General features: G+C 40.5%; 15 protein-coding genes across 27 annotated transcripts; 5 read left to right on the plus strand and 10 right to left on the minus strand.

Annotated features, from left to right (window-relative positions):
* The first annotated feature begins 5,878 nt into the window (after positions 1–5,878).
* On the plus strand, positions 5,879–11,039 carry anxa3b (annexin A3b). 2 transcript variants are annotated; one of them, XM_041058438.1, is made up of 14 exons: positions 5,879–5,965; positions 6,421–6,458; positions 6,585–6,632; positions 6,901–6,988; positions 7,189–7,283; positions 7,383–7,496; positions 7,730–7,820; positions 7,961–8,040; positions 8,367–8,423; positions 8,975–9,068; positions 9,462–9,557; positions 9,747–9,805; positions 10,172–10,294; positions 10,495–11,039. In XM_041058438.1, exons 2-14 carry the CDS (start codon positions 6,447–6,449, stop codon positions 10,552–10,554), a joined length of 1,017 nt encoding a protein of 338 aa, XP_040914372.1. In that variant the 5' UTR covers positions 5,879–5,965; positions 6,421–6,446; the 3' UTR covers positions 10,555–11,039. The 2 variants fall into 2 exon arrangements, with proteins under 2 accessions (XP_040914372.1, XP_040914373.1); XM_041058439.1 differs by lacking the exon at positions 5,879–5,965 and adding an exon at positions 6,115–6,191.
* A 38-nt stretch (positions 11,040–11,077) lies between these two features.
* Positions 11,078–20,446, minus strand: rcl1 (RNA terminal phosphate cyclase-like 1). The gene is made up of 9 exons (XM_041058437.1): positions 20,246–20,446; positions 19,703–19,774; positions 19,133–19,308; positions 18,389–18,463; positions 18,105–18,229; positions 17,372–17,497; positions 17,101–17,257; positions 12,128–12,231; positions 11,078–11,251 (listed from the first exon to the last, which is right to left on the minus strand). The coding sequence occupies exons 1-9, from the start codon at positions 20,373–20,375 to the stop codon at positions 11,098–11,100; spliced, it is 1,119 nt and encodes a 372-aa protein (XP_040914371.1). The 5' UTR covers positions 20,376–20,446; the 3' UTR covers positions 11,078–11,097.
* A 733-nt stretch (positions 20,447–21,179) lies between these two features.
* On the plus strand, positions 21,180–27,327 carry ak3 (adenylate kinase 3). Its single transcript, XM_041058533.1, has 5 exons — positions 21,180–21,526; positions 23,362–23,481; positions 23,776–23,948; positions 25,039–25,157; positions 26,035–27,327. Exons 1-5 carry the CDS (start codon positions 21,379–21,381, stop codon positions 26,144–26,146), a joined length of 672 nt encoding a protein of 223 aa, XP_040914467.1. The 5' UTR covers positions 21,180–21,378; the 3' UTR covers positions 26,147–27,327.
* A 102-nt stretch (positions 27,328–27,429) lies between these two features.
* On the minus strand, positions 27,430–37,835 carry cdc37l1 (cell division cycle 37-like 1). Of its 4 annotated transcripts, XM_041058529.1 has the most exons (8): positions 37,767–37,835; positions 36,241–36,400; positions 34,800–35,099; positions 34,549–34,642; positions 33,747–33,862; positions 32,696–32,818; positions 32,335–32,508; positions 27,430–30,915 (listed from the first exon to the last, which is right to left on the minus strand). In XM_041058529.1, exons 2-8 carry the CDS (start codon positions 36,343–36,345, stop codon positions 30,799–30,801), a joined length of 1,029 nt encoding a protein of 342 aa, XP_040914463.1. In that variant the 5' UTR covers positions 36,346–36,400; positions 37,767–37,835; the 3' UTR covers positions 27,430–30,798. The 4 variants fall into 4 exon arrangements, with proteins under 4 accessions (XP_040914463.1, XP_040914465.1, XP_040914462.1 ...); XM_041058531.1 differs by lacking the exon at positions 37,767–37,835 and having other exon boundaries at positions 34,549–34,618; positions 36,241–36,597; XM_041058528.1 differs by lacking the exon at positions 37,767–37,835 and having other exon boundaries at positions 36,241–36,597.
* exd3 (exonuclease 3'-5' domain containing 3) lies at positions 37,374–73,077 on the plus strand. The gene is made up of 21 exons (XM_041058527.1): positions 37,374–37,572; positions 39,238–39,297; positions 42,688–42,752; positions 43,754–43,915; positions 44,203–44,388; positions 44,470–44,523; positions 44,683–44,822; positions 44,919–45,025; positions 45,113–45,186; positions 45,413–45,451; positions 45,576–45,742; positions 46,274–46,427; positions 46,624–46,822; positions 46,919–47,028; positions 47,763–47,946; positions 48,120–48,292; positions 48,766–48,984; positions 49,149–49,202; positions 49,316–49,447; positions 71,584–71,650; positions 71,852–73,077. Exons 2-21 carry the CDS (start codon positions 39,270–39,272, stop codon positions 72,232–72,234), a joined length of 2,697 nt encoding a protein of 898 aa, XP_040914461.1. The 5' UTR covers positions 37,374–37,572; positions 39,238–39,269; the 3' UTR covers positions 72,235–73,077.
* A 5,791-nt stretch (positions 73,078–78,868) lies between these two features.
* Positions 78,869–81,293, plus strand: nrarpa (NOTCH regulated ankyrin repeat protein a). Its single transcript, XM_041059451.1, has 2 exons — positions 78,869–79,022; positions 79,225–81,293. The coding sequence occupies exon 2, from the start codon at positions 79,738–79,740 to the stop codon at positions 80,074–80,076; it is 339 nt and encodes a 112-aa protein (XP_040915385.1). The 5' UTR covers positions 78,869–79,022; positions 79,225–79,737; the 3' UTR covers positions 80,077–81,293.
* A 15,723-nt stretch (positions 81,294–97,016) lies between these two features.
* LOC121195884 (protein AMBP-like) lies at positions 97,017–100,997 on the minus strand. The gene is made up of 10 exons (XM_041059582.1): positions 100,826–100,997; positions 100,085–100,227; positions 99,571–99,647; positions 99,350–99,466; positions 99,045–99,146; positions 98,715–98,770; positions 98,096–98,177; positions 97,775–97,942; positions 97,359–97,532; positions 97,017–97,170 (listed from the first exon to the last, which is right to left on the minus strand). The coding sequence occupies exons 1-10, from the start codon at positions 100,943–100,945 to the stop codon at positions 97,145–97,147; spliced, it is 1,065 nt and encodes a 354-aa protein (XP_040915516.1). The 5' UTR covers positions 100,946–100,997; the 3' UTR covers positions 97,017–97,144.
* On the minus strand, positions 100,981–105,080 carry LOC121195885 (protein AMBP-like). Of its 7 annotated transcripts, XR_005895518.1 has the most exons (9): positions 104,745–105,080; positions 104,188–104,333; positions 103,971–104,047; positions 103,703–103,822; positions 103,471–103,584; positions 103,109–103,158; positions 102,954–103,020; positions 101,853–101,933; positions 100,981–101,095 (listed from the first exon to the last, which is right to left on the minus strand). XR_005895518.1 is itself a non-coding variant. In XM_041059584.1 (8 exons), the coding sequence occupies exons 1-7, from the start codon at positions 104,862–104,864 to the stop codon at positions 102,958–102,960; spliced, it is 690 nt and encodes a 229-aa protein (XP_040915518.1). In that variant the 5' UTR covers positions 104,865–105,080; the 3' UTR covers positions 101,144–101,933; positions 102,954–102,957. The 7 variants fall into 7 exon arrangements, 4 of the variants coding, with proteins under 4 accessions (XP_040915518.1, XP_040915520.1, XP_040915517.1 ...); XR_005895520.1 differs by lacking the exon at positions 100,981–101,095 and having other exon boundaries at positions 101,144–101,933; positions 103,109–103,208; positions 103,483–103,584; positions 104,745–105,078; XM_041059584.1 differs by lacking the exon at positions 100,981–101,095 and having other exon boundaries at positions 101,144–101,933.
* A 620-nt stretch (positions 105,081–105,700) lies between these two features.
* ptgdsa (prostaglandin D2 synthase a) lies at positions 105,701–108,802 on the minus strand. 2 transcript variants are annotated; one of them, XM_041058194.1, is made up of 7 exons: positions 108,602–108,802; positions 107,592–107,731; positions 107,310–107,386; positions 106,404–106,514; positions 106,178–106,279; positions 106,032–106,063; positions 105,701–105,935 (listed from the first exon to the last, which is right to left on the minus strand). In XM_041058194.1, exons 1-6 carry the CDS (start codon positions 108,695–108,697, stop codon positions 106,032–106,034), a joined length of 558 nt encoding a protein of 185 aa, XP_040914128.1. In that variant the 5' UTR covers positions 108,698–108,802; the 3' UTR covers positions 105,701–105,935. The 2 variants fall into 2 exon arrangements, with proteins under 2 accessions (XP_040914128.1, XP_040914127.1); XM_041058193.1 differs by having other exon boundaries at positions 105,701–105,954.
* Positions 108,803–111,327: 2,525 nt separating this feature from the next.
* slc27a4 (solute carrier family 27 member 4) lies at positions 111,328–128,296 on the minus strand. Its single transcript, XM_041059109.1, has 14 exons — positions 127,874–128,296; positions 126,108–126,269; positions 123,345–123,555; positions 122,723–122,906; positions 121,210–121,368; positions 119,535–119,604; positions 119,240–119,331; positions 118,570–118,679; positions 118,097–118,306; positions 117,705–117,831; positions 117,318–117,455; positions 117,034–117,198; positions 116,266–116,412; positions 111,328–116,097 (listed from the first exon to the last, which is right to left on the minus strand). Exons 2-14 carry the CDS (start codon positions 126,266–126,268, stop codon positions 115,940–115,942), a joined length of 1,932 nt encoding a protein of 643 aa, XP_040915043.1. The 5' UTR covers position 126,269; positions 127,874–128,296; the 3' UTR covers positions 111,328–115,939.
* Positions 128,297–130,826: 2,530 nt separating this feature from the next.
* Positions 130,827–135,815, minus strand: swi5 (SWI5 homologous recombination repair protein). The gene is made up of 5 exons (XM_041059238.1): positions 135,643–135,815; positions 135,043–135,091; positions 134,860–134,963; positions 134,448–134,542; positions 130,827–130,931 (listed from the first exon to the last, which is right to left on the minus strand). Exons 1-5 carry the CDS (start codon positions 135,738–135,740, stop codon positions 130,867–130,869), a joined length of 411 nt encoding a protein of 136 aa, XP_040915172.1. The 5' UTR covers positions 135,741–135,815; the 3' UTR covers positions 130,827–130,866.
* Positions 135,816–159,695: 23,880 nt separating this feature from the next.
* fam163ba (family with sequence similarity 163 member B, genome duplicate a) lies at positions 159,696–180,605 on the minus strand. The gene is made up of 3 exons (XM_041059260.1): positions 180,365–180,605; positions 161,987–162,102; positions 159,696–160,141 (listed from the first exon to the last, which is right to left on the minus strand). Exons 2-3 carry the CDS (start codon positions 162,077–162,079, stop codon positions 159,704–159,706), a joined length of 531 nt encoding a protein of 176 aa, XP_040915194.1. The 5' UTR covers positions 162,080–162,102; positions 180,365–180,605; the 3' UTR covers positions 159,696–159,703.
* A 5,736-nt stretch (positions 180,606–186,341) lies between these two features.
* Positions 186,342–201,170, plus strand: dbh (dopamine beta-hydroxylase (dopamine beta-monooxygenase)). Its single transcript, XM_041059332.1, has 12 exons — positions 186,342–186,710; positions 189,568–189,714; positions 191,088–191,345; positions 191,830–192,006; positions 194,679–194,781; positions 195,855–196,021; positions 196,223–196,366; positions 197,912–197,950; positions 198,408–198,467; positions 198,717–198,844; positions 199,206–199,365; positions 201,057–201,170. Exons 1-12 carry the CDS (start codon positions 186,342–186,344, stop codon positions 201,168–201,170), a joined length of 1,866 nt encoding a protein of 621 aa, XP_040915266.1.
* Positions 201,171–203,409: 2,239 nt separating this feature from the next.
* Positions 203,410–239,114, minus strand: sardh (sarcosine dehydrogenase). Of its 2 annotated transcripts, XM_041059407.1 has the most exons (23): positions 238,859–239,114; positions 237,703–237,893; positions 236,999–237,135; positions 236,431–236,609; positions 235,552–235,731; positions 234,221–234,344; positions 233,553–233,653; positions 231,275–231,379; positions 227,882–228,011; positions 226,354–226,440; positions 223,250–223,340; positions 222,869–223,010; positions 218,665–218,748; positions 218,282–218,395; positions 217,699–217,837; positions 215,277–215,390; positions 214,489–214,636; positions 211,289–211,382; positions 208,601–208,763; positions 208,114–208,282; positions 207,196–207,331; positions 205,321–205,371; positions 203,410–204,691 (listed from the first exon to the last, which is right to left on the minus strand). In XM_041059407.1, exons 2-23 carry the CDS (start codon positions 237,885–237,887, stop codon positions 204,563–204,565), a joined length of 2,802 nt encoding a protein of 933 aa, XP_040915341.1. In that variant the 5' UTR covers positions 237,888–237,893; positions 238,859–239,114; the 3' UTR covers positions 203,410–204,562. The 2 variants fall into 2 exon arrangements, with proteins under 2 accessions (XP_040915341.1, XP_040915342.1); XM_041059408.1 differs by lacking the exon at positions 205,321–205,371 and having other exon boundaries at positions 238,859–239,113.
* Positions 239,115–240,683: 1,569 nt separating this feature from the next.
* cercam (cerebral endothelial cell adhesion molecule) lies at positions 240,684–250,879 on the minus strand. Its single transcript, XM_041059625.1, has 12 exons — positions 250,472–250,879; positions 249,054–249,164; positions 248,033–248,150; positions 247,759–247,893; positions 247,472–247,676; positions 247,166–247,285; positions 246,952–247,028; positions 246,452–246,558; positions 246,075–246,207; positions 245,859–245,986; positions 245,123–245,326; positions 240,684–243,129 (listed from the first exon to the last, which is right to left on the minus strand). Exons 1-12 carry the CDS (start codon positions 250,672–250,674, stop codon positions 242,895–242,897), a joined length of 1,776 nt encoding a protein of 591 aa, XP_040915559.1. The 5' UTR covers positions 250,675–250,879; the 3' UTR covers positions 240,684–242,894.
* Positions 250,880–258,044: the final 7,165 nt, after the last annotated feature.

Genomic DNA, 258,044 nt, shown 5'->3' on the forward strand with positions numbered 1-258,044 from the left:
GTTTTTTACGACATTTTGAGGTCAAAAAAAAATTTGACTTTTTTTGCCCGAAAAAAACGCCATACTATACTATGACGTTTTTTACGACATTTTGAGGTCAAAAAAAAATTTGACTTTTTTTGCCCGAAAAAAACGCCATACTATACTATGACGTTTTTTACGACATTTTGAGGTCAAAAAAAAATTTGACTTTTTTTGTCCGATTTTGACGCCATACTATACTATGACGTTTTTTTTTTAGATTTTGAGGTCAAAAAATTTTTTGACTTTTTTTGCCCGAAAAAAACGCCATACTATACTATGACGTTTTTTACGACATTTTGAGGTCAAAAAAAATTTTGACTTTTTTTGTCCGAAAAAAACGCCATACTATACTATGACGTTTTTTACGACATTTTGAGGTCAAAAAAAAATTTGACTTTTTTTGCCCGAAAAAAACGCCATACTATACTATGACGTTTTTTACGACATTTTGAGGTCAAAAAAAAATTTGACTTTTTTTGCCCGAAAAAAACGCCATACTATACTATGACGTTTTTTACGACATTTTGAGGTCAAAAAAAAATTTGACTTTTTTTGTCCGATTTTGACGCCATACTATACTATGACGTTTTTTTTTTAGATTTTGAGGTCAAAAAATTTTTTGACTTTTTTTGCCCGAAAAAAACGCCATACTATACTATGACGTTTTTTACGACATTTTGAGGTCAAAAAAAAATTTGACTTTTTTTGCCCGAAAAAAAACGCCATACTATACTATGACGTTTTTTATGACATTTTGAGGTCAAAAAAATTTTTGACTTTTTTTGCCCGATTTTGACGCCATACTATACTATGACGTTTTTTATGACATTTTGAGGTCAAAAAAAAATTTGAAAATTTTTGTCCGAAACAAACGCCATACTATACTATGACGTTTTTTATGACATTTTGAGGTCAAAAAAAATTTTGACTTTTTTTGCCCGAAAAAAACGCCATACTATACTATGACGTTTTTTATGACATTTTGAGGTCAAAAAAATTTTGACTTTTTTTGTCCGATTTTGACGCCATACTATACTATGACGTTTTTTATGACATTTTGAGGTAAAAAAAAAATTTGACTTTTTTTGTCCGAAAAAAACGCCATACTATACTATGATGTTTTTTATGACATTTTGAGGTCAAAAAATTTTTTGACTTTTTTTGCCCGATTTTGACGCCATACTATACTATGACGTTTTTTATGACATTTTGAGGTCAAAAAATTTTTTGACTTTTTTTGTCCGATTTTGACGGCATACTATACTATGACCTTTTTTATGACATTTTGAGGTCAAAAAATTTTTTTGACTTTTTTTGCCCGATTTTGACGCCATACTATACTATGACGTTTTTTATGACATTTTGAGGTCAAAAAAATTTTTGACTTTTTTTGTCCGATTTTGACGGCATACTATACTATGACGTTTTTTATGACATTTTGAGGTCAAAAAAAATTTTGACTTTTTTTGTCCGATTTTGACGCCATACTATACTATGACGTTTTTTATGACATTTTGAGGTCAAAAAAAAATTTGAAAATTTTTGTCCGAAAAAAACGCCATACTATACTATGACGTTTTTTTATGACATTTTGAGGTCAAAAAAAAAATTGACTTTTTTTGCCCGAAAAAAACGCCATACTATACTATGACGTTTTTTATGACATTTTGAGGTCAAAAAAATTTTTTGACTTTTTTTGCCCGAAAAAAACGCCATACTATACTATGACGTTTTTTATGACATTTTGAGGTCAAAAAAATTTTTGACTTTTTTTGTCCGATTTTGACGCCATACTATACTATGACGTTTTTTATGACATTTTGAGGTAAAAAAAATTTTTGACTTTTTTTGCCCGAAAAAAACGCCATACTATACTATGACGTTTTTTACGACATTTTGAGGTCAAAAAAATTTTTGACTTTTTTTGCCCGAAAAAAACGCCATACTATACTATGACGTTTTTTATGACATTTTGAGGTCAAAAAATTTTTTGACATTTTTTGTCCGAAAAAAACGCCATACTATACTATGACGTTTTTTATGACATTTTGAGGTCAAAAATTTTTTTGACTTTTTTTGTCCGATTTTGACGCCATACTATACTATGACGTTTTTTATGACATTTTGAGGTCAAAAAAAATTTTGCCTTTTTTTGGCTGAAAAAAACGCCATACTATACTATGACGTTTTTTATGACATTTTAAGGTCAAAAAAAATTTTGACTTTTTTTGTCCGAAAAAAAAACGCCATACTATACTATGACGTTTTTTATGACATTTTTAGGTCAAAAAAAATTTTGACTTTTTTTGCCCGAAAAAAACGCCATACTATACTATGACGTTTTTTATGACATTTTGAGGTCAAAAATTTTTTTGACTTTTTTTGTCCGATTTTGACGCCATACTATACTATGACGTTTTTTATGACATTTTGAGGTCAAAACAGTTTTTCACTTTTTTTGTCCGAAAAAAAACGCCATACTATACTATGACGTTTTTTATGACATTTTGAGGTAAAAAAAAATGTTGACTTTTTTTGCCCGAAAAAAACGCCATACTATACTATGACGTTTTTTATGACATTTTGAGGTCAAAAAAAATTTTGACTTTTTTTGTCCGATTTTGACGCCATACTATACTATGATGTTTTTAATGACATTTTGAGGTCAAAAAAAAGTTTGACTTTTTTTGGCCGAAAAAAACGGCATACTATACTATGACGTTTTTTATGACATTTTGAGGTCAAAAAAAATTTGACTTTTTTTGCCCGATTTTGATGGCATACTATACTATGACGTTTTTAATGACATTTTGAGGTCAAAAAAAATTTTGCCTTTTTTTGCCCGAAAAAAACGCCATACTATACTATGACGTTTTTTATGACATTTTGAGGTCAAAAAATTTTTTGACATTTTTTGCCCGAAAAAAACGCCATACTATACTATGACGTTTTTTATGACATTTTGAGGTCAAAAAATTTTTTGACATTTTTTGCCCGAAAAAAACGCCATACTATACTATGACGTTTTTTATGACATTTTGAGGTCAAAAAAAATTTTTACTTTTTTTGTCCGATTTTGACGGCATACTATACTATGACGTTTTTTATGACATTTTGAGGTCAAAAAATTTTTTTGACTTTTTTTGTCCGATTTTGACGCCTTACTATACTATGACGTTTTTTATGACATTTTGAGGTCAAAAAAATTTGGACTTTTTTTGCCCGAAAAAAAACGCCATACTATACTATGACGTTTTTTATGACATTTTGAGGTCAAAAAAATTTTTGACTTTTTTGTCCGATTTTGACGCCTTACTATACTATGACGTTTTTTATGACATTTTGAGGTCAAAAAAAATTTTGACTTTTTTTGCCCGAAAAAAACGCCATACTATACTATGACGTTTTTTATGACATTTTGAGGTCAAAAAAAATTTTCACTTTTTTTGTCCGATTTTGACGCCTTACTATACTATGACGTTTTTTATGACATTTTGAGGTCAAAAAATTTTTTTGACTTTTTTTGGCCGATTTTGACGCCTTACTATACATTATACCGTACATTATTCCCCCACTGTTCCCCATATACTGATGACCATTCTCCTGTCGCTCCCCTTTTGACTCCCCAATATTCTACTCATCTGTGTATGCTCCTGTGAATGTGCTATCCACTGGTGCTGCTTATTTAGCAGCTGATGTTGTTCAGAGATCATGTGCTGTACTCATGTCATACTCACTCCTACCATACCAGTTGCTAATTTTGAGGTAGTCTCAAAAGTCTTTAAAAAAGCAAACAACAGAAATTCAGATCCCATTAAAAATAAAATGCATGTGAAGCGTGTTAAAAATGGACAATCAATGGTACATGAGATTAGCAACGACACCAAGAGAGACGAAGCCTGCCAAATTCTAGTAGAAAAAGACAAATTTGACGTAGAAGTTGACGCCGTTAAAAATGCACCAACCAGACAAAGGGAAAATGAAAAAAGACATGCCCAGAAGTGTCCTTGAGATGGGTACAACCCTGTGTATATAATATGATGTATCTTTTGAGATTTTCAGATGCTCCTGGAGGACTTCTCATGCTTGTAGACTCTGTGCTTGTAGAATAAAGCTTTCTGGACTCAACCTCTCTGCTCTCCAGCACCTGATTGACTCTGTGCATTTTTCTCTGAAGAAGATTTGAACACTTAGAATTTTTCGAGAAGACAAAAACTTAAGAGAGATAAGATTAAGGTGTGGGGACTCAGCCGGACCTGGACCCAGCTTCAACTGGCCCTTGACTGGGTCTATCGCCTGGCCTGAAAAATCCACATCAAAATCATTAGCTGATATAGGCCTATGTGAAAATATGCATTTAGCTTTTTTTGTAGGACACAGACGTCCTTAGGTTGATAGCAAGCTGGGGGAAAATACAAAAACTCAAAACCTAAACAGCATCATCATCATCATAAAGAGGAGGAATCCAATCAGTAAATAAATCAGTTGGGTTTTCAACATGACATAAGATGAGTCTCAGCCAGAGAGGCAGAAGAAAGGCCTTGTTTAGCCATGGCTAAAATAATCTGGCTGTAAGGTTCCAAGTACATTTTGGTTGGGCGCACCGCTCTGACAGGAACTAGGCTATCTTCTTCTTCCTGGCCGCTGGATTCTGCCGTTCGCCCAAACGCGACATTGTTATAAACAAAGAACAGTAGCTGGCGAAAATCCTGCAGCCGGTAGCAGGTAGCAGGTCTCCATTAAATAAAATAAGAAGAAAATAATGATAACATCCGACACGAGAAAACGGTCCTTTTTTGTTTCTGCCTCTTCGTGATTTTGTATTTTGTTACGCTAAGTAGAAAAAAAAATCTAAGTAATTTTTAAATTTCGAGGACTCCCTTCAGATCCACAAAAAAGTAAAATGCCTCGTATTAAATTTTTTTTTTTTAAACAAATATCAAATAAGCACTTTTTAAATATTCCACAGAAAAATATTCACGCTGTTAAATTATTCACAAATTATTTTAGAGATCTCCTCTTATCTCCCCACTCTGACTCCTTGCCCAGAAGAGGCAACCTCTGTAGTGTTTACATTTGGCCACAAGATGTCATAGCTGCCCCTTTCCTCTCTGCGTATGACGTCCATACTTCACCTGCATTTTATGCATTTATTTACTAATAAAGATACTTGACCACAGGGTATTTTTTCCTCTGGTACATCAGTGACACAACACAGAGGATGAACCTTCATGCTACCGTCGGTGTCTCCTTGGGGACAGTCCGGACCCTGGTTGCCTTGGTTCCCATTGATAACACAGTAGGATGTGGTGCTGAGCTGACATTGCTTCTGGGGTGTTATGCACATCTAGCCCTGGCCCAGGATGAAAAGTAGAGATATCTTTGAATTTTTCTAAAATACATTTAAGGGTTAACTAATGCATGGTTTATCTCAGCTAAAGGAAGTAGTCCGACTGAAAACAAACATTTGTTTTCCTGTTTATTAATTTCCATCCTCTGAGTGTGTGTGACTCAGACCTTTATGCCCCTGCCCTAAGAGCAAACACGACTTTGGACTTGTAGATTATAACAGAGCTTGTTGGGTTATTACTGAAATCTAATGACTTCTACGGACACTACAGTGTTGTGTTTTAAACTAAAAGGCTAGTTTGAGAAATACTGTACAGCAGATAATCGTTGTAGTGAGGTGGATAGACTGCTGCTCAACGGAGTTACAAAAAGGACGCAGAATAAATCCCAGTTACTTCGAGGAATGTGGACTTATAACATGGCAGTTACTGTTACTGTGTACAGATGAGGAGGAGTTTATGAACAACGTTTCCATGATTCAGCTTCCCCCAGCTAATAATGGGCGTTGCCTTGTGAACTTCTCTGAAAGGTGTGGCGATTCTGCCATACTGCGAAATTCCTCCTTTGACATCAATCCTATATTCTCAGTTAGGTAAGACGGAAAAACTAAAATTTTCTGATTTCGGATCACAGTCTTTATGTATATACGAGTTTGTTCTCTGTTTGTATTACACAGTTTGTTCTGACCGGAAAAGCTGTAGTTTAGACTGCGGTCAACCACATTCAGATGTTCTGGATTTGACATTCTTCGGTTCTGTTCACGGACGCGTGTCCAATAGACTATGTTGGCTCACTCAGCCTTTGACTATCATATAAAGGTAGTTACTGTGGAGCTCCACTAAAACATTTAGGAGAATAAACTAGTCGATTATTTATGTTACCCGAAGTGGGAGCAGTGGGGAAAGTGGAAGAGAAATGTGCAGAGCAAAGACATTCAGAGACAGGAGTCTATAAGAAAGAAAGAAAGAAAGAAAGAAAGTAATTACATATCTATACAGTGATATGAAGATTAATAATATATATATATATATGTTTTCTTCTCCCTAGTTTAAGACTTCTCTACAAACACAACAATGTCTGTTTGGGTGAGTAGTTATGGATAATTTATGAGTGATGACATGATTTAAATGAGATTTTAGCTTTAAAAAGAACATATATATATATTAGAACATATAATCAGTATTTAAGCATATTTTTGACTTCTCTTGTAGGATGACCTGGACCTTCTCTTAGACTCCCCCTCTTCACTGACTGTGACAGTAAGTTGGACAAACCCTGACCTTTTAGTGTGCAAGGCCTGTTCATGCAGATTATGATGTTTCTGATTATTATCATACAGTTTGCTAATGCTTGAATGGAAATTGACAAATTGGAACGCTTAGAATATAAGGTGTTATCAACAGGAAATCATATATCCACCAGCACATTGAGTGTTAGTGTTAGCGTTCTGTGCTCACAGCGTGGTTATTTGGTGATAATTTTTCATTGTTATGCATGAGTCTGTGAGCATGTGTCTGTGTTTATCAGTCCAGTGCAAGAGGAACTATTAAGGACAAGCCAAACTTTAAAGTGGAAGAAGATGTGGCTGCACTGAGAAAGGCCATAGAGGGCCTTGGTAAGCTAATGAGTTACCATTATCAGGATAAATTGTGGTATCAGAGAAACATGTAAAGCACTTCAATCATATTTTACTAAGTGTGTGTATATGTTAGTTTCTGTAACAAATTTTATATTTTATATAAGGTTATAAACCCATGAACCTTTAATGTGCAGTGTATGTGGTGAGCCTGCTTTGGGTTGTCTTCTTTTTTGTAGGTACAACAGAAAAAACACTGATCGAGGTGTTGACCCAGAGAAGTAATGCTCAGCGTCAGCTTATCTCTAATGCCTATGAGAAGGCCACAGGGAGGGTGCGTCACTGCATTTTTTTGGTCAAAGATTCTTTGTTGGTCAAAGAGAAAATGAGAGGTGGAGTATGATTTGCGTCTTATCAAAATTCCCCCCTTCAGAAATTAGTAGCTGACCTGGAAGGCGACACCCACGGAGACTTTGAGGACTTGTTAGTAGCTTTGGTAACACCTCCTGCTGCATATGACTGTCATGAAGTCATCAAGGCAATCAAGGTGAGGTTGTGTATCCTAAAAAGTGTCTGGGTCAGTGCTAAAAAAAAACATAAAGACACCAGTTGTACAACTTGCACAAAGTCATTTGTTTAAACAGACTTATTTTGCTCCAGATTTGCTTGGATTCATTATATTTTACTATAGCTGCATTGTGCTCTAAGAACTCTGTTATAATTATTCACTTGTGTCTATCACATTTTGTGTCTATCACATTTTGTGTTTATCACATATAGGGCGCAGGGACCACAGAGAGTACACTGACAGAAATCTTTGCCTCAAGATCCAACAGACAGATCAGCGCCATATCTGAAGCATACCTGGCAGGTTTGTGTCATCAACGCAATGTATTTGTAATATCGCAGACTAGATAGTAAGTCAGATTATTGTGAAACAGATGGCAGATGTTCATGAGGCTATCTGATTAATTATTTTGAAATTCTTTGTATTGTGCTGTTTCATTCAAGAAACGGGAAGATTGATGATTCATGATCTGAAGTCAGAGGTATCCGGAGATTATGGCAAAGCACTGCTCATCTTGGCTGAGGTACCGTACGTTAAACTTAAAACAGTGATGTGCTGTCAGAAGACATTTTCAGCAAATCAGAATCAGACCCAAAGCAATACATTTATTGCACTTTAATTTTCTTCGTATTCAAAGATGATGAAAAAACACACAAAAAAATGTTCCATATTTTTGATCCAGAGCTGCAGCTAAAACTCATATTTTCTTGTGTGAGACAATATCAACCCAATTCTACAATTAGTGTACAGCCTACATTCTAAAAATTCAATTCAAAAAGGCTCACACTGATTTCTGAACAAATGCCAAATATATTAAATTTATTCTGTTTTCTACGTTGACCCTCACAGGGGAAGAGAGACGAGAGCACCAATGTGGATGCTGCCAAAGCTAAAGCAGATGCTAAGGTACTTTCACTACATTTAAATCATTCATTGTGTAATCAACCCTTGTTTTTCTGCCTCTTTCTCAAACAAATTTAGAATACTTCTTTGTTTTTCAATGTTTCACAGTACAGCCACGAAGCCCATGTGGGTAATGCAGCAAGCATTTGGTAGTTTGAATGATGCTTTATAAATGTAAAGACATTAATGTAAAGAAATTAGAGCAGTGGCATTCAAATACACTGTAGAGCAGTTTAGTTACTGTGTCAGACACTTCTTCAGTTGTTAGTTTGACATTTTTTGCTTGACCTCACATATTCATGCCGGTTGAAGGCGGCATTCATCTCAGTTAACACACCTTACTTGCTGATGCAAGTCTGAACCTGCTCACGATTCCCATGTTCAACAGGTATCCAAATCCGGTATTGCAATTACCGGATTTGACCATGAAAATCCTGTAGAAAAGTATCCTTTAAATGACATCATACACCTTCTCTGAACTTTTCATTGATAGAACAATTTGATTTTTAGTCTAAAGCTGTATGTTTGCTCACACTTGTTTTCATTCTGCTCAGGTGCTCTATGAAGCAGGGGAGAAGAAGTGGGGTACTGATGAGGACAAGTTTATTGACATCCTGTGCCACAGGAGTATTCCCCAGCTTCGACAGAGTGGGTACACCCCTTACATATTTTCTATGTAGATGCTAATTTAATTGAAAAATAAAAAAACTAGACAAAACTCTAAGAGTCCACAACCACGCTAGTGTACTCTCTTAGGCCGTACTTTGGTACAGTGGTGCATTGAGCTAAATGCTAGTGTCAGTATGCTAACATGCACGTAGTGACAAGAAATTTTCAACACATTTCACTAAAAGCAAAAAATATCATAGAGGTAAAGTCATGGGATTGCTACAGTCACCAGCACCATTCATCCTCTGGGATCTATGAATGTCTGTACAAAATGGTGGATTGACCAAAAGACTAACATTGTCCACATTCATCAGGGAAAAGTAAACAGTTAAATTCAAATCTCCAGAACATTAATCTGTTATGTTTTGGCAGCTCTGGTCGAGTATAAGAATATTAGCAAGAAGACTCTGCAGGAGAGCATTGAGAGTGAGATGTCTGGAAACCTGGAGAAGCTACTAGTCGCCGTTGGTGAGAAAAATGTGTCACTTTATATGTCTGTTTCTCACCCTAACTCTGAAACAGTGGTCCATTTTTATTGTGCTGCACCTTTATTTTCATCTGGGATAATGAAATCACTTTTTTACACATGTGAGACACATTTAATGTAACATTTATCACAAAATATTGTTCATTTATTAACTTGATTTTTCTGTCTAGTTAAATGTGTGAAGAGCGTTCCTGCATACCTTGCTGAGAGGCTTTTCAAGAGCATGAAGGTAAGCTGTGCAAAATGTCCAGCGAAATCCATGTATTGTTTAGTTGCACTGTGAGCCATTTTTATCAACAGTAGACAGTTGTATTGGTCACTACTGGTGCGGAAAGGAATGTTAAGCCACTGTTTTATTGCTGCCGCTTTGACTAAATGTGCAACACTGGTTGAAATGTGTCAACAGGCTGTAAAGCAGCAGATAAAAAAAGATGTAAAGACACAGAAACAGCCATTATTCCACACTACAGTATTCTATCTTTGAAGTGAGCAAATAATAGGAGTCACAGCTGAGAAAATAGCTAGGGCATCTTCATTTGATCTACTGAGAACCTATTTTGTTTTATCCCAAAATTCACTCTGTTGCTTTGTCTAGGGTGCGGGGACAACAGAGTCCATTCTGACCAGGATACTCGTCAGTCGCTCAGAGATCGATTTGTTGGACATTAGAGCCGAGTACAAGAAGCTGTTTGGATGTTCCCTTTACTCCCAGTTAGAGGTCAGTACATGGACCCAGAAAGATTAAAAAAACAAAACAAAAAAACTCAACTTATCAATAAAATACCCAGCTAAGTTTAAATTTCATGGTGTCTTGTTTTAGACATTGGACAAGAATTTTGTTTACGTGTTCTTGAACCACAAATATGCTTGCCTGTGTTTTTTTTGTCTTACTTCTTTTCTCTCATCATGTTTCTGCAGTCTGAAGTTTCAGGCAGTTACGGTAACGCCCTCAAACGTCTCTGTGGCCAAGACGAGTAATTCCTCCTAACTCCCGAGATGAAAAACATATGGTGGGACGTCCAGCTTTACCTAGTGGAAGAGAAGAGCTGCATCTAATGATGGTGACCAGTCACTGACCTTTTCATTAGATTCACACAGATATATTTGCCTGAACCTAGACCTGATGATGACTGGAACGAACCATCTAGGAATGCTATTTTAATGTGGAATTCCAGCAATGCGCAACCAGACATTGATGTTCTAACTAAAGTGCCATGCAGACTGGATAATTAAAACACCAAGTGTTAAGAAGGAGCTGATGTTCATAGATATGAAGATGCTGTTGAATGTGTTTTTGAATACTTAAGGTTTGTATTCCATGTGACTACTACAACTGCAGATTTCTTAATAAGTATTTTATCTTCTGGTATATTGTAACACAAACAGCCTAAAAGTTGGAAAAATGCAAATAGCCAGTGTCATAACTTTCATATTTAACAAAATAAAGATACTATGTTCTACTATTTGATGTGAGTGAGCAAAATTATATGACACTATGCCATTTATATAAAAATACTTATTTTATTTAAGAGATTTGTTTATGTTGCTGTAACCAACTCCAACACAGGTCATCAAGACCTTGTCTCCCCCTTTCCTTTCGTCTTCTAAAGGCTTCTGGACCTCGATCTTGAACATGATCTGGAAGAAGTCTCTAATGTGTCTGAGGAACTCGATCCTGCAGAGACGGCAAGAGAGATGGTTGGGGGAGGGAGACAGAGGGAGGAAAGTTAGTAAAAAAAAAAAAAGATCCCAAAGGACTGGCATTCACCCTGTGTTGGATAAAATATATTTCACACATCAGTGAGGTAACTGGGTGTGTTGTCTTCCATTTGCCTTACCTGAATAAGGAGACAAGTGTATTGTGATGGCACTGCCAATCTTCAGTTATCATAGTACTGTACTTGAGAGGGACACAGCACCGGTACCATGATAACTGAAAATGGACAGTTCATAGTTCGCTCCTCATTCGTGGTGACAACAACCTCTGTAATTAGCCCTGTGTTCAGCTGCTTTTATTTTTGTCTCCTTAAACCTTAAACATTTGAAACTATTTATTTACAAGAATGTTTTGTAGAAGTGTAACTCAACTGTAAACACCTCCCTTCATCACACATTCATCGAGCACCTTTGTATGAACAGACACTGAGCATATAAATGACCATGTGAATGAATAGCTGGCCAAGTACCATGAAAATCATATGAAAAAATTGCCAATAAATAAATAAAACAAGAGATCAAAAATTAGTTAAAACTGTTCTCCTCTTAAAAAAAAAAACTTGTATTTTTTAGTGTAAAAAGAAAAAACATTAAACAAGGCTTATGTATAACAAACCGGTGCGTATTTATTGCCTCTGTTGTTTATTTGTCCAGTATTTTGTGCCCTGCACTGGGACAAGAACTTTGGATTTTTGTCACTTGCCAAGAGAGGACTAGTAGAAGAATAACTAAATGTAAGGTCCAGTGCGTTCTATATTTGGAGACAGTGCATCTATACATTAACTTATAAATAAGCCACAGGTCGTTTGTAAAGTTCACTGGGACAACAGCTTACGTGTATGGGGAGAGGGGTCCAAGCAGAACCTTCGACACGTCCTGTTGTCCAAGGGTCATCAAAAGCAGTGCCAGGCTCTGATTGGATGAATCCACACAGCCACCCTAAAACAGGAGAAGAGAAGGGGCGACGTGCTTCAGCAACAAAAACAACAGAGAAATACGTCATGGAGGCGGAGATGTTTAGAAAGAACTCAGCAACCCTTTGACAAGGGGATTGATTATCTTAGGTCCAACACTGATAGCTATCCACATTTGCAAAACATTGTGGGAATCCATGAGAGGTGATTGTGGGTCAGATGCTTTTCAGCTCTGGACACAAATTTAGGGCGTTAATGTCTCCAACTCAAATATGGACCAATTGAAAAAGAAAAGATCCTGGTTGAAATTAAAAGTCAAAAATTTGTTGAAAGCTACAGCTTTCAGCTAATTTTTCTACAGGCCAGAAATTTTTTTTAATCATGGTTTTTAGTCAGGCTACAAGATTGTACATGGATCTTATTTTTCAAAATCATGTGTGCTCTTAAATCTGAAGTGCCCCATTTTTATTTCACAAGCTTTTCTCAATCTCAGTGGACACAGCAGACGGTCTGGCTGTAGTTTGTGTCTGTGGCGTCTCTTGTGCTCACATGACACTTTCCACAGTCGCAGTTCCTTCTTCATATATCCTAGCAGCAGTAACCTGTTTCTTCCTCTTCTTCCTCTGATCCTAGCCCTTTTGCCTAATTCGCCCCTTATCCTTAGACATATGAGATATTTAGAGGACAGAGGATCCACTCTCTGTGTCCAAGTCATCACATGCCATCGCGATTACTCGGCAACAGTTATGTGCTATTTCCCAGCCTGTATGAAGGGGCCTTGTAAAAAATTGGACACACCCAAGAGCATTTTATAAACTGAAGGAAATTGAACATGGCTGTCCACTGACAGTTTTAGTGAGACATTCTCCATTTAATGTCCTTTACTAAGCTGAGGACCAAATGTGTATCAGCCTAACTGCAGCTACACAGGATCACTTTCTTGTATCCTACTGTGCATCCATTCTAAGTAAGCATGTGGCCCACTCATTCAGTATCATGGCATCGTGACAGCTTGTCAGCAGGAATATGATTCAATTACATAATCATATCACTGGGACCTTGGCAAAACTATGGTGACCTTGTTTATATTATTGATAAGGCACAGATTTTGTTAACTAAATTCCTCCAACAACTGGATGAGTTTTGTCAGACTTGGAAAAGCTGTAAAAATGAATTCAAACAACAACTTTGCGGCTTCAACTCTGCACCCCTATGGAGAACTACGACTTATTTCCACCATTTTTCTTCATTAAAATGTCTTATGAATAGAAATATGATTGACTAATAGATTTTCCAAGACATAGGCTTTACCAAATCCAAATTTTACCAAAACATGCCGTTTGCCTCCAGTAAAAACTCAACAATGCTCATTAACAGCAAGAAACGTCAATTAAATTTTAAAATGAGGTTTTATCCAACTTCAGCGAATTCTTTTTAACATCTTCCACAACTTGAAGAGCACATAAGGTTGGCTATTGAGCGTGTAACCGAGCATCTTACCTTGTTGTGTTGCTGATCGGGGCTACACAAGTTGAAACTACGACAACTTTTCCAGAACATGAACTGCATTTAAAACTAAGACAAAATAATACATTGACACCAGGCCCTGCCTTCCAAAGGAAACATCACTCAATTAATGTAACCCAAGAGGCCAGCAGACACCAATCGGCTATATGGCCTCATGGAAAAGTCCCTTGAATTTTTTGAGGGAATGGCAACCCCCTTTCCCAACAGTCACATAGAGAAAGCGTGGGTGCAGACACAGTTAAGTGAGTTCTATGATGCAATAAAATGTAAAACTAACAGACTAATTTGACTTAGACCTTTAATACCAAATCTGAATGGGTAATAACTGGGTGAACTTAAAAAAAAAAAAAAGGAGAAATACAGGTTTTGCATTTGTTAGCTTAACAGTGAACAACGCAGTAGTTCAAGGAAGGCGGCTTCTTTCCTGGCGACGAATTTTACTCCAACACCACTGTCATTCTTACTATGGAGAAAAACAACAACTTGAGATGTTCTGAATTCAGTGAGAACACCAAATGGTAATTCTTAGATAAAAAAAATAAAAAATAATAGTCAAGCTATAATCCATACCTGGGTAAACAATGACTTTTACTGAACTTTTCCACTGAATATTAAAAGTCTTCAGACTCATTGTGTAACCACCACTTTGGTCTACCTTTTTTTTTTTTTCCTGTAGCTACTAGACTGAATTTGACCTCCAAAATAGCAGAGCCTGACATGTAATCACACAAATGACAAACCTGACATACCCGTAAATTTCATAAAAATTAAGGATAATTTAGTAATAAACTAAATTTGAAGAAAGTAGCACTTACATTAGCTTCTGCCCACTGTTGATGTTGCTTCCAAAAACAAAATGTCCATCGTGTAGCTATGGTTTACTACAAGAAGACTGTACTGATTAACCATAAAACAAACAGACGCACACACACACAAACACACTCACACACAGAGCGCCCATGCCCTTTAATGCGAATCCAGCAAATTTCTTTTCCTGTCTCAGTTTTTTTTTAAAATTAACAATCCTAGCAGGAGGGTCACACATCCATTTTGGTGTTATCCTTCCTCTCCTCAGCTGTAGCAACCACACCGTCCTCCTGCTACAGTTAGGCATTAAAATCAGCTGTAATTCAAATGCTGTTACACTTCTCGACATGGTGAATCTACTTGCTCTACAAGCAGCTGTGGCTTTACCAAAAAAAAAGGAACAAAATGTTTAAAATTGACGGATTAGTAATCCACCATCCTCGAAGTCTGCTAAACAGAAACGTTAGCTCCCCACTCTGTTGCGTGGAGTTAAGAAGATGTGTTCAACAATATTCCTCTTTCAGAGTTAATCAGCACTACCCTGACCAGCTAACTGGACTCACATGGCTCCTATGAGAAAGGGCTGAGAGGCAGAGCCATGTGGAGGCAAACTGAAGTCACAGACTCACTGGATCTAATTGTACATATTCTGATGAAGTGGGCTCTTTTTCCTGTGTGACTATGTGAGATTACTTGTGTCTCTATACATTTCTAGTAACAACTAAGTTACTTGTGTCTTATAGTTACTACTGTAAGCCACATTTGGAGACACACTACATCAGCAGAAAAACACTGAGATCAAATGTAGCCTCAAACCATAATTTTAAATCTCAATTTACAAATTCCTCTTTTATCAAGCCTGTTTGAACAAAGACTATTCAGATGATAAATCATCCAATCAAATGAAAGACTTGTGTAATCCAGAAATTAAACCAGTGCGGTCACTGACATCTGACCTCTGCAAGACCTGTGAAACTTCAAAGCAGACTCCTAGAAAAAGCATATTTATGACAAACAATGCAATGGCATAAAAATACCACCACAATTCATACAATAAACAAGTATGTGGCCATTCTTTCTTAGTTTTCTCGACTTGGATATTTCAAGAAAGTTAAAAGAGGGAAAACATAGCAGATTAAAAACATGGTCATTCAGAGGAAGGGAAATAGGAACTGATTAAATGTAATTTGACATGTGTAAACCTTAAATCATATTAAACAGGGATTAGAAATTGGACAGCTTGGGGCCATTTGCTGTGAGCAGTCAGTCATCAAAGAGTAGAAGACTATCTGTGCTACTTTGTGCATTTCATCTTATCTTCACTGTCTCCACACAAAACAATAACATTTAAACTCTGCCCTTTCAGACTTAATATGTCAGAAAATATCTATGAGCACTTTTCCAGCACACAGACACACTGACATGACAGCTTCATCAAACAGCCTACGGCATCCATCTTAATGGCTTAATTTTTTGGTAAAAATAACCAAAAAAAAAAAAAAAAGGAAATACTCTTTAGTAATTTTGGATCTGCCCACAAACACTCACTTGAATTCCAGATTGGAGTTGATGGTCATTACCCGAGAACGCTGGTAAACAAGGGCAGTGGACAGCCATTGTTGAACGCTGGGTTTATACTATGTCTTGTTTGTGTATGTCAGGTATTCCCCAAGAATTTTCAATTGTGCAGCAACGTGTCGCAAACTGATTCTCCAGCTGCTGCAGGGTAACTCAGTCCTGATATCAGCTTCCAGTGATAATGGAGATTTTCAAGCACCGTGATTAAACAAATAAACGAAACTGATTTTTGAGTAGGTTAAAATTTAACATCCTATTTTAACACTGCATTCTTCACTGTGGACAATCCAATGGGGTACAGATGAAGAAAATATGCAATAATAAACTAGCATGGGAACCTATTCTGCAAACCAATATCAGACTTGTTGGATAAGAGTATGAATGGCAATTACTCTGTAGATCAGTTAGCTGATGAAAGAGCCTTCAGTTGCCTGCAGTATCAGAGCAACTGAAACACAAAAAAAACATTGGGACAATGATGTAGCAAAGCCTTTTGTTTGCAAAGCCACACTGGTTTAATTTTGTCTACGGCCTCTCTACAACACAAAGCACATTTCCACAATAGACTTCTTTTAAATGCAAAAAAAAAGAAATCTCTTGCGTTGCAAATCAAAAGCAAGCCTTTCCTCGCTCGATTAAAAGTACTGCTGGGATGTTCACGGACACAAGACCCCATTTGTGCAAATGCTGAAAATTTTGACCAGATTCATGATGATTAGGACTGTCTACATCTGTTCAGTGAACACATCTTGTATACTCTTTTCACAGCAGCCAAACTAACCCTGTAGAATCAAAGAGGGATTATACCATATGTCAAATAACAGACTAAATACAACTGCAAAGTAATGTAAAAGAACAAAAGAAATCTGATTTAATCTTTTTCCTTTATGATCAACCTCAAAAACCACAACACTGACAAAAGTGTGTGTGTGTGTTCAAAAAATGTGTATGTATTGTAGATGTGGGTCTTTGCTGTGCCTACCCGATATATCTCCTCCAAAAGTAGCTTGGCACAGTTCCTACCAAGATCCTCTGGTAGTACAGGGTCCCCCTGCCCCTGCGGTGTGGACGACATCTCAGCACTAAGGAAGGAGCCATTCAGCGTCTCAGCCACCAGCGTCAGGCCAAAACCGGGAGACCTGAATAATCCACACGAATTATTCATTATCTTTTTATGAAGATATGTTGAGTGATACACAGAAACATGCAGAACTGAAACTTACTAACTAATAAATGTGCACTGAGATACTCACTTGCCCGAGTTGGCTCCTTTCATGTGGTCGGTGTAGATGTAGATGTCTGGAAGGAACTGGTTGAGGACGGCCCTGGCAGACTCCACTATCCTGTTGGCCATCTGAGGAGAAACTCGCACTGAATATCTGGATTGAGGCGGTCAAGGCCCTTTGATGGCTTATAACAGTGTGAATTTGTGGGCGTTAAATTGTGGTCTTGCTCTGTAGTACAAGCAAACAGATACTCATCACATTCACCAATTTTAATTGATGCAAAAACAAGTTGCTCTTCTGTAAAGGAAACAACTCGCTGGCATTTAATCCAAATACTTTTAAAACCAAGAAAGTCTCCCGTGTTTTACATTCATCCTGTAAACTGTAACCATCTCAACTCACTCATAATACTATGTGCTACCAAATTCCAGCGAACACCCAACAATTTTATAATTGAAAACGGAATATATTTGGCTTTTGGACTGATGGTTGGGGAAAACAGGGTATTTGAAACTGTCAAATTAGGCTTTAAAATATAAAAAATGAGTATGAAAATTTGTTATTATTCACTATTTTCTGACATTTTATAAACAAAATGATTAAGCAAATAATAAACAGATTGTTGTAGTTGCAGTCCTAACGGATAACACTGAACACAATAGGACTAAGCTGTGAAAAGGGTTTTTAATAACCATCTATATTACTTCAATAATGTGAACAAATAAAAACATAGCCATGATTGGGAGCCTGTGAAGGATACGCCACTCCTCTGATCCTCTTGATCTTTCCCGGGTCAGTCAGCTGGACTGGCCTGATGGTCCTGCGGACAGGACATGTGAAAACTACCTCTCCTCCCCCACCTGGTGCCATCCCCCTCTTCACCACCTGAGGAAGCAGCAGCAGCAGAGAGAGAGAGAATGAGACTGAGAAAGGCTGACTAACTTGATTTCAAATAGCAGCAAAACAATATATTTGAATTTGTTCACTGCTCCTCAAGAACAAACATCATATCATGCTTTTCAAAGGTCACCATGATGCTCTCACCTTGAGATCAAAACCCTCTCCATCAATGCCAAACTTCTTCATCAGAGGAAGGGCTGTGGACTTCAGCAGGTCGACCTGCACCAGACAGACAGTGTTTAAAACCTTAAAATATGCTAATGTGTCTGCAAAGGTTTGAAAAATAGCTACACCCATGCAAAAAAAGAAAAAAAAAAGCCATAGCAAAGTCTAACAATGGACCATGTCTCATCACAGCAACAAGCAAAGACGCTGTTCAGTGTTTCCATGACAACACCTCTCTCCAGTGTCTCCAGTTCATACTTCTTATTGCTTCCTTGTGTCTGGTTTGTTGACATTATCCACCTTGAAAACAATGCAGCTCAAAGGAAAGGGCCAAAAAACAAGGATGATGATACTGACTTGCTTTGAAAAGACGTTAAACATGTAAAAAAAAAAAAACACCACACACACACACACACACAAAAAACCCAAGTCCACTGCAAAGGTACAAACTGTACAGACACAAGCTTTTCTCTGCCACACTGTTGACCTAAACTGGCATTTATTTGCACATAATGACGTGTGCACTAGAGGGCAGTGTCCATTTAGATTTGGGAGGTGTACACTTAACCACAACATAGCTTACATTTTCTTAGCAGACGCAAACTTCAGCTCCACCCAGTTTGATCATGAGCTAGTAGAGTCAAAATTAAATCAGAAGGACTATATTAAGAAACAAAAACTATTAGTTATAAGGAGATCAGATCGATGAGTGCATGTCCTCACCGTCGGGTCAACTGCATTGTTGGTGACTCCCCTCAGAGTGGCCTTCAGAGAGGTCTTCATAAATGGAGCCAGCATGAGCAGGGCTTCCAGATAGTACCCAATCGAACGCTGTGGGTTACAGTCATGTTCCACAGAACCTCCATACAACAAGCCAGGCTGGTAGAATAAAACAGTACCTTGAAAGGACAGAAACAATGCTGAGGTTTAAAGTATTGATACAACAGAATAACTGTGCCAAACTGGAAGACAGCCCTCATGTTACCAAAATAGCTGACAGGAAATAAAGGACCTTTTTAAAATGTCCTATTAGTTTACAGAGGTAGCTGAGACTTCTCTACATAAAAATCAGGAGGTTACAGTTATTGCCTACAAGCTACATGCATAAAGAAGCCGAATGAAATATGAAATATGTTTATAAAGGGAGTCAAATGTGAAAAACAAGGCGTCTGTCTGTTGGTGTTGCACAATGCTGAAATCTCAACCATTACCCTCTGACAGTACACAGCTGTTAGATCAATCACAATCCGTGACAAAGCTAACACTGCAGTCATAAACTGCATAAACACTCACCTGTTTGGTTAATCTCTATTCTGGTGCCATTGGTCACTTTGTCTAACAGTCTGATGAAGCTGGCCTCAAAATCTAGACAAGACAAAAAAGAAACAGAAAAAAACAGAAATAGACTGAATATTTTCTTAAATTGAAGCAAAATCCACCATGAATTTTTATACGTCAGGAAAGAAAATGAATGCATTCCTTTTCTATTTTTGATACTAGGCCAAAACATATGGAGTCAAGCAAGTTGAAGAATGAATTCTGTTATTTACAATGGTAACTTCAGACAGTGCCCACTCACACATGCCAAGATAAGTCACCCAAATAATGTAAAACCAGAGCTCTACAAGCTCTGGTTCAGTTCTCTTGACATGCAAAAGAACCACACAACTTAGTACAGTGAGATGATACTGCATTTATCTCACATTTACTCTACTATCCCATCGATTCCCCACGTCCGACGCCCAGTGCTTAACCACACTCCCAACTGCGTAACAGCTAGCTGGTTAGCTGCCGAGCTAACTGCGACGCCACATGCAGAGTGAAGCAGCAACTCACCGCGGAGCCCCGGGTCGTCATCTTTAGACCTTATGTTCTTGATTTTAACACGCTTCCCGCTGAGTGTGGATAAAACTAGCCGCTGTCTGAAGAAATTGCAGCCGTCGTAAACGAGTCCCTGACTTGCCATATTATTGTTGTTTCTGTCTGGCGTCAGTGGAAATCCACGTGTGTTTGTCCAGGAAGACGTTGGTAGGAGGGGAGGGTACGGCAGAGCAGGAGGGTCACAAATGTGCTTTTAAAAGGGTGCATTACCGCAGTTGGCCACTGGATGGCAGATTACCATTCACTAACAGAGTAGGCATGGTTGAATAACGAGGTTGCGTCTTAAAGGAACAGAATGAGATCAAAATGTAAACAAAAGGGAAACTGCCAGTATTTATACGGACTATGAGTTTAAGTTGTCTTTAATATTGTTTGTAGGTGTGAAATAGTAAATAGTAATTCAAACACTAACATAATAATTAGATCTAATCCAATGGTTTTTGATTTTCTCAGAACTGTTACAGTTTTACTTAGATCAGCAATGTCTGCAAACATTATCTAATTCCCTAAAAACGCCTGAACTCCTCTAAAAATGCTTTAAAGAAAGCAGATTGGTTGTTCATTTCAGACTGTCTGCAATTCTGTACGTCTGCCAATGCTGAAGGGATCGAGGCTCGGAAGGGATTAATCACCGCAATCTTGTCAACAAGCTTTTCCCGCCTGTAGACCAATTGCATAACCGTGTTATACAATAAAAACATATCCACTAAACCGTTAACAGTGAATAGACGAGGATATTTGGCGGCGCGCTGCAGAGGGGGGCTCATTTCGCACGGTGTGCGTGGTCAGGGGACTGCATCCTCATCCGCTGCCCCTGGTCGCAGTTCTCATCCCCCTTCTCCTCCTAATACTCCTCCTCTTCCTTCTGCTTTCTGCAGAGCTGAGGGAAATAAACGTCAAGCTCCAGTGAGAGTCTAGGCTGGCTGGAGAAGACGCGCCCACTCTTGGTTACGTTGCGCATTTCTGGAGAAATAAAGTAAACCTGCTCCGATCCAGTGTTGGCTGAGCATCCAGAAGTGGGGGGTTCATGGGCAGGAAACGACCATTCTCGCCCTAGAAAGTCTGTTTTGGTGAATAATCGTCTAATTATGGTTCTTCTGAAGATTTTTCGGGCTGTCATAATGGGACCTCCGGGATCGGGGAAAGGAACAGTGTCTGCGCGCATAACCAAAAGTTTTGGACTAAAACATCTTTCTAGTGGGGACATTTTGAGAGCCAACATCAACGCGAAAACCGGTAAGACAGAGGTGTCCTAACACAAACGAACACTAAGGCAGTGCATTTATGATCTTGAATAAAATCTGGGCAGGTTAACGTGTTACAGTCTATAAGTCAGGAGGCTGCAGGTCTGTTACCTATTTCACAAGAAGACAGGCCCTTGAGAAATGTTATTCTACATCCTTTCCTTTATGAAACATATACACTGTTAGAAATAACTACAAAACTTTTTATTATGCTAAAAACACAAGGAAATTATTATACAAAACTACAAGTTATAGTGTGAAAAATAATGCTAAGTTTGTTTTCTGGACTGCTATGATAAGAGCACCACTCCCACAGTTTAATTTCTTATCTTTCTCCCAGGGGAATAGGACAGAGTAGAGTACTGCTTCTTTTTAGTCAAGGTCAAAATGGTTATAGAGTGTGTCCACTGCTTCTCAAGATCACCTTGGGTGAGGATAAGGAGAGGTGTAAAGATAAGGAAGGCTGTGAACCTTTGTTCCTCAAGAGGAGGGGCTGTAGATGAAAAGTTGTATGACGTTGTATGAGTAAACTGCAAGACTGGACAGCAGTAAAGTAGGCCTGAAGTGAAGCTCCTGAAAAGACTGCTGCTGTACAGCAGTTTTCTTTTTCCTGTTGTACTTTCACATTGTGCATGAGCACACATTTTCAAGGTGCTCAGTTTAACGAAATCCTTAAACTGTCGCCGGCTGAGCGGCTCCACTGGAGCACTTGGCATTCAAAGCAGTTCTTCTTATTGACTTGTCCTGCCCAGTCTTTGAATCTGAACTGCTTCCTGAGACTGCGTCACTAAAATTCTCATTAGTCATACTGAACATTACAAAAACCTTTTTTGGATGTAAGCATTTTAGATAAACTCTATAACAATGTATTAAATTGACTGTTACTGTTTACCAGTAGACAAATCTTATTATGTTTATTTGCCTATTCTTTCTTTGCTAAATTAGCAACCACACAGCAGTGTCTTTGCTTCCCAAAAAACCTTGTTCAAGGTTCAGCGTGCAGTCTTTATGCTTATCATGCACTAAACACAAAAGAAACCCAATCATATTTGTCTGTAAACGTAAAGAGCAACACAGATTAACACCAAGAGTTCCTTTCTGTGTAACAGTCTTGTTATTTCCTGTTTGTAGCCTATGGTTTCCCAATCAAGTTTTGTAGTCAGTTATACCCTTTGCTCTGTTTCTTAGTGTCATCAGAGTAGTATAGTAGCACAGTCAGGTCATTTCTGCAAAGCTTGTCAGGAAATTCCTTTCTTCAGCTGGACTCTGACCAATTAAAGTGGAAGTGATAGGGGAGAAAAAAAATCTCATGCCTTAACCTCCTAAACCGAGATTATCCCTTTAAATTTTCCATTAGGCAGTTTGCAGTGGAAAAGTGTCCCATGCTGTTCCACAGTTCACACACATTTCTCTATTTGCTTGTGCAGCTTTAGTATAGCAATATAATTATACTGAGTTACTTATTCAGACCCACAAAACTGCACTAAGACATGAAATGAAAACATTCCAGATGTTCCACACATCATTTTATACACATTTCCCTTTTTTCACATCTTACATACAGTTCTAACCTGCTGAACAATACTTGGCTACACAGAATGTGTTTAAAAGGATGGACACATTACAAGCAGCAAACTAGTGCCAAAGGTGTTTTTTTTTTCTGGGAAAAAAATGAATGCCATTTGATACTTTTGGCAAAGAGGTACAGCCAGTCTTTCATATTGTGATCAAAGCAGCCTTTCTAAAGTCAAATATGTTGTCAGGAACATTCATTAGTATAATCAGCATCTGCTCTTTGTGTCCCTGTTTTTTGTGTGTCTGTATCAGAGCTCGGCCTGTTGATGAAGTCCTGTATTGATCAGGGTCAGCTGGTACCTGATGACGTCATGTCTCGTCTCATCCTGAGTGACCTGAGAGCAATAGGCCAGAGCAGCTGGCTGCTTGATGGTAAGATTGTATCACGAGCCCATTGCACTATAGTTTGGAACATCCCTTCTGTTACTCATGATTAATGGGTTTGGACTGCGCTCTTACACTGTAATCCCTAAATATACTTAAAGAACTCCTTTAAATTTTGATTTCAGCAGAGATCTGCTGTATAGGGATGTTTTTAGTTTTCTGCTCTCAGGGGAAAGTTTTCTGAGACCCAATTTGTTCTTACGCTTTTTAATTCGCAGTTATTTATCACATTCCTCTTTCTTCCTTTCGCCTTACTGTCCCCCCTCTCTGTCCTAACACTAGGTTTCCCTCGTACAGTAAACCAGGCGGAGGCTCTGGATGACGCCTACAGTTTGGACACAGTCATTAACCTCAATGTACCTTTCCAGACCATCAAGCAGAGGCTAACTTCTCGCTGGACTCACCTTCCCAGTGGCAGAGTCTACAACACAGATTTCAATCCACCTAAAGTCCCTGTAAATACACCCTCTGTTACTTATTACTGCCTCTCTGCTTCACATACTGTCAGTAAAGGCAAAGAGAAGGGTAAAGGCAGAAGATAAAATAGGAAGAGAATTCAGATTCAGAGAACTTTTTTTGTCCCGGGGGCAATTTAAGGCAGCATGAGGTGGAAAACAAGACATTTCAAAGGTGAAGATACAGAGAGAGAGAGTGGGGGGATGTGCTAGGAGTTGAGGAGCAGGATAACTTTGGGGACAAAGGTGGCCCTCCTCCTCTGGGTTTTGCAGGCAGGGCAGCGGAGCCGCCGTCTGGAGGGGAGCTATTCAAATGCTGAGTAGCGGGCATGTGAGGGGTCTTTAATGATCAATCAAATGATCAGTAATCAATGTTTATAACAGAATTATACATATACATATACATAATTATAATATAAAGTGTTTTGGATCTAAGCTGAAATTGAACCCAAACAAAATGGTGTGAGATTACTGGAAGACAGAAAGACATAAAACTGAGGAACAGAGACAACAAGCAATGCAGAGAAACACAATGCTAATGAGAAAAACATTAGCATGCAGAGTAAACAGAGAAAATGGACGAGGGAGTGAATGAAAATGAGATGTGACAGGCTGAGAAAAACTAAAACAACAGGCCACTTGTTTGTTGTGAAAATCCAAGTGGGGACCTTTGCTTTCATCCAGTGGAATCACACACCAGTAAACAAGAGCTGCTGGTAGATGGTAAAGTTTTTTTTTAAAGACTGGAAGTTTGACTTGTGCTTTAAAGATGCATAAGAGACAAAAATGATCTCAGAATCATTGTCATGTTTACATTACTCAGTTGTATGCATTATTAAATAATGCATGAAATTGTAACTCAGATTTCTGACTATTTCAGTTTTGTGAAGATGTATTTCAAGCGACAAGTGTTATTTTTTTTTTTATCAGTATCCTTTTTTGTGGATGCTGCATCTGTTTCCATTTCCGGCAGCTTTCAACACTATTTAGCTTTACTATTGTCAGCCTTGTCTTTCCTCTTAGTCATCTGGCACTACTTTGTGTTTCTTGAGCAGTGTTTACATTACATTTGTTCCTGCGTTTTCTCCAGGGTTTTGATGATGTGACAGGAGAGCCTCTGGTCCAGAGGGATGATGACACTCCAGGGACAGTTACGCGGAGACTGAAGGCCTATGAAACTCAGACAGAGCCTGTATTAGAGTTCTACAGGTAGGAAATTACAGATAAATTAAAATATACCTTCACCTACTTACATATCTGTTTGTCTGTTGCATCACTAGGACGTTACAGTAATTCATTTTGCATCCCTGCACAGAGAAAGAGACAAGATGGGCAGATGTTTGACTGCATTGCAGCATATTTTCTCACTGAAGCGTAGTCCACATAAGTGCGTTAATACAACCAAATGCTACTGAACCTTGACCTCCGGCCCTGTCCTCCCTGCACATTCCTCACAGTTGATTGCACGACTGAAGCACTGCTTAAGAATCACATTCCAAGAGGACAAGCTGAGTGTTTATAAGCGTAAACAGCTCTTTTGTCCTTATTACAAAACTTAAATGAACTCAAATACTTCAAAAATGTAGTTTTAATCTTTAAGGTTTACCAGAAACAACAAAACCAGGCAAAAAGCTAAAAAAAAAAACAAACCACAAATACTAGACTTGCGAGGCTGTATATGCTTGTACATGCATCGTGATTTCTATTTCTGGACTAATTAGGCAGGAAAACATATTACTCTGTGCTCCCTCAAACCACAGGGATGTACTTAGATAGTGCCCCACTTACTTTTTTTTAATTTTACCACAACGTCTGAGAGGCTTTTCATCATTTGAAGAAAGCACAGAAAAGTACAGACTAGATAAAAGCGATATAAGGTTCGCTTTAAAGGATGAAAAATTATTTTACTGTGATTGCTGTTCAGCATGTTTTATTTACTGTACAGTATATTTTAAGGTAATAGTCATAGATCTATGTGCATTAACAGCTGATTAAAGGATCATGCACATTTTTTGTAATTGTAATACTGGAATCATAATTCAAATAATGACTGTAAAAAACTATTTCTGTTTATTTTCCTCTCCAGGAGTAAAGGTGTGCTAGAGACCTTCTCTGGGACAGAAACCAACAAGATCTGGCCACACGTCGAGGCTTTCCTCCGCCAAAAATTGTCCTCCGTCAATCAGGACGTTGCATAGAAAACCTGAAAAGAAAGGCAGAAGAAGTCTAAAAGTTTACCAGCAGTAACCACTCTGTACGCATCGTCCAATCAGGGTGCCACTTTCTGTGAAACAAGAGGAGAGCCATCTGTGCGATAACATATTCAGATGTTCCAAAAATGAGCAGCAATCATGCAGGTAGCAATAGTAAGACTACAGATGATGTTGGGAAAATGCCACTATTGAGGTGCATCTTGCACTGCTGTTGCACTGTTTCCACAATGTTGGTGAAAATAGTTAGAGCAAAAGTCTCAGGACGTGTGTTTAAAATCCTTCAAACATTAGTCGCTAGAATTCACACAGATTGTATCTTTTCTATAACGTGCCTTTGTAAAACCAGGAGACACCGCTCAATCACCGAATCAAATATCAGGATCCTTCACTGAAGAATGTCAAGGTTGCGTTCACCAGAGATGTTGCAATACAATGATAGCAACAGTTGTTAAAGCATGTCCTCTCTGGTGAATGCAACCACCCTTAAGGAGTGGAGTTATGTAGATATTTTTAACTTTTAGGTTTTCCAATTGCAATCACTAGTTCTTTTCTTAGATGATGGCAATTGACAATATTGCGGGCATAACAAAGGTTTTTTTAATAGCTATCTTACTGGGACTGTTTCTTATGCTTTGGAAAGTGCTGTAAAGGGAAATGTGCCGTGTTCTGCTGTAAATTCACTTTTACACCCAAGTGCCTTTTGCTGCTTTTGGAAATGTACCAGGTAGCTCAGTGAATGTAATTTAATTTTCAATTAAACCATCATTGTGTAACATTTTCTTTCAACCACCTCAAGTCTTAATAGTATTGCCTCTTAAATATGCCACAGTTTCCATTTGTACCAGGCCTTCTGACCAAGTCTACAAACAATGTGACTTAACAAGTGAAAACTTGATTTAAAAATATAACTTAAAACATTTTAAGCACAATATACACAGGGCTATCATCTTGTCAGAAGGTATCATAGCTTTCAAGGTTGATCTGCAGTTCTGTGTTTTTGCACTTTGGTCTTGACAATGTTTCACCATGTTGTAAGCCACAGAAAGGCTATAATGTGTGTATTTCAGAACACTTGAATACAAGGTTTAAAAGCTCATCTCCTCTTCATAGACAGCTTACAACTATGTCGTGTATTTATTATGAATCACAATAAACTTCTGATACTATTCACTGTGTTTATAGTATTATTGTACATCAGAATAACACAACTGGATAGTTGTAATTTATTCCACACATTCTTCTTCTGGGAGCCTACATCACCCACAATGCAACTTGACAATCGGAGGCATTTCTCCTTAAGAATTTAATGACAGAGCTATTTCCAATTCTATAATTACTGTAGATTTACAAAGAACCGTAGCAGTTCGAAGACACAAACATTTATTACTGGTTTTATATTTGAGTTTCTTACAGCGGCACAGGAAGCCAAATCTTACTGTAGCTTATTGTCAATAAGGACGTGTTACAGCTATAATTTTCCTAAAGCTTATATCTCAGTGACAGAAACTCTTTCACCAAGTCTTACACCCTCAAAATTTTGTGATAAGCTTCAAAAACACAGGATTTATAGTAGAAAGTCAAAACACCAGAAACACTGGCCACAGGTTTCGTACAGCAGTTTAAGCCCAACAGTTATTTTGCATAGTTGAGTAGTCACTGTGGACGAAAAAAAAAAAAAGATTTATCCACTACAGCACATTATTTTAAGCATTGCTGCTGACAACACCTCTGTTTGTGTTTACAGTATTTACGATGTAGTTTTCACTGAAGAATCAACAATGCATCACACAGACGCTTGTGAATTTTACTTTAATGCATTGTATGGTATTTCTAATTCCACAGTCTATGGTAAAAAAAAAATCTTGCTGACCATGTTGCTCAGCAAGTTTTCACTGATTTGTGTTGTTTTGCTAAATAAAGCATATGATTATCAAGGGGACAGCTCCTTGGAAGCCTCGTGAATTTGGAAAAAAAAGTTTCCTTGGAAAAAAAAAAAAAGGAGAAAGAAAAAGCGCAGGTGACAAGAGAATACAAAAATAAAAGAAAACACAATATCACACAATTCAACCCACAAGCTCATCTAAGAAATGTTTAGAATTTCTGATTCCATTCTGGGTGACTGGGAGACCAACAACAAAAAAGTGATACAACTAAAAACTGTTTGAAAAGGGAGATATAAAGTGCAGTACACATTCAGATGCAGTGAGCTCTGTTCTGCATTTAAATATACAGTAAAAGTCTTTGTGGAAAGCACAGCCCTTTTTTCCTCCCCTTCATACTGGTGCTTTTGTTTCTTTTTGTTTTTTAAGTCACCTACTCAAGTATAGATCCCAGAATTGAGAACTTTAACCACACACCACTGACAAAAGTCTGCCCAGAGGACTTGTTTAAGGAAACTGGTGGCTGGGACTAAGTTGCTAAGCTTGTGAAGAAAATAAAATATATGTTAGTTTTACCCTGGCACGTCACCGAGCCAGACAAAAATAAATACACAAAGCCCATACGGACCTAGGAAACCTTTTATGAACAAACACATGAAGAATTTGGCATGATTAGTACTTTTAGGTCCTGTACTCAAATGTTTGACCTGTGTGATAACCAACTATGAGACAAATGTAGTGCCCTTTTTACACCTCACATTACCATGCCTCTTGCACCCAGATCATACCTGGATTTGGATGATTCATTGTCATTTATACCTAAAACCGTCTCAGATATCCTCATAAAACTGGGCTGATCATGCCCCTCTCACTGTGTGTATTTGTGTGCATCAAAACCCGAGTGCCCCCGAGTCATGCAATAAATGCTGAGTTAATATATTGTCTCAAACGTAATCTTGCAGACACTTACCAAAAAGCATGCACTGTCGTCTTTAGGTTATTGTTTGTCTTTGTCCAGCAGCTTACATAAATGAGCAACTAACTATTTTTCTGCGAGGCTGAATTATTATTCGTATCAGAACAAGACAAGACCCAAGTGCACAACAACGATTATCACTTTTGAGAATACACTCTACATTATCTTCTGTTGTTGTATGGTAATTGGAAACTCAAATGATTAGCTAGTGATTTTGTATTTCGATTCATTGTATGCATTTTATGTGTATATACTGAGTGAATCTATAAGTTTGTCTACGTAAACACTATCTAGATAAAATCTGAATGCCAAAGATGCATGTTAATGGCAGATGTAAAGGAGGTTCAAAGTTGGATTACAAATGTGCTTTAATTGCTCCTGAAGCCGCTCCAGACAACACTACAAACCCTTTTTAGAGAACCTGAATCATTAGAACCAGTCTTGTCCTGCCTTTCATGATATACCTGAACATCAGCTCCAGACTATAACGTGACCTCTGACCTTCACGCACCTGCTAATTAGCAAAGTGTTCAAAGCAAATGATGTAAGGCCACATTAACCACTCTGCATTGGTAAAAGCATGTGATGTAAGACAACCCGACAACAATCAGAACTCTAGCTTTACTTTGACCAACAGGGCCAGTCGCTCTTCATGGCCAAGAAATTGCCACAATTGGGTAATTTAAAAAAAATAATGTACGTGTAAACCAAATGAAAGTTAAAATATTTGCACCAAAAGTTAACAGCTATTGTGCCTGTTCATTTTAGACAACACTGAGTCAGTGAAGCGGTCACTGGCTAGCCACCCACGCATACTGCATTATTCATCCTCTCCTGATAATTGGCTTGAGAGACCTGTGAGACTGTGTGCAACTCCTTACATGCGGATCAGTTGTGGGCCTGAACTGAACTGAACTTTAACTGGCTTGTAATTTCATTCTGGCCTGTCAAATTGAAGGCTGGAGAAAAAACAAATCCAGGTAGCTACAACTGGAGCACTTTTTCTTTCTGTATGTCTTACAGATTCAGACATTTGCAATTTAACACACTGAAACTGCTCCTTGCACATTGGCATTAAGCCAGCAAATTCAGCAGTAGTGAACCAATTTAAACATGGAAAAAAAAGGGATATGCAACATAAATTTCAAACATGTGAGGCCCACACTTTTTCCAAATGTTGTGGTAATGTTAGATCTGGCAGTTAAATTTTTGGATTCAAAATCTGGTTTGAAATCCTCCACATACGCAATTTTCAGTCATGCTTCTCTCAAACTTGACATGATTCATGATCTATTGTTCCAGCATGTGCAACAATAGGTCCACTAACCCAAATTCAGCTTCAGACATTGGATATAACTCACTATTGCTAAGAGCTTTTTTTTATAGTCTGGACTTAACTTAGTGAGGACATATCTCTGTTCCAGGAGAAATAACAAATGACCAGTTTGAAAGATAGCGAGGGATCTGTAAAACTTGTGTTATGGCACAACACATGCATTTAGCTGGCAAAAGACACTGCAGGGACCAACTCACCAGAGGCCAGCCACAGCCGCATACTAATGGCAACACTGAGAAATGTTTGTCCTCAGTGAAACATTATTTCCTACAGGTTCTCAACTGAAAAATGCAGCGTTAAAGACTAATCATGTCCCCGTTCATTCCTGCTCTGCACTGCCCTTTATGAGCGTGGACTGCTGTTGAAGGAGGGCTTACAAGTCAGCTTGTTCCTAAATGGGGAGACGATGGAGATGGAAGAAAAGCAGGGTCCGATCCCACATTCCCTAGGAGGTCTCCATCATCCGTATGTCCTCTGTTTCTGTTGTGTCGTCCTTCGTCCACCTCCCTGTGCTTGTCCACAGTCCGGCCTCTAAACAACGCTTTGTAGGGTACTCTGCCACCTGGTGGAGGCAGACAAAGACGGAAGGGTCACATGACAATCAAAAAACAACCACAGGTGAGGATTGCCATGCAAATATCAAAATCAAAAATAGGTAAAAGTAAACAGAGCTACAGAGACAGACTCTGGGGGATTAACCTACTGCTGTCCAGTTAGAGGATTATAATGGTTATGTAACTACACTCTGACTGTCTAACATTTCAAATCTGAGCTGACACTGAAATTCTGATCTTGGATTCACAACATTTTCTCTTGCTTAGATTTCACCATGAACTAAAACAAATCTGGGAGGGGCAAGACTTGTGTTTTTCTTTATAGAAAACAGATTCTCATGTACACATTCTCCTCCAATCACTCCTCAGAGGCCGACTGTGTGTTCAAGCTGACGTGGAGAGAGATGCTACGAGCTTCAGTTTCAACAGGCTTGATCAAATTCCTCTGTGGGAGAAGGGGAGGAGTTTTTTTTTTTTCTTTTTTTCTGAGTAGATGTTTGGCAGCTAGTCAAACTGTGGGGCCAATAGAGGGGAGGAGGCCTCATTCTCTCTTGCTTACAACAGGATTTCAAACTACTAAGATCACATTTTGTGGAAAAGCCTGTGGAATAGGCCATTTGGCAACTTTCACACTAAACTTCATCTGAGCACTGAAATACCTGCCAAAAATAAAACTCTCTTTCATGTCTGTAGTTTGTTCATGATGTCATTTGCAGAAAAAGGCTTTTAATTTGTATGAGACATTGGTCACATGACAGCCCCTTCCTTTAAAAAAAAAAAAAAAAAGAAATGCCTGTTGTCTTACACTTGTGTAACTAGGAAACATAATGATGTGAAACAGTGATAACTGACTGGGCACTATCTGTGATACCTGAGCTGCCGACATGACAATGAGGGTGAGGGACAAAGAAAGTCCGATGGCTGAGGTGATTATATCATCTATTGTTTGGATTTATCTGGGTCAGGCAAAACTAAATATTTTATCATGTTTCCCTGATGACTGGCTCCTGCACGGAGAGCCCCGTCAAGAGAGGGTCAGCACAGTTGTGAGGCAGAAGTTGGGGTTTCTGGGGTCTGGTTTTAGACTTCAGCAACATGAAGAACTCCAAGTCCTGCTTCATCGTTAAAGTCAGCTTTTGGCATTTGTTGTGGCCACATGTGCTAACTTGAGCAGTGTTTTAGTCCTTGTTGAATCCTCTCTTGGTCCATTTTAGTGCTGTCACCATTTATGAAAAAACAGTGGAGACACACATGTCTTAAAAATGAACATGAGCAAGCAAATGCTTGTGACAAAACCTAACTGAGGATGACCCTTAACAGCTCTATTTATACTTACTAGCTCAATGGTGCCATCCCACAGCTGTGTGGGGTAACTGCAATAGCCCGTGAGTGTCAGCAGCAGTGGGGAAAAAGTGAGGAACACTTACTGGAGGTAAAGAGTCCAGGGATTCTTTGGGGTCAAGTCTGCAGTTTGGGCCAGTGCTGTGTTGTACAATGTTGTTGGGTGTGTCGTCTCTACACCTGACTGTGTATTCTCTAACTCTGTTTTTGAAGGCCTCAAGCTCTGTATGGAAGACTTCTAAGTAGACATCTTGTCCTTCCTGTGGAGCATTAAAGACAATAATATTAAGAAAACATAGCGCAAGATGGCTTAAACCAAAACAACAATCATCTGAAGAGATGTGAATCAAATTACAATTAGGCATGCCCTGACATCCAACAGTATGAAAGCCTAAGTTTGGCATAAGGCACAGTGCATAAAGTACTGATAAGGTGTTTACATCTTACTTTGGCTTTGTGGAAGAACTGTCTGAAGCAGCCTCTGGGGTCCTGCTGAGAGGTCAAGGCCATCTCCAGGATGAACTGCATGACTACAGCTTGGTGCGCCACCTGCTCCATCAGTGCTTCTTTCTGCAAGACACATAACAAAAAAAATAAACTAACTTCAGAGTTCCTGTGTGTCTCAACAGATCACCCATTAAAACTATTTTTTTCTTTTATAACGCAATACAGTTCACCTGCACCTCAAACTGCAGCCCCCTAAATGATGATACAGTTGAATCAACACCTCTTAAGCACAATTTAAACAATCAAACTCTCATGAAGGCAGGATTTATTGGTGGCTGTTGTATTAGACTGCTTTTGTTTTAGAGAAATGTACGTAATAAACTGACAACTGAGTATTTCGATAAGCAGAGTGTCTCCAAAATTGAGAGCTGAAGGGAAATTCTGAAGTCATTGTCTGGGTGCGTTTGTGTGTGCAAGCACACTGCCTGAGTCTGCTGGAGCGCTAATCTCAAGAGGAGCACCATGAACAGCAAAAGGATAACACTAAATCCTCTGATGAGACAGTAACCAACAATTAATTTATCCTGCTAGCAAGCACATTCTGTGTCACCACAGCGTGATTCAGCCCCTGTGCTACAGAGATAACTGTTAACTGTCACACTGTCATGACTTGCTTGGGGCGCTAAAACAGAAGTGAGCCATCAATAATGTTAATAGTAACACCTGCACTTTACCCACAGTGACGAGTTAAAATCTCAGTTTTGATTGCAGAAGATCTTTTGCAATCGATATGACCAGTGCAGTTGATGCTAAAACTTTTCCAATATTACACTGTCATTGTTAGTGCACATGCTCAGGCATGTGGCTCTATGTTTACACTGCTTTTCTAGTCTGACGAGCTAAAAGGAGCAGACCATTTTCATCATTAAAAAAAAAATTGCACCTCCAAATGATATCCGCCTGCGACTACAGAGACAATACTGGTCACCAATTGTCAAAGAATTGTTGATAATCATAAAATAACACAACCCTTATCCTATCAGTAAATTACCCCTTCTTGCTGTAGTCTCATGCACCACACAATTAAGTAATTGGCCGTTTCCTCACAGATGAGCTGAGGCATGTCTGCAAGGAATCGCTGACTGTCGTCCCATCTCCTCAACATCCCTGACAAATGGAAACAAAGCATATTAGCTTGTTTTGATGAAAACATGCAAAATGTACTATCTGTCTGTCTGTCTGTCTGTCTATCCATCTAACAGAGTTAAAATGCTTTCTTGTCTCCTGTGTATCTTTATATAATAAGCAGTTATTATTCTTTCAAGGCCGTGCAAAATATGATCTCAGACACAGAACACCTCCACATTTGCTACTGTTTTCTGAATATGTTGTTGATCATATATATATATATGTCAGAAATGTACAGCATAACAACAAAGCTGCCAGTAATACTAAAATTAAAGCAAAAAACAAAATGAGTTTTGTTTCATTAGGCACTTAGTCTGATTATGGACAAAAGCTAAAAGGGCTAACATTACTATGTAAGCATACAGGAAATTTGTAGTTCTTCCCAATCGCTGACATTCTCATGTTCACAGTAAACCACAGCTGACTGTAATGTGTTGAGACAGAATTCCCATACAAAACTTGATCATTCAACTATGCACCTGAAAACTAAATATGATCTCTTCCAGTGAAGCTGGAGGAGAAATCTTGCCAAACCCATAACAATCTTAAAGGCACATGATGCGATACTTTATGTAACTGAAAACAAACTAGTCACTGCCTTTTTATCATCAATCTGAGGGCAAGACAATTCTTACTAGAGACTTCCGATTTAGTGCGTCACTTACCAAAGTGCCTAAGCTCTTTCTCGTACTTCTGGAGAAACGTATTGCACTTGTCTTGATCCATTTCAACGGGCTGATTTTGGACATTAATGATACTCTGTCAGAGTGAGAAGACATTAAGCAAGTGCTTACGATGTCACTCCATGTTCAGCAGACAGTAGATGCACACAGTCAAATAAGTGAAAAGATTAGAAGACAAGTGCAAAATGCAACTGCGTCTTAAGATCTTCCAAGGATTACAGGAGCTCTGTTACCTTATCAAAGACGTCCCAACTTCCGACAGTTCCGAGTACAGGACTGCGGTTGGGTTCCTGACCTCCCAGCATGCTTTCCTTGCGTCGCCACTCCTCCTCAGTGTGTGTTAGTTCTGTGGGGCAGGCCAATGTCCGAGCACGTTCCTGCTCCAGGGACTCTGAGCTGTGGACCCCTAGAGAACATAGCTGGTCCTGTGCCTCAGCCAGTCTCCAGCTGGAGACGATAGAGGCCTTTACACAGCGCTGTTGGCTCTGGCACAGTGAAGCCATGGCACAGTCACAAAGTCGTGATGATGGTGACTGGTGTGAAGTAAATGGAAAGAAAAAGATATTGGGACACAAAAAGGAACATACTGTCAGTGCATCCAGTCAAATTACCAGTCCATATTTTGTACACAGAACAGAGAAAAGTAAGATGGACTTAACAGTTTAAGATTTGAATGTAAAGGAGCAAATTTGAAGAGTGCCTGTGCTTGTACAGGATTCTTGTTAAATTTGTTTGAATACAATCTATCAACCTGTGTTGAGTCTTGACAAAATATGCAAAAGCCCCCAAGGTCACAACAACAACATCCTCCTCCAGAGAAGAGAGGGATTATTCTTATTAGATACTCTTATCACAAGGCAGTCTAACTTTAAAAGTTAATCTTAATCCTTTACCCCCCAAGCTTTCACTGAATCCAAATACATCTTTTTCCACAGAATGATTGGCTAACCTAGGAGTGAACAGCTGACAGCTACAAACTGTGGCTAAATCCCAAACAAAATGTAGGCCCATCGGGGTTTTAAGCTTTCATGACCACAACCATGCTGTATTTGGAAGGGGGTGGAGCAAGAGGGCTAAAAATAAATAAATGCTTGTTTCCATCTTGTCCGATGGATTCATGGCTAGCCAAACAGCCAAATGCCTTTTCTAGTCCCTAACAGCCATCACAGACAGCTGTCAGTGTCTGCGAATGTGTAGGACTTGGGGGAATGGGAAAGTGAGCTGCTGCTTCATGTCCTGTTGTAACCTCTGATCTCACCAGCCATCCCAAACGTGGATGATCTCTCTCCGATATTAGCAAGTGGTGACATTATAGGCGATCTGTGTACCGTATAGCCATATGTTGGGAGTGGAATATAAGTAGCTTTGAGGCTAGTATTTACTCTGGCTTGCTGCACGGACAGAGATGTTTTGTAGCTACCCCCATTAAGCGAACTGATAACAGTTACACTACTGTGAAAGTTGGAAACTAGGGAACGGAATAAAAAACTGACCACTTTAAAAAAACAGACAGTAGTCCATACTTTGCTAACGATCAAATAATGTAACTTGGCACGAACTCACTTCAATGGTCCCCCCAAACAGGCTTAGCTAGTTAGCATGCTTTTAGTACCGTTAACTTGCCCCTGTGATGCCAAGTAAGCCACAACACGACCGCTAGTATGAGCAAATTACCTGCTGGTGAGGATAAACACCACCGTGGTCCCTGGCTGCTGAAGCTGGGTCACTGCTGGACTCTTCACCGGGGTGAAACGAAGCTCCGTTGCCCCGCCACTCCATCACCGTTAAACAGCTAGCTTTTAGCTCTGCTGTGGGACCTGCTAGCTAATGCTAGCTGTGTTTGGAGATGAGAAACAGAGTTGCTCTCTGTGATCAGCTGTCTGTTAGAGTCATATATGAAAGGTCAGTAGACTCCACTGGGGAATAAGATGCGCCGCAGCACGGTGGGGGTTGAGGGTTTTGAAATGAGGGGACGCAGCTTCCGTAAATAACAACGTTAGCTTCAACAACAACATCCACTCTGGCTGCTCAGCCCGGTTGCGTATTTTTAAGAAGTGACACACTGAGCACGTGGTAAACAACTCTGACCACGTGACACTGCCTCAAGTTTTTCTACTGCGTTCCAGTCACTTCCTGTATACTTAAGAGACAGGGTCATGGACATTGACTAATAGGTTTTTATATAAGGACAGCATCAGAGACCATATTATAGGACAATTTACGGCAGAAGATAAACTGTTCGAAAATTAATTTAGGTTGTAATCTTTAAATAAGTCTGGACACTGCTTGTTATTAAATTAAAATAAATGAAAAACAGCTGTGGCCACAATGATTTCTGCATTGCATTTCGGTTTCTAGGTTTATCAGGTTTATATATATTATTATAATATCTATCTATCTATCTATCTATCTATCTATCTATCTATCTATCTATCTATCTGTCTATCTATCTATCTATCTGTATGTTTGTCTATACATTATTATTATTGTATTATTTGTATTATACATATTTTCTAGCCCACTCTGGGATGTATTTGAATTCTGCAGTCTGATTATCCAAAATAAAATAGAGATATGGATAGCATATAGATTTAGTTAAAGGTTGTTTTTGAATAAAGGTATTTTGAGGGATGCTTAGCTTGGGTTACACTACCAGTTATTGTTAACTGCTCTTTTAGAGTTTGAGTCGTGTGTTTATATGAGCTTTGGCCAGCAGGGGGCGGTAGTGCACTCTGAAGTTGCATGAGAGCTCCGTCTGAAAACCAAGTAGTAGATCAAGAAAAACTGCACGTTGCTTTGCCCTATTTTCACACTTACGTGGTTCAGGTGGTACGGTCGGCGATTCGCCTACATCGTGGGGGCAAGCGCTGCCTGAGAGGTTTTACTGAGGGCAAATTTAGCCTTTTCTCAAATAGGTCCAGATGTTCAACCACACCAATTAACCAGGGGTAACTAGTTAGGTACCAGTTTACCTAACATTCGCAAACTGGAAGAAAGTAGCATACGGTGAGTCCTTCCTCATCAACAATATAACCTTAGAGTAGTGTAATTATATATTTATCGCTTGTTGACACACCAAAAAATAAAATAGACAGTGTATTGGAGAGAAACAGCATTACCTAATACTGAGATCTGTGAGCTAGCTTAAAATGAGTCGTGGTAACCAATTCTAAGTAGTTTACTAGAGAAACGGCAAATACCGCTATGTCGCTTAGTTGTCTCTTACAGCAGGAGGACAGCAGCAAACTTGCGCGACAGTAACACGTGCACAGGTGACAGGGAAACTCGCTTTACCTTACTGGGCCACACAAGCTACTGTTTGCTAACATAAGAATATGAAATCAACCACTGAGGAAGTGGGATGTTTCTCCTTCTGTACCACTGGGTGGGGATAGAAGACAATAAAACAGACTTGACTGCAGGTGCCGTATCTCATTTCTCTTCCCCCCTCCATCTCCTGGAAAAGTGCAGTTGCCCGGGCAATGTTCACTGCCAAAGCCCGCCTCTAGAGCCTGCAGACATTCAGACACGGAGAAACAACCAGACTTCTGGCCTAAAAAAACATCCTCAGCCTGAAATCTAGTCTCATAGCCAGCTGGCACCTTGCCCTTTCTCAGGCTGCTGTTCCCACAGGTTTCTGTGTGTGTGTGTGTGTGTGTGTGTGTGTGTGTGTGTGTGTGTGTGTGTGTGTATGAAGGAATGATATTATCAGCAAAATTGGTTCATAATCATTAGTTGCTGAAGAGTTTTCCCTGGTATTGTTGTTTGAATCTGCTGAATACATGACATTTTCTCGCTTTCTTTTGATTTGATTTTTGTACCTTTGTTTTTTGGTACCATGACATCATAAGTTAAGTTTATACTTTATTCATCCCTCCTGGGAGGGATTACTCTCTGCATTTTACCCACACAAAGTGAACGAAACACACACACAAGCATGCACATGCACTAGAGACGCTGTGGCAGCGGGCTTCCCTAGAAGGAGCCCGGGAACTGGGGTAGATCGGTGCCTTGCTCAGGGGCACCACGGCCATGGCCAGGGGGGGCAGGTCTCCTTCTCCACCACCCATATCCATTGTGCGTATCCATTGTGCTTGGTCGAGGAATCGAACCGGCGACCCTTCGATCTCCGGGCGGTCCAAAGTGATGTCATGGTACCAAAGTCCAAAGCCGCACGCTTAACTTGCTGCGCCAAAACATTTTTTTTATCCTATTAGCTCAGTGTAATACTTTTACTGTATTTTTTGCACTGCAACAATTAGTTGAGTGACTGAAAAATGGTAGCCATTTTAATAATCAGTGAAAGGTTTCAGTCATTTTTCAGGCAAGAACGGTGAAAAAAAAGCCAAACATTCATTGGTTTCAGCCTCTAAAGTGAGGATAATTTCTGCTTTTTTAAAAAAAAATCATATATCACTGTAAACTCAATGTTTTTGGATTATGAACTCTTGGACAAACAAAACAAGACTTTTAAAGACAACACCTGGGACTCTGAGAAGTTGCACTGGCCATTTCTTAGTTTTTTTGATATTCAATAATAAAAATAATCAGCTCCACATATTTTGTAAATGAACATATTTCTACTTTTACGTTGTGAGAATAATAAATTGGAGCAGTTGTGGTGGAGACCTCCTATTAATAGCACTGTGATGTTCTGTTTGCCTTTTACAGAGTGACAGCAGCACACCATCCGGAGGACACAAATGAATCGTACTCCTCCAGAGGCAATGGGTTTGTATCACAGTTTTTCCACACACCCTTTAATATAGACGCGGTACACATGGAGGTTAATTCTGATATGATGATGTGTATACAGACTCCAAAGGTACAAGGAGTAGTTTAATAATGTCTCGTGTGAAATATACATTAACTCTAATGTCACTAATATCAGGTAACCAAGCTGTTATACAGTGGTTATGAGGCATGTGTATTCACACATATGTCATCCAAACATTTCTGACGTCTGGAGAAAAACAGTTCAGGAGAAAATGAAATGCATTAACTCTGATAATCAAAGGAGTTAACAATAAGTAAAATAACACTCTAGGCGTTTCAGACTGGTTTGAGAGAATTTTTTTCTCCAGCATTTTGTTGTGCTGAAACTGCGACCTTATTGTGTTAAATCACCCCCCCCCCCCCCTTTGAATCTATTCTTCGTGTCTTCATATCACAAGTAGAAACATAATTTGTCATGAAAATAATCTCTGGTCTTTTGATAGATGAAATTTTAATTACGTCTCGTGAATACATTTGTTGCTTCTGCATTGTTACTAACTTTGACCCATCTCCGCCTTGTAGCTTTGTTTACACTTGTTTTTTGGCAACGTTAGTTTGCTGAACACAAGGAGCACATGGAGTTTATAATGATATCAGCATCATCATTCTTTTTTTTTTTTCCACTGTGGAGCCCGTAGGTATGTGTCAGTCCACACTGGCACAGAAACCAAGCTGTAGTGGGTCAGTTCTGGAGAGGTCATTAACATGGAAACACTGCTTTTATGAGAATCAAATTCTGCAAGTGCTCGTACTCTCCTCATTTTCAAGATTCTGTAATAGCACCTGTTGAAAGCTTTTTCCAGCACCTACAACAAAATACAAAAGAAGAGAAGCACTTGTAGAGGAATGTTGTGGCATCCTTCCAGTGGAGTTGAGCCACTTGCACAGCCTCTGCCAAGTCACACTGAAGCTGTTCTGGTGGCTGTAGTGACACCAAATGCCCCATTTAGACACTTGATCTTTGTGTTTCCTTTATTTTGGCAGCTGCCTGGCAACAGACTGTTAGACCTGCCTGTAGATTTAATCTCTGTCTACTTTTACTGAAATTTAAGTGTGACTTTTATTACTTTTTAAAGAGTGGGCGACTAGAACAGTGTCAGATTACTTTAAAATCCACTTAAGGAAAATGTAGTATTTTCTCATATTTCAAATTCTCAAAACTTAAAGAAACACCTTCATCCCCCCCAAAGGTGAATGAGTGCATGTACTGTATGTGTGTCCATGTATTTGTGTGTGGTGATGGGGTTATTATGTTGTAATGAATGGGGAGCCTCCAGCTCTGTCATTCACCCACCATCCAACACTATAAAGAAACTACTTGCTCCACATTCCTCTCCTCTCTGCTACTTCTCTGTCCTCTTCTCATACAAACAGTGAGGGTGAAGTGAAGTGGGTTGTGCTGTTTGTGTTTGTGTGAGTCCCTGTGCACGTGCGCATGTACGTCAGTGGGATGAATGGGCTGGAGTGGGGTTTATAACAGCAGAGAACCACACAGCAAGGGGAACGTTCCCATTCAGATGTTTGAAATTAAAGGACCTTTCAGTGGAACATAACAGTGTTTTTGCACGTATTAGTCCATTTACTACAAATCCGGTCTACACTGGTGTTGACCGTTTTCCATAGCATGCTGTAATGGTGCTGTCAAAGCTGTGGCATCGTGGTGAGATACTGAAGTGTAGGTGAACATGAAAAGCCTTTTACAGCAGCTTCTAAGTAAGTGCAAGTAGATTTTCATATCAGGTGGAAATTATCTTAAAACACTAATTGTCTAGAAGGTAGGAAATGCATTTACAAAAATATGAAATGGCCGTATACCTACTATGCTGACACTAATGTAAAGCATGCATGATTTGTACTAAATGGGCCAGAACGTGCAAAAAGGCTGGCAGGGCACAACTGGCATTTTGGAAAATAAAAACACTGAACCAAATCACAGAGGAAATGATTCATTTTTTTGTTTTGGCAAGGAGATTATTTTTTTCTGTGCTGTGCTGTTTTAAAATGAGAAACAAAGACCAGAGAAAATTGCCAGGAATGAAGGCAAACTGAGAAACAAGTGATAAACAATGGACATGGAAGTGAGACAAAGTTACAGATAATCTTATGAGAGTGGAAGTGTAATTTTAAATAGAAATTCAGGTGTGTTTGGGTTAGTGAATCAAAGAGAAGCATAGTGAGTGAAAAAATAAGCTGAACTAGAGAGGGTGCACATGGGAGATAAATACAAAAAAAGGATTCACAGGCAGGTAAAGTTCATGTCTAAGAGGCAACATAAAAGAGATAAAAAAAAAGTGTCAGGCCAGGAGAGATAAAGTAAAGAAAGAGGCCAACATAGAGAGAGGGAGAGGCCTTTTGGTCTGGTTTCCCAGGCTATGCATCAGGAAGGCTGTATTTTTTACACCATGACCACCGCATAGCCCTTTCCTGGGGAAATCCGAGACAAAATCGAGAGAGGCTGCCGCAGGGAGGGAGAGGAGAACAGGAAAACTAGCCCTGGGAAGGAGGGAGGTGGTGGGGGGGGGGGCAGGTACGGTGGAGCCCACACAGCATGAGTGACAGAGAGAGAAGCTGAAGCTATTGGGAAGCCTCAGTGGAACACACGCACAGGCAGATGGACACAAAACGTGAAACACACATGCATGTACACATCCCTTGTTTCCAGGCCCTTTTACCCACTGTGGCCTTCCCCCAAAAAAATTTACCCTGAGAGTCTCCTCTTGAGTATTTTGGCTGCAGCTTCAGCTGGAATGCAGAGCTAATGCTGGGTTCCTCTTCTATCCAACCAGCCTCAGCTGTTAATCCAATGTTACGGCTGCTATGTTGTGCCTGTTAAAGAAATAATATTTGACGTTATGGCTACTTAGCTATGCCTGTTTTAACAAACAATATTTCCAGTATATCACATTACTTACAAGCTAAGATTTAGGTTGGACACAACAAGGTATTTCAAGACAGTTTGGCAACAAATTCTAACTTTTTATTAACACGACCAGTCCATAAGAGAGAGGCCAAATCAACATTGCGGCTTTCATTGTTATTGTGACCTGTTCGAAATTTATGTTTACACAGCAAGGTAAAGGCTCTTATAGCCAGGAAACTGTGATTGGAGGAGTAGATAAACAATATTAACTGTGCTAATGGGACAAAGTAAATGTCATTGTAGGCTTCAGTGGAAATTTAAACAGTAGAAATATGAAGTTGGTAATGATTATCAGAAAAGGTTTAGCTCTTGTATGTTTCATTTTCTCAAATCAGAATTCTTTATGTTAAGATGCCAAAGAGCCAGAGCTCAAAGGTCAGAGTGAAATCCCACCTCATCTGTGAATGTGTGTGATCCCTCCCCAGGTCTTGACCCATCCGTGCTGAGAGACCAACTCTTCGAGCTATGGAACCGGAAAGATCTGCAGACGGTGAGAGTCACTTTCACAACGTGTCAGTTCCACACATGCAATATTGAGTGTGTGTGTGTGTGTGTGTGTTTACAAAGGTAGAGAGGAGATGGAGTCTTTGTGTCTCTACAAGAAGCACTTGTACAGGAAGGAACAAGAGAGAGGGAGCTTGGTTACCCTCATGTTTAAATGAATCTCACCAGGGTGTGTGTGACTGAGCGTGTGTGTGTGTGTTAATGAGGAAACCAGAGTGTCTGTCAGTAGGAAGGAAGGAATTTGCGTTGCACTGAATGAACTTGAGATCTGTGTGAGGAGGATATTGAGTGGATGACATCTGTTTTGCAAATTAAGACACAGTGCGAGGCATTCTCACACAGATATTATTTTCTCATGTAGGAAGTTTCTAATGCCAGAGTTTGCATTCTTAAGCTGAGACCCAAAATGTGTCACAAGCCTGTGTCTGCGGGGCCCAGAGAGGGAAGTTAGCTGTTTCTGTTTGTGAACTACTGTGTTCCGGCTAGTCTAAAAATTCACTTGCCCATCGTCTCATTTTACCAACCACTGTGACTCATTTGCAGATGTTGATTTATCAGAAAAAAAGTGGAACATGTCATATTTATTGCAAAGCTTTACGTTTTGGCCTTCCTCGAATAGTCCGCTCTAACAACTTACAAACAAATTGTTAGGGGTAACTCTAAAACATTTTGAGAAAGGTACAGTTTAAACTGAAGTCATAAATTAAAGCACGTAAGCTCAGAGTTTCAGACTAAAACAACAGTGTTCTGGACACAAATGTAGAGAGATTACCTTTAACATGATCTGTAGTCTGCAAAGATTGTAGCATTTTTCAGTAAATACTGTCTGGTTGTATAAGGAATGATGCACATACAGTAGGGTTCAGATTTGAATGAAACTACCTTAAAAAAAAGATTAAAAAGACAAAGCTGTAATGTTTTATACATTCAATTGTGCCTCTCTAATATTAGGATTTTACCACTTCCTCCCTCCCTGTCCCCCCACAGCTACATTTGGCAGCCCTCCAGGGATTTTCAAAGCTGTCTGAGCCTCTGGAGGATTTACTAACAATCCTGGAGGGCTGTCCAGGCAAACAGAAGAGTCGGAGCCACACCCTCGGCAACCACATCCTCATGGAATTCCAAGCATGGTTGAAGGAGCATCCTCAGGTAGACGAGATTCATTGAAGATACTGTTTTTTTTTTAACTACAGAAATGTATGACAAAGTTTAAGGAGTTTCAGACCTGCGCTTCTGCCGTTCCAGTCCAACCTGCGTCACCTTTAGCAGTTTAGTACACATGCAGATGTGCACCATTTCTAGCAAAAAAAGTACTTCTTTCCTCTTGTGCCACCTGCAGAGTGTTACAGGTGTCTTTTTTAAATTTATTATTTTCTATTTTTTAAGGTACCGCTTGTAATTTTTGGGAGTCCTCATTATTTTTTTCCCTCCACCAGGTGACCCTGAGTTCACTCCCAAAGCAGCAAGCACTGGAGCTCCAGCATCGTGCTCTGAACTTACTGACAGATACCCAACCCAACTTTGTAGAGAACCTCATAAACATCTACCATCTCAGCTCCCTGGACCCAGCCACTCTCCGACTGTACATTGTGAAGTTGCAGGCCCTCAACTGTTACAAAGAGGTGGATGCCTTTTTCTGATACTGACAGTTTTTTTTAATGTATTGGACTGAATGGGCTGAATTTCTCTCTTTTTTTTCACAGGCAGCAGTTCTCGGCATAAAGCTTAGGCTACAGAAGGAACTGAATATGGAGGAGGTGAGAATATTTTCAGCAGATATGTTCATGCATGCTTATTTATAAGCAGTAAATACATGAGCGCACTGTAGATGTGTTAGATCTGAAATTGTCAAAATGTCCTGTTTTAAATCTCTTAGCAAGTTTCCAAACTGTCATCTTCATTTTTTTTCCTTGCAGATGTGTGTGCCTTTAATCCTGCAGGATAAGCTGCCATTGGCAGAGTCCTTCGTCACAGGTCACAATCATCTAGAACAACAACTCGTCACACTGCTCGACTCCTGGTGCCACCCCAACTTCAGTGTAGAAGATATCAGCAAGTATGAAGCACGCGTGAATCCATGCAAACCCATACTCCACATGCAGGCAACAGTGTGCTTTTGTATTACTTTATATGATTGTGTGTGTTTCCGCAGGCAGTTCCCTCATCTTTCTCTGTCCAAACACTGCATGGGCCAGATCCACCCCAAAATGCTCACCAAACACATCTTACGACTTGTGTTAAAATTCAACATAGAGCAAGGTGTGTGACAAGGCGCATGTACAGCTTTCCTTGTATTATGTTTCTCTCTGAGGCAGAAATGATTGTGATTTCATGTTTTTGACATAGGACTGTATCCCAATGCTCTTCACAAGAGGAGACTGGACTCTTTACGTTTCCTTATGTACAAGGGGTTTGTGGAGGTAAGTAATGCAGCACGATTTCTACCAGGTATCTAAGAGTAAATATACACCAGTATATACACCTTTCACACTGTCTTTATGGCATGTAAATTCAACAACACCATGCTGTTATAGTCTGTCGAGAAGGCAAAATTCTAGTCTAATTAGATAGAAGCTTTGCTTAGAAACATTTTAAAAAGGCTGATTTTATATCCTTTTTCTATCTGCATTTCAATTTTTCTTTTAGAAAAGCATGACAGAGGAAAACTGGAGTGACCATGTACAAGTAAGTTCTGCTTATTGATGTGACAATGTCTAGACAAACAACACTGCACATACATTAGTCTCACTTGGTTCTGGCAGATGTGTTTTTTTTTTTTTTTTAAGTGCATGTGTGTATTTATGCATAGTATGTAGTGGCAGATGACGTTGAACTGCAGATTACCTTGGTGGAGATGTTGGTCAAGTACTGTGGTCACCAGAAAGCCTCTCAGTGGTCACTGAGATATAACATCCCCCGAAATCGACTTCCCTATGGGGTATGGGAAACGCAGCAGAGTCTACCACCTCATCTACAGTAAGTTAGCCAAACTATGCAAAATATATCCTGTTACACAACTTGTGGCATGTACTTGTGTTTATGAGGAGGAGTAGTTGCAGCCTTAAAGTTTTATCCCTTGGGTGCAACGTGGAGCTGAAGATTTGTTCACACCCGCTTACTCACACATTGCAAGTGTGTTGTGCTTTGTTGTTAAATTACACCTGATTTACACCTCCTAATCCAAAGCTGTTCAACATTGTGTGGGCTAAAATATTAGATTTAATGTGGGTGAAAACCACCACATTGCCAGAGTTTGTAGTAGTACAGAGTAGTACTTTTTTATGAGATGTTAAAGATGCCACATACCTCATCTTTCACTGAGACACGATGCTAATTCATAAGATCTAATCCTATGTGCTGTGGTTTTCTTTTATCCTCATCTGTCTGTGTAATGAAGCTTTCTGTCCACTCTCATTGTGCATTCACTGGCTTGTGTTGTATCTGTATGTTCTGCTCTCCGTATGAAGTGCACACTCGCAATAACACACATTTTTTTCCTCTGCTCAGACAGATATGTCTGAGTGATTCAGCACAAACTGAGGAATGGATGCCATCTCAGTCTCACTGTCAGAAGTTCTACCAGGTGCCCCTCACCAAAGACAAGGTTCACTTTGTGGACACGGCAGAAGCTCTCCAGAAATGTCGGAACATTGTGCTTAAGGTACAGAGAAGTAAACGCCAGCAAAAAAGGAAATTGGTGCCCCCGTTTGTGCTATTAGTTTAAAACAACCTGAAAATCTTGTTAATGGATGGGGAGGCTCTTGGGGTAAATAATGAAAGTACTTATGGTTACTTTTCAATTTAAAAATAACGTTTTTTTGTTGCTAACTTCTTGTCCTGTCTTCATCCTTTCATAGGAAGGTGTTATAGTAGGAGTTGACATGGAGTGGCAGCCTACATTTGGTTGCATCTCAACTCAGCAGGTTGCCCTGATACAGCTTGCAGTTTTTGACCAAGTTTTTCTGTTGGACCTCTGTGTAAACGGATTCTGTCAACACCCAGATACTATTAGTTTCATCAGGAGCTTGTTTTCAGAAAAAAATGTACTTAAACTGGGTAAGCAACAGTTTTAAAAAAGGTTAAATCAAATTTATTTGACGCCTTTCGGTTTATATTTCTGTCCCTCACATTTCTCTTTTTATTTCGATCTAGGTTATGGTATGACAGGGGATCTCAAGAGTCTGTTGGCCACCTGGCAGCAGTTTTTAGAGGAACCACTGAAGATGGAGGGGGTGCTTGATCTTCTAAGTATACACCGAAAGGTAACATTATCTTGTCATTCACATAACTGTTAAGTCCTTTAGATTAAATTCAGCAGGTGGTATTATATCAACAATAGAAAAGTTTAGAGCATTCTTTTTCTGTAATTAGTTGGGATATAATGTATCAGCAAGTCAGGCTTTTGTTACTAATGGCTGACAAGAACTGAGCAGACTTAGTCTGGCTCAGCTCTACGAGCATCAGTGTTTGCTGACTACTTGTCCACAGTGTCCCATGCAACCAGGAATACTGTACTAGAGGTTGTAAAAAGTTTACTGTGATTATAGTGAACATTGCTCTTGGCTATATTTGGATGCTATACTGCTGCTGTGGCCCAGTAATTTGTCTGAGATATATGTAGCTGAACTCACTGTCTCTGAGGGGGATAGGAATGTGGTAATGGCAACAAGGGCCAGTAACTGATGAGGTTTCTTCACCATCTGCTGGAGTAGGCTGCATGTTGCAGGATGTGAGGAATGCAAGACATATTTTGCAAAATCACAAGGAATGTCCGGTTGACACAGGATGTTGTGGCAGGACATAAGAAGGGAGGGACTGTTTAAAAGTTCAAACATGCATTGCCTGCAGCCACACATATAACAATAAATAGTAGATCATTTATAATTAATGAAGTTGCTGTAATTGCATCCATCCATCCTTCAGTTTTTAACTGAAGAAATATTCATTCAACTATGCCATTTAATTATAAGTGTAATGTCTGTAATGCCCTATATAGATCCAGAGTGGTAAGGTCAGCAGGACTCATAATGGCCCTAAAGAGGTGCTGGTTGGAGAAGGCTCTGTAGAGAAAGGCCTCAGTCTGCTGGTACAACAGGTCCTGGGAAGGCCCCTGGACAAGACAGAGCAGATGTCCAACTGGGAGAAACGTCCACTGCGCATCAGCCAAATTAGATATGCAGGTAAGCTATTACGCATGCACGGACACACAATGACAGAGAGACAGATGGTCACTGGTCTTTTCACCATTGAATATCACAGATTATTTTGTTATCCCCTGACGAACTGCAAACCAATAAATTCACCCCCCTTTTCCTCTCTTTTTCCTCTCCTTTGTTGCTTAACCTCCTTCTAGTTGCAGATGCCTACTGTTTGCTGGACGTGTACTCTGTCCTCTCGAGGAACCCAGCACACTTTGGGCTGCCAGCTGACCTGCGCAGCATCTCTTCAAGCCAATCAGAGAAGAGTGGAGACAAGAAGCAAAAGGAGAAACAAGCCAAGCAGAAGAAACAGGCCCTTGGCAAAGAGGTCAGGGGTCAATTGCCATTTCTTCATAGCAGTTGATCCTCAGAGTTTACATCATAATGATATTTTTAATAAAAGGTACTTAGATGCAGACTAAAGAGGACAATGTCAGTGTCTGAGATTTTTTTCCTTCCATTTGCCAAATTTTAGCCTTTTAACAGGCTGCAACTGTGAATAAGAAGCCTTTTTTTAAAAATAAAGAACTATTGTGACAATATAATTAACAATTTCTAGGTATAAGCAACAACAAAATTTTCTGAATGAATTCAGAAAACCTCCAACTGAAGAACCTGGATTTGAGCATCCAGCTTGCAGGGAGGGATAATATCTGTTTGACCAAGACTCTTCAGCAGTTCCAGGGGTGCAGTTGTATAGCTCACCCTGTGCTTTGACCTCCCTGCACTGTGGTGCAAGTGAAAGGAAAATCCCCCTGTGGGGATCAGTTAAGTATCACATTATTGTCTCTGTCCATTTAGGAATGTCAGGGGGCTCAAAGGGTCAGTCCCCCTCACTCTGACACAAAGAAGGGCCTCCTGTGTGGCAAGAAGCTCTCAGAAGATTCCTCCCCTCTGCCCCCCCAGCAGTTGCGGGTGGTGTGCGACAACATGCTGCAGGGACTCGGGAGGTACCTGCGCTGTTTAGGGGTCGATGTGGTCATGTTGGAGAACACTGATGATCACAAAGTAGCAGCAAAGGTGAGTTAGTAGTCTGGACTGAGAACATACAGAGACGATAAATAGTTACAGAAAGAAGATAAAGTCAAACAGAAACACTACAAATTGTAGATAACTAGTTAATAGTTAATAGCAGTTGGATTTATTTAATGTGTTTGATTTAATGTGTATTTGTTGTGTGTCAGTTAGCACAGGCTGAAGGCCGTGTCATACTCACATGTGGACAACCGTTCCAAAGTGTAAGTACTAAATATACAAACTCATGATGCATTTTGCATGTGTGGTTGCATACACTTGTGTGTGTGTTTCTTGTTTGCTAGTATACATGTGTCGCTTTTACCTTTCCATATAGTTACGTTCCCAGGTGGGTGAGGGTCGCTGTCTGTCCCTGGACTGTTCAGAAAAGGCCAGAGACCAGGCTGTTCGAGTCCTCAAACACTTCAACGTCCAGCCCACTCCCAACGATATATTCAGCCGCTGCCAGGTGGGAAAGTTCAAGCTGGTTCTGAGTGTATATTTAAAATTAACCTGTGTTGTTTTTCTAGCTAAAACAATGTCAGTGATTATCATTACATGGACACGGAAAAATTGTGAGTACAGTTCAGGGAGGACAGAGAATGATAAAGTCCACCATCCAAAGTCTTAAGTGTGCATCCAGCCCTGCTTTAAAACAATGTAGAGCCCCTACATTGTTTTAAACTAGAGGTGGATGTGTTGCTTAAGGTGAGACAGTGAAATACAATCCAGGAAGTCCAGTTTGAGCAACAGAATTTGAAGTTGTGTGGGGCCGATGCACTTCACAACGGTTTATAATACTGTAAGACAGGATTTTACATCTCTTTAAAGTTACCACAGTGGCAATTATTTTATCATTCGCTGCAATGTTTACGAGTTAAATTGTAGAAATATTCATGTTACAAACAAATCCACCAGGAGCACTTGCATCTATTTTATTGGCTGACAGTTCCTTTCCTGATTCTTATGTACACAAACTCTTTTAGTGAGAAAGAGGAAAAAGCCTGAGTTCCTATATTAATCAGAAGTACAGGCAACTTGAATATGCAGACAATATTTTTGAGGTTATGAAGCACTGCCAAACTAGTTAAGTTCCTGAATCATGAGAACAAAGCCTGTGGTGTTTGTGGTGTATTGTGTAATCCCGATTGAAAGGGGAAGAAATTAATATACGATAAGGGAAATGGAGAAAATGGGTTTTTAAAAAAAAAAAACCTCTATTGTACTTGCGTGTTTGGAGTGTTGTCAGTGGGGCTGCACACAGAGGGAAGGAGCTTCTCTCAGGGAAGGAGCTGAAGCTAGTCCAGAAGGTGAAGCTACACAAACTTGATATTGGCTAACCTCTTCATGCTCTGGAATCAAACTCTTGAATGAGGCCTGGGGCCCCCTTTTCCAGTGTTGCCCTGGGAGGAGAGAACGCCTGAGTTTTCACCACTGTGGGACAGAGCCTTGTGGTCTTATAGGATGAGGAGCTAGGTCATTCAGAAAGAGCTGCATCACCTTCACGTTGAAGATAGCCAGTTGAGGCGGTTTGGTTTGTTAATTAGTAGACCTCCTGATTGTCTCCCTGTGGAGGTATTCTGGGCACGTCCAACTGGCAGGAGACCCTGGGGCAGACGCAGGAGACACTGGAGGGATTGCATATCCCATCTGGCCTGGAAGTGCCTCAGGATCCCCAGGAGGAGCTGGAGGATGTGGCCAGGGAGGAGGGATGCTGGAGTTATGTTGCTCAGTTTGCTGCCACCACAAGCTGGACCTGTGCAAGTGCTGAAAATGGAGGGATAGATGGATGAAGGAGAAAATGAGTGATAAAGGGGGAGGAATATTAAAATGAAAGAAATTAGATATTTCCTAAGTAACTTTTCACCGTGCAGTGTAATACAAGGAGTTTGAGGACAGTTTAACTAGAGAACCAGTATGGGAAAGTTGAACCTGGAGGAGAAATGAAACTGGATATTATTCAATTTCTAAGTTTCCTCAAAAGCCTTTTGTTATGTTCTTCTTTCTTCAGTAAAAGAAACTTAAAGGCGCCCCGCACTACATTATCAAAAGTCTAACTCAGTTGCTATCAAATGCTGGATTTACGGTACCTGACTCTTAGACATCTCTCTGGGTGGCTGTTTAGTGTGTGCTCTGACGGCTGTGTTTGTGTTTGTGTGTGTGTGTGGTGGCAGTGCTGCTGATCAGGAGGGGTGTCTTTGCAGGACAGTTTCTAAACTTGGGTGTTCTGGTATGTGCCTAGTAGGGGGGCCCTCAATGTGTCAAGATACACCGCTGGGTGCATTTGTGTCAGACACAGAATGTTGAGAACCTGGACCACCTTGATGCTACCTCCTGTCTTGATGATATGATGATGACACACACACACACACACACACACACACACACACACACACACACACACACACACACACACACTAAAAAAATCTGTCTGAAACAGACAGCAGCCAAATGGTCACCCACCTTCCATTTATTGGTCACTCCTGACGCCACTTCAAAGTGAAATCTCTTTGATATATTATAACAAAAGGAAAGCCAAATGTGACCCCTAAAATTACACCGTTAACAGCTCTGACTCAGCTCTTCCCTATCAGTTTACATACTGCAGTCAGTAGACTTGAGAAAACCTTGATCTTAGGATGTGGGTAATTTTTTTTACAGCCTCAACCAGAGCATAACCATCTGCTTTTAAAAGAATCTGGAGTTCAAATCAAAATTAAGTTAATCGCTGTTTAAATAATTTAATATTTTTACTGAAACAGTCAAAGTGGAATTCTTAGTTTATACCAAATTAAGGTGGACACAATTTATGTGTATAGGTGTGTGTGAGTGAGTGACTGAGAGAGAGAGAGAGTGAGTGTTTCACCCTGGGGGCTGCTCCATGGCCCACCCAGGCGAAGTGAACCCCTTTGTTATGTGATTGTAGAGCTCTGTGATTAGCAATGGATGGGTTAGTTTCTCTCCCTTTGTCTCTCTGTGATTCTCCCTCATGGACTTACACCACTGATGAATGTCATGAGAGGGGAGAAGTAAAAAAGACAGAGGGGAGGAGATAAACCACAGATTTGCTTACATGTGTTTAAAGATTCTGCGGGGAAAGGGTTAATGTTTGTCTCTGTGTATCAGTAGGCCACACAGAGATTTTAGAGGCATAGCAATGTGTGTCCACCATGGAGACCCCAAGTTTTGGTTTTGTTGCTATGTTTACACTATTTTCAGCTGTTTATGGGACAGAAAATGAATCTTATTGACTCCTCCTAAAGTCATGGCATGTAATAACCCCAGTTGTTCAAATAGCATAATCTCACATGGCTGTATTTTTAGCACTTTGTAATTTTTAAGCTGAGAAGAATATGGCTTTGTCACTCCCCTCTGGCACAAATGAAACCACAGGATGTGAACACACAATAGATGTGTTTTAATACTGACCTGTGGAATAAATGTACTGTAAAGTACTTAAAAAAACAATGCATTTATTTTGAAATAATAGACATTTGTTGATAGTTTATCCACAATATATCACATTTGAAAGAAAATGGAGTATTTTTAACCTGAAAATTCCCGTTTGTTAACTGTCAAGATTTTAACACGTGTCACAGTGTGGTGATTGGTCCATCACAGTTTCCTTATTCAGCAATATCCCATCCACACCACTAATGCCTGCTGTGTCTATACGTTCCACGTCTGCACACACACACACACGCACGCGCACACACACTTCCGTTGGGTTGGATGGTTCCGTCAGATGTCCCATACTGGCCTTTTATAGACATGTTGAGATAGCAGAGATTGCCTGAGAGATAGACATGAAACCAACCAAACACACACATATACAGTGATTCGCATACACAGTCAAATTCCACAAAACTGACACACAGCACTGACACCACCATACACACGCACACACACTCACCTCAGCAGCTTTTCACACTCACACACACACAGCATTTGAGAGCACACTAACTTGAAGCACAGGAGTCACAGAAGCACACACACTCAGACTCAGTCATAGACACCACTGCAGCAGAAACACTTGTTCCCACGCACCAGACTACTGGGGAAGTGAAAACAAGAGCAACAGGAACCGCCACACCACGAGAGGGAGGGGTGGGAGAGATGGGGGGTTAGGGAGAGGAAAAGGGGAGGGAGGGAGTGAGAGAAGTGAGAACAGAGGTGATGGCAGGGAGGTAAAAAAGACAGAGAGAGAGAATGCACAGCAGCGAAAGAAAATTAAAAGGAACAAGTGAGTCGGAGATAGGGAGAAAGATCAAAATAACATGGATTAGTTGAGATTATATTACAGAGATTGTGTGCGGGGTCAGAAGTAATCAGTTTGTGTCTAAACGAGATGAGCGTTTGTTGAGCGAGGAAGGGAGAGTGTCTGAGGAAGGTGGCACTGACGGAAGAAGAGGGGTGGAGGAGGGCGAGGCGATAGAGAGACTTGTTGTCTGTCCTTTGATCTACAAAGAGGGCCGCGGGCTAAGAAACAGGAGGAATGTGAGAGGTTGAGACACGTTTAAAGTTACCCTTCGCTGGCTGTGCGTGAATGTGTGTGCATATATGTCCGCATGCAAGTCAGACTAGTGCGGACTAGATAGACCGATGCGTATGAACTGATGAAGCCCCTTGGATAAGAGGCGAAATGTCTTCCCAGACAAACATATGTCCAGTTGCCTTCGATTCAATTTTCAAAGAGAGAACTATGACCTGGATGAATGAGAACATTCACAGACATGCGAGTGTGTGATTGAGTTGATCAGCGTCAGGGTGTACGTATGTGTTAAAATTCAGCAGGAAATAGGAGATACGTCTTAGACTTGTATGTTCTCACACCTTAAGCCTTATTCACTTCTCATTTTTAAAAACGCACAGCTTTTGCTGACAACCACAAATCTATACACAGTGTCACACTTTGGTCACGCACAAACGATCACGCCTTGATTGTTTGTGTGTTCAAGCTTGATCTGACATCTCTATGCATATACCGTCGCAGTGACAAAACAGGAGTCATATTTGTGCGTCCCGCCTATTTCCCTCTCTCTCTCCCCTCTCCGGAGACTAGAGGGGAGCGACAACAAGAGAGGGGAGGAGGCGACGGTGGGGAGGGGGGCATTCCATAGGCACGCCAAGACATTCCGAGGGAAACCATCCCAAATATTTCCCACTGTGTGTGGCGAGGGCTCCTCGTCTCTTGTTACTGGTGCACACACGCATACAGTTTGAGAAAGTGCAAAAAGCGAACACACACACACACACACACTGGAAGAAAGTGCTGCTCATACATAACACAGGTCACTCTCACAGCTACTCTTTCTGGCAGGCACACATGTAGATAGTTAGTGGATGCAGTTATGAGTGACTGATGGGCAGCCTGTACGTCCTTCTCCTTTTGTCTTTTTTTTTTTTTGTCTCGGGCGTCGTGTTGTCTGTCTTTCTGTCTGTCTGTAGGGGAGCCAGATCAGGCCAAGCCATTGTAATTGTTGTGTCACTCAAATGTGTGAGTTTATGAATGAGTGGGCAAGTAAGACATGACCACAAATATTAAGCTTTCACTTTGCTGCTCAGGGTGTAATGTTTTCTGTGGAGACGAGTCATTCATCAGAAAAATGAATGCTACACTGGGAAGCTCTGCAATTCACAAGGAAGTCATTGAAAGGGGAAACAATGGTTGGTAAATAATGGTAAATATCAGTCACATTTATTAAGATATGTGCACGCAATTCACACAAGTCACACAATATCATCTTCAAGCATTTAGTTAGAATGTGAAATTCTGGAGTTCACACTTTAGAGTCCCTGTGCAGCAAAAGTGTTACGGAACATAATTGTTCGAGTATGGGTATTCATGTATTCACATGTGAGCTGCAGTAGATGGTTGTAACAATTACCCAGTCTCTCTGTCGCATCTCAGTCGTGGTTAAATGTTGAATTTGTGAGAAGCCAGCATTGTTTTTTTTAATCGTTTTTTTTTTTAAAGGGGTGTGAAAATACCTCAGAAAAACCCGTAGGTTTTGTCTTTAGTGTCCATGAGTCATTTTGAAGTTTATTCTCATGGCTGTCTGAGCAGACACAATAGCAGATTCACATACACAAATACGGACAGATAAGGAATAAGATGAGCCATCACTCACCAGGCGTCTGTCCCTTAAGAAATCATGCATGCTGTCTTTTCCCACAGTCAAGTTGGCCCCAGGATAGCATAGCAACGAAATGACACCTGTGTGTGCGGGTTAATGCATGATATGTATCTCTGGGTGTCTGTGTGTGTGTGTGTACGTGTATGTGTGAATCTATAGTTGCTCAAATGTTGCTTAGGGGGTGGTTGAATGTGTGTATGGGTTGTTTATTTGGACATTTAATTACAGTCCTGGGAAGCACTCAAAAGATAATAATCTGTTAAGAAGCCAGCGTTCTGCTTTTTCGTTCGAACGTTTCGCGTTCCCTGTTATTCTTATTTTGTGTGAGCATAGACAATCACACCGCAGGTGTTGACACTGACATATTTTTCTGTTTGTGTGTTAAGACCAAGCGATTCAGTTGATTAACCTAGATAAACAGGCGACATCTGTCTGTAAATCATATAATTCTTTTACAGTGGCATATTTGTCAGAAACCAGACGCAGAAATAAAGGTCAATGCGAACACCTGTGCTGAGCAGTCTGTATATTGAAACAGAAAAAAACTGATCGCAGAGAGAGGATCTAAGCTTGATCTTGAAGACGGTGTGTTTGTTTGTCAAGCACCCACAGCAAACCTTCAAAAACTGATATGGAAATGTCACTGCGGTTGGAAAATTTTCAACATACACTTTAAATGGTATTTTTAAATTTTTGCCTGTAACGGTGTAGACATGCCTTGAGTATTTCTCTCTCTTTTCCCGTTTTCTCTCATTCGCTCGGCCTTATTTCACCTCCTCTATTTGTCTTGCTCTTGCTTCTCCTGTGTTTGGTTTCTTTCTCTTTTCTCAGTCTGTACATACATGCCAACGCCTTTGTTCCTTCCAACACACAGTCGGGAGAACTAGATGAGGAATTAGATAGTGTCCCTGCTGCCCTGATTTAAATTAAGTTCTGATTTATTTTAAAATCACTGATGACAAAAATGTAAACATCAGAAATATTTGTCAGGGATCATGTACAAAACAATAATAATGTCAAACAAAAAGAAAGAGAAAAGAAGAGATTTAGCTACCGGCTACTTTCAATCTGCTGTCCGTTGGCATGTATTCATCATGTGCGTAACCTAATTTATATACATACAATAATTTAAATATTTCTTAGAAACACGAGGACACATGAAGTGTATGCAAATATTCAACAGTAACACATAATTTTTTAAAAACTCCTCAGTGGTGATTCACCTTCTCTCATCCCTGCCTTTCCAATTTCCCCTCTTTTGATCCCCAGCATTCCTTTTCTTTGGATCCTTCTCTATATCTGTTTCTCCTTCTCACCCTCTCCATGGCCCTCTCTCTCTGTCTTCCCTGCTCTCCCTCACCCACTGTTCTCACCCTGCCTCCCTGCCCTGCTCCACTCCCAGTCTCACTCTCCGTTTCAGATTAGCCAAGGCGAGGAATCCGGTGCAGCCGGCAGCTGGAATGTCCTGTTTGTCTTGCTCTGTTTGTGTGTGTGTGTGTGTGTGAGTGAAGTTGGTGAGGCTGGTGCTGCTTTTTGATGTGTTCCATTGTCTGAGAGCCAAGCTGCTTCCTGCCCCTGCTTTTTCCCCAAAAGCCTGAGAGAAACCGAGAGGAGGAAAAAGAGAAGGGGGAGAAATTGCAAGAAAACATGACAGTAACAGGTTGATGTGGAGAGAGAGAGGAGTGACAAGGTGCAATAAGAAGGGGAAAATAGTAAGGGGAGATGGGCGGGGGGGGAGGGGGGGGTTGACTAGGAGGAGAAAGATGAGGCAGGAAGTGATGGAGGGATGGAAAAGGGAGGAGAGAGTTAGAGAGGGAGGAAGAGAGGTGAGAAGGAAGGAGGGAGAGCTTCAATAGGGCTTTTCCTCCAAACACCAATACAATGAAGTAGTGCGTAATTTCCCATGTCCCCCACACCCACACACCCACACACACACACACCTACACACACAGACAAACAAAGTTTCTCATAGGTTACATAGCTTTATTTTCTATTTCTTCTACAGGCAGTTATTCTTGGGTCTGTCTTATTTCTCATGTCTCACGCTTGCTTTCTGTTTCTGTGGTCTGTGTGTGGTCTGACACTGCGGACGGCATGGGCCATACAGATATGAGAGGATGAGAAATCGTGAAATTATGGGGAAGAATGAGCAAAACAGTGTGATAAAGATATGGGAGGAGATGCAGAGGAAGAGGATGTCTGTGTGCAGAGACACGCAAAAACAATTGCAAAGTAAGAAAATTCCAGAGGAGAGAAAATAGCTCAAAATGCCATTTGGGTGCGTGTTGTGTGCATGGTACGTTTCCCTGTGAAAATGTGGACGTGCATAAATCATTCAACATGTGTTTTTGTGTATGTGTGTGTGTGCGAGTTGCTGGCCGGTGGAGGGGTTTTGACGGGGCAGAGCAGAGCATTCCTGTTGGGCGGTGATGTCATGAGAACTAGCTCTCCGCTCGCAGACAGACAGCCCTGTTTATGTTCCCCTCCAGAGGAGAAACCACACTGTGTGTCTGAGTGTGTGTGTGATTGAGAGTATGTGTGTGTGTGTGTGTGTGTGTGTGTGTGTGTGTGTCTCTCACTCTCTGTCTGACTGCGTTATTGGCTCATGGGGGAGGTGGGGAAGCCGAGAGGCACTCGAGAGGGTCTACTTTCCCCTGCCGCTCAGGGAGAGGGAACCACTTACTGATGCCTTCCTCTCAAACATACACACAGAAAGAGGAAGTTTCTCATGTTTTGCAGAGCACAGTAGCTACAGAGCCAGACTGTGCTGCTCTGAGTGATTGCCCTCTGCTTCTAAATAGTCTCCTAAGGGAGGCAGAATTCTTTGCAGTATAATAACAAAGCATGGGTCAGCTAATGACAACAGTACCACACAGAAAGCAGATATTTAGCCATTAAAAGTGCATTATTGTTCACTTTGTTGTGTAACTTGAAGGTTTATGCTTTTCTTTAGTTGCATGAGTCAGGCTAAAAGCATAATTAGGACATACTGAGACCATAACTACACGAAACCAGTTGCAAAAGTAGGTCACAATGGTATTGATTAGAAATCTGAAAATATTTCTGAACAATCAGATTAAATTTGTTTTCCCTACAGTGTGTGTTCTCAACCAAACATGTTGTCTAGATTTACTTTTAGGTTCTCCGCAAATTTTGCTTCCATCAATAAAATGGAAATCAAACTGGTAACTTTGCAAAAATGTTGTGAGAACAAGCCCTAACAATCGTGTTTTCCTCTCCCAGATACTGCTGGTATGACTGTCTTTGTGTCTGTGGTCTTGGTATAATGGTTTCCCTTGCGATCGTGAAATGTGATCTTCGGTCTTTGCAGCTTAGTGAATCATACATCATTCTCCCACACTCAACACCCAGTGCAACATAGAAAACCATCCAAGCTTGTTCTGCCTGCACTGCACACAACTACGATGATAAAGAACTCTTGTCAGCTGGCCTAATACCTGCCAGTGAGAAATAGCTGAGAGGTTTAAGGTTGTTAATATCACAACTCTGTGGCACACGGGCCTGCTTTAGTAGCTCTGGTAACTCCACCGCATGCAGTCTTTTGAGGCAGCCATTCTTACAAACATGTGAGCCTTTCCAGCAGATAGTCATTTCTAACCTATTTGAAGTGTCTTTTTTTTAAAATACTGTGATCAGATGACTGTGACTTCCAGGAGGTAGAATAACTTGAATGTAAGTTTAAGCCAAGAGTATGAGTATATTACATCAGTTTTTGTGAAGGCAAACAACTTAACAGGCAGACATGGAGCCAGTCTTCTGTTTACTGATTGACTCAAGGCTGCTTATCACCATGTAGTTGTCATTCTTCCAAATTTACCATGAAGTTTGTAGTTTTTATTCCAGTCTAACTACATGACCAGATTGCATCAGAGCACCAAACCAAACAAAAGGCTGCAGAAAATTACAAGCTAAAAATTTATGATTACATATGTGGTGGCATTTTTATTTTCACATGTTTAGGACACCAGCATAAGCTCTACTAGACATTTAACAGTTATAAAACAATATTTGAGAAGAAGAGATACTTCATCCTAGGTAGGTTTGTGCTTACAATAACAACATCCCCTATGGCATGAAGGCGTTCTAGGAAGCAAATCATATTATCCTGCCCTGCTGTTTTGCTAATGTTAGGTTACTGACTGCATAATTTTAGCTACCTTTCAGCTCATGATTGCTGTCTCTCTGCGTGATGAATGTGTGTGGTCTGCTGTCTGTGTTTAGAGTCACACAAGAGTAGGGGTATTGAAGTTCTGTGGTTGTATGTGTCTTCCTGTCTTCTGTTTATAGAGTTTTGGGACTGTTAAGATAAAAAAAAAAAAAGGATCTCTGAGTTATAAAAAAGTGGATGCTTCATGATTTCCAGTTTTTCAAATCATATCATTTGAGGAACTGTAGAAGTAAAAATCAGGACTTTTCACATTTGCTGAGTGTTAAGCATCTTTGTAAATGACAAAGGCGTGTGAAAATCAGCTCAGATGCTGGTTCACAGGAACCAGAGCCCTGCAGGTTTTAGTTCCAGCCAATCAGTCAACAACTGATTTACACTTTCAGTGTCATGTGAATGTGGTTCATGCAATGCAGCTGATAAGACAGAAAACCAGCAAGACTGGGAACCAATGACCTATATATCTGTACAACAGTAACCCTATCCACTGTGGGCTGAGTTGCTCTTTTTTTTTTCTTTTTTTTTTTAATTCAACACCCTTCTGTATGTACAGGCTGTGTGTTAGTGCATGCTTGTGTGCGTGCAGTTTCCGAGAATGAGTTGTGTCAACAATTAAATTTAAACCTCATGGAGACAGAGATAATAGATGGTAACCCCTCACATAGTCTGTGGTTTGTGAACTCTACCACTGTGCTTGTGTGTGTGCGTGCATGTGTGTTGTGTTTGGAAGCTGATTCTCCTGTGATGTATTGCTTTTTTTTTTTGTCTCTCGTCTGTAAAACTGTGAATGTCATCATTATGACTGCGTGTTTTCACAGTTTATATTCTAAGTGTAGGCCTATGCATTCTTTAAACGTCTGATTTACGTTCCTGCTCGCTGCTTGTACGTGCATGTGCAGGTCTTGGGAATGTGAGACTAGCTCAGCCTTAAAACCTTAAACTATGTCTTGCAGTGGTTCTTCCCAAAGCCTGCAGTGTGCGTGATGTGATGCTATCAAGAGGTTAGAAGTCTGTTTTCTTTTGGAGCTCCAGGCTTGGCGGGCACACAGACACACACATTTTCTCTGTTTTGTTCTGTCTTTCTCCTCTGTTACCCACAGAGTCAGATTAAAGTGAAAGCTTTTGCAGGGTGGGAATGGTCACAGGCAGACACCCCCCCCCCCCCCCCCCCCCTCCATACTCCACCCCCAGGGAGCAAAGAGGTAGAAGGCTGGAGAGGTCAGGATGCTTGGCCTGGGAAAGGCCTGAAAGAGCAAGGAGGGTGGGGGGGTCAGTGTAGATAGAGAGAGAGGTTAGATGGATTGATAGAAATTGGAAAGGAGAGAATAGAGCAAGGAGAGAGTACAGAGAAGAGATATATGACAAACATATTATCAATACTGAAATAGACAGGAAGTTTGTCCAGTGTAAGGGATCAGTATCAACAGAATGAAGAAAGAGGGAAAGAAAAGAGAGAAATCAGACAGAATTATACTGAATTATGGAAAATAACTGTAAATATGGGGAGAGATAGAATGAGATAAAATAAAGACTTCAAGTAAGAGTCGCTACTGAGAGACATGCGGGATATAAATGGAATGGAAAATTAGACCCGCAGTAGGTAAGAAAAAAAAAAGACGATGATGCGCAACTTGCGTCTTTCCCCATTTCCGTCTCCTCCTCTTTCAGGCCAAGGAAAACCAGCGTCTAATGTTTCTCATAGGAACAACATCCCAGCGTTTTAACTCATGGCAGGGAGTCTGAGAAGCGTGTTTACATGTATATGCTGTTGTACTCTCTGGTGACCAGTAGAATTGCCTATGGACCAAATACATACCAAACAATTAGGTAAAGTAAGAGCAGTTTTGATACATAGGTCAGCTCTGGTAATTCCTGATATTTATCTAAATGTGTATTCAAGCTGTGGTCACATGTCCATTTTCTATGACCAATGGGCCGTTGGTGAGGCCCTAGTACATGCAAAATAAAAAAATCAACTGGTCTTTAAATACAGATAATAAAATGATAATGCCGTATTTCTTCAAATAGTGGCCAGTGACTTTATTTCCATCAGCCGGAGGAGATTAAAGGAGGACTGTATTGTTGAATTTATTAAATTAAAGCAGTAGAAAGGCACATCATGTTTAACTGACATGCACATTACATGATGGATACCAGGAGTTTATCCATGTTAATTTCATACCCAGACTATATTTGGGGCACATCTTTATTTGTTTGTGTCGACCACACACCCTGGCCAATATCAGAGACCTGGCTTTTAATTGACTTCTGGTTTTTATTTGATGAAATACAGTAATAATAACATTAATTCATGAAACAAAGTTATGACATGCTTTCACAATGAAGAGAGGAGAAGCCTGGACCAGTTGCAAAAATAAATGTAACAGGGTGATGAATGTGGTTAAAAACAAAAAAAAGAAAAATCCAAAAACCAAAAAGCTAATATAATATTGTGACATATTCCAATCAGGATTTATTATCATTAAAGAGCATTTTATTGCTTAATCTTTGGTATTTTCTCCAAATTCAGTGCATCGGTGCTTGAGCCTCGTATTGGTTACAAGTAGTCCTTGGACCATTACTCTAAGTTTTTGAATGCCAGCCGTCCCAGTCATCTCATTCCTTAACTTGTGTAAACTCTCAGTGTGAATACTTGTGTTTGCATGTGAGCTTTTAGAGGTGCGTGGTGGCGGGTGTGACTGGGTGTGTGATGGTGTAGTATTGGTGTACAGTTTGGGTGTGGGTGTTTGTGGTCGAGGGTGTTGCCTTTTTGCGTGGGACACTGCTTTCTAGTAAGTGTAGGACCGTTTAAAGTGTATGTGTGTGAGAAGGAGAGCTTTCAGCATGTCCCACCAACTCAAACCAAAGCTGCATATCCATTAATGAATTAATGTAGCAACTCAAGCCACCCAGCGTCCCTCTTTGTTGCCGGTGGAAACCAGAGGTGACTGGAGTGCCTGAGTACCTGTCTGTCTGGATGATCCCATGGACCTCCTACACACACACACGCACAGGGCTCCTTGGACGCAGGGAGCCCTTTCTTTCTTTCTTTCCCTCCATTTTCCTGCTGTCTATTTTGGTCAACTGGTGGCCCGTTCCCACAGTGCTGCTGTTCCCATGGTTATCGCCGCGGAGATAGCGAATGGGGGTTGGGGCGGCGGTGGTGGGCTTGACAGAGAGCGGGAGAGACAGCGTTGCTCTGTTCGAAGAGATAGGGGACTCTGTGGCTGTAGAGGAGGCGGGGGTGAGGTGGAGTGGAGTGGGGGGTGAATGAAGGGTATGGGGCTGTGTATGTGTGTGTGATTTTGTGTGATGTGTAGCTCCCATGAACATCACAGGTGGCCCATGAGGATTGAGCCAGTATGGGCTTTCAATGGACATATGATTTTTAATTGAATCTGTCACTAGGTAAAATCATACCTTCAATATCCTTAAAAACATCTGTTTTATGCACTTGAAGGTATATATCATATTAGATACAGATGGTGCAGGGTGGCATGTACTTTGATTTTAATATAAGGTCAATACCAGCGTCAGATGTCAAGATATGTCTGTTCCACGCTATGTGAGGCTTCTTTCTGAGGGTAGATGCCACTTCCTGAGATCAAGAACAGAGGTGGGGTGCAAAACGAGAGATGGCAAAGGAAGTGCAGAGGAAGGGTAGGGGCCGGGAGCTGGTTTGGGGTTGGGGGGGTGGGAGGGCGAAGCGAAAGGGGGTAGCAAGGGAGGGAGGGGTGCGGGTGGGAGTGCTGGGCTCAGAAAGAGGGACGGATTCAGTTCCCACACTTCTAATTACTGTGTCACTGGAGACTGAAAGGGGACTGCCCCTGGCCCTAGGGAATTTGTTGGGGCCGGTCGCAGAGAGAGAGCAACGGTGGAGGGAGGGAAGGGGACAGAGGAGGGCAGGGGAAGGGAGGGAGGGAAGGAAGGGTGGAATTAAAGAGGGTGTATGACACAGGAACTCTCTCCATCGTCCTTTCTTTTGGTTTTACCTCATTGCATTCACACTAGAGGTGAACCCCTTCACCGTGAGTCCCCTCCCCTCCTCTGCCCGAATACCCCAACCTCTCACCTCCGACCCACTTCTCCTAACCCTCCCTTACCCTCCTCCACCTCAGTCTTCTCTTTCCCTTCAGCCTTTGTTCCCTATCGTGTACTGCTTCCTTTTTACCCCCCCCCCCCCCTTTTTTTTTACCTCCCCCTCCACCTCTCTGCTTCTCTAATGTTGTGTTCCTCTCCTGTGTCTCCTGTTGACATGAACAAGGCTCCTAGAGACACTTTGAAGTGAGTTTGAACTCTGTCTCACACGCACACACACACACACATAGATACCTTATCCTGCATCATTACTGCCACTTAACCCTTAGCCCTTTCCCTCTTTTATTTGCCTTTATCTCACCCTCCCATAGCCTGTCCACTGTGAGTTGTGTGCTTGGCCTGATAATACCTGTGATGACTCGGTGAGAGACATGTATGTGTGTCTGTGTAGCACCACAAGCTCAGCAGTGGTCTGAGCGTGATAGCAGTTCGGGGGAATGATGATGTTACTATCTTGCACAGCATCTCATTCTGTTGTCTAATGGGCCATTTGTTCATTTGTGGCCCCCATAAAATCACATCTTAACACCCCTTGCTGTCCTTTGTTCTCAGCTGAACACCAGCTTTTTGGGTGTACACCAGGGATATCTACCATTACCTGTGAAGTCAAGGGAAAAGAAAAGCAAAGGTGCATGTTGACTGACTGCATTCACTGCCAGGACATTGAAATCAAATCGCATGGGAAATCACAAATGTTTGAAACAATGTGTGAGTCTCCGCCACAGAAGATCTTGGTCATTTTCACCATTGTCTAACTTTGTGGTCCTAAATCCCACCCACTACCATGTGTTTACGACTAAGAAATTCCCCCATCTGGTTCCGCAGGCATTCGCCTTTCAAACCAGTGGACACATGGGCTGGCGTGTAAAATGATTTGCTAGTACACCGCGACACCAACACCTTGTCTGTCAAGAAGCCATGTGGGAGAGTCACTTCCTCTCCTTTTTCTCACAGCTCTTCAGGAGCGAACAGACCAGACCAGCAGCAGCCACCACTGTCAATATTTACGGTCCTTGATGATTCACTCTGCATTACAATAACATTCCCCGCGTGCCTCTACATCAGGAGGGGATGAGAAACAAGGAAAAATGAGAGACGAGGTGAAGAGGGGGGCTTAAGGGTGAAATATGCAGCAGCAGCGATAAACGTTGAGCAAAGGAATCTGCTGGTGGCTCTCCCATGACGGGACTGTCTGTGTGTGTGCGCGCAGATGTAGTTCAGGTTGATGGATTCAGGTCGAGTGGGTGGAATTTATGCTTGGGCTGTGTGTGGGTGTAGTGACAGTTTGAGAACTGTTAGCGCATGTCGAGGAAAGCTTTAGATGTCGTAACATGGGGTTGAATGAGTGCAGCGAAGGCATGGGAAAAATGAGCATATTTAGACAGTTTTAGTGTGGAAGCGTGTTCAAACGCGGAGAATAATGGGGGGCGGGGGGGGAGAACAGCATTTGGAGCGCCAGGTCTGTCTCAGAAAGACAAATGTTAACTGACAGTTGTATGGATGCTCTATGTTTGAGACAGCCACTTGCCTTTATTACACATATGACAGCGCCACAACACCCACCATTTGTCTCCTCAACAATTTGTGTTTTCCAAAAGAACACAGGCAGAGAAGGATCCCAGGGGTTTCTCCAGCCTTATGCAGTTGAGCATGTGGAATTTACGCTCAGTTGAACTTTGTTATTAGGTTGTGATAATAATCCGGAGTACTATTTTGTTTAATGTATAAGACGACAAGCAGGCATTATATGATTTCTCAGGGTCAAACCTGAGTGTGATTAAGTGGAGATACTTTTTACATTGGCAGGGTTTCTTTTTTTGTGGGTGTCTTTTACAGCACTTGCTTGTTTGCACTTGTTAACAAAGTTACACAACACCCAGTTTGTTAGCACTCACAAAAACTACAGCTACACATGTAACACACGATCGCAAAATGTTTGCCCTTCCTCTAATATCTTTTTCTAATGTCATCTTTCCAACATCGTTAGCTGCAGTCTCTGCTGTCTACAAATGTCTTACCCATTCAGTTTTGTTTTTTTTTTCTCTATACTGCTGCTGAACAAGTTTATGTTATAAAGCTGGATATTTAGTAATGTTGCGTCCCTACCACAAATGTCTATTCTCTGTTTCATTTATTTCATTGCAATACATTAATGAGAGAAGCAACCTGAAAGAGATCCAGGGTCAATGGCAATTGTTTCAGGGATTAGGGCTGTGACTAACAATGGTTTTCATCACTAACAACTAACAATCTGCCGTGTACATTCTCTTTTAATCAATCGTTAAAAATTGTAAAACAAAACAAAACAAAATCCATTCATAATTTCCTAAAGCCAAAGGTGATGTCTAAACATAGTTTGCTTTTCATGACCAGCAGTCCAAAGCCCAAAGATATGGAGTTTACATTCCTGAAAGACAAACAGCTCATCCTCCCCCTTGAAGAGCTACAGTAGATATAAGAACTGTTTAGAATTTATGCTTCATAAATGATTGAAAAGATGAATCAATTGTTAAAATTATTACAGATTATTTTTCTGTCAGCTAGTCAATTATTGGACCAATTGTTTCACCTTCTGCTCCTCATACACTGGCCAGTGGTAGCTCTTAGCCTTCATGTTTAGAGGCTGAACTTCTGAACACAAAAGACCTTTTGCTTGTCATAACCCAACACTGACATGGGAATTAACTAATGCTACAGCTGAAAAACACAGCAGGGCAAGTGCTGAATGTCATGTGCCACCCAACACATTGTCCCTCGAACTTGTTTAGTCTGGTTGTTTTAATTTTAACCCATAAAAAAGCAACATATCAATAGAGGCCGGCTGGCGATTTAATCCAGCTTTTTATGTTTTTTAGATGAGCTGTTTTTATCCCTCTTCAAAAGCCACTGCCCAGTGAACAGCATTGTCAACGGACCTTTTCAGCACGTTGTTTTCCTGAGCTGTTTGGCTTAGACCGGCCCCAGCTATCTGGCGTCTGAAGAGAGGGAGAAAAAAAAGAGTACTTGGGGATGGAAAGAAAGAAAGAGGTTAGAGGTGAGAGACAACCAGAGGGAAGGAGAGAGGGAGATTGAAGGGAACGCTGGAAGGGGGTAGATGGAGCTTCAAGCTAGACACAGAACAAGAGAGAAGACATAGGTTCAACTGGAGAGAGGGAGAGATGGAGGTTGAGGTTGAAGGTTGAGTGGGTAAAAAACAGAATGAACTGACTGTGCCAAGCCGAGGGAAAGCATTAGTGCTATTTGTGTGACAGCTAGACTGTTATCTGCTGGACTCCAGACTATTATCTTCTTCATTACCCCTTTTAGTAAGCTCCAATAAAGAGGGACCAAGGGAGCAAAGGAGGGAGGGAAGAAAAAGGCAGAAATGTTGAGACCAAGTGAAGGGTGAGAAAATGGTCGAAAGTGGAAAACAAAGTTGACAAGACAAAGAAATAAAAAGAGCTTGAGCAAGAGTTAAACAGAACAAGGGCTGGGAGAGGAAACAAGCAATGTGGGGAACTAGAAAAGTTTCTCTACATATTCTGAGAGACAGCAATAAACAGTCATAGTGATGCTTCATTTTGTGTTGCAACTGATGATCTGTTGCAGCTCCTTATAAAATAGTACATTAAAACAATATAATACATTTCACATTCATGTGGTGATACCTGCACACAACAATCATCATTCTGCATGTCAACTATAACATAACCTAATGTAGTAACTAGATTATAATATCACATTTTGGGTTTTTTTTTTTTAGTAAAAAACAAAGTACAGCAGTTGAAATGCAGAGATGAGATGTCTGTTAACTAAAAAGGACAGAAACGTATGTAAAAGCTATTGTGTTTCATATGAAAAAAAAACACAATACAACCATTTCACAGTAGATACTGCACTTCACATATTTACGGTATGAATCATTTGAATAAGACGAGATTAAAATATTAACAGGTGTCAACTGAGAAAAAGGAAAGTGTGCTTAATTCTAAAAGAATAAAAAGTGGACTGAGCTCTAATTCTGCTTGTTAAAAAAAAAAAAAGTCTAGATTTTCAGTTCAGAGAGGACGTTTTTCATCGACATTATCGCCAAAAAGAAATGGATGCTAGTGAAAGGAGGTCACAACCCCTCAACCCTTAGAGAATTGAGTGAGTGGAGCACAAAGAGCAATCAAAGAGGACTGAAAAAAAATTAAGCAATTTGATATACAGTAGAAAACACAGCACATCTGTCTTGGCTGACTTGCAAATATGTTCACAGGATTTGTAATATCTACTTTGTGCGCACCAATATCCATGTTATTTTCATGCACAGAATATATGCACAAACGTAAACTGGCCAGCAAGCTTTAACTTTCTAAACAAATGATAATGAGTTGTTTTCAGTGGAAAATCAGGAAGGAAATCTTATGACTCCTATAATTTGTGTTTCATGCAGGTGAAATGAGTGGGTGTAACATGAGTCAGGGAAGGGAGTGTGTATGTTTAAGTGTGTGTGTGTGTGTGAGAGAGAGAGTTACATGTGAGTTTTTACATCTTCTGCATGCCTTTTGCAGTATGTGCAAGTGCTTATGTTTGTACATGTGTGCGAATGAGGTGAGTCAGAGGAAGGTGTGTGTGATGTCAAGCCCAGACAGGCTCCCCTGTGGTCCAAGTTCAGGTTGCTGTCAGGTGGTAGTGGTTAGTTAACAGAGCTGGTAATTACCTCAGACTGTTGGGCTGAGACACTGGCCAGACACCCTCAGGATACTGTGGGAAAGTACATTTAGTAGGTCATCGCAGTATTTCCCTCACGGCCATGCTGCAGCAGAAAACTGACCCCTACACAAGGTGGTTAGACACAGTATTTACAGGAAGAATTTATTTTGAAAAGGTTCTACTACCAAACTACTTAGAAAGAAAACGCTCAAAAGACGCTAATAGCCTGCAGCTCGTTCCACATGCAGTAGAAGAATAATAGTAATAAAAAATGAAAGCTATGACGGGTTTTTACTTGGGTGTAGACAAGCTTGGTTTTTTTTTTTTTTTTTGTTGGTTTGTTTTACTAGTTAAGAGAAATGAGGATTCAGTTAAAACCTTTGATTCCGTGACCTGCTCTCACCACTTTGGTTACTTTCCACTCAAAGATAACAACTTGATTTAATGATCAACACTGAAATGATGTCAGCTTTTTTTTTTCAGTGGTGGAGTGTTAAAAGAAGTAAAGACGTTTCCAGTCTTTTCTCCTTCCTTCTGTCCAGCCAAAACAATTAACTTTTTCTGTTGTTTATATCCATCAGTGAAAATCGTGTATGAGATTGTCTGTCGCTCTTGGAAAGCATTCAAATCACCTAGAATGACCTTGGGGCTGTGTGGGAAAGCGGAGAAAAAAGTCAGTGCTTTCGGCCTGTTCGCTTCTCTTTACTCATAATTTCTATGGTAGCATGAGGCTGCTTTTTCCAGTTGAGCGTGCCACCCCACTTACAATGGACCTACATCATTTCAGAGTGTCAACAGAATGTTATATCTGCCCAACTGAATGAGAGGGAAGCAGAGATGGCAGAACGTCCCAGACATGGGATGATGGGAGCAAACAATGAATCTCTGGTGTTGTATGTTTTATTTCTCTCTGCTTGGAAGGGAGACTGTAGTTTCTAGAAAGAAATCTGTTCTTTTCTTATATACTGTGTATATGTTTTAGACCGCAGCAACCTTGCACAGTGGAATTAAGTATTTTTAACCTTCACTTGGACTTGACATTCACATTGAGAAGGAAAAGACAACATTTTCAAAAGGAAATGAGGATGCAATTCTTGCTCCTCTTCTCGCCAGTTCCCACGCTGCCCCTTACCTGACTAACCACAATTTGAATCAAATCACCAGTGCCCAATTGGCTGCTCCAGCCATGTGACCTACATCGGCCCTAAAAGCACCGCCTTTTGAGATTGGTCGAGGATTTTCCCATGGGAGCTGCCTACAGAGCCAAAGCACTGTGAGCAGTGTGTGTGTGTGTGTGTGTGTGTGTTTGAGCACGTTAGGGGAAAATCTCCCACCCCCCTCCTCCCTCTCTTTCCTACCTCCTCTCCACTATCCCCCTTTCTCTCCTCTTTTTTTCCACCACCTCCCATCCTTTGAAACACAGTATCACACTTTAGATAGCCTTTGTTGTCACGGCAAGGAGCATTCTTTCACTGGCACGGCCACACGGAGTGTGAGAATGCAGGAGGTTCCCTGAAAAACACAGAAAGAACAAAGGACAGTGAGAGTAAGAAAATGCAGCAATGTAGTGACTGCCTAAGACTCATGTCAGCATAAATAAAAATAAAAGTAAGACTCATGTTTGCTTATGTTATTTTTGGTGAGAACACCAACTTAGAGCCATTAATGAACTATCATTTGACATGCACCTAATGGACACGTTTACCACCCTACCCATAACATGGCAGTGTGAACTGTACGGTTCAGTGACTGAAGCCGCATGCTGTACTTCCTGATGATCACAAACATGATATTTTTCTTGTGCAAACATGCCATATTTGAATTGTTTTGACAGCGTGTTCATTCTAATGCTTTAATGCTTTCTACGTTGGCAAATATGCAGGACCTGCAGAGAGGGCACCTGTATACCTTCGCACTTCATATGCTCTACATGACAACCGCGAGCCCAAGAACTGTAGTACTTAGGTTGTGCTGTGGAAAAATCAAGTCGTCATGTTGTGCAGCGAGGCCAAGAACTGAAAAAAATGTCACCAAAATCATCTGGTCCAACCCAGTTTCCAATCTTAGATGAAGGCACAGAACTAACATCTGCATTCATTCAAAGTTGATATTGTCACATACATTTCAGTGAGAACCACTAATGCACTTAAAGCAGTGTGTGTCCACAAGGGCATTACGTTTTATCTGTAAATCTGTTAATACCATTATAATCTGTGTTATATCACTGAGCCATTTGTCATACTGTAATTTCTAAATTTATGTTCTTTCACTTTCTGTGTAGCTTTCTTGTCTAATAGATCTCTGCAGGATCTTTGCATTTCTAACTCTCCGTGTTTTGATTAATTACAGATAGAATTATTTCCATCCAGGTTGCGTGTGTGTGAGGCGGTGTGCGTGTGTGCCTGCCTGTCCGTGGCTTAGCCTTGAGAGTTCAGAGCAGGTTCTGGCTTGCTCAACTCTGGGAAACTTTGAGCTGAGCAAATAGCTGGGTCTGTTTTCCTGGCTGCCGCCACGCTCGTATGTGTGAGCCATGTGTATGCGCTGTGAGCGTTTGTATGCATGTGGTTTATGTGCACTGTAGTGTAACCTGTGTGAATTGTAAAGTGTTTTGTCTGTGTGTTGAACTTTTGTATGTGAATGTGTATGTTAGCCTGTGTAAGGAAGAATACAAAGAGGGTAATACAGAATGTGCCGAGGGAGAGATGAGCTTTATTCCCACAGACAAGACAGAAGATGACACCTCTGCTATTCCCACACCTCCACTGTCTAGCCACTTTCTCCCGTCCTGACCTCAGTTACCACAGATGCAAACACTGATGTGCATGTGCACACACAGACAGAGGACATAATTTTGCATTGTGTGGGTGTATGTTCCTGATTTGCAGTCTTCATTAAACTTTTTCCGGGTAAAGAGAGACAAACTGGCTTTAAGTGAGCTTAAAGCTTTTGTGAGGTCTGCGAGCCTGGTTTGATTTACAGCCCACCTCTAAGTGGAATGCTGTTTGCTGGGTGGAGCTCAGGTGTGTTGACAGGGCTTTTAGCACTGACATGCTGTCAGGATGGCTTACAGACGGGTGTGTGTGTGCATGTTAGGGGCCGGCAAACAAGAGGTCACTAATGTCCCCACCAGGGAGTCCTTTGCCGTGGAGAAGGACAGGACGGCATGGACATGTGAACGTTACTGAGGCGTAAACGCTGTCTCTACACACACACTCACACACCGATCTGATCTTTCTCTAACACTTAGGCCCTTTCACACCAAAGCAACAACCAGGGAAAAAATGTCTGTTTGCCATCTGTGTGAATGGGTCAATGCAAGTTATCAGGCTCTGAGACCCTGCTTTAGACCAGGTTTTGGGATAAAGATTGTGTAGCTGTTTTTTTCCTTTTTTTTTACCAACTTAAAAAAATGCAGTTTTTTCTCCTCAGTACATTTTCAATGACTGAAAGTTGTTGAAAATGTCTTTTAACACTGCTGCTGATGACTATTTTCATCTGTTTGTCCAGGCGTGTAACAGTGATCAGTATGTGGCTGTGCCCAGACAGGACATGACCAGGATGCTTAAACAGAAAGGTCAGTCAAACACCTCTGCCTACATGGAAACACATAAGGGAAAGGGTGAATTTTTTACATGAGCTCTTATCTACATGCCATTACTTCAGGTGTTAATGTGTCTGTAATGCTTCCATTAAGGTAGTTTTGACATTGCTGTAGTCAGTATTACTTGATTTTGACTTTTTAAGAAGTCATAAAGTTGTCCTGTTTTGCCTGTAGGATTTCTGCAGGAACAGGACAACACTGATCACACACAACAGAGGTCCCACCAACAGCAAGAAGAGAACCTTGGTGACATCTTGACCTCCAGCGCGACCCCTGAACTCCCCAGGTATGCCCTTCAGTGTCGCTGGGCCTCCCTTTCAGGGCTGGACCCCGACACCCTGACCTTTCCCGGGGGGGCACCCATACAGCTCCACACCGTGCCCCCTGCCCTCTTGCCGCGGATACCGCTCTTCTATGTCTGCACCAGATGTGGCAAGGTGTTCTGGGAAGGCTCTCACTTTGGTCGCGTCCTCTCCATGTTTCAGGAGGTCTTACACATAACAGACGAGGACACTGAGTCAGTTGCAGCGCCCGTTACAGCGGCACAGCAGAACTGACTAATGTCGAGGTCCTACAGTTAAACTAAACAAAAAACATCCAGAATAACGTTTTACACACATCACACACACACGCTCTCCTGAAATCTAAAAATCTGAAAATCTGAAAATTAAATGACCTCATTCACAATGGTAGTTCTGTTTTTCCCTTTTCCCTTACAAATAAGAAGTTTCAACTGCAACTTCAGATATTTATCACTTGTGATAACAAATCATTTGAGTAAAAATAGAAAAAAATCATTTTTTACACCTGAATAAACAGACTGCACTCAAAAGTCGGACCTCCCATTGCCTGTTATTAAAAAACAAAAGGTAATTCCTATTTTCACATCTTTTGTTATCTCAGCCTTATTTTGCAATATTTGTATGTTCAACAGTTTTAAATCTATTGTGTTTATAACTAAGTTTTGACTAAGTAATTTTTATTGCTGATTGCATTCATTGTCATACCCAGGCACATATATGGTGATTTACAGTTTGGATCGTATCGAGATAAATTGAGTTGCAATAGGTTAATTCCTCAAGAACTCTTCAGCTCTCTAAGGAATGTTATATTCAAACTATAAAGAACATTATGTACTTGTTAAATGTGCACTGATGTAAAATTTGTTCCTTCACCATTGCTATTATATTCTATATAGTGACAATGTTTTTCTTAATTATTTTGGCTTTAAATTTGAAGTTAAATGATGACAAGACTCAGTTCTAGTACTTTTTTAGCAGTATGTGATACTGTATCCTTTGATTCTCTGATTACATGTATAAAATTGTTAATTATTTACGTAGAAGCAGAATATGTGTTAATAAACATGGTGTTTATTTCAATTATTAATCTGCGAGAAGTCATAAACGTTTGCAGGTATTTTTTGATGTGGTTCAGAATTCACAGAGCGGATGGCAAAGGACCAAGAGTGGACAGATTGATGAGATCATTTAAGCTTCACTGATGTCTGTCAGGTGTAACACTAACAGTGTGGGGGTTTCCTGCCCCGAGGCTACAGAGCAGACGGGTCACGGAGTAACCCAACACATACACCGCCTGAGTCCCTTCGTATTTTCCCATACCTTCCTTTCTAACTCTCCTCTCCTAAGTTCACAAATCCCTCGTTGGATTTGTGTGATCGCAGAAAACAGAATTACCCAAAATGGTTTTAAGACGTCTTATGTGGAAAATTCAACAATTAAAGATTTTTCTGGTTCTTTCTGGACAGTTTATGCATTCTGTTGGAACTACAGTGGAAGGCTGAGTTTGAATCTTTTTACGCTCATAAAAGATAAGAAGCCCTAACCAAAGCCAGATGTGCACTTTATTTTATTGATCACTTAACTTGCATCAAAAAAGCCACAGTCATTTCCAAAGACAGATCATACCGTGAATCACTGAGGTAAACGTGTTTTCAGTGACTGCTTTTGAATTGCAGTGGCTAAATCTCATGATGATTCACTGACGGTGGACAGTGAAACTTTTCCTCTTGACTAACTTGGTGCTTTTTTAAAAAAGAGATTATATAACATCTGGTGAAAGGTTCTTTCTCTAAAAAAAAAAAAACATAAGCAAGTTACCACATTAAGTCTACAGATGTAAATAAAGTGTTGAATCAACATTACCAGATACATTGCGAAAAATGGGAGGAGGGCTTTTTGTTGAAGCAAGTAATGTTACACCATCCATAATGCAGTCTCTAAAGACATAAGTATTGTCACTTCTCAAGAATAATGTTACAAAAGTGGGCGTCTGTGGCTGTGAATGTGAAGTTCACTCCTCATTGTTGTGAAAGCTGGGTGAGCCGTTGTACTCTGGATGTGAACTTGCTGCTCCTATGGGCTGGGTAAACCTTACCATCTATAGGCTGTCACTCCCAACAAGACACTATTCTGGACAAAGGAGATCATGTGGATTACTCCTGTCTCAGACATGACTTATATGTTCTCAAGCAGAGCATCTTGTGGTGATGTGATATGTTAACTGATCATTCTTAAACTTTTAGATCTTTTAATTTATGATATTTAGGAAAATCCTGCCATGAAAGGTTTGTGAAATGTTGTTTTATAGACAGTGTGACATTAGGAACACTGGTTCTGCTTTCTAGGAACACCACATTTTGTTTTTATGAATAGCATATAATCGATACATCATTAGTATCAATGACTTATAAACCAAAAGTATACTGTATTGAAAAGTGACACCATAGCGTTGTTGGAATAGCCAATCAGCTGGTGTTTATAGTGATACCAGACACAAGGTAACACCTTACTTTGACCGCAGTCACGCTTGAAGTCGTTATGAAAATGTACAGTTTTGTTTCCTTAAACCTTTCATTTATTCTTCATTCATTCATGCGTTTGTGTTAGGAAAACAGATTTCCAACTCTGTATTAGAGGGTGTCACATTAGACTTTCAGGTGGGGGAAGAAAAAAAAGGTTGATGATAAACTGGATGCGTGACTGATCTTGCCAGCAGAAAATGGCTGTTGAGATAAAGTTGCCTAATTCTTATCTGCAGAGTTGAAAAATCTCTTCATCCATAAAATGAGAGTTGACCAAGACGCCTGAAGTTTCAGCTTTCTCCAATAATGTTTATATCATGGCCCTGTTTTTTTTTTTGCTCAGACATACATCCAGGAGTACAAAGACATCTTGGCATGTTGCCATGCGGTTTTTTAAAGCAGTCTGCATAATAACTACAGTAACATTAAGCTACCCTGAAGTATTTTTATTGCTATGAATGAAGTCGACACCCAAGCTCCCAAATAAGCCCCTCTGTGTGCGCCCTGTCCCCGTCCTTGTCCGGGTGGTCGCAGCCCCTGCCTCTGTGCAGAGCGCGAGCTTTCTGCTGCAGCACCGTGTTATTTGATCCTTGCTCTTTCTTTGCTGGGAAGAAAAGCTCGCCTCTTTCCCACGCTCTGAGGACACGTGGTGCCCGGAATGAATTGGATTCAGAAGCCCCTCCCTCCTGGTAAAACGTCACTCTCTCTCTCTCTCTCTCTCTCTCTCTCTCTCTCTCTCTCTCTCTCTCTCTCTCTCTCTCTCTCTTTCTAACACACACACATACATGGAGCTCATTTCAACATGCTTTCGGGCATGAATGTTAAAGAACAATATTGCCAAAGCGTCATAATGAAAAATCGACATTTTTACATGACAGCTGCGCATTTATTTTCTCCTCTGTGTGAGTTCTCCTTTCTGGACTTTACTCTTCAGCGACATGCATTCACACAACATCCCGGGACGCGACGGGACGGGACGGGAGGCTCCTCCTGTCTTGTCTGGCCCCGGCTGCCCCGGGTCTCGGCGCCAAAACTCGTCCCTGCGCACCGAGATGCCTCAATCTGTCTCCGTTTACAATGCAGTAACACAACACTGCACACACGACTCTGGGTTCTTTCTCTGACTGCACGTCTTGTTTATCAACACACTGCAATAGAACAGAGATATGGCTGCACAAACAGAACCAGAATAGACTTGGATTATCTCTGTGTGACCAGTTTGAGGAGAGTTGGCACAGCCTCTGTACACAGGTCACCCTATATGTATGTGATTGGCGCGCGCAATTACGCACGCATGGAATGCGTTTTTGTTCATTTTAAACTGAACTTTAGACCTTGTTTGTTTCTTTCAGATATTTCTTTACACGAGTGCTGTGATAATAACTAGGCCCGCGCATCAAAGAGGAATCCAGAGATTGTTTAAAAAAAAAACATCAAGTACTTTATCTCTGCTTGAACAAGTATACCTACACAACAATCTCAACGATTGTGTCTGGTTTTGGCTGCTTCCCAGACAAACATTACCAAGAAACAGTCAGGAGCAAAGTGGTGGGGGCAGAGAGAGGAGAGCAAATGCCACAGAGTCTGGGGGAGAAACTCATCCAATCGTAGAAACTTTTGGCTCCTGCGGTCTGTGCAAATGTTTTCCAAGTGTCCAGACGCAGTGCAGCCAAAGCTCTGATAGCGGACAGATGTTCCTAATTTTCCAGGAGATGTTCTGCACCATTCAGTAACCCGAAGGAAAAAGAAAAAACACACATATATATAACATATACACACAAAGGTACGATAAAAACGTAAACTGTTCCTACAAATACCATTCAAATCCGAAAGTAATAAGCCATAACCTGTACATGCATGCGCACACGCACGCACACACACACACACAGACACATACTGTGAGAATTTTGAACTAGAAACTCCATTGAAGACCATGGAGGAGACCACACATCTGTTACTGTGGCCTTCGTAAGAAAAGTATGAGTCGAGTGTTCACCGCATTTCTATGAATGACTCAGAGCCGCCCTCTTTGTTTTGGGGCATTTGCAGCTGTGGGTCACTTGTTGCAGAGGAACAAACAAAAAATAGGCAACACGCAGACACACAAACGGTCACCTGCAGATGCTCATACGAATATCCAAACCAGACGAGTCACGGTCACCACCACGAACTGTTTGGCCTATTGTCCATCTTTTAATTCTTAGCAGGTCCTAAATTCGAGGAATCCTCGTTTCTGGTTGTCTGGCAGGTGTCAGGTTAAATTGCACTGTACTCTGACCCCTTTAACTATAAATCAGGCCAACAGTTAAACCACGATTCTACATGCGATTACATGGATAACGATGCAGGTATATTACCAGTTCACTCACAGCAGAAACTACCATTATATCATGGGTTAAAGCCAAGTCAGTTTTATTTAAATAGCACCAAATGTTACATTTGGTACCATAAACTGATTAAAAACATCGCACCTATTCCATGATTGTTGTTAACCCGTGGTTAAGTTCCTCTCTGTGGTAACATAACCTGAAACATAAATACTGTTGCTATGGTTAACAAACCAACTTGCGCACTGACTTAGAACCGTGGTAACGTGTTTACTTCCAGGTGCCCCAGTTTGTGACTTTAACACAGACCTACCAGCCAGGCTGAAACAAATATGTTCTTTTAAAAACATAGAGAGAGGAACTGGTGGATCTCGTTCTATCTAAATTATTGCTGCAGTCATGTTTTCAGACGTGCTTTCATTGTGTTTTTTTTTCTCTCTTTTTTTTTTAAGATTAAATCAAATAGGTTGTGACCTTCATATGTGGGTTTTCTGTTGCTGTCTTCCACTCGCGCAGACAGATGCAGCCACAGACGTGCGCCAAATGTACAGTTCAGAGTGTGGGAAAAAGAGGACAGTGTGAAACCCGCCAAACCATCAGAGCGGAGAGCGGCTTATAAAGTGTTACACAGATGACATGAAGCATGGGCCGCCAAACGGAGCAAACGGCCCGAGGGGAGGCTGAGACGTACCTGGTGTGGTTTCCACACAGGCTAATTCTCTCTATTTCCCTCTATCCGTGCGTCTCTTTCACTTTCACATGTATTTTTTTCTGCCGCGACGTGCCTCTATATATCTGTATCTATCACCACCTTATTCTCTCTCTCTCTCTCTCTCTCTCTCTCTCTCACACACACACACACACACACACACTCTCTCTCTCTCTCTCTACCTCTCTCTCTCTCACACTCACACACGCGCACGCGCGCGCGCACAGGCACAGGCGCCCAGTTCCCACGGTGGCGGGGGCAGCTGAGCGGCGTGTCAATCTGCGCACAGCGTCACCTCTTTTCACTTGCAAAAAGGAAGTAGCGCAGGGCTTTTGTTATTTGAAGTCCCACCGTCTAGTCTTTTAAAAACAACTGGAATATATCCACAGTTTATGATTTAAACAGCCACCTATGATCTCCTCCTCAGAGGTGTTTTTGTGTGGAGCCGTACGACTGAGAGACTCCCGTTTGGAGTTTTTTTTTTTTTTTTAATTTATTATTCTTTATTTCACCCCGGCCGAGGTTTTAGATATTTAGTTGTTCACACTTGAGCCTTGAGCCCTTTGGGGAGTAAAACTTTAAAAGCACCAAGAGCCTGTAGATTTAACAACATATCCATCTAGGACAGATTCACACATTTTCATTTTTTGTTCACATTTGTGTACAAATTATCTGAGATGTTCACTGGTAGTCGGTAGCTGCAAGTACAGTTCTTAATTAGACAAATATACGGTGTAGTCCACGAGCCATTAGCCATTTTTTTTTATCCTTTAAAGAAGTGAACAGCAACTGCTTCCCCTGATCTTCTGTGAGAGCCAAAATCAAAGTGTATACGCCAAAATGTCATAATACTGAGTAAAATATATGAAATATGCATTTTCAGTAATTTAGATTTTTTTTTTAGAATGAATTTGGTTTTCATTTTTCAGCAGCCTTATCACTTTGCATAAGTAAAATCCTCGCTGATGCTATTTACATCCCTGTCAACGAGACTTGATTGACTTTTTGTTTCAAGTTCCTGTTAAAGACAATCCGGTGGATGATCCTTTACAACGTGCCCGTTTTGTCAGCAGTTTACAGCTCTGACAGCACCATGCCTCTGGCTCTGAGTCCACTTCCTGGGGTCGGCTACAGGAGATCGGATATAGAGCTCACCATATTATTGCTGCGGGCGGCTTGTTTAATATTTCTGCAGCAACATTTGGCTCCCTCCTCGGGAGACCACGCCCCCTCCCTGCAGATTCACAGGGCCCAGGTCCCTCCCCCTAACCGAGCCGGCAGCCTATAACCTCCCCGGGTTTCCGCCCATTCCTCCACAGTTGATTCTTTGGGAAGGTATTGTCATGCATATAAAGGACGCGTAAAATATTCCCCCAGAGCGCAGCGCAGGGCAGAGACTCACACGGAACGCACGGAGGATACAGACCGGGCCACACGGTGGATTTCTATCGTTTTCGTCGCTACGGACCCGTCCATCTGTCACAGGTAAGTCTCATTTGCAGCGGATTACATTTCCAGACATGTTTAATGGCAAAAAATCAAGCCGTTTATGCGTGCGTAAACGTGTGCGCACGGAGGTCTCCTCGCTCACTCCTGGATGTAGCGGAATGTAGAGTCTCTCGCGCAGTCTATAGGTGTGGGATCTGGATTCATGTGGACTTTTTTCTGTCTTTTTTGTCTTCCCCAGATACCCTGGCCACATGAGCAGCGACATATAGCCGGGACGTGTAGCCAGGAAACAGGTCGGACCGTTTAAGGAAAACCTACGGGGACCCAGCAACGAGGAGGCTGCCCTGTGGAGATAGTGGTCATACTTCCAATTTCCCCCAAGTGAAGTCGGAGGTGTCTCTCTTCTCCATCCCCTGCGATAGGCTACCTGCTGCTGCTACAGAGGGGAAACTACATCTAGAGCCTCCTGGATCGCTCGAGAGCACCCTTTAATGTTTTAGGGATTTTAGGATCTCTCAAATATTAACATTTTTTGCACACCGAGTGTGTTATTTCCTCTCTTGTCCTTTTTGGGATATATACAGTGATCTTTTTTCTCTTTTAGTACTTTAAAGTGCCTTAATAACTGGTCATAATCCAGTGTAACTGTGGCATTGTTACCAGACCAGAGACGCTCAACAGGGAGAAGACATTATCAGCTTTAGAGCCCAGGCAGGATTACTGGTTCCCTACCATCCAGCGAGCTGCAACCATGAGCCAGGCGGATGTGTCGACTTGCTCCGCGCCGCAGAGGGTTTTCCAGGAGGCGGTGAAGAAGGGGAACACCAAGGAGCTTCACTCGTTGCTGCAGAACATGACAAACTGCGAGTTCAACGTCAACTCCTTCGGGCCAGAAGGACAGACGGCCCTCCACCAGTCCGTCATTGACGGGAACCTGGAGCTCGTAAAACTGCTGGTGAAGTTTGGTGCAGATATCCGGCTGGCCAACAGGGAAGGGTGGAGCGCTTTACACATCGCCGCCTTCGGGGGCCACCAAGACATTGTGCTATACCTCATCACCAAGGCCAAGTACTCCTCTGGCTCCCGGTGATCTGTCTCTGCTGTCAGGTAAAATAAGAAAATAACAAATAACAAAACAACAGCAACACGTGGAAAAAATACAACTGCAACACAGGAAAGTCAGGCTCTTTCAAAAGCAAAAAAACAAAAAACATCAAAAAACAAGCAAAAAACTAAAAAAAAAAAAAACTAAAAACAAACAAACAAAAACTGCCATTATTTACATAGTTGTGCCAAATTATATATATAAAAAAGGAAACACAAAATAGGCCTGCACAATAATCTTCCCTCACTGTAAACCAAACGGGGCCCCCCTCTCTGCACTCTTGAGTGAAGCCACCGCATGGTTCATACACAGCGCTTCAACACGAATCTTTAACAAAAGAAACGCCAGTTCGGTGAGTTTGTTGGTACTAAAGCTTTCCTCTTGAATGTGTAAACTAGATCGTGTCGTCCACTATAAAAGAAGCCAATCTCTGTGTATCACATGTGTGTGTTTGGACTCCAGAGTGCAGATGGCCCAGTTTTTTTTTTCGTTTTTTTTTTCCTGTCCATGACCTCCCACCCTCAGTACAGTTGAATAGTTTCTTTGTGGGGGGCGCAGATTTTGACCTGTTGCTCCTCATTGTTCACTTGTAAAACCCTTTTTAAGTTATTTTATATGAAACACGGCACTTGATGCTATATGGCTGCATGCTGGAATATCTGAAAGGGAAGACACATGAACAAGAGAAGAAGGGTTGCCCTCTGTTGGCTACCAGAGGTCTGTTTTCCTTAATAAATTCAATGATTCCTTCTTTTTTTTTTTTTTTTTAACTCAAAGAGCGGCATTATGGCTATCCAACACGCTTTTTCAGATGTGTAATCATTATGTAACAACAACTGACTTCATCAATGTTGTGAAGTACTGTACACAATAGCTTTACTTTTTTTTTTTTTTTTTTGGGAAAGAAAAAAGAGACAGTAGCTGAATGCGCTGTGCCTGCTGCGTGCAGATCTTGCCATGCTGGCGTCCAACCTTTCAGGCCAGTGCGACCACTTTGCCAATGGTCATTGTGTTACTAAAAAAAAAAACCGCTGCTTTCGCTTTGTATCAAAAAAAGTTGCATTTGGAATTCACTTTATAATCTCCTTTCAGTATTTTTATTAACATCCTAGTCATCACTGTGAAAGCAGGCTGGGTTTTTTTTTTAATTTATGAAGGTACATTGAGAAGATGCATTTTTGAATATGTTGTGGTTCTTCTTTTTTTTTTTTAAAGTGTAAGAATATCTAGGGTGACTCAAGCTGCTTCAGACTCGTAGTATAAACTGTCCCGTGTGGAGGTAGACCTGCCACTCTCCTCACCCATCACTATTCCAGAATCACCCCCCCCCCCCCCCCCCCAACCCACCCCCTGTTATAGCCTGTTGACCCTCAAGAGGACCCCCCCCCCCCCCATTAAAAGGACTTTGTTTGGTTGCCTTTTGCCAGCTACCTCGACTATAAAGTATTCTCAAGTTGTTCAGCTCTCTCACCACTCCGCCACGTTGTTTGGAGTCTGAAGAGATTCACAATTTGTCTTGTCTGTGATCCTCCGCATGCCAGTATGTTTTTTTTTTTTTTTTTTTTTTTTTTTGCTATGTAGCCTAACAGACAGATGGACTTCAATACAGAAGATGCAATGAACCCATCCCTGCATCCTCAGTCGGGACAGTTTATTTTACACTACAACCAAACCTATTCTGCAAGGGAGTCTGTGGTTCTCTGTCTCTGTCACTGCCGTTGTTGCATGTTCTCCCTATAAAACCTCCACCTCTCTCTCTCTCTCTCTCTCTCTCTCTCTCTCTGTCTTCATCAGCCTGTTTGGACTTTTTTTTTCAGTCATACAAAAATGGAATTGTATCGCATGACTTATAAATGCAGGGAGTTTTATTGCACAAAAATGCGGAGCCTTGTGCGCCCCCAGTGTTTGTACGGGGTAACTGCAGGAGCCAAGGCTTTGGAATAGTTTCTACTACTGAGCAGGACCCTAATACTGTTGGACGATGAAGACTTAAAGAAAAAAAAACGCATGACTGTTGCAGGATGTCACAGAAAAGGAAAAAAAAAAGAATTTGGTTCCATAAACTTGCCTGCTGCATTTTGAAAGTCATGGCACCCTAACATTTGTATCAATGCTGCTTGTATGTTTCTTTTTTTGTGTGTTAATGTTGATGTTATTATTATTTTTTTTTTATAAAGCCTACTGCTCAAATGGCCAACAGTTGTGTAGAAGCTTCACAGCAGCACTGCTTCGCCTCATGGGAAGCTGTTGAGAAAGTGTGTTTCTTTTTTTTTTTTTAATTGAAGTGTGTGTGTGTATGTCTTTATGTATGTGTGCTTCTCATGAGGCCCCCAGGCCGCTGTGTTAAACAGTCATTCAGACTGAGAACTTTCCATTTTAAACCTGGAACAACCACAAGTAACTGAAGCGAATGATCCACTACATCAAGGTATAGATTGGTGTCAAACAGCAAATGAAATATGCATCGCTTGTCTTAAACTTGATGTTTTTTTTCTTTTTTGTTTTTGTTTGAATATTGCACTGATGACTGTTGTTGAAAAGTTGGCTTTTATGCGTCAACATTTAAATTTTTTTCTGAATAGAAAAAAACAAACACAACAAAATACTATTGTATAAATATATGCTCCAGGTGATAATGTCCTAATGTGTGTGTTACTTTGTGGGAAAAAAAAACATGATGTTTTTTTTTTTTTTAACAAAGATGCGTGTATCTCTGTGATTGGGTGTATGTATATATACATATGGATATATATATCAACGCTGATGATGATGATGATGATATCTTGGGGCACTTTCTTTTCTGAAGTGCTATCTTCCTGTTTTTTTTTAAAGGGGAATAACACATTTGATGGTAAGATCATTGTAACATGATTAAAAATTGCACGGTTGTGTGGTTGTTTGGCTTACCAGGGTCATAACATTTATGACGTAAGGAGCCAGCCGCCGGATTGGTGTACATGATTGAGATGATTTTTTTTTTTTAATGAAAATAAAAAAAAAGTGCTGACTTCTTTGGACCAAGTTGTGTTTCTGGTCTTGCTTCATTTCAAGCAAGGGGAAACAGCTGATTTTTCATGAGTGATGCAGATGTTCCATCATGTTTAATTTCTGACTTTATTTTGTTTGTTTTTGTTTGTATTCTTTTATTTTTGAACATTTGTAACACTGTGATGATGACGTGATGTCATGTGGAGATGAGTGCTGTATTATTTTTGTACGTTTGTGTACAAGCCAGTAAAGAAATCATTAAACTCAAATTCACTGTGTATGCATACATTTCTTCCTCATCTCCCAAGCCAAAGCTACGTTTTCTACTGGCTCAACTCCCCCCCTCCCTCCTCCTGTATTTTTCATAGAGAAGGTTGGTTTGGGAAACACACCCCCACCCTCCTCACTCTCTTTTCCCTCCCTGTCTTCCAAGCCGGGCCCAACCCAGATCCCCATTCTCTCCTTTTGTCATTCATCTGGCCTCATCCTTTCACTGCCGGGATAAAAGAGCCCAGTGCATTGTGGGTAGGCTCAGTTTAAAGAAGGGTCCCCTCCCCTGTGTGTGTTGTGGGAGAGCTGGTTTTATGTTACCCCCACACACTCAAAAACTTTCCAACGCACACTCTTTTCTTGTTCTTGTGCTCTCTTTCTAACGATTAAGGCTGAAGTTTTGCACCACAATTCAGCTCTCTGCTAACAACCTGCTTTTGCCTCTCGCACTTTGCTTTTGCATACACTTGAGTATGGCTTGTGCTCATTATTAATGCTCTTTTTCTCAAATTCTCTTTGTTTCTTTCATTTTACTCACCCTTTCCCCTAAGCTTTATTACCCTGCTTCAAAAAAAGATTTACCAGTTCTCAATCAGCTGCTTGGGCTTCATGTTACAAGCCACTTTGTTGGAAGAGAACAAAACCTATTGCTACTTGAGTTTTTTTTTTTGTTCATGTCTACTTTTGTGATATTTTTTTTTCTTGTGAAATATGTACTTTGAAGCCTCCTTGGCCTACTGTAATGATGCATGAAATGGCCCTGAAAATGCCTGGTTAAGCTGTTAACCACTCTCACTTCATTTGGACCGGTTGAAAAAGGTTAAGAGAGGAAAAGAAAAAAAAAAGACTGGAACTCACTCACTGATTTCAAGCCAAAAGGTTAAGAAACACTGTGCTAGTGTGTGTGTGTGTGTGTACAGTCTGTACTGACTGACGAAAGTTACTGTGATCTTTAAGTTAAGCCTGTAAATTAATGTTCGTAATTTTTTCAAGTTCAGCTTGTCACTGCGCTTGTGGCACTGAGAAAACAAGAGTAAGATACCCACAGGTGGCATTTTGGCTGCTTGCATTGTGCTTTTGAGTCTCAGCACCTGTTTATTTGTAATGAAACCTTTGATTGAGTCATGTTCTCCCCCCGTTTCATGAAAATGCTGAGTTGCAACTGATATAGCACGACCGTGGGAGGATCGTGGGAAAGGCGACACGACAATACATCTTTCTACATGTCAGACCTGTTCATGTTGCAACATTTACTGGGTGTCGACCTGCAGTTAACGGCAAATGTTTGAGCAAAAAAGGATTGCAAATGTGATGGGAATAGCTTAACGACTGTGGTTTGAGAGTTTTCATTTCAGTATGATCTTGAATTTGAATGCCAAGTGAAAATAAGGAGTAGCAGCGGCGTACATCTGGTTTTCACCGACAAGTAAAAGTTCGTGCTATTGTTAGAGCAGCTGTTAAACCTTGCTCTCTGAGCTGCAGCTGAACCATCTATGACCTCAGCTCAAATGTTCTGTACTGACCACATCAAGTGCACCGAACTGATGTATTTCTTTGTCAGATACAAACTCAACACCAGGCAAGTTAGCTCCTCCAAACACCAGCCCCTCTGTGTTTTGATACCGTGGCTGGCCGAAGGGGCTATCTGGCTTGCTGCTCGCTTGTCCTTTCCTCCCTCCCTCCCTCCCTCCCTGTCTCTCACTTCTGCAGGATGTTTTTGTTGAGCTGGGTTCCCATTGTTCACACACTGAGTTGGCAGGCCTCCCAGGGTTGCTGCTGGCTGCTAGGCCCCCTAATAGGTTCTTCATGTGCCTTGGCTTTCCTTACTCGTCTTGGTCTGGCCTTTTGCATGGAGCAGCCTGCTTTAGCGAGCCAGACAACACAAGGCATTTTGAGAGGAATTTTGCAGAGAAGACAGAAAAATCAGCTGAAGAACTGTTTGGGGAATCGTATCAGTTCCAGTAAACTTAGAAGAGCGGTATCAAATTTCACTATATTTTAAAAAGTGAATAATCCGATATATAACAAATAGAACTGGTGACAGTCCTGTGTCTTTGTATCTATTGTCTGTTTTTGCATTTCACAGATATAGTTTAACTTTGTTGGTGCAGCAAAGTTACAGCAACTGTGATCAAGAGCATCTGTGTGATTATCTTTCATCTCTGTTCAAAAGACCATTGTTCAGTGGCTCATAAAATATTCATATCCATGCTAACACCCCTCATTTGAAGGGTTACACTTGATCTGTAAGACACAACATCAAGAGAACGTCTTGTGATACGTGTAAAACACAATTTAATTGGTTTGGCAACACCAAATTCCTCATTTTATAACGGCCCCTGTTCAACCTGTGCACAATATGAGCCTTATTTGTGAGACCCTGCTTGTGACTTCCTCAAAGTGCCTTCGTACTGACATGATTTCTGTCTGGTTGAGTAATAATGAACAAACGGCTTGTCTGAATGAGGTCTGTTTTAGATTTAGGATGAGAACACATATGAGGAACTTTTAGAGTTGCTGTAGGAAAATGTTGAGTGATGACAGCCTCGATAAGAGGAACTCAGAGAAACGTTGAACAGTCTTTCCAGTGTATTGAACTAGGCTTCACAATGTGTTGTGTGTTATTGTTTCTGGTTGCCCTCCATATGACACCTGTAATGCTGTTTGAATGATCTCAGGTTGTGAACTTGAAATTTACAGGACTTTTCCCTGTGTGTCCTACTTGGGAAAATAATGTTACTGTATTTATCCTTTTTCTGTTTGCTACTTGAACACACAGTGTCAGCTTCTAAAGCTGTTTGACTTGCAGTGTTGACATTTCAGAAATGGTTAATAACTATAACCATGGAGGCTCAAAGTCGCCTTTTAAAAACTTTTGTCCCAAAATGTGGTTAATGTGCTATTTGGGATTACCTGCACAGGTGTTTTCAGTCGGGTTGATTACATCTTCTCTGAACCATGGGGGCATGTACACTTGACTGACATCTACTTAACTTGATATCAGTTTTGTGTTTTTTTTTTTGCACACTGTTGTCGTTCTTATCATTGTAGGCATTATTAGTTTGTTGATCTCACTCAGTTTCCAGCATAGCTCTACTCAGCTTCTACCTGATCAGCCAGAGTCTCTGGAAATGCCCGTGTGGGTGTGCAGGGACTTTAAATATGTTTACAATGATTCATCAACTACGGCACAGTAGAATAGCTGCTTTGGCGTGTACTTTGTGCTCTCAGCTGTTCAGTGAATACATTTGATGGTAAGCTCACAATGTACAGTACACACCTGTGTGCCTGAGGCCTCTTTGGTGAAGATGTTCTTAGGCTCTTGCCTTGATTCTGTTTCATGAAGGTCGTTTGACTTGCGCTAAATCTGGTGTTTGGTAAATTAAACTAAATTAAAGATTTTTTGGCTTCAGGTTGTGGAGCAGCGCAATAAGCTGTGAAGACACTTTCAAAGTATCATATTATAAAGTTGATACAGTGAGGTTGTTAGCAACTCAGTCACTCTTCTTTTAGCTCTGTTTTGGTCTCGATCAAGTTCTGAGGGAAATATTTGACTCTTTAGCGTCTAAATGGACCTTTATGTTTATCAGCTTGCCTCTTAACCCTGTCTGTCTGCTGTTTGGTGTTCGGCAGGAAGTGTACAGTGGGTCTATGGAACCCTTTTGCTGAAAACTACTATGTGAGAGTGGAGTAAAACAATAAGTTAAAGAAGTTAAATGTGCATTTGATCAAGTGTTAATTTAAAACTATTGATTATAACTGCTTTAAAGGTGATGCCTATCCACAAATCTTGAAAACACTCAGTCATGGTGATTTGTTTTCTCTGGATACATGTAACAAATTGATGTCCTCTGCTGTTTTCATTACCAGCAGATCATAGTTAGTATCCTCTCTTTTTTTTAAAAAGCACTGCCATTGTCAAAATACTGCAAAACGTACTTATTTCTTCATTCAAAAGTTCTATATGCATGCTGTCATGCCACTAAATTGTATTCAGCATTTCAGTTTATTGCTCTAAGCTGCATAGAGAACAGCAGCAATAACTGTCCACCTGTAATACCTAATAATCTTGTATACATGAGACACAACTTCTCTGGTTTTCTTTCAGTTTTCTTCTGTCTATCAGGGCATGTGCTGTTGATAGGACATGAGATTGTTTATTGTTGATTTGGGTTCTGCTTCCTGGTGTCCATAATTGTATCCCACAGTCTCATTTCCTAAACTATCAGCACATTTTCTGTGCGCTCATCCTTTTTGACAGTCTCACACTATGTTGCTTTCTTTTTTGTGGTTGCAGGCATTTCACAGAATGGAGCAGAAAATGACTTAAAACCACAGCACCAGCCCAAAAAAAAAAAAATCAGCACAGAGTCAGTGATGCTGGTGGATGACAATGAGCAATGAAATCCTGCTGATACGGCACTTTCTCTCTGAAAACAAAAACATGTCTGTCGCTAAACACGACCAGGGAACACCCCCCTCCCCAAAGTCTGCCTGTGAGTAAGAAGGGGAGTAAAAGAAATAAAGTGAGAGAGATAGAGATAGAGATAGAGAGAGAGAGAGAGAGAGAGAGAGAGAGAGAGAGAGAGAGACAGGTGGTCAGGCTGGTCTTTTCCTTGCCCTCCGCTCCTTTTTGAACTTTTCTTTCATTCTTCCAGTTCATTCTGTGCTTCTTTCCATAGCGCTAGTGACAAGGCGCTCCATTCACTGCCTCATTCTTCCACCCCTCCCTGCTCCCTCCATCTCCCTCACACACCCCGACCCCATCCCCTCCCTCCTGGCTCCTTTGTCTAGCTTGCGGGGGCCTGCTATAGCTGCTATTCACCAGCCAGACGGACCGCCATTGACTGGACCCCCACCACCACTACCCCCTATCCCCCAACACCCCTCCCTCCACAAAACACCCTCACACACACATATGCACACAGCAACCTGGCCATTCCCCACCCTACGCCCTGTATCAGGCAGCTGCTATGCTAATAGGGAGGAAGGGATGGATGGAGGGAGGGAGGGATGAGGAGGAGAGACAGAGCAGCCAGCCTATAGTAAAGGAACAGAGGGAGGGAGAGCAGGGAGAGTGACCCCGCTCCTCCATCTCCATAGCCATGCCAGAGCAGCAGCAGACCTCCTGTTACACAAAGGGAGTCCCCCAGCCCTCCTCCTCCCCTTTCTCACTCCTCTCCCTCCTCCTTCCACCCCTCTGTTCCCCTCTTTCTCATTCAAATCCATTTTATACCCCAGTGGTAAAGGGAGCTGTAAGTGCAGTATGTAAAGTAACCTTACTCCTGCCCTGCGGGCGTAACCATTCAGGGCTCAATACACAGAGAACAGCCTGTGTGTGTGTGTGTGTGTGTGTGTGTGTCCATTCCCCTGCTTTGTTTAGGACTGCAGCCCATACCTCCACACACACACACACACACACAGACACACACACACACACACAACTGACACCTGTCCTTGAGTTGAGTTGCATCTCCCTTCATAGTCAAATAGTGTTAGACACATTAGAGACATGCTTCACACACACACCAAATCACTGGTTTTATAAGAACAGTTTAAGTACACTCAGTTGCCATTTGATTAGGTACACTTACCTACTACCAATGTAGTCTAACGCAACAGCCCTGTAATAAATGCTAATGTCATAAAAGTTATAACTTTCAGTGAAACAATTTCAGAAAGTTGATTTGACTTTATGGTCACAAATGGCCACTTCATTTATATCAGTGAGAGTGGACTTAAGTCATTTAATCATTCTATACTAATTGGCAGTGCTTGCAAAAAAAAAAAAAAAAGCTTTTGCCAAAAATACAAATGAAATATTGACCATTAACTTTAGAGTGATCAGGTGTGTGCATAATTTAATATCACACTGAGGAGCTTGTAGTTTGCCAGACTGATTGGAATACAATGCACCATGCCCATGGCCATGTGTTGGTATGTTTGTGTCAGCAGGTTTTTTTTTCTGGTAGCATGTGTATGCTTCTCTTTTGGTTTGGTGTGTTTTGGGGTGGGGGTAAGTTGGCAGGAAGGCATTTCTCTCTCTCTCTGTCCCTCCTGCTCTGTTATTTACTCCTGTGCAGTGTGACCCTGTGCCCCCACGTCCCATTTGACATCTGCCTGTTTGCAGGGGGCGGGGGGCATACAAGGGGTGGGGTGCCCATATGGAGTTTTAACCCCCCCCCCCACACCCAAACCCAGCTACCCGGCCCTGACACACACACACACACACACACACACACTCACTCACTCCAGCACAGCTCCTGCCGCCTGGAGCTTTTGTTCCACAGTGTGTGTGTGTGTGTGTGTGTGTGTGTGTGTGTGTGTGTGTGTGTGTGTGTGTGTGTGTGAGATGTCATGCCATTCCAACACACAGACCTGCTGTAAGCTGGGAAGGGAGAAGGAGGAATGAGATGATAGATAGATAGATAGATAGATAGATAGATAGATAGATAGATAGATAGATAGATAGATAGATAGATAGATAGATAGATAACATAAAAAAAAACATGCTCATGGGTCTGATGGGGCCACTGTGTCATGACCTAGCGCAGCTGGACCCCCTCGACTCTGCTTGTGTGCATGTGTGTATGGGTGTGTGTGAGTTAGAGAGAAGTTAAAAGCTTAAATTACTTGGTAACTATATTTGTGTCATTTGCATTTGATGGGTCGACTCACCCATCCTTCCATACCTAAATCCTGCTGTCCTTATGTATTGCATGATAGAGTTTAACAATTACCCTGTATGGATTATCCTCCTACACAATGATTCAGTGTGCTGGACACACAATGAGCAGGCTGGCCGCAGGGCTGGATCTAGGCTAACAAGCTCGGTGGAGTTTAAATTGCTCAGTGTAACACTGACAAAAACTGTCGGTGATACTGCACTCTGCGACAGCACTTTCTTTGTCAAGGCCTTCTGCCTTTGTCTGACAGGCTGTTTACGATAATACCTCTTGTTAAAGGGCTTACTGTGAATTAGGTTGTTAACACATATTGTGACACAGCTGTTGCAGCAATTTTTTTCTATTACAGCAAAGAAAACGAGGCTCAGTTGGCTTTGGAAATTAATCTCTATGTGCACTGGCTGAATTGTTTGTTTCTGGGGTGATTTGGTTCATGTCCTATCCTATATTTAGGCCAGGTGCAGAAAAATGGTAAATGCAGTGATGGAAAAAGTAGAGGGTATCCAGCTGACTGGTTACTGATCACAGTTTTAACCCTACCAGGTCTTCATCAGGCAAAGGGCTAGCGTGAAGAAGAGCAGGGTATATACTGGCACAAAGCTGACTACTTCATACTGATGTTTGGATAGAAAATAACACTTTCAATAAGATATTGTCAAAAATCTAAATATTGCACAAACATAGAACTGTATTGCAGATATGGGAGGACCTGCTAGTTATCTAGAAATAGACAACATATCAAACCCTGTCTCAGAAAATGACATTATGGGTTTTGCCGTTTGCTTCAGTGCAACATTTATCATCACAACCCAGCAGAAATTGCAAAGGCATTGCATTACAGAACATGAGATCATAAGATGCTGCATGCTTTCAACACCACATGGAAGTGGTCAGATTCGTGCTGATCAGAGCTGTACATAATGTACTCTGGCTGAAGTCCAGCCACAATGTCCATACAGGCAATGTCACATGCTCCAGAAGAAGAAGAAAAAAAAAAAAACACAAAAAGGTAGCTGTCCTTAGAAATGTTCACAGATTGGAGATAAGGAGATAATCTTGTTACACAATGTGATGTGATGTAAGATCATATTTTAAATAGTGTTAAAATGAACTAAACTTACAGTAAAAACACAAACTTTTCATTAATTAATGTAAATGTGTTATTGTCTTCCTTCCTGTCTTTATTTTACTGTCTTAATAAATGTATATTTTCATCATTCCCCAGGTGAACAATTTGACTTCTGACACATGCTTATGTGTCAAGAGTCAAGAATCAGTAATTTTTGTGATTAGTGGATGACATTATTTAATATATTCATACATAATTTGAATTTAGGCATGTATCTGTACGTATACGTGTGTGTGTATGTGTGTCTACGTGTGTGTCAAGGAGTAATTATGGAGAATAAAGGCCTGGTTGTACAGAGTGAAACTGTGGGTTTTGAAGTGAGATGGGAGATGCTTTTCTGTTTGGCTGAGCAGACTCAATGGTCCTATTCAACCAGCCCCCTTACTGCCCATTGTCCTCCCACCACAAGCCCTTCACACACACACACACGCACGCACACACACACATATACACACACACACACGGCAGAGTGGAAGCCTGGAGGAGAAAGAGGGATGGAGTGCTGGGGGATGAGGGAGCTCCTGCTGAATCCGAGAGCTGTTGGGGGGGTAAAGTGAGGAAGAGAGCTGATCTGGTGGAAGGAAACATTGTTTGATGGAGCACTGGGATGGACAGAAAATCATAATGCCCATGTTTCTCTTAAACGTAATCTTTAAATCTTTCTTAATACAATTTCTCTGCAGCAGCTTAATGTCTTACCGGCAGTGTTATTGCAAATACCCAAACTGTTTAAAATATGGCCTTTGTTCTTCGTGTTTTTAAGTGTTCCTCTTCAACCAAAGGAAACAGGATTAAATCCCTATTTACACAAACGTTAAGTGGATCAGGACCCTGAGCTGGTGTAGCTGCAATCAGATGTCCTTGAGATCTTCTGTGACAACAAATTAAGAATTTGTCATCATTTTCTACAATTGATGGACCAGAGAGAAGTCGTAACTGCCTCTCTTAAAGACAAAGGTAACGCTTTTTTGTCTATCACTCCTGTATGGGACACCCTTTTTGGCCCATGTTAACGTCCATTTGTGCGTTCACGTCCAGAGTTTACACAGGTCAAAAAAACACATGTTGTCACCATTTCAGTTAGACCTCTCCCCAAGCAGTTAACCAGCTCCACACAACAGAAAAAACCCTCACACCATAGTCTGCATTCAAACACACAGTGGTCAAACAATAGTCTGGCTAAGGGTATGAGGAATTCACACTTGTCGGGGGTTAATGATCGTCGGCCTTTGGTTTGGAGGCCATTAGGCCATTGATCTGACTGCGTCTTTTATACCACCTGGGGAAAGGAATGTGCTGGGTCTCCTATTGTGTCTGTCTGTCTGCGAGTGTCACAGAGTGGTCATATACCCTCTGTGTGTGTGTGTGTATGTGAGTCAAAGAGAGGTCAGTCACAGCAGAATGGGCCAGAGCATCACACACTGTGCAGAGAGACAGTGGAGGGTTGAATATTCTTTGAGGTCACTCGGTCAAGGGTCGTGGTTTGGATCAAACTGAACAGAATTTAAGATGCGCAGAAAAACATTTATGACCACACACTGACTGTATATGAACACAAATATATAAACACTTTCTGATATCCCGACTCACAAACCTGCACACATCTGATGCCACTGCACCCCCCCACCCCCCGAAAAAAAACCCACCAGGGAGGCAGATAAATGATAATGCAGAGCTCAGCACCTTTGGTGACTACGTGAGGCGCATACTTACACACCACACGCACAAAGGGAAGAAAGGAGCTTCATTCATAGCTGCTTCTATTAGGTGGCTGAATTTATTGCCTCCTCCTGTCCTGTCCTCCATCCTTCTTTGAAAACGATAAAACTTCTCCACAGGTGGAAAACAACTAATTACAAGCTCTCTTGTTAGTTTATTCAAACAGTTTTTTCATGCTCTTTTACTTTGTTTCCAAAACATTCTTAAATCAGTAATTAGAGTAGTAGATTTTGGATCAAGTAAGTATGGCGTATTTCATAATGGGCGCATGAGTTGTAGTTAACAGCTTAATTATTCAATCATAAGTGCTTTATAGAATATATAAGTGCTTCTAGAATATGCCATTTATTAAAGCAAATTCTGGGTTTGCAGGTGTACACAGTGAGAAAGTGATAACTCTTACTAAGCTGTTAGTCCCTGAATTTGGAAAGGGTCAGATGTCTACTCGTGGTGAGTTACAGAAAACGGGACACTAAATTTTTCTGGAGGATAAACAGCTGCCAAATTGATGGTTCCTGAACAACTACTTATTACCATTATATAAGTCACAAAAATGATTGATTAACCCTTAATTCTCAGAGGCATAAGAGGAAAAACAGACTATTTTGTTTTGTTTTTTGAAGCAAACAGTATTTTATTTTCCAGGTATTGCTCAAACATCTTGTTTTTGTTTATTTACCTATTTTACTTTTTAAGAAAATTACGTTCTTGTGCCATTGCCCCACAAAAAAGACTCTTAAATGTTTCCTATGGACACTTATAGGAATCTTAAGAGACTTTCATTAAAGTATTTACTATGGTCCACGTTATCCCTAACCTACATTACCTTAAATGGCAAGGCAAATAATCCTTTTGATATATGTAAGTGCTATAATGTTTGTATGTTTTACTTCAGAAAAACTGATAGCATTGTTTCCATAAGTGCGTGTCTGGCTGGCTTGGCAGCTGAGTTGCATAACTTTGAGAGATAGACTCTAACATTCTGCAGGATTAGGTTCTAACGACATCTGCATCTAGGGGTTAGCAAAGCAGTTAATAGTAATTTAATTTAAAGTAACTCTTTAAGTATTCCTTATTAGAGAGTGTTACCATCTTGCTGTTAGGACACAAGCAGAAAATTTCGATTACATTTTATATTTATCTTGTACTTGACTAGAGACTTACTCAACCAGAAATCAGTTTCTGCTTGAGTAAAATTTGAATAAGTAAGATTTTTTCGCTTTCTTTCCAAACCTGAGCTTAATTGCAAATTATTTTGAATTCTGTCTTTTTTCGGAGCAAACGTCTGTTCAGATCTCGGACCTACTGAAAAGACCCAGATGACACAGCTGGGATTCAGGGGAGGGGGTAAGCGGGGGTCTTTAAATGTTGGGGGCTGCCAGTTGGTCGGCCATGTAATCAGAGTTGAACTTGAAGAAGCAAAGAAAGTGATGTCCAACACAAGATGAGAAAGAGGGAGAGTAACATGTGTCTTTGTGTGTGTGTGTGTGTGTGTGGAGGGGGTCCTCTGTCGGTAGGACAATAGTCAGTGGCAGCAGCAGCAGCAGCAGCTGACCAGAGGATCCCTTCTTCTTTTGTCATCCTGCATAATGACGTCTCCACCACACACACTCTGTCTCCCCCTTACCCTCCCTCCCTCCTCACCCCATCACTGCTCATCCCTCCTCCATCCATCCGCTGAACCTCAGCATCTTCTCTGTCTTCCTCTCTTTACCTCTCCCTCTGCCCCTCTTTTTTGGCCTCTATCTTCTCGCCTCTTTCATTTTTTCCATCACGCCATTGTGACTTCCCAGTGTTTTTCTGTCCCTCCTGCTCTTCACAGTCACATATTCGTCCTATAGATCATTTGCTGTATAAATGTGTCCTTGTATGCCTGTGTTTGTGTGTATGAATAGAAGCGCTAAGATGCTTTCCATACTCAGTAAATAGCTCCACTACAGGCCATATGTTCTTTGTGTGTATCACCAGCTCCCATCTGTGTGCAGCCTGTGTGTATTGACATCTGTTTCACCTTGTTCTCTGAAAGAGATGCCAGTTCACTTACAAGGTTGACTGAACAAAAATATTATCAGCATTTTACTTAAGTCTACTTAAGTAAAAATATTTGCTCTGCATAAAAAGTGGCCCATGTGCCTCAGCATTATATGTGACGTCATTAGACTGTTAACACCAATCCATTGGTGTGTAAGCAGCACTTTAATGTTGTAGTTGGTTGACATGGCTAGTTTTAACTACTACTATTAGGTAGTTTACTTTAATTAGTCACCAGCCTGGGGGTCTGTCCACCTCTAAAGGGTCAGAAGGTAAATCTAGGCTGTGGGCAGTGTGGACCCTGAACAGGTGTTACAGTAAAAGGGCTGGTGGAGCATGTTTTCAGTAGGATGGAGGACAATCTAGAGGCCTTCAGCTTTGTATGGACAGTAGGCGGAGTGTTCATGGTGCAGTGAAGGAGGAGGGGGGCTGGTTTTATCCTTCTATTTGTCTTGAATGTTAAATGAAAAACTCCCTTCTCCTTTCCTTTCCTTCTAATTTGTTGTAAACCGTTTTTTGGAATTAGTAGCCTTGCAGAGCATCAACTCGCTGCATTTTGTACAGTTCAAATGAGTAATACTAACTGAGATTGTCAGCCAGTAAGAAAAACACACAGGATAGTAAACATGTAGAAAGACACAGCTCATCAGCTGATGTGAGGAACCAGCTGAAGAGTGGTGGGAATTTGCCTGTTAAATGTGTGGTTAGCACAGCCTGCCTATGCAAAGGTACTGGAAAGTTTTGTACATGACCAATTGAAGTTATCGCTTCCTCTCTCTCTTCGTGGGAACTAGCTGCATTTTTTTTCCTCCTTCACTCTTTCTGTTCTGGAAAGCAAACTGAGGTGCGAATTATGTCAGTAAGTTTTTCTTTGTGTGTGTGCATGTGAAAAACAAGAGAAGTATGTACCTCTGATTATCTGTGTGTGTGTGTGTGTGTGTGTGTGTGTGTGTTTGCACTTGTTTGGTAGCTCTCCTCCCGGCAGCACCAGGTGATATGGCCTGGTACGGAAGGTCATCGCTGTGATGTCACTTCCCCTTCCTCTCCGGATATTCCCAGCATTCTACTGCCAGCAGCCGGGAACTCTGGGAACTAAGAGCAGGAAGCCTGGCTCCTTTGCAGGAGAGAGAGAGAGAGAGAGAGAGAGAGAGAGAGAGAGAGAGAGAGAGAGAGAGAGAGAGAGAGAGAGAGAGCAGCAGTGAGGTTATGTGGTGACTTTGCAGCATTGATTGTCAGTTGCTGTAAAAAAAAAAAACAGTGAGGAGAGAGTTAAAATAGATAGAGTACAGCAAATGACACAAGAATGAGGAAGGTCCTGTTGTGTACTGTGTGTGTCTTTTACTGTAGAAATGTGTGGGAGTGTGTGTGTTTGTGCGCGTGTGTGTGCATCTGATGGAAACTGTGTGAAGTACATGTGATTCATCTTTAAACAGAGCAATATCGCCCCCTCCTGGTTATGCCCACACAATGAAAATCAGTAGACCTCCAATAAAACTGCTTTAAAATGCCAATAACATAGACTAAATTGGGATTTGGGAAATGCAATACTGCATAAGAAACACTGTCAAGACCAGCCACTGAAATCCACTTTATTTAATCATTTTACAAATGAAGTCTCTAATAAGCAATTCTCATAAAAAGTTTTTAAAAAATCAGCTAAATGAATAATTCTTTTCATATTGATCTGCTGTGACATAACTTTATATATCACAATACAAAGTCATTATATTTCTTTAATGTCCCCCTTACTGTAGTTAATACTGGTTCATTTTGAACTTCTGTAAGATTAAAATGAGCAATGTTTGCCTTGAGGAAACAGGTTCTCCTGCACCAACGACAGATCGAGTTACTCGTATCATTACCAGTTACTTTACAGGTGTGTCCCTCGTGCTACCACACAGCAAACATTCAAAAAAGCAGCCATCATCATGCACTCTATGAATCCCTACTAGACAACTTATGAGAATGGAATAACTTATAAGTTATGAGAATGGAAACATTCTCATAACTTGTGTAATTTGTATGTATTTATGTAACCCAGGAAGCAATTACAACAGCAGAAGCCAATGAGAATCCTGTAAACAACAAAAATACCAGCCAAACAGAGTAACAACTTGTTTTATTGATGATCTGTTGTGATGTATCTCATATTTTGTGAATCATGCTTCTTTATTGTGAGCCTCGTGATTCTGTATGAGTTCAGGTGAGCAGTGATGTTTCCTACTCACACTCAATTTGCATTCAGGAGGTCTCCGTCTGTAAAAGAACAAAAAGACATTTAATACATTTATCATATTTAAGTGGAGGCAGTTTAACCATCTTCGTGGTGTTTATCAGTGTGTTGAATTTTCTGCCTGTGGGTTTTCCATGGGCTGGCTCATCTCGACGACACATTCTGCTTGTGTTTCCTCATTTCTGAATTTATATTTAATTCAGCATCTCACCATCTTTAACCACCCCGCAGTACTCCTCACACTCAGCCTTGCTGTAGAACTTGTTGCCGTTGGTCTGGCAGAAGCCCTGTTTGTAGGGCACACACAGGCCGATGGTGGAGTCGAAGGCCCAGATGGGAGGCTGACCTGTGCAGGGTTGGGCTGCCATTGGCAGACGGCACACAGCTGGAGAGACAGAACAGAGCAGAGTTGACATTTTTCTGTATTTTCATTGGTTTATATTTATTTCCAACCCACACATCAGCGTCATGACCCATGGATGTGCTTTGACAGTTCTGTTCTACATCCTTCCACTACAACCCCGTCATCAGTTAGTAGTATGTAGGGGAATAGCTTTTCCAAATTTGGAAGAAAAAAAGTTTAAAAAGAAAAAACAAAAATGTTGTGTTTTGTATTTCACTCCTCACCCTCAGTGCGACATCTCTGCAGACACTCTCTCTCATTTTCAAAGTTGTTCTGGTTCCCCAAACACCCTCCGTACTTGAAGAGCTCACAGCTCATTGAGGAGGCGTTGTAGTAGTAACGATGATGCATCCCAAAACACGGCCCTGTATCTGGTGCTGCTTCACAGGCCTCTATGAGGGGAGGGGGACAGTTACAGAGCTGAAACATCAGAATCGAGATCTGTGATCTTCCATTCAGCATGTGCATTCAGGTGTTCTGCTGTATATTTATATGTAAGCTTATCAGAGTATGTCATAAATCAGCCGAGTACGCTGATCTCCTACCGGTTCCATTGAAAAGAGGTGTGTCAATACCAGAACCCTCCTCATCTGCCAGAGGAAGAGGCACCACATCTCTCCTGACCCTCTATATCACAGCCAAAGACACAGTCAGAGATACAAAGCCACTAGAAACCCCAAATATTCCAAAGACCCTCCTTAGTATTGCCACTTCAAACAACATAAGTTTCAGAACTACATTAATAGTAAAATTATACATGTCTTGCCAATATTAATGGAACAATACTAAAATATATTGTATGCATTTGACCACAGTAATTTGAACTAATAATTTATCTCTATATAGTTTGTACTTCAGTGCATACTAGTTTTACTTGATGTAAAATTATGATTTTATTTGGGATATTTGACATTATACTTAATAATAATAATTATACATAATATTAATATACATCAAACAATCATTTTACTGTGTCACAGAGAGCACAGCAGGAGTTTGTCTAGTTTGCTGAAAGGAATTTATAGTTATTTGGCTAAAAACTGATTGTATGTAAACTACTCAACAAGAAGAATAAAACAAGCACTTCAATCAGTCAATTACTGAAAGACATATGATGCACTACAAAACAATATAAGTTAGATTCGTTAAATGTATTTTCAGAACCTGAGGCTGAGACTGAGCTGCTGGTCCTGCCACCTGCTGTCCGGGAACACAGTCACCTGTGCAGAGATTAAAGGAAAACACATCATTTAGATGTTCAGACTCTTCAGTTGTCCTAATGTCTTCCTCTTGTGTTTATCTTGTATGCTTTTCTGTTGCCTTCTTGCAAGAAAAAGTTCAACAAAGTTCTGAACTGGACTGATTTATGAAGAGTAATATTAACATCTCTCTCCATGTATCCTCACACTTCTTTCACATATCATCAGAATGTTTCATGTTTAGAGTCACGTCAGCTCAAGTACGTGTGGGATGATCCGTGTGTCTGTGTCGTACCTTTGTTCTGCTTGATGATAATAGAGCCATCGCTCATTCCCTGTTGTCTGACCAGCGTTTTGAAGTCTTCCAACACAGAGTTCCTCACAGTGGTAGTTCGACCTGAAAAGGACAGAGTCATTTAGATGACACAAATATAAATGAACGTTTTAACACGGTGTGAGGCTTTGAGGTAGAAGGATGTTCTCAAATTCACCCAATGATCACTTTAACCTAAGATAGGCAGACATATATATAAATAAATATAAATATAAATAAAGAAAAAGAAAAGAAATATGCCTGTGCCAATGCCAATGTCCACTTACTGTAGAGCTTAACTGAGGTGTGCTTCTCCCCTGATGATTTCTTTTTGCTCATTATTACTATCGCATACTCATTGTAGTTTGTATTAACCACGTAGGCATCCACGTCTGCCCTCCACTCTGCAGGAAGAAAAATCACAATTGCTGTAAAACCTCCACTGAAAAGAGCGCTGCATCGCTACGAGATTGTGCAAAGGGAGACTGAGAAAGTGAGGGACACATACTCTCAATGTGGTAGAAGAATCGTCCTGGTGTGGCAGTTAACTCATATTCCCCATTGATCTCCATACATGTTCCATTTCTGCAAACACCCAAAACATGAACACGTCTGGCAGGCGCTTCTATATCATGTATAATGCTGCAAACATTTATACATAAATATACTAAATCTGACTAGTCTGGACTAAATATATCTGATGAAATCAACTTCAGCCAACTTTATTTTGGCAGTTGCACTGCGGTGTTGATGCAATCTTGACAAACAACTGACAGGATGTCTGTCCTAAATCATTTACAGAATATGTTGTTAGTTTTGTCCTTGAGATAGTTTTTTCACCTTGATTTCTTCCATATTTGCATTGGTTAAATCCCTAAAATATTCAGCAATAATTGCAATTTTTTTCATTTTTGACACATTTCTTATTTTAATCTGTTTATTGAGGAACTACGTCTTTCAAAAAGATGTTTCCATTTGTGTGTTTCTATGTGTTATACATGATACATATACTTCTTACAAACCTGAGCTTAGTGCGTGTCATCTTGAGTTTTCCTTCAGTGGTGCTTCTCTGCAGTACCAGTTTACCAATGGCTGCATCTCTCCTGTGACGCTGCATATAGGGACATGTACTTGCCGTGGCAATATCGCGCCATGTTCCCAAAAACTGTTAGGAAGAGATGCCAATAATAAATAGTAAAGCACACTAACATAACACACATAAGACTTATAAGTGAGATAGGTGCAGTACTGTTGGTTCAGTATGTATGTTTTTTTTTTTTTTTTAACAATACTTCTCATCACACATGCGACCTGCTCAATTTACGTTAGATGAAAAAGAAAAATAAAGTCCTTCCATTAGAGACACAGGACACAAAATCACTTTTGATGTACTTACACTTGACTTTTCCACTCTATAACTGAAACTGACATCTTTATTCCAAACTGCTTTAACATTTTCAACAATTTTAATGCATAAAAATCGCAGAAGGCTTGAAGTCTTCTACAATATATACATTTTGAGTTCAATGATACACGAGGGTTTCCACTGCCTGCAGAATGAAACATTTAATCCCCAACATGTTAAGTAAAAGGGTATAATTTCATAATAGAAAGAAAAGGACTGAAAAGAGAACATACAGGAAGTGAAAAAGTGCATTTGCTTTAATCTTAATACACAATGCATACATTTGAAATGACAGAATACTACACATGAAGGAGGAAAATTGACAAGATATGTGAGATATCAGAACTCAGTCACTCACCCGGGCCAGATCAAAGTTCTCCTGTGTGCTGTAGAGAGGTTCTGAGAGGACAGGGAGCCCTTGGAGGGTCCAGGTCCATCCCAGGACCAGCAGGGGAACCAGAATCACTGCTTTCTGCATCCTAACAGCCTGTCTGCCCACTCGTCTCTGAGAGGACTAAAGTCTGGGACACTGAAATCCCAGGAAAGGGCTACCTCCTCTCAACTCTTCAAAGTGGGACAGGGCATTGACCTGTTACATGTGTGCTGTGGCCCCCGCATGTACACACTCCTACAGCCAAGTAAAAAAAAAAACAAAAACAAACAAGTAAAAGAGCAAAGTTCTGCTTGTCTCTCTCTCTGTGATCTGACTTGTCTGGGCAGCTGACAACTTAAGCATTGCACTGAAGTTTGGCAACATCAACAAATCAATATGTCTTACTCTGAGAAACAAACTGAGTAACAACTACATGTTTTTTTATACTGTATTATGTAAATGTCACATACATGTGACATTTACATTGCAAATGTTTTCTGTTGGATGGGACTTTTTTTTTAAATGAGAAGTTGTCTAGTCAAATTCTGTATTTATGCAGTTTAATCTGTGGAACAAAGTCCATTTACCGACCAGATCCCCGCTTTACGTTTTGGAATTACAGCTCCCATAATGCCTTGGGAGATGTAAACAAGTAGAAAGTTGCCATGGAGTCAATGAGTCAGTCATGGGTTAAACAACTTGACCCCTGTTTTATTTAACCCCATATTTGTCTACATTTTTGACACCATTACAAAGATGCCAAACTAGGTATTAGCAGTTCCTGTTTGCGGGAACTCATAGATGTAAAGAAAATGGTCACTGAATTACGTTGATACTGAAGAAAACCTAAAACCGTGATGATTCTGGGGCAAGTTCTGCAAAAGTGAGGAGCGTCTTATCTGTTAAAATTTCCAAGCAAGTTTGTGGACTTTTTTTCACAATGAACAAATCTAAATATATGTCTGTGAGTTCGAATATGACCGAGATGCAGTGTTATTTAGAGGAGAATTACATTTTTAATGCAGATAAAGACACTCAGGTGCTAAGGGTTTCCTCTACGAGCTGTGAGTCACGGCCGCTGCTGCAGCTCCAACTGTAGGAACAGGACATGCAGAGAAAACCCTTAAAGCCTTTAAATGACACTGTATATTTTTCAAGTATATCCATGCATTTTCTTCTGAAACATCAGTTGGTGCTTTTCATCCAAAGAGCGTTTTATTTGGAATAACAATATCAACTTCATCTAAATAATAATTGACTCAAATAATAAATATCGCTCCAAACTACTTATTCTATTTTTATTTATTGTTTAAATTTAGAAAGAAATCAATGATGGCAAACATGCTACTTATACTGACATGTTACATGTCAGTATAAGTAGCAGGAAATGTTAGCACATCATTCAGCAAATAGACACTTTGGGAGATGAAACTGAAATACCTACTGTTCCCTAAATCATTAATTATGAAACCATACTTCAATGGTATGTCAGCACTTCAGGACCTCATGTTTTTGCATTTCTTTCTTTCTGAGTTTGTTTTGATATTATTTTACATTTGAAAATGATCTGAGGTTAAGGCCAACATATCCCAGTACTGTTTTCAAACTGGTCTAATTCATATAGTTTGGATTTCAGCCGCTTTATTTGTAATGACATTACAGATCAGTTTGAACATACCAAGCATTTCATATATATATATGAAAATACAATACCACAATAAAATAGTGATAAGGTATTCACACAGTTTGAACTGCATGTGCCCATAGGAAATCAATACTAACAAAACAGTTGTTTTATCCACTCAAGAAAATGAGAAAATCAGTTGTCACAACATGACAACAGTTTATGAAATTCCAGTGTTGGGATGGCCTGAAAGGAACCAACCATCAACTGCAATGAAAGTGATTTGTACCCAGCCTTTGTTGCAAGTCATTTTTCACCTCTCTCTCTTCATTTCCTGTCATCTCTAGCTCTAATAAAGGCATAAAATGCCTAAATAACCACTGCTCCCATGGTCTATTACATGTGATCTGTGGAAGTCAAAGAAAAATTGTATAAACACTAAAGTTCATGTAATGTGACCTTTAAACAATGAATTATTTATTCTCTCACTTGGTCAAATATTAGTAGAGTCCACAGGCGGCACCACATTTCTCTTCGACCTCTTGGGAGCGTGAATCTGAATGATAGAGACACAAGGCACCCACAGCTGGTGAGTGATCATGATTTGTGGTTTCAGTACGCAATTGTCATCTCAGCTTGTGTACCTGAGGCTGAGTAGTGGTTTCTGTCACCGGTTCATCTGGAACACACAGATCTGGAAAGACGGTAAGATGGGGGCGGTGGGGGGGGGACAACATTTTTCTCCTTGGGTCAAAAAAAAAGGTAAAAAAGTAATTTGTGTTTCAAACCTAAAGCAATTTTTATACTTGCTGTGGACCTCAACAGCACACTAAAACCAAATACAACTTTTGTTACTATAAAATGTTTCACCTGTGCTTTTCCTGCTATGACAAGTCCAAATTATCTGCTGTGAGAAAATGTGTTGGCTGTGAAAAGTCTACAGCGTGCTGGGGAAAACATCTTAAAATAGTTACAGTAAGGTCACTGTGAGACAGAGAAAACATACCTACATACGTACTTTTGTTCTGATTCATGATGATAGTGCCCTCACTTATTCCATGTTGTGTCACCCGTGCTTTGAAGTTGTCCATCACTACAGGACTCACATCCATAGTTCGACCTGAAGAAGGCAGAATTTCTATCACACACACTGATCTGTCTTTCATATGAAAAAGGCATTCACTTCAAAAAAAGGACATCGTATTGTCATTTTTAAAGATTCAAGAATGGTCACTCACTATAAAGCTTGACTGTGGTGGTTTTATTTCCTGATGGTTTCTCTGTGCTCAGCAGAAGCATCATTGCGTACTCATCATAGTTGGTATGAACCACATAGGAATCAACATCTGCTCCAAACCCTGCACAAAGGAAAATGTTTGCAATATACTGCATGACAGATCTGTAAACTGCATTTCAGTTTAACTAACATTACTAAGACCTTGTTAATGTAGGACCATATAGTAAGATAAAAAAGGACAGGGAGATGAAAGAAGCTGAGAAACATACTGGCAACATGGTGGAAGAATCGTCCTGGAGTGTTGGTCAAACTGTAGTCTGTGGACGTCTGTTTACATGAGCCATTCCTACAACCAGGTGCACACACACACCACACACCACACACACACACACACACACCCACACCCACACCCACACCCCCACAGGTTACATTAAGTTTAACACATTTCAAACCATGTGTGTGTGCTGGCATGGATGTGGGTCTGACCTGAAAGTGGTCGCCATCATTGTGAAGTTGCTCTCAGAAGCAACATGTTGCAGCTCCAGGGCAACAATGACAGGGTTTCTCCTCTTGCGCTGCATGTAGTGGGGACAGGTTGATACCACTGCCACCTCATACCACTGCCCCATGAACTGCAAGTAGGCAGAAATATTTACTGTACATATAAATATATGATAGTAAATGTAATATCATCTAAAACATTTGCATGTGGAAGGGCATGCAGCCACAACAAGTACAGTTTGTACTTGTTGACTTGTACTCAAATACACACAATCTGATACATTCACAAAACTTTTACATCGTAAATGATCATTTCCATCTCCAGTTGGACGGAGTTTGAAGGACACAAAAGGGTCAGGAGAGTTGTCAACATCACATGATGAATACCCAAGCAGGAAAAAGTATTGGACACCAATCGTCAGACTAGTTCAATAACCATATTTCGACTCATAAAAACAAAGATGGAGGAAAAAAAAATATGACACTAGAAATTTTAAGAAGATTAAATTTTGTCTCACAAATAAATAATAAAACTTACTCACCAGGCCTAGATCAAAGTTCTCCTGTGTGAGGGGAAGATTTTCTGGGAGCATGTGAACCCTGTGGAGGGTCCAGGCTGACCCCAGGATCAGCAGAGAAACCAGATGTGCTGCACTCTGCATCCTGTAAGCTCATCTGTCCACTAGAGGCTCTTACCACGTCTCACCAACCAGTGCCTTCTCCACTGCTGCTGCACTGGGTTAAACTGACATAGTGTGAATGTGAGTTTTGTAAAATCTCACCTGCAACCTGCACAAAAAAAAAAAAAAAAAAAAAAAAAAAAAAAAAAAAAAATCAGGCAACTAAAAGAGCAAAGTTCTGACCATATCTTTATCTGCCTGTCTGTGTCATGGTGTGTGTGTGTGCACAAAAGCGTGTCCATGTGGTGTGTGTGTTTGTTCATCCAACTAATCAGCACTGAATCACTGGACTTCAGAATCTGCAGCTAAAACAAACAGACAATCAATCGATACATGGCAGAATTTAACAGCTGACAATCAGTGGGGAAAAGGCTGCACTGCCGTCTGCCACAGTGTCACAGCTGTGACACTTTCACAGTTAAACTCTGAAGCTCAGAAATTTAAAAAGATTTTCAGTTGGACTAATGTTGTCTTATAAACCGTGACATTTTGTTACACAGCCAGCTGCAGCATTAGCTAGCATTGTATAGTGCCTCACACAGCTTTGAGGAGCTGTGTTGTTCACAACAGAAACAACCTGATGTGTAGTGAAATCTGCCACCTGGTGTTCACATAAGAGTAAGAATCCTATTTACACAAGACACAACTAAGCATTTACCTTTATGCCAAAGTGATTATATTCCGGTGGCGGTAATTATTATTATTATTATGTTTTTTAGTTTGGTGATTAAACCAAACAAACAAAAGACAATAACATGCTAATGTCCTTGCTATATTTTAATTAAACCTGTGAAAAGGAATACATACACACACACACAGGTGGTTAATTTGTTTATGTCAACACAGCAGAACAATGAAAATGAAGAACAACATCACATAAAGAACATGATTTATACATTTCATCAGCACGATTTGCTATTTATCATGTTTGTAGCCAAAAAGATGATGTTTGCTTTTCTAAAAGAAAGTTAAAGGTAAATGCTGAGACAAAATCTGGACTGGAACAGCACATGGGACCACACTGCCACCCTCACCTCAGGTACATCTGGGAATCTAGAGGGAGAAACAGACACTAATTTAAACCAATAATTTGTCACACAGCCCTGAATCTGCCTTGGTTTTCATATGTTCCAAAAGAAATAGACCCACCTAACGCCCAGATCCAGATGGTGGGCAATTTTCTGTTGAAAAGCATATAGACGAGAATTAGGAAATTTTGCAGTCATTTATTTCTCCCCATTATCTGTGTGTGCATGTGTATATACTGTATAAGTATGTGTTAGCTCCTACTTTACCTGCTGGAGGTGGAGTTAGAATAGAGTCTCTGGGGAAACCCCGGGACAAGGCAAAGGCTTTGAATTTATTAATTACATCAATCCTGAGTCTTTGAGAGCGACCTGCAAATAATTAAAGAGACATGTAGACAGGCAGAGTTGTTAAGAATAGTGCTGATTCTGCAGTGGAGCTAAAATCTGCAGGTCACATGTTTAGATGTCATGTAAAAATGTATGTGTCTCTCACCGTAGAGTGCCACCTGTGTGTACTCCCTGTTAAAAACCTTGTGTTTGAGAACCACAGCGTACTCAGTGTAGTTAGTGTCCACCACTGTGATGTCCTTCACCATGTTGTGGCCTGACAGAAAACACAAGACGGAAGTGACAGACAAAGACTTCTTGTTATTCAGTTTTAAATATTAACTTAATTAACCAGAAAAAAATTACAGTAAATAGAAAACCATGTACGTGACATTTCAACGCACTCACTGGAATCTATTGAGCATAAGAACCAAGAATTTGGAAGATCTGACTTTTGTGATTTGTGATTAAATTGTTTGGCAGAAATAAAAACAAAGACAGTCTACATAGGATTGAACTGAGTGCACCAAACCAAAGGCAACAATATTAAAAAAAATCCTGTATATGAATGAAAATGAAAAATACTAAAAATGTGCAATAAATATGTACAATACACAAAATATTCTATACAAACTGACAGTAAAAGGTGATAGAAAAAACATGAAAGGTTGAAGAGTTTAAATACATGTAGTATGGAAATAAATCAAGATGTGTGCCCTTGTGTCAGTAGCTATCAGTAATGTTTGTTGTACTAAATCATTTTTAAAAGAAAAATCTCAAAGTGCTATATTGTTTTTAAGAGCAGACTTTATTCAAAACAAAGAGCAACAAACAACATTAAATTATTTATTTCTGCTTTGCTTTTACTTCTGTTCTCATCCTCGCACTTCTTGCACATCATGTGACAACATGCAATAATTCATACTGACACGTTGTGGCTGTGGTATGACTAACTGAGCTAACTGCCAGTCATGTTTTTACATTTCTCATGGGAACTGTAATGTCACAGAGTTTACTGAACAGAAAAATTGGTTGAGATGATGAGTCAGATCAGAGGTGAGCAGAGACTTACGTGTGCTGAAGTAGGTGAACTGTCCAGGCACATTGGTCCTCTCATACTGGTACAGCTTCGTCTGACAGCCCATAGGCCTGAAGCATACAGAGGAAAAACAATATGTCTTTATCTTCTCCAAACATGTCCATGTCCATTAATCTGTCTCTTTCCTCAGCCTGCTTTCCTCTCTTCTTTGACTAACACATGTATATACTTCTGTATATACTAACATGGGCTGTACTGTCTATGCCCATGTAAAGACTGTGCTCACGCATGTCACCCCTGCACACACAGACTCACGTGGCGTCCCACATGGTGAGGTTAACGTTGCCGTTTGGCAGCGGTGTGATGATGCCAATGGAGGCCTTCACTTTGTCTCTGTACGGTACAAAGCTCGGAGAATCATAGGCCAGGCCCACACGGACCCATTTTCCTGCAAACTAAACACACACGCGAAAATCTGTCATTTTGTGGCTGTTTTATATGTATACACAGATTTTTAGAGTCTACATTTTTAGCATAAACAGCTCCAGCAGGAAAACAAGAGAGCTGTATTTGTACCATGTTGCAAACACTGCTGTTAACCACAGCATTTCCTCACATCTGTACATAAGTCATTTAAAACCCAGACCGGATGGAGGGGCTGTGAATGTTGATTGAACATTTCCACTAACAAGACTCAGTCAGCATTCTGCTTTATGTAAGGAATAAACAACTTTTATTCCCTGCTGGATATTCTTTGAGCTGCTTTAGGTTTTGTAGATAACAAACAGACATGGGAATTGGAAAATGAACAAAAAACAGAAACAATCAAGGTGAAAATTTCAGGTTGGGTGTTGTCCTACATTTTACACAAAGTCACACTAGATTAGCCAGTAAGTGACCTTTTGATAAATATGGACAAATCAGCCACAGGAAACAAGGGAAGATCTTCCTTTTCAAGATATTTCTCATGGCATATCTGCCATGGGAAATGTCAGATTGACCTCTCTCAACCTCTGGTGTGTGACGAAACCAGAAAAACAAGGATTCACAAATTTATTAATCATAACAATTTGTGACCTGACTGTCGGCGCTGAGGAGAGACTTAAACCAATAGTTGTTTGTTTTGGGTCACCAACTGAGTAGCTGTTCTCAAACTCTGACGGCACACACACACACAGACACATATATATACACACCAGTACACAATGTTCCCTCACAGATGGAGTCACCCAATAAACAACCAACAAACCAAACCAATTTAAATACATTTGTGCTTAAAGACAAATACGAAAAGCTGAATGTGTGTGTATATCTGTCTATATTACCTTCTGCAGGTTGAAATCTCTCTGCGGCTTCACGTCCGCGTGTACCATCATCACGCACATCATCGCCATGACAACAGCGACCACCGTGGTCCTCATGGCTGCGGGGAGAAGCAGAAGCGAAGAGGTGGATGGGCTGAAAGGTTGAGAGAGGGTATCTGACCAGAGCCTAAAGTGAACTGTAGGCAGTCAACAGACAGGTACAGAGTGGCAAAGGCTGTGGCAATGTTTGTTTTTCTCCTGATCCACCCACCTGGTCGTCAGCCAATCATCGCTGAGGATCAGGGAACAGTGGCCAAGTGTTGTAGATGTGTGGTTCCAAAACAACCCAAACTTAGACTTCACTTCCCATATATACAGGAATATATCATGCTTGTGGATTAGTGGCATCAGCTGAGGATCACACTGTGAAGACACAAGCTCAGACACACACTGGTTTCACAAGACCTTATCCCACACTGAGAGATACACAAAAGATGAAGAAGCTTAGAACATCAGTAACTTCCACGTCTATACCGCTAATAATGCTGCCAAATTTTTACAGACACTAACAGATAGTGGTGGAAGAATTATTCAGAAGTCAATCAATCAAGAGCAGGCTATAAAAACACTCAGTTACAAGCAAAAGTCCTGCATTTAATATTTGAAGAGTATAGAAGTATTAGCAACAAGATGTACTTCAGAACGGCTCTGCCATTGTTGTATTATTGGATCATTATTACTGATGCATTAATATGTAAGTGGCACCTTAATGTTGCACTGTTTGGAACTGTTCTAAATACTCTTAGGTAGTTTAATCAATAACAATACAACACATTAAATAAGCTGATAACATTTTTAGAAGTATAAAGTAGCATAAAATACTCATGTAAAGAACAAGTACCCAAGATTTGTGCCCACAAATCAGTATTGTGTTTCTTAGCCTTGCATTAAGCATTAGCTTGGCATTGCTCAAATTAGGACTGTGGCTGTAATGGATGTTGTGGTCTGTGTAAATGTTAAGTACAACACTTTTCCACCACTGCTGACAGATTAAGAAATTGATAAGCCACAGCAGTGGCTTTCAGTATTAACCGAAAGCTACTTCTCTTTTAGACAAATACTGTCCTCACTCTTGCTGGTTGTAATTATTACTCATGTCCCAACAAGAAAAGAAATACCCATAAGAGAAGTCCATCTTTAGAAGTCCAACACATTTTGAAACTGCTTTTTAGGTTCCAGTTTCAATATTGTCTGTCTTCATGAGAATCATCTTCTCACATTGAAAGTGGTTTATGTTCAGAGAAACGTCATTGCTGTTGGTTTGATGCCAGTTTTTGCTTTACTGTAAAGTGTAAAGCTATATTACTCAAAATATCAGTCAACCATTTTATAGATTAAGTCAAAGCTAAACAGTAGCAATGAAATAGTCTAGTTTAAAATCACTATTGTGTTTCTGAGCCTTGCATTAGGCATTAGCTTGACATTGCTCAAATTAGGACTGTGGCTGTAATGGATGTTGTGGTCTGTGTGAGGAGAGTAAATGAATATACAGAACATACGATCAATGTTTAAAGTGAGTTTGGAGGGAGGTGTGTTTGTAGGACACAAGAAATTACCATTGAGCCTTGTAGATGTGGTGCGGGTCTAATTCAGTTTTGGTTTCCTGTGAATTCCGACCTTTTTTTCATGGAGTAGCAAATTGATTATCATATAGAAATTCACCAGAAATACACTGAATTTGCAAGTCGTTTTTCTAGTGATTTGTTACAGCAATAAATAAAATACATGTATGTAGATCAGATGTGATTTAGAAAGAATGGTGTAGTTGTTGAACTGTCAAAAGGGGCCATTCATACTTTTTTGAATAGAATTTAATAGTTATGGATCGATCAATATTTTTTCTTAAAATAAGAAATACATTTTGACTAACATCTAAAGTTTTACCTAGAAATTCTCTTACAGGAAGCTGTAGTGTAACCTAAAGTGAACCGCTTAACCCAAGGTGTGGCGCAACGATAAAAACACAGCCTTTTAGGGTAAATGGCCATGTTGTTCGTGCTGAAACAGTTCAGCTACTGCCAGCATGAAAAAACAAAGAATCTATGTGGATTAGCGAAGCTAAATTCAATTCAATTCAGTTCAATGTTACATAGCGCCTTCCACAATCAATCAAACTGTCTCAAATCGCTTTACAGAGACCCAGAGCCTGACCCCAGAGCAAGCACTTAAGGCGACAGTGGCAAGAAAAAACTCCCTTTTAACAGGAAGAAACCTTGAGCAGAACCTGGCTGGGAGACCCTCCTGTCAATGAGAGACCCTCCTGTCGATGGGAGACCCTCCTGTCGATGGCCGGGCTGGGTGAAAGGAGGAAAAGGAGGAAGATAGGGCAGCTGGGAATGGAGGAGAGGAGGAGAAGGACATGCAGCATATAAAACATGATACAAACAGGGTTGGCAGTGGACAATGTTAGAGGGCCAGCATTCAGAACAGAACAGTTAGTGGATACTGTGTGATCAGCAGATTACAGTTATGACAGGAAACAGAGCACAGAAGCAAAAAGCTGTCATGATTGGTAATTATTTACATTACAGTTGGCATAGAATATTAATCCAAAATTTACCTGGAGCAGAGTGGAACATTAAACATTGTGTTAATAATGTGTTAGAAATAACTGTAGACAATAAATAGCGGTAGGTCGGTGAAGCCAGGACCAGGAAAAAGCGGGCACAACAATCAGGACCCGAGTGAACAATTTAAATAATTTTATTAATAATGATTTTCCATTTGCAGCTTTTATCTCATGTTCTTGAATGCATGATGTACACAGCTAGCCTTAAGTGGACAAGAGGACATCAGTGTGTGTGTCTCACACACACAGCACACCTCACAGACCTCCCCTACGCACTCCGCACAAGCTTAGAGCTCCTGTCTGTGCAATGAGACAATGAACTTATTAAAAAACAAACAAAAAAAACCCTTTCACACACATAGGCAAACATATTCCTTGTCTAGCACTGTTTGATGTTCCTGAGGACCATGACAGGAAGCAAAAGACAAACAAAAAAAGTGCAAAAAGCAGGGTGAGAAATGTTGATCAGAGGCAACACAGACACATGCACACAAGTCATCAGTTAGTGTGTGTGATCTGTGGCCTGCCTGGTGTGTAATGATCCTCCCGTGATCGTGAACTTCACTGTGCACTGAGAGGCCACTTGTTCTATGATCACAAGTCGTTTTTTTTCTGAGGTGACTTACACTCAGAGACTCTGGTTATTTTGACTGATCTCAGTTATGAGTTGGGAAGGGTGGTGACAGTTAGATGACCGTGAGGCTTTCTCATAAAACTGTTCACTTCTATGTTTGACTGAATAAACTTATTTATCAATACATACATCAATCATATTAGGGACAGGCATTAAATTCTGACAAGCTTTTGAAGCGAAAACACAAATAATAAGGGGTGAAGTGATTTTCCACAGACCAACTGAACCATCTGAATATTTTATACATTTTAATATATTTTGAAATATTATGTAAGGTTTCATTTAAACCAATACATTTCTAACTACAGTAGTTTACGTTTATTTATAGGTCCTTTCATTAGTAATTGTAAGGAATGCATAATAAAACAATGGCATAGGTACTGACTATCCCTTGTCTGAGAAAGTATTGGTGAAGGTACAGCGCCTCCCTCTGGTCAAACAGGGGGACTCAAGACACCATGTCCCACAGACCCCCTCACTCTCTGATGGCCTTCAGCTGTTTTATACATCGACCTATCTGGGAAATGGCAAACAGGCTCATGGTCAACATTTATAACCAATTTAATCCAGAAAGGTAGATCCTTGGCTGGTTCCTTGCGCCAAAGATAGAAAAAAAAAAAAAAAATCAAGGAAAACAAAAAGACAAACAAAAAAACCCAACAGCCATTTGATTGTCTTCCACTCATGCATGAATCCCCCTTTTTTTATACCAAAATCACAAAGCTATAATTTCACACAAAGAAAACAAGAGCAAATACATTTAGCAGTGAAACGATCAAAGTATAATTAACAGTTCTTCAAAAATAATAATTTAAACTCATTTAAAAAAAAAAAAAAAAAGGTGAAAATGGAAACATCTTATTCAGAGTGCTCTCCTGTGGGGCTGTTTAGTCACGCGCCCCCTGGTGGTCAGGGTTGACAAGTGCAACCCTCAGTCAGAAGCATCATTAACAGCCAAACTGTGTTCCCATCGATAGGTAAATCACACCTTACTTCACAAAAATCATCATCATTATCATCACTGGTCGCTCATTTGCTTCTCAGACATTCATGAGAACATTTCACACTCATCATTAAAGAACAAATACATGTGAGAGAGAGACAGACTCTTTGAACTAAGACTACAGAGGAAGCAGGGATGAATCTCAATTTCCGTCAAACGGCTTCGTTGGTCTTTTTCCCAAAAAGGGGAATGATGAGTGAGAGCAACTTTGACGAACACTGTCAACACTGCAGCTATCAGTGTCAACTGTGTCAGTCAGCACAAAGTACAAACTAAGGAAAGCCGTTGAAACATATTGAGAATCAGTCTGCAGAAAACAAAGAAGTCTAAGCATTACCACAGTAAAACATAGGAAGAACAGTGAGTCCTCTATATTACAGCCAGTCCTCAAATGTTGGAAACAACCTGCCTGGCTGTACCATAGCAGACTCAGGATGTGGTGAGTTGCAAAGGTAAGAAAAGGAGTCACAGGGTAACGGCAGACTACACACAACACACATCTGCAAAAGATACTTGAAAACAGTTTGGAGTGTGTAGCTGGAGCTTTATGCTACCAAACCTCCTGAACAATCAAAAAAAATCAATTAAACATTTGAAGATCTCCAATTAGGAAATATTTGTTTTCTACTGTTTTTACCAATGTCTGCACACAGCTAGATGAAGCAGACATGGCAGAAGATGGGGCTTGGTACCTGACAGAGATAGCCAGGATGAGACAGAGGTGCCTGATTGAAGGGATGGAGGGCCACGGTCAGAAAGAGAGAAGATAGAGCAAAGAGGGAAGAGACGGTTTAATGGAAAGAATTAGGGGTGGTTGGCAGAAAGACAATAAAGGCTTAACGTAAAGGTGCTGAGCAAATGGAAACTTGGGCAAGTGATATCTATGAGACAACCCAAGAAACAAACAGGTAACAAATAAAGACAGCTAGAAGACACATTAAGGTTACAGTTGGGACTGAGACATCCGAGGGAAAGGAAGAAAGGAGGATAGAGTCCTTGAAAATGCTGTGACAGCAATCTCGCAACATTTGGACTCTTGCCCAGTGAGACATCAACACAAACTTGTCCTGCACCTGTCAGGATGAAGTTGTCAGTAGCTGGGCTGCCTTTGTTTCTTAGGAGATGAGTAAAATCCGAGCTCCCAAGAATATGGGCCAGAGCTATGACAAGGAACTTGGACAAAGACAAATGTGATTATGGTAGATAGAAGCTGAATGAGAAGAGTGAAGGTGAAAGTCCAACACAGGGAACCATATGAGACACTATGTGTGGGCCAGGGCCTGTGAATCTGGGAGGTGAACTCACAGTAAGGCACAGTGCTCTGCTTGTGGTTGACGATGCTCATTCATGCTGCTACAACCTCCGATGACAGCTACTGCAAACAACAGACAAGACATCGATGACAAAGCACATTTTCTCTTCTTCTACCGCTCCATTTCGATGCATTTTCTCCGTTACAATGTCCTCACTCCACGCCTTTGAATCTTTGGATCGTTCGGCTCTCCTGAATCTGGCAGGACGTCCCACTTTAGCACCAGAATATTGTTGAAAACACAAGTCCTCGCCGATCAGGCGATTCGGTGCTTCTCTCTCTTCAGTCAAGTCCTCTTCGTATGTTTCAGAAGAATATACACGCACCCTACAATAGGCAAAGTCTACCTTTTACGACAAAACCTGCACAATACAGCCACACAACCATACTGCGCATCAGCTCAGTAAGTGAACAGTGTTGACATAGCTCCATGTCTTTTAGCCCAGGGTTGAATCAGTCACATCACTTTACTTTGTGTTCCAGCAGCTGATATAAAATGCATACTGCAGCTTCATTTGTGACGACAGATTTGGATACACATAAAGCAGTAAAAAACCTGATACATTTGCACTACAAAGAAAAAAAGAAAACTTTTACAACATAAATTACTAAAACTTTCATATTTTCTTAAATATGTAAACAAACACTACAACTTAAATATATTTGGTGTAATGCAGACAAAGCTTTGTTTTATATCAGCTCTCATGTGGTACGGCTGATTATTGCACTGCAGATGCTGGAGCCCTATTGCACTTTAGTAAAACTTTCAGCTTCAACCACTGGTCTAATCGACTTCTGGAGCCACTGGTTACATGTCAAAGACTTTCCAAAATCCTTCACATCTTTATGTGTTCCCTTTAAAAAAAAAAACCTTTAGTGTCCTTTCTTCATTTTCACACCAAGCTCTGAAGAGCAAAGACGGAAATGAAGACAAGGAGACCAGAGGGTTCGAGAAAAGACTTTGATAAGTTAACTTCAGATAGAGGAAAGCTGTAGTTGTCACACAGGTCTGTCACTGCTGGCTGATTGTGCAGGTGAAGTCAACGATAGAGACTCCGGTCTTTCACTAAACAACGATAACAATGACCAGAGAGAATATTTAGGTCCTCATAGGTCCCTCCGCCGTGCCACACACTGTATGCACTGCGTCCATGTTCCTCTTTATCATCCATTAAGTTTGTGGTTATCTGTAAATTCAAGTTTTTGCATTCTGGATGCCAGGCAGCCCGTACTCCTCACCCTCCCCTGTCGCAGTGATGGTGTCCCCCAGCAAATCATCTGGTTATATGGACCATGATGAGCAGGCCGGGGTCGTTTAAGCGCTGTGTGCACAGGGATTGTGTGGCTATGAAGAGTAGTTTCAAGTTCCCAAATAGACCTGGTTATTGGATTTGTGCCTCTCTCTGTGTTTGCTGAGGTAGCGAGAGGAGTTGCCAGGGAGATTTCAGGAGGGATGGATGGAGTGGTGCTGTGTGTATGTGTGTGTAAATGTGTGTGTGTGTGTGTGTGTGTGTGTGTGTGTGGCGTGCATAAGTATTGTTTCAAGGGATCAAAGAGCAAAGTGGGTTTGGGAATACAACATGTACGTTGTGTATGGGTAAATGTGTTGGCATTTGACGCTGGGTGCACGGAATGTGTATGGCTATTTTTTGTGTGTATATGGGGACAAGGTTCTGCTTTCTGCTATCCTGCTGACAAAATATTGTATTTTTATGTGTATGTATGTATGTGTGTGTGTGTGTCAGTGTGTGCACATGTAAATGTAGTGGTCAGCCTAGTCATCACAATTTGTGTTTCCCTGACAGTATGGAGTGGTAAAGCCCCTCATCCAGCTGCACATAGCGCCCTCTGCTGGAATCCAGGAAGTAGAGTCTGTCCGATACCGTGCTGGGGTCAAAGCCGTCCCTACGCAGGTCGGTCTTCTGAAACTTAAATGTTCCTGGGAAAAAGGCCAAAAAGAAATAATGCTGATATTTCCCTTAGCTTCTTTTTTAGAACTGCTGTCTTGACTGTTGAGTGTTTTCAGAAAAATACAAAAACACACCACTATTTAATAAATCAATTTTTTTTAAGTTTTACACAAAGAGCAACGAAAAGAGCATTGTACCTGTCTTGTTGACCTCTGGAAGGAAGCGAAGGAATACAGGTCTGGCATACGGAGGGAGAGCCTTCTCCATGTCCTTCACAAACTTCTCCAGGTCAGTGGAGTGTGATGGATCAGCGATGGCTGCCATTCCAGCCTTTCCCTCTGCTCCTGTGCACACAGAGAAAAGGCAAGTGAGAGGTTTAAGACTGTAGAACACTGAGGTTTCAGGTCTTGTCTGCCGGTGTTCATTTACCTTTACCCCTGTACATTATTAACTGATTGTACTATATATTATTTTTTAATTTGGTGGCTAGACAAGCAGTGTGGCGGTATGTCTCTCGTTTGCTGTCTGTTGTGATCTGTATGACTAGTGTATCTTCTGTTATTTGTCACAGTGAAAGAGCGAACCACTTCCCACCTTTGGGGATTAATAAAGTTATCTAAACTAATCACAGTGACCGGAAAGTGACATCTGCGATTTGTCTTTTGTGTTGCACAGTCTGCAGAGCATCAGCTACAGCTCAGCTTTATATGTGGTGACATTTCTAAATGGTAGAATTCATTTAATGTCACAATAGGTTAAGAGTAAGGCAAGACACTGCACCCTTAAAAACGATCCAGTATGTTCTTCTCAAACATCGGTTCAGTATTCCATTCATCTCTCGATACACACTGCAGTAAGTCTGGATAAAACTTTTAGACACAAATTGAAGAATGGCTCTTTAAAAAAAAAAAAAAAGAAAAAAGAGAAAAATATCCAAACAGTTACAGTAGGTGAGACGATGTTACCTGGTACTTCCACTCCGTACACAACTACATCTTTCATGTCTAGCAGCCTGCTGAGAGTTCCCTCCACCTCGGTCGTTGAGACGTTCTCTCCTTTCCAGCGGAAAGTGTCTCCTGTCCGGTCTTTGAAGTACATGTTGCCGCAGTCATCCATGATCAACACATCACCTGGTAAGGCGGGTGGGGGGGTGGGGGGGGGGGGGTGAAAGGTCACATTCATTTATTGCAATCAGGAGGGAATACGGTGAATAATTGTGTGTGTGTGTGTGTGTGTGTGTGTGACTAACCAGAGAGATAGGCACTGTCTCCCTTCTTGAAGACATTATGAGCAATCTTCTTGCTGGTTGCTGATTGGTTGACGTAACCATCAAACCTCCTAAGAGGGTCATTCTGAATGATCCTGCCTACCAGCTGGCCAGGCTCACCTAGAAAGAGAGAGAAAGAAAGACAGACAGACAGACAGAGAGAGACAAAGAGTGAGAGAGAAGTGTGAAAGAGATTTAATTCACTGTTAATCAAGCATCTGATGTGGATGGGAATATATGAACAGCTGTGTATGATCCTGAGGTGTGTTTATTTTCTTCCACCTCTCTGTTTGATCATTCAAGCTTAAAACTTAATGTGCAGGCTTTAAACTTGATGTGTAGGTTAATATGTGTATACAGTAAACATACCAGGTTTACAGGGAATGCAGACTCCATCAGGTCCCCTAATAAGCTCCATGGTCTCTTCATCAACCCTCACCAGTCTGATGGGGTAGATGAAGGGTAGAATCTGACTGTTGAAGCCACACGCTCCAACCTAGAGGACAGACAAAAAAAATGTCAGCAACCACAAAGCTTTCAGTAGATGAAAGATGAAAGGCAGATCTTTATAAACCAGCCAAAAAACTGCAGTGCTGAGTGTTGTGCTGTATTAAAACTAAGAAAACAACACATTTATAGAACAACAGAGTGCTTAATATAAGGAGGCTTTTAGAGTAATAATGAAAAAAAAATGGTCTGAAGATATGAGAAGAAGTTTGCACAGAGCATCATCACCACTTCTCTGCAGAGCACTTCCCCACCTTGTTACCGAAGTTGCCCAGGCTGCAGTTGCACTCTGTAGCTCCGTAGAACTCTGCAATCTGCGGGATATTGAATCGGTTCATGAACTCTTCCCATATGGACTGGCGAAGGCCGTTGCCCAGTGCCATGCGCACTCGATGTTGCCGCTCCGTGTCCCGAACTGGCTGGTTCAGCAGGTATCGGCAGATCTCACCAATGTACTGCACAATCTGGATTATGGTAGTAAGAAAAACAATAAATCAGTGATGAGACATAGCAGAGAGATGAGTAGACTAATTACTGATTTAATACTAAGCTCCCAATAATGAAAAAGGGATTCATAAAGCTTAGCTGGGGAACAACATGAAATCTTGAGATGAATAGATTACAGGAAACGACAGGAAAGAAGCCTTTTCAGCAACACTGAGAGATTGTAGTGTGCTACTCAATAACTAAATCTGTGGGCGGGGGTTATAATTTACACTATGCTTACAGTGCAGTTGTATTTGACACAGTCATCCCAGAAACGTGAGGCAGAGAACTTCTTTCTGATGACGACAGTCATGCCATGTATGATACACTGGCCCACCCCCACAATGTTTCCTGTGGACAGAGAAATACGAGCTGTCAGGGTCAGAGTACCAGCCACAACATGGAAATATACAAAGACATAACATTTAAAGAAAAATTGCGTATTGTGGCTATGAAGGCCTAGTCAAACCTGCATTGTTAATGCAGCTGAACTGGTCTGAATTGGTGTATTTCATTTGTGCAGATCTGAACACAGCTCTATGCAGACCAAAACACCTTTTAGAGGAAGTACAGTCACAAACAAATTCTGGTGTAGTTTGTTTGTGGTGGGAATATGATTCCACATCAATCCAACTACAAGGCCTACTCTGCTAGTTTGAGCTAAATGGCTACCATTGCCAGGTGCGTTCTGCATACTGAAGTGCAGATGACCTGAATAAGGAATGACACTGGCTTGTAGTGATGCATTTGGTTTGCTCTCGCTGACAAGAAATCAAGTAAGAAAAGTAAGAAAAAGAAAACAAAACAAAACAAGTTTACCAGCTCATTCACTGATTTTGACCAGAGCTAACCACCTATAGGTTTGAAAATGCTCTTGCTCTCAACTTCAACAAATACGATTATGGCTTTACCTGCAGAGTGGTAGAGTGGAAGGCAATCATACAGCACATCATCTGGTGTCATCCTAAAGCCATAATATACCAAAGCTGCCATGCGGTAGTACCTGAAAACCAGGGTGGCATGAGGCAGGGAAAGAGAAAAAAATAAAATAAGTGAAAAAAACCCCAAAACAAAACATGTTTTATGTACTTCTCTTCCATTCACTTCTAACAGTATTTGTACTACACACAAAAGCTGAGTGGATCAACAAAGAGAGCAGCTGCAGTTCCTGTGTGTCTGTTAGTGAGCTGCATGGCTCCGTCCTACCTGCTGTGCACAACAATGGCAGCTTTAGGCATCCCGGTGGTTCCTGACGTGTAGATGTAGAATAGGCGATCTGAAACAGACAACAACAGAAAACATACATATCAGCAACAAACTGCACTTCCCAAATAAACATTTTGCTGATGCTCACTTCTGATTAGCTGTGTTAGGAGTGTAAATACTTGGCTTTGGTCCTTAATTTCAAGCCTATTTACAGCTTTGACTGCCAGCCCATTTTAAGTTATAGAACTGAAGGAAAGAGGCAAACTAGAGTGTCAATATTAGACCATTAACTCCCCTTTTTTCTCAGGAATACAGTGCAATGACTAAGCAAAGTGCTCTTATGGTTAGACAGAAACTCCCTGTTTGGAGAATCCTGCTTTCGGAAGTATACAAATTGCATCTACATGTGATTGAGAGATCTGTGATCACAGTGGCCCACTTGTGTTTGGATTTTGCTTTCCTGCTCATCATTGATTTTATCTGTAATAAACAACAACCACTATGAAGGAGCCCGTCAGTGCGGCAGCACTTACTTAACATTCACACTAAACAATATACTGTATGTGTATACATGCATCTCTAATCACCCTTGAATGTGACCTGCCTGTTATAATCCTGATGCACTCTGTTTGCAATCTGTGCGGATTGCCAAAGAAACATTTTGACCAAAGGTCACAGGTTTTTATTGCTGCACCTGCCTGTGTGGTTCTCATGTGGTGCTGAAGTATCCTGTAGCAAAAGTGACTGAGCAGGTAGGACTCGGTTCATTGTTCCGAATCACATCTAACTGACTAGCTCGGTGGATACAATAAAAATATGAAATGCTAAGCAATATAGATAACAACATAAAATTATTAACTGTTCTATCTACATACTTTTTCCTTATTTGAACCAAGGGTCTGAACATAGAGGGCGTTGCATGGCGGTACAGATTATAAAGCCATTGGAGGAACATTTAGGATTTACATGACTTGTTTATTAATTTTAGGGATGCAATTAATTCTACCTTTGACTGTGTACTGTATGTGAGTTGCCTTAGAAACAAGCAACCCATTTAATCTCTGGTGATGTGCCATCAGTAATACCCTTTAACAATAACAACAAAAAGAGTGAAACCATTTCTCTAATTTAGCTGGTGAACATCAGAAAATTAATCACACATTTTACTTAATGAAAACATAGTGAATTAAAGTTTTCTGTCTTGCCCTGTTTTTATTTGTAAGCATAAATATCACCAACTGCAGCAACAATTCAGAGATGACATTCTTGGTATTTCAGTTCAATACACATTTTTTATGGTTTCCTTTTTCTTTTCCAATCTGAGTTAGTGGTGTGATTTCACTGACTGTGAGTCATTGCTGGGCTCCAAAAGTATTACTCACCACTTGTCAACTAGTCTGTGCTGTCAGACCGTCAGTAAATGCAAACAAAGCAAGCAAATGACTTTTTGAAATTGCTGTATTGCATTGTTGAGAGTAGGAGCTGAAATTCTGGCATAAAGAAATATAAAGTTTTATTACTTATTTTTTTATGACCAGAATATCTGTGGTTGGTTGGTGCATTAATATTACATGACAGAAAATGTTCCCTAAAATCAGTCCTAAAAGCAACTGTAAAATGTCTTGAAAACTCTGATCCTACTTGTAAGAGATTTGATGGACACAGCGTTTCTCACCTGTGAAGCAGCGTTGTGGCTGGCTGGGCAGGTGAGACGGGGCACCGGCCAGCAGGGGCTCTAGGCACTCGGTTCCCTGTGGGACTCGTTTGGGGTCCCAGTCTCCAGAGCAGAACATTTGCACCGCCTTCCCCATTGAATTGTGGATCTCGGAAACAGCTATGAGTGGGAGACGAAGACATTAAAACAAATTAGATTAATTTCATTAATCCCCAAATGCAAGAAGACCACATGTGGTGCAACACTTAAGCACCATAGCAGACAAGGAACTAAGGGTGGATCAGGGTGGGTTAAAATAACTTGGGGCGGAAGGTGGAAGAGAGAGCAAGTACAATGTGACAAAAGTAAAATGTAACAGTGAGAGAAGAAGAAAGAAGAAGGGAAACAAAAAAAACAGTCAGTGTATCTTAATTTAAAAGCCTTATGTCATGCTGGCTCAGTACTAATGCTACTGGCTTGACTTTGGCCTGCTCAGTAGCCAAGAGACTGCGTTTCCAATTACTTAAAGGCATAAAGCGCATGACAGATCCAGGATCCAGTACAAAGACGGCTCCATCAGTCCCCAGGATGACCGGCTCAAAATTCATTCACTCTTCGTAGCTGTTGAGGTCAGGGCTTTTCAGATTGGGCAAGGACCCAAAAGAGGGTCACGAGGAAATTGAAATAGATCCCTAATTTATGTTGACGACTCTACTGAGCTGCTGCAATTTTATATTATTAGTACCTCCAAAGTCCAAGCAATATAAGGCTTATTTAACGATACCCTGCAGGATAGCAGATTAAATATTATAACAGATATTATCATTATTAGTTCTACTTGTACCTTCAAAAATAGTCATAAACAATTTTTTTTATCATGTAGCAGTTGGTTTAAATCTTAGAATAATTTGTTTAATCTTATTGATAAATATAAATCACCAATCATTGCACATTGGACAGTTGCTTGGCAACTAATTTGTTTATCTATTAGTCAATATCACAGTTATAAGGTCAAGCCCAGTATTGAGAGGAAAACACAGAGCTATTTAAATATTTTAGTTTTAGTTTTTGTGATAACTTTCAGTCTAAAATCTGTTAAATGTTTTGAAAATCTCTAGTTATTATTGTATAATCATATTATCAGTTTTTAGCTGAATATCTTACTGTACATGTCTATGTCTCAGTGCTGTAGGTCAACCCATTCTTCTTTATACACCTCTTATCTGTTTCAGTTTATCATTTATCAGTCTTCTTCTCTCAGACCTTGAACACTGCCAATTTATGATCCAGACATTTCTCCACTTCTGTCTTCAGTACGTTTCCCCTTTTTTCTGTCCATCAGCAATTTAAAGCTCCATTGATTGATTTTAGAAAGACATCTCCTTCAAAACCCATCTGTCTTTTATGACCTCTGTTGCTTTCTCCCTGCACCACTCAACTCTCTCGTCACAGCAAAAGCAGAACAACACTCATCAGCAAAAGGCAATGTTGTGCACTCTACCCATTCCCCTCCTCCACTGTCCCTCACTCTCACCATCAGTCAGCTCTGAGCCAAACACCACAGCCTTGGCATTGGAGATGGTGACACAGTGGACCAAGGCCTCTAGTCTCAAGTTGAAGTTGATGAGAGCAGCCTCTACTCCAATCTTGGCCATGCCCAGCCAGAGACCCACGTACTGGGACCTGTTCTCCATGAAAAGGGCCACCACATCACCCTCCTGAAGAGAGAAGCAACAAAAAGAGGGGCTTGTCAAAATGAGTGCCAGTAGCTCATCGACTGACATTTAATTTTATTTATCCCAATTCCCTATAAATGGGTCATATCATGCCTCTTTCTGGATGGAGTGAGCTTTAACAAAAATCAGAAAAATCAGTTGAGCTTTAACACTGTTTGGAAAAAGAAGCTCTTTTTGCAATAGGTTTTTTTTGTGATAGACACAGTATTAATTCTTTTTCCACCAACAGAAAGATAATTTATTTTTAAAACAAATTTGATTCTTAGCAAAAGTTGGCAAGTTTTAAATGCTTAATCAAAAGCAGGTTTATGCCATGAAGACATTTTTCAAAAAGGTTGGCAGTCATGAGAGGTTAAATTTGCCATAGAGCTCTTTTTTTTTTCCTCGGTCAATAAGTAAAATTTTGTTTTGTAGATCTACCTTGAAACCCCGTTCCAGGAGCAGGTTGGCCACTCTGTTGGAGTACTCGTCTAACTGTCGGAAGGTCCACCTCTCCCCGGTCCCCTCGAAGATGAGTGCCGTTTTGTCCCCGTAGCGGCGCGCTGTTTCAGCAAAGATCTTGGCAATCGTGTTCTTCTCTCTGAGGTGGCGTCTGACATTCATCTTCACCTGCAATAGTACACCTGCCGCACTGAAGGAACAAGAGAAAATTATTATTAAAAGGAAAAACAAAAAGTTAGACTTCCTGGAATTATTCTAAAGGACCACTGGCCCTTTACACCTCTCCTCAATAACCACTGCACTAGTTTTGCATGTTTTACCTCATGTTTTATCCCATAATTTTATTAATTTCAATGTTAATATTAATGTAAATATCAATTTGTTGCCTTTATTTTGTTTTCAGTTGTGTCATCATTACATACATACTTTAAAAAAAAAAAAAAAAAAAAACTCTCCTTTTGGTGATTTTAAAGATGTTTTCACATCTGAGACTCAGCTGCCAAAAAGCATTGTAGTCGTGTCACTATGTCAGAAAATCACTCCACTACCCACACATATGGAAACTGTGAAAAGTGTCATGTGAATTTGGTTGTTCTTGTGCACTTTGAAGTTCATCTATATCTGCATCTATCCTATATTCTATCTATGTAAACTGTGCAAGATGTAATTACACTGTGGAATAAAATATTATGGCAGAGATGGCTGGTTAGGTCCAAGGGTCAAAGTCTGCATAAATGGAAACATCTCACTCTATATTTCACTTTTATGGTGCAAAGGTACAGGTAGTGTGCATTCTACTGAGCACTGTACAATTACAGAAACATCATAAAAGAGCAAGTCATGGCAACACTGTGGTGGTGATTACATTTTTTATCATTACATGAGGGACTAGTTCCATGTTGGTTCAGATAACCATAATTTATTGTTGCACAGTTGTTCCATTAGTAAACTTGACCACAGTAAAGCTGTTTGGGACTCTTTGTAATGAAACAGAGGAGCTACATGAACTTTACACTATGTAATTAATTTATTTTATTTAGCTACCTTTTAAAATCATGCTGACCTATTGTTAGCAAAGTGACTTTAAGATCCATAATTAAACTCATATGATTAAATTTGAGATGAATTTGTGATTTATGGGTTCTTTATTAGTGTTCATGGCTTGAGTTTAATACTGGCAACAAACTGCACTGAAATATTAAGAATATAAATTCTATCTACAACTAGTTTTAGCAAACACAATTGCTTTATGCCTACCAAACCACCCAGTTACAGTCGCTGGCATTTACAGGGACAGAATTGTGTATAGAGAACTGAGATGTGAACCATGGTGCTTCTAACAGTGTAAATACCTAAGCCTTGTCACAGCACATTACACAATAGGAGTTTATGAGTCTCTGAGGAAACAGCATGCTTTGACAGAGTTAGATATGGTGAATTTTTAACCTTGAGGTTTCGGACATTGTCAATACGAATTCAAACAACCACAGCATTATCAAAACTCTATTTATAGCTTGAGGTATTTGTATCTTAGTGGGTAGACCAAACTGGAAGGCTGAAGCTTTGGTGGTAATCGGTCTTAAGAAGCTAACAAGTTAGTTATAGTATCCTATTATTATATGACAATTCATCAAAATGTCTATAAAATAAACTTGGAAACTGCAATCTTTATCTCTCTAGCCAATAAGAGAGCAGAGGCAATTTTTGCATATAACTGGGTCACAGAAAGGCACAAACCACTACTGGTTCAGTCACTTTGGCTTATTTCTAATGGACAGGTCATAAAAGGTCACCTTTTTCAATTTCCTGTTTTAGCATTACTGGAGCTATTGAGGGAAAAAAGGAAGTTAACCACAAACCTGTTACCATGGCAATCACCAACTGCAAATATTGGCTTTAGGTAAGACAGTTTAAAAATTTGCTTATTCCCCATCCTCTCTATTGTTTATCTAAAATATTTCAGGCTGCCTGCCGTGTCACAGTTTGCAACATGCACAACAGGATTGTGCAGTCAGATGCTAAAGCTAACTGTAAAACTAGACCTGTTGAGGGATAGCCTCAGGTCCTGGCTGGTGAGTTCTTCAAAGCTGCTTTCAAAGATGACGGTCTACATTTTTGCAGGGTTAGAAATGTGAAAACACTTCACTTGCACATGTTCCTCCAAGGGACTAAATTGTTATCACTGAAACAAGCAAAATCATTCTGATTTATAGCCCTTCCCTAACTACACTAACTTCTTTGTCAGTGGTCTAAGAAAAAATGTGCAAAAGTTTTAAGGTGCCCTCCCCTGACTTTTCAGTTATATATGGCATAATTTTTGATGGTCACTGTTTGTCAGCAACTACAGTGTGTCCAAATGTCAGATTTGTACAACTTTGTGTGCTTGCACAATTATTATCCTCAGGAACTTTCCTCCCCGTGAGTGTTTGGAGCAGTGATACATTTATTTAGTTCTTACACTGTTCCTACAATCTGGATTTTTATACTCTTAAAATTAAAGCTGAAAGTCAGCACTTTACACTTGCGGTCCATTTTTATGGAATGCAGACCCAAAACAACGCAACTGACTTAGTCACTGTCAAAATACGTACGGACTGCACTATATTTTGGCTGACACTTCCTGTGACAGCAGACAGTTAAGACAAGACACAACTGGTTGAAAAACAGAATGATTAAAAAAAGGAAATTAATTAAATGGCCCAAAAAAGAATGAAAATGAACACAGAACATCCCCATGCTTACTGTAAGTCTCTGCCAATTGTTTTGGCAAAAATCTGCAGGAACTTCCATCCTCCGCTTCCCAGGTAGAAGATCAGGATGGCCGGGAGAACCTGGTACCAAGGCAAGCCCACCAGCAGCCTCAGCACAAACAGCAGGGCTGTACAACACGCTAGACGCATCATCCTGAAAGAATGCAAACACACATAAATAGATGGAGATAATGGCCCACAGGCTGCAGACCCTTACTAGTAACCACAAGCAGTTCAGAACAAACGTCAGTTCAGTAGGACAAAGGTTACATGTGGTTTAAACAAGTAAAACTGTTCTTGAATCTGCATCTTCACAGTGGTATTTAAACCAACCACTTGAGAATGTTATCTACTATGAGTTTGTTTACACATCCTGTGCCCATTTTAGTGCAGTGACTCAGCTCTAGTGGACTGAGTTCGTAGTGAATGAAGAAAGGGTTATCCATTTGAAATAGCAGAATAAAATTAGAGCCATTTATCATTTACATTTTTTTTCTCATTGCATGAACTCTTTAAGTGGACATAATTGTGAAAAAAGGAAAGCACAAACACTGTAAATAGCTACACATAGTAGTGAGGTAATTTTTTATTTTTTATTTTTTTTTACATGTGCAGAATTAATAAAATCCTTGAGTTTTCTTTTTTTTTTTTCCTTGCAGCTGAATTAAGCCCAAGGCTGCAGAGACCCTGAGGAAACCCTAACTCAAAGTAAGTAGTCTTTTTGTGACAGCTGAGGGGCAACAGAGGACAGCATGTGTTGACACTAGTGTTCAGTGCCACCTGATAGCTAGGAAGATGACCCTAAAGCAGTAAAAGATAGGATTGCACTGCTTATTATCTATTCATTAGCCTACTTAGAAAAGCACTGATGGGTTATTTCTGTTTATAGTTATGGAACAACTGGGCCTTTTTTTTTTTTGAAGATGTCTGTTTTCTAGAGACAAGATGCTGACTACATGTTTTCTCCTCTGCCTCCCAGCCTGTGTCTGTAATAGTGATGATGGCTTTATCGTGCCAATTGAATTAAAACCCCAGACCGACGCTCTCTGCGTGGACGATTAAATTACTGTATACGTCCAACGCCTCGACATGACAGGATCTGTCACACGTCAGGGGATAGAAATGCAGTGAGAGCAGACACTTCACAGTAAGGGAAAAAAAAAAAAGCTTCATCATTCGCTGCTGCTACACCCGGAAATTTAAAAGGCGCGTAGCATCATATTGCGGTAGTGGATGTGGAAATCATAGAGAGGCTCAACCTACTGTTGGTCAGGCTACACCTCACTAACCATGCCATGTGCGCTTTCACACAGGGGCCTTCAACCGCAACCCGGTCGGGCAGTATTTATCGGGCTAACCTGATGTAGGTTATCATGGTAACAGGCGCGCCTGGGAAGCAGGATGCGCAGCGTATTGCGCGCATCGGCTTAGCGAGGAAGCGGATGGACAGCGTGACAACGCCAGCAGTCTCTTTTAGCCTGAAGAGACATGCTGAATGTGCTGCCCGCATTCACATAAATTACCTATCGTGGACCGAGGGCTGCCCGGTATTTAAAGTGTCGAGCCACCTCTCGAGTCTCGCCAGTGGATTGAGCGCCCACAAGGTTGACAAAGGACAAGAGAGTCGTTGCCGGGCTCTCTCCCTTTCTCATAGCAAATAATAACCGGACCCATCCGTGAAGTTGAACATCACGGAGGCGCTCAGTCAGCTTGGGCTGTGGCTGGGATGACCAGTTTTTTTTTTTTTTGCTTACATACCTTACACTTCGCTCACACCGTCAAAGCATGTAGGTGCGAACAAATCCCTGACGTGAAACTCGGTGTGCGCGATTCCACCTTGATCGGCTTATAGGCTAGCCTGGTCTCCCCCTCCTCCGCTCCTCACCGCCGCTCGGTTGGCTTGACAGAGGCTCACGGAAAAACGCACACAGAGACGGACACACGCACCGGGATCCCCTCCTGTTGTTAATACCACAACGAGCTGCTGCGGCTGCTCTTCTCAACCCGGTGGGTCGGGAATCAAATTCGCCTGGCTGTGCGCGTCGACTTCGACCCCGCGATCATCATCCGTTCATTGTCACAATCCCTGATATCATTTCTGAGTTCATTGTGGCCGATAAGCTCGCTAGCAAGCGTAATTCAAATGACCTTATAATTTTCTTAGCTGCGCCCGCCCACCACCGTCAGCGTCCCATCAGTGCATCAGGAATAAGCGCTGACGGACGGGCGCCAGGGCCAATGGAGGTCGGCGATGCCTTAACATGTCCCATCCGGTAGGGGCGGGGTTTGCGGCATCGGTGAAGAGGAAATGCGGCGCGGCCCTCCCTGCAAGCACATAGACGGCGAGGCGAGTATGCACAGCCGTTTCCATCCAGTAGTGACAAGGCCCTGATGCGGAACCGTGTGGCGTAAAACGAGCCCTGCCTCTGCCTGTAGAGTCCGCTTCACCACGTCCATTCATTACTTCGCGCTCAGCCACAAGACGTGCTTTAAATACCCATCTGTCAACAGAGGGGGACCCGAGGAATGAGGAAGGATATGGTATCAAACAATACCCCGTGCCAACTGTGGGCCAAGATCTACAATAAAAAGTAAAACCTATCAGCCATCAGCCTGCTGGTTTTCACTGCAACCAAACTCTACATCAGATGATTGCATGATTTAGATAGTTGGTGGGGTGGGGGCTGGTTGTTCACTCGAAAACCTGCAGCTGTCTTTAGAGAATTGCCTTTGCACTCACTAGGCTGACAACCAATACATGCGAAAATACTGTAGATGAAGCTTACATAAATACCTAGACTGCAGGGGCAGACAGCGCTGAAAAAATGATTAGAAGTGATAAGTGATATGCCAACCCTTAGTGGATATAAAACATTTGCTTCAGCCTCATGAAATGCTACAATTTGGTTCCTTTTTGCCAATAACAGATAATTGTGAGCAGAGTCTTGCAGTACACAATGACAAAACAGAAAAAACTATTATTTCTTAATAAAACACGGAGGTTGGCATTTTACAGTGTTGATTACAGCAATGTGACATGTCATGAAACACATTGCACAACTGCAAAAGATTACAAGCGGTCGGCTAAAGTTCTCTACTGCAGGTGAACAGAGGTTACACAGAGGTCCTCTGTTGTCTGGAGAGCTCAAGTTGACAGGAAGACATTTATTTTTAAATTCTTGCAGAACACCTGACATGTAACCTATTTGGAAGAGTACCAAAGACTAATCACATAAAAAAAATCACATATAAATCTTACACCTTGATCAGGTTTTATCATCCAGTATCATCTGGTACATGAACATATACCACACTGAAGCTAGTGTGTGAGATGGTAAATGAGTGATAAGCAATGCAAAGGATCAGGATAAGAAAGTAGGATGAGCTTTGACCTGCAAATGAGGGATTAAAGTGCGCACACACTTTTTTTTAATCATGCACTCACAATTTGACACGATAGAACAGACGCCCATTGGCACACAAACCCACACACATGGTCAAAAAAGCATCATCAGAGCTGTGCAGCTCTTCGGCCACTATCAGTCCGAGACGACACATTATCAGTGGTCCTCAGACAGATAAGGGCACGCCCAGTATATTATGCCTCTTGTTTGTACTCTCTGTGCAGTACATGTGCTGAATATTTAAGGCAATTAGAAAAGAATTGTGGACTTTTCTTTTTTAAGAACTGTAGGTACCCTCCCCCTTTTTTTTTTGTCAAACTTTTGGATGATGCCGTGGAACAGACAGGAAATGAGTGTGACCGTTGTCTAATATCCTTTTTCCCTCCACAAGGCTTTTATAAGTGAGTGGTATTAACATGACTTTCAGGGGGATGTTACCACACAAATGTGTTGCAATTTGTGTTGAATTCAACAGACAGGCCCGTTATAAAAGTGGACTCTGTCAAATTAAGTTAAATGCATCTATTATAAAACAGTTTCACAGAATTTACTTAACTGTTTGGAGGGTGTAAAACGAATACTGAAAAATCCATGGTTCAGCTCAGATGTTTCATTCCACAAAATTAATGCTATAAAAAACATGATGTATCTGTAAATGTTTTGAGATTCCATAGTGGGCTTAGAGGTGACAATGCAAACAGGGACATACTGTGTGTGGCGATGCCTTATTACATGTTGTTGTCTTTGTACACAACGTGTAAAACTTGGAGCTGAAACTGTCTATTTTACACTTTAAGGTCCAGCATTCTCACTTTTCTGTAAAGGCCAAGAAAATAACTGATATTCATTCAGCCATCGTACTTGCCCTTATCCAAACTCCATTTAGATAAGCTCAAATATCAAAACAAAACAAGTAAATTCAAGGTTGTGTCTCAATAGCATTTATTTTCTTGCACAACTAAGGTAGGCACTAGGCTGGAGAAAAGTCATTTAATATAAACATTTGTTTTCTGTCACAGCCTTAAGTTAATATTTTAAATTAGATGGTCTCTCTAAAACCTCAAATATCAGGTCTGCCCGCTGGACTAACACCATTCTCATCTTATCATGCTCACTGCTCTTAATCAAATCTCTTTCATTCAGAGGTGAAAAAAGAATTGCAAAGAAAATGGGCAAACCTCTGTCTGGAGGACAAAGTTCAGGTCAACACAGTTCCTCCAGTCACATCTTTAGTCCAAGTCCATTCTCCTAGCAACAAGTTCTTTGGTTATTGCCTTTTTATCTTTATGTCCCACTCCCCTTGGTCCATTAGGTCCTAGGAACCATTATCACGACTGTTTTTTTTTTTCAGTCATCCAGTTCCAGACCAAAGTGGCTGTATAGATCTCGTGTGGTGGTTCCCCTCCGAGCAGCTGCAAGACACAGAAAAGTGGGGGTTAGGCCCTTTCAGCAGAATATGTGGTCAACTTCCTCTTGTCTTCTTTTCAAACAATCCTCAAAACACTGAACAGACAAAGACCAGATCATAGTCCTAAACAAACTGAATCATTTTCAACATGAGGCCTGAAAAAAGGGGGATTCAAACAGTAGTTTTAAAGTTTTATTGAAAAATAAAACAACTCTTACATTAGCCCATCTCCCCTGTCATTTTCATTGCAGCTTAAAATATAAAATCAGCCTTTTTCAAAGTTTGGTCTTCAACCCTGTTAAAGTATAATTTACTTGAAATTATCCCCACTTGTTAGATCTCTGCCTCTTTTGATTCACGCTAAGTTGTGTCAGTTAATATATGGATTTTATTAGATCAACTGAAGCCCATAAATGTGAGAGCACAGCGACACAGGCCCATCACAATTTATCATAACCAGCACAGATAACTTAAAATTGTTTACTTCGCTTAACCAGAATAAGCAATGTGAAGCAGAAAAAAAAAAAACAGATAAAATATGCCAGTGGAGAAGAATAAGAAGTCTTGGTATTCTTTTTATCTTTATTTTTTATTAATAGTCTGTTTCTCCATTAAACATAACTTTACCTAATCTTCCAACTAGCCTTGACTATAACAAACAACAGTTCAGCACTAAAGTGGTACAACTGCTTGTCTTTTACCTTATGCAAATTATATCCGTCTAGTAAGGGTGTGTACATGCAGTATTGTTGGAATAAGGGGGTTTGAAGGCCTGGAGCTACAGTTTTTTGTTTTGAAATGTTTTTGTCAGTTAACTTTGCAGAGCAACACTCAAGACTTTATTAAGTTACAGTACAATGTTTTGAATGGAAGTTTCCTTTCAAAATCGTAATTATCCTGTATGTTTGCCTTGATTTCATGAAATTTCAGTTGAAATTTTCTTTCATTTCACTCTTTCATTCAGACTGCTCTGTTTCAGTACAAACTTCTCATAGGTAAAACTCAAGGGTCATTTAAATAGTTAGACACTTGTGAAAATTTGAATATTTTACATATTATATACAGAACAAAAGGACAGTTTTAAGTGACAATGACCTTAACCCTGACCGACAGACAGACAGACGGACATGGTGAGAGACAAAGGGACAGTTGTCCTCAGAGGGTACTGCAGGGCATCTCCACTTGTCTCCTGTCTCACTCCACAGCCTGCCCACTGACCTCCTCCCTCTCAGCATAACAACATACAGTACAACAGCAACTCAGTGTTTAAGTGTAGACTCTTTGTGAAAGTGTGTGTGTCTATGTGTTTGAGAGAAAGTGAGAGAGAGAGAGAGAAGGAAGGGGGAAGAGAGGATGATGGTATGTGTTTGTATGTTACAGTGTGTGCACGCGTGAGTGTATGCATGCGTCTGCGCAATAGACAGAGATCGTAATTGTGTGTGTGTGTTTAAGTGATGTGAAAGAATGTCATTGTGTCACAGGGGAAACGCCATCTCCATTCACTAAGAGGTCATTATCATCCTGACTCTTCACTGTACTGAGAGAGAATTTAAAGAGATAGTCAGCTTTTAACTCACAGTGCAGATTTAAAATGAGAGCTCACCCAGTATTTCTGCATAGGTTAATGCAGAAATGGAAAATAAGTAAGATCATACCAGGAAATGTATAACTATCTGTGTTGTTCTTGTGTACATATTCTGCAAAGATCAGTGAATTGGGGGATGTCAAGGTTCTATTTAACACCTCACACACAAGCACATGCATGTCAGAGTAGGTAAAAAGTCATGTTTGTTATGAACCATGCACAAGCTATAAAGTGACTTGGCTGTGATTCACTAAATCTTTCCTAACAGTGTCAAAGGTGTGAACCTCTACAGCCTCGTGCAGTGTCAACACTTACACGGAAATAGACTTTAAAGACACACAGACGTACAACATTCATTCAAGCATTGCAGTCTGTTTCTTCATACTGGTGTACCCCAAATGTACATTCATCACTACTTGACAGACTTACACAGTATGATGCAGTGTCACAGAAACTATGGTAAAAGCTGTAGGGAGAAGGTGAAATGCTGACATGACTTTTGATCTCACAGAGAAAGCAAAGTGATGGGTTGAAAGTGGTGATTTCAGTCAGGTGATCACTAAATGCACCACCAAAAGTATTTCAGTTTCAACAAAATCAATATTCCTGTCATGTCAAATGATGGAAGAAAACAATGCCGATCAATATCAATATTAGCCAACATATCACTAAACACAGAAAATTAAAGGACTTTCAGTGGCTGGTTTGATTAAGTTGGATGAGGTGGGAATCTATGTATAACACTTCAACCAGTGACAGTTTCATCTAAAGTGCTAATCTAATGGGACTGAATATTTCACAAACATGCCATTGTAATCTAAATGCAGACGTAATCAATGTTTTGTGATGAAACAGTGTCTAAAGTTAAATGCAGGACTGGCACTGGCTTTTGCTTCAGGCTTAGGAGGCAAAGAGATATTGCTCTGTTGCCCTCTAGTGGTTGGCTGTAGCACAACTTCAATACAGATACAGAATATTAAGTGACGGAGCCAAGCCAATCCTTTTTACTTCACATTTTTCCTACATGCAATAGCTGTAGTAGCTACTCAATACCATCCCTTCAATGATAACTGTTTTATAAATTCACTATAATATTTTAATGAAGGATACACAACAAAATGCCATCATGTGACAACAATGTATATATACATGCGATCTTGTCACTGCAGTAGCTTTTAAGGATGTGATCACACCTTTGCTTGGTTTGTTTTCTTAGGTCCAAATCACACCACAAAAAGACATATTGTTGTATGTCTCATCTAGTCTGTTCAGGGTTCACACTCCCTGATAATAAGTGAGCCAAGAGGTGTAAACATGAGTCACACAGACAGACAGACTGACAGCTCATTCAGCTGACAGTTTTGGTCAGCTGTCATATTGCAACACTCTTTACACTTTTTTGGTGCAGAAGGCTTGCAAGGAAATAACTGAAAATAAATCATAAGTCATTATTGTAACTGGACTTCATCTGTCATGGCTACAAAAAAGGCCATGGCTAACAGAGGGAGGAGAGAAGACCTATCCTATAAATGGCTGCCATGATCAGACAACAAAATTAGTTTTATATGTTTACTGTGGGTGGTTCAAGTTGCTTTCCTACCATGAATTTTTGACACTTCAGTGCACATGGAAGAAAAATTAGACCCAGTTTCAGTTACATTGTGCACCAGAGTTGGACTGACATCATACCAATTTGATCAAAAGAACTGAGCTAACGGAGTGGAAAAATTCTGTATTTGATCAGGGGTTTTCCTGTGTATAGATTTGTCTAGATGGGCAATGTGTCTCACCCGCAATATTCTAATTTAAATTTTGTTTCTAACATCTTATCATGGCCTTGTAAATTTTGCACGCCTATTATTATTGGCAGCTTTAAATGTCACTACAAACTTGTGAATGGGAAAGATGTCTTGTCTATATGAGCAATGATCTTACCAATGCGGCCCAGGATTGATTGTCCAATGTCTTTGATGTCATTGTATTCATGCAGCATATCAATATGATGCTCCAGCTCCTCTTGTCTGTATCCCCTGAAGAATCACACACACAACTGATCTCATACAAAAGCAGGTTTGTGCAATTTCTCAAACAGAGGCACACACACAAAAATATACAGTAAACATCTCAAAAAAAGGCAAATAAGAGTAATACTGACAAAACTATGCAGAAAAGAACATTCTGAGATTGTGGGTATTACCTATGGAGATCACTACTGATTCCCTGTCCCCCATTCCTAAACTGAACCATAAACATTCAACAATACATGCTTAACCTCAACACATACTATTCAATTTGGACATCAAAAACAGAAATACAGCAAGACAAACACACACACAGCTGTACTCACTCAGCCTCCAGCTGTGCAATCTCCGTGCCCAGCTGCTCTCTTCTCCTCTCTAGCTCTGCCACCTCCTCTGCAGGACTAACTTTGGCACTCTCTGTTACTTGAATCTGTGAGGTGGAATGCACATGCGGCACTAATTATATAGCCTTTGCGTGTATGTGTGTTACAGAGACAAGGTTTACTTACAGGTGATTTGAAGCCGGAGTGTACTTTCTTAAACTTTGAGAACGGAGTTCTAGGAAAAGTGGGGAGGGCATGTTTCATGAGAAAGTGTTGACAGAATAGCAGAATAAAGTGTCTTTGAAGTGACTGGCTAGATGTTCATTAACTTTCCAGAAATAACAGTCAGCACTAACAACAACAGCTGTACAGTCTGTTCTTTGGTTACAGACAAACTGCCAATTGAAAATGAAGAAAAACCGCCCTGAGAAGTGTGTACACAGAGAAAAGATGTATAAAATAAATAAAGTGAAAAAAATAATGAAAATAATGATGAAATAATGAAAAATAAGAACAAAAACAAAATAAAATAGTTGAATAAAAGTAATACTGCAACACCCCCTCTTAGAATATACATATACTCCCATATCAGAAAAAACAATAAGGAGGGTCTTGAGACATTATCTCAACGAGGCAAAGGGGACAGTGGAAGTACCTTATGTCAAACACATTTTTAAAGTGATAAAATTCATCTTTTATGTCTGACATTAATGTTATCCGACGTTAGCCCAAACATTAGCTAGCTCGCCAAGCTTATGATAAAGCTAGCGATAAATGTAAAATTACCTTTTCAGTGCTCCTTTCTTCAAGTCGTTCCCCTCTGGCGTTGAAACTGAACGATAATATGCACTACGGTGCGTTTCAACGGGCTGTTCTGGGTTCATACTGCCATAAATGTCACGAAATTGAGAGTATTATGGCCGATTTTAGTGCAGCAAGAGACACTATATTAGCAGCGTTAAAAGTAGGAAGTTTGCAGCTCGCGCCTTGTGGTAAACAGACATGATTGGTTCTTGAAATCGAGAGGCGGGACTTGAAGTAGTTTGGTTACCTTGGCAACGACTGTGCGCCAATGGTGATTCAGATTCGCTCACGACTCTTATTTATGATACTTCTGAGAGACTAAAGTATTTGCATATATATCACAAACAACCTGCAATTGTATTTTGTTTTTACATGTGAATGTGACACTCCACGGTTAGGCTAAATTTTAAGCAAAAACAAATTACTTGTTTCGCGTCTCCTGTGTAATGCACGACGTACACAAGGTAAGTGATGTACAAATGCATTGTAAACAAACAAAACAGTAAACTGTAGACTTTCAATAGCAGTCACAATGTAAAAATTTATAACAAAAACGCTTTCAGTCATGGATAACTTGAAAGGAAAACTCCTATATTAAAGCTATACATATAGACATTTCTATGGGTTTCTTTATATTCTGCTTTACATTACATCTAATTAATTGGACAGCCACCGCACTGATGGTGCTGTGTCCTATAAATGTCTCAGGACACCTCATCCAACTAGTAAATTAGACTCTACACAAATCAGCAAATCTTCACACTGGAGAGCTGTCACTGTTGACCACCAGATGGTGACAAAGTACCGTTTAAGCCGACTCCTTGATTTCTGTCCTCATCACATCTCTCCCTTGATTCCCTCTCACATCACTTACATGCAGATTCTCTCTTTCACTCTCTGTCTAAAACAACCCACACACTTCTTGACTGAGAAGAATATTGCATAATCAGAGAGTGATGCTGTGACATGTGTTCATGTGCTAATCTAAACTGAGGCTGCTGTAGACTGACTGCTCAGCAACCAAGCTGCCTCTTAGGATGATTCAAAGCCACCAGTGCTCTAAATCTAAATCGGTGGTGGATTAGCAAAGCAAAAGGTCACGTTCAGTCCACACACAAAAAAAAAAAAACGCACATAGACACACACACATGCAAACAAACATGCACACTTTTCCACCACATATGGGGGGGCCAGAGTCACTCCAGTACGGTTCACTGGGCAGGTACCAAAGGAAGAGGAACACAGCAAAAATGATTTAGCTCTTAAAACACACAGAAAAAGAGATGGAGAGCATGAGTGGAAAAGAGAGCTAGGGTTCACAGAGACAAGCACAGGGTAAAACAGAAAGAGAAAGGCAGACAAAATGTGTATCTAGGGTAGTTGATGTTGGGGTGTGGAGGACATAAATTCGAGTCCATTCTTGCTTTATGTCCTCAGGATTCATTGCTTATTTATCAGTTGTTATACAGAGACAGAGAGGGTGGGGAATGAAAAATTCAGACAGGAGGCATGGCCTTTTCTCCTTTTAGAAATCGAAAGATTACACACACTGGGTGGTAATGGCTCCTGCATGCAATCGTGTGTGCATGCAGGATTTGTGGAGAATGGCTATTTCTCCTTCTCTCTGACACAGCAATAAGCTTGTATGTTATATTAGAATGGTTGTGATTAAGGACACAAAGTCATACCCTACATTTGTGAGAGTGCACAAAAATTCCTTCAGTCATGACAGGTTTTTGTTTTTTTAAACCATCACAGCAAACATAACATCTGCTCTTCTTAATGTGAGCAATGTGTTTTTAGTGTTGTTTGTGCTTGTGACTATAGTCTGAGGACAGCGCTCCTTCCAAATTGCTACCAACCTTTCAAAGTTTCAACAGTTTATTTTTGGCTGTCTGGGTAATGTCCATGATGGTGGTGAGAGGTCTCAGGAAAACCAATATAAAGGATTAAAGAACTGGCAAAGGATGTACTGTATGGTCTGAAGAACACAGTGTCATTACAGGACTTAGCAGCAGTCTTTGTGCTCAAGAACACTGCTGATTGCTTTAGAACATTAGAAGTTGTCAGTCAGGCTCGTGGGCAGCTGCATCACTTGAAGCTCATGGGCTCGTAGCTGTACTCTGTAGGTTTTTGTAACAGCAGATGTTTTGAGTTGTCATAGTAGGAAAACCACAGGTGTTACTAATAATATTAACAATAGCTAAGCTCTGTTGTAGTGTCCCGGTAAGTCATGATAAAGTGACAGTGAGCCAGCATGAACAATAGCAGGACCCTGAAGCAGCTAAGGTGAACTCATTGACTTTATTACTTACACCTGTGCTTTCCCTACTGTAACATGTCAAAATGTATTCTGTGAAAAAGGTGTATGGTGAAATATGAATTTCCATATTAACTGCATATGGTACACTTTCATTGTTTATGTTCTTTGTAAATGAGACTATACTGAGTCCCAAATTCACATTTGTAATAAAAAAAAATCTAAATTCTAGGCCAACTTCCTACCTTTCTCTGAGAAAAGTCCTACAACTGAGGAAGACTGTTGATGTGCTGTAGAACAGCAATGTAGTAAAAGTTATTTTATAATGCTTTGAGTACCACAAACAAAATTACATGAATGGTCTCATAAAGAGATATCTGAAAAGTTCAACAAATGAAATCCAACCCACCTATTTGTCTATTACTGTTGGCAATCGAAAGGAATTTTCTAATTGACATTGTACAGAGAAGCACAGTTTGAAAAGAGAGGCAGCAGGCAGTGAGGAAAACAAGGAAATGTAAATGAGTGGAAGGAACAGGACAGGAGGTTGAAACAGCAGGACATTAAGAGGAAAGGAGGAGAAGGGGTAGGAAGCTTTGGTTTGCAATATTAGTTGGAAAGCCTCCCATCTATCATGTCCATAATTCATGGAATCCCAGCTGCTCCTCTGTGCTGCATCTAAATTCCACTGCTGGGGAATTATGGCCAGGAACCATTTAAAAATAAATAAATAAATAAAAATATATACACAAGCACACACATACATACACACACAACATGCAATACCAGAGAGTATGGGAGGGGGAAAAGATAGCAGAAGATGTAAGGAAAGAGAGAGACCATAAGAGATGCAGTGGACAGACAGAGAGAGTGAGTACACTGCTACAGGGTGAGGAGTAGATGAGGGGTAAGATTCAAAGCATGTCATAAGACATCGATACACCTCTAAAGGCCGTACTACAAGCTCTGCTTACGCAGGAGGCGATTATGGCACTAAATAATTCATTTAGCCTGCTCAAGTGCTTATTCGCACAAATACGCTTTCTGCAAACAAATACAGGGATATATACAAAAAAACAAAAACCACGCATTTCACAGAGGACCTACACACAAAAATGTTTACCCCTGTAATGCACACATGTAAGTGTCAAGGCAGTTTAAACTAGATAATTCCCCTGTGGGAAATCGCGAGAGTGGTGTGCTGTGCTGTGCTGTGCTGTCCATTCACTGTCTGTACTGTTACTGTAAAGCAGAAACCAAAATATATTCATGACCTTTGTAAATGAAAGAATGATAAAAGAGAGGGTGGGAGAAGAAGAAGAGAGTGAGTGTAGGACAGATAGAAAAGGGTCCAATTCACAGAGGGGAGAGGAATGATTCAAAAAATGGGCTAGTATGGAAAATCACTGTAGGAAGGAAAGAAGGAAGGGAGGGTAGAGGAAGGATACAGAAAGGATGGATAGATGGAGATGGGGGCACAGAGGGGTTAGGCGAGTAGGAGATCTTAAGAGGAGTTAGGGAGGATAAAGGATGGAAGAATGTCAATAGTAGTGTGTGTCATTTAAATAAAATTCAATAAAATATGAACGAATTACTTTGGGTCTCTAATTACATCACATTCAGTTATATTATGAACATACTTATCACAGTTCAACACAGACTGACCAGAGACTGGAAATGACACAAAGCATCCGCTAACAATCAGGAGAGAGCACAATAAGAGCTAATACTGACCTCACAATACAAACTGAGAATGGTAACCTTGGAAACAGCACAATATCCCATATCATAAGAACCCAAAGTTAGAACAATAATTTGCTGTGGTTTCTTCTATTAAACATACACATAATTCGGATGCCAATACAGATTTGAAATTCATTCATAAAATAACTCACTTGGTAAACATACAGCCTTAGGACAGTCAACAAAAGCCTAAATCAGAGGTGTCCAAACTGTTCCACAAAGGGCCATGTGGCTGCAGCTTTTTGTTGCAACCAAGCAGCAGCACACCAGTCTTGACTCATTTAACAAAAACCTGCAGCCACATGGCCCTTTGTGGAACAGTTTGAATACCTCTGGTCTAAATGAACAATAACTACTTACAAAAGAACTATGTTTGATCTTATTCACTACATAATGGAGAAGTTCTGGCTATTTGAATCCTGTTAATGACACCAAATTACTGCCAAAATGTGAGCACTAAATAAAAGACAAAGAATTAAAAACTATAAAGTACAAGATTTTCTTCATGCAAGTGACAAAATTTAATGAGAAACATATGAGAAAAGGGACAAAGAAATAATTTGACTTCAACCTTTCTTTTTTTTTTTTTTTTTTAAAGATACCATTTCCTTTAAAAAACACAGATACCAGCACGTGTTCAGACACTTTATCCAGGGTTTGGATTCACATGTTCAACTTCAAGTATGTCAATAGCATGTAGCTCAGAAGGAGCAAATTAATCATTAATGTTCAACCTGGTAAACTTGACACATCTCACTGTGTTCATCATCACCACTAGATGGAAAATGAAGCAAATATACCCAAACTGGGTGCATCTTTACAGTCATCTGAGCTATCTGAGTCGTCTCTCTGCCAGGCTTCCTTCCCTGACCCTGTCCACCACCCAATAAGGAAAAATAAAAAAAAAGGTACGAACACACCTACACTTAAACCTGACCCAAATAACCCCACGTCGCTTGATATCGCAGTGAATCTTGTCCGCGATTGACCGTACATAGCGCTTTACAGGGGTGGCAAAGATTCCCCTGCCGGGAGGCCTCCCTATGTGCCGACGCCAAAAAAAACGTAAGAATCGCAAAACTTTTCCTCACCACACCTACTTCAGCCCAGAAAGGTCCTACTCCTGTCTCCCCTTGGAACGAAACTTGGCAGAGCGAGACGAGCCAGTGTTTGACCTCAAAGTCCAACTCACCCTCCCTGTATAATAAAGCTTCTATCAAAATTTGGCTGGTGATGATGGACAGCAATGCAACTATGCTCAGGACACAACTCTTACTTTGGAAAATCCCCTATCGATCCATATAAGACCTGCCCATGTACCTACACCAATTAATGACGGAAAACTTACCAACTTACTGACCTAACAATGATTTTACTCAATATGAAAATATTTGATCACAAATGTATCTCAGATGCCAATATAGATTTTTAAATGCATTCATAAAACATCAGCCATGGGCTGAATAACTGCTTAAGAAAGCCAACATCATATATCCAGCTGTGTCTCGCACTTTCCTGACACCATGTCCTCTTGAGGCATCACAAGTGAAGAGTTGGTAAAACTTCGGTTCCAACAACAGAGTTAATAAATGGTCACAGTCTGTCCTTAATCAGCACTTGAGCTTCACTACGCAGAAAACCAGCCCATCCACCTCCTAGATGAAGCAGGCTCACTTCCGGGTCATGTCCTGTAGTTTGAAGAGCAGCTTGCAGACTTGTGCGATGTGGGCTTCAACAGTCCTTCAAAGGTGAGGTCAGGAGATCTAGGTGGTGTCCGGGGCTTGGTGGATCAGTTCAGGCCACAACATTCCCCTTCCAGCCTTCCTTAAGGTTGGACATATGAGTCAAACAGAGAAAAACAATGATTAGTAATAAGTAAAAAGCAAACAGACTAAAGCAAACCCTGTGACCTCAAATCTTACCTTTGGTTGCCACTCTCTCACTTCTCCTGACTCTGGTGTCTGCTGCTTTCACATACTGTTGTGGAACAATCCAGTGCATCCATCCCTGCAGGGTGGAAAGTCTGCTGGGAGTCTCCAAAGTCATCTATCCATCAGTCCATGAACTCGAAACTTCATCACATTCCAGTTCTGTATTGCCTGTGGAACTCCTCTTCAGCATGTTCTGCCGTGGTCTTGTGATCTTTGGAAACCCTTCCACAGAGGCTCAGCAGTAATTAGCAAGTCCAATGTCCTGACATACATGGAGACAGTCTGAGAAGACGCTATTGTCTCCTAATGCAGTTTGCACCTTTTGCAGAATAATCATATGAACAAGTTGACAGCTCCATGTCTTGGGCTCAGAGACAGAAAAGTAGTTCAGCCACAGAATAAAGCCCCAGTTCACTCATAATGGAGATACAGAATCATTTAAGCAGAACTTATGGTCTGTCCAAACTTCAACACGTCTTCATCACTCTGTTCCTTAAAGCACTGGAACGAGGCCTTGACTGTGTCTTCCCCTCTGGCAACTTTGACATGGTTTTTAAAACATAGTGAAAGGTTTCTCTACCACTTGTAAACATCTCTTCAGGTTTGCCTTCTGAAATGGCTGTCACTCTGTTCATGTTTATAAAGATTAGCAATTCTATTTCAAGACAAAGCCTGTTATCCTTTAGACCCTCTCTTCAATTCAGCCCATGACAATGTCTGATTTCAAGTATGTTGATAGCACATAGCTCCGTAGGAGCAAATTAATCATTATTGTTCAACCTGGTAAAGTTGACACATTTATTAGGTTTTCACAGTAATCACTGCGTTCATCATCACCACTAGATGGAAAATGAAGCAAATATACCCAAACTGGGTGCATCTTTACAGTCATCTGAGTCGTCTCTCTGCCAGGCTTCCTTCACTTGCCCTGTCTTCAACGCAATAAAAAAAATAAAAAGGTACAAACCCACCTACACTTAAACCTGACCCAAATAACCCCACGTCGCTTGATATCGCAGTGAATCTTGTCCGCGATTGACCGTGCGTAGCGCTTTACAGGGGTGGGAAAGATTCCCCTGTCGGGAGGCCTCCCTATGTGCCGACGCCAAAAAAAAAAGTAAGAATCGCGAAACTTTTCCTCACTGCACCTACTTCAACCCAGAAAGGTCCTACTCCAGTCTCCCCTTGGAATGAAACTTGGCAGAGTGAGACGAGCCAGTGTTTGACATCAAAGTCCAACTCACCCTCCCTGTACAATAAAGCTTCTATCAAAATTTGGCTGGTGATGATGGACAGCAATGCAACTACGCTCAGGACACAGGCTGAATACTATTAAAAAACAAGTCTTACTTTGGAGGATCCCCAATCGATCTACATCAGACCTGCCTGTGCACCTCCATCATTTACTGATCAATGATTTTACTCAATATCAAAAAATGTGATCACAACTGTATCTCAGATATCAACAGCGATTTTAAATGCATTCAGAAAACATCATTCATGGGCTGAATAACTGTTTGAGAAAGCCAACACCAGAAACACATTTACAACCAATTCATCAGATCAGAACAGCAATGATCAATCAATAATTCAATTTAAACCAGTCAGTCTCCTTGCTCACACTCTACCCTTTTACCTCAACAGTAATCACTTCTATAAACAGTAGACCTATGATGTACATATGTAAATATAAATATTTGGACGTGTTTATTTTTTTTTCTGATATTGGAGTATATGTATATTCTAAGGGGGGGGTATTATAATTTTTTTTTTTTCTATTTATTTATAATTTAAATTTATCTAAAAAAATGTTTAAATATTACTTCTGTCTGTCAACTGTTCTGCATACTATGTTGCATTTTTTTCATTTTCTATTGTGAGTTTGATTGTAACTAAAGAATTTCCCTCCAGGGATTACTAAAGTTTCTCTGATTATGACACATACAAAGAAGATTGTGTTTGTTTCTGAGTAACAGAAAAACAAAAACACAGCTGGAACATTCATTCATAACACATGATCTATGAGCTTAAGGCATCACAAGTGAAAAGCTGGTAGAACTTCAGTTCCAACAACAGAGATAATAAATGGTCAGAGTCTGTATTTAATCAGCACTTGAGCTTCAGTAGGCAGAAAATCAGCCCATCCACCTCCTAGATGCAGCAGACTCACTTCCTGCTCATGTCCTGTAGTTTGAAGAGCAGCTTGCAGACTTGTGCAATGTGGGCTTCAACAGTCCTTCAGACGTAAGGTCCAGAGATCTAGGCAGTGTCCAGGGCTTGGTGGATCAGGTCAGGCCACAACATTCGCCTTCCAGCCTTCCTTAAGGTTGGACATATGAGTAAAACAGAGGGGGAAAAAAAACAATCATTAGCAATAAGTAAAAAGCAAACAGACTAAAGCAAACCTTCAACATGATCTCAGATCTCACCTTTGGTTGCCACTCTCTCACTTCCTCTAAGTTCCCCCGACTCTGGTGTCTGCTGCTTTCACATACTGTTGTGGAACAATCCAGTGCATCCATCCCTGCAGGGTGGAAAGTCTGCTGGGAGTCTCCAAAGTCATCTATCCATCAGTCCATTAACTCAAAACTTCATCACATTCCAGTTCTGTATTGCCTGTGGAACTCCTCTTCAGCATGTTCTGCCGTGGTCTTGTGATCTTTGGAAACCCTTCCACAGAGGCTCAGCAGTAATTAGCAAGTCCAATGTCCTGACATACATGGAGACAGTCTGAGAAGATACTATTGTCTCCTACTGCAGTTTACACCTTTTGCAGCATAATCATGTAAACAGGTTGACAGCTCCATGTCTTGGGCTCAGAGACAAAAAAGTCCAAATGTAAAGTAAGAAATTGAAAATAAAAAAAAGACAAAACAAATAATCAAGCACTACAGAGTACAAGGTTTTCTTCATCCAAATGACAGTTAAATAAATTCAAAATAACAAAAAATTTAACAAAAAGGGTAACTATGAAAACAAAAGAAAAACAAAAAATACACATTAATATGTAAAGTCAAACTAAAATAAATAACATGACAAGTATAAGAAAAAGGTGCTAAAAGGTAGAGAATTGACAATTTGTGAGCAATTTGTGCAACAGAGAATTTAGAAGTAAATAGCATAGATAAAGAGAGTAACACCATCACTGGAAGTTCAGCCACAGAATAAAGCCCCAGTTCACTCATAATGAAGCTATAGAATCATTTAAGCAGAAACTATGGTCTGTCCAAACTTCAACATGTCTTCGTCACTCTGTTCCTTAAAGCACTGGAACAAGGCCTTGACTGTGTCTTCCCCTCTAGTGTCTTTGACATGGTTTCTAAAACATAGTGAAAGGTTTCTCTACCACCTGTAAACATCTCTTCAGGTTTGACTACTGAAATGGCTGTCACTCTGTTCATGTTTATAAAGATTAGCAGTTCTCCTTCAAGACAAAGCCTGTTATCCTTTAGACCCTCTCTTCAATTCAGCCCATGACAATGTGTCATTTCAAGTATGTTAATAGCACATAGCTCAGTAGGAGCAAATTAATCATTATTGTTCAACCTGGTAAAGTTGACACATCTATTAGGTTTTCACAGTAATCACTGCGTTCATCATCACCACTAGATGGAAAATGAAGCAAATATACCCAAACTGGGTGCATCTTTACAGTCATCTGAGTCGTCTCTCTGCCAGGCTTCCTTCACTTGCCCTGTCTTCCACGCAATAAAAAAAAATAAAAAGGTACAAACCCACCTACACTTAAACCTGACCCAAATAACCCCACGTCGCTTGATATCGCAGTAAATCTTGTCCTCGATTGACCGTGCGTAGCGCTTTACAGGGGTGGGAAAGATTCCCCTGTCGGGAGGCCTCCCTATGTGCCGACGCCAAAAAAAACGTAAGAATCGCAAAACTTTTCCTCACTGCACCTACTTCAACCCAGAAAGGTCCTACTCCAGTCTCCCCTTGGAATGAAACTTGGCAGAGTGAGACGAGCCAGTGTTTGACATCAAAGTCCAACTCACCCTCCCTGTACAATAAAGCTTCTATCAAAATTTGGCTGGTGATGATGGACAGCAATGCAACTATGCTCAGGACACAGGCTGAATACTATTAAAAAACAAGTCTTACTTTGGAGGATCCCCAATCGATCTACATCAGACCTGCCTGTGCACCTCCATCATTTACTGATCAATGATTTTACTCAATATCAAAAAATGTGATCACAACTGTATGTCAGATATCAATAGCGATTTTAAATGCATTCAGAAAACATCATTCATGGGCTGAATAACTGTTTGAGAAAGCCAACACCAGAAACACATTTACAACCAATTCATCAGATCAGAACAGCAATGATCAATCAATAATTCCATTTAAACCAGTCAGTCTCCTTGCTCACACTCTACCTTTTTACCTCAACAGTAATCACTTCTATAAACAGTAGACCTATGATGTACATATGTAAATATAAATATTTGGACGTGTTTATTTTTTTTTTCTGATATTGGAGTATATGTATATTCTAAGGGGGGGGGGGGGTATTATAATTTTTTTTTCTATTTATTTATAATTTAAATTTATCTAAAAAAAATGTTTAAATATTACTTCTGTCTGTCAACTGTTCTGCATACTATGTTGCATTTTTTTCATTTTCTATTGTGAGTTTGATTGTAACTAAAGAATTTCCCTCCAGGGATTACTAAAGTTTCTCTGATTGTGGCACATACAAAGAAGATTGTGTTTGTTTCTGAGTAACAGAAAAACAAAAACACAGCTGGAACATTCATTCATAACACATGATCTATGAGCTTAAGGCATCACAAGTGAAGAGCTGGTAAAACTTCAGTTCCAACAACAGAGATAATAAATGGTCAGAGTCTGTATTTAATCAGCACTTGAGCTTCAGTAGGCAGAAAATCAGCCCATCCACCTCCTAGATGCAGCAGACTCACTTCCTGCTCGTATTCCTGTAGTTTGAAGAGCAGCTTGCAGACTTGTGCGATGTGCGCTTCAACAGTCCTTCAGAGGTAAGGTCCAGAGATCTAGGCAGTGTCCAGGGCTTGGTGGATCAGGTCAGGCCACAACATTCACCTTCCAGCCTTCCTTAAGGTTGGACATATGAGTAAAACAGAGGGGAAAAAAATCATTAGCAATAAGTAAAAAGCAAACAGACTAAAGCAAACCTTCAACATGATCTCAGATCTTACCTTTGGTTGCCACTCTCTCACTTCCTCTAAGTTCCCCCGACTCTGGTGTCTGCTGCTTTCACATACTGTTGTGGAACAATCCAGTGCATCCATCCCTGCAGGGTGGAAAGTCTGCTGGGAGTCTCCAAAGCCATCTATCCATCAGTCCATTAACTCAAAACTTCATCACATTTCAGTTCTGTATTGCCTGTGGAACTCCTCTTCAGCATGTTCTGCCGTGGTCTTGTGATCTTTGGAAAACCTTCCACAGAGGCTCAGCAGTAATTAGCAAGTCCAATGTCCTGACATACATGGAGACAGTCTGAGAAGATACTATTGTCTCCTACTGCAGTTTACACCTTTTGCAGGATAATCATGTAAACAGGTTGACAGCTCCATGTCTTGGGCTCAGAGACAGAAAAGTCCAAATGTAAAGTAAGAAATTGAAAATAAAAAAAAAAGAAAACAAATAATCAAGCACTACAGAGTACAGGGTTTTCTTCATCCAAATGACAGTCATATAAATTCAAAATAAAAAATGTAACAAAAACGGTAACTATGAAAACAAAAGAAAAACATAAAATACACATTAATATGTAAAGTCAAACCAAAATAAATAACATGACAAGTATAAGAAAAAGGTGCTAAAAGGTAGAGATTTGACAATTTGTGAGCAATTTGTGCAACAGAGAATTTAGAAGTAAATAGCATAGATAAAGAGAGTAACACCATCACTGGAAGTTCAGCCACAGAATAAAGCCCCAGTTCACTCATAATGGAGCTATAGAATCATTTAAACAGAAACTATGGTCTGTCCAAACTTCAGCATGTCTTCGTCACTCTGTTCCTTAAAGCACTGGAACGACGCCTTGACTGTGTCTTCCCCTCTAGTGTCTTTGACATGGTTTCTAAAACATAGTGAAAGGTTTCTCTACCACCTGTAAACATCTCTTCAGGTTTGCCTTCTGAAATGGCTGTCACTCTGTTCAGATTTGTTCATAAAGATTAGCAGTTCTCCTTCAAGACAAAGCCTGTTATCCTTTAGACCCTCTCTTCAATTCAGCCCATGACAATGTGTCATTTCAAGTATGTTAATAGCACATAGCTCAGTAGGAGCAAATTAATCATTATTGTTCAACCTGGTAAAGTTGACACATCTATTAGGTTTTCACAGTAATCACTGCGTTCATCATCACCACTAGATGGAAAATGAAGCAAATATACCCAAACTGGGTGCATCTTTACAGTCATCTGAGTCGTCTCTCTGCCAGGCTTCCTTCACTTGCCCTGTCTTCCACGCAATAAAAAAAAATAAAAAGGTACAAACCCACCTACACTTAAACCTGACCCAAATAACCCCACGTCGCTTGATATTGCAGTAAATCTTGTCCTCGATTGACCGTGCGTAGTGCTTTACAGGGGTGGGAAAGATTCCCCTGTCGGGAGGCCTCCCTATGTGCCGACGCCAAAAAAAACGTAAGAATCACAAAACTTTTCCTCACTGCACCTACTTCAACCCAGAAAGGTCCTACTCCAGTCTCCCCTTGGAATGAAACTTGGCAGAGTGAGACGAGCCAGTGTTTGACATCAAAGTCCAACTCACCCTCCCTGTACAATAAAGCTTCTATCAAAATTTGGCTGGTGATGATGGACAGCAATGCAACTATGCTCAGGACACAGGCTGAATACTATTAAAAAACAAGTCTTACTTTGGAGGATCCCCAATCGATCTACATCAGACCTGCCTGTGCACCTCCATCATTTACTGATCAATGATTTTACTCAATATCAAAAAATGTGATCACAACTGTATCTCAGATATCAATAGCGATTTTAAATGCATTCAGAAAACATCATCCATGGGCTGAATAACTGTTTGAGAAAGCCAACACCAGAAACACATTTACAACCAATTCATCAGATAAGAACAGCAATGATCTATCAATAATTCCTTTTAAACCAGTCAGTCTCCTTGCTCACACTCTACCTCTTTACCTCAACATTAATCACTTCTATAAACAGTAGACCTATAATGTACATATGTAAATATAAATATGAGGACGAGTTTATTTTTTTCTGATATTGGGGTATATGTATATTCTAAGGGGGGGGGGGGGGGGGGGGGGGGCGGTATTGTAGTTTTGTTTTTGGTTTTTTTTGTTTTTTTTATTTATTTATTTATCATTTAAATTTATCTAAAAAAAATGTTTAAATATTACTTCTGTCTGTCAACTGTTCTGCATACTACGTTGCATTTTTTTTCATTTTCTATTGTGAGTTTGATTGTAACGAAAGAATTTCCCTCCAGGGATTACTAAAGTTTCTCTGATTGTGACACATACAAAGAAGATTGTGTTTGTTTCTGAGTATCAGAAAAACAAAAACACAGCTGGAACATTCATTCATAACACATGATCTATGAGCTTAAGGCATCACAAGTGAAGAGCTGGTAAAGCTTCAGTTCCAACAACAGAGATAATAAATGGTCAGAGTCTGTATTTAATCAGCACTTGAGCTTCAGTAGGCAGAAAACCAGCCCATCCACTTCCTAGATGCAGCAGACTCACTTCCTGCTCGTGTCCTGTAGTTTGAAGAGCAGCTTGCAGACTTGTGCAATGTGGGCTTCAACAGTCCTTCAGAGGTGAGGTCCAGAGATCTAGGCAGTGTCCAGGACTTGGTGGATCAGGTCAGGCCACAACATTCGCCTTCCAGCCTTCCTTAAGGTTGGACACATGAGTCAAACAGAGAAAAACAGTCATTAACAATAAGTAAAAAGCAAACAGACTAAAGCAAACCTTCAACATGACCTCAGGTCTCACCTTTGGTTGCCGCTCTCTCACTTCTCCTGATTCTGGTGTCTGCTGCTTTCACATACTGTTGTGGAACAGTATAGTACATCCATCCCTGCAGGGTGGAAAGTCTGCTGGGAGTCTCCGAAGTCATCTATCCATCAGTCCATTAACTCAAAACTTCATCACATTCCAGTTCTGTATTGCCTGTGGAAACCCTCTTCAGTATGTTCTGCCGTGGTCTTGTGATTTTTGCAAACCCTTCCACAGAGGCTCAGCAGTAATTAGCAAGTCCAATGTCCTGACGTACATGGAGACAGTCTGAGAAGATACTATTGTCTCCTACTGCAGTTTACACCTTTTGCAGACTAACATCAACAGGTTGACAGCTCCATGTCTTGGGCTCAGAGACAGAAAAGTCCAAATGTAAAATAAGAAATAAAAAAAAAAAAGACAAAACATGATCAAGCACTACAGAATACAAGGTTTTCTTCATCCAAGTGACAAATTTAAATAAATTCACAATGACAAAAAAAAACTATGAAAACAAAATTAAAAAAAAAACACAAATATGTAAAGTCAAAAATAAATAAAAATAAATAAAATGACAGGTGTATGAAAAAAGTTCTAAAGGACAGAAAATAATTTGGTAGCAATGTGTGCAACAGACCATATAAAAGTAAATAGCATAGATAAAGAGAGTAACACCATCACTGGAGGCTCAGCCACAGAATAAATATAATAATCGAACTACAGGAGCTACAGAATCATTTAAGCAGAATTTATGGTCTGTCCAAACTTCAACATGTCTTCCTCACTCTGTTCCTTCAAGCGCCTCCTCCTGAATAACCACTTGAGAAAGGCAACATCACAGATCCAGCTGTGTTTTGTTCGAACTTTCCTGAGACCATCTCCTTTTGAGGCGTCATAAGTAAAGAGCTGGTAAAGCTTCAGTTCCAACAACAGAGATAATAAACGGTCACAGTCTGTGCTTATTCAACACTTGAGCTTCACTACAGAGAAAACCAGCCTATCCACCTCCTAGATGCAGCAGACTCACTTCCTGCTCGTGTCCTGTAGTTTGAAGAGCAGCTTGCAGACTTGTGCGATGTGGGCTGCAACAGTCCTTCAGAGGTGAAGTCCGGAGATCTAGGCGGTGTCCAGGGCTTGGTGGATCAGGTCAGGCCACAACATTCCCCTTTCAGCCTTCCTTAAGGTTGGACATATGAGGCAAACAGTGAAAAACAATCATTAGTAATAAGTAAAAAGAAAACAGACTAAAGCAAACCTTCAACATGACCTAAGGTTTTACCTTTGTTTGCCGCTCTCTCACTTCTCCTGACTCGAGTGTCTTCTGCTTTCACAGACTGTGGTGGAACAATCCAGTGCATCCATCCCTGCAGGGTGGAAAGTCTGCTGGGAGTCTCCAAAGTCATCTATCCATCAGTCCATGAACTCGAAACTTCATCACATTCCAGTTCTGTATTGCCTGTGGAACTCCTCTTCAGCATGTTCTGCCGTGGTCTTGTGATTTTTGCAAACCCTTCCACAGAGGCTCAGCAGTAATTAGCATGTCCAATGTCCTGACGTACATGGAGACAGTCTGAGAAGATACTATTGTCTCCTACTGCAGTTTACACCTTTTGCAGAACAATCATAACAGGGTGACAGCTCCATGCCTTGGGCTCAGAGACAGAGAAGTCCAAATGTAAAGTAAGAAATTAAAAAAAATAAAATAAAATAAAAAAAATAAAAATAAATCAAACAAATGGTCAAGCACTACAGAGTACATTGTTTTCTTCATCCAAGTGACAAAGTTAAATAAATTCACAATGACAAAGAAATTTAAGAAAAAGGATAACTATGAAAACAAAATTTAAAAAAAAAATAAACAAAAACCTATACACATAAATGTGTAAAGTTAAACTAAAATAAATAAAATGACAAGTATATGAAAAGGTGCTAAAGGACAGAAAACTAACAATTTGGAAGCAATGTGTGCAACAGACCATGTAAAAGTAAATAGCATAGATAAAGAGTAACACCATCAGTGGAAGTTCAGCCACAGAATAAAGCCCCAGTTCAGTCATAACTGAACTACAGCAGCTACGTAATAATTTAAGCAGAATGTATGGTCTGTCCAAACTTCAACGTCTTCGTCACTCTGTTCCTTAAAGCACTGGAACGAGGCCTTGACTGTGTCTTCCCCTCTAGTGTCTTTGACATGGTTTTTAAAACATAGTGAAAGGTTTCTCCACCGTCTGTAAACATCTTTTCAGGTTTGCCTTCTGAAATGGCTGTCACTCTGTTCAGGTTTATAAAGATTAGTAATTCTATTTCAAGAAAAAGCCTGTTATCCTTTAGACCTTCTCTTCAATTCAGCTCATGACAATGTGTCACTTCAAGTATGTTAATAGCACATAGCTCAGTAGGAGCAAATTAATCATTATTGTTCAACCTGGTAAAGTTGACACATCTATTAGGTTTTCACAGTAATCACTGCGTTCATCATCACCACTGAGTTGTCTCTCTGTCAGGTTTCCTTCACTTACCCTGTCAGTATACTGACCTAACAATGATTTTACTCAATATCAAAAAATTTGATCACAAATGTATCTCAGATGCCAATACAGATTTTAAATGTATTCATAAAACATCAGCCATGGGCTGAATAACTGCTTGAGAAAGCCAACATCAGAAACACATTTACAACCAGATCAGAATAGTAATGTCCTATAAATAATTCTATTTAGACTAGTCAAAATACAGGCAAGTCTTGGTCTTAATCAGTTATGATGATCATAGAGAAGTTATCACAAGATTAATCAACAGATTAAAAGAATTTACAGGGAAGAACATGTGGAGACAGTGTAAAAATAAATAAATAAATAGATAGATAGATAGATAAAATTAAAAAAATAAAAATTTCATTCAAACATTCAGATTCTGATTAAACTAAAATACAGCACCTACTTGGAGGAAACGCCACCAGAGCCTAAGAGAAGGCCAGCACACCAACATGGCGGCTCTAAATGCCTCCTTGCTCACACTCTACCTTTTACCTCAACAGTAATCACTTCTATACACAGTAGACCTATGACAAACATAATTTTGTCTTACTTCAGTTGTGAGGACACACTGAAGCATAATGCCTTAGCTCCTTACCCTAACCTGACCTTAACTATCCAAACTGAAAGTTGAAAGGAGAGTCTGATTTATCAATATGCCTGTTTTTTTGTGTGTTTTTTTTTTTTTTTTTTTTTTTTAATAGCTGCCTGTGTTATTTGTCCTTCCACACTTGTGACTATGGTCACAAGTGTAAGTTAATTTGTCTTATTTGAAGCATTTTGTCTTGTGACATAACTGCTGATATATGTCACTGTATATTCTGCCAATCATCTGTCTGCATTGGAAATTTGGTGTTTAGGCTGATGTGATCTGCCAACAAAGCTGATGGGGAGGGGATAGGCCAAAATCGGCAATATTAGACAGGGAGAGAGACGGGCCCTAAACAGCCCCAATGCTGGGCCCCCAGATCAACCCCTAGCAGGCTGATTAGAGGGAGGGAGAGAGACAGAGGTGTGAGTGTGAGTCTGTGTGTATGTGTGTGTGAGACAGAGAGAGACAAAAGGACAGAGACTGGCACAGCAGCCGAGACAAGGTAAAGTGATGGCACGGTGGCCGAGTAAAAATCAGATACCACATACTTCTTGAAGACTGGGCAGACACGATGGATGGACAGATGGACGGATGGACAGCAGCCAGGTTGGAGGGATGGACAGGAACAAATTCTCTAGAAGGAAAAGTTATGGCACGGCGGCCAGACATCCCAGCATCAAAGAACTGAAAGTCGTATACCTTGTATAGCCTCTTCTCCATCGTGGTCAAAATCGACGAGCAAACAATAATCAAACAAACAATAATCAAACAAACAAACAACCGCCCGACCAACAGAACAATAGAGAGACAACCAATGGCGGCCATCTTGGATGGACAGGAACAAATTCTGTAGGAGGAAAAGTTATGGCACGGCGGCCAGACATCCCAGCATCAAAGAGATGAAACTAATACCTCGTATAGCCTCTTCATCCAGCGTAGTCAAAATCGACGCTATAATGCTGAGAGGGTTGGGGTTAGGGTTAGAGTGCAGAGACAGACAGGCAAATGGTCGGGCGGACAAATAATTATGGCATGGTGGCTGTGTGTGAGACAGAAAGAAAACGAGGGTGAGATAGACTGGCACAGTAGCCTTGCGTGCGTGCGTGCGTGCGTGTATGTGTGCGTGTGCGTGTGCGTGTGTGTGTGTGTGTGTGTGTGAGTGCGTGTGTGTGTGTGCAAGAGAGACACACACACACACACCCCAGTAGCAGAATAAAAACTTCACTTACAATTAGTTGATTCATTCTCATGCTGATCTGTTTGTGGACCTGAGTGAAGAAGAAGAAGAACCAGCTCAGTCTGAGTCTGCAGGTCAGAGCCAGTTCACCTGTGAAGACACGGAGTGGACTGATCCTGTCCAAAACTCACTCTGTGGACATCAGTTCACTGAATATAAATCCATCTGTGTGAAGCTTTATAAACACACACCTCACACTGATCAGGGAATAAACATTTCTCCTGCTGTGATCAAGCTTATGGAACATTCCTGTTATAGTTATTGATCATATTGGAGACTGTGATGTGCGAGTGAGGATGACTGTGGTGAAGCTGAAAGATGAAGATTTTCAGACTGACTGCAGGTGGTTTAGAGATCGGCAGCATGTTCTCTTAACTGCGCAGCGTTTCACAATCTTTAAATATTGTTTATTGATAAAATTCTGCTCATCGAGTAAAACGGAAAATCAACACTGATCAAACTGATGACGGTATTTTACCGTCCGAGCTTCAATCAGAGCGAAGCACCACCCTCAGTTTCACCTTCATCCAGACCTGTGAGCCAAAGCAGCAGATGCGCTCCAGACAGCCACAGTCCGCGCACACTGACCTGCAGCTCTGGACTCTAATAAATGTTTGTGGGTAAAAACTCTGAGGATTTACAGGTCTGTCTCCACATACACCTGATAACCTGAGCAGGTGGGAGGTGAACTGAGGAGGCCGCTGAGGCCTAATTATCTCCGTGCGGCTGCGCTTTCCCGCGCGTCATATTCAGCCTTTATCTTTACCACATGAACCACATCACGGTCCAGAACTTAAATATGTCAAACCACCAATAATTAAGAAATATTTACTACAGAACCAGGTGATCTCCACCTTAAAACATAACCCCAGGTGGCACCAGCGCAACACGGAGCCATAAACTGTAACTGTTTTCGGAACCATGTCATTGGCGCGCTCGTTGGGGCTCGTCTGAAACCGTGGACTGAAATGTTGTGTGTACTCACTTTTCGTAGAAAGTCCAGAAAGCCGTTTCCAAGCCGTCTGTCCAAGGTGAGCGGTGCCATGGAGACAGGTGCTCTGAGGCTGTGTGCGCGAGCGTGTGCGCGGGCATGAGCACAAAGTGGCGTCTGTGGCTCACAGGGTGGAAAGGCCCCGGGCGCCTCCGTTGCAGCATCTGAAGAACAGAGATTCACAGGCTGATACACCTGCTCTGATACACCTGGTCTGTTTCCCTCGGTGTGCTCGCACTGTCTCCATACTCACTCAGAAACTCGGTGGAAGTCTGCGTTCTGCGCACACGCGCTCTCCTCTCCTCCAAACCGGCGCTGTAATGGCGGACTCGGTGCACGGCGTGGTGGTCACAGTGGTACCGTGGTTTAGCTGAACTACGAGCTGAAACCAGCTCCAACACACGACTCAGCGTCCGCTTTTATCAGGTTACACTTTGACTCAAAGTCCCGGGTCTTCACCTGATGAACAACAGTATTTCACAGATTTGAATGAACTCACAACCAGCGTCTCCCTATCCACCTGTTTCTAGCGTTTTCGCGGCGTCCACCTGCCCCTTTTAAGTCCCACCCCTCTAACAACCAGGTGGGTCGTCATCTCTGATTGGCTAATGATTGGCCAGTGATAATTGAGCCAGACCATAATATCACAGGCCATGTATTACGAAACAAAACATAGAAACTAATAGGAGTGTGCGATACTGCAAAATTTGGTATGATCCCACACCAAGTACATACATGGTCAGTACTGCTGATACCAGTACCACTATCAATACTTTTTTACTCAGAAAAGCAGCTTATCTACTTTTGTGTCGGGCGGAGCAATGCGTCACAATGACGAAAATTTGAATTTTCGCCTCAAGTGGTCCTAGTATTATTACATGTAAATTATGGGGACTGTAAGGAGAACAAATAAATACATTTCCAGCCAATTTGTCTTGGGGGTGGAATGCAAGTGTGACAGTAATTCCCTGTTACAGTACTTGCAATTCATGTAGAAATAAGTGGGAGTTTGAATATATCCACATCAAAGGGAATCCATCATAATCTTAAAGGGTTTTCATGTCTGAAGCAGTGCCGTTGTATTAATGCCATTGCAAAATGGCTATTCACGTCTTTGCCAGGGAAGCCTCAGTTTGATATCAGCTCCTCTACGCCTCCATCTGTCTGTGTTCTGTGGTATTTGCTATTTCTCATTCATTAGCTCTGACTCATCCTCCTAATAACTACTTCTATTTCCTCTCTGAAATAGTTTTCAGTTGTTTTCTATTGTATGATCAGTCTCATTGCCTCTGTGACTCACTTCATTTATTGTCAGAGTAAAGCTTCCTGTTTTCACCTCTTGGCCTTCCTGCACACTTGACTTTTCATTGTTGCTATCATCTCCTCGTCTCTTTCAGAGTGGTTCATCATCACAAGCATCTCCATTCTTGTTTCTTCTACTCTTTCCCATTCAAACACACTTCTGTCATGACTCTCACCTTATTGCCTCAGGGCTGACTGGATCTGTGCGCAAACAGACTTTATTGCGTGTGTTGTGGATAAAGTCTTGGCAGGCTTCACTGTTTTTACATGTGAACATTTTATCTGTTACAGTATGTCTGAAATTTGACTTTATACAAAAAAAAGAAAAACAGTTTAGAGGATCCAACTTTTGGCTGCTGCAACAACAGTAGTTTTCCTCTCTGAGTTGAGAGGATGAACAGATGTGGGCTTATTAGCTTCATCAACATCAAATATCCAACATATGGACCAAACCAAAGCTGAATTGTATTGGTTGTCAGTCTAGGGTGAGACAAATTCATTTTTTTACATGACATATCTAGACAAATGTACACTATGCTACTTTGATCAGTGAAACTAGTGATCTAAATCCCACTTCCAACCCTGTTACCAAGACAAAAAATAAACTGAATGTGATATACTTCTCTGAAAAAAACAACAACAACAACAACAACATATATTTCAGCTAGCTGATATTTACCCTGCATTTGGCAGGTCACTAAATAAGATAATCCAGGATGATGCACCATGCTTTTAGTTCAATCCACTGATCAACATTTGGCAGCTAGCAGATATACAGTATGGTCCTGTGAAGTCCTTACCAGGGAAGACACATTCTCACCGTAGAAAATGTCCATTGATAAGCTTTTTCTCTTGAGGTTTCATTCCATAAATAAGCACACATTGCAACCATCTTTGTAAATTTGTAAATTACTTTAACTGAATGAAAAACTTCCCTGGCTTGTAATTTAAAAAACATTTTAAAAAGTCTGAATATGAATTTGAACTGTAAGAGATATTTAATCACCAATTGGTTTTCACAATGTTAATAGCAACAACAAAACAGATCAGAAGGATTTTCACACCATTTTATTAGCAACAATGTGTCTGTTAGTTATACATTAGAAACAAGGACAGAAACATTTCTGCTGTACTGTACTGAGTCTGAAAAAACACCTGGATCATAAAGTAAAGCAAGTAATTCAAATACTTTAAGGTAAAAGCAACACTGCATTTGAATGTACACTTTAATAATAATAATAATAATAATAATAATAATAATAATAATAATAATATATTTCTCTCATAATTCTTTATGGCACTAAATTTCCTGTGCAACTGTCACATAGTTTTAGTTTCAAAAATGAGGAAAGCATAGCATTGAGAACTATTTTATGTGTGCGTGTACTTGTACTTCTATCTTTGTGAAGATCTTACGACTTATTGGCAAAGTGATTTTTGGCCGGTCCTCACTTTCTGACACAGCTTCCAAGGGCTGCTTGAGGGTTAAGACTTTTAAGGTTCAGGTTAGAATTAAGTTTATGTTAGGGTTAGGCATTCAGTTGAGAGGGTTAAGGTTAGGGGGCTAGGGACTGCATTATGTTAGTGAGTGTCCTCACAAAGACAGAAGTGTGTGTGTCTGTGTGTGTGTGCGTGTGTGTGTGTATTGTGTTCTAGTGTATTTGCAGGAAAGCACATGTCACAAAGAAAAACTTAAAACATAGTCAATTACTGTTTCATCCCTTGGGAAAATAAAGGAGCATGGTTTCTGGTAAAATCAACAGAGAGACAGAAAAAGAGAGAGAGAGCAAGAGAGAACAGCATTTACCATCCATTTTGAAGGACCAGGAGGGAGGGGGTCCAAGAAGGACAATCCAATCAGCTTCAAATTCCTCACACAGCCACCAGTAAATAATTTCATTCATTAAATGTGTGTCCTGTGTCCATAAAACTCAGTGGCTGCTGCTCCAGTCAGAATATCAGCCTTCCAGCCAGGCCGGTCAGCCAAGTGCAGAAAATAAAAACAATCCCAGGAAGGAACTCTCAGAGTACCTCAGAGAAAGAACAAATATTCCTCAGTCCAACGAGTCGAGAGAAGCGAGAGACTGCAGTGTATGCTATGGCCTGTTAAATATTTATAGATGTGTCTTTAAAGGTGAATTAAACTTTAGCCCATGAATCCATATATCAACAAATCAGAGACAACACAAGGAATGCAGTGAAGCGTCCAGAAACTGAAACTAGAACTAGAATGAAGATCACATTGTAAAGTTAAAAGTGTGGGTGTAAAAACTTTTTGCCTCTGACTTCCACCTACAGCTTGAACCTGCGTTATAGCATTAATCAGTAAAATAAACGCTTACAGCATTGTTGCAAACCCACGTAAGAGTTTGTCATAACAGCTGTTTGGGTCATTCTTTGCATTATCATGAATTTAGGGTAAAGTGGCACATGGGAACTTTGCCTTACAATCCACCCTTTACCATAAATGTTTAAAATGTTATTGCAACCCACCACTGGGCTCAGTATACACAGGGGTAACAGAATGTGTTTAATTGTATGGAATAAGAACTCTAGTGTAACAACTGATCACACACACGCACACATGCATGCAAGCACACTCACACATATGCACACAAATGCAAGAACACAGCCCCCTTTGGCACCTTGTCCACCCTGCCCACAAGAACACAGAGGTCTTTCTCAGCTTAAGTGTAGAATATTGTATATACACTTTGTGTTTTCAGCAAACACTCAAAGAAACCAAACTCTCATCAAACCAGAGACCTCTATGAAAGGATGTGGAAAACAAGGAGGGATTTACATCTTCTGTGAGCCCTTTATATCTTGAAATATTATGGCCTAAGTTAAGTCTGTTTAAAATATCTGTGGCTGGCAGCTAAAACATGACGCCCCTCTTCGTTCTCTAGTCTTTCCACTGGTGGTGAGTGATATTTTATAATCTCTATAATCTGTGGATAGAGGAACAGACAGATCATCCCATCATAGGAGAGGGAAACACTGGACTCCTCCTAATCATATTTTGTTAGTAGCAGCTATGGCAGAGAGAAAATCCCTGCCGATTATGTCATTTTGACATGGCGGGAATCTGTCTGTCCTTCAGGCCATTGGTAGAAGAGTCCAGGGGAAATAGGGCTACACAAATTTTATCAAATCTTGAAACAAATTCCATTCTCGTTGTTAAAAAAGGAACTATTCAAAACAAGTTCATGTTAGTGATATTTCAACATTTTTTAAATACTTTTAATTCTGTATTGGCCCAAGTTTAAGGTCCTGGACCAGAGCATAGTACCTTTGAAATTACTGTCCTGAGAGCCATCTGAGTCCTCCATTCTGCAAGAGGTGACCAGAAGCAAGAGACCAGACTACATCAAACAATATTAGACTGGATAACTAAACTGGTCAAGATGACAAAAAACAAGTCTGACTCAAGCCCAGTCCATCCGACCTTGCTCAGCTAAACATCAGTGCTGATGCTACAGCTGCGTGTGAACATGTCCCTCATGGTGACTGACCGGGCAAGGTTTGGTTTGCGATAGTTTGAAATGTTCACAGGCACTGGCAGGTCCAGATCCTGCTGCTGGACACTGCGGTAGCTGATCCGGTCACCTCCATTCCTCAACCCATCTGGCTGGTGGTGGATCTGCGGCTGAGGAGGCTGGAGGTAGAAAGGCAGCTCATAATGAGTACAGGATGGACAGAAGGTCTGCGAACGTGTCAGTTTCCTGGCCAGCGGAGGGGTGGAGAAAAGGGCGGGGCCATTCGGGATGGAGGAGGCGGCGGCTGTCGCCGCCACAATGTTGTGATTGGAGTGGACTGGTGGGAGGTGGGATGTGACAGCAAAGTCTGGCTCCTCCTCCTCCGACTCGGACTCTTCCTTCTTACAGCAATAATACTGATGGGAGAGGGATGATGGGGAGCAGGAGGAAGGGAGAAAAAGTACCAAATGATGTAAAATATATAAGAGAGATGAGGGAAAGAGGATGAGAGAAAGGGTGGGGGGTTAAAAGAGCCATAACAGAGTTAAAAAATAAAACAAGCAAAAACAAAAACAGATGAATAGATTAAAGAAAAGGAAGAACATTTGTTATACTAGAAAGCCAGTATCAGTAATATCATGGTATTAGCAGTAAGACAGCAAAATAAATGTTTTGGCAAATTAGTTTACAGGCACCATCCGGCCAGTATTCGGCTTAGAGAGGTTTTTGGCATTATTAGAAGAAAATGATGAATAACATTCCATATAAAATAAATAATAGCCTTTGTTACGGTATCTACACATTTGTCAACATTGTTAAAACACCACAATTGTCTACAGTTTGCACACTATGGACAGAAAGCACACATTCGCAGTTCATACAGACTCATACAGACTTTTCAGTGGGGAATTTGTGGTTGCTATTTCTGGTCCACAGAACGTATCTTTCAAATTCATTCCTGGCATCCTGCCAACTTACATGAAGCCATAATTTGTGGATTACATTTGATTTTACTATGAAATATAAGAATACTAAGAACAGTAATCAACTCTAAGTGGAAAGGATTGTATAATTTCCCCACCTGCAATGTTACCTTAGTTTCCAGTTGATTTCGGTAAATGGATTGTATTTATATAGCACTTTTATACAAGTTGCTTTGCAATTTGCCTCTGATTCACTCACTACTCACTCACACACCATGCATGGTCTACTAAGGTATCATGCAAACACCTGGCATAACCACCAGAAGTGATTTGCAAGTCCAGTATTTTGCTTAAGAACACTTCTCTAAACCTTTCAGAAAGTGTTTCTGGGGTAACGGTCCCTAGACAAAGAGAAATAGATGCAATTCCTGGCACCTGGTTGTTGAGACTTTTGTGTAGATAGAAGCTAAAGAAATAACATTGTTCAACAGTGTTTGCCCAGGTATTCATGTTGCTGTCAGGATGAATTGTAATAACTTTCGTAACGTCCTGACTTTTCTTCACATCTTCGCCATCATCAGGTCAAATTTTCACTTAGTCCATTTTTTGATATATGATCAAATACCTGCAAAGCTAGTTAGCATTGCCATTTTGAGCATTTTAGCATGACGATGTTAACATTTTGCTCAAAGTCCTGCTTTGCCAAAGTACAGTCTCACAGGGCCACCAGCAGCGCGACGGACTCATGTTGACCAATTATCACTTCAGCTAAGGGGGTACACTTTTTGGTTCCATATGTTTCATCGTGCTTTTTGTTTTGGATCTTATAAATTACTTAACATATTGTAGTGAAACATTTCACCTATAGGTGGCGCAACATGGTTGATTTAAATGGCCATAACTCATTGGTTAAGAGACTGACTTAAAATTCGTCCTTGTGCAAAGCCCTAATACTCTTCAATGGGCTTTATAAGTCTTCCAAAAACCACTATTACCCAATCAGAGTGACCATCTATCACCGAATTTGGTTGTGATTCTGTATACAGCTACAGAGTGAAAAAAAATTCTATTAAGATAACAGATTTAGAGGATTGTGCAGCCTTGGCAGACGGACAGACACAGAATGCAGCTCTACCCAGAAATTAAAATGTTTATTTGAAAGAATGATCTTATCATCCTTTGTAACTCAGAGTCACAAACACAGTTTCACAGATTAAAGCAACTGTACAGTTATTTAACACAATGCTATGACTGTCAATAAACTGCTGTAATCAAGGACATCCTTTACCCACAGCTCTGCAAACTTTGAGAGAAAAATGAAGGCAACTGTGGCCTCACCTGCAGCCTACAGTAGCACAGTACTGCGATGATAAGGAGTAATATTACTGTAGCTAGAATTCCACCAGTGATGACCACTGTCCCGGCTGTCATTCGAATGGCTCTCCATCAACACCCTGCAGTGCAAGAGGAGGGAGGGATGGCAGGAGAGGGAGAGAGAGAGAAAGAGTGGAAAGGAGTAGAGGAGTAAGTGAGGAGTAAGGAGTGAGTGAAAGGAGAAATGAAGGAGGAGAAAGCACACAATTCATCAGTACAGTGGCTTCATTAAGTAGATTATAACTGTGTGTCATCTCAGTGGTGCTTATTGAATTATCCAGCAGTTAGGAGACACGTAATCGAATCATCCTACAAATGCTGCTCATAATATTGACGGGATCTCAGACTGGAACACATAGAAAAAGAAGAAGTATGAGAGAGAGGGAAATCGGCGCTCAACAGCAGAACAGCAATAAAGATGAGATGCAGAAATGACAGGGGAGCTAAGAGGTAAATGGATGGCAGGAGTGAGAAGAGCTGAAGTGAGTGAGCACGCGATAGAAACAAAGATGGAGTGCAGTGAATGGACACAGAGCGAGTAGGAGAGGGGACGTCAGGATGAGCTGAGCAAAAGGGATAGCAAGGGATTAGATGAATGACATGACATGGGGAGACAAAATGATGGGGTGGAGAAAGCGATGTGAGACGAGTAAATGTGAAACATAAACAGAAGGTACACAAATGGAGAGGAGTGAATGAGAGAAAGGGGAGATTACAATGGAATGAGGACAAAGGAAAACAGGGTGACTAAAAAGATAAAGCTTAAGAGAAAGAGAAGCAATTTTCCTGACATTTTGAGTCGTGAAATCTTCAAGCGAAACACATGGTTGAATGACAGGTCAAAGCAGGTATGCATGCCCCCAGGATTCACAAATCCCTAATCTCTGAGGCTTTTGTTCACTTAAAATCTACTAAAAATATATAATTTATATATCATGACAAAGAGCCTGTTTGGTGTCACAGCTGAGGTTGTAATTCACCGTTCACTGTGTTCTCCTGTTTTCAAATCTAATACTGAACTGCATATGACAGAAAATTTATACCAAGACATTGACTGGAGATCTTATGGGCAGAGGTATAACAGGTACTAGAGAGAAATCTTTGGTCAGTGGTAATGGATTTGTACCTGATGCATTAACTGTCAGGATCATGGCCAATATGTGATCGATGTATTGGTGTATCACGTCAGTGAGTGTTTGGGGACACTCCTGAAAGGGTTTTCAAAGTCACAATGAAACAGCATTTTGAGAGCATTGCTTCCTTAATCAGATTCATCTCCTGTCTAGACCAAGGGGATCAGATGAAGGAGAGAAAAAAACAAAACAGTCTTATATGACAGGATGCATGCTGTGATTCAACAACACGCAGAAAGAAAGAAAAACAGACACAGAACAATGTGAGGTACAGTGCAAAGCAGGCAGAAAAAGATCATGACCTTTATTGCATTAATCAGCTGGAAACATTTAGGTGGACAGCTCTGGGTGACCTATGAACTCTGACCTTAAATCAGAGGTCATAACAAAGACAAATGGCGATGTTGGCCCTGAGCATTGAGCTCATTTTCATCGAGTTCTGCAGAATCACAGTGTAGATCTACATTTACTGTTATCTACAGTTGTTATCTGTCTTGTTTCCATGTGATTGTTCTCTGTCATTTTTGCTAATTGCCTATATGCAATATGTTTCATTTACATTTATATGTAATTTATTTTAGGTAGTGTAATGTAGCTGTGGATTTAGCATGCTGCCCTTTAGTGTGAACACAAAAACCTTAGCCATTGCCTTCTTGTCAGCCGTAATGTATGTGAGAAACTACTTCCTCAATTCAGTTGATATTTGTTAGTTTGACCAACAGTGGGTTTACATGTCACATGCAGATAAAAGACTGCGGGTGAATGCAGCAGTACATCATAAGAACATTTGCAGCAGTGTGATTGACTTGAGTCTGAACTGCCCTCATTTTCAGTTTATTAGATCAATGGTTCCCTTTAATTACCTCTTTTCTGTCTCCACAGCAGCCGGAGTACCGTAACATGCCTTGAGCCTGGAGGCTTTAAATATTCATTTTGCTCTTGCAAGTAATGTACATTAATCACAGAACAATGTAATGTCATTCACATAGTCAAAAGCAAGTCCTTAATTTCCTATTAAGCTTGAAAGTGCCAGTGTGTGTGTTTCCTGCTCTCTCATACAGAACAACATGAGCTAAACAGGAGCACCACCCTAAATTCTGTATGAAAGAGAAGCACCACGCTGACCTCAGTGGGTTAACAACACAGCTGAGTATATGGTCAGGGGTGGTCTGCTACAGTGATAGTTGGGTGTGGTAGTTGTGATCTCACTTAGCCATAAAGCAGCATCACACAGTGGTACACTGTGTGATGCTGTATACTGTGCAGAATGTGGATACAGAATGCAGCCTGGTTATGTGGTTAATCTTACTATTGCTTACTAAAACTACACTTGTAAGCTCAGTATTTTCTCATTATTGATGCTATTCTTCTTTACTTAATAACCTGAGCATTCCTTGAAAAATCTCAACATCTCAGTGTTTTCTACACATTACAACAATATAACACTGTATTAGGCCCTTTTGCCTTGGTGCTTTGCATATCAGAAATATATACTGTGTCTTTATCTTTGCACAGTTGTCGTGAAAAAGAAAAGAAATTTTAAAAAAGCCGTCTCAGTTTCCAGGCTAAGTAACATTCTTATATATTTGGGGAAAGCCCTGCAGATACTTGACAGATGTGGGTACAGACGTTTTCCCTTCATTACATCCACCATCTGAAAGTGTCATAGGACCATGCAATCACACTGCATTGTGGATAATTGCCTGAAACCAAAAATAGGCCAACAGGCTTGTTGCTAAGCTATGACTCAATGGTGCAAGCCATTATCAGCACCAAGCACACAGCAGTATAGGCCTGTATTGTCAAGATCTAACTCAACTGTGACATGGACACACCCTAAAATAGAAAAAGATGCCAGACTGCCAAAGTCATCACACAAAAAGTATGGAGCATTCTGGGGCAAATGTAAATGAACAGTCATATTGTTTCCTGCTTAGCCACTACTACTTCCATGACCTCATGTCAACAACACTCTCCAGCAGTATCTATCAGCCTACTCACTTTGCACTTTACTGTAAAACAGAGTGTGTACTAGTCAACAAATGACTGACAGTTCTGACCTTCTCACCCTGAAAAAAAAAACCCTCTAAACCATGTTGAATTCCTTTGTGGGTAACTTGTCTAAACCATATTAGCTTTGATGTGCCCCTCCAGAGACACTCTATACAGTTAGAATGGATCAGACAGTCTCTACAGAAGCCACCCGCCCTGTCTACAAGCACAAGGCAGCTTCTCTCCCCTCAAGCTGTAATACAACTGGACTCTAATCCAATCTGCAGGCCACACAGTCCACCAACCAAATCAATATAAAGGAACAACAAGAACAGAGTGTTTTGGCCTCCCAGACTTAGAGTTAAACTGAGGAGGGAAATGTGGTGACTGTGGGACATTTTTGGTGTCCGGAAAAGAGAACAGCTGAGGAGAAATAGAGTTGGAATTTTTAAGTATGTCTGAATACTTCATTTAGGTGGAGCTGAGAGTTATTGATGTAATGCACTGCAGGCCTCTAATCAAGTCTCTACTTATTGCTTGACTTAGATTATGATTAAATATTAATAATCTGCCTATTGACAATGATGAACCAAAAGCTACACTAATCAATGTTTTTATATGAACAATAGATCTAATGACTGAATGTAATGAGAAAGAGGCAGTACTGACAAACTGAATGAGTTCCCCTCATCTCCACAGAGGGTTTTGGTTTATTTCAGCTCATTTCAGCTGCAGCTTTACTGTTTTGGTTCACTCTCATCAGCATTGCATCCGACAGAAGCAGGCAGCTGTTTTCCATGAAAAAGCTTTGAAAAACCCACTGTCCAGTTTCAAACAGCTGGTGAACACAGTGGAACATTTAGCTTCTAAAGAGCCAGCTATTTTATCTGGAATTGCTTCAGACTAAGAGTCAGTATTGGTAACACAACTCCAAATTAATGCTAATGGTACTATTTGTCTGCAGGATGTGTAAATGGGCAACTGTTTGAATTACATGTCTTTATGAGGTGATAATATGTCAATCTTGTGTTTATAGCTTGTTCCAATGACCTAAGTTGCAAAAGAAATCAAATAATTGCTACTTTTAAAAAACACACACACAAAAATAATATTACGGATCAAAAATACTTGTCATATGCTTCGATTACTATGCTGGACGCAACGTCTTTTTTAACTAAAAAATGTGTTTTTCAGTTTTATAATAATAAATCCATCCATCCATTTTCTATACCGCTTAATCTGTCAGGGTCGCAGGGAGCTGGAGCCTATCCCAGCTGACTATGGGTGAGAGGCAGGGTACAGCCTGGACTGGTCGCCAGTCAATCGCAGGGCTGACATAATAAAAAATACTGTACATAATGAATACAGCCAATGAGACAATTTTCGGTGTAATGTTTTTTTAGTGAAATATACAGTTCTAGGATGTATTTCACTGTATTTGTTGACACAGACATGATATTTTTGTTTCATTTTAAAAGAAGACATAATGAGCAGTGTTCCCTGTGGAGGCATTGAACTGTTTTTGTAGAAAATTAGTCCTACCCCTTAACCTCTGACCCTTCTCTCACATAGAGAATAACTCACACAAAACACACACATACATAAAACAGGGAAACAACAAACAACAGCCATGTGGAAGAATAATATTAAGTATGTACAGGATGTCTATGCAACACTATGCAAAAAACAAATACAAAACTACTTAAAATCTTGACAATCTTACAAACACTACAATGCACAAAACCAATGACACAGGAAGTCATTACTCTTAACCATCCTCCAGTACACACACGCACACAAGCACACACACACACACACACACACACGTACATGCGGCATTAGTCATTGTGCAGGGTAGACAGGCAGTGTGTATCTCCTGGGGCTCCCTTAATCAGATCAGTGTGTGAGGGATGTGTTGCACCAAGGCGACGAACAGTGTTAATTATTTAACCACACACACACACACACACACACACACACACACACACACACACACACACACACACACACACACACGCACAAACACGTAACTCCATTGTGAAATAATACTGGAAAAAAGCAAACTTGTCTGCTCAGCTCCTTTTGCTGGTATTCGTCCACAGGAATGACAAGTGGGTTAGGGGCGAAAGAAGAACAGCAGTGGGCATACGCACACACAAACACACACAAACACTCACATACAATAATTTTAGTACTAGCTAACATGCTCAGACACTGGGCTTTGGAATAAATTGCCACAGTTTGATGAAACATGGCAGGGATCACAGCAGAGGTCTTGCTAGGAATAATGGTTGTTGACAGGCTTTCAGTTCAATGGGGGAGAAGTACACAGTAGGTGGTGGAATCGAGTCATACACAAGAGACAATAACGTGCCCTGAAAACAATGGGATGAGCTCTATTATAACTGTAGCCATCAAAAACTGATGTCACACACACACACACACCTTTGGAGCCATATACAAGGACACAGTGCATGCACACATATGGTTATCCAAGGAAATGACACAAGCCAAACACTCCTAAAGAAAAACTATGCTTTTGTGTAAAAGTTTAGTGAATGATGTCTTTGGGCTCAAGTTTCAATACCAGGAGTTCATTTTCAGGCTCTTTAGTAACAGCTCCAGTCTAATAATATTAAGAAAGACACAATGGCTGCCGCCTCTTCGTGTGTCGGGATGAAGTCTGTTTGATTACAGCCTTTTGTCCTTCATTAGTCTATGTCTACCCTCTAATAAACTGTGCAATCAGTGAGCATTCAACCAGTATTTGCCAAAATAATTAAGAGCTTACGTAACTTCCACCTACAGCATGTACCATTTTATCAGAGGATATTAAAATTAATTCAGATCTCCATTACGCAACATTAACCATCACTTGCTTACTACCAAGGTGTGATACATACTGTAAATGAACCATCATGAAGATGATGTGGATGCTACACTCATGTCTAGTGTGTTATGTATAGAACTACAGCCAAGAGGCAAATAGCTTAGCTTAGCACAAAGAAAGAAAACCTGGTTTTCAGCACCTTTGAAGCTGACTAATTAACATGTTTCATTTGCATACAAACAGTGATGTAAAACACCAATTTTAATTTTAGAGGAAGTGAAATGCTCAAACAACTTGTTGATCATTCACAATTTATCAGTCCATCCAGTACTTCTCTGCTTTTTCTGGTTGTCTGGCAACCTCGCTATGGTAACAGGACCCCACAGATGCCGACTGCAGATTTTATCACTAGATACACGAGTGTTTGTGTCACTTTTCATGTGACCAATGAGGTACAACACCATGAATGTCTTCCTAGAGAGATTGTCTGAAAAGATGTGCCATTGTTCCCATATTTATGTGATATCATGTCTCCCCCTTCTCTATGATCACAGGCTAGATAAGCATACAAATTCCTCCTTAAGCCTTGTCTCAATATTATCCTTTGTGGCTGCACTGACCATCAGCTGTGGCATCATTCTTCCTCTCAGGCTCTTGTTCACCCTGTTCCAGCATAAAATTTCACTACACGGATAAATTTTTCCTTTGCTCCTGTTTCTTTGTGTCCCTGCACCAACCTCCAAGAATAATGGCAACACACCGCTAGCCTCAGGTAAAGCTCTCCAACCTCATCCCCATACTGAAAGGTAATGATCAACTTAACTCATCCCCAACTCTGACCTTGAATCAGGCACTAGGGAAATCCCAAAGGCTGTAAAGAGAGAGAGAGAGGGAGGTTGTGGGTGAAGAAAAGATAGGAACTAGTTTTGTCTGGTAGCCATGAATGGAAGCAGGAATAGGTTTTATCCTCCTCCTGTGTCCTAGCATTGCTTGGACAATATTTCTGCAATTAGTGCCCCTCTGTGAACAATGTATCATAAAAATGGCTCTTGGCTAGTATGAATATAGCACCACGAGGACATTGTGGGGTCTTCATTTAATTATACAGCTCACTAAATGTCTCTCATCCATCTGAATGACCTTGCTTAGTTATTTTTCCAGTTCAAATTACATGCTGATGTAAGAAGCACCACTGTAATTTTAAACGTGATTTGCATGGTTTGGAAGCAACAATGTGTGATAGCTCTTTTTTTTTTGGCCACTGCATAGAAAATGTGTTTTTTTAAGCTTTTCACTACAATTCCAATCCATGATTTTAGGAATATTTGGGAATGTTGTAGTACATAATGTTATCAGTATTTAAGGAAATTAAACCTTTTGAAATATCACCATCACCTGCAATGTTTTTCAAAAATGAAAATTTGTGTTTTGTCTCGATTTTGGATTACACCACTATAAAGTAACAAAGAATATTGATGCAGGAGAAATGGATGCTGTTCCTGCTACAATATTCCACTAATGAAAACTACAAGCCTCTCATCTGATGACAAACAAAAACTGAAAACCACACTCCATCAAGAAGTAGAAACATTTTCAGTGTAGGCAACGTCTGATGAAATTAAACTGCTATTATGCAGTTATTTATCGCATTGTAATGGAAAATGTTTTTCTGCATTTTTGTGCAGACAGGATTTGAATATTTTAAAATACATAAACTCTTTTTGTACCTTTTTATGTTCTTTGGTAAACCACAAGTCAGTTCAATCTGCCCTCCTATCCCTTTTAACTACAAATCAGATTTATAAATGATATACTTTAGCATGCACAATCAATATGGATCTACTGTGACAGGAGGAAGCAGTCAGTTCTAATATTTTGTACAGACATGCAACAGAACATGGATTGTTAGTGATTGTAAGTGCTGTAGCTCCTTTTTTTTATGGTATTCCCATCAGTGCTTGGGTGCAGGCTCCCACCATGTAAGTACAAAAGAAGCGGTGGTGTGGTGTCAGGTGCAAACAATGTAAAATCTTTGATTTCCTGTCTCCCTTTTTGAATTGTCTAATTATGAACTGTAGATAAAAATTGTACAGAAAAAAAAAAACTAAAAAGGGTGTCATCTATCTAGCTGTCAGTCAGTACATTATTTTTTTCACAAAATCATCTTTTTCCATGAATGGTTAAAGAAAATGAGCTGCCATTTTCAAATCATCTCAAGAATAATTGCATGTAATCACATTTTGTCAGTCTGCCACAGCACTTTCTGCTCCTCCTCTCTGCCATGCCATGCTCTACCCTCTGCTGTGCAAATAATACCACTAGTCCGTGTGTGACAGGCTGTAATCTTGGCACCAGCAGGAACTGAAGTTGGCTCAGAGATATTACAGTTCTTTGAACTTGATGGACTGAAGAGCAGTTCTAAGTCCTGAAACTGAGTGATGCAAGCGGTAAAAAGGTGTCCTCAGTGCTCGTCAACTGTTGTCATGCAACTATGTGGACTAAAAGGGCAAATTCAGGCTTTTTAAAAGGCTGTGACAGTTACTGTTCAACCTTATTTTTCACTTTAGGCCCTAAATAATGACCAAATTTCATAATTTTGATACTAATCATGTTTCACAGGACACATAGATAGGTTCTGTGGCCAAAAAATGGGAATCTGGATAAATCAACTAACGACAGTGAAGAGAGCAAGTAACCCTGAATTTCAAACAGTAAACAAGTCCACAGTGGAAAAAAGCTGCAGCAGTTGGAATCTGATGTATTTTACCCCTTCTAGGTTTGTCTAATGTATAAAGTATCTCACTGGCTGCCTCTGCCGCTAATTCAACATGCTCAATCTGCCACTGATGAGGCATGACTAGTGGACTGGACACACCGCAAGAACTACATCCAGCGGTCTGCTAGTGACGCAATCAGAACTCAGTGGGACCATATGGATGAATATCTGCTTGGTGTGTCAAGCAACAATTACAACAAGCACATTCAGTAAAAACATGCTTACCTCAGAATATAGAAAGAATGTTGTATTTGTGTGCATACCACTGTTTAATGTACAAATTGTAGTATATGTAGCATATTTATATTTGTTTGTGTCTGTGTGTGAAAACATAATAGTAATTTTCATGTGAACAGTGAAGGCAATATTTGATACAGCAGAGCAAATTATTTATTCCAATGTGTCTGTTTCCTCCTCACACACACACACACACACACTTGTTTAGTGCTGCATAAGTTCAGCCGACAAGAGCAGAGCTACGGCTCGACAGCGTCTCAGAGCCCCTCAGAAATAAACTGCAGCTGATATCAGTCTGCTGAGAGATATGCAAACTGTTCTTGCTGTGTTCTTTCATACTGAATTATAACAATAATGAAGGCAACAAACAAACAAACAAACCAAATCTCAGCACGTTTCGCTCACCTTTGGCAATGCATAATCTCTGCACGTCTGTGTGCGTGTAGTGTGCACTAAGCTGTGTCTATTATAACTCTAAAAAGGATAAATCTATCCATTAACACTACATGCTGCCTGCAACTGCTTCACTCTTCGGTTTATAAGTTCAGTGTCAGTCACATCTGCTCCTGAGAAATTGCAATGACAGAGGAGACAGTTTGTTGTGACACTCAGAGTTCCCTAAGGACCTCCTGGTGTGAAAAACGTTAGCCATGCAAACACACCAAGGAGATAATACTGTACTGAGTCTCCCCCCACGACAAGTTAATACATTATTGCACACACTTAGCATATTAGTCGGGATTTGTCACTGACAAAATGCATTCCCTAGCCCCGTACCCTATGCCAAGCCCCAACCCTTACCCTGGCCCTAACCTAAACCTGATTCTAAGCTGAACCTTAAAACCAAGTCTTAACCCTAAAGCATCCCTTTAGGTGTGTCAGTGTGGACCAGCCAAAATGTCCCCACTCTGCAGGGTGTACAACTCATACTGGACCTCAGAAAGATAGAAGTACAAGTACACACACACTCACATGCGTGCACACACACACACACACACGCACACGCACACGCACACACACACACACACACACACACAAAACCCTTCCCTCTGGCTACATGGTCTGTTCAGGATAATACACTGCCCTCAAATAAATTTAATTCCTTTTCCTCTTCCTGAATTAGATAAGACACCATTAAATTACATTTGCTCCTTGACACTTGACAATGAGATCATTCCAATTTTAGTCTTTTTCCTTACTTTGCTTTCTCTCCCCAAGCAACAGCATGGTACATAAAATGTCAGCCCTGGGATGGGGACTGGTTAGATTATTTAGGTTGGGTTGCCTGGTAAAAAAACAAAAAACAAAAAAAAAGCGTCTTGAAACACCTCCTTGTGTCTCAGATAAGCTGCCCGTTGACATTTATGTATGATGTTATTTGGCAGCTTTGACAGACATAATGTGTGAAATCCAATAATGTCAGATATACCAGAATGATACAGTGTGATCACATCTGGACCTGTTCACAGAAAAGTAGATTAAGTTGAGATCAAATGCTGTATTTTCCACAAAGGACTAAAGAGGTTGCCTGATATTGTATCTTTGCTAACTTAATTTTTTCTACATCTAACAAACATGTCTGTTTTCCTTCACAGTGCCTATACAGTAGTTTACATTCAGACCTGGATACAGTACTCCTTCCATTTCTCCAAGTTTGGAGTCAGTCAACTCAGAAAAGCAACTATCTGCAGGAAGTCAATTCACAGTTCACAGGTAATGTTATCTTGTTTCCTACTGTGCGTGCAAACCTCCTGCTGTTCACAGCTGTCATGCGTGGTCACCCCCAGAGTGTGATTGGCTGTCAACTTGTCAAACAAAGTTTGGTTGAAAACAGAAACCGCAAACCCACATTTATCAGCACAGATCTGAGTCTTGAATATGTGGGTACATCAAACCAGCATTTATGTGTGAAAATATAATTTTTGTGGCATTACTGCACTTTGAAGTTGAACTGACGTTTAGAGTGACTCCTAATATTTCAGGATTTTTTTAACAAGTGTCTCTTATAATCAGAAGTCCTTGATGGACACTGAAACATTTCAGCTATAGTCAATATAGAAGGTATTTTCATTGTTTCTATCTTTTTCTTTTTTCTAGCTTTTTATCTTTTTTCTATAATCCACTTATAAACAGGAGAAAAGTGCCTGCATCTGTGTGTGAGAGGAAAGAAGGATAAAAGAGAGGCGGGTTGTTTTTGCAGACAGTGTGAATGCAGAGTCCTGAGCTCCCGTTAAGTCAAGGACACATAACCTGATCAGTCATCATGTCCTCATACTGGGTAATGGATATTTCATCTGATATTTAATCTGAATGTATGCATTAAAATGGACCATACAGTACCTGAAGGAGACAGTTAGCAAGGACACACACACACACGGCCAGAAGCCACAGTAAATGTAGTGAAACAAAAGGTTCGTAGCGAAGGTCAAGTCGCATTATGGCTTCATAACCTGGTTATCACAGCACTCACTGCTACTTAACCCCCGCTGCTGCTGTTGATGCGCACATCTGACGAAGCATATGTTTTTTAGGCAGGAGAGAAGAGGAGAGGGGAGGAGAGGAGAGGAGAGAAGAGAAGAGAAGAGAAGAGAAGAGAGAGGAGGAGTCCCTCTCTCTTCTCTGGAGTCCCTTGGTGGCAGTTTTCAGTTTGTTAGTGTAATAAGACTTAACTTGAAAGTTATGTGTGCATGCATTTATTTTTATGAATAAGGGAGTATTTGCGATGTGGGCTAAATTGTCTTGCAGTTACCTGTGTGTGTGTGTGTGTGTGTGTATTTATCTTTTCCTCTTCATAGCAAAAGGACAGCTGGGCACCTGTGATGCTCTGCTGCTCTCCTTCATCTTTTCATATCCCCATCCATATTCCTGGCACACTGCCAGTCATGTCTTGCACTTTTTGTCATCTTTCCCTTTCATTTGTTTTCAGCTGTCTCACTCTCTAACTCCACCTGCTCTCTTGCTGTCTCTTTCCCTGTGGCCTGTCTCTATCTGTTCAGACTCTCCCACCATTTGCTTTGTTGTCTTAGTCCCTGTCTCTGCTCTCCCCCCGCTCTCACTCTCTGTCTGTTCAGCTGATGTACACTGTCTTAAGGAGCATAGGCAGGCTTCTGTCTTAAACATCAGTTTGAGCAGCAGTGCCACTCACGAGCACAGACAGCGCCTCTGGCATGGAGATGGATAGATCCTGCTGTGTGCTACTTCGCATATTCAGAGTTTGTCAAACATGTTATTTACAAGAAGTTACTCAACTCAGAAGAGTCTCAGGAGAGTTGCTGATGAAATCATCACACAGCTGTGGCAAACAGCAAAATGTACTGTGGGAAATGATAACCAATGATACACACAAAAACGTGTATGCACAAAATATTGAAAGTTCGAATGGCGCATGTGCATATTGCATTCTTACTGTCTATGACTATTTCTACCTCCACCCCTAACTTGCTCTGTTGCCCAGTGTCAGCACTATTTCAGTGAAACCAGATGTAGGACATGAAGCTCGGTCAATGTAAAGTGTGTAGATGACCTGGTCCAAGCAGGTGTGTGGCAGAATGCACATCATGACACCACCATCACTGACACCAAAATTATAGCTCACCACTAGATTGTAAATGACACACCCTCTCCTGCGCCTGTCCTCTAACTGTGGCACACGGCAAGTCACAAAAATACTAAACTAAGTGCCACTTCATTTTTCATGTAAACCTAGGAAAACTTTAACCACATGTCAGATCAGAAAAATGAATCATCATCAACAGACATTTGAAACATTGAGAAACAACGTTGTCCTGCTGATAAGGGCATCAGTCTAGAAAAGAGTCATATGTGTTGTTTTGGAACATTAACTATAAAAATGTTTTCATCACATTATAATAACATTAAAAAACAAAGTGTTTTCAACTTTCCAGTAATTAGTATTTCATGCGGTATTAAAATCGCTTTACAGACACAGAAATCCCACAGAGTGAACATCTGCTTTTAAGTTTGTCACATTTAAATTATGTGTTTGCAGTTGCTTAGATTGTTTTGAAAAAAAAAAATCCTTATTGCTGGTGTGTTCATGGGTTTTTGTTTAGGCAAAAAAATTTATATCATGCTGAAAAAGAGTTTATCATGAAAAATCAAAGGTATGCACAGCTTTTATCTCTGAATTTGCCTTGATCTTATCCGACACATACACACACGTGACATACAAATGTGCCACATAGAAACCATGTGCTACTCTCTGTGTATGTGTCATCAAGATCATTACAGAAAAGAGGCTTTTGAAGGGAAAATTTTATGTCATTGACTGTTAGTGACATAAAGAGAGCGTCAAAGAGAGAAAGAGACATTAAAACATCAGCTGAAGGACATTTCCAGTGTTGTGCATGTGTCTCTTGTGTACATGTGTACCTCTAAAGGTCAAAAGGTCCATGCAAGAACAACTGTGGACATGTATGATTAAACTTTGGAAACTCTGGGAAGGTGGTAAAGATGGCCTAGACGGAAAGAAATAAAGAGAATAGAAGGGAGAGTGATTAGCAGTAGAAGGCAGTGGGAAAAAACAGAGGGAAGAGAAAGAATTGATAAAAGGAGAAGAAAATGTAAAAATAAGTGAAGAACAAAGAAGAATATGAGGCAACAGAGGGCATTTTCAAGAGGATGAGAATATGTATACATGTCCTTGATGAAATTTATAGATAATTGAAGAAAATGTGTTGAAAGCTTAAGTCTGATGGTTGCTTGGTTGTTAGTGCTAATGGTCAGTGCTCAAGAGGCAGCGTGTGTAAAAGTATGAATAGGTCCTCAGTTACTATGGTGACGGGGCTATTACAGACTGACATTTTACCATTGCCTTTTCTGTTTTTTTTGAGTGGGTGGTTTACGCTTATAAGTTCTGGTCTGATTGTACTTGAACAAACTTTTCTCACTGCGTGCTAATCTCTAAGCTGATAAAAATGAAGCACAGTGCAGTCAGGGAGGACTGCAGAGATGCATAATAAGATACAACACATCGCATAGAGCCGAATTTATGAATGAGAATCTCTCGTCTGAAGCACACGCTTGTTGCGATCAACTCTTGTGGCGGAGTGAGTCACAACCTTGCCGAGCTAGCTTGTTCTTATTCTTTTCGCTTCATCACTTTCCAAAAGGAGCACGTTGGCCTTTGCAGCTTTTTAGTCTCAGATTTAAAACTGAACAGCCAAACCTGGCAATCCTATGATGAGCATATGGGCTTTGAAAAAAAGGTTTGTAATGAAAAAGCCTCTAAGCATCTTTGAAATAGGTTACACTTACACTTATACTTAGACGTAATGCAAATTGTAAACTTAGTCTGAGCAGTGCACCTTTATATTTAGTATGTAATATATGCAGCATGCTGCAGGCCATATAGACAGTTTGGCTGTGCAAGGCTGAAAGGAAAAGTATGCATTCTCACAACATAGGTTTTATTTTTGTAGCTTCAGCCATCATTCCTACTAAGTTAAAACATTTCACAAAATTCAATGTGGAGATCTAGAAACACAGCAACAACAGGGCCCGTTAGGACAAATAATAAGAGCAGTGATTAGGTTATCAGGATATACACAGAAGTTAAAACATAAATCAGAGATTTTTATGGCCACACTGTCCATTGCGAACACCTATTACTCTTTGCAGAGCTACTTCTAAAATCTAAATTCTAAAAGAGTGTGTGACTGTAATGGACATTTTAGGTGTGTTCACCACTTTCACTTCCTACTTATTTGTTTTATTTAAGCTGGATAAACTGTCTGACAATCTGACTGCTCATTTTGCTTGCTCTTTTCTGCATTCAGGTAATGTCTGCAGAAAGGGAACATCAAAAAAAACACTCCTTATTGTGTGTTGCACTAGCACTAACCGTGTAGTCACACCAAATAAACAGCCTTATATACCTACTTTTGTTAAGCTATATATTTGTAGCAGTTTGTTACCAAGTGAAATCAAATGCAAACAAACAGTGTGAAGGTCCTGTAAAAATAGCTGAATCGATTGAGGAATAGTGTTAATACTGAATTTTATTTTGAGCCAAATCGGAGGCTCACATGAACTTTTTTCCACTCGAAAGCCAGTAATTACGGCTTAAACAATAGGACATGAATGTGGCAGTGACTCTTGTGATGTCATTCTGTCTTCAGACACAGCAATTAAACTGTTGACTAAACTATTAATAACTGTAGGAATGATGGTAAAAAATATCTGAAGATGTGATCTATACTCAGCACAATTATTGGCCCTATTCATATCACATGTTGAAGAAAATTCATTCAGGAAGGAGACACAGAGACCACACAACAAGAGGAACAACAGCTTTTCTTCTGCTGCTGTTTCACCTCAGCCTCTTCCTGTTCTCTGTCCCCGCCTCCCCCTCCTCCCTTGCCTCCCTCACCTCCCTTCTACTCCTTGGAATGAGCTTCAGTTTTTTACAATCACTCATTGGGATGAGGCCAGCTGACCAACAGCTTGTGTATGTGTGTGTGTGTGTGTGTGTGTGTGTGTGTGTGTGTGTGTGTGTGTGTGTGTGTGTGTGTGTGTGTGTGTGTGCGTGTGTGCGGATGCGCTGGTCACATTGGTGTCTGTGCAGGAACCCATCTGTGCATGAGCGTGATGTGTGAGCATGTCAGGGTGTAGCTGTGAGGGGAGAGGAGAGCGTGGTGCCGGGGGTGGAGGAAGGGAGGAGCGGGTGGTGACTGTTTAACATGATCATTGAGCAGCCATATTCCCTTCCCCCAGCCTCAATCCATCCACTCCACTTCTCCTATGTCCTCTTTATTTTGACCACAGTGGATTTATCATGATTCCACCTCCCAATAGTGCATTTTAAAGGTAATCAAGCTGATATGTAAGTACACTTTAAACAGCTAGAAAAAAAAAAGAAGTGGATATGCTGCCTCTGTAATTGTATTCACTCATGACTGTTATACCAATGTTTAAACATTCCCTCTTCCTTCCTCTTCTCTATCCCTCTCTCCCTATTTTATATGCACTCCTCTCTCCACACCTTTCTTCAGCTTTTTTCATCACCCATCTGTCTTTGAAATTTGCTTTTCCATCCTACTCATCTGCTTGTCCTTCAACTCCCTCTCCCTCCTCCTCTTCTCTATCCTGCTGTAATGACTGAGAGGCTGGTAAAGCAGCAGCAGCAGCAGCAGCAAACAGACAAGTAACACACAGTCACTCATAGTCAAGCTCCGAGGGGGACTTAAGTGTGTGCCTCTGTGTGTCTTTGTCTGTCTGTGTGTTTGTGTCTGTCCATGTGAATATGTGTGCACGCAGGAGTATGACTGATCTCCCAGGGGGCCAAGGTTGTTGCAAGGGTCACTGAGGAAGTCACCATGGGAACACAAGCTCCTCCTCTTCTTTCATTGTTGTAGGCTCTCTAAAAGCACAGTATGAATCTATGTGTGTGTGTGTGTGTGTGTGTGTGTGTGTGTGTTTATTTATTTTCTCTTCAGACCTCAACATGAATATAGTCCCAGTTGTTATTCCCTACTCTAGCTTTAGGCCATATTGTCCTAGACTAGGTAATATGATATGATAACAGCACTGGCATCATAATTGAATTCACTGTTTCTAAATTAAAAACATATACGGCAGAGGTATCAATCTTAGTAAGTGTGCAACCTCCAGGCCTCGTTCCCTGTGGCAAATTGAAGGAAAAAAAACTATATTAATCTTCTTATAATGGTGTTGGGCCCTAACAAGCCTCCAGAGCCTCTGTGTAACTCTACTTGAGGGATGAACACCACCATCCTTCCATAGGATATTCCCTGATTTGGTGTTGGAGGAGAGCTGGTGTTCACATATGGGATATGCTGACTACCGTCAGTGACCCCTTGTGACCTGTATGCAGACATTTGAATATTTCTTAAATTTGTCACCCATCTGTGTGTGGTTAAAATGATTTGAGGATGTGGTGAGATTTTATTTCAAACCTTTAAGCGCACGAGGAAGAGGCGAGGCTTCTGCTGATACACAATCACAATATAATTGTGAAGGAATGAATATTATTCTTCCTTGGATAGTTTAAGCATACAATAGAGCCTGAACTGTGGCAGAAATCTGGGCTTAAAAATGGCACAATGGAGCTTTGATACTCTAACAGGTAGGGATGATGTATTACTTTGTAATGATACTTTCAAACCAGTTATTTTCCAGTCTGGGGAGTAGGAAATAATGTGTTTAATAGCAAACATACAGGTTTTACCAAGAGTTTTAAGGTCAATCCCTCCACTATAATACTAAAAATACCTCTGCCAGAGAGAGGGGAGGCTTATGACATAACTATTCCCAATCACTTGTATGACACATAGACTACAGAGGAAAGAAGTGATCATCACTACATATTAAAAATGAGTCATGTTTTACATATCCCTCTCTCTTAAGATAACGTGGGCTGTTTATTCCTTTTTGTGGGGCTCAAATTACTGATCTGAATCCTCAAGTCCCTCACTGTGCGTTTTTTATAGACAGCAAACATTTTCTCTTATCAAATCTGAAAACAGCAGCTGCAATTTGATCTCCCCAGCTACACTTGTGGGTTCACATTTTAGCTGGTTAGCTGTTACTTCATCCTCCACAGTGTTTCCAAAACACCCAGTAGGGGGTGGGTTGCATCCTGCCTGTTCCTTGCCTAAAATATTTTGTCATTTTAACCGCATTTGGTGAAATGTTTTTGTGGTGCACGGCCTTAATGCCGCTTGAGAAGCATTTCCACCCTGCCTAAAAATATCTGGAGCAAACAGTTTGGATGTGACCATGGCTAACAGTTGGTGACAGTAGCTGTGGCTCACAAGCCATGCTGTTTTGTCAGCATGTGGCAAACCGGCCAGCCAGCAAGTCTGTCACAGAAAGGCAATGAACCTCTACCTCGCCTTTACCCTCTCGTTCTCATCTATCTTTCTGCCCGTTTGCATATCTGTATCTGTTAATTTAGCCTAACAATCCACCACTGTATCTTGACCGTGTTTTAGTCAAGGCTTCTGGAAACACACTCTGACACTGTACTGGATGTTGGGATATATGGACTATAATCAATTATACATGTGGGGTGAAATAGGGAGAAGAAAAGCAGATTCCTCCTGCAAAACAAGTGTGGTTCTGTCCATGGTGCTGAAATGAGAAACCCATGAATCGCCTCATCTGTGTATGTATGTATGTATGTATGTATGAATGATCTATCTATCTATCTGTCAAAATGAATCATATCTGTTCTCTAACATGCAGGCAACAGCCAACTTCTCAATTCTGACGCTCTCCACTGCATGCATGACTTGACAAGCAGATGCATCTGTTCTGCTGCAAAATAAAACCAATACAAAAACCCACCACAAGGATGACTGAAGACTGAGCCGAAGACGAACGAACCTTACCTTCAGAGATAAGAGGAATTCACCGGGTCACATCTGGGGTAGTGGTGGCTCCTTGGAGCTCAGGTCCCGACCTCTGCTGGTTTTGGTTTGGTTTGTGCCGACCTCAGTCACTGAAGAAGGAGACCAATGTTTAGAAAAAAAAAAAGTCCCCAGTGTCGGTAAAGTAATCAGCAAAACGCCGGAGTGCGCGCTATCTCAGTAGACAAGGGGCTCGACTCGAGTCAAAACAAACCCCCGCCGGGCCTGATCCTCTTTAGTTTTTAATTAAAAAAAGATAAAAGAAAGAAAGAAAAAGAGAAAAAGAAAACAGAAACAGCAGATGAGTCCGTTTGGAAAATGTCCACGTTAATATTCTAGACTACTTTTCCCGACACATTCTTGTCGTTCGCATGCAAAACATTTTCTGTCCAATCCCTGACTCGCAGAAAGAGAACTGAAAAACACCTCCAAAGGCGACAAAATGAGCCGGGCTCCAATAGCAATATTAATAACGACAACAACAACAATAATAATATCTCTGGAAGATGTGTTTGCAGCAGGCAGCCAGTCACACACACACAGTTCCATCCACCGCTTGTCTGGAGTTGTTTGAACAGTAGAGACTGGTTAACCAGCGCTGGCCGCAAAATAAAACACTCCTACGCAAACATCATCATCATCATTAGCCTCGGCAGCATGTGTGTTGGAGGAGGAGACGGGATGATAGCAGATCTCGACATCTCCATTTCAACGACCAGTTTCCCCACCGTCCGAGGAGGTCGAGGTCAGATATTTGTTGTAGTGCTGGTACAGGTTCCGCGGCCAATCTACGAGGGGATTTATTTTATAAGCACGCTTCCCTTTCTATTCTCTCTTCTATCAACCTATTTATCTATCTTCTGTATGTTTCTCTCATCATTGCATCCCATGTTTGGCGAAAAGGAAGCTGGCCAGTCGCTCTAGGGCTACAAAGTGTCTGCAGCTGGCTAGCAGCAGAAAAATATAGGCTACTGTATATTTGATGCACGGTTGTTGGACCTCCGTGTAATTACTGATTCCTGCAGAGCGACGTCCGGCACTGCGCTGGAGACGGGTAAAATGCGCTTTAAATCCAGCGGTGGCTCTTAGTGCCCGCAGACCTAGTGAGTAAATGCAGCCTGGAGTGTGCAGCCAGGGAGATGGCGCTTTAGTCACAGACCCAGATTGGCTACGGGTGCTAGAAAGAGGAGACAAGAGAGAGAGAGGGAGGGGGGAAATGAAAAAAAAAAAAAAAAGGACAAGATGCTGGATGCTTTTGATTTCCATGCAGAAGTCTGTGAGCTGTGCGAGTTTGGAGGGCATTTAAAGACGTGCAAGACTGCTGAGCTGCTGAGTTTTTTCAGTAGGCGGATGTGGCTAGAAAATTTCATTATGTAAAAAAATAAATAAATTTTGAAGCACTTATAATCTACACAGACATTCAAATACACATCTACACTGCATTTAACATGTTAAAAAGTCATCATCACAAATCTGCAGAAATAACTCAAAAAAAAATGTGTGTCCTTAGACAAACTCTAGCAAATGTCACCAGCAACCATCACTGTAGCCTAAACCTGAAAGTCAACCTTCGGTATGTCCTGCTATTAGGCTGGAGGAAGCTGCTGCAGCATTTAGAGTGGATTCATTAAACTTCCCACTTGCAGTCACAGCAGTTTATCACCCAAGCCATATGCATATGTGACAGCCAACCCTATAAAGATAATTAAAAAATTACACCTGTCCTCTGCCCAAGGTTCAGCCAAGGTGGAAAAACAAACTGGCCCTCTGTCTGGAACAAAACGTTCATTAAATTCCATTAGGACAACGGACACAACTGTCCCTGGATGGATCATTTTTCTCTCTTTATGCCTCCCTCATGTCCTTTCACTCAGCGTCTATCACTCTGCCTCCTGACCACAGGACACTTTAGGAATCCATCCATGGATGTGACAAGATTCCAACTTGTTACCCTCTGTGATGTGATCCATGTGCTCTTTGTGTCTCGCTTTACTGCCACAGTATTCCCTTCTTGTCAGCCTCTGAACCTGAACTGTGTCACCACTTGTTTTTCCTTCCTCTGTCTCTCCATCTCTCTCTTTTCTCCTCTCTCCAAATTCTTCACTCATCGTCTCCTCTAATTATCCAATCCACCCCTACAACTGCTCGCCTCTCCCATTCAGATCAGACGAGGCGCAGTTTGAGGCAATGTTACGAGTAGCAGTGTGAGTTTTATTGCATTCATTATTCAGACTCACAGAAGTGAAGATTAGTGCACTTTGAGTGCGTACAGTGTTGAAATATTTATATTAGAGGAGAATGAGATGGTTGGATTGGCCATGTTGAGGTGAGTTCTGCTTTTATCCATTCCTCTCACTATTTCTCTATTTGAGCTTTTGTTCTCTTTTGTTCAAAATAAAAATAGGATTTATTCGCAGAATTTACCTTAAGCTTTCATCGTATTATCAAAGAACAGGGGTGAGCACAGTAATATCAACACCTGTACAATTTATTGTATGGGTGTTGTACAATACATGTAAGGAATTAGCACGACTGACTGTAAAATTAGACTATGCAACTTTAGAATAAAGAAATAACACTGTCTTCTTTGTGAATTCAGAAAAAAATAAAACACACTCCTGCTCAGTTCAGTACACTCTGGGGTTTTGCTGTTACAGCTTTACCTGGTCTGGTAGCTCATGGTGACCATGTTAGCTAATGTCACCAAATTTTAACAAACTGTAACTGACACACCATTGCCATGGTCCTGTTATTGTAACTTGTGGCCACAATGGCTGCTGTTCTGCAAATGTTACAGAGGCTTGTTTAACAAACTAATACAAATCTTGTATTTTTACCAAGGTTTCCATCCAAATGTAGCACAAAATTTAACCACATTTCCAGAAAACTTATTGCACATGTCCTACCACTACTGTTACACAAATATTAAGAGTTGGTTCATCAAGATAAACAGTTGGTGGGGTGAATTCTTCAGTCTGGTGCCACTGAGCACTGCAGAAGAAGATGGCAAAACAAACAAATCAAATTCTGCACAGTTCATATTTCTAAATAAATAATACTAATCATATTTCTTAACTTCAGAAAGTTGTTTAGTCAACTTTCTCCTAATTCTTGTGACTGTAATTTCTGTTAGTATTGATATAATTGCATTAAAGGTGTGTTACTGTAATGTTGTGTTGTCCCACTTTTATGGAAATAAGGGGGAAATATATACAGTATATGGCAAAGCTGACAAAAACTGCAAAGAACAGACGTCTCCAAAATTACCTAGTAGCTTACTCAATGCAATATATGTGTAGGCCGGTGCGGAATCTGTAAAAGATGAACATGTTGCAGGTCTAACTGTTTTGCATTATAGTATAGATATGTTACAGTGCAAACACACCCTAAATGCAATATAGACCATAAAACAACAACCACAAAAAATATACATACAATATAAGTTATGGATCATTTGGAGCATAAATTCCGATTTTGTCATCTGTGTGTCCATGCATGATGGGAAATTTTGGGGGGCAATATTTGGATTGTTCTAGGCAGGATAATGTCACATATACCCCCAGGCTTTTTGCACAAACACACCCACAGATATGATTACACAAAGGTCCATCTTTTTCTCCCTAAATCTGCTCATCCCCACCCATCCCCCGTTCTAGCCCCATCTCTCCCCTCTCTCTTCCCCTCCGGATCACTGCCGACTTTACGGCGTCTCGTCTCATTTGTGTTTGCTGACACATCAGGAGCAGCAGCAGAAAGATAAGTGTGCATGTAAGAGAAATGAGAAGGCAGGAAGAGAGCGAGAGAGTGGGTGATCAGCAGTAATAGTGACAGGGGGGAGACGGACTTGCAAAGAGGTAGAAATGTGATGGTGTAAAAGATAAAAAGACACAATCATTGTACAGATACAGAAACACACATATAAAGAGAAAGAAGATTAATGAGCCTCACGTGAAGGCCAGAGACATTAGAGGGACACACAGATCTCTGTTTGCCTCAGGGACTAATGGTCTTTATTACATTAACCAACACGATACCAGCCTTTCTGTTCTGCTCTCTCTGTTTTCTGCTCAAATCCAAACCTTTCTCTTTATGAGCCTCTTCCGGAAAAAGGATTCAATGGTTTGACGTCATGTACAAAATTTAATCCAGCACACACAGAATTTGCATTCACCCTACAGCCTATTTAATGACAAGCTTTCCTTGGTATTCACAGGAACTAGAAATTTATTCAACCATCCCTATAAAATAGGACATGAAAGGAGACGTGCAGAACTAATGCACAAACGAGATTGGATTTTCAATAAATTGGCTGACGGATGTGGTCAGAAGTGTACTTTGTTATACCTGGAATCCCACTTAACAGTGATATCACAGGTTTCTGGACTACACCTGTGCTTCACTGCAGCGGGGTGTGAAGTTGATTTTCAGGAGTGTGAATTTTTTTTTTCCCCAATGCTCCCACGACTCAAATCACTGTCTTCCTTTTATCTCCTTAAAACCCATGTGTACTGATTAAACTAAGATATTTTTTTTGTGTGTGTGTTTATGCTTGGGCTGGCTGGTGGCAGGCCAAGAGTCAAGAGTCGTTTTTTTCATTCCTACCACAGACTCCAACAGCTGATTAACACCCATTCAGGTAGAGAAGAAGAACTCATCAGTGAAATCACCTGCAGAGATGATCAGCTGAAATCACACCTGCAGGGTGCTCGCACAGAGACCCTGGTCCAGCTCTCAAAAAGTTGACCTCTTCCTTCAATATTTTTGCAGTAAACAAAAACAAAAAACAAAAAAAAAACCAAAAAAACAAAAAACATTAGAGCTGCTATTGAACATGCTTGGCATAGAACCATATCTGAAGCGACAATTACTCTTGATTCCCCAACCAACTTTGATTAATTTTTAATTCTCAAATGTGTGTAGAAGGTGGGGAAAGACCAGATAGCAGTGTCTAATTTCTCTTTAACTAACCTGTTTTTCACCAAATGCAAACACACAGCACAACACAAGCACACACACACACCTTACCACAGGGCCTGCACTAACCTTTTAAACCAACCTGGATGTGTCCCTCTTGCTTTTGAAACCTATAATTGACAGTTTGATTAGGTCTTCTGCAGCCTAAGGCGGTGGCTTAAGGAAAGGGCCTAATGCATTAATGCCTTGTTTACACCTCCGCAAGTGCTTGCAGCCGCCTAAATCCGCTTTGAATCAAATACCCTGACTTTTTTTGTCAGGAAATGTACAAGGAAATGTATGATGTATGCTCACCAAAGCAAAAAAGACAGAGATGGAGCAAACAATAAAGTTTAGTTTGGTGAAACTGATTGTGATAATGTCCATGGTTGAATTTGGATCAATTAGGGGCTGGCAGATGTGCAGAATCATGGTTGACCCCAGGGCTTAAAGAATACAATCCAATTTTCCTCAACAAATGTAATACCATTAGGCCGGATAAAAACAGACAACTCAGAAGGGAGGAGTCTCTTAAAAACCAGTTGGGGGGGATGAGACAGAGAGCGAGAGACAGAGCAGTTGCTCAGAGGAAAGAGACAATACCCACAAGGGCTTGGAAACAGAGAAACCTAAAGACTGGAAAGTTAGTGATACTGAAACTAAAGTCAAACTTTTCAGAAAATGAGGGCCTGAGAGGATAGAAAACATAGGAAAAAAAGAATAAACAATCTCACCTGATCACTGCAAGGGAGATACTGAGTCTGCTGTGGCCAAAAGGAGAGCGGAGCTGACAAGGCAAAGAACACCAGTGAGTTTGGAGAGTTACAGCTTATACAGAACTAGAAGCATTGTTACAACAGCAAGGGAGAAAAACTTTCTCACAACTTTTCGGATTGAACTCCAAATCAACTCTCGGGCTGTTGAAACAAAACAAGTGAAGAACGAGAAAAAAGAGACAATTTGTTCACCAATACACTGAAGCTGACTGAGATCTGTCATTGGAGTTATGAGGATCTTCAATAGGAACCTTCGCCTTCAGGACGTCACCATCATGTACTTCACTGCTCTGGCTGCTCTAATGGTCATCTTGGTTGCTTCCTACCAGGCACCCACCAATGCTGTTAATGTGTCCAACCTTAATGCAAACCCCTCTAGCCCGCTCCCGCCTCTCCCTATGCCCTTCCGCGTGCCCCTTGACCCCCGTGGGGAGCTCCAGCTGGCCTGGAACATCAGCTATGCCACCCAGGAGGTTTACATGGAGCTCAGGGTTGCAGAGCTCAGATATGGCGTGGTGCTGGGGATGTCTGACCGCGGGGAGCTGACCAACGCTGACCTAGTAGTGCTGTGGGACTCTGGGACGAAGAGCTACTTTGGGGTAAGCAAGCCTGGGATGTATGTTATCTGTATAATCGGTTTTCAAATGACTGAACTTAAAAGAATTTGTGTTGAATTTATAAAAAGTCAGACCGACAAGTTTTGCCATGGAAGTCAAGTGGGTTTTTTAAAAAGGTGTAAAGAAATCTTTCTCTCTCGCTCTTAAAAAAATTCTCTCTATGTTCACTTGTCAGATTCATAAATGCACAGGGATTACATGAAAGTCTTTAAGGAGTGGAGGTTTCCCTGTTTCTAAGCATTCCTCATCTGTCTGTGGTCCCTGGGGCGTGAGATTGGTGTTTTTGAGCAAGGAGCCGGTGGACGGCTTGCTTCATGATCACACATTCACAAAGGATGTTATCGGCCCCTGCTAATTGGAAATCACTCAAACTGCACTAATAGCTGAAGTTCATTGGGGAATCATTAGATATTAGCATATCAAAATTGAATCCTGTGCTGATTAAGATGTGCAAAATGCCTCATTTTCATTTTGCCACACACAAGCCCTTTTAACAAATCCAACTCAGATTTCTTGCTGAAAAATTGCTGATAAACTATTTTTCTGGAAAAACCATTTATCTTGCCATAGAAATCCCATTTATGTTCCTTTTCAAATTTTCATTTGCATTTCTGTCCATTTAGTTTTGTGATAGGGTTTATGTGGAAACATGAATGAAAAACAGTAAGCAGGGGGAACAGTAATTCACTGCAGTTAAAAAATGAACCAGTATCAAATCTGATGCTTCGTCAATGGAAAGGCCTTTTCTGTCTACTTTGTCTGTGCCTGTCACATTCTCAGTATATAAAATATAGAATATCTACCAATATCTGATTGGTTGGGAAATCTTGGTACATAAATGAGATAGAATCGAAGGCAACTGGACTTATATTTGTCTGGGAAGACGTTTCGCCTCTTATCCAAGGGGCTTCATCAGTTCGTATGCATCGGGCTTTCTAGTCCGCACTAGTCTGACCCATTGTTTTAGTACTCGGTCAGACTAGTGCGGATATTATTTTTATTTTAGATTTGGGGTTGTGTGTTGTTTTCAGTTTTGTGCATTTTAGAGCTTTTGTGTAATTGAAAAAACACCTCATTGTAGGTACAGAAAGGAGCATGGTATACGTTAACATCAACATTAGTTTTGACCCTTGCATTCATTTTTTATCTAACTTCAGTCTTGTTTCTCTTTAGTCTCTTTAGCCAAATCCCAGTGTACCTCATCCCTGCAGTTTAAAATCTAACCATCATAATGTAACACTCACATCACTGTAAAGTATTTTCTTGTTAAATTGATCTCCTCCCTGCTATCTGACTCTCCTTCTCCCCTTGTTCCATCTGTCTCTCTTCCCTCAGGAGGGCAAAATTACCAGAAGAAGAAAGGTCACTGCTGTGCTTCAGCAGTCCCCTCTCTGTCTTTCTCTCTCTCTCTCTTCTGACAACACACACACGCTCGACAGACATGATCTGCAGTCTCTTTTTAAATCAATGCCTTCAATCAACTCTCGAATTCTGTGCCATGGAATTTAACCAAAATATAAAGATAGACGTTTTTCTTCTCTTTTCCTTCTTTCTTCTCTTGAGTCAGGTTTGACTTGAACAGCATTTATGGCTACATACAATATTTCCAGTAATACCCAGTAGATACTACAGTAAAACATGAGACATGCTAATAATTTCTGGGGAGTGATACTCTGTATTTGACAGTTTCTGGGCACCTTCGGGAGTTCTCTAATGGACAAAGCCATGGTACTTGTACCTCCCTTTGGAAACCACAACTCAAGCTCAGGACCTGGACAATAAATAATAAGCTGGTGCAGGTTTTAAAGGAGTGCTTCACATTTTTTTTCAAGTCTATCTCAAAACAGTAATCAAGTGCAAATATGTACACTGAAACCATTTTAGGTTATGGTAATTGCACCTAATAAAGCAAGTTACAAGTCGATGGTTCATCCCTTGTGTAAAAATGCATTCTACAGTTAGGCTAAAGCTAAAATGGGGCTTTAGCATTTTTAATTAGTCAAATCAAGAGGCAGCATGAAATCCTCTCTTTGTGTTGCTATCTCTCAAAGTTCGGAAGAAGGAGAACTTGTAGGAACTTTTTAGACCTTAAAATCCAATAGTCACGATATGACTCTGTCTCTCAGATACTTGTTGAGGTCGCAGCTATATGTCTATTCTCCACACAGGCATGTAACACACATAAAACATACTGTATACTTCCCACATTTTTTTTTAGATTTATATATGCTGTATGTATTTTAAAAATTGTTGGCTTCAAGATCTTTGCAGTTTGTGCAGAACAGTTATATAAGAGGGACAGAGAGGGAGACAGAAATAAAGAGAGAGATCTTAGGTGCTATTCTGGACAGATATGAATGTGAGAAACATAACAGAAGCAGATAGACTGAGCTGTTGCAAAGCCTCCTGGCAGAGAAGAAGAATCGTGCACACCGGGTTGAGAAGTTCTTACAACACGGACACAGCCACACTAATTTCTTTCTATTAACTGTATCATGCTCCACTGTCAAGTAGTCCAGTAAAAATAATGAAAATTTGTGTTAAATTTTATTGCATAATTTGAAAATTTTGCATCTGAACTTACACTCCAGCATGGTTTGCATTAACACAGATCCCCTGAAATGTATTCAGTAATGGCTGAATAATATCTTTTACAATGGAAATGAGCTGTTTCTCAAAACATCAATTGAGACAAGGATATCCACTTGAAAATATGACTTAATGTGATAAATGAAATATAACAACATGCGCTTTAATGTTTTGTTTTACTGTGTCTGTTTGGTGTTTATTATATTCACAGGCTTGATTTATCACATTGTGTGTGTGTCTTTTCCTTTAGGACGCGTGGAGTGACAGCGAGGGTCACGTTTCATTGGACAGCCAGCAAGACTACGAGTTGATCGAAGCCAAACAGAAACCTGATGGATTCTACCTGCTCTTCAAAAGACCATTCAGTACCTGTGATCCCAGAGACTACCTCATTGAGGTGTGTAGATTCTTTATTTTACAGTGTGTGTGTATCTGTGCACACACACCAGGGCGGAGAATGTGGGTCTTATTAGCTTCAGAGTGTGAGTGAATATAATTGTTATTTGGGCTCGTTAACAGCAACGACAATTGTCTCATCTATGGTTGTTTGGTTTATTTATACATGTAAGCTCTATTGTGTGCACTGCACAAAGAAAAAAAATGGTTTTGCCTCTCTCTCTCTTTTTTAACCAAAAAAGAAAAATCCACTTTTTGTGGCATCTCTTTGTAGCATTTTCAAAATTTTGAAATTTGAAATTTTGGCAAAAAGTTTTTCTAACTACTGAAGGTGACACAAGTGCTAGAACTGTGACTTTGCTCTCATATTCTCACGTCAAGTTTGTTCTTCCTGTATGAACCTCTGGAGCAAACATGACACGACCCATTGACAGAAAAACTGAATATATTTAAGGAGGTTGTGACATTCTAATTCAAGGACTTAGCTCTTATTATTATTTTTTATTTTTATTCATTTTTTTTTAACTGGCTGAGGGATCAGGTGATTCTCTTCCTGCAGCCACTAGCTGCTAGCTATTGTTTTACTAATCATCTTTCTGCTTACTAATCTATCTGCTTATTAATCTTATCAGTCACTTGTAAAGCACTTTGAACTACACTTGAATTGGGCTGTGCAAAAAGTTGACTGATTTCTACGTTTATGTTACCCCTCCATTCTACCCGAGTGCATGTGAAGGGCAAGCACACTTTATATGTCGCATACGGCCTCAAGCCAAAAAAAAAACGTCTGTCAGTCCTGAACTGACTGATCTTGACAGTTAACAGGTGGCGAGAAGAAGAAGATAACGTGGGGTGATGGAGGGAAAGATGATGCCTGAGTGCACGCATGTGTGCAACCTAAAGAACAACACAGTGTATTTGCACTGTACATGCATCCATGAGAGTGCCCATGTGTGAGTGGGAAGGTGTGTGTCATGCATTTTTGTGATATTTTTATTGCTATATTTGATGCTTATGAAAAGAAAGGAGAAAAAAAAAGCAATGAGTCTGCTCATGGGGAACTCATGGTTTCAGGTGTTTCAGGCTAAAATACTCTGAAAGTTGGAATGATCAGCACAATTTCTACTGAAACATTCACTATCATGATTATGGTTTCCATGGTACCACATCAGACCACTAAGTTGCAGACACAAAACCAATTCACATCACTATGACAACATAATGAAAAGTTCTCTGTGTTTGCCTTCGTGGGCATTTCAGTCAAATAATAATCATGAGAGACTATTAATTTGAAATACACAGCCCTTCTGTTCACATTTTCATGCTTTGAAACCATCAAACATCCTTTCTTTTCTTACTGTTTTGTCTGGTCAGGAGGGAACTGTGCACATCATCTATGGCTTCTTAGATCAACCACTTGCCTCGCTGGAGCAGCTGAACCTGTCCCGGATCCACACAGGGGTACAGAGAGTGCTGATGCTTCGCCCAGACACGCCGTCACCCACCCTGCCTCCAGATGTGCAGACGCTGGACGTGGTGGCTCCAGATGTCATCATACCAAATCAAGAGACCACCTACTGGTGTTTCATCCAGAAGCTGCCTGAAAACATGCCCAAGAACCACATTGTTATGGTATAAATGCCTCTAAAAATGGAAACTCTTAACATAGAGTTTATTTACACACAGTAGAGTGGGTGTTTCAGATGGAGAGCGCGCACAGGCAGCTATTACTGCTCCTTGTTTGCCAGCTGGGCCAAACAAAACATGAGCTGCATTGTCATGGTTAGAAAGAAGAAACATAAATCAAAGGAAATGTAAAAACACACGACAAACACATCCCTTCACATCCTCCTCTTTTTCACTGAGAAACAGATCTGGCATATTTACTGTAATGAAATGTGAACAGATCCAGTACAAAATATACAGTAGGATATGATATGTAATAGTATGTTGCGCTATGTTACACATAACTAATACATTTTTTTACATTTTTATTGACAGACCTGTTTGAGCTGTGTTAAATTGCCACAGCTTTTAGCAGTAAAAACGCATAAAACAACATGACTTCCTCTTTTTCATTTGTTTCTTTCTCTCTCTCGCTCTCTGTTTCTGTCAGTATGAGTCAGTGATAACTCCAGGTAACGAGGCCATCGTGCATCACATAGAGGTGTTCGAATGTTCTCCGGATATCCCCAACGTTCCAGAGTACAGCGGTTCCTGTGATGACAAGATGAAGCCGGGCAAGCTCAACTCCTGCCGCCATGTGCTAGCTGCATGGGCCATGGGTGCTGAGGTATGATGGGAAACCGACACCCACACACACATTCTCTTACTTTTACCTTTATGAGGACTCTACACTACCTGTATTCACTGTTTTTTGTTTTTTTTTAAGTTTTAAGACTCAAATTAGTTAAGTCACACACAAATGCCATCAGATCAAGTCGAACAAACTGATGCAGGTATATAGTGATTTTTTTTTAATACACATAACATAATTGAAAGCGAGAGTTGGAATAAAGCTTGATTTTGGTCCAGTCCTCAAATCTATTATAAGAGATAAACAGAAACTCCTACGAGAGTAATATCCAAGCCTAGAACTGGGAGCAGAAAACCTTGTAAAGATGAACCCACACGCAGCACAAGTCTATTAAGAGCTCGGAGACAGTCTGTGTGTGGGAAGCACACTCACATGCAAACTCACAAACTTGCTTACATGGACTCTAAAGTACACACATGAACATGAATGAATCCACATATACATGTACATTGGTGAGGTACCGATGCACAAAAGGCTTCATCATGGCAGTGTTCTTACTGCAGCTTTCTGCCAACTAGAAAGTCAACCGATTAACCAGTCAGCCACACACTAATACAGTTTTGATTTTCATTTGGATGTTCTGTAGATAATCAAGCAGCAAAATCAAATGATAATAAACACACAGCTCTATAACAGTGTCATCTGACTTCCTCCTTTGCTCCTGTCATAATTACACCGGTCACCTAATAATAAAACGTAACTACAGGTCGTACTAAGCTGCTTGCACAGATCACCTATGGGGTTGTTCTTTAGGGGAAAACAGCTTCAAACGAGTACGGTGTTGCAGTTACAAGCTCCGAGCTGAAAAGTTTGGTGCAGGAGAAGTGCACTTGTTTCGTCTTCTTAACCTGTCAGCCAACTAGTTATCCAGTCAGTTATCTATCAGCCATTAAATCATCCCACTTACATACATACTACGGGTACCAAGAAGCCAGCTGACCAAGCAAGCAAGGAGCTTGCTGGTCACATAAAGCAAACAGGACAGGGAACGGTGAGCCTGTCACCATATTTCTCTGCTCTGCTCCCCACTGTATCGGAGCCAGCCTGGCCCCACTCTGATTGGATTATCTGCCAAGCAAACAAAAACAAGCAGGATGCCTTCTGTGAGCTGCGAGCTGTGAAGACAAGATTAGGTGGGAAATATTCAGGCCTCTTTCATCACCTCTTAATAGTGTTGTTACATTCTCCCCGGCACCGCATCAGAAGGGAAATGCGGCCTTGCAAAAACACAAAACAAGGGAGAAAGAGGCAAATATAGTTGAGGAAGTTTGAAAGAGAATAACAATAATGTGCAACACTGTCAGAGAGGACAGAGAAAAGAAGTACGTGTGAATGTAGGGGAGGAAGCAAGTCTCTAAGGATTTTACCGTTACACATTAAAGCAAGATTAAATAAAACAATTCTTTCTTCCATTACAAACGGTATCAGCAGAAGCGGCTTAAGCTTGGCCTCTCTAAGAAATAGGTGAAGACAAAGATGACGAATCAGGATTAAATCAAGATGCTCTGATAACAGCATGCCGGTTTGACACCCATGGGGCCAGCGGTGCCTCAAAAAATATTTTCTTGATATGATAAGCAGAGCACTTCAGAATCCAAGGAGTGCTAGAGGAAGAGAACATATACCTCACATGTTCAACCGGTATCCCAGAGGGTGCATCCATGTGAGAATGCAACCTTTCTTGGTGTAGAAATAATCAATAAACATTTTTTTTTTTTGAGCTGGCTCAACCAATCCCAGGAGGCCTCAAAAAAAACTTGTTCACAACAAGGAACGTACTTGATGCAAAGACTGAAGTGACATAAAACTATGTGTTAATCTTCAGTTTTCTGTAACAAAGTCTATTTAAAAACTCACTTTCAGCCTTATATTCTGTTCCTGTTACAATATTAAATTCTGTGGGTGGTTTGTGGAGTTTGTGAGTAGGCATCTTGTTATTTTTAGCGCTGGGTTATCTATTATCTCTGCAGTATGGTCAAAGAAGCTGAATAAGACTGATAAAATAGTGATTCCTTTTATATAGCACTCTGTCAGAGGATCACGTCTTAAAGAGGATGGAGGTCTGGTTTGAAGTGGTTTGCAGAAGCTTGCAATTGAATTTTCAGACATCCTGCTGTGTGCGAAATGAAACTTTCTCTTCTGGAAATTTGAGAAACACCTTTCAAAACTTTGGAGAGGCCAGATATGTGTCTTTCAACATTTAATTGGTATATGCTCATACAGGGTGACTTCTTTTTGTCCTGCTCTAACAATGTCTGCCTTGAACAGAATCAGCAAGGATTCCTCCTCAAACTTTGAGACATTTTAATGCATTTTTGCCTTGGGACACTGGAACTTTAAAGTCCCCAGTTGTGATAATACTCTGGTTTCTTTCACTAAAACACTGTCAGGCGCCACAAGTGGCTTCTCTGAAATGCATTGCCTCCATCTCCTGTACAACGCTTATCAGAATATAACAACTACAAACTGTGCATATTGTGAGGATATTAAATCTAAAAATGTTTTTACTCAACAGCCCTAGATCATCTGTACTATATGTGAAGAGCCTATTCTACAACTTCAAAGCAGCTCTGCATAAGTGAGAGGAATAATGAATCATGTGTCTCCTGAATGTGCATGTGTGTGTGTGTTTGCTTGCATGCTTGCAGGCTTTTTACTATCCTCCTGATGCAGGGCTGTCCATGGGTGGACCAGGATCCTCAAGGTTCCTTCGTCTGGAGGTCCATTACCATAACCCTCTCCTTATATCTGGTACATACAGTACATATATAGACACACACACACACAGTCTTCAGATCACTCTTTTTTACACACACACACAGAAGCAGCATGATTCTGTGCGTTGCCCTTGGAGCCCCAGGCTTATCTTCAACAGAGCAATTCATTTAAAATTTTCCAGATATACCTTTTGATCTTGCCTGTAAAAGTCACTAGACTTAGCTTTTCTTATCCTTATCTGACCTCACAATGCACACATTTCCTACATAACTATCTTCTAATTCTCTGCACATCTTTCTTGTTTTAGATTTGTTTTATATTATGGTTTTATATATCCTCTTATCTCTTCCTTCAAACTCTCCTGTAGTTGAAGACAGATAGAGCTAAGGCTTTGCAAGGTTCCTGACTCTAAAAACCAAGCCTCAACATTAGCAACACTGGTATGCTCAGTGATTGATTTGAGTTTGTTTAAAGTATTAGAGAGTCAACAACAGATAGATGCAAAGAAATGAGAGGAGAGAGATGGGGATAACATGCAACAAAGGTGACCAGCTGGACTTAAACCGAGACATTGCAAACTAAACCTGTAGGCCACCAGGGGCACCTCCTTGATTTCAATTTGAAAGCCCATTTCAGAAATGTGACCAAAATTGTCCCTAAACATCTGAGGAATATCGCCAGGCTACAGTGATTTTTTTTTTCTTTTCACTTGAAATTTTTTTTTCTGTAGTCCGTTTAACAACCGTAATGCTGTCTTGCTGGTTGATGCAAGATAAATGCCAAGATGATTCAAAATGTAGCAGCATATGTGCTGACCAGGACCAGATGGAGAGGACATATTAAAAACTCATTACACCTGTGAAATCTTTCTGTGACATTAAAATCCTGTCTCCTCTCTTTCTATTGTAAACCTCCCCTCAAAAACCTTTAATTTGTTGCTCTAGGACACAAACAGTACCTGAAATAAACTGATTATTCCTTCATTCACATTCTTCATAGCCTAGTTTAGTGCAAAATTATTCTGGCTGTCACATTTTTTAATATGATCTACTAGTAAACAGACTGTGTGTTACATATTTTAATATTCCATGATATCGTACACACAGGCCATCGTGACTCATCAGGGATCCGGTTGCATTACACCCCCAGCCTGAGGCGATACGATGCAGGGATCATGGAGCTGGGCCTCGTTTATACTCCTGTCATGGCTATCCCACCCAAACAACACACTTTCTACCTCAATGGGTACTGCACCTCCAAGTGTACCCAGACTGTACGTATACCAGAATCTCCATAATTTAGTATACTATTTATGGTTCAGATGTTCAAATGTTAAAACTGCCAGATGAATATTTCAGCTGGGGTGCCACATGTTTTAATTTTTCTTTATCCCTAGAGCACAAAAACCTTGGTTGGAGCTTGACCTAAAGAAAAAAGTCTGTTCCTCTGTTTGTCTGCTTGTTTGTCTATCTAGGCTTTGCCTTCAGGAGGAATCCACATATTTGCGTCCCAGCTGCACACCCACCTGGCAGGACGTGGGGTGAGGACAGTTTTGGTGAGGGGAGGCAAAGAGCTGGAGGTGGTACAGGAGGACCAGCACTTCAGCACACACTACCAGGTGAGCAACAGCAGGGCTCAGTTTACCCAGAGGAGCTCAATGCAGAGATCTACCTTTGTGCATTGTATCTCATATTGTATTAGATTGGATAAAAGTGAGTTTTGATTCATATCACTCTGAGCTCTGTTCCACTGGGACAAAGATTATCCTCAACAAATAACTGAGAAATGAAGACTGACTCTGGCTGTTGGCTAATTTTGCTGCTTTTAGTCTTTCATTTTTCAGTGGTAGATCTATAGTAGCTATTTATAAATGAGCTGAATATTACAAGCAAATGCTTGATGATCAGCAGTGTACTTGTTACTGACAAGTTTTCATATTATTTATGACTTGGGCAAGGGGACTGGCATTGTAGTTCTTCACACAACCCCTGAAAAGATTGCCGTTATTTTACGTACTCCTCTTTTACGCAAAGAGAAAAAGACCATAACAACAATGTCTGCCCATTGATTCAGCTTACAAATGTATGATTTCAGTCTTTTAAAATGCTAAACAATTCCTTAAAACAGCTGGGCGCTGTAGAGACTATTTTTAGCAGTGGACTGATACACATGTGGTGCTCTAAAGAGAATTTACGGCGGCAGGACAGCGTGTGCAGGACTGACTCAAAATAAACTACAGAGCCGATGTTTGTTGTAATGAAGGATAGGAAGGATTGTAATGTGCTTCTCTCTTTGACTAATATAACTTACTTTGCCTTTACCTGACCACAATTTACTGACCTGCCCATTCATAGAAAACTATAGGACTTGGACAATGAGGCTGTTAGAAATTACACGAGTCAGGAATTTAGGCCTCATCAGGTGTAGCTCAGTATAATTTCCATTCACAAGGCACCAAAGCCAAAACCCTCCTGTCCATCAACTCAACATCAGAACTGACAGACAACAACATTAGCATTGAATGTTGAGAGGCAGCAGCTGACATCTGTTGTGTTTTATTTATGCGCAATATCCTGAGGCAGGTACATGAACACACACAGACACACTCGGAGACAAGAAGGACATCTGCAGGACTGCCTGATAAAATCTCCAGCTGCTGTTGATGTCGAACTAATCTGAGCGTACCTGTGTGGTGGTGTTGTTTCAAACCCTGCAGCCTCATTAAGGCATAATATGAAGACTTTATCAAACCATTCCCAGCAAAGCTAATAGGCCTTTTCTCTCTCTCTCTCTCTCTCTCTCTCTCTCTCTCTCTCTCTCTCTCTCTCTCTCACACACACACACACACACACACGCAGCTAATGAAAGCTGCTCCCAAGGAAACCATCTAGAGCAACTGGTGTTTTATCTTTCTGTGTGTGAAATAAATCTATTGTACACAAAGTGTTCAATTATGCACACAATTAAGATGCTGGAGAGGGAAATGCATTGTAGAAATGTATCTAGCGGTAACAAGGATTTCAATTTTGACTTGAGCAGACTTGAACAATAAATCCTTGTCAGTAGCATCTAATCACATCACAGCTTACAACCTCATGTGTGCAAATGTTGGATGTATTTTACTTTTAATGTGCTGTATTCGTTTTTGTATTCTTTCTTGCAGACCATCCGAGTTCTAAGAAAAATGGTGAATGTTTTACCCGTAAGTATAAAATTGATCGCTGTAACTGCATTTGAAATGACCAAAGGCAGTGACTATTCTGTGATTGAGTTTTTGACTGTGCAGATTTTACATTCACACACAGAATGGACATTTTACTATTCTCCAAGCTCAGCCAAGTGCTCTTGAATGGCAGTACCCCTCCCCTTTGCATTTAAAACACAGAATTAGAATACCTCTCTGCAGTACAAGGTGCTTAAATGGAGTGGAAATAGGGACAGGCTGTAAAATCAGTGCTGTGATAGGAAATTCCCTGGAGACAGACAAGACAAAACCGCAGCAGCTGAGCTTCACGAAGCAACATTCTGTTTAACAGCAAACTGACCGCTGGCTCTCTTAAATAATTAATTTTTTTGTCAGTAACCTTAAATTATCTTCTGGTTCTTTGTTAATCTTACAATATGGTGAACTGCTGGTGTGTTTGTGCTTGATCCTGCAGGGCGACGTCCTCATAACAAAGTGCACTTATAACACGGAAGACAGGAGCAAGCCTACAGTGGTGAGCAGTACACCATCAATACACAGTACAGTTCTTATATTGCTAAAGTTCACCTTAGGTACTGTCAACAACAGAATAACCTTAAGTATTGACTTTCTTGTCTTTCCTCCCTCCATCAAACTCAAACTCAACATATTTCCTCCATTCTCATAATTCTTCCACCTCTCCCCCTCTAACACCCACCTCTGCTCTTTGCACTATATCTTTGCCTTCTTTCTCATCTCCCACCAAATTTCTTTGTCTCCTCAGGGAGGTTTTGGGATCATGGAGGAAATGTGCGTCAACTATGTTCACTACTACCCTCGGACTCAACTGGAGCTCTGCAAAAGCCACGTTGACCCAGGATACCTGCAGAAATACTTTAATTTCATTAACAGGTAACACATGCACAAAAACCCTTTCTCGCTCTCCCTAAAATCATCTGCTTGTTCCTCTTGTCCTTCATTCTTTTTCATTTAGCATCTTGTTCCCCATCTCCCGTGTGACTAAGCAATTTTTGTTTTCAGCATTCAGCCGACCCTCATCTATCCTTCACTCCCAGGGACCAGAGTGGTGATTGCTTCTTTTAATCTCAAGAACCAGATGCTTTGTCCTTTTAAAGTGAAACTGTGTCCTCCTAACGCCGATTCTAACTGCTTTTTTCAATCTCTCCCTCCTGTCTCAATCTCACTCTGCCTCCCTCTTTTATCGACTTTCCTTCAACCTCCCTCATCTCACTCCATCCCATCCTCCCTCCAGGTTCCAAGGAAATGATCAGTGTGTGTGTGGTGAGGTGAGTGTGACGGAACAGTATTCTCAGCTACAGTGGGACGCATTCACTGGAGAAGTGCTCGACTCCCTTTATAACACAGCCCCCATCTCCATGCACTGCAACCAGTCGACAGCACGCCTCTTTCCTGTAAGTCTCCCAATCACACACATACACAGACACAAATTACAATGGACAAGCCACCAATTAAACCAGTTCAAAAGCAGACATCAGTTGGACAAGAGGGTCAGACAGGCTGAACAGACAGCTTTTTAACTTGTGATACACACACACAAGATGTTTGGATCAAAGCGAATAAATTGAATTCACTTCAAAACTATGTATACAGCTCGAAGTTTGTTTTTTTTTTGGCAGAAAAAAGTTTTCTCCTTGATGTGTAACATCAGTTGTGCAAGTACAAATAAAAAAGGACAAATACAGCTGCAGAACATGAAACAGAATCCAATGTTTGGGTAAAAACATTAAGAGCACCACTAAGAGGGTCACTAGACAAGTTCAGAAAATGTCATGAGATGATTAATTATTGATAAACCCCAATTGGTGCACAGAATAATGTGACATCACCTTTTCCGAATTACCAAACCAGTGAGGAAAGCACAGGCAAGAAAAAAAAAAACAAAAGAATCTAAAACTGGTCTTGGTTTGACAAAATTGTTGCATTAATGTGGAACCCCATCACCTTTACTGTGAGAAACTAGGTTTTAGGGACTATGAACTCAACCACAGCGGGTGGCCTTTGAATAAACTGACATGCATACCATTAATGGTGCCACCACTGGAAGGCATTTCAAAGACAACTATTTTCAGGATATTTTGGGGGAATCCACCATGCGTGAAATAAACTCAAAGCACTGCAGCAGTCCAGCTTGTAGTCCAGCTCTCACAGTTTTAGTCTTTGTAGTGCCAGTACTCCATACAAAGGGCAGGAGTTAGTGTTTGGCTTTTGAAAACTTTGCAAGGGATGATGAGCAGTGTGGAAACTGTAGGCAGGAGGCTCATAAAAAAAGTGGAGTCTTATTAACAAAAAAGGTAAGAGACAAAAAAAACTTGTGAAATTCAACAAAGACAACTTAAAACTGAAATCAGCAACTGAAAGCCGCAGCCTCTCAGCACGCAGCCACCTACTCTCCTACTACAGAGAAGTGATGGCATTTTACCACCACAGCCTCGTCTAAATAGAGCCTACCATCTGCTCAGGTATGTGGAGGGCGAGCTAGAGAGGTACACAGAATATGCAATAACAGATAAAGCAATAATTTCTCAGCTATTGTATTTAAATTTAGCTATGAGCACACAGAAGCAGAGACACAATTACACAAAATTCAACAGTTATCTAATGCAGAACAGTTTTGACTGTCTTTTCATCAGTTAACAGTGTCCTGTCACTCCAGGACCTAATGATGCATGGCTGTCTTCACTTCCCCTGACTGTGCAGAAAATCTGCACCAACACTGTAATCAGGGGAAAAAAAACACACAATGAGTCAATATTTGTGGAACCACACAATGCAAACAAGCTTGTACTCCATCATTTAAAACAAAAAAAACTACTACTGTCCAGAAACAGGACCTGGTGACAAGGTAGGGGAGCCCACCTTGTCTCTGTCCCATAAAAAACAGACTGGAGACAACAGTGACCTTCAGTGCAATTTTTTGAAGATGCACAATGTTTGATGCATTGTTCAGTGACAACTGTGTAATTACCTCAATAAAATCTGCTGTCTAAATATCAAGGCCAGTTCCTCTTTTTGTCACCGTTTGAAATTTTTAGGAACAAACAACGCATCAGATGTCAAAAACACAATTTATCTGTTTCTCCAGGGAGAGTGGGAAAAACAGCCTACACCAGTGGTGACCACCATGCTTGAAAAACCACGCTACCCCTGCGAGGGAGGAGCACTTCCCACCAGCCAACCACTTACACCCCCAGTCTGAGCTCAGTCTGGGGCCTGATGGCATGCTTCCACCTACGGTGAGAGCACCTATCCTGGGGCAAGTTAAAAAAGCTCCAGTGACTTTGTAGAATTTACCCTGGTTTCATCTCTGTGTTGTGGGTGATAAATAACATCTTCTGTTGGGTTTTCTGACACATGCTGTGATTATATGCTTCTATAAACGTATAAAATCCATTGTCTGTATTCGTATGACTACATACAAGTTAATAAAAAGTCCTGTTCACATGTAATGTTTCAAAGCAGTGGAGCAGGGCAAGGATTTGGGGCCGGCATGTAACAAACAAAAAGTGTGACAAAGTGTTGAGAAGCATTGCCATTGGTTGTTAACTTGCATTATTGGAAAAGTAAATTAATATGATTTTACAACCCCTATATATTAATTGTGTTCTATTTTGTTCTCATGATTCTGTTGAGTTCTTAACAAGCATTATTAAGACATCAATCCTTATCATGTTGTTATGTGAATAATTTTAATCTGTAATAAACTGTTCTGTTACAGATGAATTGGGTGGTATTCACAAGCAAATATTTATAAAACTACTTAAAGTTGACCACTAATCTACACTCTCTTTTGCTACATACTGCTGTGTGTCATTGCATCACTTTCTATGTGTTAAATAATAAATGTCACAAAAATGTTGGCAGTTAAAAAGGCATTTATTAATACATGAATCCCTTTGGACAGAATAAATGAGTCTAGCTTAACATTAAGTTCATAATTTTACTGGTCACCATGTCCTTCAACTGATCATTTTTTGTTCTTTAAACTGGTCAAAATGTTTGACAACAAGAACAAGGATGCAAAATTTCAAGAACTATATTTCAAAGCGCAGCAATGAGAATTAATATTTTTACCAGCTTTTATTATCACCACGGCTTTTCCAATACCAACATCACACTCTGGGAAGAAGAGAACTTCTATAAATTGTATTAGAAAAAACCTCTGGACACACTGTGGTTGAGGACCAGCAGTGATAGTGTTTATCAGTCTGTTTCACATTTCCCATATAAATCTTGTTATTAACCTAAGCTACTCGTGAGAACAACCATTTAAATGATTAATGGCCTTCTGGGTAGAATCAATGAATCATTCTGCATTAGTAAACATTTTGTGCTGAACGTGCAGCAACACACATCTGAGAGGCAAGTAGTAGTTATACATACAAATGCCTTCGTTTCGACCCACTTTTTTGGCTGCTGTTCACATAGTGTGTGTGATGAGTTTTGGTTTTTGTTTGGCCCAAACAGCGTTAACGTAAGTGGATGTAAACATGGATGGAAAATATACATATACATTCAGGTAGCTGACTTGTAGACACTCATGTAAACACAAAAAATTAACAAAACATCATTAATTACTGTGCATACCAGCACCTGCGTTTAAGACTATGAATCAGTTATCAAGGTGCTAAATTCGTGGTTTCGCTTTTAAATTCCTAATGTAAAGACTCAAATGACTTCTCCCAAAAAACCTCTACAAACTCAGGTAGTTGATTTGACACAATTAACATTTGTTATTTTCCACAGTATTATAACATGAGTCCTACAGTACAGTCCTAGCATACTACTGGATACTCTGCTTATAGTAAGCCTGTATTTTAAATTGAAAGTGTTCATTAATGAGGCTCAGGCAGGTTTCAACGTACTTTCTGCAGATGCTTTACAGTTAAAGTACTCTTGGAAAAACGGAGAGGCGATAATACCCGCTGCACTACTTTACTATGAAGCAGATGCACAAAGTGTTGAGTTTGATTCAACAGCAAAACAAGACAAATGGGAGCACTTAAGCATGTATGAGTTGTCCGCAGACAGACTCATTAAAGAACAATGTATCCTTTCAAAAAAACAAAACTAAGATCACTGAGTTTGCAAACAGCACCGACAGCAGATTAACACTGCAGAGCACAGCGACACGGGGACGGGATCAGAAAACAAAGGAGTTTTATCTGTTAACAGCTGCTTTCTGATAACTCTTGTTTTTTTCTGTCATTCCTCTTCAGCAGTGTTTTTGTCCCTGGCTGGTACACTTTGCCTTGGGGTATTTCTTTCTCCCTCTTCCTCCAACTCAGGCTGTCTGCCTCAGATTTAGATACCACATGTGCAAGTACACCTTCGTGTTTAGTCGTTATTATCAGCACAAACATCAATCTTTGTAATCTGACTCCAACTGCCAGCTGGATAAATAAATGAAATATTACACCACTACAATATTATTTAAAAAAAAATAAATTTAAGGACAAAATTAGGATTAACAGCCTGTTTCTAATAAAGGTCTAATAAAGTATACAAAGGCTCTGGTCACTTACTGAGAATTTATGTTATTTACTCTGAGTGAAAACACACTCACACAGATAGAGACAGACGGACGGACGGACGGACACACACACACACACACGGAAGCCCATTTCCTCCGTGATGAAAAACACAAGAGATCCTGTGAGTCATTATAATGAGAACCTGCCTAAAAACAATGACTTAGTGCTACTAAGTCATAATTTAAAGATACTAAATCCATTAGTTTGAGAAAGTTTCTCATTTTTCTGAGACATTAAGCTAATATTTTCAGATGCTAACTCATTTTGAGAAGGTTTCTCATTATAATGATGCACGGGATCTTTTTTTTATCCAACTGGCAGAAATGTGCTTTCTCACACACAGACACGGATCTGTTATTGTTTCTTTTAGCCATATTAATAGTGCTTTAGTTACAAAGGCAACAACTGTCTGTGCTTCTTATAAAGTATTACTATCACACCTATAATCATAGTAATTAATCAGATTGACTGCTATGCTAGTTCCTAGCTCCTCATTGATTTACCTCTTGACCACAAGAGAACACTGTTACTCTGAAATCCAGAGTGGGTATAAAAATGTGGACTTAGAACCTGAAGCACCCTCAACAACATAACAATCATAACAGACTCAATTCAACACCACTTTAACATCTTGATGCATTTTTCTGAATAAAGTGAATCGTTTTCATAGTAGTCAGAGGTAAAAAAACAAGGCTTAGTCTACACGTACACGTATTTTCCTTCTTTAATCCTTCTTTAATCCCTAGTCATTCCTTCTTTAAGACCTCCATCCACATGAAAACACTGTCAAGCCCTGTTGGCCAATGAGAAACCTGACAAAAAGTTATTACTGGTTATCCTCACTCTGGAAGGCGTTTTGTAAAAGATCCATTTTCAGTGACCTAAAAAACACAGTTTGCATGTGGACGCTAAAATACACAGAAAAAATACCAATGTATGTGTTGACTAGTGCTAAAACAGTTGCACCTGCATGTAAAAGAAAAATCTGTTGCACCTCTCTCAGCCTCCTTCTCCAACCAGAGTGTGTTTGCTTTAGGTTTTACATTTGTGGTCCTTCTCAAGCATAGATGCCCTTGACTCGTTTATTCTCAGGGTCAAATGGAGATTTGAGGTGGGCCTTGGCCTTGTACGTCACTCCCATCCTCTCCAGCGTAAACTCACCGCTCTTTATGAAATCAGCACTCACCTGATAAAGAAAGGAAGAGACAGATGAGGTAAAAAAAAACAAACAAAAAAAAAAAACGAAGAAGAAGCAAGAAAACACAGAGGGGGATAAGCAAGAAAAGGTAAAGAGGGATTTAAAATTTGAACTTTTCACTCTTTGTAAAAACTGTGTTCCCAACTGGCACAGCCATCAAGAATCGACAGTTTCACTGGGTTTCAAATTTGACTCAAGAGAACATTGCAGGAGTTATAAAACGCTGAAAGCAATTAATTCACTCATGAGTCAACGTCAGCTCCCTCGTAACACAGGGAGCTCATTTTCACTGACTGACTCCCTTTTCCCTCCCTGCAGCTCTCCCACTGAACTGTCACTGTCTCTCTCACACACACACACACACACACACACACACACACACACACACACACACAGAGCTCTCTCTCATCATTACTTAGTTTTTACTACCTCCATGTTGAAGGTTTTAGAGAGAAGAGCACTGAGGTCAGAGACTCTATCCAACCAGCGACTTTATTCAGGAACAAAGCTGCCTTCATTCCAGCTTAAAACGTCTACAACTGTATGACATTACAGCAAAGGCACCACAGGAAGGACACTAATGCCCTTGTCTCTGTATAAATGGAAAAGTGCTTTACATGCATCATATTCTGAGACCAAAGCTCGACCCAGTTAGGATCCAGATTTATCTGAAAAATAATTTTAAAATGTTTTTAGATAAAAACAAAAACTTTCTTCCTGTAAAATATTAACATATTATTAATGACTCGCCTTGAACTAAGGGGAGTAAACATAAATGTGTCTAATTAAATGTGTTTTGGGGTGACTAGCTAACTAGCTAGCTAGTGGGTTGTAGTAGCAAGCAGAGCAACATCAAGTTGGAGTTACGTGTTTGGATGCCAGTGGTGAAAAACTTGAATGTGTTTGACGTCTAATTTATTCCTTTCATCCTTTTCCTCCTCCTCTTTATCTCACAATGCAGGTGAGGGAAGTGTGGGTGGAGGATAGGCAGTAATCTACAGCTCCATATCACACAGTATTTGTATTTTGAGCGATCCAGTTAAAATCTGAGAATCCCTCTTGTCTCAGTAAGATGCTCCTAATGCCGTTTTACCAAGACTTCAATGAATTTACTTTATTCACCGTTTGCCCATTTTTATTTGGTGTTGTACTACACGCAGGCAATGCAGAGTAGCTACTTGTTTTCAGGAAACCACGAATACACCACTAATGCGTGACAGTACTCGGTCTGACAGCCAGTGTAATCGGAAGATATATTTTAATGGTTTACTCATTTCCTTAGTTATCACTGTAGCACACGGTAGTGAAATGGTGCATTGAAAAAAAAAGAAACTCAAGGAAGCTGTTTGAAAGAAAAAGAAAGAATCAAAGTCAAACCACTTCTGTGGCTCTCTATATGTGGGTCTGTTTAGAAGAGAACACACACACGCACAGGTATGAGGGATCTGGTCTCCTGTCACTCAGTATTACAGAACACATCCCTAACAAGCACATCACTGACTTCAGCGGTGTGTATGTGTGTGTCTTTGTGCACATGCGCTTGCATTTGTGTTTGTGCATTTCCAAACTCAAGAGCTTGACAAAGCCAAGGGTCAATCCACTTTGTTTTGCTGGTCACGACTCTGGGATGGATATTAAACGAATGAGCCCAGGCACGCCGCGCGCACACACGCACAAACACAAGGACACAAGCACAGAAGCACAGAAGCACAGAAGCACAGAAGCACAGAAGCACAGAAGCACAGAAGCACAGAAGCACACACACACACACACACACACACACACACACACACACACACACACACACACACACACACACACACACACACACACACACAGTATATGTGTCTATTGAGCACGCACTCAGATCTCAGAACCAGATCTAAACACTCGATAAATCACAGGAAGGACTTTATATTTTTAAAATTAGAAAAATTGTCTTTTCCTTAAAGCTCACAACCAATAACTTCAACAAATAATATCTGATCTACTGAATTCACCCACTCAAACTGTTCAATTGTCAAGGCTCTAAACAAGGCATTCTGTTCATGAACAAAGTCCAGAGAATCAGGTCGAGAGAGGTTGTTGTTGTCTGGAGCTGCCCTTTCACGCATGCAGCACATATCAGGAGACTGTCAGTGTGAGACATGTTTTCACCTATTGCAAATACCCTGTTTGGTTTAGGTGAGGGTTGGCACCTGAATAATGAGTAAAATTTCTTTAACAAGTTATGATAACCAAAGTTCGTAGACGATCTTTGTCAAATTTTGTTATAACTCGTCCACTAGCTTGTGTTTTGGGGCCATGTCAAGTTTCACATTTCTATGTCTGATGGTTTTTGCTCCACAAACGCTTTTAGCAGAGAAAAATAGATAATAATAATAATAATAATAATGATCAGAACAAAAACAATCGGGGACCCACAGTTTCACTGCTTGGACTCCTAAAAATATATAACTACAGACAGCCAAGAAAACAAAAATGAACATTACCACTCCTCCATCTGGGTTGCGGATATATCCATAACCAATAGTTTTGTCGATATAGAAGCCATAGTCCGCACGACGTAGGTGACCAACAGGAACTCCATTACGGAAGATGGCCTCCAGACCGAACATCGGTACTTTTCTTTGAGAGAGAAAGAGAGTGTGAACGTGACAGAGAGAAGGTTTAATTACATTCAAAACACACACCATACCTGCCCTGTTTCTTTCACACACTCATTAAATCAACTAATTAAATCTCAATTTGATTTAATGTTAGACTACACTCTAATACCATAGCCATTGTCCTGCACACACATATACACACACAAATATGAAACAACTGCACACATTCGCTCTAATCAGGACTATTAGGCCCATCCAGAATATTAACAAGATTCATTAAACATTCCCATGATAGCAAATTCCTGTTAATGGTTAAACTTGCATCTTCAAAATTCAAGTTTATAAATTGAGAAAAATATTTATTTATAGTTTAAGAGTGCATTTTTGTGTATATCTAACTGGCTTCATAAACCAAAATCCAAGGTTTATATAGTATTCTCTCAGACCATTTGAGGATGGTATCCTCCAGCTGACTATTAAATATTAATACCCACCAAACCAAACCAGTTGTTTGATTTTCAGTGGACAGCAATGAAATGGTGGAAGTACATCCTACACTTTGATAAAAATATTTTGAATGTTTTATATGTTTTCAGACAAAAACCTAACAGAAAAAAGATAGAAATGTTTTGTTCCAATTAACTGCTTCTCCATCCATTCTACATCTGGGGCTCAGAGGCATTAATCAGTATATAAAATTTCCTATAATGGCTAAATTTTCTGATGTCTTGAAGACATTTTGTTCACTTCATTTCTTTCTTTCTGGCTGACATATAGTCTCATGACAGAAGCTTTACTGACTCATCAGTGGTGAAGCAGACGATGCGCCTCCTCAGGCCCTCGTCCTTCTGTTTCTCCAGTCTATCACGACCCTGGAACGGAATGGGACTCTTCAGTTTACAGGTGAAGGCTAGCCCCGCCTCCAAGGGTGTGTCATCTGGGCGAAGGTCAGCATGCCAATGTCTATACCCTGATGAAGAGAGAAGGAGTTGAGGAGCAAGAATCACTGAATATGGAGATGTGAGCAAAAACCCTACACCAAAAACTTATGTATATTCCTTTTAAAATATACGTAGGCTTGCTCCTTTTCGTTAAAGGCCTATCATCAACATGTGGTCACCTTTAGGTGTATAACACCTGTATAAAAAATATTCCCTTCCATTCCTATGTTGATCTTGTATTAAAATTGCTGTAAGATCATTCACTGGCTGAATTCCAGATAACCTGCAACCTGAGCTGGATTTAGATGTTAGGATTAGTTTTTGTATGACCTCTTCTTAAAAGGTACCTTTCTCTATGCTGAGCGAGTCGATGGCCCTGTAGCCTGAGTTGATGATGCTGTGCTTTGCACCAGCAGCCATGACAGCATGGTAGACAGGAAGGCAAGAATCTTTGGGAATGTGCAGCTCCCAGCCGAGCTCTCCGACAAATGACAGACGCATAGCTCGCACCTGGACAAGAGAGGGGTAGAGAGGAGGCTTAGAGAGCTGGAGAAAAGCATGCAGAGGACCAGGCTGCCATGCCTCTGCTTGTGCTTACTCGCAGATTAACACAAAACACACACACACACTCCATCTTCATCCATCTACTTGTCATGCATTTTAATACAAACAGCAGTTTCCATGTGCTGCTGCCGAAGAGAGAGAGAAGCAAACAGACAGAAAGCAGCAGAAAAGAATGAGAATGGAACAGATGCAAGGATAAGATAAGGTGCACAAAAGGAGGAAAATGGGGAAAACGTAATCTCCTTTTTAGAAATGAATGTTGTGTCCAAACTGTTTTCAGTCTTGAAAGAGATTTAAAAAATGCTTCTGGGGTGAGATGCAATGGAAGGAGAATAAAGAGGGAGTGAGGTGACAGAGAAAACAGAACAGAGAAACGTTACAAAAGAAAGAAAGAAGTAGGGACTGGATGAACTACACTGAGGGTAGGAAAGGACATGCCAGAAGGTAAAAGTATTTGTCAGCCTGTGCATAATTCTAGTAATTTTATATGAATATTGTTCATGGTAACATTTTACTCATCACCTGCATTGTAAAGATTTGGGGAAGCGCAGCAAGAATGGGGTTGTATGGGGTAAAGAGAACTCCTATAGCTTTCAAAAAAAAAAAAAATGAATTTAACAGATATGATCTCAAAAACTTGCCTTTACACCTGAAAGTAAGCACAGAAAGTAGTCCCCTGGAAATCCCTGTACCTGCTGCATTGAATTGCCAAGCAGTTATAGAACAATTACCCACAAGAGGAGTCTCTCTCTGTCGTATGGTGGCAATCGGAAATTAGGAAAGTGTCAGTCACAAAGTAAAGCATTTAACCGCTTCAATCCAATTTAAAGAAGCCAGTGTATGAACATTATATGGAAGACAAGAGGAGATTCTGTCATGTTAGGCAGTGTGCAACAACAGCTACAACGACTTCCATGGGACTGCTTTCTGTGATTAATTTCAAATTTAATGACTAGGGTTTTGAATTAATTCAGTTGAATTTAAAATTTTCCTGTATCTGTCAGACTATTGTAATTGCAACATAATAATATGAGAATAACACCAGAATGGTTAAGATGCAAAAAACATGTTGTGAAAGACGAAGGAAAGCTAAGAAGAGGAGGAAAAGGAAAGTAAGAGAGTGAGAAAATGTGGAAGGGAGTGAAAAATTAGGAAAAAAAAAAAAACTCTCTCCAACAGTTTCCCCAGTGGGTGCTGTGACAGCCAGGCCATCTGGCCAGCCAGGGATCACCCTGGGCCCCATATGTACACCATGAAACTCTGGGGAGGACAGTACATGTAGGCCTGTGCTTGTTCACAATATACACTCCACCAGATACACAGACAACAAGCTTAAACACACGCAAACACATGGATGCCTCATGCATACTGTCACTCAGATTTACCGGGCAAACATCAAACACAGACACACAGCACAGACACAAGCACAAAAAATGCATATAAACATGGCATCATGTGATCTAACACACATGCCAGCACACTTGCTTCAACTGGCTAGAGAGAGAGAAAGACAGTGAGAAAGAGTGAGAGAGAGAGAGGGAGAGGGAGAGAGAGAGAGAGAGAGAGAGAGAGAGAGAGAGAGAGAGAGACTAATGAGCTATGAGGGGAGCAGAGGGCAGAGAGAGAGCTCTGTTCTCGCAGCAGTGCAGCCATTAAAATGTCACCCAGACAAGGCCAGCAACCAGCTGGAACACAGCACAAGCAATTCGCACATGCACGCGCGCACACACACAAACACACAAACACTCCTGCAGAGCTGTGAGAAGATGCTGACTGCAATCACTGGAGCGTTGCATAATTCATGCAAGAGCAACTAACACAGAGCAAGAGTGTGTGTGTGTGTGTGTGTGTGTGTGTGTGTGTGTGTGTGTGTGTGTGTGTGTGTGTGTGTGTGTGTGTGTGTGTGTGTGTGTGTGTGTGAACATATGTGTTGCTGCATGTGCCGGTACAACATGCTCTTTTTGAGGCCTGAAACACTGTAGAGGTCAAGTAGAGAAGCTGAGGCCTTACAGCATTATTGTTACTATTATTGAAAAGTATACATACATGACTTCCCCAGTGCAACAGCACTATAAACTTTGTTTTGAGTTTTGAGTTGCTAGACCTCGAGGGCAGAAGTAGAAAGAAATAGAAGGCGGAAAGAGGTAGAGAAACACAAAAAATGTGGGCAGACCTCACATCTAAGTAAGTCAAAGGGATGCCTTGGGACATGCCATCTGTCCCACACACACACACACACACACACATACACAGAGTCTACGATCTCTGTTGACTGAACCTTTGAAATAATGAACCGGTTTCACTCAACAGCATTTGATTTACATAAAAGTATTTTTTAATTAACTGCATTTTTTTTTTAATTTAACGAGCACTGACAGGGTTATTCTGAAGCTGACACATGTACCACATCCAATTACTGCAGAAATTAGTCGAGGCACCACGCAAGTGTGTGTGTGTGTGTGTGTTCTCACCTGATGTCCTGCTGCATTCACAACTTTGTGGGTAGAGAAAGGGAAACCTTCATTGCTCAGGTCTGTGTCCAACACCTCCTGAAGAACCTCTCGACTGCACAGACAGAGAAAACACATTTAACACAAATACATTTTTTACATTTACACCTATGTAACTGGTGTATTTCTCACATCACAAGTAATACTGGAACTATAACAAAATTAACAACAGTTCACTAATCTACATCATAAATATCACAAGAAAAAATACTACAAAACTTTAGCAGCAGTTGTTACATTTGCTGTAGAAATGTACCATCTCTCCTTCTCCCACAAACACAAACACACACACACACACTAAAAATCAATATTACATAAAGATGAGTCAACAGAAAAGAAGAACTAAGTTTAGCTTACTTTGCCACTTGTACAGTTGTATGTTTGTGAGTGGGCAGGTAGAGAATACAATGCAGGAGGCCTTTTCTAGAAGATATTTTTTGCAACAGTGTGGCAGGAAGCCAGGGTTGATGATATTTGGGGAAGGGTTCAGGTTACATTTGTGTGTACATGTTTGTGTATCTGTGTGGGAGTCCTTTTTTTCCTCTGAAAAGCAACTGATGTGGCCACAGTTGGATATAGAAGCGTGTATGCGAGTGTGGTCTCCTCTGTGAATAAAACATTTCTTGCATATATGCACAAGCATGCATATGGGGTTGATGCACAGACTGATTTTTTTCCTCCAGCTGTCCTCCAGTTTCTGTCCTCCCTCAAGCAAGGGTTTATTCACTGAACTCAAAAGCCCAAGAGTGAGGCCAATTAGCTATATATAATCAGTGAATGGCTCTGTTTGTGTGTGTGTGTGTGTGTGTGTGTGTGTGTGTGTGTGTGTGTGTGTGTGTGTGTGTGTGTGTGTGTGTGTGTGTGTGTGTGTGTGTGTGTGTGTGTGTGTGTGTGTGTGTGTGTGTGTTAAAGAGGTCTTGCAACCACCAATTTGTTTCTCTGCCTTGCTGCTTAAATATGGCTCTCAGCTGTGGATCAGAGGATGGATCCACACACACACAGAGCTCCCTTCCAGAATATCACATGCTTTCATATATTATAAATAAGGTTTATAATGTAGCAAACTGTGGCAAGCACCAGTTTCACCCTTTGGAGCGTGCTGCCAAGCTGTGTGAGAGAGAATCTGCAAGTTTAGTGACTGCCCTCTCCAAAGAATTTGAATGAGACATCTCAAGGAAGGAAAACACAGACAACAGCATTTCCATAAACGCTGTAATTTTCTCTCTCCTCAAGCTTTAAAGAGATCAATTTGCTTCATAAGACCCAAACATTGGAGGGCTGATTTTTTTGCAGTTCCTCATATGTGGCAGAAACAATCAAGAGAGCTCAGAATCATTACAGTGCTGTGCAGAGAGAGACGCCAATCTTGTTTATATTATCAACACACTCACACACACAAACAAGGAAACATGCAAACACAAACATTCAGAGTGCGTTTTGGATGCTCAAGAAAACTTTGAGCTGCGCCTTATCGAGTGTGTGTGTGATTCTTTAATATAATCTATAATGACATGCATATTGGGCTACTTCTGCTAGTGACGCAATGATTTCTGGTTTGGTGTGAGCAGTAAAAGCAAGAGGGACTGAAAAACATGAAAAAACAGAGTGGGGAGAGGAGACGGAGAAAGACCTGGATAAATTCTACACAGACATAAGGAAAGAGAGAAAAGAAAATGTAAGAGAACAGAAGATGAGAAAAGCCTCAAAGAGAAGAAATCGACGCAGCCCACACAGAGAACAGAGTGGCCTAACCCTGCTGCTGGTAAGAGGGAAGAACAAAGACAGAGGGCGCTGAGGTGGGGAGGAGAGGTGGTGAGAGGGGAAGAAAAAGATAGAAGAAGAGTTCAGAGACTCAGATCAGGAACAGGTAAAGGTGGCACGGCTTGGTCTTTGAGTGAAGAACAAAAGAAAACTGTAGGAAGCAAGAAGAAAGTGACAAGTTTGGGCTAGCTCCTATGTCCAAATGTGAAATACCATTTCTACCTGTGCAGCACACGGTTCCTAATCCTTAGATGAAGAAATCAATGGATGATGGTTCTGATGGATGAAAATAGGAATCCTGGGACATTTTCAGGTTAGGTAATTTTGAGTACAGAGTTACAGAAATCTTCTAAGAAAAATCCCAGGAATCACAAAACTGGAGATAAAGTGAGGAAGAAAGTGTTGAAAGAAGAGAAAAATGAAAAAGAAAATGCCAACGAAGAAATGAATTAGGAAAAAAAATCATGCAAAAGAGGAAGGATCTAGAGGATAATGGTATCTTATGAATTTAACTGTGTAAAGTATTTAAACTGTTTAAACTACCGTACATTAGATGGAAAAAATACAGTTTTTAATATTTAAAAACACAACGTGACCAAAGGTATTTCCAGATGTGTTTTCTTTAGGCATACGGCAAAAATATAATTTATCTGAAAGACCCACATTTTATAATATTCTTTTTAATAAAACTACTAAGAGTAGTGCAAAGCAAGCACTCTAACCCCATCCAAACCCCGCCAAGTTCAATCCATGTTGAGAGCTGGGTCCATTCAACCACACCATATGTTCATTTAGAAGTCAAAGTCGCTGCTACCATAATGCTTGGTGCTTTTAGAAGGGAGGGTCCAAGTAGATTTAGATGACAGTGCCGGGTCACGACAGGTACGACTATTTAAACCAATAAACCTCTAACCCAAGGTGTTAACTGTTGTTGAGACCCAAAGTGCAACTGCTCTGAGAAATCGTTGGAAAATAGATTTAAACATAAATCATTTGCAGAGTTCACACCGTCATGAAACAGCCAAGGGCTACATTTATGTGCAGCATTAACTTTGAACCTGTCTGCTTTCTGTCTCCTGTTTTCAGTCCACCTCTGTCCCTGCACTCACCTCTTATGGTTAAGGCCAAGTCTTGAGAACAGCCACTTAACCTGCTCTCCTCTTATCGATCCAACAGCTCATCTTGTTGGTTTCCCCACTGCTTGTGCCCAGGATGATCATAACCCATCTTCAGACCAATCATTTACCTTCTTCTTTTCTCCTCTCTCCTGCTCTTTGTTCTCACTCACTCCTTTTGTCCTTTTCTCACCTGAATACATAAATCATGACAATGTCTCCATTCATTCATAGCCTTCTTCCCTCCCTCCCTCCCTCCCTCTCTCCCTTCTTTTCCTTTCCCACCTCTTCGGCCCCTGGATGCTGATCATCCCCATGTCTTCAGAGTGGTCTGTCAGCTGGCAGCGGAAACCTTGGTCCTGAAGAACTGTTCTAATGTGGTTCCAGTTGTGTTCTGCTACACCTCCTCCAATGGCCAGGTAGTATGCATCACCTGGAGCGAAGGTGGGAGAGGAAAGAAATGATTAAGGGAAACAATGACAAATGGAACATTAGACAAGTACTGACCTGTCATATACCTGTTTTGACCTAGTCTTGTTTATGGATATATTCATTAAATTACTGCCTCCCAGCTACTCTAACATGGTACTACTTAATAAATGAATTTGTCTCTTCTGATCTTTGTGTACCTGGAGGTACCTTCAATCAGCTGCTATGGCAGCAGAGATAGGGCTAACTCACATCTGATTTAAGACCAGGTAAAAATGAGTGATTGAAGTTGGAAGGTAGATTTCAAACAGGTAGAATGGCAATGATATATGACAGAGAACAACATTATGAACAGAAGAACAGCAAGCAGAAGAACAGAATGATGAACACAGCAGTATTTATAGATAAACTGGGAGACAGAACAATAAACAGAACAGAGCAAAATGACAATAAATCCAAAATAAGATACAACAGAATGGCAGACATATCCAAGAAGAAATAAAATACAACAGTTAAAATGACAACACAACAGTGATGGAATGACAAAAAAAAAGGATGGAATAACATAGAATGCAACAGATATAACAACATAGCAGATAAATATGAAGCACACCACATGCACTCACACCAACACTGTTTCTCACCGTTGGATTCTGGTGCCAGGGGCAGGTTGGCAGCACCAGGCTCCAGTCTGCTCACTGTCAGGTCAGCCTCCGCCCCTCCTCTTTTATTCAACATGCAGGTATACACAGTGGAGCCTGAAACACACACATAAACAATTAATTCTGACGGAATAATATGTAGGCCACTTTAAGGTGTGCAATCTCTTGGAACCAAGCTAACAGAAATCTTGAAATTAAAAAAGAACTCAAATCTGATCAAATCAATCTTCTGTTTGTAACTGGTTCTGTGTGATTAATCCAGTTCCTCTGATTTTATGTGACTGTGTGGGTTTATACTTATGTGTGCATAAGTATAAATTTTTAATAACCTCAAGTGTACTTACACTTCTTTCACAACTTTGTTGTTTTTAAGGGGCATTCATTATCAGTGTCTGCCCCCAGGGAATACACTTGTCCCAACAACGTGAGCCTTGCCTTTTTGAGCAGCAGTTACCAAGGAAACGACTAAAATATGAACCCCATTAAAAACTGTAATGACTGATGAGAACATCACTTAACAAAGATATTCATAATGAAGACATCCTCATAGTAATTTACTAATGAATGAAGCCTGTATCTAATTACAAGAGACATAAAATGATGATGACACGTCTGTCATCCCTTGGCCGAAGGAGCCGATGGCTGCAGTGACATTGGTAATATGTGACTGTACCCCAGTCATCTCTCATTTGACTGTATGATTGATGACACAGTTTCATTCTGTCACAGGTATTAAAGAAAATGGTGTCGAAATATGTCTACGAAACTCAAGTTGGCCTGCTGGGGCTTTAAATATCCTCTGAGCAAGTACTGAATCTGTAACTGCTTTAAATCAAACACTGGAAGTAAGAAAGAGTTAGTGGTAGACAATAAGGCAAAGAGCTGGGTCAGATGATGGGTCATTTACCATGTTGAAAATCTACCTTTGTAAAGCAACTGGAACGAGAGCTGGTGGTCTCCGTGAATGGAGGATAATAACACTGAAGTACAGGTTAGCACAAGAAATCCACAAAGAGGCTACAGAAAGTGAATTAAATATTGCTTTAAGAGGTATCGCACGGGTAAACACACCTTCTGTTTGTTGTTTGTGTTTGTTAAACACTAGCTGTACAAGCTTAAAGCAGAACTCCACTGATTTTACACATCAGAGTCTGTTTACAGGTCTTGAGTACTACTGCTTATTTGAAAAAAAGTTGTTTCAAGTCTTCTCTGGCTCCAGAGTGAGCTGCATGACGTCTGATAAATCGGCCCAAATGATTCACTCGAGTCAGCCTCTTTTGAGCCTGACGACTACAACCCTGAAAACACTCCTGGATCCTACATCCTATCATTATAGCCTAAATATCTGTTTATATGTGACTCATAGCTCTAGCCTAGGTATTACTCTTTTTTTTCCTTTTTTTCACCTGAGTCTCCATAGGATCTGTATGTGCACATGACATGAAAAACAATATATCTATAAAGAATATTTGTGAAATTCTACTTTGTCCATTTATATAAACTGTTTTTTACAGTTATAAATATTTGACACATTATACATATACTTTTAATGACTCTTGTTGCCCTCCAGTGCCTTGTTACCCACGTTGTTACTTAAATAAAATAAGTGTTTTATCTATTACTTGGATGTTTGCCCAAGACTCCTTTGAACGACATTGCCTGGTGAAGACCTACAGTGGGTCAAAACGTTGCTAATAAAATTTAAGGGCACTATGATACCTCTGTGTGTGTAACCCTTATATTGGATCCTACATTTCCCATAATGCAACCAATAGCATATTTTAGTTTAGCGATACATGTTTTTACAGGTCGAATGTTATTCCCCATGACAAGTAAACTGACCTTTTGTTTCTGACAGCATACGTTTTATTTGTCTATGTACATTTCCAAATTTCCTTTACAAAGAGGCTTAAATGTAAAATATATATCTGTCCCAGCGTTTGTTCAGAACTTGATTTCAGTTTTTTAAAGGACATCATAGTTGACACAGGTAATCTCTCCTGTTCAGCCGCAAACAGGGACAACCGAAGAAGTAGGAATAAACGAAAATGGAGAAAAAAAACTATCCAGAGCATTTGGAGCTCTGCCTTACACACCTGTCACTGCAGAAAGCAGGCACAGCTGTCGAATTGCTGGTTTGAAAAAGTCATAAAACGATTAGACAATGAAGACCGCCCTGTCACCACTTTCACCAGCACCTCTGAGAGACTACATACTTGTGTGCAGATCTGGTATTTTGAGATTTTGTTGAAGCGTGGCCTGTCTCTCTCCTGCGCTGGCATCTTTAGTCCCTCTATCCATGTATCTGCCCTCTTCATTCGGTCAGTATTTTCTCCCATCTGTCTCTGTCTGTGCATTTGTGTGTGAGCGTGTGTGTGTTCGCATCAGTAGCAGTCAGACTGACCTGGCTTCTTGTTGACATCAGCAGTGAACAGCCAATCAGCCGCCTTCTTGGCATCAGGTCCAGTAAGATAGAACTTTCCAAAGTAGGACATGTCAAACACGGCCACACCGTGTCTACATGAGAGGCACTCGTTCTTAATCTGCATTAAAAAAAAAATCACAACACACATCCAATTAACAAATATACCCTGACATTACACAAAAATTTGGTCCTCTGACTAATATGACATTTCTAAGATGGCTGTGTGTCTTTGGAGACAGATCCTTGAAGGAAGCATTCATCACAGTAGTGAAATTGCAGGGAAAATTTATAGCAAGATTTTGACATCAAGATTGGTCATTCTGCCTTTGTGGTGTGTCCTCCAAGCTGCTGAGTGGAGACTGTACTCTCATTACTGTCTGCTGTCCATGGCCGTTATCTCCCATGAGGACACGTGCTCCCTTGCCTCATGGGAGCCTTCAGAAAATGTTCATACTCATCTGTCCATGCTCAATTTTTTGTCCCAAAAGAGGAAGCTGCGTGCAGTTTATTGAACGTTGTTCTAGCTAGTAACACTCAAACACTTTTACACCGGTTGTCTTACCACGTCATGATGTGGAGGGAAGTCAAAGGTGTACTCTTTCCCCAGCAATTCGTTGTATTTGTAGTTTACGTTCTTCTTAATGTCATAAGCTCCATAGTAATCGTAGTCTTTAACCTTTGCAATAACACAGGCAAACAAGCAGTTAGAGGCTTATTAATCATTATCGTTTCTCAAGCGTAGAGAAGGACAAAGCAATACTGTGTCAGCGCCGTCCATTATTGGCGGTCCAACAGTTCCTATGCAGCAAGGCTTGTGGAAAAAAAAATAGCATCTTAATTGTTCAAGTTTTCCCAAGTGCCTTTCGTCAATATGTGGATGTAAATCATTTGTGTGCATGTGCTTGTGTACAGTATTAAGTGTGTGGTGTTAAGTGTGTGTCTCACAGGCGCAGGCCCGTCTTTGTTGAACCAGCCAGGTCTCTCCCAACCATGTCTCTCCTGGAACACACAGCCCTGCTCCGTCAGCACCTAAAGCAAACAATCACACACATAAACGCACAGTCAGTACAAAGAGAGCACACAAAGATGAGAATGTTGTCTCAAAATCCACAGATGTGAACTGTCATAAATCAATTTTCATGTTAAGAAATAGCACTCATCCATAGAAGTGATCATCCACTGACAGAGCCACCACAGATGCTAAGTCTTGCTCAAGGGCATTTTGACTGCTTTTGCTGTTCTGAGTATTTTAAGCTGCACAGACTGATTTTTTGTGGCCACTTGGGTGCAGCAAAATAAGCTGTAACTACAACATTGACATATTATCTCCGTATAAACTTGTTATGATGAACTTGCTTGCAAACAGTCGCCTCTTACACATCAAATGAGCACATATTCACTCTCTTTTTAGCTCTGTTTTGGTCTCTGTCATCAATGACGCAATGAGCAACAATGAAAATCAATTTTACACTGATTGATTGATGATTTAAAAACAATCGTATGTGGGAAGAACTGATGAGAAGTGATGGTAAAGCCCTGTTTCAGCTCAAACGGTTGCAAAAATAGTATGCTTGTTAATTCTTGATTTCTCTAACAGTGTTGATATAAGATATTTCAGCGCTCACCATCCTCCTTGTTAAAATTGACAGTCGCCCACAGTTGGTAGGTATGTTCTGCTATGCTCTCCTCCTAGCAGGCAGCTAGCTGTCTCTTGCCAAAACTTCCCACACTGAGCTATATTTACCATCCGTGCTACCGAGGTGGAGAAAACGTGTGAGCAGCAATGTCAGAGATGGCCTGTTTGTGCTCTGAAATAAGCTTGTATTGCCTCCTAAAAGTAGACAGTCTCATTACTTGCACAGGGACAGCCTGCTTGGCTAATCAAACCCCTTAAGTACCTCTTAGCCATGATACATGCTGTCATGATTGGGAGTGAGAGCCAGTATTGTGAACAAAAGCTCATTTAAAAAATAATAATTAGACTTTTCCAGTGTTTTTGCTTCTTTGCTCTGCCAACCCTACATTTCTGAGGCTCTCCAACAGCAGGAAGGCTAGTTGCTAGGTGATGGCCCTCAACGAGTGATTAGCAGGGGTCTAATGGGCTTGCAGCTGAGGGTTGGACCAACCCAGTCTCACAGGGACTGTGCTCTCTTTCGAGATACATTCTAGCTGCCTGAGAGCAGTATTTTCTCAGTGCTCCATCGTTTAGCTGACTAGCATAAAATCTGATGCCATAATTACAATCACCATAACATGCTAATAGCTGACCCTGCATTTGTTATAATTCAAATTAAGGTCTTTTTTGTTGGATGGGAAAGCTGTGATGAAAACAGGTGATGAAAACAGGGACTGAATGCTTTAAATGCATGCTGATGTAGAACGGGACAATAGATCAAACTAACACTGCATGCTACCACATTCATCTGACTGTCCATCCGCTCGTATTGTTTGATATTATGACAACGACTCATTGAACAATAGTCACTGAATGTTTAAGGCTGCAGTTCCCAATTCATTAGTTTTTTAAACATTCGTGAGAAAGCACTCCATCAGAAAACAAAAGTGAACACGTCAACTGATGCCTGTGTCACGCACAACATCAAACAGTGCCGTAACACACAGATTATTTTTTGGGGGGGAAGGGGGAGGTAATGTGATTAAACAGTTGCTTTTCTGGACAGGAACATATATACTGCCAATCTGGGATCTTAAAAAAGAAAAAAAAAAACGTGTGGGTGTTACGACACGCATCATGCATCACTGGTGTGACTCTTAGGAGTGATGAATTGAGCCTCACAGCATTATTTGCATTGTATATCATGTAAGTAAGTCCAAAAATACGTGGATTTAAAAAATAAAGAGGCAGATCAATTTGAATTGATTTTCTGTCCCATCCAAAATATACCCGAAAGATGCTGCCTTAGTTCACTAAGTCTTCTTGTAATGAGTACAGCTCTAAGACTTATAATAGAAAATGCGGAGAAAAAAAGAGGAGAAAATAAAGATGTGCTGATGATTATGCACCCTGTGTCCTTCAAAGTATTAAAGAAAACAGTAAAGACTTAAGCTACATTGTTTGCACAACAAATGGTATTTATAAAGTCAGTGCTGACATGGGTAGTTGTGTTGTTTACTTTTGTCAATGTGATTTTCACTTTTTCTGTAATCAAACAACAAAATCAGATAATTAATTCAAATATTTTTTTTCTTCATAATATCAGTGAAATACACTGAGTTGGGCACACTGAAGAACATTTAAAAAGTTACCATCCCTTCATGCCTCTTTAAAAAAGCGCTTTGGGAAATCTGTTTAATTTTGCATAAAAGATGTCAGGGAAGCTAAATAAAACAAGCTCTAAGAAAGCAGTGGATGTGAGCTACAAAATACACTGACAACATTGCTAATGCAATTTGTGTGACAGTAATCTGTTCTGCGGGGGTAGAAATTGCAACAGTTAAAGGTAAATGAAGTCTGGAACAGGAAAGCATGGCTAAGTGGGTCATTAATGCATAAAATATGGTGGCGAGGCCCATTAAGAATTTGTGTCGGGCTAAGGAGAGAAAGGAAGCTGAAGGACATCCAGGACCAGGCTCCTGAAGCTAAGTATATCATTTATAGTCATGTTGGCTGGGATCGCATTAATAAATGTAGCTGCTGGGGATAAGGTGCACCGCTAACTGCTTTCTGAGTCTGAATTTGCTATTCGCTTCTAGTTTTGACCAGAGACAGAGAAAAGAAATGAGAGGGTGACGGACAGCTAAACACACTGAGAGAGATGGGGACTGTATTTCTGGCTTTGCAAAATAATGACAGACAACGAAAGCACACACAGAGCTGGTTCTTTAACCTGATTTTTAGCAGCTGAGATGTACTCTATTCACTGCCTCCTCTGCACAGTCATGCACACAGGTGTTCAGGCCTGTACAACTGGGGGTTTTAGCAGTATCATTATATGTTGATTTGCTCTCTCAACACATTACCATCTCAATTAGCCAATCAGACACTGAGGTTCAAGAGGCTAATAGAGGGAAGGAAACAGCAGCACCTCTTTTTCTCTCACACAAAACACAAATTGTAACTAGGACAAAGACCACAGAAAGAGGGAGAAACGTATTAAGGATGAATTGAAGAATGAATAGAGGAAACTGAGCTGGGGATGGTACCAAAACGAGAAAATGTCTGATGATAGACACATGGGTGAAGGTAAGACACATAGAAGAAAACAGGACATAGAGTGGAATGAATGGCTGAAAGAGAAGAGCAAAAATCATACAGGTAAAAGAAGAACAAAGTGAGTCATGTGACCACAATAAAAAAAAATATAGGGAGTAATCAAAGATGACTGGTCAGGTTTATATGGCAGTGCAGATGTTCTATAATTTAAAGAAGTGAACTAGTTTCATCTATGCTGGGAAACCTTGTTGATATGGGTTCAGAAAACTGCCCATCGACTTTGAAAAAGCCAAAAGGTGTCTGTCTGTCTAAATCCTGAGAGATACACAACACCGCCCACACTTTTACACAGAATGAAAAAGCTCTGCTCACCTAACTGAAAGTGCTTGAATAAAGCCAAGGTTATGCTTAATGTTTACTAGATCTGAGAAAAATATATATCAATATGGTGTTATAACGTTTCAGGGAGAGGCACTACAATATGAGAACATTTCTGCTTTTCGGCTACTCCTCATAAGTTGTTCAATAAAGACACAAACAGTGCACACTGTGTTTATGTGTATATGCTGGATGAGGAAAAAAACAAAAAAAAAAAAAACAGGAACATCCTTCAACACAACACAGTAACTCCAAAACAGCTACTTTTTCTTATTTATCCATCCCTCTATGCATTTGTGTTTTTACTAAATAGTATACTATGTTATTCAATCAGTGAACTATTCATTCATAGTTTTTAAAACTCCTTGTCTAAACTTTTATAAAGTAATAGCTGTTCCCTGTACAGGAGAACAAAGAGACATTTCTTTGCCAATTAAAGCTGTCCTGCCTGAACTTAAATGATTCATCAAACCATAGTTGAAAGGAGTCTGACTAACTCACAGCCAGTGAGACAGTGCATTAGGGTTGTTTCCTTGAACTCCTCTAGAAACACCCCATTTAACCGTCTGCCACTGGAGATCAAACCGCTCATCGTACCTGATGGAAAGGGTCCTTCCTCATGTTTCGGCTGGCCAGCGGCTCATCAAAGGGGAACACCACAGAGTAGTTTTTAGCGTACGACTCGTGGCTCCTCTCTCTGATCCAGCGTTTGTTGTCTGTCAGCGAGTTATGGAAACGCCTGAGACGGGAGGGAGAGGAATTCAAAAGATTAACGTTCATTAAAAGTCACAATCATTCAGACTTCGTTACATCTTCATTAGTATTCTGGCTGCTGCTGCCCTTTGGTAAAATCAGAAGCTCAAAACCATGTTCAGCTTTGAGCTAGAGCGACACCAAACCTCTGAAACTTCCTGCTGTATCTGCCACTGCTCATAACCTTTATGTGGTTTTATACAGTTTTTGCGTGCATTGATGTACCTGATGTCATAACCATACATATCCTTTTCAGGGCGGCCGTGTATGATCCAGTGAGCCAGCTCTCTACCACAACCACCTCCCAGCATCATACCTGACACAGAAAGAACAAGGATGATACAGAAACTGTTATGAACTGTTATCTTCTGATCACACTCAGTTTGTGAGAAACACATTAACTACTGCTGAGAAAAGTAGTTGATTCATCAATTTAAAAATCAATAGAACACTTGCTGGTTCTAGCGTCTTGAATGTGAGGATTTGCTTCTTAATTAAAAATATATTTGAGTTTTGGACTAGGATGGCAACTAATTATTATTATTTTCCCTATAAATGAGTCTGTCTTTGATTAATTATTTAGTTGCTAAAAATGACAGAAAAGTGAACATTACCCATTGTAAGTTCCCAGAGCCCAAGATGACAGGACTATTTTTTTTTTTTTTACTGTTGACTGACATTTTATAAATGATTCAGTGATCAATCCAAAGAAAATATAGTAAATAAACTGATGATGAAAATTATTGTTAGTTGCAGAATAAAGCCACAGTTTTTTATCTGATTACTGGGTCCACTGCACAAGCACTACTTGGGAAATGGGAGTGGAAAATCTGAACAAAAAAACATGACCTCTCTCCCCTTGTCTCTGCAAGTATGTCTCATTAATTTGGAAGAGAAGAGAAGAGGAGAGGAGAGGAGAGGAAACCAGCGCAGTTTTTGTTCTCTGCCACAGCCTCTATATGTCACATGACCTACAGAGGATTCTTTTGACCTTTGTTCCATCATTTGACCCTTGCTCACAGCTGCCCCTGAGCAATCTGACCTCATCATCTGCACCCAACGACTGCAGCATTCTGCTGATTTCAACTCGACCAACAAACAAACACTAGCAATTATTTCATCCATCCAGTTCCAAAACTGCTGGGTTAATGAGCTGCTCCCTTTCAGCAATCCCCTTTCTTGTGTTGTGCTGCTGTTAATTTGCATATATCTTGTGCATGTGTGTTGCATGCACATATACACACTGCTGCTTATGTTGCATGCACATCAATATGCAGCAACATGGCCAGTGTGTCCTTGCATCCCTCCCTCATCTCTCCATCTCCATCTCTCACAGCGTCCCCCTCTCTCCCTCCATCTCTCTCATCACTTCACTCATCCGCGGGCACTGTCGCTCTGGGTCAGGCCTGAGCGGACATTCGAATGGCAGGATGGCTGGATGGATGGATGGAAGGGTGGATGGGTGGATACGTGAAGAGACATGGAAGGAGGAGGGTGAGAGGAGGATGATGGAATTCTCCCAAGATGCTTTGGAGACAACCAGCAAGGCGAGGTGGCACTGATAAATGTCACCGAAGATAACTACGCTGATGTGTGAGCGTGTATCTGCGTGTGAACCCTCATGCTCGTGCTTCCATTCATCTTGTCAGCCCTCCTCTCCACCTTCTCTACTTCCCCTTTTCTTCCCCACTATCTGTGTCTCACTATCATTGTTCGTTTATGCTGTGCAAACATTTGTTCCTTTTCATGTCATTATCCATCATTCCCTTTCCTCTCTACTGCATGACTCTCAGATTGTCTTTAGACATTTGCTCTCTCCTTCTTTTCTGACATTCACAGTGATGTCCCCAGCAATTCAAAAGATGCCTTTAAAGTGGGAGAATACATAACTGTATTTATTATTCTCGATCATGAGCAGCCCATTAAGGTTGTATTTGCTGATTTGCATGTGAAATAGGTTTAGACATCTAGGTCAAAACAGTGCTAAAGTTGGTTGAAAAATTAAAGTTAGAGCTAGAGTCAGGATTTGTAAATATTGGGTTACGGGAAAACAACTAGCTGTTCTGCCCAATGTTCAAAAATAGGGCTACCACTATCTATAAGACCTTCCTCTTGCCAGAGGAACATAGAGACAGGAAGGAGGTAGAGTGTGTGTGCATGTCTGGGGGGGAAGATCCCTTATATCAGGTGTGACATCGGTGATACCGGGCCCATTTCAATAAGCTTGGTCCCAGCACAACACAGTCTAGATGACGAGGGGACTGCAATATTTTATCTGCCTAAAACTGTTGGGGATGAATGTTTCTGTTAATAGGCTAATTGCTTAATCACCTGATGAAGTGTTGCTTGATGAATAAAGCATCAGGCAAAACGTATATAAAATGAACCAGCAGCTCAGGGACAGAAGCGTATGAGCACTTGTGAACTAACTGACCTCTGATCAGACTGATGGTCTGAATTAGTGTCTCATGTAAAAGTGACTGGGCAACAAAAGAGCAAGGGAGGAAGGAGCTTAAGAACAGCAACCACCAATTTGCAAGGACCTAACACAAAACCTCTACACTTCTAAAGCAAAAGAAAAAAGAAAGAAAGGTGGAAGGTCTTTGTGTTATGTGTGAGTGCTGAAACCACTGTTTGCTCACTCATTAGGACTCTCTGCACCTCCCCAGCTATTGTCATAAAAACTCAAGAGCTCAACCCTTTACTCATCTGCTCTTACACAGGAAAAAAAAGCCTTCTCTCAACTGTCAGTTAACAATAATGGAGATTACTTTACCCTTTACGCCCCCTCCATCTATGTTGTTCAGATTGCTAAGATGCTCACATTCTTCCCTGTCTAATGTCAGAGGTAAGCTCATCTGTGAGTGAAGTAATGGAATGTCTTGGGTTGTTGTTTGTACGTGTATGCGTCTGTGTGTGTCCTCCATGGACTCCAAAAGCATTCTATTATTCATTTGTGCCTTGAGAGTGTCCACCGAGATTGGCGAAGGCTGGGTCAAAGTCTAGGAAAAACACTCTCCGACCATTTCTCCTTGCTTGTTTTCTTCCTGTTTATTTTGCCACTTACTTTCTCTGAAGATTCTTCTGACCTTTCTAGCTCTATCATTTCATTGTTTCCTCAAGGGAAAACTCTGAACCATGAAGTGTTTGAAAGCATACAACCGTCAGTGATATGTATCATTTATTTTAGGGAAAGTTTATGAAGTTAACAGTTTGACTGGAGATGTCTTTACCCTCTCTGTTATCATCATATACTCTTCATTTCTATTCTTTAGTTTATTCTAACTAAAGAATAAACTTTCGATATTTCCACCCCTTGCAACACTTACCAGCACTGTTGAAGCCACATCCCAAAAAGAAGCCTCTGACCTCTGGCGCTTCTCCCATCAGTGGCTTATGGTCTGCTGTGAATGATTCTGAAAACAGACAGAGAGAGACACTTTGCAGGTAACAGTCAAAACAAAGGTAATGTACTGTCCCTAACAATACTTTGATTTAGCGTAAAAGCTCCAGTGACTTAATGTTTCATCCATTTCTTTCAAGTCTTACATAGTTAAGGGATACAGTTAACCCTTTCTTTCGTATCATGTGGACATTTAGGAGGTATTCAAATTAATCGAATTAACACTAACAGAAACACTAATGAAGTCATTCATTTTAATGAATGTTTGCATTTTCAGTTATAAGTGTTGGAACATAACAAGAGGGAGATCCAAGGTCAAGTACTTCACTCACCAAGGCTAAAAATACATATATGCATTCACTCTCCCTTGCAGATATACATACACACACGTGTGTATTATGGTACACATGTTGATGTTCAGCCATATTCAATTCCCTGCTGTACATTCCAAAATAAAACATGTTTAACCTTTAACATTAATCCTAAACCAACCAACTGAAGAAGAGAATTTTTTTCTGTCTAGAATTTTTCTAGTATTTTTTTCTATCCTCATGAGGACGTAGGTACTTGTGGTACTCATAACGCCTGGATCATGGTTGAGAGTTCTTCTCTATTCAGCCTGCTCTCTCACCAAGGAAACAGCCGAGGAGCCAGTAAGCTCACTATGAAAATTCATGGCTCGGTGTGGTGTACTTATCATGTAAATATAACACTTGAAATGAAACAAAACCCAGCCTTGAAGAGAGAGTCACAGGTGTGGAGATGGCTCCATCTTTATTAATTTCTGACTTATATTTTATTTTTTCTACATTTCATCTGTCCTCCTTTACATCTCTACTAATGTTATCCAACTGTCTTTCGTTCTACCTTTATATCTCTATTAATGTCTCCAGTTCAGCATTTCTCCATTTATTTTTCAGTCTTTCTCATATTTCAGACTTCTCAGTTTCCCGTCTTCCATCTGTCCATATGTGTGTGTATGAATTTGTGTAAATGTTTGTTTCAGGTGTCACTCATCTCACCTGGCAAAACGCTCTCACCCACTCCCAACAGCTGTATCACAGTGTGATGATGAAAAAGCCAATTGGATATTGAAACTCTTCAGGCTGCACAGCTACAGATCAGCTCGCTCAACCGACTTGGCAACATGATATTGCCTGGACAAGGAGTCGGGTTTGAGCTAATCAAACTATTTCCTCTACAAACATGACACATAGCCTGCTAGTTTAGGTATTCATGAGTGAGAGCAGTATGGGAGCGGTGAATAAGATACTTCACAGACGGATACATTTCACTTTTAAATTAGAATGTGTCCAGTTTAAGAAGTATCATGAAAGTTGCTTGTTCCCTGCTGTAATGCATAAAGTTATAAGAAATTTGCAAAAGGGGCTTACAGAATTTTCAAAAAACTTTGTGCTGTTTGTGTGCATGTGTGTGTCTGTTTGCGTGTGTACCTGGTCCACAGACAGTGGACTTGATGCCAGTCTTCTCCAGATCAGGGACTCTGTTGATTGCACCCTCAATATGCTGCATGAATACATCCCAGTCCAGGTCAAACAAACTGAAGGCAAACTTATCAGATACCTGGGAGGGAAAACACAGAAAAATACATCACTTTCTCACTTCCTATAACTTTAAAGGCAGAAACACAGCAGGTTCCAAAAGTCTGAGACCACTTTCCCATTAAAGTTAATGAATCATTGTTAAAGATCATTGCTGTCAGTTTTTTGCACATTTTTTCGACAGCCCCTCCACACTGCTACAGCAGATCTTTGGAAAGTTTGATGCTGGTGCACCACCTCAGAACAAATATTACAAATACTGATGGTCTCCTTCGTCTTTTTCCTCCTCACTACTGTCGACAAAAACATTGTCACTTCAGTCAAAATTAAAACATAACACTGTAGAGAGCCAACTGTGTGAGTGCGGTGCACACTGCAGCCACAGCACACATCCCGTAGCATCTGTTGATTCGACTTTTTCTCACCAGGGAATCAACATCTGTCAAATCAGACCCTTCTCTCTCAGCTCCTTTAATTTGCTCCCATCTGGGCCTCTGTAACTCCCTCCGTGTCGGCCGGGCCAAAATGCAGCCTTTAGCTCCTACAACTCAGACCGCCTCGCCTCTAAAATTCTCCCCTCCTACACTAATCCGGGGTGACTCAGGGTGCTCAAAATCAAAAAGTCCAGCACACCAGCTTGTGCTCTGTGTTGCGATTTTATCAGTCACGTATTCCTCCCCATATCCTGGCACTGATCTGGTCCTCCCTCCACTCAAACTTGACTCTTCTCCATCCTGGCTCCTCGATGGTGAAATGCAATTTCCACTCCCCACAAAAGGAGTCATTCTCTTACTTTCAGAGGTTGACTGCTTTTTGGAGTCACTGCAGACACATCACAGCATCAGCTTACTGCCTAAAAGGCTAAATAAGTTCAATATAAGCAATTCTTTAAGTTAAAAGTCTGCAGTTAGGCAGGAGAGCTAAGGGCATGCTGAAAGGGATTCCTGTGGCTGTACAACGAACGTCAAAGGTGACACAGTTTTGATTAAGACTTGAACATCACATGGATGTGTGAGCTGACAGTAGCTGCTTTCATGTGAACAATGAATTCTGCATTATTACCGAGCACTGAAGCTCAACTGGAGTATCTGAGGAGCAGTGCTCTTTGTCCTAGACACCACACTTCTTTCAATCCCTCCCAAGCCATCGATCCTGCTCATCTTCACTCAGTAGGCATCCTCTATTCTCTCCGTCTCCCTGCTAATTCTCCTCTCTGTATCTGCGCTTTCTTCCTCCGTTCGCCTCAAGACATCAAAGCAACGCTCAGCTGCAGAATGAGAACAAAAGAAGCTGCTTCTGCACAAAGAAAATCCTCTAAAATGTAAAACCACTGAGGAGTCTACAGACAAGGAGGCAGCCAGACAGAAAGACAGAAAGTCGTCAAGTCACTCTGAGGAAAGAAGATATTATCAGTGTCATGCAAAAACCCTGTGTCCTTTTACAGAAACTACTAAATAGAGACTAAATATATGTTTTAATTATTTACATTATATTAACATTTTTGAGCTCAATACCTTTTATCAGACTTGCATGGCTTTTGTTATCAGTATACTTGACAATCCTTCCTTTGCATATCTATAATGCTTTCTTACACATGAACAGGTTGCACAGATAGGAATCTTTATTTGTGAATGGTAATGGGCCCAGGATTATATTGCTTTGTGAGAGCACAGATATGAAGGAATAAATCGGAGAGGCCTGCCACCAAACCTGCCAGTCCAGTTAACAAACTGCTCCAAAACCTTGTCCTTGAGAGAAAGTACATATCCATTAGGACATAGACCACCTGTCACTTCAAAGGCCTTTATAAAGATCAATCTCCAAAGTCAACCACTACTTTAAAGAGTCAGACTGTGCATGAAAGTACTGCCTGTAGAGTTTTCTTTTTTCTCTTTTTTTTCTTTTTACAGCTGCCAAAGAATAGTTTGAGTGAGTTATTTTCAGAGCCACTTATTATTTCAGTCTTTCACAGTAATGCTTTGGCTTTTGGTTTTAATGTTACAATAAAGGCGATTTCACCAGCAGTGAAGCTAAAAATATAAAGTTTGTGGGTGGTGCTAAAAGAACAGCTATGGGGTTTATCTCCTGTATTATGTTCATCAGTTCAGTTTTAATTTTCAGTTCTATTAGTTTTTTGCATTTCTCTTTAAATATAACTTAAATAAAAACTGTAAACTGTAAGTCAGCTTTAGACCAGGTATATTTTAGGTTTTTTTTTTTGTTGTTTTTTTTTAACCTTTGGACAGAGCCAGACTAGCTGTACTCCCTACCTCCAGTCTTTATGCTAAGCTAAATTTAACACATCCTGAGTACAGCTGAAAAAGAAGACTATGACTATCAGCTATGGCCGTTGTTCATACTGGTGTGCAAATAAAGTCATAAGAATGAGATCCTGCCTATCAGGTTATTATTTTCATTCTACTGTGTTTTGTCTGGTATCATGTTTTTGTTTTTGTTTTTTTGGGTTTTATTCTGTATCAAACTAAAACTAACCAGGTTTTCTTTATTAAAAGCTAGAGTATGGCCTTTTTTCATTTTGGTTTTATGCTGATATTCAAATAAACGTCATAATAATTAGTTCCTTCCTATCAGGGTATACTGTAAATTGTCTTGCTTGAAACCAGTGGAATGTAGACTTTCACTCGAACATGTGTCAACATGAGAATCTACAGTACTTGGACCCAAATTACACACAAACATAATTACAGATATTATTAACTTTTAGTCAGAAAATCTGAATAGGTGTTTGTATGTGTGGGCATGTTCAGTAAACATAGCATAGAGTTGAACATAGATACCTTCACCCTAGAAGCATTTTTTGCAATTTAACTTTAATGCTAGCTAAGAGAACTGTCTCCCACTACTTCCAGGCTTTATGCTAAGCTAGGCTTCTAAATACTCCTTTTGACCACAGTGGGAGTGAATACACATACATACACACACTCTTGCCCACACACACACACACACACACACACACAAACTGTTTTATGAGTCCTATTATGAATACGATTTGACCTCCAAGCTAATACAGCAGTAAGTAATGAACACAAGGGAAAGAAAAACAGGGTAAATAAGAGATGAGGTCAAACTGACAGAGAGAATGAGAAGCATATAAACAGGATTAAAGTTTATTCAGCTGCCTGATTGAAGTATTTGATTTTATGTCAAAGAAGACAGACATTACGTCATGTCTCTAACTCTGGTACACAGATAGTCAATACGTGAGGTCTCCGAGCTACTGAAAGAGAATGAGATGGTTAATCACTGGTTAATATTCGAGCTTACCTCATCCCAGAAGATGGGGTTCTGTTCATACCCACCCACAGACAGGGCGTCGCCTTGGAGACGCAGGTACACTGACGCATCGTGGTCCCTGACATTTGGCATGTTCTGCAAAGAGTTAAGATTAAAGTGGAAGCATTCATTACATGACTTGATTCAAACACATTCTGCTGCAGAGGACAAGAAGATAAGGATAATACACATAAAGAGTTTTCACTTTCATTTTTTCATTTATCAATTAATTGTTTGCCAGTCGTATTTTGACTCATAAGTGGCAAGAGCCTCAATCTTAGTGTAAAGCATTAATGACTGACTGGCAGCTGAAACTGTAAAAAAATTAATTCATAATGACAAGACATAACAAAATGCACTTAACATATCTGAAGGTGTACCACTATTTTTTTTCTTTAAACCAGATAATTTATGATAAATCTAATTAAAATTGCCATTAAGATTCTCACATGGTATTCAGTGTTTCTTGGTAGTTTACACAGTGGCATATGTACAGAACAGTGTATACAATACAGGACGTAACAACCATAAAAATCTACAGTACCAGTGGCACATACCATGACATAACTTAACAAACCATAGCGTTTCTTTATGTATGGAACTGACAAACCATGAAATCTTCTTTAAAACACAGCAGAGGGAAACATTCATCCTCTTGTATCCCAGTAAATATTCTTATGCAAGTGTCTAATGAATAGTTACACTTGTCGTATGTCGTGTCATTTGTATTCATTCTGTTGCGAGTGCTTTTCATTCCAAAGTCAATTGGCTCTCTGAGTCCAAAATGAAAATACCAGTGAACAAGTTGACATTTGGAAAACGGCTCACTACATTTAATAAAAGCCAAACTGCCCCTTGCTTCTCTCTCCTGTGTGGACTACAGCCGGGCAGTTCGCGCCATGTGATCAATGAGATGAAAACAAACACCAGTTACTATCAGCAAGCCTGCTATTTTTTAATTTAAAGCCGCCACAGCCGTTCAGGACTACACACACGTCTATTCACACACAGGCCTGCGGTCAGTGTGAGATGTTTGACGTGAAGCTGCACACCCTGGTGGGAACAGATTTTCTGATGGCATCCAAGTGTGTGTGTGTCTTTTTGTGTGACACACTTTGTGTGTGGTCTGATGTCAGTGTACATGATGTAGCAGTAATACTGGTTAATCTGCTCTTAAACTACATAACACAGGGAAGCTCTGACAGCCTGTCCAAAACCACCAGCCTCTAGAGGATGAGCACAATTATGCATGTGTACACTAACTAAATCTAACACACACTCAGGACTCACAGTCACAGAGTTACAGTGGATCGTGTACACAAGCCACGTCAGCTGTTATATCTGCATACAGAGGCCTCCCCAGTGCTCCCCAAACACACGCACACACAGATTTCTAACATTAAAGTACATAAATCTCCCTTTCTCTCTTACACAAACAAGCACACGCAACTCATTCCAACACACACTAAAAGACTGGGCCGTTTGAAGCTGAAATCTGTGTGGTCACAGTGCCCCCTGCTGGTCATGTAAACTTCATATGAAGGAATTTCTGTCTCCATGGGGAATTAAATGAACAATAAAATCGAAATTACAATAATCCAGTCAAAGAGGATGACTGAATAATTCATTATAAATGATTGAAATTAGCCACAGAATAGACCAGAATAGAATAGAATAAAACAGAGGAGAATAGGACAGAACACAACTTTATTGTCCACCAGACAATATTTTTTGCTTACCAAAACATAAAAGCAGCACAAGAAGTAAAAAAAATAAAAATAAATTACACATAGAATCTTTAAGACAAAGCATGAAACATTAAAACATAATTTGTGATGATGATTTGTGGCTCATTTTAGTGAATACTGATTGCACTTGGAATAAAAGACTTCTTTAAAATATGTCTGGCTGCCAGAGGCACCACACAGTGCCTTCCAAAGTTCAGAGTCTCAAACTGAGATAATTAAGGATGAGAACCGAAAGCTTAAGGCTTTGTCTCTTGTCCTGGCAGTATAACGCTCACTGATTTCAACTGGGGCTTTCCAGTCATTTTGGTGAGGATGAAGAAGATGAAGCCGTGCATTTCTTAAAAATATAATTAGTATTTTCAGAAACATTTCATAACGAAATATACCCTACAACAGGTGTCGCAAGGCAACCTGTGCCCGATTTTACTTTATTATAAAATCTTATCTTTATTATTATTATCTTTATTATTATACAATCTGTTTAACCACAGTCAAGCAGTGAAGACAGATGGCGGTCCTACCTGTATGCCTTCAATCCTCTCTGTCACTACATAGGCATGATGCATCGCTATGAGAGGCACCTTGACTCCAGCCATTTCTCCCAGCTTGGTGGCCCACACACCTGCGCATAACAAGCAGAGACAAAAAGTACAAAATCATACCACCTTGCATCCTAGATAAAAACAATTTAGGCAAAACCTGTGAGAATGATTTTTTTTTTAACTCTGGAGAAATTATTCTCTGCATTTTACCCACACCAAGTGAACGAAACACACACACAAGCATGCACATGCACTAGAGACACTGGGGCAGGGGGCTGCCTAATGAGGTGCCCGGGGAGCTGGGGTGGATCAGTGCCTTGCTCAGGGGCACCACAGCCATGGTCGCAGAGGCAGGGGAGGCGCGTCTCCTTCACCACCACCGTATCCATTTTTTTGCACTTGGTCAAGGGATCAAACCCACGACCCTCCGATCTCAGGCCGGTCCAAAGTCCAAAGCCGCACTCTTAACTTGCTGCGCCACGGCCACCCCAATAATGTTTAAATAGTGATTGTAATCTCACATTTGCTTGCCATACGTGTATCAACAGGGAGACCTGTTGCACCCAATTAACACTCCTTAACAAAACCAAAACCCTTGTCACCTCTGATTTATTTTGTCTTCGAGATGATAAGTTAGCTGATCTCACCAGCACAGTTCACCACACAAGGCGTCTCAATGGTCCCATGAGGGGTCTCCACTGCCTTCACCCTCTTCACCCCGAGGTCATCTGTCCGCACTTTAATACCAGTCACAGGGCAGTTCTCGATCACCTGATTTAAAGAGGATAGTGTGGAGTTTATTTATGGAGATACTGTATACGTAGTGTTCCACCCTTGCAGGAGTCCCTGTGTTTAATGAACAGAGGAGTTGAACAGTAAATCACTCAAATAATATTTGAGCCCTTTAAATATCTGCCCACGGCAAAAAGATTTCTATTCACAAGCGCAGCCTTGCGTTCTCCAAAGCTGCTGTAAAGGTGGCATGAAACAATTGGCTGTACCTCAAATTCATATTCATATTTTCATAATTCCTCATTATTATACGATAAACTGATGTAAACTGCTTAAAAATGCCACTGACATGTAGTTCTTTGAGAGCAAATAGCACACTGAAATATAGGTTAGCTGATTAATTTTGTCAATTTGAGGACAGTGTTTTTGGATCCAGCAGCTGTGTAGTCTCAGTTACCATAGTGATCTACCCAAAAAGCAGCTGCCTTCATGAGGCCAAAGAGTCAGACGAAAGCCTCAAGTCTGCATTTTATTAATAAAAAGTATTGCCTCTAAATTTGCATGTAAAAAGCCAGTTTCTCTCTCTCAGTTTTTAAATCTAAAATTTCTTTTATCTAAAGCACTTCCAAATAAATTGCCTTAGTGTTACTGCATGTGAGATAATAACACAATAGTCTGTAGCTTACGCACTTACCGTCATGAACTTACGGGTCATAGACCACTGATCAGTTAAAGAAGAAATATGGCTTTATGTGTGACATTTACTCACAGCCATTAAAGCCCTCATCTGTTTGAAACAGCAATTAATGTTAAGCTGTACACAAGGTTGTGATACTGCTATCTGTACTAGATTGTCATGTTCAGATAAGGGTGTTATTTTTACACTACACTGTTGTGTCACACATAAAAAAAAAATCTGACAGCCACTCACTAAACTCCTGGAGTGTCATATAGAAAATGAGATCATTTTTGCAAATGACATGCTAGAGTCAAACACTGGAATTACAAGGTTTGTACCATTGTATAGGCTTCTGATTGCAATGCTGCATTGTAACTTCAACAGTTCTGCTGTTCTAAAAATAATAAACCTAAATATGCTATAACCTCCGAAAGGTAACCTTTATTTATTTGGTTTAGCAGACCGCTATTACAAATGTGTACATCCACAGTAATATACATATATATATATGATGTATATTCATGGTCCAAGAGGAGAACAACCAGTCAGCATATCACTATACATTACCGTGGCTCCCCTGGCGGTAGCAGCTCTGGACAGGGTGGTACAGGTGCCTGCTGGGTCCATGGTGCCATCTTTTGGTACATACAACGTTCCATACAGATCATCAACGTTCATCAGAGGATACAGGTCCTTGGTCTCAGCAGGTGACAGCACGTGGGACTCGATGCCGTAAACTTTACCCAGCTAGAAATAACGAGATATAACATGTTTGAGTGGCTGTGGTCCTGAGAAGGATTTATTCATTCAAAGTAATCAGTTGTATCACCTCAATTTTATATTAATACGCTTTCTATATTCTAAACGCTCTCTATTTTTTATGATTTTTTAACTGTTAAGAGCAGCTGGCCACAAAGAGAAAACGTCACACAACACTTCCTACTAAGCGTGTCACAGTAAAACATTTGAGGAAAACAAAAGCTATTATCCTTCTTACTCTGAAGCAGCTGCAGGATGCGTTAATAGCGCAGCATATTGTTAAGTATGATCTGAGGACTGTCAATCTAAACACTTTTACTGCCATTTTGTGGCTAGATTGGTTTTCCTTAGATGTTTCGTTTGGTGAAACAGTGAGGTTCTGTCAGGTATTGCATTTTGGTAACTGCAATAACACCGGTCATTAACCAAATAATAGAATTATTTACACACACAAAAAAAGGTTATGTGAAGAATGTACTGCACAAGCCTGGCTACTGTAAAACCTTTATTTACATGCAGTAGGCAAGTAATCAGATGTGTCTGTGACACAAAAAACTTATATTGGAATTATGGCTTTCTTGTGGAGAGCATTTGGAATTAAAGAGAACAAAGAGTTTTTTCTTGTTGCACAAATGTGTGTGTCTGAATTTGTTAGTCAGACAAAAACACAGCCATCTCTGTTCTTACCGACATGAGGCGCTTGTACTCATCCAGTCTCTGCTTGTTGGAGGCAATGAAGAGTCCTCCATTCTGGATCCAACCTGTGTGGAGACCAGTTTCCTCTTCCAAGTCTTTGCTAATCACATTCCTAGTGTGGGCCAATAGCTCCACCTCAACATCACTGGGACGGAGCTGCCACAGCAGGCCTAGTGAATGGACAAACAGATCAGCAGATGGACAGAAATACTTATTAACAGACAAGAATGCATGTCCAGTACGTGAGCGCACGTACAGGTGAACATACAAACACACAACTGTAAGTTCTTTATCTACAAAAACCTAATCTAGACTTGAAGTACAGGTTAGAACAAACTGTAGGCTGATAAGTAAAGAGTTACTGCTGGGGAGAATGGTTTAAATTGTAGAAAAGTGCACTTGGTAGTGGTACTGTATATACTGAAAACATGATATTTATGTAGAATAAAAACTCATTTGTTAATAGTAAGAGAATATTTGGGTACTAAGCTTTTCAGCACATATTATTTCAGGTAAATACACATTCTTTTCAGTAGTCCATATTGTTACAGTTTGTTACCTGCAGTGTGCCAGGTGGTGCCAGCAGTCAGTCTGTCTCTCTCCAGCAGAACTACGTTGGTCACACCCATTTTAGCCAGGTGGTAGATGGTCTGACAGCCCAGACTGCCTCCTCCAATCACTACCACATCCGCTGACCTGAGGCAGGTGGCAGATAACAGCGGGTGAACTGAGAACATGACTTTCAAACTGCGATAAGGACGATGGCCCTCAAAACTCAAATAAGTGCCACAATTCACAATTCAATCAAACCAACTCAACAGTCAATAGTTTGATATCCTCAAATATTTTTTTCACCTAAAATTAAGAAACAAAATCAATAGCATTTTTAATTCAGTACATGAATTATATCACTACTTATATCCATAGCTGTCATTAAACCAAACTTTTGTTTGTTTCATTAAACTGACAAATGTCTTTGTTTTTAAACCTTTTCTAGACATGAGAGATGCACAGAGGATCTATGATCTGTTCGGTCATCATGAGTAATCAACTGGTCCAGTACCACAGCCATGTATTGATCCATTACTACAATAATCAACTTACACAGCTATGTACATGGTCATCATCCATAATTATCCCATGTTAATGTAAGAAAAATCCAAACAGATGTTGAATTGCAGTAACTCCTGGAAGACAACAGTCACTTTCACAGCACATACTGTAGTACAGTAAGAGCTCCTTCCATCCATCCGCTAAGCTAACCTGGGCAAAGGTTTAGTGGGTCCTGAGGATGATCCGTCCTCCTGTTTGAGCGTCTTCTCATAGGGAACACTTTTTTCCTTGGTGGGCTCTGAGCTGTAGGACCGAGTACTTGTCCGGCACAAAGGAGAGAGAGAAGGCCGTACTGCCAACGCCACCCGTCGCAATGCGCTCCCTAGGAAGGCCATGATCCCCTGTGGACAGTAAGAGGACACCAGGGGACAGGGTGAAGCCACAGAAGCATATGTAAATTTCACTGCAAAATATGCAAGGTCTTAGAATACGGTCTTGAAAATGCAACTAGTTTCAAAGTTATTTACAATGATGTTTCTTTCTAAACTACATGATAACATGACAGGTGACATGACACATAGTTTACAGTATATTCTGCATCTATTTGTTCTGGTCCCAGATAATATGTCATGCTTCCTCAGCCAGGTGGCTGTTGTTTGCAGAAGGATCAAAGCAGGCCATGGTCGGGTGCCTTCAGTCCAAGTAGTAACACGGCAACCCTAACAAAAGAGCAAAAACAGCAGGCTGGCACCTATTAACTAGACTGACAATGACAGGCCTGTCTGCACATATAAGAACCGAGCATGAGAAGAAACGGGTTTAAACTGACATTTGCATGGTTGACTGAATGACTGTGTACCTTATCCGTTTACACCAAGTTCTCATTCATCATTTGGCACTTGTAGTTCAAGCTTATGCAACCTCTAGTGGCTGGACAGTGAGAAGGAGGACCTGGAAAAAATGTTGTCGCAGCAAACCTCAAAGGAATTCTGTACAAACTGACTCGACTGAAGTGCAACGGCGGTGTCCCACTAACATCGGATATCGCACGATGCTGCGCTCGTTCCGCACTGTAAAGTTTTCATAGCATGCTCACAACAGCTCGTGTCACTTCATTTGAAGTGGGACTAAAACAACATAAACACTAACATGCATAATAGAACAGTCTGCATGCGCTGGAACGCCACGTGCCAAAACAACAAGAACAGCGCCAGCGGCTACGGACAGTAACGTGGCATAAAGCCTTGCATGAGATCTCCCGACACTGGCAGGCACCGAGTACAAAACACCGCGACCATTCCTGCAAGTTGGCTTATGCAGTAACTTTGTTGCGATAAAGCGGTTTGGTTTCCACATGCACACTTACACTCGGTTCCGCCTGTTACGGACAGTCCCGGCTACACTCGATGCTAGATCGAGGAAAGAAAACACACTTTACAGAGAGAAGGAACCGGGGTCGTGTGAAAATGGCCGAATAGTTCTGTTTTCCAGAGAGAAACGGCGCTTGAAAGTGTGGCACAGGAGTCGGAGTTCAGGAGTAATCAGGTGGTGCAGCTGTAGTTCTCCGTCTTCAGCCCTCCCCGCCCAGCGCGGTCAGTGTACTGTGGATCTACATACGTGTAAATGCTGCACAGGCGGATCATTCGTTACCAAGTCAAAAATTAGGTCAGTCATGTGACTGCAAATTGCTAACATTACTGTTGAGCAGGGAAAAAAAACAAAACACACAAATGAAGCTAAAATCTGCACCAGTATGGTCCTTTAAAGGGTTAAAAAGTCTGAAAAGTGAAGGGGTCAGAATTCAGTATGGTTTATGCAGGGTTGTAGTTGTTAACCTGTTGTTTTTTTTCTTCTTTATATTACTTGAATAATCTGATTGTGGATTTGTTTAAACTCTCGTTTTTGTTTTCATATGTGTACGTGTAACTCTGGAGTAAAAGGTAACATAAGATGGCATTGCATCTGCCTCAAAAATATGGTCAAAGGCCACTGGAGAAGCAGAAACTGTCAGTTTGTTGTTTGTTCTATAGAGATTCATGAATGTGTGTGCGTGTGATGGCGGATGTCAGGGTAGCAGCTGCAGAAACTGCTGAAGTCCTCAAGGTCCAGAAACCAAATCAAGCATAAGTAGAACAACAGCTCAACACAGAAAATCATATATGTAGAGTTTGCACATATATGTGCACGTGCCAAGCACTATTTATGGTGATCTTGCAATGGGGAATGAAGTGTGTGAAGAGAAATCATTTTAACATGCACAAACAACAGGTAACTCAACATTACAAGACATCATGCTATGTAGACGAGCCATATGCAGTGCCTCCTCCTGTTCAGCTGACCTCGTGAAAACCCCACCTCCAAACTAGCAGCCAATGAGGTGCTAAGTTTAGGTTCCCTCCTGTGACAGAAGGCTCTCTCCAGTTCATACAGCCTGGAACAGGAGAGGAGCTGAATCAAGGAGCTGCAGCCAATCCCTCAGTCTTATGTAGTCGTGTGTGTGTTCTGTTATAAGTTTGAGACTGGGAAAATGGTCTACACCAAACTTTGAACTTTGTTATCTTCTTTTCATGTGGTTAAATAATAGTTTCTTAAGTGCAGCCAACGCTTATGCAAACAGCTGACATCAAGACACTACACCAGAGACAAAATAGCTGAATGCATAAGATCTGGTTTGATTTGTTACACTTGTTGACAGGACAGGACTGACACACTATTAAGTGTAGCATATAGAAAGAAAAAATCAGAGCATGCTACAAAAATGTCCCTGCACAGACATACACAAAACTTTTCAATGGTTCTACTAAAGTTTTATGTCCACTTAATTTTACAATGACTGAGATCAAGACATTTGCAGTAAAATAAAAGTAAAATATAGATTATACAGATGGATTAGTCAGAAAAGAAGTAAATGAAATCTAAATTGTGCAACTGTATTTCCAAAGATTGTCACAAATCCAGGGACAAGGAACTTGCCTGGTCCACCTGATTTTATCATGAAAAATGATATTGTACCCCCTTGTGGTGGATCATGGTCAGTACAACATATGGTAGTACTAACTTCCCCTCAAATTTCTGTAAACTCCTCTAACCACCAAAAGTCTGGCTTGTCAATTAACATCATCCACAACCACATTCATACAATGAAACAATGTGTAAAAACTAATTTTTATTAACTTTTGAAAAGTTTGCTGAACATTTACCCAAACATCCTGTTTTATAACGTGAGTACAAATTTATTGCTCAAAGACGCTTAGAGAGAGAGGCTTTTGGTAGAAAAGCCATTGCACTTCAATTGCATGTTGTAAATCATGTCGTGTGACTCGTCTGTCAACCACATCAAGAGTGACTCAACAAATAAATTAAGACATACGCAGGAAAAGCAACACACATAATGAGAGCAAATGAATGCACGACATTAGACCATCTTAGATGCAAAAACATATGAATGTGGCATACGTTTAGCGTAACTTGATCATTGTAATTTAAATCCACGAGGGACGTCAGAATTACATCAGTTACTTGTATTGCAACCCTGTTCAAAGTGTCAACACATTCCTACATTGAAAAGGATCCTAGTGATTCTACAAAAAGGTTATTATTACAGGCTGTGCTTTAATATGGCTTATTAAGACTTCTGCTACAATACATGTGGGGTCACTTGTACTTTTTTTAAGTATAAAGGAAGGCATGTTGATCAGGTAGGCATGTGGCATTCCGTACAAAGCTATTCAAACAATACACAGGTTCCTATATTAATGTTTTTATTTTAAACATGTGCAGGGTACAGTGAGTAGGGTGGCCCTGTCACTGCCATTTATAAACATAGGTCTCTCCTTTTCAAATTGTGTCTGGGATCTCAGTTAGCTGCGGGACTGAATAGGCTCTAGGCCAATTGAATTGTGTCAAATGATTGGCACAGCAGCGAAAGGGGTGAGTCCCCCTCTTAGTGTGCAGAAGGCTTGGAGGGACAGGTCTAGTCTCGTGCAGTGAGTGAACCAGTGCCCAGCTTGAGAGAGCTCCTGTGTGCCGCTAAATATGTGCATTTCTGATTGAAAGATAACATCTCCTGCCATCCATTCACTAATATGTTCAATTCATGTTAACGTATTTTTATAGACATTTAAATTTGTGGGGGAAAAAATTAAAAAAATTGTCTAATCAACCAAAAATTCCATGACCCCCCTGCAGTACCTCCGCGGACCCCCTAGGGGTCACAGACCCCCCTGTTGTAGAGCTCTGCTTGAGAGTATAATGCCAGATATACTGGCATTATACTCTTCTCTTTTTGGTAGATAAAGTTAGAACTGTTACGTATGATTTAACCTAAACCTTAACGATTGAACAATGCCATTTTAGCATCTAAATAAAAATATAAAAATGTAAAAAATAAGTGTGGAGACAAAAACTTGAAGGCAATCAGAACATGAAGTTCAAGTTGTGTGGCCAAATATGAAACACGGCCATCAATTAGAGAGTAGTCTAACCCTAACCCTAACCCAAGTCAGTGTTATTTCAGTTATAGTAATGACTTGTTAAAAAAAAAAAAATTAAAGAAGCTTAAATTGTTCATATGCAAACATTCACTGTGTTAGTTTCACTAACAAAACACTTACTGCATGTAATCTGGTACCACTGGAACAGTCTTATTCTGTCCCTGGAAACCATGAAGCACATCAATTTTAAAACTGTTAATGAAGCAAAGGGAAATATTCAACAGGGTTAATCTTTGCCTTAGATACAACTGTATCTCTTAACAGTACCAGTGGAAGATATGCACAAATGGAAAAATGGAGTAGATAGATATGACAACATGGAAAAAAAGAGAAATAATAGCAATAACAGTCTGAGACTTTCGTCCAAACTTGCCAGGAGTTGTGAACAGAGTAACTACTGGATCCTCAGTCTGTGATCAACAGACAGTCCTTATAAAGCCACCTGCCAACATTCCACATGCAACATGCAATCATTAGAAGCACACACACCATTACAAGCACACATTCAAACAAAGATGCTCTTGACCTCAGCCATACAAACTGTATGAACTCTCAGAATATTAAATATGTTTGAATAAAGTAAAAAAAAAAAATCTCAAGGGTGGATTGTTCTCGAGAAAAATCTGCTGTGCACGTTCAAGCATCTGAATTACTAAGATGCACACATCCATTGCTTTTACATCTCAACAAACATCGTCCCTTATGTTGTTAAAAATTATCCTGTGCCATTCACTTACTAACATGCTTTGAAAAAAACATAGTCCAGGTCCAAATGACACTGAGCATGTCAGTGGTGTGACACAAGGTAGACTGGAAAGGGTCTGAGAGCAGTTCCTCTTCTCTGCATCTGTCTCTCTGACCTTGTGGCCTTTTGACCTGCATGTCCTCCACAGCCACGTCAGCTCCGCACTAAAGTTCATCCCTGTAGGCAGCTGACAGCATCTCGGGTGGCGGCGCAGCCCCTTTCAGGGTCTTGTGGGAACCCCTCCAATCGGTGCGTACCGAGTCATCGTCCCACAGAGTGGACGTCTCCGTGTCGCTCACCCACTGGGGATCACCAGCGTAGTGACATGGCTGGACCAGGAGAGGGCGTGCACTGAAGGCTTGTAAGTTTCTGTTGGGGAAATGGGACTTGTAGTCCTCACTGCAGAGAGAGAAAGCAGTGGTAAGAGATCACGTGGATTTGGCTGAATTCATTTGAGACTTTAGAACATCTAGTATGTAACAATATAAGAAAATAACATCTAACAACAGAATGGACAACCACATCAGAGATTAAATATTAGTGCACTTTTAGCAAATTTTCCTTCAAGTAAGCGTTGATAATTAGTATCTGTGTTATCTTTGACGTAAGTTGAAATGCATCCATTTCACAGAGGCTGATTTGCAGTTACTCTCAGCATGAAGGGCGACAGCAGGACCGAAGTGTGGTGTGCGGTTGTTGTGCATTCTTAGCTGACCAGTCAAGCATAACGAATTAGAATCACAGAGGTGAGAGAGAGAGAGAACAGAGAAAGTGGGCTGGCTTTAAGCCAGTTTTCCACACATGATGAAGCACACAGACGCTGCCAAGCCTTCTGGTTTGCAGGCACTTCAGCCCAAAGTCCATTTCATCTCTTACAGTCAGCAGCTCATATGTGTCCCTTTTACTCTGTTAGATCATCACTGTAGGACGATGAGAAGAGTTGTCTGGTTGGGGCTACTGCCAGAAATATTGGGGTTAGAAATGGGAACGGGGTTGCTTTAACATGGAGCCATTAGGTTAAAAAAACTGTTTGGAGGAGAAATATTTTTAAGGTGTCACAACTAATGCAAGCCACAATGTCTTTATAATAAACCACAAACAAACAACAAATTGCATATAGGCCTACAGCCACCTGGGTTGGAGAGAAATTAATAGAGATGAGATGGAGGAGGAATTAATGGAGGAAAACAAAGATTAATAGTAGTGGATACTTTTGGACTGCTGAGAGGACCAAAATGCTGTTGCTGACAACTTTGGAACTTTAGTTTTTTTGAATTGGACAAACTGTGAATGTAAGAATAGAAACAAGACCAATAGTCTACAGCCGCGCTAACAGCTCTGAGCTATATTTAGGACAAGTGGTGCTTTGAAATAAACAGCTCAAATAGCTCATTTGAACTAAATAGTTCAAAGCAAGGCGCTCTTGAAGAAAATACTAACATGCTTAAGCTTAGCGCGTATAATGTATAGCATACCACGTTCACTGTCCCAGTTTAGCAAATCAGTATACTAATATTGGCTAATTACCATTAACACAACATACAGCTGTGGCTGACGGGAACGTCTTTAGTCATGCAGGCATTTGATCATGAACCAAAGCATTAAACAACATTTTGACCTGATGACGGAGCTAAATCAAATGTTAAGGGATCACTGAAGTTATTAAAATTCCCAATGAAGCAGACATGTGAGCACCAAATTTAGAGGGAACCCATCCAACTGAAGCGTTTAACTAAATAAGAAAAGTGTAAACTTCATAGCGACCCCACAACCATGGCTAAAAATGTTAATCTTTTTTAAGTTCACCACAAGTCTCAAACAAACACATCTGAATCCCCTTTGGCTGTTCAAGTCTATCTGGCAACCACAAGTGTGCCTTAAAAAAGAAGAAGTCCACTTTGCCTCAAACAATCCAGGCAATCAATCCCAGAGGGAGACGCTGCCATGAAACCTGCATATCATAAAAGATTAAAGATTTATTTTCAAATGTGGTGTTTTTATTTAGCTCAAAGAGCACTACATATAAAACTGACTAGAATAGAGATTCAGGCCAAAACTGACCACAGTAAAACAGTAAGTAAAACCACAGATGTCACTATAGTTCTTTAATCTATAACTCTATAAAAGCTAGGCTAAATATATAGCATGCATAGGCAGAGTTTAGGCAGCTATAGGGAAGAACATTTGTAATTATGAGGTCTGTTTTAATTATATGTCTGGTGGCAGAAGAATGCTGAAAGACAGGGTTTTCCATAGATATCACTGAACGTGAACATGACTGATAAGGAACACCTATATAATTTCACACAAATATTCATCAAGACCAAAATTAAAACTGGAAAAGTATGATGTGTGCAGGCATCTGAGGATTCAGAGCTCTTGTCATACATACTTGGGATGTTTGTCATACATGATGGGCAGGAACTCATCTACAGGCAGCATCTTGGAAAGCGGTTCAGCATTGAGCAGTTTTTGGGCTCCTTGTAGCGAGATGGCATAAGAGAGGGTCCAGTACGAGTAGTCCGCCATCACCAAGTTACGGACATTCTCCACAGGATCCTCGTTTCCAGGATTCACCTGCTTCCTGCCAAAATATCTGTAGCACCATAAAAACCATAATGAGAAAAAAAGAAGGTAAAGAAGAAGAAAAATGTCAAAAACAACTGCTCTTTGCTCTTCTTTGCTGCCAAATGTGCTGGAAATTGCTTTTCTTTTCTTTTTGCAGCATTTGTGCTGCATATGTGTCTAACCATTTTCAGAGAGGTAAGGAAACCAAAATACACACACAAAGGAAAGCTGGTACACATCCCACCTTAATGCTGATAGATACTTTCAAAATACTTTCATCATGTGCCTGAGGTTTTGTTTCCATCTGCTTTGAAACTGTAATCACGGACAAACTGACACACAAATACAAGCCTGAGACTGAGACTATTTAGCTGTGTTTAAATAAGCTGTGAGTAACGTGTGTTGCATTCCTGAACATGGGGTCAGAGGACAGATGGCCCCTTTCTTCAACACACAACACACTTGTGAGGATACTGTATTGACTTAACCTTATTTCACCCATTCCTGCCTAATTCTTAGCCTTAATTTAAAACAGGAACAATGTAAATAGTCTGTCTTACATGATGTCCCAATCCAGCTCCACCTGCTCCACCTCCTCCATCATTTTGAGGGCTCGTCGTTTGAAGTTAGACTGAAAACGAACGTCGTCCTCAAAGACAAGTGCTTTATCCATCTGCAAGTCCACTATCTGAGAAGGAAAAAATGTTTGTTTCAGGCCGACCAAAAGATGGTTAAGATGGTTTGGTCCTTCATGTACAATTTGTGTGTCTTCTCACCTCCTTCCAGATGTAGAAGTGGCTGAGGAAGCAGCCCACCTCTCCTTTAGTCAGGGTGCGTCCAGAGAACGGGTCGTAGTAGCCTGGTAGCAGGTCAACGCCCAGGATCTTAATGTCACTGCTGTTCAGTGCACTGAACACACACATATTATTATATTCCTATAATTCCACAGACAACCTCATTGCACACTGTCCACTGCTGCCTGCAAACTGTTTGCCACGTGTTATAATTAGGCATAAAAATTGATTTTTTTTTCAGCCTCAACTGTCTTCATTTTCAGATTTGCTCAAAATAGGATAATAAATGAAATATAAACCTACAGTAAAAACAATATCCATAGTTCTGTGTTCTCACTGTATTAGAGTACTGCACTTACTTCCCATCCACAGCATCCACCACCTTGACGTCAATCTCCAGCTCATTCAGAGAGAACAACATCCGATCCCTGCGGTCAGCACGGCGTCGCAGATTTATCAGATATATCTGTGACAAGGAAGACAAATTGATATTTAACTCTGAAAACTGCATGTCATGCACTGTGGACATGCACATCGTTGACCCCATTTTTGACTTCTACAAACAGATCTACTGCTTATTCCTTACTTATTTAAAAATTCATCCAGCGACAACTTTTCAGTGATAACACACTTCACACTCATTCTGGGTGATGCTAAAATGCCTAAATAAACTACAGAATTCCTTAATGCTCTCATCATTACGTAGCCCACTGTGTGAGCATACAAATTTAATTAAAAGCTGATGTCAAGAAGCTTAACAGCAAGTTTTAGATTAACAGCATTCAAGAATTTGGGTAAATATAATTTTTCTTTTCTCTGATGCTGAGAGGTTTTGATTCTAGTTGAAAAATCTTTTTACCTCATCAAAGCCCATGAGGTCTCTCTGTTTGGGGAACATGTGAACGAAGCGAGACGGGTACATGGGAGGACCATCAACTATTTGACAAACAGTTGGAAGAGAAGAACATAAATCAGTAAAATGCAGAGATGTGGCTGATTAGACCACGATTAACAACAGTTGCTTTTCAGATATGTTTTCAGCCTGTGTGTCGGTGAATCCGGTCTGTTCTTACTTAGGGACTCAAGGTGGACATGAACAAAGTTGAGGCGATCATCTTCCAAGGTGTGGTGAGGTTTGGCCGGGACGTTTAGGTAGCCATAGCGCTCCTTGTTACACAGGTACATCTGTATCTCTGAGTAGTAACAAGGACGGATCAATCAATGAATAGATGAATGAATGACTCATTAATTGTGTAACATCCTTGCTTTCTCACTAGGACACATTAATCTAACGGTGAAAAAGTGTGTTTGTACATGCATTACTTGTCTTTAAGTGCATGTGAAGACAAAAACACAACTACAAACAAGCACCAACAAACCTGCAGCGCGACAGGAGAAGGCGAACACGATGATGTCGTCATAGGGCCATGAGTAGTCCTCGTGAGGAGGGTAGAAAGCCAGATTCTTCATGCCCTCCTTCCTTAAATCCAGCAGCATGGTGGAGTGGACCATGGGCACCGGGAAGCACCCCAGTCGGTGGCGGTGACGGGTAGGGAAATACTCTGCTGTTCGACGATAATATCCCTAAATAAGAGCACACGAAGAAGTGTTATTTTACAATAGGTGGTCGATCGCTATGAAGTTTACACTCTGAAGTGTTGCTCACCTGCGGAGTGATACCACACCAGTAGTTGGAGTACGCTCCCTGTGAATCTAACATGGGAGCAATGACGGACTTGTTCTCTGCTATTAGCAGGCTGAGGGTGTCTGGGTTGGTGAGGATATTGTCTGTGTCAGCATACTGAAACAGAGACACAGAGGAACACAGAATGTGTCTTTTCTCAGCAGCAAAGAAGGTACTAATTTCATCAGATGAATCAAGGAAGGTACTGATATGAATCTAAAACTGCTGTCACAAGTAACATTATTTTATAGCATACCAGGATGTAGTCAGCCCAGCGTTTTCTGGCAAAGTTCAGCGCTGCCTGCTTCAGCTTCATCACATACTCATATCTGCTGTTTGGCCAATGCTTAGGACCCAGCTCTCCTGCATAGGACCTGAGACAAACAGAAACAATAGAGACCATATATATATATATATAAACTATCACAGCATACTGTTGAACTGATCTGACATTTTCTAATGGAGTTAGGCTCAAAGATTTCTTTAGCAAAATACCTTTCCTAAATAAGTGATACCATGAAAACATTTAACTCAAAATGAAAATAAAAATCAATCACTAGTTTCAACCACTTTTCAATGCAGAATTTCAAAGCTAAGAAATAAATACAGAAACACAAGAAAAATTAGAATGGGGGTAAAAATGCTTAAGTAGATCACCAAATAAATTCTATATACTGTATGATAAACACCACAGACGTATAAACAAGGCTTAACATACAGCTATACTGACACCTTCAAAAAAAAAGTTCAGACTATGTAACTGACCTATATACAGAGTCTATAACTGACATGTATCCACAAAAAATCTCCACTGATGATCTCCTCAGCTCCGACAGACGTCCACACAGAGAAACTCGTATGGACAAGCAGAGGCGTGCAGCATCATTCCTTATTATCCAAAGATAAAATTCAGTGACTCCACTCAGGCTATAAAGGTGTGTTAATAAATTTTCATAGTGCGTAGGACAAAAAGACAGAATGAGCAAGATCAAAGCTTCAAGTACAGCTTTGAGCTGGAACATTAGCAAGGGGGCTAATTTATTTAATTACCACCAGTATGACACTTCAGGGAATGTTTGATTGTGATCCTGATAAAATCAAAGAGAGGGAGAGGGCTTACTCCGTTCTTTTCCTTCATATCTATGGACCTACTGAAGTGTCCTGAGGAAGATTTGCTAGTTCTACACATGACCTGCAGCATCAGGACAGGATCAGCATTGAACCAGACCACTATTGTGAAAAAGTTCAGTACATTAATACACTGTATTTGGACTTACGTGGGCTGATCCATGGGCCTCCACTCAACGTAATGGTAAAATCTCTGCATGACAGTAAGCCACTCTTTCAGTATGGCTGTGGTGTTATCTAAGTTGTGATCCGTGGCAGCCCTAAGGAGAGAGAAAGCAGATGGTACAATAGAGGCACATTTCCAAAACAGATGAAAATCAGGCTGAGTGAAATGTTTTGACTGCTGGTTTAAAGGAGTGAATATGGACAGAACTCCAATGAATCTTTACAATGTACACATATTTGTTTTTCTCTCATAAGGCAATTTCTGAGAGGAATATTTAAAAAGAGAATTTGCAAACCACCTTGAAGTGACCAAATCTGGAAGATTTCAGAGTTTCGATCAGGAGTTCACACTGGTCTTTCCATGATAACTACATGCCACAGTAACTGTATGTAATCTACCAAAGTGCTAATTTTATGTTTATCTCACTGCTACTTCAAAATATCTGCTCCAGGAAACTCTGACTTGGTTAAAAGCAGGAAGTGGACAAGATGATGACTCAGTACCATGAAACAATACAGAGATTTTGCCAAATGGTTTGTAGCGTGTTATGTGTCCATTTAAAGTCTCTGCATGATTTATGGGCCTAAATGAGAACAAAAACCAATTAGCAGAGATTCTCTATGGTGAAATACAGATTTTTTTTATATGATATTTGCATCAGTAAGATTAAGTATTTTAATTTGCTGGATTAACTGAAAACATTATTTCATCCATGAACAATTTCTCTACTAGTTCTCAGAAAATTTACTTTATCTTAACACTGATGTTGGGAAGTAAACCTGAATCTTGTGATAAAGGATATTTTTCCACATCCCCACCTCTAGTGGAAAGGTAGTGTAATATCTTAACCACACATTTTCAATTCACCGTGGATCATGTTGAATGATTGTCACAGATCTCTTTTGTACTGTTAGGCACCTGAGCAAAAGTTCACCCTTTCTTCTTAGATCCAGTTTCATCAAATCAAATCTTAAATTTACAAGGAAAATACAGTTTAAACGAGAATAATCTACTGCTAAGTAACCCACAGGCACAAAGTGCTAAAACCACTGGAGGACAGTTCACTTTGTGGGTTTTAATCGTTAGTGTTAGACAAAGTTTATTCAAAGCATTGTTAAGAAAGCATATCAGCTGGAAGAAACTCAACAGGACATAAATTCATGCAAACCACAGAAGGAAATGAATGTGGCGGAGAGAGAAAAGGCAGCCTGGACTGAGAGGAGGCACGGGGGGGATAGGGGAGGGGGAGATCGCTGCTGCTTTCACAAACTCATTTAAATGCCATTGACCTTTTGAACGGCTGCTATGGTTGGATTAAAAAAAAAGAAAAGAAAAAGGAGACCCCTGAACAAACAGCCCCGGCAGTGCATGCAGTCCTCGGTGTCCATGCAGGGAACCCACCACACAGAGATGCGATCTTTGGGGTAGTTGAGTCTCTCCAGAGCTCCGAGGTAGTAAGGCAGGGAATGGGCAGCGTTTCTGGCTATGATAGCGATAACCACGGTAGGAGGCTGCATTTTCGACTCCTCCGGATACTTTTCCTCCGCAAAGTAACCCTCTGCCTGGAAAACCAAGGCCGCTAAGACTAGAGAGAGAGGTAACATGGTGGAAGCTGGGAGGATACTAAACAATCCACGGGGCTCCAGCACCACAGCACGTAGTCGCTGTACGCGTCAGCAGTCCAAGAAAAAAAAAAATTTGGGCTTTCCCAAAATTTTCAACCCCCCTTCAGTTTATAGAACAAGCAAGCTGGTTCGATTTTTTCCAAGAACAAATCCAAACCCATTCCTACAGAGGTTTGAGTTACAACTTCCGCTTTAAGCCTGTGGCACAAGAAAAGTCTTGACAACGTCTTCCAAAGACGAAGGCGTGATTTGGCCAGACTGTGGTTCTCCAATAATCTCAGGAGACAATGGTGACATGTCCTGCTGAGGAAAGTGGAAAAGCTGTGACGTTCAGCAGTTAACATGCAGTCATCCAGTCAACAAACTCCATAAGGAATTAATTTAAAATTTTCTTTAAAAAACAAAACAAAAAAAAAAAAAACCCAAACCCTCACTTTTCTCTAAACTAGCACAAGCTCTTTCCTCCATGTTACATTTTTAGCCAACAGGTCAATCATTAGACTTAAGTGTGGGTGTTAACATTTATATACACATTAAGCACGTGTATTTCACGTTATGAAATATACTTAATAAGAAACATATTGCACAAATATGTGGTATAAAATGTAGTAGTAATATGAAAGCTGCAGTGTTCATCAGTAGTTGGTAGTTTCTGTTGTTTATCCTGGCTGCAGTTTCAGAGATCGACCAGCAGAGGGAGAGTTTGATCCAAGAGAAGGTCCATGTGAAAGCATATGTCTGAGGCCCTTGGCCATAATGGTTTTATTAGTTAATCACAATTGTATGGGCAAGCTGTGTCAAAAGCATTCTCAAAGAACTGACACAGATATTATATAGATGCATTACCTGCATCTGCTGCAAGGAGGAGCTCAACTTCTGAAATGCACTCACATTAAGGAGATGTGTAAAATAGGCTGTAATTTCTCAGAAAACATTTATTTTGTTCAGAAAAGGCAATAATGGGTAAAGTAACTAAAGAAAATCTAATGTGGAATAAACTCAGCTGTATTTATTTGTAGTTTAAGATTTAATATACAAGACTTATAATAAGCTCATAAAACACGATGCTTTGCTATAGAGTGAAGTTTATGTAGTTCAAATTTGCCGACAAAACACTTCACACTGTGTTATTGCTACTTTTACTTAAGTATCTGAATACTTCTTCCACCACTGGTGCAAGTTATTTACACTAATGTGATGCAAAGCTGATGGTGTGAATGCCACAGGGTGATCGGGGGACTTCATGACTGCAGTGTCTGCCCTTGTCTCCTGTAGGAAGGGTTAAGTGATGAGTTTAAAGCAGCAAACACAGAAGATCTGATCAGAGAGACAAAGAGAGCTGGGAGGGGGACTGATCACTGAACCAGTGGAGTTATGGCAGTTCTTAAAACAACATTGGAAATTTTTTGGTATTTAGCCGAGAGATCATCTAAAAAAAAAATTAAATACAACATTATTAGTCATCTTCCATTTGCTCTGTGGTGTTATTTATTATTATGGTCTGTAGAGGAGAGGAGTTGTTCATTGTGGCTAGAGATGCTGTAGAGACACCTTCCATTACTCACTTGATTAAACAGCTACTGGTATTGTTCAGTCTTACAGTCAACAAATTACTCTTATTTATTCATCTCCCCTGATGAGGTCATAACTGGTAGATAAGAACCACTGTGTTTCTCAAGACGGTGGATCAAAAGGAGAGTTCACTTTAGATTTTTGCTGCACTTTGAACCTCCTCAGTGACCCCTGGAGGTCCTTGGAGAAGATCTCAGTCCATCATTGGTTAGATCCAGCAAGTTTAAATCGTTCTTGACCAGTTTGTAAAGGTCCAAAAATTATTTTCTAACATTCCTCATCTGTGTGATAACGTAAATGACGTGTGTCAACAAAACCTGATCCAGTCATCTAAATCAGTTAGACTGAAAGGGCAAGAAAAGAAAAAAAATTCAAATACTAATTTTAAGTGGAAAATAATAAAAATTGATGTTCTGCTCAAAACTCAAGTGGAAAGTCACGATCTGAATTTGTGGTTGACAGGACAGAAGCTGGGAAAAGAGCAAAAAGAGGAGTGATGGGAAAAGGAGAAAGAGAATGGTGAAGAAAGAAGAAATGAGGAGAGGCATAGATGTGGGTGGAAAATAATAAACAAAGTGGTATATAATGAATTTTGACTCTTATGGCGGGCTTTGTGAATAAACTAAGGCAGTCATTGCTAACAATAGCAGCCTTTGGGTTAAAGGCGCAGTTTGTGTGGACAGGTCAGGGGGTTGAGGGTCAAATCTCTCCTATTCATGACACCCCAAGTGTTTCCACAGTCACACACAAACACACACTCGGACACACGCATATATATGTATGTCAGGGGCACTTTCCCAGCGTTTGTGGCTGAGGCAGATCTGGGAGAGTTCAACCTCGGGTGCACTAACTTTTCACTGCGAGGTCAAGGGTGGAGGTGGCGTTTGTGTGTGGGGGGGTGTGTGTGAATGAGAGACAGAGGGAGAAGGAAAGAGAGAGAAAAGATGGGGGGAGAGTGAAAGACAAAAAGAAAATCTGTATTGTTTTGACCAGATTGCAAGGGACAGATTGAAAGACTGCAGTTACATGATGATGGTGTATGTGTAGTGTGGCTTCACTCCGTTAAAAGCTCAGTTCATCCAAATTAAAAAAAAAAACAAAAAACTAATCTATTCACCAACTTTGTACCACAGAAATCTCAAAGACAGAAATATGAAAACTCCTGCAGAATACAACCAAACTACAAACTATCAGCCTAGCTGGAAACCAGCATGTAAATATGTTTTCATGAATCTGGGTGAAGTGAGCCTTTAAAGCATAGTGGGGGGTCTCTCAAGGGCCTGCTACTCATCCATGTTCACACACAGTCACACACACAAATGCACATCCTAGCCCCAGCAGGCAGTCACTATGCCACCAATCTCCCTTTCATCTTTTCTTTGCCCAGTCAGAATGCTTAAGTTAGCGTGAGAGAATGAGAGGCTGCAGGTTAGGATCTGTCAGAGTGAAAGTGTTTCTGTCTTTGTGTTTGTGTGTTGGGGACCGGGGCTGGTAGGCAGCAGAGAGTCGTGACATTCTCACAAGCTTCTGGGACCTTTATTGCTGTGGCAATAATCAATAGCGTTCCCACAGAGACGTCTTTTGGCTGGGCGGGTCAATACCTGTCACTCAGGGTCTGAGCCGTGGCACATACCCTCTTACTCAGCAGCTACAGCAGCTTCACTCTGTCGGCTCCGCTCCTCCGATGTCATCCTGTATGTACCTCAGGAGTGTAATGTTTTCACAATTTAAGGAGTCATGTGTTTTATTTGAACTCATATCCAATTCAGTCACTGTATCAGTGACTTTTTTTTTTTGCTCAATGCGGTGTTGAACAAAATCTTGTGACTCAACTAAAGGTGATTTTCTTTACCTATTCATCTTTTGATCATGGTTTATGATGAATCTTTTTACCCAAAACACAATACAATTCAACATACAATGACGTTAAACAGAGAAAAGCAACAGATCTTCACGTTTGCGAAACCAGCAAATGTTCTGCGTTTTGTTCTTGATAAATGACTCAAATGACCGGTCGATCATCAGCATGTTGTCTGTTCTTTTTCTGTCAGTCCACAAACGGATGAACTTTTTCAGCACTTGACCCAACTTGTGTTTGTTTGTTTTATTGTAAACTGAATGATTCCACAATCATCTGCTGGTTCAGAAAACCACCTGAGCTCATGAAACTCTTTCAGAACTGTAAAAATTGTTGTCAGGATGATAATTTGAAAGACAGTAATATTATCTTATCTTACCCACAGCATATGTACAGTATATTTTCCTATAGTTTTATGGGTGTACTATTTGTTCCTGGTTGATCAGTGTTGCTCATTAAATGTAATCCAAGTCAACATTTGATTTCCTGTTTGTAACTGTTAATAAAATACTCAACCTTACAGATGTTATGTTTCTGGTCACAATGACAAGTGTGAAGAGGGGATGCTGTGGAGCTTACAGCAGTATGGATAAATTGATAGCCAGGCCAGTAAACTGGGTGCTCTTTTCTTTTTTTTTTTTGAGTCAAGCACTTAAACAGAATTGCTTCAGTAAAAAATAACCTGTATACATCAAGTCCAGTCTTTACACCTCTTAGTCAGCACAGAGAAACTGATGCTCTGTCTGAATGCTCTGGCTATGCTGGAAATAATGAGATTATGAGGTCAGTGATACAGGTGTGATTGCATTATCTGTTCTCATGAATATGAAATAGATCATTTTCATCAAAACCTGTAAAATTTTTGATTTCTGATTTAATTTTTTTTTTTTAATTTATTGAATTTTACAGTTGCCAAATAAAATTATTGCTCAGTGAATTAATTTTACAGTACATGGTGGTTTTTATGGTGACAATGAGCCTTGCAGTGTGGTGTAGAGTGAAGCACAGGCTTTTTTTTGAACAGGGAAAATCTCCAGATAATGAGATATTAGGATGTTCTCTTTGGCTCATTATTTTCACCTTCATGCTACTACAGTTTAGAGTCTATTTAGAGATTTTGGGTGCAGAGGCATGATTTAGGAAAGTCAGCTTTTTCTAACTTGTAAAAACTGATATATATTTCAAATGCACATTTGCACATTTATTCAAAGCTGGATTTGCATTTAGTCTCGGAAACACTGATTCCTCTAACAATTCACAGGATATTTGTGAGCACCCTTGTGCCCCGTGATCTCTACAAAGTAATGGTGAGATTAGTGTAGACTTCTCTGCTTCTCATCTTCTCTGTTACTCCCTGGATGACGCTGTCCGTCGCCTCGTTGCCAAGCAACAGCGCAGCCACTGTCAAAGAATTCTGGGGGATGTTTAGGCAGTGGCATGCTTGGGGGGAAGGAGTGTGTGTTCCTCTATGTGTGTGTGTATGTGTGTGGTTGTGATGGTGGCAGAGGAGGAGCAAGAGGGTGAGGAGTGTGTCATGGTTTGAGTAGAGAGTAGCAGGACACACTCAGTTGTGCATTTATGAGAGAATTTTCTTTTAATCTTTTAATCTTAGCCATTGTGCCAGTTGGTGATTCTTCAAGATTTATTTTCCAGTCCAGCCTTTCATCAGTGTCACAAAGTACACCTTTAATCTCTGATGAGTCAACTTTTTCTCACACCAAGGAAAACTTCACACTCACACAAATGCACATTTGCAGAGTGTTTTCAGTGGTTTAGCCTGGTCAAATCCTTAACCCCACGAAAAACATTGAAATCTCACTTTCAGTAGATATTAAAATAACTGAAAACATGAGATTTGTCTTCTTCAGAACCTCATCAAACTCATAAAATATCTCACCCAGAAGCGGCATTACAACTTGGCGACACATCCAAGGAGTAAATGAATTTGCAAAAAGCAAAAATGCACATTCATATCAGACTGTGGGACATAGAATGAATTTATAATGAAAGATAAAACCGTCTCTCTTGTGTGTCATGGCCTTAAGACTTGCACAACACTTCTATGCCTCTCTGTAATTGGTTTCCTGCATTCACCGCCTGTCTCCTTTAATGCCCCTGGTTGTGCATCATGTTTCCTGCCTATCTCTAACATTTTCTCCACTAAGTATTTCAAGCAGCCAGTATAGATGAACAAGTCCTACTGTTCTAATGCTTGCATGATGAAATTAGTGTATCGCTACTCCTTCATTAAGATCCTTTTAGAAAATACAGTGCAGTAGCAGATAAAAACATAGATAGACAATTTATGTTTGTCCCCTGAGCCTGTTCAGAAGCTGTCCTCCCAATTTACCTCTTTGTCCGTTTGACTTTATGCCCTGTCTTACCATAACATCCTTCCCACTATAAATTCCAATGACATTCCCTGCCACAGCGTTGCCTCTCTCCCTAACCTCTCTACTCTGCTCTCCATCCTGTATGGCCGTGCCCTAGCAGCAGGGAAGAGATGCCTTCACCAGAGGAGGTTTATTTTAAGGATTCCCCTGTTCCCTTTGTCCTCTCTCTCCTCTCCATCTCTCGACGGCATGGTTTCATAGCCCACCCCGCCGACTGGGCCTCCCTCTCCCCTGCCAGGCCTTTTAGCCAGCGGGTTAAACATTGATTTGTGAATGGAGGGAAGCACAGTGGCCCCTGCCTAGAGTGCAGCGCTTCCCTACTGTTTCTGTGTGTACACACACACACCCCTACTATACACCACCAAGACTAACAGCCAACATGAAAGCTACTGAGCTAAAAGGCCTTAATTCAACAACTGAAGACAGTCGATAGTGTTTCAATTTTTTTTGTGTTGCTAATTAGCCTTTAAAAGTTGGGATTTTTCACTTTCAGCACTGTGTTTTCTCACTAACTGAAATCACAGCTGAAAAATTTAAAGGAACATGTAGAAGGGACAAACTTGTTTCTTGTGCTTGACCTTAAATGGTCTATAACCTACAAAGGTTAATATGTCTGACATTTTATCTATTTACTGTCTGAAAATTAATCTGCAGATTTGATGATGTTTCTTTTCAACAGACTAAGTTTGTTTCAGCAATGGATCCCACACATTGTGTGCATCACTTTGTGTGCTCTTCAGTCACTTTCTGCCACACATGGGTGACAGCTTTAAATCAAGGGACAAACTGCTGTTACAGATGCCTCTGTGATCTGAACAATATGTATTTAACATGGTTACAAGGTAAAGAAAACTGTGGCACTTGTCCAGAGTATCAAAACTCTGCATCCATATAACTCTGAGCACCACAAGTGAGGGATGGCAAGGTGAGAGTGAAAGTGGGCCCTCTTGACTTCTTACTGGGTTTCCCGCCTCTGGAGGAGTCAGGGCATGAAAAGGCAAAGAGAGAGAGAGACAGAGAGGGAGAGACGAGTGGAGATGGAGGGGTTTGCTTTTCACCACTCAAAAAAAGAGCAATGAATGAGTGACTGGCTGAATGAATGAGAGGCGGGCTGAGGCTGAGAGGGGCTCTGGCCCTGTGGATCAGGAGAGGTTAACTCGGCTTCTTCAGAGGGATGAAAAGGGAAAAAACGGATTGAGCTTTAAAGAGGAGGACCCCCTGCGCCCGGGGCGGGATCAGTCAGGATGATTTATTAGAGAGAGAGTGGGAGAGAGAGAGAGAGAGAGAGGGAGAGGGAGAGAGGAGGTGGCGTTTGTAAGCATCAAAAAGCTGCAGCGCAAACGCAGCATTCACAAGTGCTGATATGCACTACATGAGGATGGGTTTGATTCAGATTCCTGTTTCCAGTGGGTGAGGGAGAGCCACGGGCTTAAGACTCCTCTTCCATTTCTTTTCCTCTTTTTTTTTGAATCATAGCCACATTTATCCTAAACCTTTTTTACGCATGAACATAAATGCGTGCCAAA

This window comes from Toxotes jaculatrix, chromosome 16, assembly GCF_017976425.1.
Source record: "Toxotes jaculatrix isolate fToxJac2 chromosome 16, fToxJac2.pri, whole genome shotgun sequence".
Taxonomy (NCBI): Eukaryota; Metazoa; Chordata; class Actinopteri; family Toxotidae; genus Toxotes; species Toxotes jaculatrix.

Excerpts from the sequence above, each read along its gene's own strand:
- anxa3b (XM_041058438.1), top strand. Across the intron at positions 6,633-6,900 it reads CCTCTTCACTGACTGTGACA|TCCAGTGCAAGAGGAACTAT; the intron begins GTAAGTTGGACA and ends TGTGTTTATCAG. Across the intron at positions 8,041-8,366 it reads CACTGCTCATCTTGGCTGAG|GGGAAGAGAGACGAGAGCAC; the intron begins GTACCGTACGTT and ends TGACCCTCACAG.
- rcl1 (XM_041058437.1), bottom strand. The coding sequence starts at position 20,375 with ATGGCAAGTCAGGGACTCGTTTACGACGGCTGCAATTTCTTCAGACAG. Across the intron at positions 19,775-20,245 it reads TGACGACCCGGGGCTCCGCG|ATTTTGAGGCCAGCTTCATC; the intron begins GTGAGTTGCTGC and ends TGTCTTGTCTAG. Across the intron at positions 12,232-17,100 it reads TTTTGGAGGAGATATATCGG|GGTGGCTGTGTGGATTCATC; the intron begins GTAGGCACAGCA and ends CTCCTGTTTTAG.
- ak3 (XM_041058533.1), top strand. The coding sequence starts at position 21,379 with ATGGTTCTTCTGAAGATTTTTCGGGCTGTCATAATGGGACCTCCGGGA. Across the intron at positions 21,527-23,361 it reads CAACATCAACGCGAAAACCG|AGCTCGGCCTGTTGATGAAG; the intron begins GTAAGACAGAGG and ends TGTCTGTATCAG. Across the intron at positions 23,482-23,775 it reads GAGCAGCTGGCTGCTTGATG|GTTTCCCTCGTACAGTAAAC; the intron begins GTAAGATTGTAT and ends TCCTAACACTAG.
- cdc37l1 (XM_041058529.1), bottom strand. The coding sequence starts at position 36,345 with ATGGAGTGGCGGGGCAACGGAGCTTCGTTTCACCCCGGTGAAGAGTCC. Across the intron at positions 34,643-34,799 it reads GTTGGGACGTCTTTGATAAG|AGTATCATTAATGTCCAAAA; the intron begins GTAACAGAGCTC and ends TCACTCTGACAG. Across the intron at positions 33,863-34,548 it reads GAAAGAGCTTAGGCACTTTG|GGATGTTGAGGAGATGGGAC; the intron begins GTAAGTGACGCA and ends TCCATTTGTCAG.
- exd3 (XM_041058527.1), top strand. The coding sequence starts at position 39,270 with ATGAATCGTACTCCTCCAGAGGCAATGG. Across the intron at positions 44,389-44,469 it reads CCCTCAACTGTTACAAAGAG|GCAGCAGTTCTCGGCATAAA; the intron begins GTGGATGCCTTT and ends TTTTTTTCACAG. Across the intron at positions 71,651-71,851 it reads CAGGATGCTTAAACAGAAAG|GATTTCTGCAGGAACAGGAC; the intron begins GTCAGTCAAACA and ends TTTTGCCTGTAG.
- nrarpa (XM_041059451.1), top strand. The coding sequence starts at position 79,738 with ATGAGCCAGGCGGATGTGTCGACTTGCTCCGCGCCGCAGAGGGTTTTC.
- LOC121195884 (XM_041059582.1), bottom strand. The coding sequence starts at position 100,945 with ATGCAGAAAGCAGTGATTCTGGTTCCCCTGCTGGTCCTGGGATGGACC. Across the intron at positions 99,467-99,570 it reads ATTCTTCTACCACATTGAGA|AGTGGAGGGCAGACGTGGAT; the intron begins GTATGTGTCCCT and ends TTCTTCCTGCAG. Across the intron at positions 99,147-99,349 it reads CACCTCAGTTAAGCTCTACA|GTCGAACTACCACTGTGAGG; the intron begins GTAAGTGGACAT and ends TGTCCTTTTCAG.
- LOC121195885 (XM_041059584.1), bottom strand. The coding sequence starts at position 104,864 with ATGCAGAGTGCAGCACATCTGGTTTCTCTGCTGATCCTGGGGTCAGCC. Across the intron at positions 103,585-103,702 it reads CACCACAGTCAAGCTTTATA|GTCGAACTATGGATGTGAGT; the intron begins GTGAGTGACCAT and ends TGCCTTCTTCAG. Across the intron at positions 103,159-103,470 it reads GAACAAAAGTACGTATGTAG|ATCTGTGTGTTCCAGATGAA; the intron begins GTATGTTTTCTC and ends CCGTCTTTCCAG.
- ptgdsa (XM_041058194.1), bottom strand. The coding sequence starts at position 108,697 with ATGAGGACCACGGTGGTCGCTGTTGTCATGGCGATGATGTGCGTGATG. Across the intron at positions 107,732-108,601 it reads GAGATTTCAACCTGCAGAAG|TTTGCAGGAAAATGGGTCCG; the intron begins GTAATATAGACA and ends GTGTGTGTTTAG. Across the intron at positions 106,515-107,309 it reads GTTCACCTACTTCAGCACAC|GCCACAACATGGTGAAGGAC; the intron begins GTAAGTCTCTGC and ends GTTTTCTGTCAG.
- slc27a4 (XM_041059109.1), bottom strand. The coding sequence starts at position 126,268 with ATGATGCGTCTAGCGTGTTGTACAGCCCTGCTGTTTGTGCTGAGGCTG. Across the intron at positions 121,369-122,722 it reads TGGCTCAGAGCTGACTGATG|CTGTTTCCGAGATCCACAAT; the intron begins GTGAGAGTGAGG and ends TCCCACTCATAG. Across the intron at positions 118,307-118,569 it reads GTGTCAAATACAACTGCACT|ATTGTGCAGTACATTGGTGA; the intron begins GTAAGCATAGTG and ends ACCATAATCCAG.
- swi5 (XM_041059238.1), bottom strand. The coding sequence starts at position 135,740 with ATGAACCCAGAACAGCCCGTTGAAACGCACCGTAGTGCATATTATCGT. Across the intron at positions 134,964-135,042 it reads ACTCCGGCTTCAAATCACCT|ATTCAAGTAACAGAGAGTGC; the intron begins GTAAGTAAACCT and ends TCCACCTCACAG. Across the intron at positions 130,932-134,447 it reads ATCAATCCTGGGCCGCATTG|CTGCTCGGAGGGGAACCACC; the intron begins GTAAGATCATTG and ends TGTGTCTTGCAG.
- fam163ba (XM_041059260.1), bottom strand. The coding sequence starts at position 162,079 with ATGACAGCCGGGACAGTGGTCATCACTGGTGGAATTCTAGCTACAGTA. Across the intron at positions 160,142-161,986 it reads TGTGCTACTGTAGGCTGCAG|TATTATTGCTGTAAGAAGGA; the intron begins GTGAGGCCACAG and ends CTCTCCCATCAG.
- dbh (XM_041059332.1), top strand. The coding sequence starts at position 186,342 with ATGAGGATCTTCAATAGGAACCTTCGCCTTCAGGACGTCACCATCATG. Across the intron at positions 189,715-191,087 it reads CCAGAGACTACCTCATTGAG|GAGGGAACTGTGCACATCAT; the intron begins GTGTGTAGATTC and ends TTGTCTGGTCAG. Across the intron at positions 192,007-194,678 it reads CATGGGCCATGGGTGCTGAG|GCTTTTTACTATCCTCCTGA; the intron begins GTATGATGGGAA and ends GCATGCTTGCAG.
- sardh (XM_041059407.1), bottom strand. The coding sequence starts at position 237,887 with ATGGCCTTCCTAGGGAGCGCATTGCGACGGGTGGCGTTGGCAGTACGG. Across the intron at positions 218,749-222,868 it reads GGAAGGACCCTTTCCATCAG|GTGCTGACGGAGCAGGGCTG; the intron begins GTACGATGAGCG and ends TGTTTGCTTTAG. Across the intron at positions 211,383-214,488 it reads AGCATCCAGGGGCCGAAGAG|TCGAGAGGTTCTTCAGGAGG; the intron begins GTGGGAAAGGAA and ends CTGTCTGTGCAG.
- cercam (XM_041059625.1), bottom strand. The coding sequence starts at position 250,674 with ATGTTACCTCTCTCTCTAGTCTTAGCGGCCTTGGTTTTCCAGGCAGAG. Across the intron at positions 247,286-247,471 it reads CTTCTCCTGTCGCGCTGCAG|AGATACAGATGTACCTGTGT; the intron begins GTTTGTTGGTGC and ends GTTACTACTCAG. Across the intron at positions 243,130-245,122 it reads ATGTATGACAAACATCCCAA|TGAGGACTACAAGTCCCATT; the intron begins GTATGTATGACA and ends CTCTCTCTGCAG.